General features: G+C 44.3%; 1 protein-coding gene across 3 annotated transcripts; it reads left to right on the top strand.

The window, feature by feature from the left end:
- Positions 1–62665: 62665 nt before the first annotated feature.
- DUSP16 (dual specificity phosphatase 16) lies at positions 62666–261293 on the top strand. Of its 3 annotated transcripts, XM_030214784.1 has the most exons (9): positions 62666–62926; positions 89281–89341; positions 144454–144529; positions 163331–163986; positions 194469–194610; positions 223679–223842; positions 248528–248687; positions 252190–252313; positions 255966–261293. In XM_030214784.1, exons 4-9 carry the CDS (start codon positions 163759–163761, stop codon positions 257128–257130), a joined length of 1983 nt encoding a protein of 660 aa, XP_030070644.1. In that variant the 5' UTR covers positions 62666–62926; positions 89281–89341; positions 144454–144529; positions 163331–163758; the 3' UTR covers positions 257131–261293. The 3 variants fall into 3 exon arrangements, with proteins under 3 accessions (XP_030070644.1, XP_030070643.1, XP_030070645.1); XM_030214783.1 differs by lacking the exon at positions 144454–144529; XM_030214785.1 differs by lacking the exons at positions 62666–62926; positions 89281–89341; positions 144454–144529 and having other exon boundaries at positions 163370–163387; positions 163506–163986.
- The last annotated feature ends 27065 nt before the right edge of the window (positions 261294–288358 follow it).

Genomic DNA, 288358 nt, shown 5'->3' with positions numbered 1-288358 from the left:
GGTGCCGGTACTCAAATGCCAGGCCACCCTTCAGGGGTGGGGTGATCACTGAGGGACTGACCCCACAATAGCCAGGCCCCCTGCAACCAGTCACAGAATCTGTGACAAGGCAGAATTGGTGTGTAGAGCCTGAGCTCTTTCATTAAAACTTGGGGTCCATGGGTCAATTTTAGCAGACACTGGAAAAGGTGACGGTACTCAGTACCCCCTCAAAAAAGCCCTGACTATTAGTGCGTATGGAATACTCATTGAGTTTCTTGAGAAGATATGTCTTCTCTGGTATGACTATTTCTGTAAACTTGTGCTGGATATCAGAGAGACATTGGAGATTTCTCTGGTATGCTTTTTAAAACCCTTATCCCGTTGTCAAGCTTATTTCCTAGCCTGACATTGTGCATTATAGTTAAAGGCTGAAAGGACAAGATAGCTTTAGTGGTAGTCATAGTAATTCATATAACCACAAACAATATCCTCTATTATCCTCAGGACTAGAGTGACTCATGTCATGAGCAATCACTTTGTCTGGTTATTGCAGGCCTCTTTCAGATGAGTGCTATCTTCCAGAAACAGTGTTCCGCTGATTTGCGTGGACTGGTGACCTACTGAGATGTAAAGCTCACAAGCTGAGCTCTCTGTTTCTACACTGGGAAAGTAATGGACTCATTTCCGGTTATACATTAAGAAGAACGTTCTATATTAGAGCTGTTAAACAATGGAAGAAGTTACCTGTCAGAGGCTTTAAGAGTAGGTTAGATAAATATCTTGGATGATTTTGGTGCACTAGGACGGGCATAATCAAAAGGGATGCCCAAGTTTTGCTGAGGACGTCCTCGCAAAACGTCCAGTTGGAGAGGCGGGGAAACCTGTATTATTGAAACAAGATGGACATCCATCTTTTGTTTCGATAATACGGTCAGGGACACCCAAATCTTGACATTTAGGTCATCCTTAGAGATGGTCGTCCCTAGACTTGGTTGTTTCTGATTTTCAGCGATAATGGAAACCAAGGACGCCCATCTCAGAAATGACCAAATGCAAGCCCTTTGGTCATGGGAGGAGCCAGCATTTATAGTGCACTGGTCCCCCTCACATGCCAGGACACCAACCAGGCACCCTAAGGTGCACAGCAGTGGACTTCAGAAATTGTTCCCGGGTACATAGCTCCCTTACCGTGTGTGCTGAGCCCCCCAAAACCCACTACTCACAACTGTACACCACTACCATAGCCCTTACGGGTGAAGGGGGGCACCTAGATGTGGGTACAGTGGGTTTCTGGTGGGTTTTGGAGGGCTCACCACAAGTGTAACAGGTAGGGGGAGGATGGGCCTGGGTCCGCCTGCCTGAAGTGCACTGCACCCACTAAAACTGCTCCAGGGACCTGCATACTGCTGCGATGGACCTGAGTATGACATTTGAGGCTGGCATAGAGGCTGGCACAAAAGATTTTTAAAGATGTTTTTTGAGGGTGGGAGGGGGATAGTGACCACTGGGGGAGTAAGGGGAGGTGATCCCCGATTCTCTCCGGTGGTCATCTGGTCAGTTTGGGCACCTTTTTGTGCCTTGGTTGTAAGAAAAACAGGACCAGGTAAAGTCGTCCAAATGCTCGTCAGGGATGCCCTTTTTTTTCCATTATGGGTCGAGGATGTCCATGTGTTAGGCACGGCCAAGTCCCGCCTTCGCTATGCCTCCAACATGCCCCTGTGAACTTTGGTCATCCCCACGACGGAAGGCAGTTGGGGACACCCAAAATCAGCTTTCGATTATAGCGGTTTGGGCGACCCTGTGAGAAGGACGCCCATCTTCCGATTTGTGTCGAAAGATGGGCATCCTTCTCTTTCGAAAATGAGCCTGTAGGACTTCCTGAAAACAGGGGGAAAGGAGTCAATGACCTCTTAATCTTTCTTCCATCTCTAGCCATGATTTCAGTGTTTTATAAAATCTAACCTGTACCATGACTAAAGCCAGATTAAGCTTGATGGCATGTAAAGTTCAAATCCTAATATATAAACCAATCAATCAATAAATAACTGACTATGAACAAAGTATATTACTGTTAGCAATATTTAATACAGTGGTTGTGACCACATCTGCAAAAACTACCCCTTCCCCAAGACAGCAATGTAGTTGATCTGTTCAGTCCAATGGGACGCCATAACTCAGACTTCATAGGCGCAATGTGAGACAGGGACAGCCGTAAGCATCATCTGCTGATTCTGCAGATTGGTCTGGAGCAGAGACATGGGAGGTGGTGGGTTGCCTGATTTTTGGAGCAGCGAAAATGCAGGGTAGTCTTTCTTGTTTTTGTAAAGCTGTGCTGTATTTGCCCCTAGGCTCGCTTTCTTAATCCTTTCCTGCAACTCATATGTTCATTAAAGCCCGAGTCATACAAATTATTTATGATGTATAAGGCCATTATTTTAGAAACATGTCTACTTGTAAATAATGGATATACACATGTGTGTACGTGTAAAAAGACCAGGGTTGATATTCAAAGCAATTTAACCGACCAGAAATGGCTCCTGACTGGTTAAACCGCTTGTTTGGAGCTAACTAATCATTTCAGCATCACTTAACTGGTTAGTGCCGCTGAAATTACCGGTTAACACTTAATGTGAAACTGGCTATTTTGGGGATGGAGTCAGCATTTGGCCAGTTAAGTGCAGATAGCACTTAAACAGTCAAAGTCACTGCATAAATAGGACCACATAAAAGTCAGCCTTATCTTTATGCTATGCCTCATAGAAAATTAAGGGGCCCTTTTATTTCGCTGCGGTAGAGCTACGGTGGCATTGTGTGCCAATCCAGCACTACTGCCAGCCTTCTGCAGGAGCTAGCAGTAGTGCCACCCCCAGCGGGTGCCATTTCTTGTGCAACAGGAATTTGTTGTTTTTATACCACCGGGTTAGCACAGGAGCCCTTACTGCCTCCTAAATAGGTGTCAGCAAGGGCTCTCCCCCACCCCCGGAAATGGCTGTACGTTTCCTTTTTTTATTTTTTTGCCTTTTACCCACTGTGGTAAAAGGAGCCTCAGCACGTTCAAATCCATGCACCAACGTTACAGCAGGGCCCCTTTTTAAATGCACATGGAGATCTAGACCAGTGTTTCCCAAGTCCAGTCCTGGAATACCCCCTTGCCAGTCAGGTTTTCAGGATATCCACAATGAATATGTATGAACTTGCTTTGCATACACTGCCTCTATTATATGCAAATCTATTTCATGTATATTCATTGCGGATATCCTGAAAACCTGACTGGCAAGAGATACTCCAGGACCGGACTTGGGAAACACTGATCTGGACCACACAGCGATTTCAAGGGGGCGTGGCTGGGGCAGGACTTAAATCTACACATGTATTTCCTGTTTTATAAAGAGAATGCATGTTTCAATTAGATGCATATTTTACATAGAGGGGGCTGTTCTTTGAAATGCTTTTCCAGAAGCACAGCAACAATTTGCTCTATCGTGCAATTTAGAAAACAACTAAAAGCGTATATATTTACTCAGGCATTTGCTGATATTTAGGTTTACATTATTTTCTAGAGTAATTGCTGTGATGAATAATTTTATGTTTGCTGCTTATATATTTTACTGTTGTACATTTTTGTGGTTAATATGTATATGTATGCCTTGTGTAATTTTGCTGTGTATGTTATTTTGGAAACCACATAGAATTGTAAGATAGAGCAGCCTATAAATTTGTAAATTAAATTTGCACAGTATAAATAATTAAGTATAAGATACCAATACAGTACCATAGAGGTTTTTGGACTAATGACGATTCTTGCCAGCGTGAGCTCTAAATTCAGCCCACGCAGAGCAAAGTGGTCAGCTGTTTCATTAAACTAACATCAGCTGTTACCGAGTTTCTGAAGTCTTTTCCTCTATATCCCTAAAGATTATCAGCATAATAGAGAGTTTATCTTGCCTTAGGTAGAAAATTTGGGGTACATACTATAACGGCAAGTACCAAGAGTATTGTTAAATTAAATAAATAAAATGTCCATGTTGAGTTTTTCCCCAGTTCGAAGTCATATATGGGTTTTACAGAACAGTATGTTTCAGCCAGGGCTTTAGATAAAGGATTAAGGAGTCATTCTTAATCCCATGTAATTTATTGCCAGCTCTAAAATGAAAACCAGTTAAAGTTGTGGCTTAGAGGGGGAAGTTATCAACATGGGCTATCATTAAGACGTGTTATTTTACTGTTAACTCCAGTTATTAGTAACTAGGTCTCACTGCATAAATGTGCTAAAACAGCATAAGTTAGTGGTAAAATAGCCCGTCTTAATGGTAGCCCATGTTGATAACTACGGGGTCCTTTTACAAAGGTGCGCTGAAAAATGGCTTGCAGTAGTGTAGGCGCAGGTTTTGGGTGCGCGCTAATCCATTTTTTAGCGCGCCTGTAAAAAAAGGCCTTTTTAAATTTTTTTGCTGAAAATGGACGTGTGGCAAAATGAAAATTGCTGTGCATCCACTTTGGGTCTGAGACCTTACCGCCAGCCATTGACCATAATGGTAAAGACTTGCGTGGTACCCGGGTGGTAATGGCCTACACGCGCCAAATGCCGCTTGGCGTGTATCTGTTATGCATGCCCGAAAATAAAAAAAACTTTTTGATGCAACTATCAGATGCGTTCCGAAAATGAAATTTACCACAAGAGCCACGTGGTAGTCAGGCGGTAACTCCATTTTGGCGCACATTGGGTGAGCATAGACACGCGGCTTAGTAAAAGGGCCCCTACGTCCCTTACTTGGCAGCACTTATGTGTGTAGGTTTATAAAAGGGGCAGTTATATGTGGGAGTGGTACCAGTTACTTATGGAAGTAATGAAATCGCCACTTCCACATGGAAGCTGCTGGGTCTGTGCCATTCATATTTTCAATGTGTAGATTTGTGAAATGGCTGCACATGCCGGCAAATGCATGCGCACTCCTTCAAGTGTTTTAGAAAATGCTCTGCATTGGCAGATCCTTTTCTAAAAATACCACTAGAATCGAGCGTACCCTTACCTGGCCATCTCAATCCTGATCTCTCGTTCTATGTAAAAGATGGCTTATGATGTCAGGCTTTGCAAGATCTTGAGAGGGGAAACCAGGATGTTTGAATATTATAGAAAAGGCAGGGAATTTTCAGAAGAGAGCAAGTTAAAATATGATAAAAAAAGTGAGACTATCATACAAAGGGAGGGTTGGAATGCTATAGAACCCAAAGGAGTCAGATAAAATTAGAAAAATAACACTAGCATGTTAAGAGTTAAGAGGAGGTTATCTCTTTATATAGGATGTTGCTGTACTTGGGAGAAAACACATAATTAGTTCCAAACTGTTTAAGGGAAAGATTTATAAAAATGTGATTTTGATAGGTAAATGCAAGTTTACCTGTGGGGGGTGGGGAAACACTTTGAAAAATTTTGTTTCCAATTCTTCCTCCCTCTTTGCAAGGAAAGAGGATGGTGTCAGACTGGGTAAATCTCTCTTATCTGCACCCTTCTCCTCCACTGCTAACTCCAGACTCCGTTCCTTTTATCTTGCTGCACCATATGCCTGGAATAGCCTTCCTGAGCCGGTATGTCAAGCTCCATCTCTGGCCGTCTTCAAATCTAAGCTAAAAGCCCACCTTTTTGATGCTGCTTTTAACTCTTAACCCTTATTCACTTGTTCAGAACCCTTATTTTATCATCCTCACTTTAATATTCCATTATCTCTTATTTGTCCTGTTTGTCTGTCCTAATTAAATTGTAAGCTCTGCCGAGCAGGGATTGTCTCTTCATGTTCAAGTGTACAGCGCTGCGTAAGTCTAGTAGCGCTATAGAAATGATAAGTAGTAGTAGTAGTAGACCTGATCAAATGTGCTCAAGGATTTCATTTACCTCTCTTTCCTTGTTCTTTTGTACTTTGCACCTGCAGAGCAAAGAATTTCCACACCACTGGCAACTACAGGATTCTCAAAGAGAAATGCCAAGTACAGTTTCCCTATGAAGATTGGCAGGCAGGCTTCTGGGTATTTTGTACCTGCAGGCCTGCAAACTTCCTATGTGCTTTGAAAATTACCCCCTGAAAGTTCTGTATATAAAATGAAATACTTTTGAGCAAGTAAAGAAAGAGAAATTATATGTCAGATCAATGGGAATAGGTGAACTGATATACCAGCATTAAAACATCATACTTTTTCGTTATACAGTCTTCAAAAAAATATCTCCTTTCTACATAAAGGAAAACCTAATGAAAAATTCCTCTTTGAATTCAGGCTTTGTTCTGTTGGCAGAAGCATTGGCAGAACATAAGGGTGGCCTGCAGAGAGTTGTCATCAGCAGCATAGTACATGAGTACAAGATGTACTCAAGAACAGTTTATAAACTTCTATCCCTACATTTCTCCCAGTATCATACACCCCCTTTTACAAAGCCGCGTTAGCAGCTGCCGGTGCGGTAATGCCCACAAAACAGCACAGAGAGGGTTCAAAGCACAGAGCACAATCCAAAACACAAAAGTACCAAGAGCCTTCAAAAACGAGACAAGTCTTTTGATTCCACAGCGTAGATCAGTCTTGTACATTAATCACACAATCTTGAACAACAATGACCCCACACGGGCCGTGTTTCAGTGCACAGTGCCTGCATCAGGGGTTGTTTAACATCAGCGTTACAGTATGAACATGCCTAGCATCTCAGCTAAGGGCATAAATAGGCACCTTGTCCAAACACTGTGTAGAGATCCCAGTGTGCTTGGACAAGGTTCCTATTTTTTGCCCTCAGCTGAGATGCTGGGCATGTTCATATTGTACCATTGATGTTAAATTATCCCTGATGTAGGCGCTGTGCCCCGAAACATGGCCGGCATCGGGTCATTGATGTACAAGATTATGTGATTGATGTACAAAACTGATCTACGCTGTGAAATAAAAGGACTTGTTCCTTTTTTGAAGGCTCTTGATACTTTTTGTGTTTTGGATGGTGCAATAATGCTGACTGGGCTGTGTCGGCATTGCCGCTTAGCTTTGTAAAAGGGGAGGATAGTGTTAGTATATGAAGCAGTCTATGTATTACTGTCCTTTCTAGAACTTTAAAATCTAAAGAGAGTCCACGTACGTGGAGAACTCAGTGGATCCCACGGGATAAATAATGAAAATAAAAGAAGTGGAAATAAAAACCAGGCTTATCCAGCTGGTTCCAGCTTTTTGGATAAGCCTGGTTTTTATTCCTACTTCTTTTATTTTCATCCTTTCTAGAACTTTGCCATGTAACAAATTCTGGGGCCTTTTTACTAAATCTAAGGCGTCTTAATGGACATGAGTATGCACTAAATGCTATGCGGCCTATTTTATACCTAGCACACGATAATGTCCGTTTTTAAAAGAGCCCCTTTGTTTTTGATTAGAAAAGTACACGTGCCTAGGGTTGGCACAGATTTGTGCTTATGCAACCATGTTTCTGTAACCACTTTTCCTTTTGTTGCATAATGAGTTTTAGGAAAAGATGTACTTTATTTTGGCTATCCTAACTTTATCTACTTACTTAACTAGTTAGCGGTCTGAATATTGCTGCTAATGAGTTAAGTACCAATTCTGCTCATTGACCACCCTTGCTCTAACCAGACAGTGGAGGGGTGGTTAGAGCTGATATTTAGTGGCACCGTCCTGTTAAATGCTGCTGAGTATCCGGAGACTCCTAATTCAGGCTTCCATCTCCTTGTGACAGATGTGACTGGGAATATCACAGTGGTAGAGTCAAATGTAGCACTTGGGGTTCCAGTCACAAGAGATTAGTTTATCTAAGCATTCACTTCCCTCTGCCACAGCAGAAAAATATATTTTATTTATTTATTTGGATTTATTTACCACCTTTTTGAAGAAATTCACCCAAGGTGGTGTATATCTGCATCCCTGATAGGGAAGGGATAAAAAACAGAACATATGGATTATTATGAAAGTCTATAGCAAAAAAAAAATTGGTTCAGATCAACTGGTCAATAGGGGGATTCCATCTATTGAACCTTGCTTAAAACATCCTGATAGGCATCTACTACAGAGGCATCAAGATTGGCATGAAGACCCACGGTACCAAAAGAAGGGCAAAGGGCACTAACAACTGGGGCAAAGCATCATCAAGAGCAGCATGGGGTCCTCAAGGCAACACGGAGAGGTAAAGCAGCATCAGCGTTGGCAGGAAGACCCTAAAGTACCAGCAGAGGGCTCAAGAAGCACTAGAAGCCACCAGATACTAAGCTTTCTTCTTTCTTCCACCATGATTGTGGAACAACCTGCCTCCTGTGTCATATGCAGAACATTCTTTTTCTAAATTCAGAGTTTTGCTGAAGGCTTATCTTTTCAAGTTGAATCTTGGGCCCATGTGCTGATGCATCCTGCTCATATGCTGCTGTGCTGGATAGCCCCTTGATTGTTACTTCCCCTTAGTAGCTTTTGTTTGTATGATTGATTGATCCTATCCTTTCTTATTGAAATGGTGTTCCTTTCTTTATTCCTTGATTATGTAAACTGCCTTGACCTGCCAGTCAGATAAGGCGGTATATGAGATATTCATAATAAACATAAACTTTGATATGAAGACTCCAAATCCTCTTTGTATGGGGCAAAGAGGCACTAAGAAGGTTAGGTTAGGTCTGGAGATCTGTGGAAAAACGAGTCCATTTGAAGGATGCAGGAAAGAGTATCTGAGTGTTTCTATATACAGGATTCCCTGGGAGAATTGGGCAGCAAGAGCCTACATTCTGTCACATTTCCAGAAAAATCACATGCAAGGACTTAGGCCCCCTTCTTCGAAAGATGATTGGAATGCAACCTAGATGTTCAGCCATGCTATTCCCCGGGCTGTCACAAAGAAGCTATTACTGACTAAGTCCAACTACAACTTCTGAGAAAATAGGATTGTTAGCCTAGGAAATATTTTCCTCCAACACCTGAATGTGCAGCACAACAGTACCCTACTGCTGGTGTGCCCCCACTGTACCTACTGTTTTATCCAGCTGCCATCAGTGTGCCTTCAGGAAAAGGGAAGCATGTATAGCATTTTGACTAGCCTTGGTCAGTATGCCTGCAGCCGAGATCACTTGCCTAATAAAAGTTGTCTTGGAGGACACTTGATAATCGGTGACTAAGAGATGCAGTAGCTTCTTAAGCCACACCCTCAGCCACTTGCAGGGGCTTTTCATCCAGAGAAGTCATCTCCTCGATGTACCATATCACTACCTTCAATGCTGCCTGCCATTTTTCAAAGTGTAGTTATGTTAAACACCAACCCATCTCCTCTTTGATGTCTTGGTTACAGAGGTGTTGGGGTTGCTCACTTGCTACCTTATTGTGTGAAGAGGCTGGGGGCTCAGATTGGAAAATGGATATCCTGTTTTCGGTAGTTTTTGTGCTGCTGCTGCCATCTACCATGCAGGATGGAGCCCCCAGCCTAGTTTCAGTACACTCTTAGAAAGATGGCTGATTGGTTTCCTCTTCTAATTGTTGTCCAACAGTGCATACATTCTACATAATGCTGATCCTCAAATACTTTATAATGCTCCCACATCTCTGATTTTTATGAGATTTCCTCTCTTCTTTGTGGATTGCTTCTACTAGAATTGGGGCTAGGGGCAGAACAGAAAAAGTGAAAGGCTAGAGGCATTCTTTACATTCCATTACCTGCTGTATCTGTGGGGAGCTCTTGGGCTGGAAGCATTATTTCCTACCTGCTCATCATTTAGTGTGCTATCAATTAAAATTTCCATACCCTTTGCAGCTATAAAACTTTCAATATCCGATGATTATAGAAATCCCTCACATGATGATTCATCAGATCCTATATCTGCCAAAACCTGCTCCATACACTTCTCAGCAGGGAACACGGAGTACCTATTAACGCACCCTGCACTACCTTATCTTCTTTTTTTCCCCACTGTAGAAATGGGATCAAGCAACTGTCTGGTCTTTCACATTTTCACTGGAAACTGCTGCTTGGTTGGTAGACTACATAAGATTGGAGACCATCCTCTCTGTTCCACTAGTGCTGCTGCTCCTGACCCTAGATCTCACAGGAGTATTAACTAACTTCCCTTCTGTGCAACTACCACCATTCCCATTCCTACCCCTTCCAGGCCTTGTGAAAGTAGATTGTAAGTTGTATGGAGTAGGGAGAGTGCTTCTTTTATGTGTGCCTGTACAGTACAGCACTGCATTTGCTTGGTAGCACTCGAGAAATGTTAAGTAATAGTAGTAGTCTTAGATAACTGCCTTCTTTGCTTATCTGCCCTATCTATGCTTTGGATTTCTTTTCTCTCTGATCTGACTATATAGTCTCTCTTGGTCTGGAGTCACAGAGCCTAAGAGGTTTACAGAACTCACTTTTCTCTGACACTGTGACAGAAACATTTCTGTCTGGCTTTCTCTCAAAGCCCTGACTGGATGATTTTGTTTTCCTATTTTTTACCCCTTATTGACTTCAGTAAAGTAACTTTCAGAATGTTCTTGCTCTCAGATTTCTGCTGAGCTACTGACATCAGATGTAGGATATGAGGGAACAGTCAGGATAAGCTTGTTTGGCTGCTTGTCAAAAGGTTTCAACATGATAGATGAAGTGACTCCTGCTTCTTCTTTCCCCCCTTCCACTCTGTTGTGCCCTACAGACTGCAATGATGGTGAAAACAAATGGCACAAATGAGGATTCAGATTATTCTGTCCCTTAGGTAATTTAATTTATTTTCATATTTAAACTTATATTTCAGTATTTTCAACCGTCATCATTTTACAGAGCAGATTACAATCAAAGTCATATAAACAATAATATTTTATACCTCCACCTCTCTAAACTGTATGCCCCAGTTATTCCACATTAAATAATTCTACCTCTGGTAAACGGTAATGTATCGGGTGAAATTCAAATTGGTAGGGGTACTAGGCAAGGGTGCCCACTGTCACCCCTCTTATTTGTGCTTCAATTGGATCCTTTAATTAGAGACATATGTGATTGCAAAGCGATCCCTGGGATACAGGTTAGAAATTGTAAATTATAAAGGCCCTCTTTGCGCCCTAGGAATACCCTTCTCCAGGGACAAAGGGGCTGCGCTTCCACTATGTGTTGGCCCGCCTGCCTAAATCCTTTTGATATTCCATCCCAGTGATATCTTTGGTGTGTAGATACCAGAAGGCATAAGTCTAGGATACTGTCCATGACCATGGCCTTCTGTCTATCAGGATCTAAGTGAATCATTGGTCATCTATGTAGCTACATGTATTCTATTAAAATGCACCAGTAATGTATATAGACATTGGGTGTTAGCTGTGTGCGTGGCTTAGTTTGTAGTATCAATGAAAGATGAAGAATACTTGAAAATAAAGACAGAGATAGATTTCAGAGAGAAGGTTTTATTCTTACCAAGTTGTTTCAAAGTACAGACATCAAACAGATTCTGGGTTCAACAGCACAGGGCCCTGCCGTCCGAGAAGAAGCGTTGGGGAGGACTCCAACTTTCTCTCAAAATCTTATCCCTTTTTTAGCCACAGATCCCAATAGAAGTCTATTGTGAGGTACATTTTTTTTCTAATATTTCTCAATTTCTGAGATCATACTTTCGTATCCGGCCAGATGCGCATCTGTACCATCTGTCTTTCCATTCTAGCTATTTCAAGAGATTGCCCCATATCCGTTAAAGTCAACATGTTTTTGGAACATTTTGTTTTTGTCGTTTACCAAAATATCTTTCTGTTAAGATACCAGTTTCACATCTTTCTTTTGTAATACCTTTCATAACATCTTATGATCTCTGTGCCATCTGATGGAAAGTAAGTCCCACTTTAAAAACCTCATTTTATTCCTTTTGCCCATTATTATTTCATTATAGGTGCTATATTCAATTAGAAAGTTGTACCTGGTTGTGTTAAGACCCATTGTTCAAACCTGCTTTTTGCAGATTCTCAAATATGATATCATTAGCTTGTTATTTGGCCTACTCAGTACTTTTCAGTTGCTTTAGCCTGTGTAGCTTAGCCCACCACTATTCCAGTGGTAGGTCTGAAGCCAGGCCATATATTAACAAAATCAAGAATTTAAACATGCTGCATTCGCTGATGACCTATTAGTGATAATTACAAAACCGAAGGAGACTTTACAGAATCTTTTAGAGATATTTCGGGAATATGGAGATTATTCGGGCTTTAAACTAAACATAGACAAATCTGAAGCTCTTGCAATTAATCTAGATATCCAAACTCTCTGGCCAGATGGCTTTCCATTGAAATGAGCGACAAATTATTTTACATATTTAGGGATTTTACTGCCGATCAAACCGAGAGAGATTTATACTTTAAATGTCACCAGACTACTGGAGCAGACAGCTCGGCAGTTAGATTCATGGGGCACCTTAACGCTGTCCTTAGCGGGGAGGATCGGCCTAATCAAAATGGTGATATTGCCGAGATGGCTCTATACATTACAGATCCTGCCCATAGTGTTACTACAGAAGGATATAAAATGTTTGTATCGCTTGGTGTCCAGATTTTGTTGGGCCAAAAAACGAGCTAGGATGCAGTTGAAATATATGATGGGTGGATGGAGACAAGGGGGATTTGGAATACCCAATATTAAATATTATAATATGGCATGTCTATTGCGGCAGGTGCGAGATTGGCTATTTCACTCCCAGGAACATACACCTTTAGAGATAGAAGAAGCGTTGTATAATCCATATCATGGTATAACACTAGCTCACTTACAGAAAAAAGAGATTCCACATAGACTCAGACATAATGTGCTGCTTAATTCCATCAGAGCAGCGTGGAGGTTCTTAGGGACATTAATGGGTGGAGATCCAAGAGTGACTGACCACATAAATATAAGAGGCAATCCTGCAGTTGTGCCAGGGCTGGAAAACAAAACTTTTGATAGATGGGCACAGCTAGGAGTGACTCGCTTAGCAGATGTATTGGGAGAGAATGGGGACATAATACCGTTACCGCAGCTGTTGGCTCAGGGCGAGCAGGGATGGGGTGACAAGTACGCGCATTGTCAACTTAAACACTATATACAAACTTTAGATAAAGAAGCTTTACATCGTAAATTGGGGAATAACATTGAAAAAATTTTTGATGAGATTTCTGAAAATGCTCCATCCATATCTCATATACATCAGAAATTGTGGGAGCTAGCTCCGGGGAAAGAGCTGACCCAGATTAGAAAGAAATGGGAAAAGGATGTGGGTCACAATCTGGAATCTTGGGACATTATTGCACAGATAAAAGATATACCAAGAATAATAGGGGGAGCAGCTTACAGGGAATGTGCGTACAGGATTCTTCATAGAGCCTACTTTACTCAAGTTCAGCTATATAAATCTGGGGGCATTGAGACAGCTCTTTGCTTGAAATGCAATTTATATGATAATTCTTTATTTCACGCGATGTGGGGTTGCGTAGTAATACAGAGATACTGGAGACAAATAGTTACTTACTTGACATGTGTGCTGGGTACTAGAATAAACATGAATGCACTACAATTGGTATTAGATCTGAAAGAACCACCATTAAGACTAAATGCCGACAAAACATTACTGTATCGTAAATTATGTCTGGTGGCGAAGAAATGTATAATGCAATGTTGGACGGTAGCCACACCGCCTTCTTACTGGCATTGGCGTAACCAGGTGCACCAGCTGTTGGTGTGGGAGGCGAAAGAGGTGAAAGGATATTGCAAAAGGAAAGTGCGATTTCTCAAAGTATGGGGATGCTACTTAGACAAAATGACACAGAAAGGTTGAAGCCTTGTTGTTAATAATTTGTAATGGTACATTGTTTCATCATGACACTGTATGATAATTAACATGAGTGAGATAAACAAGGGGGGAGGATGGGAGGGTGGGGGGGGCAAGGGAAAACTTGGAGACAGTTAGGAAAAGCTATGTAATACAGCAAAGTTATGTTAATGGATGTTCTTTGAATTGAGAAAAAAAAATAATAATAATTCTACCTTCTCAATTATATTCAAATAAAAACTCCCATAACCTTTCTAACATACCCTCAAATCAAGCCATTATTATAACGGCTGTGTTTTTAACTGTTTCCTAAAATGAAAAGAATTCTTCATATTTTCCAGCTGGGAACTTGTTCTATAATTCTAGAACAAACACGTCAACAGCACAGATTCCCAGGAATAGACCTCAAAAAAACATGATTTAAACTGATAATATGCTTTTAAAATTAGGTCTTTGCTAATTTGTGGTATTTGTAAACCTCTCACCTTTCTTCTGAACCCTAAAATATACATATACATACATATTAATATACCTGGAAATTTCTAGATAATTTTCTTTACCACACAACTACATTACCCCACCGATTTATAAAGACACTGCTTTTGTTTCAAAACTAATGTACAGAAAGACAGGTCTTTAGTTTTCAGTTCTACAAATACCACTTTCAAACACAAAATGGCAGCACTTCTGCAGATTTACACTTTCTCAGAATTTATTTCAGGTTGTACATTCTCAAGTTCCCCATTTTGCCAGCAGAAAGGACGGGGGACATGAACTGAAAATGCCCTTATTCATCACCTTTTATAATTAGTTTTGAAGTGAATGCATATCCCTAATACTTGAAAATAAGTAGAAGGCAAGCCTCAATATTTTGTAATACAACAGTTGTGCAGTATACACATACAGGGGATAAAGGAGGTAAATGGCAGACAAAATGGAGGCTTGCAATTAAAAACAAATGTGTGTTGAAAAAGAAAGTTCTTAGAAGGTAGAGTGAAATGTATCAAGATCACTATCCAGCTTATAATTGAAAAAGAAAAATACCTATATTGCGACCCAAATCGGGAGATAGACGTTTATCTCACAAAAACGAATAAAGCGGTATAATCCAAAGCCGAATTTGGACGTTTTCAACTGCACTCCGTCGCGGATGCGGACAAAGTTGATGGGGGCGTGTCAAAGGCGTGGTGAAGGCGGAACTGGGGCGTGGTTATCGGCCGATCAGAGATAGGCGCCTTTCGCCAATAATGGAAAAAAAATATGTGTTTTTAGCGAGAATTTAGGGCACTTTTCCTGGACCCTGTTTTTCCACGAATAGGGCCCCAAAAAGTGCCCTAAATGACCAGATGACCACTGGAGGGAGTCGGGGATGACCTCCCCTGACTCCCCCAGTGGTCACAAACCCCCTCCCACCACAAAAATATGCCGTTTCACAACTTTTTATGTTCACCCTCAAATGTCATACCCACCTCCCTGGCAGCAGTATGCAGGTCACTGGAGCAGTTATTAGGGGGTGCAGTGGACGTCAGGCAGGTAGACCCAGGCCCATCCCCCCCCCACCTGTTACACTTGTGCTGATAAATGGGAGCCCTCCACACCGCCCCCCAAACCCACTGTACCCACATGTAGGAGCCCCCCTTCACCCCTTAGGGCTATAGTAATGGTGTAGACTTGTGGGTGGTGGGTTTTGAGGGGGATTTGGGGGGCTCAACACCCAACGGAAGGGTGCTATGCACCTGGGAGCTCTTTTACCTTTTTGTTTTTTTTTTGTAAAAGTGCCCCCTAGGGTGCCCGGTTGGTGTCCTGGCATGTGAGGGGGACCAGTGCACTACGACTCCTGGCCCCTCCCACGAACAAATGCCTTGGATTTATTCGTTTTTGAGCTGGGCGCTTTCATTTTCCATTATCGCTGAAAACAAAAACGCCCAGCTCACAAATTGTCGAATAAAACATGGACGTCTATTTTTTCCCAAAATACGGTTCGGTCCGCCCCTTCACGGACCCGTTCTCGGAGATAAACGCCCATGGAGATAGACGTTTTCGTTCGATTATGCCCCTCTATGGGGCTCATTTTTGGAAAGAGAAAACGTCCAAGAAGTGTCATAAAGCACCATTTAGACAGAGTTCTACCCTAAACATCAAAATCGATATTTTTGAAACCTGTTTTGCAGATGCAGTGGCGTAGCGAGGGTGGCTGACACCCGGGGCGGGTCGCCGTTGCGCACCCCCCCGGGTGCAGCACGGTGCACCCTCCCTCGGCGCGTGCACCCCCCGGAGCGCATTCTTACCACTGGTGCTCTGCCCCGAGTGCACGTCGTCGCTGGGAGCTGCATTGGCTCCGCTGGTTCCCTGCTCTCTCTGCCCCGGAACAGGAAGTAACCTGTTCCGGGGCAGAGAGAGCAGGGAACCAGCGGAGCTGACACCCCCCCCAGCGGCGTGCACCCGGGGCGGACTGCCCCACCGCCCCCCCTTCCTACGCCACTGTGCAGATGCCTATCTATACATTTCATTTGCAGTGCATCCACATCACAAGGGGGTGTGTTGGGGGTGTTTCAAGGGTGGGCTTAGGGTGTGCCTAAGATTTGTACGTTTTACAGCCATAGTGGAGCAAAATGAAAGCATCTAGGGTGAAAACTTCATCTTGATCGACCTGTTTTCAGAATAAATAAGGCGCAAAAAGGTGCCCTACACAACCAGATGACCACTGGAGGGAATCAAGGATGACCCCCCTTACTCCCTTACTGGTCACTGATCCCCTCCCGCCACCAACAAATGTGAATAAAAATAGTACTCACCAGCCTCTATGACAGCCTCAGATGTTATAACCAGGTCCATTAGAGCAGCATGCAGTCCCTGGAGTAGTGCAGTGGTAGGTGCAGTGCACTGTAGGCAGGTGGACCCAAGCCCATACCTCCCCCTACCTGTTACACTTGTGGTGGAAAATGTGAGCCCTACAAAACTCACCAGAAACCCACTGTACCCACATATAGGTGCCTCCTTCACCCATAAGGTCTATTGTAGTGGTGTACAGTTGGGGGTAGTGGGTTTTGGGTTGGTTTTGGAGGACTCAGCAGACAAGATAAGGGAGCAACGGTGGGTGAGATGTGTACCTGGAAGCATTTATCTAAAGTCCACAGCAGCCTCCTGGGATGTCTGGGGAACCAGTCTGATAAAAATGCTGGCCCCTCTTACATCCCAATGGCTTGATTTTGTGCATTTTTAACTTGTGCATTTTTTTGAATATTTATTTATTAGGAATATGGCTTGAAAAGATAAACACAGAGAGCACAAAACCTTGTTACAAATTGTATTTTTGGGGAAAAAAAGAAGTTTTGCTTCTTTGAAAATGGTTACATTTGCTATCCAGGTTTGGGATGTTTAGTGCAAAACATCCATAGTCCAACTTAGACATTATATCAAAAATGCCCCATCCACTTATCTGTAATAATAGGTTCGCATCTATCTCTTTTGCAATTATTATTCATTTGAATTTAGCTCATGCCTTTTTCAGTTTGTAGCTCAAGGTGAGTTTCATTCAGGTACACATTAAACTAAGGATTACTGGTCTGTATTTCAGACTGTGTCTAGCTACTGCTACCCTTTTGTAATAGACTATTTCTGTTTCCAAGTCACAACTGACTACTATGCTGAATAATAGGAGCCAAACAACAGCTGTGGTAAGGGGAGAGAAAAGAAGCATATTTTCCAAAGTGAATATGTGGGGAATTCAACCTTGTACAGCCACAGTGAGAAAAAGGAACGAAAACAAACCGCTCACAGAGGGCATAGTACAAAGTTCAAGGAGGTGACTGAGAGAAGGCACATTAACCTCATGGCTGAAACAACAAACAAAGCGAAGTGGCACAATCGGCTACATTTACCAATGTCACAACCATAATAATATGTGCTCCTGGCACTTAAACAACAGAGCATTATTGCCGCTGATATGGTAATTAAAGAGGTATAGAAAAAAGTGGGCGGGTCATGTGAAATTCATGACATACTTGAGGTGAACTCAACAGAAGGATTAGTCACGTTCTGTTTTTTTGTACATGGATCTCTTTGTGTTCCTTCTTTTGTGAGAGCTTTGCTCATTCTCAAAAGGTTAGATAACCAGTTTGCTTCTGTGTTGTTTTTGTTCAAAGATATTTTGTGACATACTTTCCCTTCTTTAACCCACTCTCAGAAATATGTTCCTATTTAAGCGCATTGGCGCCTTGTACCTACCATCACTGCCTGGTATCTTTTTGGATCAGAGCATGTGTTCTTCATCAGTAATCTTACAGTAATCTCATATGTCTTTTTCTGTCTACAACCTCTGATATCTAATGATCTCTGATAATGAAACTGTAAATTAGTTTATTATAACAATCATAACTGTTTCCTGAGGTTATATTCTCTTTAGTGTAATGGAATTCTGCAAGATGTAAATATTTTTTTAAAACATAGTTTATTGAAAATGCAATTCAGATAGAAAAAAATTTACAACTCCCAATCAAATAACATACAGCTTCTCATACTTGGGTAATTAATATACAACTAAGAAAAAAAACCCTTTCAATCATGATACCTTATAAGTTCTCAGACAAAACCATTTTCTTCTTTTAGTACAGAGGTGTGGTAGCTGTGTTAGTCCACTTTTAAAGGTAATCAATAGAAATAAAACATGGAAAAGAAAATAAGATGATACCTTTTTTACTGGACATAATACATTTCTTGATTAGATTTCGAAGGTTGCCCTTTTCTGATCTGACGAAGAAGGGCAACCTTCGAAAGCTAATCAAGAAATGTATTAAGTTATGTCCAATAAAAGGGTATCATCTTATTTTCTTTTCCATGTTTTATTTTGTTTTATTTCTATTGATTACCTTCTTTTAGTACCAAACCCTCCCTTACCCCACCCATAGCCCACCCCTCGCAAGATCCATTAATAGTATCGACTCACCTTTGCGCCATATGTGTCAGCAAGGACCAAAATGGTTCCCAGACCAAACAGAGTTTCCTACCCTTTGGGAATGTGATATCTCCCACTCTACATTTTTCAGCTGTTAATAACGATATCACCAAAGACCTACAATGAAGAGGGTCAGAGTATCCTCTAACATCTAAGTATGTAAAATGCATTTCTTTGCCATCAACGTTGCATGATTCAAGAACCCTCGTAGTCCTTTAGGCAGGATGAATTACATCAAAGTGGTCAAATAATAAGTTTGGGATAACACGATATCTAGTGTGCCATATATTTGAAACATGTCTACAAATCTGTGTCCAGAATGCTATAATGTTGAGACACAATCAAAATATGTGGCCTAAAGCTGCATTATCTCGTTTACACTTTAAGCAAGCATCATTCAGGCATAAGGAAGCTCTATATGCCCTATGGGGGAGAAATTTATAATTGCATAATAAATTTATATTGCATTTTCTAAAGCAATATGCTATCAGTTATCAATCATACCTCTGACAGACATAATTTTAGTTGACCTCCTAGCATTTCCAGCCACAATTCTATACTCCAAAGTTGAGCGAACTGCCTCAGGTAATTTACTTTGTAAGTATTTATGATGGTACGACAAGGGCACTGGGAGTTGGGCATCCAGGCATAGAGCAAAGGTTACAGTTTCTTGAACCTCAGCCACTATCGCTGGAGCATCTGACATTTGGGCATAGTGTTTGAGCTGCATGTTGGTAAATATATCTTAAGAACATAAGCAGTGCCATACTGGGTCAGACTGAAGGTCCATCAAGCCCAGTATCCTGTTTCCAACAGTTGCCAATCCAGGTCACAAGTACCTGGCAAGATCCCAGAACAGCAAAACAGATTTTATGCTGCTTATCCTAGAATATGTAGTGGATTTTCCCAAGTCCATGTTAATAATGGTTTCTTTTAGGAAATTAGCCAAATTTTTTTTTAAACCCTGCTAAGCTAACTGCTTTTAGCACATTCTTTGACAACGAATTCCAGAGCTTAATTACTCGTTGAGTGAAGAAATATTTTCTCTGATTCATTTTAAATTTACTTCTTAGTAGCTTCTTTGCGTGCCCCCTAGTAATAGTATTTTTGGAAAGAGTAAACAAGCGATTCACATCTACCTTTCCACTCAGTATTTTGTAAACCTCTGTCATATCTCCCCTCAATATTTTATAAACATATATCATATCTCCCCTTAGCCGTCTCTTCTCCAAGCTGAAGAGCCCTAGCTGCTTTAGCCTTTCCTCATAGGGAAGTTCTCTGTACCTTTTCTAATTCCACTATAACTTTTTTGAGATGCAGTGACCAGAACTGCACACAGTATTCAAAGTATGGTTCACCATGGAGCCATAATCCCCACTAAGTTGAGAAAAGGACTTCATTTTCCTCTCATCATTTAAAACATGGTACAAATAATGAATGCCCTTTTCTGCCCAGTCTGCAAAAGTCTGCGTGTGGGTATCTGGGGAGAAGTCTAGATTTTCACGCAATGGGGAGTAAAGGAGGCTGAATAGCAGTGGCAGTTACAAGCCACTGCCATACCAATTTAAGGGGTCCTTTTACAAAGGCATGCTGAAAGATGGCCTGTGGTAGTGTAGATGCGGGTTTTGGGTACACGCAGAATCAGGCATGCCTTTTTAAAATTTTTGCTGAAAATGGACATGCGGCAAAATGAAAATTGCCATGTGTCCATTTTGGGTCTGAGACCTTACCACCAGCCATTGACCTAGCGGTAAAGTTTCACATGGTAACCTGGCGGTAATGACCTACGTGCACCAAATGCCGCTTGGCGCATGTCCAATATACACAGTCGAAAATAAAAATTATTTTCCAGATGCGCATATCGGACACACACCAAAAATGAAATTAGCACAAGAGCCACACAGTAGCCTGGTGGTAACTCCATTTTGGCGCATGTAGATGCTTTTGCAAAAAACGTTCAAAATCTGAATAGGAAAGAAGCATGGGTGTAGTTTGGGGGGGCAAGGGGGGCATTGCCCCCCCCCCAAACGCAGGGCTGGCACAACACTGCAAGCATCTCTCAGTCCCTCTGTCCCGCCCTCAGCTCCCCGACAGCCCTCCTCTTCGTTCCTTCCTGCCCTCCCCTCCGTGTTTAAACCTTTTATTTTCAGTTGCAGCGAAGACAGTGAAGAAAACAGCACAGCGGGCTCGCCTCCAGCCTTTCCCTTCCCTTCCTTCACAGACAGTGTCCCGCCCTCGCAGAAACAGGAAATGCATCAGCACAGGAAGGCGGGACACTGTCTGTGAGGGAAGGGAAGGGAAAGGCTGGAGGTGCTGTTTTCTTCACTGTCTTCGCTGCAACTGAAAATAAAAGGTTTAAACGCGTGGAGGGGGGGTGCAGGAAGGACAGAGAGGAGGGCTGTCGGGGAGCTGAGGAAGGGCAGGTGGGGCTGGGTTGGAACTGAAAAGGGGGAGCTGGGGAAGTTACTGGACAAGGATGGGAGGGGAGGGGGTCAAAGGAGAATCATTGGATGTGGATAGGGGGAGGGCAGAGGAGAATCGCTGGACATGGATGGGAGGGGAGGGCAGGGGAGAGAGGCAAAATCACTGGACATGGAGGGGAGGGCAGGGGCAGAGAAGAATTGCTGGACATGGAGGGAAGGGGCAGAGGAGAATCGCTGGACATGGAGGGGAGGCCAGGGGAGAGAAGAGAAATTGCTGGACATGGAGGGGAGGGCAGAGGAGTGAGGAGAATTGCTGGATATGGATGGAGGAGAGGGCAGGGGAGAATGGAGAGTTGCTGGACATGGATGGATGGAGGGGAGGGAAGTCAGGAAGGAGATGCACATGGATGGAAGGGAGGGAAGAGAGGAGAAATGCTGGACATGGATGGATTGGAGGGCAGGGAAGAGAGTAGAAATGCGTGGGCATCTTTTTGTGACTTACACGCTGCTCAGCATGGGAGCACGATTGAGTTTCCCAGTTACCTGTTGTCAACCCCTGATGATGCTCGGATGAGCGAAACATGGACCGCGTAGGGTCATACTTGAGAAGAGGGTTCAATCCGATGTCACAAGGATTTTTGTACTTTGAAAAAGCTTTTGCTGACAATGATCATACCCTGAGGGACTTGGTACTGGCAACAACAGGATATTATCAATAGAAGTGTATATTTGACGTCTTTTATGCTTGGAACTCTGTAGTGTCTGGAGTTCACCTTATCTGCAGTGGGACTTTCAAAGGGTTTGGAAAATTTCAATTGAATGGAGAATTGGTGATGTACCGACAGCATTTTAGTCAATCAGTTGATGACTGCAGTTGTTTCAGGCTGGAGAATTGTTGAGATAAGCCATCAAAAATTCCGCTGTCTTGTCACCAGCCATGTCATATATTATATGATAAATTATAATGTATATATGGTGTTGTTAGGAATATGTGTTAGTAGAATTCATGAAAGAATGATGAGTGGTGTTATGAGTGGTGAGATTGCAGTTTGTGAATATAGTAATTTATAGGTTTTAATTTTCATGTATTGTGCAAGACGATGGTTAGATATTTGGAAATAATAAAGGTTTGAAATTGTGTATAGTTGTGATTGATATACTATGCAGTAGCATGTTTTATAGCTATATTGGAATATAGATACCCTGTTTTAGTATTTTATGCATATTTATTAGGGATAACCTGAAAAACTGAACTACCCCTGATGTAAAAGGTCAGGGATTGAATATACTGCCTCTATGTGGTACAACCAAAGCATTTACATATATTATATGCAGGTACTTTCTCTGACCCTTATGGGCTTACAGTCTAAGTTGTTTTACCTTGCCCAGGATCAGAAGTGGGAATTGAACCCAGTTCCCTATATGCTCAGCCCATTGCACTAACTATTAGGCCAGGGCAGAAGCTAGGGAAGGGTCCCAAGGCTGGCCTTCAGCCTATGCCTCCTTCAGCTTGAGGCAGGCTTAGAAGCCCCTTGTAGTATGGTGCAGGGGCATAGCTAGGTGGGGCCACGGGAGCCTGGGCCCCCACAAATTTCATCCGGGCCCCAGGTTTTGCTGGCGGGGGTCCCCAACCCCCACCAGCCAAAGCCTTCTTCAATGTCGATCTCCAGCGTGCCGTGTTCCCTGCCCTGTGCTCTTTCTTCCTCCTGACATCCTGAACGTTCCTTTAAGTGAAACTGAGCATGCTCAGTTTCACGTAAAGGAGTGTGCACAGGACATCAGCAAGAAGAAAGAACAGGGCAGCGAACGCGGAGGCTTCGGCTGGCAGGGGTTGGGGACCCCCACCAGCAAAGGTATTTGCTTTTGCAGGGGGAGCAACGAGGCGGTGAGGGGAAGTGGCGAGGTGAGAGGGAGTGACGAGGAGGTGAGGGGGAGTGGAAAGGTGGGGGAGCGAGGCGGCAGACTAAAATGTGTCCCCCCACCTCGGGCTCTGGCCCCCTCCCACCGCAAGGTCTGGCTACAACCCTGGTACGGGGGCCCAAGGCAGTTGCCCTGCTTGCCTCCCCCTAACGCTGGCCCAGCATTAGACTACACCTCCACTTAAGGGCTCTGCATTGAGAACCCTAAAGATGGATTCTAAAGGGTACAGAAGGCTATTCTGAGAGGATCACAGGATTTGAGATGGAGTGTAAGGGATATGCGAGGTGTCTGTTTCATTTTCTTGTGCAAAAATGGCACCAGAAATCCAGACATCATTTGTGTCTATTTTATTCAAGCTAATCTTGTGGGGACTTATACTAGAGGTGAACTGACAAATCACACCATTTTCTCATATACACAACTGAGTAGACTGACCACTGATCAAGATGTAAAGATTCAGGAAAATCAGGAAAACAAGATTAGAAACATATCTTTCCTTGAACACAATAAATTTCAGAAGGGATTTTTTTAATGCTGAGTCTATGTATGAGTGTGCATGTGTGAGAGAATATGTGTTGATATGTGTGTTCTACTCAATTTCCAATCTTTTCTTCACTTGCCTCCTCTTTCCTCCTCTGTTCAGTTCCATTGATTCCTTTGTCCTCCTATCTCTGTCTTTTCTCCCCTTCCCCACTCAATCCCCAGACCAATCCTTAAGCACCCATCCCAGTGCTTGCCAGCACTGTCTGCTCTCCCTCCTTCTGTCTTAGCAGAATGAGTGAGTAGTTTTAGCCTGACAATTATTGTCCCGTTTATTTAAAACTTCTACATGTAACTTTCCAGTTACATGTGTAATATCAACGACAGGAAAGTTACACTTTTAAGAAGAAAAAGTATATAAACAAATATCTTCAGTCACACAACACATTCCACTGTAAAAAAAAACAAAAAACCTAGAAATTGCTACACCCCTAATTGTTTAAAATGGCAATCCTGGTTGCTTCTTTCTTGGTATTTCTCCAATTTTAATTTTATTAAATAACCTTTGCATTTCAGATCTTGGGATTTGAGGTTTGAAACTTGCATGAGAACCTAGAAGTCATCCTCTGATTTGAGTTTGATATGCTTTGTTCCCTTTTGTGTTAAAGATTATGACCTCTTTGCTCAAGACCTGTTTCTAAGCTTCTAGTTGAAGCAGTTATGGGTTTACACATACCAGCACCCAGATAGGTTTTATATGTATATTGGAGTGGAGGAATGGTCGAGTGGTTAGAGCACTGGTCTTGACATCCAGAGGTGGCCGGTTCAAATCCCACTGCTGCTCCTTGTGATCTTGGACAAGTCACTTAACCCTCCATTGCCTCAGGTACAAACCTAGATTGTGAGCCCTCCAGAGACATGGAAATTCCCACAGTAACTGATGTAACTCACCATGAGTTACTACTGAAAAATGTGTGAGCAGAATCTAAATAAATATATATCTACATCACAGGAAGCAGACTGGAAAGGATTTTAATATGTAGGCCTGTGTATCATAGCTAATGCAAATATTATGATAGAGGCACTTCTATTAACCTCTGTTATGTTATGCCTAGGTCTTAAAATGTAATTTATTTAATTAATATCATTTATACTCTGCCAGTTCAGTATAATCTGTTCTTTGTGTAACACCTGGGGTACTTCACCTAGGCCTGCTGGTATTCAGGGTTGAAAGTCCCCCCCCCCCCCCCTTCAGTGTTACCAGCAAGTTTGAGGGAAGAAAGAGACCACAAAGACATCACTCATTGCAGGGGAGGATTAAGGAAAAGGATTACCTGGGATCCACCCATTCCCTAAGAGGGGTTGTCCTTTAGGCAGGAATTGTGGAGAGTATAAGAAGCGAGGGAGTGTAATAATAAGGGTCTTTGGTTCCTGCCTCCCGCTAAGACCCTAGGAACAAGGGAGGATCATAGGCCTCAGCAAAAAGTGTGGACACAGTAAAGAAATTTGGATCAGACTTCTGCTCAAGCAATCTTGCTTATGCCGTTGCCAGTCTCAAAATGACTGCCAAGATCTCCTGCAGTAGTCTCGCGAGGCTGCTTCTTGGCAGCCATTTTAAATCAGCAGCAGCACTAGGCAGGAAAGAGTAGGGTCCTCTCCTGCTCCTGAAGAGGCCACTAGATCACCAGGGCTTGTTAAGGTAGGATGGGGAGAGCCTACTGATGGGAGGGGGCAGATTGGCGGGGGGTGTTTTCTTTGGGGATTGGGGGTGGGGGAGTAGTCTGTTGGGTAGCTCGAGGTGGAGTGGAGAGTTTTTGTTTTAGTTGAAAATGCACCAGCATTTTCAGCCAAAACCTGAACTTGGATTTCAGTTCGGTTTTGATGCTGAATCTGAAACTGAAATTCAGTCGGCCTCTAGACACCACACTTTTAAATATTAAACTTGGCTTTGTGTGTGTGTGTGTGGGGGGGGGGGATGCTAATTTTATAACAGGGCTTCTATATGAATAGATCAAACAGGTGCCTATTTTTAAAGGAATCATAACCCCTAGTAATAGCATCATGAAACTATTAAATAGGGGCATCATATTGCGTGAAGGCGCCAACAAAGGCAGGAGTGACTGGGGATCTGCCTGTGGAACCAGTAGACCACCAGAGACCTGTTCAGATAAGGCTGAGGGTTGAGTGAGGGTCGGGGGGAGCTGAGGTCTTGTGCAGGGTTCGGGTGTCATCAGGGGATTGAGGACATGTGCAGGACTGTTGGGTGTCATTGGGAGGGTTGGGGTTTGTGCAGAGTGGAAGTCAGGTGAAAGATCGGGGGAATAGAGGTGCTCGTGGGGGTGAGTTTCAGAGCTCTAACTGGCCCTTTAACATACAACCTGAGAGTATTGAGCTACAACTTTGAGGCCCAATGCTGCCACATGCTAAAATAACCCCACAATTGTGGTTTAGCATTTACATAGTAATGAGCAGCTTTACATTCATTTGCATGTTATGCATCTCATTACTATTTACCCTGCAGTGACTTAACTTATATTGCATTAGGGCAAGACAACCTGTGTTAGTGTCCTTTAAGTCACATTAAGGGGCAAATAATATGGGCTTGATAACTTCCCTTCTTAGTTTCATTGTCCCTTCCTCCTTTCTCACCCATTACTTCCCTCACCCGTAACTGTCTTGTCTGTCTGTATTATTTAGATTGTGAGCTCTTTTGAGCAGGGAATGTCTCTTTGTATCAGGTGTTCAGCGCTGCGTGCGTCTGGTAGCGCTATACCAATGCTAATAATAATAATAATAGTGCCACTGTATTAAAAGATTTCATGCTAAAATAAAACCAGCACTGTAGGTCGGTGATTCCCAGCCTTTCCACATTCTGGCATGCCTAGCACTGGGTTCATTTTATCACAGCACACCATCACCCTCCCTCCTTGCTGCTATAATCATCTTTATGCCCATCCCCATCCCCAGCATAATCATCATCACTTCTTTCCCCTCTCCAAACACCTCCTGGCACAATCACCATCACTTCCTTTTCCACTATCCTCCCTGCCACCAGAATTATCACATTCTCTTTCCTCTCTCCCCCATCCTTAACCTGCTGGCAAAATAAACTTTTCTTTTGTGGACTCAATGGCATATCACCTTCCCTTTCTTTCTCTCTTCCTCCCCCCCCCCCCCCCCTCCCGAGCATTTATGTACCTCATCCCACAATCATCTGTCCCTCCTCTGCACCCTCCTGCTGTAAACATCTACTCTTTCTCCTCTCTCCATGATATTCTGCAACTGGCAGAGGTCAGCAAGCATTACTTATCTGCTGCTGTCTTCTCCTCCTCCTCTTCATCTGCTGATTTCCCTTGGCATTCCAAACCATGCCAGACTGGCAGGTCTCCTGCATAGCTCTCACTGCAGAGAGAAGCCAGGAGAGGAGGAAGAAGCAGTAGCAGGGAAGTTCTACTCATCAACTCCCTTTTCTGACTGAAGGAGATCCCATAGACCAGAGGGTGTTGGGAGGAAGGAGGGTAAAAACCAAGACTTTGCCATGGTCAGCAGTGGCTTGGTCCTGTTCCAACTGTTCACTCTATTGGTGACTGGAGCCCATAGAAACCTTTTTAAAACACCTGCCTTTTTGCCATGACACACCAGTTGAGAGATGCAGAACTGTTTTAAAGCATTTGTTTCTAATTAGAAGGCTCAAATCACTTTGGGATGTCGACCAAGAAATTTCCTTCCGTTCTGATCATGAGGTCATTGTATTCAAGACTGAGAAAGAAAAGACAGCCAAATTCTTCATGCCTGATTGAAGATTAAGTCAAAAGCAAAGCTATCAGTCCTTTACACCACCCCTGCCTAGATTATTTAATGCTTAGTGCTTCTGAAAGTACACAGTGTCCTTATTCCTTACTGTAGACCCAGGGTTTTCACGTTCTTGAAACTCTGAAATCTGATCACCTCACCTGTCAGTGCTGATCTCATGGTGCTGCCTAACATTTGACCTGGAGCCTAAAATAAAAATGCTATATCTAGTGCACCGTGGAATGTAGAATACTATGACAGTAATAGTTTTTTCTTTTTTTTGCCTACTGTTTGCATATTCGTTGATGAGATCCATGTATGTATCTTATTTGACACTTATTTGATAGCACTTTGGGGCCAATGCTCAAAGCTGCCTGCAGATTGTACCAAAACACAACAACAAGTGCAAAAAAAGTAGTGCCACGATGCTTGAAGCAAATCATATTTAAATTTTATATACAGTTACATTGCAATATTAAATGAAAAACAGGGGGGAGGGAGGAGGAATCTGCATAACAGAGTGGAGGAGTGGCCTAGTGGTTAGAGCACGGGGTCTTGCAATCTAGAGGTGGCCGGTTCAAATCCTACTGCTGCTCCTTGCGATCTTGGAGACAAACAAAGCAGATCAATCAGTGATATGGTTCAAAACTTTATTTTCAGAGATTCGCCCGACACAGATTGTGTTTCTGCGTCAGGGACTCTGAATTGGGCATTAATTGCTGCAAAAAGCAACAGTCCACTATGGAGATCAAAGTGGACTGTTGCTTTTTGCAGCAATTAACGCCCAATTCAGAGCCCCTGACGCAGCCCTTGTGGGCGAAACACAGTCTGTGTCGGGCGAATCCCTGAAAATAAAGTTTTGAACCATATCACTGATTGATCTGCTTTGTTTGTCTCCACGTTGGATTTTGCGGATCGCTTGCCATCTTGTTTCTTAGGACCATCCTTGCGATCTTGGGCAAGTCACTTATCCCTCCATTGCCTCAGGTACAAACTTAGATTGTGAGCACATCTGGGATAGAGAAATATCCAGTATACCTGAATGTAACTCACCTTGAGCTACTACTGAAAAAAAGGTGTGAGCAAAATCTAAATAAATAAAATAAAGGTTTTGCAATAAGCATGGCTCTTGAGCATGCACATGCTCAGAAAAAAAAAAGAAGCGTTAACACACATCAGCACTTATTTATTCCATTTATCTATTCATACTTGTATCCCACAATTATCCAAAAATGAGTTTCGGTTCAATGTGGCTTACATTTAACAGTTGTTAGAGATTGCATTGGTTCAATTATATTTACAAGGTTGCATGATGCTGTGTTTTACAGTGGTTGGCAAGATAACTATTAGTGTGTATGGAATACTCATTGGGTTTCTTGAGAAGGTATGTCTTAGTTCTTTCTTCAATGAAAAGATTCGTACAGGTTGAGGTTGTGTTATGCATTGTTCCAGAATGATTAGTGCATATTTTACTCATAGAATTTCCTGAAGAGGTAGGTCTTCAGGTCTTTTCTGAACTGGAGGTAGTTTGTGATGCTTCTTATGATTATGGGAATTGTGTTCCACCATTTTGAGGCCAGGTAGCTAAATCCCGCTGTGTAGGTAGACTTGTATAGTATATTTTTGCAGTTGGGTAGGTGAAGTAGTAGTAGTAGATAACCTAGGTGATAGTTTGATCATGTCTAGCATGTAGTCCGGTGACATGCCAAACAGTATTTTGAAGAAATTGTACCAGTTTTGAAAAATAGTCTGGCCTTGAACGGGAGCCAATGTAGCATTATAAGTAGTGGGGTTGCTCTATTATATTTTAACGTTTTGAATATCAATTTCGCTGCTGTGTTTTGGACGGTCTGCAAAAATCATAGTAGGTTTTATTTGCAGCCTAGGAATGCGCCCTCTGGTGGTCAAGAGACCAATTAGAATAAGGAGTGAGCCTAGGAACCACGATTCCCACAATGCACCTGACCCAACACAAGACTCACAGGAATGGGAGGGGGAGGAGCAGGATTGGGAGATGGTCTCTGATCAGGTTGATGAAGAGCAGCTGAGGGAGCCCTGGGAGGCGGTAGAGGAGATGGAATGAGATAAAAAGGAGGAGAATGAAGAGGAGAGAATGGAGGTGGCAGCATGTGCACAGACTGCTGGTGCTAAGATGAAGAGCTTCCTGGCTAAGGTAGTGCCTCAACTGTCTGGAAAGGGGAGGACAGGATTGATACAGCTGGGAAGAAACCTGTGGCAGCAAGTGCCTAGGAAGGCTAAGGGTATGAGAATTTAAATATTGTGTGTGTTGCAAGGAACTGCTGTGGAATTTGATACTTCGCAACTAACTGAGAGTAAAAGAGAGAGGGGTAAAGGTCATTGAACTATACTCAGCGAATTAACAGGAAATCTCTGTCTGGCATTGTGAACATGAACTTGTCAAAGACTGCAAACTGAGATCGTTGTACTGTGTTGCTGAATTCACTACAATTGAAGGGCTGTGAATAAAAGTGAATCCCTTTATCATAAGACTGCTGGAGCAGTGGCGTAGGAAGGGGGGGCGGGGGGGCGGTCCGCCCCGGGTACACGCCGCTGGGGGGTGTCGGCTCCGCGCTGATGCACTGCCCTCTCTGCCCCGGAACAGGTTATTTCCTGTTCCGGGACAGAGAGAGCAGTGAATCAGCGCGGAGTCGACACACGCCAGCAACGTGCAGTCGGGGCGGATTGGCCCTCCTGCCCGTCCCTCGCCGCAGGTATGCACTCCGGGGGGGCGGAGGTATGCGCTTTGGGGGGGGGGTGCGCTCCAGTGGGAGGAGGGTGCGCCGTTCTGCACCCGGGGGGGTGCACAGCGGCGACCCGCCCCGGGTGTCAGCTCCCCTCACTACAGCTCTGTGCTGGAGTGTCTGTCTGTTTGTTGGGGGTCATTATTGAATGGCAAACTAAAAGAAGCAGTCCTTTGAGTAAGCCATGGTGGAAGGGCAAGGAATTGAAATTAACCGGTGCTGCAAGGGAAAAAGATCAGTGGTGAAGCATATCTGCTAAGCAGGGTTGACCTGGGCCAAAGAGTGGAGGGGTGACCTGCTGACAATATATATATATATACAGTGGGGGAAATAAGTATTTGATCCCTTGCTGATTTTGTAAGTTTGCCCACTGACAAAGACATGAGCAGCCCATAATTGAAGGGTAGGTTATTGGTAACAGTGAGAGATAGCACATCACAAATTAAATCCGGAAAATCACATTGTGGAAAGTATATGAATTTATTTGCATTCTGCAGAGGGAAATAAGTATTTAATCCCTCTGGCAAACAAGACCTAATACTTGGTGGCAAAACCCTTGTTGGCAAGCACAGCGGTCAGACGTCTTCTGTAGTTGATGATGAGGTTTGCACACATGTCAGGAGGAATTTTGGTCCACTCCTCTTTGCAGATCATCTCTAAATCATTAAGAGTTCTGGGCTGTCGCTTGGCAACTCGCAGCTTCAGCTCCCTCCATAAGTTTTCAATGGGATTAAGGTCTGGTGACTGGCTAGGCCACTCCATGACCCTAATGTGCTTCTTCCTGAGCCACTCCTTTGTTGCCTTGGCTGTATGTTTTGGGTCATTGTCGTGCTGGAAGACCCAGCCACGACCCATTTTTAAGGCCCTGGCGGAGGGAAGGAGGTTGTCACTCAGAATTGTACGGTACATGGCCCCATCCATTCTCCCATTGATGCGGTGAAGTAGTCCTGTGCCCTTAGCAGAGAAACACCCCCAAAACATAACATTTCCACCTCCATGCTTGACAGTGGGGACGGTGTTCTTTGGGTCATAGGCAGCATTTCTCTTCCTCCAAACACGGCGAGTTGAGTTCATGCCAAAGAGCTCAATTTTTGTCTCATCTGACCACAGCACCTTCTCCCAATCACTCTCGGCATCATCCAGGTGTTCACTGGCAAACTTCAGACGGGCCGTCACATGTGCCTTCCGGAGCAGGGGGACCTTGCGGGCACTGCAGGATTGCAATCCGTTATGTCGTAATGTGTTACCAATGGTTTTCGTGGTGACAGTGGTCCCAGCTGCCTTGAGATCATTGACAAGTTCCCCCCTTGTAGTTGTAGGCTGATTTCTAACCTTCCTCATGATCAAGGATACCCCACGAGGTGAGATTTTGCGTGGAGCCCCAGATCTTTGTCGATTGACAGTCATTTTGTACTTCTTCCATTTTCTTACTATGGCACCAACAGTTGTCTCCTTCTCGCCCAGCGTCTTACTGATGGTTTTGTAGCCCATTCCAGCCTTGTGCAGGTGTATGATCTTGTCCCTGACATCCTTAGACAGCTCCTTGCTCTTGGCCATTTTGTAGAGGTTAGAGTCTGACTGATTCACTGAGTCTGTGGACAGGTGTCTTTCATACAGGTGACCATTGCCGACAGCTGTCTGTCATGCAGGTAACAAGTTGATTTGGAGCATCTACCTGGTCTGTAGGGGCCAGATCTCTTACTGGTTGGTGGGGGATCAAATACTTATTTCCCTCTGCAGAATGCAAATAAATTCATATACTTTCCACAATGTGATTTTCCGGATTTAATTTGTGATGTGCTATCTCTCACTGTTACCAATAACCTACCCTTCAATTATGGGCTGCTCATGTCTTTGTCAGTGGGCAAACTTACAAAATCAGCAAGGGATCAAATACTTATTTCCCCCACTGTATATACTAGTAAAAAAGGCCCGTTTCTGACACAAATGAAACGGGCGCTAGCAAGGTTTTCCTCAGAGTGTGTATGTTTGGGAGAGTGTATGTGAGAGTGACTGTGTGAGAGACAGAGTGAAAGTGTGAGTGTGTGTGTCTGAGAGAGAGAGAGTGAGTCTGAGTGTGTTTGTGAGAGTGTGTGTGTGAGAATGAGAGTGTGTGCAAGTGTGTATGTGAGACACAGTGTGTGTGTGTGTGTGTGTGTGTGTGTGTGTGTGTGCGAGAGAAAGAGTGTGTGTGAGACACAGATTCTCTGTGAGAGTGAGTGTATGAGACCAAGCGAGTGTGTGAGTGACTATGTGGCACATAGAGAGTGAATGTGATACAGTGTGAGACAGAGTGTGTGAGAGTGAGAGTCAGAAAGACATTGTATATGAGAGAGAGAGTGTGAGCCCTGCCCTCCCAATCCATGCCCATCTGTCCCCTGCCCCCTCCATTCATCCTTTTCCAGCAATTCCCCTCTCTCCCTGAGCCCTGCCCTCCCAATCCATGCTCCTCTGTCACCTGCCCCCTCCATTCATCCCTATCCAGCAATTCCCCTCTCTCCCTGAGCCCTGCCCTGCAATCCATATCCATCCATGCCCATCTGTCCCCTCCATTCATCCCTATCCAGCAATTCCCCTCTCTCCCTGAGCCCTGCCCTCCCAATCCATGCCCATCCATGCTCCTCTGTCACCTGCCCCCCTCCATTCATCCCTATCCAGCAATTCCCCTCTCTCCCTGAGTCCTGCCCTGCAATCCATATCCATCCATGCCCATCTGTCCCCTCCATTCATCCCTATCCAGCAATTCCCCTCTCTCCCTGAGCCCTGCCCTCCCAATCCACGCCCATCCATGCTCCTCTGTCACCTGCCCCCTCCATTCATCCTTTTCCAGCAATTCCCCTCTCTCCCTTCCATGACCCCCCCTCGCATCCATGCTCCTCTCTCTCCCATGTCCCAGCCTGGCCAGCCCTCTTCCCCCCCCCTTCGCATCCATGCCCCCCCTTCGCATCCATGCTGTCGTTTCTCCCCTGCCCTCCCGCTCCCATTGTTCAACTTTACTGCCCACCCTCTTTTCTCCCCCCAACATCCCTTTTTTTTTTTCTTTTTAAATTTACCTCCGTGGTGGTGGTTCCGGCAGCGCAGCGTCAGGGAAGGAGGCGGCGCTCCCGACGTCTAGCCTTCCCTTCGCTGTGTTCCGCCTTCTTCTGACGTCATCCTTGTCGTCAGAAGAAGGCGGAACACAGCGAAGGGAAGGCTAGAGACATCGGGAGCGCCACCTCCTTCCCTGACGCTGCGCTGCCGGAACCGCCACCACGGAGGTAAATGTAATATAATAAAACGCACCGTGCGTGGGTGCGATCCGTTTGTTTGGTTTTTTTCCGCCCTCGACGTCATGACGTTTGACGCGAGGGCGGGGCAGAGACGGCTGGCTGGCTTCACACCATGAATCCACGAACCCTACAGGGAGTGTTTGAGTGACTTCAGAACGTTGTCTTCAGAACGTTCACGGTGCGTTTTATTATATTAGATATATATATATATGACTATTTTCTCCTGAGCTGTGAGGAGAACAGGTCACACCCTTCCTTGCACATAAATACATTCATTTTTGTTTCGCCTTTAAACCTCTGACTGGTGCCAGATCCCGCCCTCATTCACACTGCTATACTTGTCTTTGGTGATCTGATATTGTCTCAGTGCCATGTCTACAGAGGTGACTCCCAGATCAACCTTTTTGTACCAGAACTCTCACCAATAGTTCATTTACAGATCGCTGTCTGCTAGTCTGCCTGAATGCTCCATCATCACTAAAAACTGCTTCTCCCATTCACCTTTCCTGATTCCTGTGAATAACACAACTATCCTCTTGGTTCCCTTTGCCCACTATCTTGGGATCTTTTTTTGACTCCTCCTTTTTTATTACACAACCACAACAAGAGTGTCTATCTTTTCTCTCCAAACTCCACCACTTGCTCTCCTAATTAAAAGAACACTTATTTGCTTCCTCATCACTTTCCACCTAGAAACAGAAAATGATGGCAGATAAAGACCATGGGGCTCATTTTCAAAGCACTTAGAAAGTTCCATAGGTTACTATTGGGCTCATTTTCAAAAGAGAAAAATGTCCAAAACGTGTCATAAGTCTGCATTTGGATGTTTTTCTCACAAAAACATCCAAATCAGTATTTTCAAAACCTATTTTTAGATGTATTTCTCTGAAGTCTAGCAGAAATGCATCCAAATCTCAAGGGGGCATACCAGGGGCGTGTTCAAGGTGGAACTTGGGCGTTCCTAAGACTTATACAGCCATAATGAAACAAAACCAAACTGTCCAGGATTAAAACGTAGACATTTTAAGCTAGACCTGTTTTTATAACGAATAAGGCATAACAAGGTGCCCTAAATAAGCAGATGCCCACTGCAGGGAATCAGGAATGACCTCCCCTTATTCCCCCAGTGGTCACTGACCCCCTCCCTCCCCTAAACAAATGTGATGAAAAACATTACTTGCCAGCCTCAGATGTTATACTCGGGTCCATCAGAATAGCATGCAGGTCCCTGGAGTAGTCTAGTGTTGGGTGCAGTGCACTGCAGACAGGTGGACCCAGGCTCCTACCTCCCCCTACCTGTTGCACTTGTGGAGAAAACTGTGAGCCCTCCAAAACTCACCAGAAATCCACTGTACCCACATATAGGTGCCCCTTCACCCGTAAGAGCTATGGTAGTGGTGTACAGTTGGGGGTAGTGGGTTTTGAGGAGCTCAGCAGAGAAGGTAAGGGAGCAATGGTGAGATGTGTACCTGGGAGCATTTTACGAAGTCCACTGCAGTGCCCCCTAAAATGCTCTATTGCTTTCATGGGATGTCAGGGGTCCAGTCTACTAAAAATGCTGGTTCCTCCTGCATCCCAATAACTTGATTTTGTGTGTTTTGCACTTGGACATTTTTTGCTTGAAAATGGACCAAAAAACAAAACGTCCAAATCACAAAATCTTCTATTTTTGAAAAAAGAGATAGACATTTTTCTTTTTTGAAAATGACCTTCGTGGCTATTCAGAGTTTGGACGTTTTGTTTGCAAAATGTCCAAAGTTGAACTTAGACATCATATTGAAAATGCCCCTCTACGTAACTTTGTAAGTCTAAATGCTTTGAAAATATGCTTCCATATGTCTTTAGTTTTCCCATCCATACCAATTAACTAGCTCTACAATCCTTTTCTCTCCCTTAGAGATCTTACATGCTTGTCCCATACTTTCTTGTATTCAGTTACCGTCCTCATCTCTATCATCTCTGCTATGAAAACATTCTACACATTCACCACCCTTTTTATAAAATATTATTTCCTTAAATTGCTCCTGAGTCTGTCCCCTTCCACTTTCATCTTATGCCCCATCATCCCAGAGCTTCCTTTCAACTGAAAGAGGCTCATCTCCACTGTTCCCTCCAAGCTGCGTAGCCATGCACCTTTTGAAAGAGGTTGTGCAGCCCCATCGTGGCAGCCGGCACACCAGGACCTCCTGCACCACTCTGCCACCCTTCACCGCCGCTGCTGATACTGCTGTTGCTGCAGTCACATGACCTTCCTGTATATACCAGCAGCTGTCAGCCCACCCCCTCCGCAGTAACTTCATCTTCCAGGGCAGAGCCGGCAACTGTGGGTATGTACAGGAAGATCCCATGCGATTGCTGTATTTTGGTTTGTTGATGCTGCTGGTTCAGGAAAGCAACTGCAGCAGTGGGAGTGTCAGGTGGCAGATGCTGCTGGAAGTGGAGAGGTGAAATGATGAATGAAAGTGGAGAGGAGGGGGAACCAAATCTGGATGGAAGGGTGGAGAGAGTGGAGGGCAGATGCTGGTTGGAAATGAGGTGGAGAGGGGGGCAGATGCCGGTTGGAAATGGAGAGGAAATTGAGGGGATAGACATTGGGTGGAAGTAGGGTGGAGAGAAAGGAGGCAGATGCTGGTTGGAAGTAAGGTGGAGAGAGAGAGAGGGGCAGATGCTGGTTGGAAGACTGGTGGAGAGAGAGAGGGGGCAGATGCTGGATGGAAGTGGGGGGGGGGGGAGAGAAAGGGGAAGATGCTGGATGGCAGTAGGAAGGAGAGGGGTAGATATTGGATGGCAGTGGGGAGGAGAGAGAGGAGGCAGATGCTGGATGGCAGTGGGGAGTAGAGAGAGAGGGGCAGATGCTGGATGGCAGTAGGGAGTAGAGAGAGAGGGGCAGACGCTGGATGGCAGTGGGGAGTAGAGAGAGAGGGGCAGATGCTGGATGGCAGTAGGGAGTAGAGAGAGAGGGGCAGACGCTGGATGGCAGTGGGGAGTAGAGAGAGAGGGGCAGATGCTGGATGGCAGTAGGGAGTAGAGAGAGAGGGGCAGACGCTGGATGGCAGTGGGGAGTAGAGAGAGAGGGGCAGATGCTGGATGGCAGTAGGGAGTAGAGAGAGAGGGGCAGACGCTGGATGGCAGTGGGGAGTAGAGAGAGAGGGGCAGATGCTGGATGGCAGTAGGGAGTAGAGAGAGAGAGGGGCAGACACTGGATGGCAGTGGGGAGGAGAGAGAAAGAGGGGCAGATGCTGGATGGCAGTAGGGAGTAGAGAGAGAGGGGCAGACGCTGGATGGCAGTGGGGAGTAGAGAGACAGGGGCAGACGCTGGATGGCAGTGGGGAGGAGAGAGAGAGAGGGGCAGATGCTGGATGGCAGTAGGGAGTAGAGAGAGAGGGGCAGATGCTGGATGGCAGTGGGGAGTAGAGAGAGAGGGGCAGACGCTGGATGGCAGTGGGGAATAGAGAGAGAGGGGCAGATGCTGGATGGTAGTAGGGAGTAGAGAGAGAGGGGCAGACGCTGGATGGCAGTGGGGAGGAGAGAGAAAGAGGGGCAGATGCTGGATGGCAGTAGGGAGTAGAGAGAGAGGGGCAGATGCTGGATGGCAGTAGGGAGTAGAGAGAGAGGGGCAGACACTGGATGGCAGTGGGGAGGAGAGAGAAAGAGGGGCAGATGCTGGATGGCAGTAGGGAGTAGAGAGAGAGGGGCAGACACTGGATGGCAATGGGGAGGAGAGAGAAAGAGGGGCAGATGCTGGATGGAAATGGAGAGAAAAATCACATGCAGACAGGAAATCCTGGCAAGAGAGTTAAGAGAAGATGAGGAAAGCAGAAACCAGAGTCTGGGACCAACATAACTGAAAAAAAGCAAAGGCAAAAAAAAAAAAAGAATTTTATTTTCCAGTTTAGATAAAGTAGTGTGGTAACTGTGTTAATAAACATTAATACATAAAAATAGAAAATGGAAATAAGGTGTTATCTTTTTATTGGACTAATTTTAATACCTTTTTGACTGACTTTCAGAGACCAAAACCATCTTCCTCAGGTCAGGACAGGATACCATAACAGTAGTGTACTACCCTGACTTGAGGAAGGAGGATTTAGCCTCAAAGCTAATTGAGAAATGCATTTAGTCCAATAAAATGGTATCATATTTTCCATTTTTTGTTTTATTTGTATTTGTTGATTTGTAATGTAGTAATTGGAATATATCAGTTTTTTTTAAATGTACATCTGATATCTTTATATTTTGCAAAGTTCAGGGGGACATGCATTGTTTTCTCTTTCTCTGGTGTTGCACTGCATGCAGAGACTGGCTTCTTGAGGGATCCATTTAATTTTATGGTTCAATATTTTTATTGATGAAATAACAAAACATTATAACCAACATTCTCAGCATAATTCTGGTAATTCCGCAAGCCAAGGTCCGAGTAACTAGAAAAACAATTGTTTCATCACCATTTATCATCGTTCCACCCTTTCTACCCCCATCCCCCCACCCATCCCTTACAACATTTAGCTATATCTCTGTTATACGTCTATCAAACATTGGAAAAAATGCAGTGTCAGTATATTATATAAACTTTAGAAATTTAGCAGTTAAACTATAACGTAGAGAGCTTTGGGTCTTATAGCCCTCCACCTTTCGTGACTTAACGTATATACCATAAGTCTGTTTCCCCCCCCCCCCTCCCTTCCCAGTCCCTACAAATATAGATGTGGTTGACATAGATACATCGCCACTCAGTCCTTGAGGGGTGCTTCTCCCCTCCCCTGCATGCTTGTCAGCTTATGAAGAATGTGGCGTCTAGCAGCAGGGTGGAGAGTGTTCCAATATTTTCCCCAGACTTTCCTAAAAGCGTCGGGGTCTTTTCCATGGTTAATTGATGAAACTACACCACAGAGCTCTTGGTGCATTAGTTCAGTCATCTTTGTCCTCCACAATTCTCTGGTAGGAGTCTGTTCCTCTCGCCATTTGAGCAGAATCACATTTCTAGTTTATGGTTATTCTTTACTGGGTGAGGGTCTGTGTTCTGCATGTGTGAAAGAGACATGGATCAACCTGTACTAACCAGTTTTCCAATCAGTGTATTGAAGTTCTAGCGCCCAATGTAGTGCTGTCTTTTCCTAGTCAGGACCTTGTTGTGTGACTCACAGAAGTTACTGATATTATATGTTGAAATTGCTCTGTAGGTCCTGAGTGACGTATGCAGTGTTATGTATTTCTTCACTTAATGCCTGGTATTGGACTTTGGATTTGAATTTATACCACACCTTTCTCAGTAATAGCTGAAGGCAAGTTACATTCAGGTACAGTAGGTATTTTCCTGTCCCTGGAGGGCTTACAATTTAAGTTTTGCACCTGAGGCAATGGAGGGTTAAGTGACTTGTCTGAGATCTCAAGGAGCATCAGTGGGGTTTGAACCCTGGCTTCCCTGGTTCTCAGCCTGCTGCTCTAACCATCAGGTACAGCTTTGTGTAAATTGCAGTTCTTTCTGCTATGACTACTGAGATCGGTTCGATCTTTCTTTAACCATGATACCTTTCACTCTTTAATTCTCTCTCTTTTCATGACACGGTTGGATTACTGCAATATTTACTTAGGTATTTCCACATTTTTGCTTACAAGACTTCAGACATTACAGAACACAGCTATTCCTCTTCTCCGTCATTTGCAAAAATGTGACCATGTTACACCTGCCTTACAGGATCATCACTGGCTACCAATTCCATACCATGATAAGTTTAAAGCATTATTATTGGGCTTTAAGGCTTTCCATCAAGGTGCGTCACATTACTTACCTTCACTAACAGTCCCTTATTTATCTGTGCAGGTCCTGCGGGCTATAAACAGTCACCATATGGTCCTGCCAGAACCACGCTTGGCTTTTTTCTTTGTGGTTTCTTATCTTTGGAACTCTCTACCTTTGTTTTTATGTGGCGAGTTTAGCATAAAGAAATGTAAATCTTTGTTGAAATCGTGGTTATTTCAACAGGCTTATACTAGCCATTGAGAGGGTACATTGGGCATCTTGTGCCTGAGAGAGAGACTATAGAGTTAAGAATAAACTGTACTGATGTTACTTGGTCTAATTGTGGTTTTAATGTTTTACTTATGAACATATGTATTATCTTTCCTGTCACTGATTGTAGTTCTTTTCTGCTACTCTTTTAATGTTTTTTTAAGTAGTGTGAACCATTTCGCTCTGCTTCACAGTTAAGGCGGTATATCAAGTTACAAATAAATAAATAATACAGATAATACCTAATGTTTGGTAAATTAAGCAAACTAAAGGTTAACAGAGCTGAAGCCTGATGTTTATTTGGCAACCTACCAAAAACATTGATATGTAATTATTTTGTGGTTGCCAGTAACCTCAGAATTTCTGTTACAATACTGCTGAACACTACTGTTCTCATGGTCAACTGGAAGAGAACTGAGAACTAAGGCTGACTAAGAACAAAGGGCCCTGTTTACTAAGTAGCGTTACAGGTGCGTTAACATTTTTAACATGCGTTAAGCATGTATACGCGTTAACTATGTACGTGCCTACAATATCCCTATAGGCGCCTACATGGTTAGCCCACATACTAAATGTAGGCGCGCTAAAACACTAATGTGCCTTAGTAAACAGGGCCCCAAGTGATAAAGTACCTGCATATATTTCTAGAATAATGTTCTATTCTGTTCAATATGTTGTACAATTTTGCCATGCATTATTTAGATATTTTTTTTTTGGTACATAATTCCCTGGATTGCATACAGTTTGTATAATACCATCTGTTACAGAGGTACGGGGGGAGGCAGCTGGTAGACAGTGAAGGGGTACTTATTCAGGGGGGTGCAGTATTCTCTTTTAAGCAGTGCTAAACATCCAGTATCTTAGTAAAATTCACAGTAGCTATAAAGTACAGTATGATGCCAATTATCCGAATGTCAATTAACTGGATGCCCAATTATCTAAACCAGCACTCAGCGGAGTACTGTACATAGGGGTGGGCCAGAGTGGGAACAGTAGCAGCACATCACCTCCCTGTCTCCATTTCTTCAGTACACAATATACAATGTTCTATTCGGTGCTCTATCTTTGTCCAATCATCCGGATTTATGATTATCCGGACCACCTCCTGCAGAGGATAGTCTGGATAATATGTGTTGTATTGTACAGGTGAACAAGTAGGGAACGCATTCAGAGGATGGCTCACCAACCTCCCTGCGAATGTTTATGTATGTATGTGTGTGTGCGTGTGCAACAAGGTTATGTAATGGAAAATGTTTACTCACGTCAACTCAGTCCTTAGAGGGAGCGTTGCTCGTCTCCTGTGCATTTAAGCCACAAGTTTAAAATGTTTCTCTCATGTATTCCTTTTCCCACCTTTCTTCCAAAGTATATACATATTTAGATCTTTAAGACATAAAAATATAAGTATTGCCATACTGGGACAGGCCGAAGGTCCATCAAGCCCAGCATCCTGTTTCCAACAGTGGCCAGCACAGGTTACAAGTACCTGGCAAAATCCCCAAACTCTACAATACATGTTAAGCTTCTTATTCTAGAAATAAACAGTGGATTTTCCTGGTCCATTTTAATAATGGCTTATGGATTTTTCTTTTAGGATGCTATTCAAACCTTTTTTAAACCCTGTTAAGCTAACTGCTTTTACTACATTCTCATGCAAAGAATTCCAGAGTTTCATTACACGTTGAGTGAAGAAATATTTTCTCCGATTTGTTTTAAATTTACTACTTTGTAGCTTCATTGCGTGCCCCTTTGTCCTAGTATTTTTGGAAAGAGTAAACAAGTGATTCATGTCTACCTGTTCCACTCATTATTTTATAGACCTGTATCATATCTCCCCTATTGACCCTTTAAGTAGCTGCCTTCTGAACTGACTCCACCCTGTTTATATTTTTTTGAAACTGTGCACTCCAAATAAGGTATGACCATAGACTGATAGGCCCCAATGCTCAGGAGCAAACGCGGGTGCTAGAAGCCATTAGCACTGGTCTAGCGCCCACATTAGTGAGCACAGAATGCTCAGAGGCTCTAGTGAAGGAAACAAGTGTGCCAAAGATTAACGCAAATAGCATGCTAATGTAGTCAAATGATTGTTAATGAGGTCATTTCCTATTCCCTCCCAATGCTCAGAACAGAGCACAAAACAAAGCCTCACTTACTGCTGAAAAAATAATACCAGCTCAGAGCAGGCATTAGGGCATTTGAAGAGAGGATTTCTCATGATTCTCGCTTTTAAATCTGCTGGCTTTTCTTTATTTTTGAAGTAGAAGGAAGCCTGTGCAAGCCCCTAAGCACCAGTAGTGAGAAATAAATGTGCGTGAGTCCGAGCAAACCCGAAAGTGAAAGTACACATTGGCACCTGTTTCCTGCATTTCAATATAAGCCTTTCAAGTAAAAAAAAAACAAAAAAAGAAAAGCTTATATTTAAAGGCACAGAAAACAAACACCAATGTGTGTTTCATGTGTGGATTTGCCTGTTGCATGTGCACAGGAGTTGGGCTTACCACTAAACATTTCTGCGTATGCGCCAAGCCCATCTCCCCTCCTTGCTATCGCTTTAACAATGCACATATCATTTGCATACCATTTTTCTTTGAGCATTAGCAAGCCAATTTTCTGTGCTGTTCGAATAGTATAGTTTTAGTGCGCACATAGCTAAGTGGTCAGATAGTATGGCAAAAAAGGCTGTCCTATTTTTAGCCATTTAGCTATGTGGGAGTTGGCACTATGATAATCGGGCACTGTATTAAGAGATGAATAAACAAAAACATATCAGCCAGCACTCACTCGCATAACTATTGGGTTGTAGCTTGTGTCTTTCTCTGGTTTCCCTTTCCTCCTGACCCCCTCCAACATGTCCAATCTCCCCTCCATACCTACCTCCATGAGTCCGATCACACATTTCATGGAAGGCTGAACCCTAGCAATAGTGCCACAAGACTACTGCTAGGGGTCAGGGCCATCATTTTTCCACTGGATCAGGCAGGGGCAGTCTGCCCATCAAGATAATCTCATTACATATGGTATGTGTTACTTCATATGTATACCTAAGTACATAAGTAATGCCACACTGGGAAAAGACCAAGGGTCCATCGAGCCCAGCATCCTGTCCATGACAGCGGCCAATCCAGGCCAAGGGCACCTGGCAAGCTTCCCAAACGTACATTCTATAGATGTTGTTCCTGGAATTGTGGATTTTTCCCAAGTCCATTTAGTAGTGGTTTATGGACTTGTCCTTTAGGAAACCATCTAACCCCTTTTTAAACGCTGCCAAGCTAACCGCCTTCACCACATTATCTGGCAATGAATTCCAGAGTTTAATTATGCGTTGGATGAAGAAACATTTTCTCCTATTTGTTTTAAATTTACTACACTGTAGTTTCATCGCATGCCCCCTAGTCCTAGTATTTTTGGAAAGCGTGAACAGACACTTCACATCCACCTGTTCCACTCTACTCATTATTTTATATACCTCTATCATGTCTCCCCTCAGCCGTCTCTTCTCCAAGCTGAAAAGCCCTAGCCTCCTTAGTCTTTCTTCATAGGGAAGTCGTCCCATCCCCGCTATCATTTTAGTTGCCCTTCGCTGCAGTGGCATAGCAAGGGGGGGGGGGGGTGCTCCCTTCCAGCTCCCGCACCTTACCTTTAAAAAGAATATCGGGAGGCGAGGCGCAGCGCCTCACGCCTGCCCTGCACGTAAAAGAAATGTGGACCATCGGGTCTTCCCTTGCTCTATCTGTCCCGCCCTCAGCTGACGCAACTTCCTATTTCCGCAAGGGCGGGACAGACAGAGCAAGAGAAGGCTCGATGATCCACATTTCTTTTACGTGCAGGGGAGGCGTGAGGCGCTGCGCCTCATCTCCCGATATTCTTTTTAAAGGTAGGGTGCGGAAGCTGGTCGGGGGGTAGGGGGTGTCATCGTGCTGCACCCGGGGGGGGGGGGTGCAACAGTGAACCGCCCTGCCCCAGGTGGCAGCCCCCCTGCTACACCACTGCTTCGCTGCACCTTTTCCAATTCTACTATATCTTAAGATGCTGCGACCAGAATTGAACACCTGATCTTGATTTGGCCTTAGGAAAAAGTCACAGCGAAGGAGACAGAAAAGATGATGGCAAAAAACTTCTACTGGACTCTACAAAGTTCACAGCATAAGTTTCATTCTTAAAATGTGGACTCAACACGAGTCGTGTTTCGGCCGCTCAGGCCTGCCTCAGGAGTTCCCCAAAACAGTACATAACGTAAAAATGACAAAGCATGACACAAACAAAAATATAAAATACTACTTGACTTATGTCTCATATAATAATAGAACTAATTGAAAAAGACCAAAAAGTAATTGCAAATTTACACAATCTTAAGGTATAGGTCTAGTAAAAGGCAAAGGATACAGAAAGCAAATAATATAAAATATAATAAAAATTAAACAATTAAAATAATAATAATTAAAATTAAATAAAAAAATATAATAGAATGCAAATAATAATATGCAGATGATAGATATATTAATAATGAAAACATTAATGTTTATGTATTGTCATATAAGAGAGTACATTTATAATGCAACTAGTTAGACTGGTACATGTATAGTCTTACATAAGAGAGAACATATATGTATTGGCAAATGAAAAGTGCAAACAACCTTCAAACAATACACTAAAGCAAATTATCTCTACTATAATAAAAGGCACCTTCAACGTTCTGAAGCTGACTCCGTGGCTTCACTGGTGAAGGGTTCGTAAGGATCGTAAGGTTCGTCGCTCTGTAACCATCTCTCTCTGTCCCACCCTCGCGTCAAAACGTGATGACGTTGAGTGCAGAACAGTGAGAGGTAAGGCAACCAACCAACGAGATAGTTGTAAGCGCCCCTGCGCACCGCCTACCCCCTCTGTGTCAAGCGTTGCTGCAGTAGATGTTGATTTGTTTTTGGCGGCCGAGAGAGGAGGCACAGAGCGAACAAATTGGCAAACAAGAAAGGCGGTGTGTCGGCAAGGAAATAACAAACACCTGCATACGCGGACAGAAGACCGGAAGGAGAAATTTATCCTGCTCAGTGCCTGTGGCTGCGTCAGTACCATCGTTGCCTCTCAATGTGTGTGAGTTACACAGTTTGAGGGAGCTCCTGCTGGCTGTGGGACGGGATAAGCACTGTGGTAAGGAGGGAGGGAGGGTGGGGACCCTGGAACTGCGTGTGGACCCTGGAACTGCGTGGGTTGGTGGATGGACACTGAAACTCGGAGGGAGGGAGGGACCCTGAAAATCAGAGGGAGGAGGGGTGGACCCTGAAACAGAGAGAGGGGTGGACCCTGAAACTCGGACGGAGGGAGGAAGGGGTGGACCCTTGAACTGTGAGGGAGGGAGGAAGGGGTGGATCCTGAAACTCTGAGGGAGGGAGGGGGTGAGGGGACTAAGACACTTGGAGGGAGAGGACCCAGAAACTTGGAGGGAGGGGGTGAGGGGACCCTGAGACTGAGGGAGGGGGGTGGACCCTGAAACTGTGATGGAGGGGGTGGGGGCCCCTGACGCACACTTTCATTCTCTCTCTCACACACACACACACTCACACCCAGTCTCTCTCTCTCACACGCACATTCACTCTCTCCCTCTCACACACACTCTCTCAAACATACACACTCTGAGGAAAACCTTGCTAGCGCCCGTTTCATTCGAGTCAGAAACGGGCCTTTTTTACTAGTATTTACTAAAAGAATGAACTTGAAAATGCAAAAACAACTACAAGTATAAACCACAAGAATATAACATCTAGTGATACATTCACAATTTAGACAGACTAAACACCTAGCTACTGGTAACCAAAGACTATGGATAAAAAACTGTTGATGGTAAACCTAATAGTATGGACAATACCTGCGTGTAATTCTTAAACTGAAGCCTTTAGATAAAGAACCAGTAATAGAAAAACTTAATTGTGTTGGAGATTTCTGTGTGTTATTGCCAAACTTGAACCTATGAGTAAAGAAACTAATGATAAGAACTTAATAGTTTGGAAAGTACCTGTATGTTGTTGCTTAAATAATTTCTGGAAGACGCAAGAATCTTCTGAAAAAATGAACTGGTAGCAAACTCAGGGAGATAAGTGAAAATTCCCGATGAGACCCAACCCAAGCTAATTAACATAATGGCATATCTAACAGCTAGACTCCACAACTCAGTTTAGACGTTTCAGAGAAGGAGCTTGTCCAGTAGCGACAGCGTACCACAGAGGTAGGAAGTTCATCTTTCCACAGCCAAGTCTGGGTAAGTCATGAGCCTCATTAATTGTAATTGCCAGGGGAGTACTTTTTAGCTTGGGCTGGGTTGAAAGCTATGGGTTACTAACAAGCACAGTTTTTTAGGTGCAAAGCTCCCACATATAAACATCCTGATATCGACACTGTTTCAATTCTTTCACCGTCTTTTTTTTATGGAAGCCTTCAAGATAGGAAGATTCCAGTACTCCTAGGCTGTTGTTGTAGTTTATTTTTTGTACCTCCCCCTCTTTTTTGTTAGAATATATTTTTTAAGAATAGTTTTTTGGGGAAATCCAGTGCCTTTACCCGAAACTTTTGATACTGCCGTTTTCAGTTTTTTTAAATTCAATCTGTTGGCCGGTGTAGCAATCAGCGTTGGAGTTCTAAACATTGCAGTGTTGACACCACTGCTTTGAGTTGATATATCTCAAGCTTTACACACGTGGAGGGGCATTTTCGATCGGGGGCGCCCATCTCCGAGGACAGCACCGTGAAGGGGCGGGGCTGACTGTATTTTCGAAACGAGATGGCCGGGTTTGAGATGACCGGCCTCAGTTTTCACCCATAATGGCTGGCCAAATCCAAGGCATTTGGTCGTGGGAGGGGCCAGGATTCGTAGTGCACTGGTCCCCCTCACATGCCAGGGCACCAACCGGGCACCCTAGGGGGCACTACAGTGGACTTCGCAAATTGGTCCCAGGTGCATAGCTCCCTTACCTTGGGACCAAATAAAGTGGACCAAATTCTCGCCAGGGACGCCCTTCTTTTTTCCATTATCAGGTGAAGCCGGCCATCTCAAAGCACGCCCCCATCCCGCCCCCATCCCAGCTTCGCTACCCTACCGAAACGTCCCCTTGAAGTTTGGCCGGCTCCGTGACAGAAAGCAGTTGGCGCCGGCCAAAATCGACTTTCGATTATACCGATTTGGCCGGCTTTAGGAGATGGCCGGCCATCTCCCAATTTGTGTCGGAAGATGGCCAGCAATCTCCTTTGAAAATAAGCTGGATTGTCTGTTGATTGAGAGCACATTAGCCAGACAGTCCCATCAACTCTATGGATTAGGATGTGAGTTATACTTTTTTATGCAAAGATATTCTCATCCAGAATTTTTAACTTATCTCCCTTAGTTTTTCTACCAGTTCATTTTTTCAGAAGATTGTTACGTCTTCCAGAAATTATCTAAGCAACAACATACAGGTACTTTCCAAACCATTAAGTTCTTATCATTAGTTTCTTTACTCATAGGTTCAAGTTTGGCAATAACACACAGGAATCTCCAACACAATTAAGTTTTTCTATTATAGGTTCTTTATCTAAAGGTTTCAGTTTAAGAATTACACGCAGGTATTGTACATACTATTAGGTTTACCATCATCAATTTTTTATCCATAGTCTCTGGTTACCAGTAGCTAGGTGATTAGTCTGTCTAGATTGTGAATGTATCACTAGATAGTGGAGGAGTGGCCTAGTGGTTAGGGTGGTGGACTTTGGTCCTGAGGAACTGCGTTCAATTCCCGACACAGGCAGCTCCTTGTGACTCTGGGCAAGTCACTTAACCCTCCATTGCCCCATGTAAGCCGCATTGAGCCTAATGAGTGGGAAAGTGCAGGGTACAAATGCAACAAAAATAAATGTTATATTCTTGTGGTTTATATTTGTAGTTGTTTTTGCATTTTCAAGTTCATTCTTTTAGTAAATATAATTTGTTTTAGTGTATTGTTTGAAGGTTGTTTGCACTTTTCATTTGCCAATACATATATGTTCTCTCTTATGTAAGACTATACATGTAGCAGTCTAACTAGTTGCATTATAAATGTACTACTCTCTTATATGACAATACATATACATTAATGTTTTCATTATTAATATTTTTATCATCCGCATATTACTGTTTGCGTTCTATTATTTTATATATATTTTTTATTTAAATTTTTTTATTGTTTAATTTTACTTTATATTTGCTTTCTGTATCCTTTGCTTTTTGTATCATTTGCCTTTTATTAGATCTATATTTTAAGATTGTGTAAATTTGCAATTACTTTTTGGTCTTTTTCAATTTAGTTCTATTATATGAGTCATAAGTCAAGTAGTATTTTATATTTTTGTTTGTGTCATGCTTTGTCATTTTTACGTTATGTACTGTTTTTAGGGACTCCTGAGGCAGGCCTGAGCGGCCGAAACATTACTCATGTCGAGTCCACATTTTAAGAATTAAACTTATGCTGTGAACTTTGTAGAGTTCAGTAGAAGTTTTTTGCCATCTTTTCTGTCTCCTTCGCTGTGACTTTTTCCTTTGGCTTGCCCAGTGCGGAGGATTGTTTTCTTCTGTGTTTGTCGCACACTTGATTTGGCCTTGCCATTTTCAGAGCATAGACCGTAGAGGTCTGCCAGCACTGGCTTTGCTTCCCAGTTATCGGTGTTGCTACCTAATGTCTGCTAAGCTTCTGTGCATCAATTACTTCTAAACAGGATTCCTTTGTGTTTATCCCATGCATTTTTTGAATTCTGTTACCATTTTCATCTCCACCACTTCCCGCGGTAGGTCATTCCAGGTATCTACCACCCTCTCTGTGAAAAAAAAATGATGATCACAATTTGAATATTTTTATGTTGTAAGGGGGACAAAACACTTAACCGGCTAGGATAGCCACATAAATAAAATACAGGCCTAGCTTCATGTGGTTCATCCTAGCCGATTAACTGCTGAATATCTCACTTAACTATCTATGTTTTATCCAGCTGTGTATACCTGGATATTCAATGCTGGTGCCTGGACATGGCCTGGCATTGAATATCTGGGAATAAAGCTGGCAGCGGTCAGCAAAACCCTGACTGTTGCTGGCTAAATATCGGGCCTAATCTGTCTGCTACCGGAGAGCTTTTATTACAGACGGAACAAAGATTTATATGTAAGTTTAATACCGTAACCCCACAGGGTCTGAACCAAGAACTTGATTTTACTGTGTTTCTGTGAAACTTGATGGACTTTTTATGCAGTCTCTGTCTGGCACTGCTGATACAGCATCACAGCTTGTATTGTTCATGGCATTTTGGACTGTCCTTATGTTGGTTTCCACATTTTTAAAATACATACAATGCATTTTAAATGTACTGCTGTTTTTAATATGATTGTAGGAGATGGCTTACCCTGTATTTTAATCGCAATTTTTAAATAATCTCTTATTTTTAATCTTATGGGCTCGTAGGATCCATATTTAGCTGTTTTAACCTATTTTTAGTAACTTTTGGACCTTTTTAGAAGCTTTTAAGATGTTCTACATCTGTTTTAAGGATTTTCTGACACAGAGATTTCTTCTGTCGTTGGAACGCATGGATGACATCATTGAAATGCATTGACATCATTGGAACACATAATTAAACTCTCTATGCGTTCCACCACATTTGTAATCAATTTTTCTGTTTTAAGGACCTTTTAATACGTGTTTTTTGCAGCGAGTTTAGTTGTTATGGATCCTAGAACATCTCAGGATGTCCATTTTATATTTTTATTCCCAATCATTTTAGTGATTTTCCACGTATGTAAACACTGGCAATTTGTTGGTTTAAGGACACCCTTAAGCTGTTTTTTGTGGTTCTAGATTTCAGGTATATGTTTTTACTAGTTTTTAACCAAGTATTGTTTATTTTGAACTGGTTTTTTAATTTATTTTTTGCACTAATTATGTATGCATGTCCTCAGCATACATATAAGCTTGGTTGATATAGTAAGTTTATTTTCACTACAATCACAGCATTTTTATGAGAGACTGATCCCAGAATCTGTAAGTATATTGTGCACTTTCAATGGATTCGTTTTCTTGTTTAGCCCAGTTAGGCTGTTGTTATCTGTGGTGTTTTTGTTTCTTTTTTAGAGCTTTTCTATGTTTTAACAGTTACACCAGCCAGGCTATTTTTGGAATTTTATATCAGCTGGATAAGCCTCTCTGGGTGTTTTATTGTTTTACCTTTGTACATCGTTTTAGCACCTAGACATTAGGTTTTTTTAGTACGGTGCTGTTATTAAGAGTTCTAAGAGTTCCTCTTGTGTTTTGTATAGTTTATTTATTTATTTATTTATTTATTTATACTTATGCTCTTATTGGATTTTGTTATTAGATACTGAATGATTTTATTTTCATTTACAGTGACCCACTGCCCTTGACGCAGCCATTTTATACTGGTGAAACATGGCCATGTCAGACATTTTATGTTAAATTTCTGGGAGCTTTTAATCTATTAATAAAAACTGAGGCAGGCAGTAGAACCATCAAAACATGATCCCGTGTTGGGTCACATACATATATTTGGTGCAAATAAAGTTACTTCAATCAACCCTCAGCTGACGAGACTTCTTGGTCCACCCCTACTTCCTGGCTTTGACTGTTGTAATATACGTGGGGGTTTCTGTACCCTGACCTGTGGATTGTTTGTTTTATCTTCCATATTGGATTTTGCAGACCACCTGCCTTGCTGCTTTCTGCAGTGGTGTTCCTTGGTCGGCTGCCACCCGAGGCAGATCGCCACTGCTCACCCCCCACACCCTTGTGCATCATCGCCCCCCCCCCCCCCCCTCAGCGCATCACCTCGAAACACGCCCCTCGGGTGCATTGCTCTTATCTGCTGGGGTACAGAACTACAGGCAGCACCAGAGGCAACATTTACCCCTCAAGTATTACTTTTTTCCTCTTGGCCCCCACCACTGACAGCACTTACCCCAAGGGGCGGTTCATGGCAATCTGCTGCCTGAGGCAAGGGATGAGGTGGCATCCTCAAAGGCACCCAAAAGAGAGGGCCCTTGTTCTAAACACTAGTCAGGCAGTTGCCACAAGAAAAAAAGAATGCAATTTATATTTCCAAGCTATACAAAAATAAAACATTGCCAACACTGGTTATACTCAACAGAATTATTTGAGTTAAATTATGTTGCCGGGAACTCTAATATATATAAAAAATACTGACCCCTGACTCTGCATTGTCAGTGTTAAATGCAAGCATATATCTGTATCCACAGTAGCCTTCCTTAAGCAACAATAAGTGCAGAGCTGAACTAGAGCATTTCCCCATAGAATTCACCGTACAAAATAAAATTTGATTCTGGTTTCATCTCAGTATCACACAAGAAAACCACAGAAGTGGAGAAACTGGATCCGCTACAAGAAGAGTATGGATGCAAGGGAGTAGCATGATCAAGACACTTCCAAGCAAAACCAAGGAGACAAGAGATGGCAAAGTATTCAATTTTTTTTTTTTTTTTAAATGACTTTTCAATAGTTTACATCATGATAATAATACATCAAAATATATAAGAATTTGAAACATAAATTTTAAAGAATTCTAATACAATGAAACATTCCTTATTATTTTGTCCACAATGGGAGGATCCAAGAATAGGAAACAAATTTTACTAAAAGAATTTAACAATTATATCACATATAGACTGGAAGGATGTCGGGAGCCTGCAGCCTAGACAGTGCAATTAACTGGGAGATGCCATCTCAGGGACATCTTGCATACTCTCCTTAGCTATAATGAAATCACGTAGTTTCATAGGACAGAAAAAAAGGTATTTAACATCATTTAAGGAAATCATACATCTGCATGGATATTGAAGAATAAAAGTACATCCCAGGGAAAGGATTCTTGGTTTATATACCAAAATTTCACTTCTCCTGGTCTGAGTTTCCTTAGCTAAGTCAGGAAAGATTCGAATTTTCCCGCCCATGAAAATAGCATTCATTTTTCTGAAATAAGAACGCAAAATTAAATTTTTGTCCATCTCCAATGCAAACGTGACAAGTAAAGTTGCTCGATCTGAAATTTCAGATCGTTCTAGAAAATCAGTTAGATTATCTTGTGGAGCTGTTGTCGCTGGTGTAGGTTTTTTGAGATATTGCATTCTAGTCACCAAAGGGTGACTTTCTAAAGGAATGTCCAGAACTTCCAGAAAATATTTTTTTAAGAGTTCTGCTGGTAATATGAATGGTGAAATCGGAAAACTCAATATCCTAAGATTAGCCCTCTTATACTGGTTTTCTATATATTCCATCTTTCGTGCTTGGATTTTATTCCCTTTTATGACCGTCGCCACTGTAGTTTGCATTAATTTAAAATTAGAGTCAAAAGTTTGCATTTCAGCCTGATGGGATTCAACTTTAGTGGCTAATTGGTCAGTTTTTTGATTCAATTGTCTTATTTCAGTCTGGGTATAATTAAATATGCGTTGGAGGGATGCATTTACCCCTTGTATGGCTTCCCAGATCGTGTCCATAGTGACACTTGCTGGTTTTTCCACACCACCTCCTAACCCAGAGAATATCTCTTCTTGGGTTAAGGCTAGGGGCAAATATCCCCTTTCCGCTGTAACAATACCTGGAGTTGAAGCAAAGGCTGGACCTCTCATCGTCAACGACAGGTCCCCCACTTCGGACGCCTGTTCAGTCGACCCATTCTCAGCTCTCGCTTTCCTTCCGGGTTGTGGCGGGGTCAGACCAGTCGGAGGGCTCAGAGTTACTCCCTCTGCACTGTGTTCCGTTGATAGTGGTACGGAAGTTCTAGAGGCAAGATCCCTCGATCCCGGTGGTCGGATACCAAAGTTTTCTAACGTGGGTTGCGACATGGCGGGACCCAAAACTGTGCTCGAAGAGGTAGGAGCCACAGTTTTTCCTTTTCTCTTCCCCATTTCTTAGGGGAGCGCTCCGTGGCACAAATCCAAATCAGAAAATCTCCGGAGCTCACGCACACACGTCCAGTCTGGAAGCCATCTTGGATCCTCTCGGCAAAGTATTCTTTAATAGTGGATAAGACTCGACGCGGCATCGTGTTTCGGCAAACACCACCTGCCTCAGGAGTCTGTGAATGGTGATCAACTGTAGATGCAGCCAGATGGAGCAAAAGTACCCAATCCAGTCTTTAAAAATACAAATAACTGGTTAATATACAAATAGCGGCTAAGAGCATCAACTACACTTAGAGTAGAATGAGTACCAGTGAGAACTGAGCAAGAGAAGCGCTGTGTCATCTCAGTATCAGCAACATAATCCCTCTCCAGTAGCAGACAGATTAGGCAGTGGTGTTCCGAGGGGCGCTGACACCCGGGGCAGATCGCTGATGCGCCCCGCCCCCACCCCGGCGAAAGAACCCTCCCCCCCCAGGTGCATGCCGCTGGGAGGGGGGGTGACGCGCGCCAGTCAGCGTTGTTGGTTTCCATGCTCCCTCTGCCCCGGAACAGGTTACTTCCTGTTCCGGGGCAGAGGGAGCATGGAAACCAATGACGCTGACCGGCGCGCGGCACCCCCCCAGCGGCGTGCACCTGGGGCAGACCGCCCCCACTGCCCCCCCCCCTTGGTACGCCACTGAGATTAGGTCCGATATTCAGCCAGCAGCAGTCAGTGTTTTGTTAACCGCTGCCAGCTTTATTCCCAGATATTCAATGCCAGGCCATGTCCAGTTACCAGCATTGAATATCCAGGCATACGCGGCTGGATAAAACATAGCTAGTTAAGTGTGATATTCAGCAGTTAACTGGCTAGGATGAACCACATGAAGCTAGGTCTGTGTTTTATTTATGTGGCTATCCTAGCCGCTTTTCAGTCTTATCCTAGCTGGTTAAGTGTTTTATCCCCCTTACAACTTACAATATAAAAATATGCAAATTGTGATCATTTTTTTTTTCACAGAGAGGGTGGTAGATACCTGGAATGCCCTCCCACGGGAAGTGGTGGAGATGAAAACGGTAATGGAATTCCAAAATGTGTGGGATAAACACAAAGGAATCCTGTTTAGAAGGAACTGATGCACAGAAGCTTAGCAAAGTTTAGGTAGCAACACCGATAACTGGGAAGCAAAGCCAGTGCTGGCAGACCTCTACGGTCTATGCTCTGAAAATGGCAAGGCCAAATCAAGATCAGGTATACATAGGAAGTAACACATACCATATGTAACGAGATTATCTTCCTGGGCAGACTGCCCCTGCCTGATCCAGTGAAACAATGATGGACTTGAGCCCTAGCAGTAGTCTTGTGGTACTGTTGCTAGGGCTCAGCCTTCCATATAATATGTGATCGGACTCATGGAGAAGGGAGATTGAACATGCTGGAAGGAGTCGGGAGGAAAGGGAGACCAGAGAAAAACACAAGCTACAACCCAATAGTTACGCTAGTGAGTGCTGGCTGATATGTTTGTTTGTTCATCTCTTAATACACTGCCCGATTATCATAGTGCCAACACCCACATAGCTAAGTGGCCAAAGATAGGACAGCCTTTTGTGCCATACTATCTGGCCACTTAGCTATGTGTGCACTGGAATTATCACTGGCACTTGCATAACTCCTAGCTCCTCCCTGACTCCACCATCATTGCCCAGTTTTGAGATAGCCAGTTAATATCGATAGTCAGTGGCACTGTCTGCTTGATTGCTGCTGAATATCAGTGGCTTGCCCAGTTAAACCCTTTTGAATATCAATCCCTAGGCTCCTAAATTGACGTTTTTGAAAATTTACTTTGGCTGAGTGCCTAAACTTTTACTAGGCTCCTAAATTTAAGAGCTTAAAAAGTGAGTGGAAACAGGAGCAGATTTAGGGAGGGAAAAATATTAGGAGCTTAGCGCTGATGTTCAGCACTAATTCCTAAATCTAGGAAAATGAATGGCAGGCCTAAATTTAGGATTACTCTCCTAAAGAGGTGAGTTTCCAACCGCTAAATCTGGCAGAAAATAGGAGACAAAATTAGGAATCTAATTTATCTAACCTGGGTCTCACCGATCAGATCAGTTCAGGGTCCTTTCCCCCCATCCAACCCGGGTCACAAACAAAATCCTTTTCCAACCCCCTTTCATGGAGCTCACGCACACCTCACTCTCAGTTTCAGTTCACCTGCAGTTGAGCTTGGGAGTTGGTTAATGGTCCGGAATAGAGATCCTGGGCATTGGGAGTTTAGGAGAGACTTCACAGGGGTACTAAATAAAAAGAAAACCATAGTATGCTTGTTTTCTGCCTCAATTTCACCTTTGGATTTCTTTGGTTCATCTTTTTAACCGGTCAACTCTTTCTGTTACTTAGGGGTTGTCCTCGACGCACATCTATCATTTGTCCCCCAGATCTCCAATGTTTGCAAAACTGTTTTTTTTAATCCTCCGTCAGCTTAGAGCTATCCGCCGTTACTTTAGCCCCAATATTTTTCATTCTTTAATTCGCTCACTGCTCACGACCCGGTTAAACCTATTGCAATATAGTTTACCTCAGCTGCACCCAGGCTAATATTAAACGTTTGCAAACCTTACAGAATATGGCTATCTGGTTATTATGCTACACTCGACATGACCATGTCACTCCATTACTTAAGTAATACCATTGGCTCCCCATCCATCAGCGCATAATCCAAATTGCTAACACTTACATTCAAGGCCCACAGATCTGGGCTCTCACACTACTTATCCACTCTCACCATCCCGTACTTTCCAGCCCATCTTCTTTGATTGTTCAGTGACCACCGGCTAGTCTTGCCAAGTCCTAGGTTTGCCCAACTAGAATTGACAAGACATCGGGCATTCTTTTTCGCTGCCCCTTCTTGTTGGAATTCCTCTTTACCTTCGCACATAACTTTCATTCAAAAACTTTAAAGCAGGGCTTAAGGCCTGGCCTTTTACCCAAGCATTTGGTCCTGCCGGAGAGTAGCCACTAAGCTGTCTGCCACTGTCCTGTATGCTATTATCCATTCTCTCCAGTCCTCCACCTCCTCCTCAGCCTTTGTACTCTTCCCCTCTTTCTACTCTACCCTATCTTTGCTCTTTTTTATGTTTTTTTTTTAATTTCTGTTTATTAGCGTCAGCAACACTTCAACAAATACACACTCTAACATGAGTGAACATCAGGCTACGAAATAGTATACGATGCCTCATTTATAAACAATTTAGTCAGAGTCTTCCCGCTGGAACCCCTAGCACTCAAAATTAGAGCAGCTGACTTAGTTTATAATTTTACCCCCCATTCAACCCCACGCACGCACCGCTCAAACAACTACAAACACCACCCACCTCCATGAACAACTCCACCTCCCCCCCCCCCATTGCAGAACCTTATACAGCATGAGACACACTTTCTGTTAGAAACCTAGTCCAAATATCCGCATATTATTTACAATCCAGCTTATGAGACCTCTTATACAACATACTTTCATATTTAGTTATTTCCTGCATCTTCGACATCCACCCCGATGATGGCACTTCTTCTTCACTCACCCAGTGCTGTAGAATGGCTTTCTTCACTGACAAGGTTGACATATATAGGAATCTCCGCTGTGGCAGTGAAAAACCCTGCATAACTAAATCTACTTGATCCCCTAGCAAAAGCAATGGGTATGTCCATTCTACCTTCACGGTGATTAATCGGGTATTGCAGTCAACGGTATCTTTGCTCTTTAGCATGTGTGTGTGTGTGTGTATGTAAATTCCTTTCCTATCAATACATTGTAGCTCTTTTCCTTTTCTATGCTTTTTTGATTTTGTACACCGCTGTGATCTGCAAGTTAGTCTTAGCGGTATAGCAAATTCTAATAAACTCTAACCTGTAAACTTTTCTCAGTCCAGGAACACTCGCCCTCTCTCTCGCACAAGAGATTCACTCTGCACTTCAGGAATTTTACTTAATACAAAATACTTTACTGGAACTTCTGCAACCAGCAGTCAGACACTTCAGATTTCTTAGGATATTGTACACCTGAGACCATCAGCAATACTCTGTCTCCTCATTTTACTCTTTGAGTACGTTAGTTCTGTACATATTCACATAATCTCCTGTCCTTTACCCATCCTGTTGTGCCAGCAATAAACCCAAGGCTGCTTTGGTTATCCAGCTCTTTCAGCCACAGACCCTTTAGATTGTTCTTCTTCCAGTGATGCACCTCACAGGGCTGCACCCTGGCCTTGGCCAGGTTTCCCCTGCTCTGTTTTCTGCTTCCAGGCTGGATACCTGAAGCTCTGTCTCCTTCTCAGTTGCCACTTATGGGGGCAGCCAGTGCCGTAGCAAGGGCAGCTGACACCCGGGGCGGGTCGCCGCTGCGTGCCCCCCCTCAGCGCGCACCCTCCCACGGAGCGCATTCTTACTTCGTTTAGAAGCGAGGGGTGGGCGGGAGGGCCGATCCGCCCCCTAGTCCATGTCACTGGGAGCTGCGTCGGCTCCATTGGTTCCTTGTTCTCTCTGCCCCGGAACAGGAAGTAACCTGTTCTGGGGCAGAGGGAGCAAGGAACCAACGGAGACGACACCCCCCCCCCCAGAGCGGCGTGCACCCGGGGCACACCGCCCACCGCCTCCCCCTTCCTATGCCACTGGGGGCAGCAACTACTTCTCTACTCAGCCTGCATTTATTTCTTTTACTCCAGGATCCTGCAATGCTCCCAAGGGTCCTGGTGGAGGTACAGGCAACCAAAGTGGAGTGGAGGAGTGGCCTAGTGGTTAGAGCATCAGTCTTGCAATCCATAGGGGGCCCGGTTCAAATCCCACTGCTGCTCCTTCTGATCTTGGGCAAGTCACTTAACCCTCCATTGCCTCAAATACAAACTTAGATTGTGAGTCCTCCTGGGACAGAGAAATAGCCAGAGTACCTGAATATAACTCACCTTGAGCTACTACTGAAAAAGGTGTGAGCAAAATCTAAATAAATAAATATATGTGTGTGTGTGTGTCTGGCCCCACTAATAATTTTGAACCCTAATTTTCAGAGTACGTTGGAGGAGGGAGATAAGAGAAGTCAGACACTGGCACTTCTTTTTCTGGATCCACATACTCTATGATGTGTGAACAATTGTTCTCAATAACTTCTTTCTTTTGCATTAATTCTGCATCCCATTTACAGCAAATATTTATGACATGCTTGGGGGTTCAAGAGGACCATGGTGAGAGATTTGTTTTGAGAGGATCCACAAATACACACATGTAATTATGGCAATCGGGGGAGGAAGAGGCAGAAAGCTGAAAGTTCGTCTAAGGTGCCTTATGCCCTTGCACTGGTCCTGGTGCCCTGGGCTCTGAAACCACTTTCACCTGGTGGGCAGAGCCAGTGCCAACTAAGGGGTCCTTTTACTAAGCTGCGCTAGCATCAGCACATGTCTTTGACGCATGCTGAGGCCCCCTTTTACCATAGTGGGTAAAAGGCTGTTTTTGTTTCCCGAAAAGAAATGGCCATGCAGTAAGTGAACCACCTGCCGTGTGTTCCTTTTGGGGGGGGGGGAGTACTTACCGCCACCCATTGAGGTGGCAGTAAGGGCTCCGGCAGTAACCAGGGAACACCGATTACCACCGGGTAAGCACCAGCACTACAAAAATAGAAAATATCTTACTAGCACCAGAAATGGTGCACGCTGGGGGTGAGAACTACCGCCGGGCTCCTGCGCCCTTTGTCACACGCCAACCCTTTAGTAAAAGAGCCCATAAGTTAATTTGTGCCAGGCTGCTCTGAAAATCTAGATTTCAATGTGAGCTAGCTTGCTTTAAAAAATAAAGTTGCTTGTTTTACTTCAGCAAATATTGTGGAGTGCTATTGTTAATATGCCTTTCAAAATAAAGTAACTATTTCAAATTAGCAACTAAAGCTGGATATTGAATCATAACCTTTTTACAGATATTGGGAAGAAAATGCCTGTGGGGCCCTTTTACTAAGCCGAGTGAGCGTCTACACGTGCCCAACGTGCACCAAAATGGAGTTACCGCACGGCTACCGCGTGACTTTTGCAGTAATTTCATTTTTGGCTGCACGTCTGATGCGCACGTCCGAAAAATAATTTTTAATTTCTGCCGCGCGTATCGGACATACGCCAAGTGGCATTTAGCGTGCGAAGGTCATTACCGCCCAGTTACTGCGTGAGACTTGACTGCTAGGTCAATGGCTGGCGGTAAAATCTCAGACCCAAAATGTGCGCACGGCAATTTTGATTTTGACGCACATCCATTTTCGGCAAAACTTTTTAAAAGGCCTTTTTTACAGGTGCACTGAAAAATGATTGTGCACGTGCCCCAAACCCTCACATACACTACCGCAGGCCATTTTTCAGTACACCTTAGTAAAAGGACCCCTGTGTTTCCCACAGTGGCATGAGCCAAGTATCAGTTCCTTGTTCAATTGCACACATTTATTAAAGACAAGAAGTAAGGGGTTGTGGTGGCCAATTCAGCAATCCAACTTGTTTGCTAAGCCCTATTGCTTAAAAGACAAACAATTCATATCCACCCATTTCAGTTTCCACACATACTTTACTTGCAGTGTTTTTTTGTTTTTGTGATATTGTAAGGCATTTCCTAAGTTATCTCACAGTTGATTAGCTGCTTTCAATTTCATTTATGATTAGGATCATCAGTGGCATTATAAATATATATGCATATGCTGACCTTTTGGAACTAATGTAAGCCAATCAGAATTCAGGGGACCTCACTTTTAAATGTTATCTATCATAGGAAAAGATGGGCTCACAGTAAGAAACAGTATTTCAAATATTTTGTTAAAGTTGCTTTTGGTTTGAGGAAAAGTTGCAATGAAATTGGATTTGATTACTTGCCTTCTAAATCTAAGCTCAAAAAGGTGTCCTTTCACTAAACCATGGTAAGCGCAAGCACACACCACACCTTACTTACCACAGGATGCGCTCAGTCATCTTTTGGTAAGTTCTAAATCAACATGTGCTAAGGGGCCTTTTACTAAGCCATGTAGGCCAGGGGCGTAGCTATGTGGGGCCAAGGGGGCATGGGCCCCCACAGATTACGCCCTGGCCCCCTCTACATTTGACCCCCCCACCGTCGCCCCCCCCCCCCGCCGTATCAGGTACCTTGTTTGCTGGCGGGGGTCCCCAAACCCCGCCAGCCGAAGAGTTTTTTTCAGTGCCGGTCGACTCCGGCGCCTTCATTGTGGGATCATCTGTTTCTGACGCCTTACGTCCTGCACTGTGCATGTAGCCCTGTGCAGGATGTACGGCGTCAGAAACAGATGATCCCACAATGAAGGCGCCGCCGCTGAAGAAGACTCTTCAGCTGGCGGGGATTGGGGACCCCCGCCAGCAAACAAGGTACCTGATGCGGCGGTGGGGCAGGGCGGGGGGGAGGTTTGTGGTTGCGGCAGCGGTCCAAAGGGGGGGTCGCGGTTGTGGCGGTGGTGGTCCAAAGGGGGGTTGTGGTGGGGGGGAAGGTGGATAAACAGTGCTCCCCACCTCGGGCTCTGGCCCCCCTCCCGCCGAGGTCTGGCTACGCCCCTGGTGTAGGCGCCTATGCATGCCCAATGCACGTCAAATGGAGTTGCCGCCCGTTTACAGCGTGCCCCTTGTGGTAATTTCAATTTTGGTGCACGCCCGCTAGGTGCATCTGAAAAATACTTTTTATTTCCTGGCGCACGGCAGCTACGCGCGTAGACCATTACCGCCCGGTTAACGTGTGAGACCTAATGCCCACCCAAAAGCTCATATCTGGTTATGCCACTGGTTTACACACATTATTTATTATTTGTATTTAACTTGCACCCTTTTGAGTAGTTACTCAAGGTGAGTTACATTTAGGTGCAGTAGCTATTTCCCTGTCTCTGGGGGACAATATAAGGGGCTGATGCTTAAAGGTTCACTCTACTGTGACATTAGCACAAAATGATGCTGTGACATGCCTAGACTAATGAGCATACAAATTACTGCTGCATTACTGTTACAAAAAGAAATTGCGGCAGTAATCTATTGCTTAGCACTAAATGTCAACTTTCCTGTCAGGACCTGGGATGACTGGCTCAGGCACTGACAAGAAAGTTGACATTAAAAAAAAAAAAAAACCCCACACATGCTGCATGCATCAGCCTCTTACCCCCAACCTGCCACGTCTTCCCGCCACCCCAAACATATCCCTGTCTAGCGGCACTCACCCCACCTCTACCTGACCAATGCCCCCCTTCTGACTCCCAAAATGCCCTGGTGATCTAGTGGCCCACACCTCCATGTCCTACCCAAACACCCCTTATCCCATCCCTACCTAATCTGGCCTGGCCCCCTCCCTCCTCTCAATATATATAAAAAAGATTTGCAGGTGATCTAATCACCCCTCCCTCCCACCCAGTCCCACAAAAAACTCCCTGGTAGTCTAGTGGGCAGTGGCATAGCCAGGGGTGGGCTCGGGTGGGCAAGGGCCTACCCAGTTTTGCTTTGGGCCCACCCACTGGCAGTGCACATCATTAGTAAAGCTGGCGGGGATCCTCGGGCCCCACCAGCTGAGTCCTCTCTAGAGTTTCCTCCCCTCTCAGTCTCATCCCCAGAGCAGTCAACAGCACATTTTCAGCTGTTGCCACTGGCACTCCCCTCCCCCACTGCGCATGCTCAGTTCAGTTGGCAACCCTGCACATGTGTGCATGAGGCATGCTGGTTGAACTAAGCATGCAAGGGAGCTTGGGATTCTTCAGCTGGTGGAGCCTGGGAATCCCCGCCAGCCAAGGTATTTATTTTTAATGCTGCGGGGTTGGGCAAGGGGCAGTAGCAGACAGGCAGTATGGGTCATGCCCACCCTGTTCACTCCCTGGCCCACCCAATAACCTAAGTCTTACTACGCTACTAATGGGCTCCCCACCACCATCTACCCACCCTGCAACACCAAGCCTGAGCCTCCCGACCCCGTACCTTGAATGAAGCAGGAGCAATACCCACTCACTTCTGGAACTCTGTGCAAACCCCTAAGTGCTGATAGTGAGAGACAAATGTGTGTGAGTCAAAGCAAACCCGAAAGTGAAAGCACACATTGGCCTGTTTCCTGCACTTAAATATAAGCTTTCCAAGGGAAAAAAATGAAAATCTTAACATTTAAAGGTGCAGAAAACAGGTACTAATGTGTGCTTCACTCTTGGGCTTGCCTGGCGCATGCGTACATGAGCTAAGCATACCGCGAAACTCTTCTGGACATACTCCAAGCACATTCCCCCCTTGCTGTCACTTTTACTGCATGCATATAATTTAAATACCATTTCCTACTTTTCTGTGCTGTTGGCTTTACCATGGGAGTACTACGCATCAGCCCACCAGTTAGAATAAAGCATCAGTCCTACAGCGAACATAGCAAGAGGCGTGCATGAGGAGGTTTAATGACTAGCATCCATAATATCTACCCGGGCATCAATAGTCAGCTACAGAATTACCAACTCGTACTATTTTGGTCAAAAAGATTACCTTTTTTTTCATATTATCATTTTTTTTGCATCCTCCAATACATAGACGATTAAGACATCTCTCTTTCTTTCTCCCCCCTCCAGCCTATGCTAAGAGGTTTCAAATATTGGCATGTATGCAAACGGCATAAGAGTTATATCCATTACTTAGTTTCATTTTGCAGTTTTCAACATTTAATTGTAATAGAGAAGTTGCAGCTTATGTGTTACAGTGCTATATAATAAATGAATTTCTTATTATTAGGAAGCCGAGGCCCTATTTTTACTACCGTACGTCTCTGCCATCATCAGAACATCTATTATTGCAGGATAAAGGAAAACATTTGTATGGTAGTTGTATATTTTATGACAGAGTGGCCATACAATGTTTGGGGGGAATGTCAGCGATACACTGTGAGGTGTGAGCATTTGTCTTTTTTAATAAGGGTTAACTACTCTAACACTTCAACGTAGAGATAATTCCTCTCTTAAGAAAAAGCCTTGGGAAATCTCCCAGGGGCGATCTGTGAAGGAGAGAAGGAAGAGAACAAAGAGGAGGGAACGTGAAAAGCGAGCGGAGCCAGTGTCAGCCACTGATTTGAACGCTGCCGATGCTATACCCACCCTCCCAGAGCAACATAAACCCAGCGCACGCCAAGGATAACAGGGAGCGTGGAGGCTACGGAGAATGAACCCCCGGAGCCCGGGGTGACGACTCCTCCGCCAGGGCTGTTGTTTGGGGGGTAGGGCTTGCGGCCAGGAGGCGGGGCTCGCGCTGCCGCTGCTCCCCCGCGCGCGCTGAGTTCATTCCCAGGGATTGGTTTCCAGTGACGTCACCCTGCTATTTTTACCCCGATGACCTCATCCCTCGGTTGAAGTTTCCTCTCACCAGCGCTGTCTTTTCTCGCGCTCCCTGTTCTCTCCCCCCCCCTTCCCCCACCATTTCTTTTAACTTGTACAATTTTTTTCGTCTTTCTTTTTTTTTTTTTGCCTTTTCGAAAACTTCCCGCGTTTGTCCTGTGAAGTAAGTTTTCGCTGAACTTTTTGCCAAGTTGTTTCTCTCTGTCCGCCGGCCGGAAAGAAGCGGCGACACGAGAGCGGAGAGACTAAGGCTGCCCCCCCTCCCCTCCCCCCACGGCCGGACACGGAGCAGCGCCGAGTCTCTCTCTGGTTCAGGTAGGTGAGCGGCCGACACGGTGCGGTGCAGGAGCCGGACCTCGGACTTCGTGTGAGGTGAGGGAGGAGGAGAGTGGCTCTGTCTGTTCAGTGCCTGGTCCGACAGTACCGCTCGCCCTGTCGGAACGTTCTGTTCACCCGGGGCCTGCGGTTTTGTCCTATGGAAGAGGAATGTGCTCACCCCTGATGGCAGGGTGGAACTTAAGCGCCTCTGTTTGCCCCAGACGATACCTGTCTGTTGCAACCTTTCCCTCGTCCTCTCAACAGATTCTGTTCTTCGTGGCAGGTGGGCTTTGTATTTTTCAGGGTCTTGATGATGAGGACTCGTTTGAAGTTGTGTAATAGAGTAGCGTGGTTGCCGTGTTAGTCCGCACTAAAGGTTAATACTAAATATAAACAAAAACATGACACCTTTTTATTGGACTAACACAACGCTTTTTGTCTAGCTTTTGCTGGTCTTTGGATGTTAAAAACGTTAGTCCTCAGGTCGGACAGTGACTTGTACGATGATGTCTTCCCATCGCCTTGCTTTTAAACTCTTGTTTTCAGTTTCTGAAGCTGTTCTTTCTATGCGTCGAAATGACTGGCGAGGATAAAACTGAAACTGGCCTGAGCTTTGTAGCGCACTTTAGTATCTGACGTGTGTGGTGCGATGAGAAGACTCAAGGTTTAGGAATGATTGTGTTTTGTTTCAGGGCTTGAATTAAAAGATTTTAGTGCCCATGGGCAGTAAGAGTAGAAAACCTTTATTGCAGTTTGGAGGGGAGGGGACACCTTTTTGGCCTGGATGTTTGTTTGGTGCTTTCAACTTTTGCCAATTTAGGCAGTTTACTACTTGTTGCCTATTCCCAGACCTGGGCTTGTTTTGTTTATTTGATGTTTATATAACTATTGTACCATGTTTATCTTATCTATCTCTCCCTGTTACCTGTCTGGCTAGACTTTAAGCTCCACAGAGCAGGGGTTGTCCTTTGTGTCTATTAAGTGCTCTGTAGCCTTTGTGGCATCATACACTGTAAACCAATATGTAATCTTAGATTGCTTATAATGTGGTTGGGTTGGACTTTTTTTTTTTTGTATTACATATTACTGTAGACCAGATACAACATGGATTCACTTATAATGCAGTCAAATATCGTGAACCCCATCCTTTGCATATTATCGGGTTTACAGTGTAAATGTTTAATAGTAGTAGCTATAACAAAATATTAGGCTTAAATTTTGATTCCAGTTCATAGGGATTATCTGTGAAAATATCCTGGCTGATATTCAACAGTGGTGGTCAGCAATTTTAAAGCTGTTGACAGCTGTTGACAGCTTCGGCACCTAACCACTACACCTCTATTCAGGAAATCTTGACTGCCCCAACTTGACATTTCGTCCTTTAGATTGTAAGCTCCTTCGAGCAGGGACTGTATTTCTTTGTTAAACTGTACAGCGCTGCGTAACCCTAGTAGCACTCTAGAAATGTTAAGTAGTAGTAGCTGCAAGCAGAATTAGACCCTATATTCAATGCCAGGCAGTGTCTGGGCACTGAAGATCTGGATCCTCTGAGGACCCAGAAGCTATGCAGATAGCAGCTGATATGCAGTGCCAGCACCCACATACCTAACCAGGCGAAAATACGACTGCTTCTTATGTGGTCCTCACTGCCCAGTTAAGTATGTGGCCACCAGATCTGAACATCGCTGAAGCCCACATTTCAGGGTCTGCTCTCATTGCTCCCATGGACTGCCTTAGCACTAACCGAACGGTGCTGCAGCAATCAAAGGGCATATTCAGTGGTACTACCTAGTTAAGTTCTGCTGAATATCCCCCATCAGGGCTTAAGCAGGCAGGAGCCTCGCCTGGCCGCTTAATCCTCTTTGAATTTCTACCCCTTTATGGTTATGTTGCTTATAATATATGGGGTAATCTCATTTGTATGTTCAGGCATTCGGTGTACCACCCTTCATATAAAAACATTCAAAATGATGTACAGAAAAAAATGTTTAAAAAAGGCAAGAAGAAATGAGGTGAAATATTGTTGATTCTGTAATGTCTTAGCATATCCTTCTTGGTTACAGTTCAGACCTTACCGGCTATAGTGTTAACTAAAGCAGATCTTGCAAATTAAGAATTCTCATTTAGAACACAGATATAGCATAGTAGATGATGGCAGATAAATACCTGTACAGTCCATCCAGTCTGTCCAACAAGATGAGCTCCTAACATATGGTATGATGTGATATGCTTATAAAACAAATACAATTTGGAAAACTTAACTTTATAAAGTTCTTTTCAAATTGACATTTTGAATAATTTTGTAAACTTAAAATGTTGTTGTAGGTGTTGGATAAATTTGTGAAGGAAGTTGGCAGGGGAAGTGTCCTTTTTATACTTTATTTTTATTATTATTAATTACATTTGTACCCCGTGCTTTCCCACACATAGCAGGTTCAATGCGGCTTACATAGTAAATAGAATTACAAAGTCTTGAAGGAGAATGTTACCAGTTGTAGTAAACATAGTGTAGTGGGGTTTTGAGGATATGTAAATTGAGCATGGAGAGGTAAACAAAGATAGGATGAGCAAAAGGAGATTGGGAGGGATAAGGAGTAGGAAGGATGGAGAGGAAGAGATTGAGGAATGAGCATAAGGAGATTGTGAGACATTCATTTGTATGTTGTATTGTACTTCCCATTTGTTGTAAATGGCTGTCACTTTGAGGCAGATGCAGCAACCAAACGTAAAAAAATCAAAATCGTTAAAGTCCCTAACGATTTTTAAAAAACGAAGAATGCACCAAAAAAAAAAAATCACACATGCTCAGATCGGTATTGAAACGTACAATGTATCAAACAATCACAATACACATCGGTAATCGGCCCCTAAATCATGCGCAGAGCAGCCAAGCGTTTTGCTGGCTGCTCTGCGCATGCTGCAAACGTAAAAACAAACAAAAAAAAAGCCACAACACATACACGTGGCTACCCGGTCAGCAAAATCCAGGAGGGGGCAAGGGCGCTCGTCCGAGGCGTCCTGTATGGACGGCCTTGCCCCCCCCGCTGCTCCCCACTTTCCGCCGCTTTCCCACCCACCACGAAAAAGCAAAATGCTAGCTGCCCCGGTCCCCCTCCCTTCCTGTTCTTGTGTTCTGCAGTGCTAACTCCGCCTCCCGTCATTCTTCCGTCCCGTGCCCCGCCCCCGCTGCCCCCCCTGAGGTCGACTACACTGCTCCCCCCCTCCACCGAGACCCCCCTCCCTATTAACGCCTCTCACCTCTTTCTGAAGCGCTGCACGGGCAGGAAGATCTGTTGTGTTGCTTGTAGAGTCTCCATGACGTCTCTTCTTCCCTGGCCCAGGCCCCGCCTCCTTATGACGTAAGGGGGCAGCGGGGGCGGGGCACGGGACAGAAGAATGACGGGAGGCGGAGTTAGCTCTGCAGAACACAGGAACAGGAAGGGAGGGGGACCGGGGCTGCTAGAATTTTGCTTTTTCGGGGGGGGGGCAGCGGAAAGTGGGGAGCAGCGGGGGGGGGGGGGCAAGGCCGTCCATACAGGACGCCTCGGACGAGCGCCCTTGCCCCCTCCCGACCCTTTTTTAATTTTTTTATTTGATGTGTTTTCTGACGTCCTTTGGACCAATCACAGCGCTTTTAGCTCTGCTAATGCGCTGGGATTGGCTCAAAGTTTGTTTATTTTTTCACTTAATGATTTTTCCTGGCACAGAGCTGTCCTAACGAGAGGTCCAGACCTCTCGTTAGATTTCCTGCCTTTTTCCTGCGTAAAGGCAATCGGAAAAGGTTAGTGCATGTCGTTTCAATGGGGTTTTCACACTAATTGCTCATCTCCATTCCGTTTTCGTTAGCTGCTGGCTTCCTCGGTAAAAGCCCTTTGATGCATGCAACGGATCAAATTTTCCTCGTTGGAGGGTCATTAAAGGCTCATTTAGCTTTAGTGCATCTGCCTCTTTGTCATGGAACTAGAGTCAATCATCTTAATTGTTGTGAAGGAAGTTGGTAGGGGAAGTGTCCTTTTTTATACTTAAGCACTTTATTTTTCATTTGTATGTTGTATTGTACTTCCTAGTTGTTGTAAATGGCTGTCACTTTGTCATGGAACTAAAATCATCTTAATTGTTGTGGTGGGGCTTTCTGTCTGTATAACCCTTTCAATCAATTTGTCATGTGCTGTTTAGATTGGAAGAAGAGTCTAATTCATGAAATTCAGCAATTCTCAGATTACCTCTGTCGGCTAATTATTTTGTGCTGAAGGATAACAGGAAGCCAAACACAACAGGCAGATCTTAACTAGGTTATTTGTCCCAAGTAAACAATTCCTGATTTTTCAAGCAAATTTCTGGATCAGTGCCATTCAATCAGAATGTCAGTAAGTCTTAGTGATCAATAATACCATTAACTTCCAGGAATGCATCCAACTTGATTTTCCGTTTTTTTTAACTTGTATTTTTAGCCTGCTATTTCCACCTGCGCTTCTGGGACTTCCAGTTCATTTGCAACCAACCTTTTATTTTATTTGTTACATTTGTATCCCACATTGAATTGAAGCGGTGCAAAGAAAAGCTACGAGAATGGTATGGGATTTGCGTTACAAGACGTATGAGGAGAGACTTGCTGACCTGAACATGTATACCCTGGAGGAAAGGAGAAACAGGGGTGATATGATACAGACGTTCAAATATTTGAAAGGTATTAATCCGCAAACGAACTTTTTCCGGAGATGGGAAGGCGGTAGAACGAGAGGGCATGAAATGAGATTGAAGGGGGGCAGACTCAAGAAAAATGTCAGGAAGTATTTTGTCACGGAGAGGGGGGTGGATGCTTGGAATGCCCTCCCGCGGGAGGTGGTGGAGATGAAAACGGTAACGGAATTCAAACATGCGTGGGATAAGCATAAAGGAATCCTGTGCCGAAGGAATGGATCCTCAGGAGCTTAGTCAAGATCGGGAGGCGGGGCTGGTGGTTGGGAGGCGGGGATAGTGCTGGGCAGACTTATACGGTCTGTGCCAGAGCCGGTGGTGGGAAGCGGGGCTGGTGGTTGGGAGGTGAGGATAGTGCTGGGCAGACTTATACGGTCTGTGCCAGAGCCGGTGGTTGGGAGGCGGGGCTGGTGGTTGGGAGGCGGGGATAGTGCTGGGCAGACTTTTACGGTCTGTGCCCTGAAGAGCACAGGTACAAATCAAAGTAGGGTATACACAAAAAGCAGCAAATATGAGTTATCTTGTTGGGCAGACTCGATGGACCGTGCAGGTCTTTTTCTGCCGTCATCTACTATGTTACCCATTGGTAGGTTCAATGTGGCTTACATAATTCCGGAGAGGTAGTAATGGCCCCCGGGGTAAGCAGTTAGAAAGTGTGAAATATAGTAAAATAGATCAATTAAGGACCGTCCCAAGCAGATCACAAGGGGTAGGATCCTGCGGCAGGGAATTTGGTGTTGTTCATTTCCTATTTTCGGTGCTGTATTTCAAGTTTTGGTGACTATGTTGGATCTGTGAGGTATGCCTTTCTGAAAAGGTGAGTCTTTAGTTTTTTTGGAAGTTTAGAAGAATGTTCGTGGTTTTCAAGTCTTTTGGTAGTGCGTTCCAGAGGTGTGTGCATATGTAAGAGAAACCAGACGCGCATGTTTACTGGGCAACAACGCTATGAGCCTTTATTTGACATTACCTGGGCGATTTATTTCCCCCATCTTTGTATGACCTTATCTAGCTCACCCATTTCTGTGAGGATTATTGTCTCCTGGCTCTTAATCTTTTCTGTACCTGCTTCTGGCTCTGTGCTTCTTGCTGACTGTCCTGTGACAAGAAAACTGTCATAACTTTGGTTGGCTTCATTTTGCAAAATGTGCATAAAGACTGTGTTATAATAGGTCACCAATATGTGGCCAAGTAGGTGTGTGTGTGTTTTAAAGCATGTAACATATAGGCACTATGCCATTTTGCCCTTGGTATTTTAAATTACAGATATTGCACCTAGATTCTATATATTTGTTTGCCAGTAAAGTCCACAGTATAGCCCCTGAGGCAGCCCTTTTGGGCGAAACACAGCCAGTGTCGGGCGAAGCAAAGAGATTGCTATTTGCACGAATAAAGGTTTATGTATCTCCGAATGATGGATCACTTACGTAAGAACATAAGAGTAGCCATACTGGGTCAGACCAATGGTCCATCTAGCCCAGTATCCTGTTTTACAAACAGTTGCCAAGCCAGGTCACAAGTACCTGGCAGAAATCCAAATAGTGGCAACACTCCATACTACAAATCCCATACTACATGCCTTCCATGTCTGTCTCAATAGCAGACTATGGACTTTTCCTCCAGGAATTTGTCTAAACCTTTTTAAAACCCAGATACACTAACCGCTGTTACCACCTCCTCTGGCAAAGAGTTCCAGAGCTTAACTATTCATTAAGTGAAAAAATATTTCCTCCTATTTGTTTTAAAAGTATTTTCATGTAACTTCCTCAAGTGTCCCGTAGTCTTTGTACTTTTGGAATGAGTAAAAAATCAATTTTACTTCCACTTGTTCTACACCACTCAGGATTTTGTAGACCTCAATCATATCTCCCCTCATCCATCTCTTTTCCAAGTAGAAGAGCCCTAATCTCTTTAGCCTTTCCTCATATGAGAGGATTTCCATCCCCTTTATCATTTAGGTTGCTCTTCTTTGGACCTTTTCTAATTCCGGTATATATTTTTTGAGATATGGCGACCAGAACTGAATACAATACTTGAGGTACAGATGCACCATGGAGCAATACGAAGGCATTTTAGTATTTTCGATCTTATTCATAATCCATTTCCTAATAATTCCTAGCATCCTGTTTCATTTTTTGGCTGCCGCCGCACACTGAGTAGAAGATTTCAGTGTATTATCTACAATGACGACCAGATCTTTTCCTTGAGCGCTGACCCCCCCCCTCCCCCCAAGGTGGACCCTAGATTCGGATTATTCTTTCCGATGTGCATCACCTTGCATTTGTCCACATTAAATTTCATCTGCCATTTGGATACCCGGTCTTCCAATTTCCTAAGGTATTCCTGCAGTATTTTGCAGTCCGCACGTGTTTTAACAACCTTGAATAGTTTTGTATCATCTGCAAATTTGATCACCTCACTCGTTCCGATTTCCATATCATTTATAAATATGTTAAATGGTACAGATTCCTGAGGCACTCCACTGTTCGCTCTCCTCCATGGAGAGAAATGACCATTTAACCCTACCCTCTGTTTTCTGTCCAATAACTGATTCCTAATCCACACCAGAACCTTGCCTCCTATCCCATGATTCTTTATTTTTCTCAGGAGTCTCTCATGAGGAACTTTATCGAAAGCTTTATGAAAATCTAGATGCACTACATCAACCGGCTCACCTTTATCCACATGTTGATTCACGCCTTCAAAGAAATGAAGCATGTTGGTAAGGCAAGACTTCCCTCGGCTGAACCCATGCTGTCTCTGTCCCATTAAACCATGCTTGTCTACATGTTCTATAATTTTATGCTTTATAATAGTTTCCACTATTTTGCCCTGCACTGATGTCGGGCTTAGAGGTCTATAATTTCCCGGATCACCCCTAAAACCCTTTTTAAAAATCGGCATCATATTGGCCACCCTCCAGTCTTCTGGTACTATGGATGATTTTATCGACAGGTTACATATTACTAATAGCAGATCAGCAATTTCATACTTGAGTTCTTTGAGTACCTTTGAATGTGTGCCATCCGGTCCAGGTGATTTACTACTCTTTAATTTGTCAGTTTGGCTCAGTATATCTTCCAGGTTCACTGATTATTTCTTTCAAATTCCTTCGCATCATCACCCTTGAAAACCATTTCCGATATAGGCAGATCTCTTGCATCTTCTTCCATAAAGACAGAAGCAAAGAATTCATTCAGTTTCTCCACTATGGTCTTGTCCTCCATGAGCGCCCCTTTTGCTCCTTCGTGATCTAACGGTCCCATGGATTCCCTCACAGGCTTTCTCCTTCTGTACCTGAAAAAGTTGTTATTTCGAGTTTTAGCCTCTGTGGCAAGTTTCTCTTCATATTCTCATTTAGCCTTCTTTATTAATGCTTTGCATCTGACTTGCCAGTGCGTATGTTGCTTCTTATTTTTTTCGTATGGGTCCTTTTTCCATTCTTTTGAAGGACAATCTTTTGGCTGTAATGGCCTCTTTTACTTCACCTTTTAACCATGCTGGCTGATGTTTTCTCTTCTTTCCACCTTCGCAAATACGTGGAATGCATCTGAACTGGGCTTCCAAGATGGTATTTTTGAATAATGTCCACGCGTGATTGAGTTTCTTAACCTTTGCAGACGATCTTTGTTTCTTTTTAAGCATTTTCCTCATATTATTATAGTCGCCCTTCTTCATCTCTAACTCCAGTCTCTGGCCCTCATGACCTGGATGTTGAGAGCACAGAATTTCATTCCTTGAATCTGCTTGAGGATGTCTACAGAATCTTGCTTGCTTCCAGGAAAGACTCCACTAAGAGGTGTTATTCTTTTAAGTGGAAGATGTTTGCTATCTGGTGTGAGGGCAAGACCCTAGATCCTCTTACTTGTCTTACACAAAAACTGCTTGAATACCTCCTGCACCTCTCCGAGTCTTGTTTGACAACCAACTCTGTAAGAGCTCATTTCAGTGCAATCAGCGCTTACTATCTCTTGTGTAGGAGTAAGCCCATCTATATACAGTCTCTAGTTGGTCATTTTATGAGAGGTTTGCTGTTGACAACCCCCCCCCCCCCCCCCCCTGCTAACCTTCCACTGTGTCATAGGATCTCAATGTTGTTCTCAACCAACTGATGAAAGCTCCTTTTGAGCCGCTTAACTTCTTGTCATCTGAAGTATCTGACTTGGAAAGTTGTCTTTGTGGTGGTAGTCACTTCAACTCGCAGGGATAGTGAGCTTCAGGCCCCAGCAGCTGATTCACTTTACCCTAAGTTTCATCATAATAGAGTAGTTCTTCACACGCACTCAAATTCCTTTCTAAGGTAGTGTCAGAGTTCCATCTTAACTAGTCAATTGTTCTGCCAACATTTTTCCCAAAACCACATGCCCATCCTGGCGAAAGCGTACTGCATACCTTAGACTGCAGTTGAGTCTTAGCTTTCTATCTGGAGTGGACTAAAGCCCACAGACAGTCAACCCAGCTTTTTGTTTCTTTTGATCCAAACAGGATGGGGGTAGCCATCGGCAAATGCAAAACTTCCAGTTAGCTAGCAAATTGCATCTCCTTTACTTTTGCCCTGGGCTGACTCTTGAGGGTCATGTCAAGGCTCATAATGTCAGAGCCACAGCTTTGTCAGTAGCCCACTTGAGACCATAGAGTAGATTTGCAAAGCTACAATGTGGTTTTCGGTCTACACATTCACATCTCACTTTTACCTTGAACAGGATACCCAGAGTGATGGCCGGTTCGATCAGACAGTCCTGCAGAATCTGTTTGGTGACTAGAATCCAACTCCACCCTCCTAGGCCCAGTTTTTTTATGTTCCAGGCTGTACCTTCACAACTAGTATGTATATAGTTTCAGGTTGGCTTCGAGGTCTCGACATTTCAAGTACCTATTGTCCTAGCATTGTTTTTTGGTGAGTCTGGTAGCTAGGGATTCCCATATGTGAGAATACAAGTGGGCCTGCTTTGTCCTCGGAGAAAGCGAAGTTACCTGTAGCAGGTGTTCTCCGAGGACAGTAGGCCAGGTATACCCTCATGCCTCCCCTAGGAATTGCTTTAGCTATATTATCTGTCTGAGGGACGTCGGGCAGGAAGGCACCCACTCATGCACTGTGGGATGCTTCTAAAATTTTCTTGAAACTACACTAGTCAGCATCTGTACCAAGCTCCATCAGATGACTGCTCACATGTGAGACTACCTAGCTTGCTGTCCTCTGAGAACACCTGCTACAAGTGAATAACTTTGCGTTTTCCCCACAGCAGTATATGAGTTCCTCCTTCCTTCCAACTCCTGTCCCAGCACTTCTTGGAAAGGTTAGCGTTAGCTGTAACAAATATTGAGGCCCTTTTACCAAACTGTGGTAAGTGGCCATGGTGTGTCCTTACATGGCTCATTCCCACATGCTAAGGTCATTTTTACTGCCAATTTTTCTATTTTCTTTAATAATGGGCACGTACTAATTTTCCCATTAGTGCGTGAACCCCTATTGCCACCTGTTTTGTAGGCGGTAAGGGCTCATGTGCTAACACCAAGTAGGGAATTGATTGTGCGAACAACAAAAAGTAGGGGAGAGGGAGAGCTGTTTTCTCAAAATGCATGCAATTTGTGTCTCCATTTGAAATGGATGGACGTATATCTCACACAAAATTTAGTAGAGCTATCCTTTGCTGAGATATCAGACTTTTACATTTTTCAAAGCTGATAAATGATTTTGGAGAAGTGGAGCACAGGACAGAGCAAAGATGCCTCTTCACAAAGGAAATGTATGTGTTGGGAGGGAGGAGAGTGTAGGACCAATGTTACACTTTCTATATGTTTGTATGTACTGTTATTAAAATGCTTATTCTATGGTTTTATTACTGCTCAGAGTGTTAAACCTAGTAACTTTATTTTTCCGAGATAGAAATTGACACAAGTCACATGACCATTCCATAGACAGGAACAGATCTGCCCTCTAATTTTATTTAAAATATTTCTATGCTGCATATCATCAAGTGTTCTAGGCAGTTTGCAACCAAAAAGTAGTAATAAAAATAAAACAAAACAAGTTTAACCTAGACTAAATTCAGATAAGCATTCAGCAAGACTGATTAGATTTTTTTTTAAGTTATTTTAAAAGCCTGTCAAAAAACAGAAGGCTTTAACCTCTTTTTTTCCAGAGCGATAAATTATTTGTTCAAATCACAAAGTCTCTGGAAAAGTATTCGCGTTCCAGCCTTGAAGTAAAAATAACTTGTGATTTGAATTTAATTTTTGTAATACCTTACTGATGGTATTGATAAACTTTAAAAGGCTGATTGCAGAGCAAAACCAGGGCAATGAAAAATACAGAAGGCCACATTGAGTAACAGTTTTTTGAATATAATCTTTAAGCTTAATTCACCATTAAACTGACAGCTAGTGTAAAAAGCCAAGCTGTGGAGTAATATACTCTGACAGTCTACTGCTCATAATCCGACATGCAGCTACATTGTGAATCTTTTTTTGTAACCCTGTTCCTACTCATTACTATTCTTGGCACAGTCACCTGGACCAGAATATACAAAAAGTCTTAGGTGATGAGCTGGGCATAGACCAGACTAAATCCCAGTAGGCTGGGGGATTTCGCTACCACCACTCAAGTCTCTCAGCTAGAGCAACTCCAAGAATTTCACTCACGCACTGGGTTTTTATAAAAAAAACAACAACAAACTGTTCAATTTGCCTAACAGGGAAAAAAAAACATGTGAACAATTTTTGTAAGTAGTAACTGGGAAAAATACATCAAAAGTGATTGACATCTGAATCCTTTCATCACATCCACGGTTTCTTCCTTTGCTTAAAAGTGCTGTTCCATCCTGCGTGGCAGAACAACATGGGGATGATCTTTTTGTCACTCTGTAATGTCTTGCCGGGCTTGTCCCTAACCACTGAACTTGTCCATGGACCAGATCTCCTCTATCCGTCCACTTCTCGAGGTGCAGGTCTCCTCACCCACTTCTGTCTCCAGTAAGTTGATCTCCTGCTCCACTCTGAGTTTCAAATCCTACCACCCTGGAGAGTTCCTACTTTTTTCTTATTTCGCCTCTGCTTCTGAGCTGAAACCTTTCACCATCCTCTTGCAGCCCTTGTTTCTTATGCCATGTCTGGACACCCCCTTGGCTTCTTGGGTTTTAGCGACAGTTTGGGCTACAAAATGAGTCACAAAATCCCTTTCAAAACCCACCCCCATGCATAAAACACTGTCAATCATATTTTCATAACATCCACAACTGTATAAGATAGCTAGGATAGGTGACTTCAATATGCTGGATGTTGATTGGGGTGTCCCTCCTGTGGGTTGTCTAGAGCAAAGAGATCTTGGATTCCCTACAGGAAGAATTGTTTCGGCAGTGGGTAACAGAACCGACACGGGATGGAGCTAGTCTGGACATGGTGCTTTGCGAATGGAGAGAACGTTTCTGACGTTAAGGTGGGAGACCATTTGGCATCTAGTGATCATCGAATGGTTTGGTTCAATATTAAAATGGGAGAGAGAAGGTTCATTTTGAGATTGAAGGTCCAGGATTGCAAAGGAACTAACTGCTGAGATGGGGGAATTTCTCAAGGTACAGTTAGTAGGATGGGAACAGCTGAAGGATATAGAACAGCGATGGACAAGACTGAAAGGAGCAATATTAAAGGCAACTAACCCATTTATTAGAAAATTACATAAAAGGAAAAGAAGGTCGCTCTGATACTTGTAGTAGATGAAAAGATAAGGGGAAAGGAGGTTAGCCTTTGCACGTTATAAGATGAAGACAGGAAAGAATACCTGAATACGTGAAGAGAAGCTGGAAAAGCTATCAGGAAAGTGAAGCGGCAAATGGAAGAAAAGATAACTAATACGGTAAAATTGGGGGTTAAGACCTTTTTCAGATATGTAAGTGACAAGAGGAAGTGCCGTAATAGCATTGTGAGGCTCAAAGCTGACGGAGAGAAATATGTGGAAGAGGATAAGGATAAAGCTGAACTGCTTAACAATTATTTCTGCTCTGTGTTCATGGATGAAAGGCCGTGGGTAGGACTACAGAAAACAAAGGCTAAAGGGGATGGATGTATGGTAGACCAAGACCTGTTTACGGAGGACTGTTTTCATGAGGAGCTAACCAAACTAAAAGTAGACAGAGCGATGGAGCCTGATGGGAAACACCCGAGGTTGCTCAAGGAACTCGGAGAGGTTCTTGCTGCTCCACTGACTGACCTCCTTCAATGCTTCCTTAGAAACTGGAGTGGTCCCGGAGGACTGGAGAAGAGGAATGTGGTTCCTTTGCACAAGAGTGGAACGTAAGGAGGAGGTTGGGAATTAACAGACCTGTCAGTCTGACCTCGGTGGTGAGTAAGCTAATAGAAACTCTACTAAAGCGGGGGATTGTGAGATTTCTTGAACTAAATGGCCATGAGGACCTGAGGCAGCATGGCTTCACTAGTGGCAGGTCATGTCAGACAAATCTGACTGACTTCTCGACTGGGTGACCAAACAGTTGGATGTGGGAAGGCTGCTTGATGTGGTGTACTTGGATTTCAGCAAAGCCTTTGACACAGTTCGCATAGGTGACTGATAAACAAATCGGAGAAGAAGTTTTTTCTTACTCAGCGCGTGGTTAGACTCTGGAACTCATTGCTGGAGAAGGTAGTGACGGCAGCTGGCCTTGCTGAGTTTAAAGGGGGTCTGGACAGATTCCTGAAGAAAAGTCATTGATCGTTATTAAATTTTGGGTTTTTGCCAGGTTCTTGGGGCCGGATTGGCCGCTGTCGGAGATAGAGTGCTGGGCTTGATGGACCTTTGGTCTTTTCCTAGTGTGGCAGTACTTATGTAAATAAATGAGTGCCCTCGGTTAGGGACCTAGAGTCACTGATTGGGTTAAAAATTGGTTGAATGGAAGGAGGCAGAAGGTAGTGGTAAATAGAACTTGCTCTGAAGAAAAGGATGTCAGTGGAGTACTGCAGAGATCGGTCCTTGGGCCAGCTCTTTTTAACGTCTTTTTGAGCGATATTGCGGAAGGGCTGTATGGTAAGGTTTGTCTCTTTGCGAATGATACCAAACTCTGCAACAGGGTGGACACCCTGGAGGGTGTGAATGACATGAGGAAGGACCCAGCGAAGCTGGAGGAATGGGTCAATATTTGGCAACTAAGATTTAATCCCAAAAAATGCAGGGTCATGCATTTGGGTTTGCAAGAATCCGAGGGAACGGTACAGTATGGGGGTGAAGTGCTTCAGTGTACGAATGAAGAGCGGGGACTTGGAGGGTGATGTGTCTGATGACCTTAAAGCTTCCAAACAGGTAGAAAAAGCAACGGTCAAAGCCAGAAGGATGCTTGGGTGCATAAAAAGAGGGATGACTATCAGGAAAAAGGAGGTGATAGTGCCATTGTATAAGTCTCTGGTGAGGCCCCATTTAGAGTACTGTGTGCAGTTCTGGAAACCGCACTTACGAAAAGATATAAACAGGATAGAGTCGGTCCAGAGGGCGGCTACAAATTAGTAAGCGGTCTTGAACACAAAAACTATAGGGACAGGCTTATGAACTTCAACATGTATATGCTGGGAGAGAGGGACAGATAGGAGATGTTTAAATATCTCAAGGGTATTTATGTACAGGAAAATAACCTTTTTCATCTGAAGGAGAGCTCTGGAACAAGGGGCATACGGGACTAGGTTTAGGAGTACTCTAAGAAATTATTATTTCACCGGAAAGGGTGGTGGAAGCATGGAATGGCCTCCAGTGGATGTTGTAGAGTCAAGGACTGTGTCAGAATTTAAAAGGTAGGGATAAGCAAGTGGGATCACTAGGAAAAGGAAAGAGTTAGGGGTTCAGAGGATGGGCAGGCTGGATGGGCAATATGGCCTGTATGTGTCGTCATGTTTCTATGGTTTTAGACCAGATTTAAACCTCTTAAAATTCATCTGGGATCTGAGGTATCAAGCAGCAAGTTCAGCAAGGCAACACATTTTCATTTCTCTCCCCCTCCTGGCACACTTTCCCTCTTATCTGTCTTCCCCCAGCAAATGCCTCTCTCCAGTGGCAGATACCATTCAAAGTAACACAGAAGCCTGCAAATAGACACTTCGAAGTTTACCATACCATTAAATTTATTTAGATTTTGCTCACACCTTTTTCAGTAGTAGCTGAAGGTGAGTTACATTTAGGTACACTGGGTATTTCTCTGTCCCTGGAGGGATCACAATCTAAATTTGTACCTGAGGCAATGGAGGGTTAAGTGACTTGCCCAAGATCACAAGGAGCAGCAGTTGGGATTTGAACTGGCCACCTCTAGATGTCAAGTACCAACTCAAACATACAAATGTCACAACCCCGCCTCCCACATGAAAATTGAACACGTAATATTTTAGGGCAACAGAACATATCCAGTTGAGAAAAGAGAACAAGCTGGATTGCTAAAGATTCCTATACAGAATATACATGTTTAAAAAGTATCCCTCGCCTTGGTTGCAACATAGACAACACAGCTTTTAGGGACCTTTTACTAAGCTGCGGCAAAAGGGGGCCTGTGCTGGCGTCTGTGTGTGTTTTTGATTTGCACTAAGGCCCCCTTTTACCGCAGCTTAGTAAAAGGCTTTAAAAAAAAAAGAGAAATAGCCGTGTGACAAATGATGCAGTCGACACGCAGTCATTTTGTGGGGGAGCACTTACTGACACCAGTTGAGGTTGGTGGTAACCAGGCAGCGTGTGGCATTGTCTGATTACACCGGGTAAACACCGGTGCTAGAAAAATATTTTGTAGCATTGGAAATTGGGTGCTCTGGAGTGGGAACTACCGCTGGACTTCCAAGTGGGTGAGCTTGCGCCACAGAATTAAATGTAAATGTAAGTCTAAGCCTGCAGAGAGGGGCATGAGTTGTCTGGGTCCTGTCCTAAGAGTTGAGGAGTTCAGACATTGGTAACCTGGTTAGCAAGAGACATTTTGACTAATCCACTGCTGACATTTTTAAAATGAGATTAAAGTACTGTTTAACACTTCAGCTCGCACATACAGATTTGACTTGTATACAAACTGAGTGGAGTGTCATAACTGCAGGCACACACTACACTATTCTGACGAGAAAAAAAACCTCAGAACCAACTACTTTTGGCCTAAACCTGTCCATCTGTACTAACTTGTTTCCTCTCTGTATGAGTTGCTTTATTGATTTTTTTTTTAATCTAGTTCATGAGTGATGCCAGTAGTAGAAGTTTGATGTTATTAAATATGCCAATTGCCATTTTTCACATACGAGTCTGCCCAGGGCCAATCCACCCCACCACACTGAGGAAAGCTGGGCCTTGGATTAAGGAATATGGAATTTGGACATTGTTGAACCCCTTATAGATGTTAAGAATAATATTAAAGTGACAAACTTGCAGGATATATGGGGTAAGGAAGAAGCCTGTGGGTTAATTTGGAAAGAGGGAATAGAAAATGTATTTACACTAGTGTGATATACAGGCCTCCTTCACAAGTCAGAAGAAATAGACTGAGATTTAATTGAAAACATTCCCAAGTAACTCTGAGAGGTGAATACTACTAATAGGTGATTTTAATATGCGTGATGTTGATTGGGGTGTTCCTGCTTTTTTGGAGTTGTCTAGAAGCACGGGGATCATAGATTTTCTACCGGAAGAAACTGTTCCAGGAGTTAGTAATGGAACCCATGCAGGATGGAGCTGTTCTGGACCTAGTGCTTACAAAGGGGAACGTGTTATGATGTTATGGTGGGTGATCACTGAATGGTGTGGTTCAACATTAAGACACAGGATTCAAGACTGAAGATTCTAGACATTCAAAGAACTAACTTTGTCAAGATGGGGAATATCTCAAGAACAAATATCTCAAGGACCAATTATAGTTTAATGGGAACAACCTGAAGGAAGTAGAACAGCAGTGGGCAAAACTGATAGTTATTTTTAAAGCTGCCAAACCTTTATGTTAGAAAAGTACATAAAAGTAAGACGCAACAAGAAGGCCTCTTTGATTCTCAAATGTAGTAGCTGAAAAGGTAAGGGAGAAGTTAGCCTCATAAATAACAAGACCATTTTCAGATAGAGGAAGACAGGCAAAAATACCAGCAAAACCAAAGAGAAGCTGGAAAAGCTGTCAGGAAAGCTAAGATGAAAATGGAAGTAAAGATAGCCAATATGGGGCTCATTTTCAAAACACAGACTTACAAAGTTCCATAGAAGCCTATGCAACTGTCATGGCGCTCCCTCTATCGCTGTAGGCAGTGGCATAGCTAGGTAGGGCGCCAGGGGAGTGGCCGCTCCCCCAAATGGAGTTCTGCCGGCACCTATTTTTTTTTTTTTTGTCGTGTTGCACTGAAAATGTGCGCCGGCACCAGCAGAAGTCCACTCTCGCTCCCCCCGCACCATCAATCTGGCTCCGCTTCTGGCTGTAGGGCCAGGGTTCCCTTCAACAGCATCTCTGCCCTGCCTTCTTGCTCCATGGGGATTGGCTCCCCATGACTGGTGTCCTGCTTGTCCATCTCTCAGCCCTTAACCTATGGGCTCTCCCTTGCCTCCTCTGCTCTTTCCCTATTGGATGCCTGGCTGCTTCCCTTACTCTCCTTCTCAGTTGTTTCCAGTTAAAGTCTGATGCCAGCACTATTTCTGTGGAACCCTTCCCTGCCTCCATGCTTCGGCTTCTACTTTGGTAGGTGTTTACTTTGCTCTGTTGGTTGCTTCTTCTCTACTTTGTCCCTTGTTACTGGCTTTGCCTGTACCTGGATTACTCTCTAGCCTGCTGCCTGCCTATTGACTTTGCCTGTACTTGGATTACTTTCCTGCCTGCTGCCTGTCTATTGACACTGCCTGTACCTGGATTACTCTGTTGCCTGCTGCCTGCCTGGCCGATACATTCACCACCTCGTTTCCAGCCCTGTCTTGTAAGTCCTGCAGGCCGCCCGCACCTAGGGGCTCAACCTCTGGGGAATGGCGGTCAGCGCAGATGAAACCCGGGGTTGTCCGGCCACCAAGCAGAATCTGGTCCGAGTACCGGCTCAGCCAGCGCTCTACTTGGATACAAGAACTCACATGTTTGACAGCAACTTTGTAAGTCTAAGTGCTTTGAAAATGAGCCCCATGGTAAAATTGGGGGACAATTGAAAGAGGGTGGGAATGACCAATGTGATAGCCCAGGATAAAAGCACAAGTCCTTTATTAAACATGTACAATAGCACTTGCTTGAAGATAACCCATCAATGAGATGTAAGACAACTTACCTTTAAAAAGAGGAAAACTAGCAGCTCAACATTAAAACTAAAACCAAAAGGAAGAAGCTTTATGAGTACTCATACAAAAGAATGTGTAGATGGACTTGTATTGATTAAGACATCTGGATTTAAGCTTGCTAAAACGTATGTTATTACAGGTACCAGTTATTGTGTGTCTACATGTATACAAATCCTGAAAATCTCATTAAAATCTCACACAATACTGGCAGATCCTACAGAAAACCTAGAACAGAGTGAGTCAAAAACAAACAACCCCCCCCCCCCCCGAAAAAAAACCAGAAGTCGGCACTAAGGGAAATCAGCAATAGACATTTTCCTTACCATCAATTCCTCTTCCAATAACTCTTACAAGCAAATAGTCTTTTACATCTCATGGTTTTAGTTTAAATGTTGAGCTGCTTATTTTTCTCTTTTTAAGGTAAGTTGTCATTCTCTTTATATCTTGTGGCTTCATGGTTATGATATTAAAGTTCTCTTTCCAGGCTACATTTGACTTGGGAAACACTGGGAACATGAGGTCACTACTGAGAAAGCAATAACTGTTAAGGCACCATATATATTTTGGTTTGGGGAATAGTGAGAAGCAGTTTATGTTGTGTGAATGACTGCTCACCTTGCTCTCTAATTTTAAACTAGGGCCCCCTTGAAACTAGATATGTTGGCAAATGGTGTAAGATTATTTTTTTCTGTTGCTGTATGTGCTCAAAAACACCAGAGCAGCACCATAGATAGGTTGTGTTAAGATCTGAGCTGAAGTTTTTTTTGCTTAAAAGTATAACTCAAAAGTGCTGGAACTGCTTCTGTGAATCAAAAACAAATTTAATTCCCTTGCCAGGACTTCTGTTATTTCATGGGAGAAAATGGTCTGAAACAAAAGTCCCTGAGAATTTTAGCATTCTCAACTCTACTTAATACTGAAAAATATTTTCCATTCCAGATGGACCCTGTTTAGGATTATGATGGACTCAGATGGATTCTGTTTCTCTAACCAGACAGACACTGGAATTATTTAAGCAACTGGCACAAATTAACACGATCCCAGTCCTGTAAAGGTTTGCATTAGACTCCTGTTTAACAAGGGTATCGTTAAACTTGCCCAGAAGTCCTGACTGACTTTTAAAGGCAGCCAAATCCAATTTGTGTTTTGTGAAAGTTGTGTGCTAAAAGATAATGTAGGGAGGTCCTGAATCTGGAGATTGTAAGAAAAATGTCAGGAAGTATTTTTTCACAGAGAGAGTAGTGGATGCTTGGAATGCCCTCCCGCGGGATGTGGTGGAAATGAAAACGGTAACAGAATTCAAACATGCATGGGATAAACATAAAGGAATCCTGTTCAGAAGGAATGGATCCTAAGGAGCTTAGCCGAGATTGGGTGGCAGAGCCAGTGGCGGGAGGCGGGGATGGTGCTGGGCAGACTTACACGGTCTGTGCCAGAGCCGGTGGTGGGAGGCGGGACTGGTGGTTGGGAGGTGGGGATGGTGCTGGGCAAACTTATACGGTCTGTGCCAGAACCGGTGGTGGGAGGCGGGGCTGGTGGTTGGGAGGCAGGGATAGTGCTGGGCAGACTTCTACGGTCTGTGCCCTGAAAAGGACAGGTACAAATCAAGGTAAGGTATACACAAAAAGTAGCACATACGAGTTTATCTTGTTGGGCAGACTGGATGGACCGTGCAGGTCTTTTTCTGCCGTCATCTACTATGTTACAATCAAAGTCGGGTATACACGTAAAGTAGCACATACGAGTTTATCTTGTAGGGCAGACTGGATGGACCGTGCAGGTCTTTTTCTGCCGTCATCTACTATGTTACAAATCAAAGTCGGGTATACACGTAAAGTAGCACATACGAGTTTATCTTGTAGGGCAGACTGGATGGACCGTACGGGTCTTTTTCTGCCGTCACCTACTATGTTATGTTACTATGTTTAAAACCATAAAAGAAAAGTATGCTGTTTTATATGCTATAGCAAAAGAAAACTAGTGAGGTGAATGCAAGGAGGATAACAAAAGAGTCTTTATTGAAAATGCTTAAAACGAACCCACATGGCATGTTTCGGCTCGAAGGCCTGCTCAGGGTCTTGATAAATCTACATGAAAAACAGACATAAACATATATAATGTGTTTTCTGAGATAATAGGATGGATAAATTGTAAACAAAATATAGAAAAAACTCGTGTATGCAAATATGTATAAATAGGAACATTTATGTAAAAATTATTAAATACTGAAACTTGAATGCATAATGAAACATATCAAAAGCATATAAAGAGCATATGGAAACATATAAAAACACATGATGCTACATTTAAGTTTATAACTACAGACGTGTGTGTAAAAATGCGTCTAATCATGTTATGTGCAATTAAAAAACAATGAAAAGCATATATAAACACATGACGTAACATTTAAATTAATACAGACATAAGTGTGTGAAGATTCAAGAAGTACATAAAAATGAAATAAAATAAAAGTAAAGATAATAATAGCGCATGTTATGTGCAACTATACAGCATGAAAATTGTGCAAATTTATGATGTGATTGAACAATTGAAGGTAATAATGATAAAATACAATAAAAGAGTGCATGATGAACAAATTAATGGATCAACTGTTAATATTTGAGAAATGGATAAACAGTTCTAAGTATCAAAATATATAAGGAGTCTATTGTTACCTCTGGTGTTTATAATATAACTCTTGACAACAGGAAAAAAATTTTTTTCAAGAATCTGGATGTGAAGTCCTTCTGGATAAAAATAGATAAATAATTGCATGCATGTGTGTATCATTGCTTAAAAACCAAAAAATGATAATCACAGGAAACAGATGATGATACTAAGAAAACAGTAGTTTTTGATATGAGGATAAGATTTGTGTGGATGGTAATTACATGTTAGTGGAAGGTGAAAGTGTACAGCTTATTGAACCTTGAGTTTGTGAAATCTAAACAAAAATGAAAAAAGAGAGACGACGTAGAACGAATTGGAAATGAGGAATGCATAAAGATGGCATATAAAAAGGTTTATTTCATGATTGCCTATACAGTGTTGATGATATTAGGACATTGTATAGTAATTGGTTGGAGGGATGCTTACGTCATATTCTTTAAAAAAAAAAAAAAAAAAAAGGCGCCAAAGAATGTTGTTGCTAAAATTATCAAAGCAGTCCATATAAAAGTAAAGAACGAATGGGCTACTAAAAGAAAGTAAAAACTTTGTAGCGCTAATAAAAATCACTTCAAATATTTAAGAGAACGCAACAGGCACTGACAAATCTATATTTATTTAGAACATTTGTATCCCACATATTTCCAACATAGCAGGCTCTATGCGGCTAACAACGTATGGAAGGAACAACATATTAATACAATGGCGGAATAGAGAGTAAGGAACATCTTGGGGGGGGGGGGAGACAACAGGGAGGACAAATGAGGGACAACAGGGAATTAAGAAGCAGAGGAGTAAGTTTTTTCACATAGATAAGTCTTGGCATTCCAGGAACGAGGACTCATGAAGCAAAAAAAGGAGGCGAAGAGCAATTTGTATCTTAGGTTCTAGCAGTTAGGATAGTGGAGATTAAGATAAGTACGTGACGGTTTTCTGGAATATCTGGGGGGAGGTCAATCAGGCTGAACATATAAACTGGAGCAACTCCGTAGACGATCTTGTGGGTTAGAGCACAAATTTTGAATTCAATACGCTCTTTTATCGGGAGCCAGTGGAGCTTCTCTTTTAATGGTCTAGCTGACTCAAACTGGGATTTGCCAAAGAGCAATCTGGCTGCCGTGTTTTGCGCCGTCTGGAGTTTCCGTAGGGTGTGTTTTTTGCATCCAGTGTAAATCCCATTGCAGTAGTCAAAATGGCTCAATACTAGAGTGAGTTAGAGTCCGGAATAGGTCAAATGGAAGGAACTGCTTGATACGTTTCAGTGACTGCATGGAGAGGAACATTCTTTTTGTGATAGACGAGACTTGAATGTCGAGGGACAGGTGGGAATCCAGAATGACACCAAGTAGCTTCAAATTATCTGCGATGATGGAGTAGTCTGGCACAGTAATCGTGCTTGGGAGGGATTTATTGAACGGGGAGGCTATTTGGCTAAATAGAGTGAGTGAATATGAGGTAATAATTGTATAATGATCCTAAACAACCAAAATCTTGTGAAAAGTGTACTTATGTCTTGTTTACAAACATAAAAATTGGCTAAAGTGGTCACAATACAAAAAAGTTTATCTTTATATATGATGGTAAAAAGATAATGAATAAAACCAATAAGAACTTAAATAGAAAACCCAAGTTAAACACAAAAACATCAGTGATGCTTGAAAAAACAAAATAAGTCCAAAACATATATATAAAATATGTGTAAACAATGCTAATTCGAGATGTTGATATTAGAGTGAGGGAGTACCACATGGGAGACTGTTTGTTTATCCTGTAGGAGTAGAGTAAATGAGGATGGATAAGATGGTGGGCAACAGAGCAATTAGAGAAAAACATTGTAGTCTATCTCTGCATTAAGGCCATTGGGCTGTAGACTATTAAAAAAAAGAAAACAAGTCTTTGTTTTTTTTGTTCTTCTCTGAGTAAAATTGTATCAATGTCCCCTTTGCGTCATCTCTGGATAAAATGTCTAAGAACGAAAAATTGAAGATCATCGATGGAGTGATTATAAGACGTGCAATGTTCAGTTAGTGGTGCAGACAGAATTCTTCATTTAATGCAGCTCCTGTGCTCTATTATTCTTGTTTTGACAGATTGTTTAGTTTTTCCAATGTACATTTTTTTTACATGGACAAATGATGGCATAGATGACATGATTAGTGTTGCAGTCTGATTGATGGCGTAGATTATACTTTTTTCCGGTTTGTGAGTGTTTAAACTCTGTGATGTTCATGGAGTGTTTAAAGACTGAGCATTTTCCACACGGATGATGTTCTGCTGGGCTTGCATCATTTGTTGTAATGTAGGTGGAACAAGAATCTCTTACATTTTTATTTCTGGATTGTGCAAAGACTATATTTTTTTCCTTAAAACATGGGTGGACTGTCAAAATAAGCCAATGTTTCTTAATGGTCTTCTTGATCATGTTGGATAGATGCGAGAACTTCAGTATGTATACAAGATCAGGTGCTGGTTTGTTTCTTAGAGGTTGTAGCAGAGTGTCACATTCGGTGAATAATGCCTTGTGGTATCCCTCTTTTATGATTTTTCTTGGGTACCCTCTATCCGCAGATCTCTTGCACATATTGGCTGCCTTGACTTTAAAATCCCCCAAGATCCATGCATAGTCTACGTAGTCTCAGGAACTGTGAAAATGGGAGATGTTGTTTCAACGTGCGCTGATAGAAACTTTCAAAATGTAAATATGTATTTTTGTCAGTGGGTTTACGATAAATGGTAGTGATAATTGAGTAAGGAGTTTTGTGTATCAGAATGTCCAAAAAAGGTATGGTGGTGTGATGATGCTGCATTTGAAATTTTAAGTTTTGGTTCTGGAATTAAGCCAAGTGTGGAATTCTTCTAATCGTGCAATGGAGCCTTTCCATATGATAAAAATGTCGTCTATATAGCGCTTATAAAATCTGACTTCTTTAACAAATGGGTTATCCTTAAGGAAAAAATTTTCAAAATGTACCACATAAAGATTTGCTAAGTCTTGAGCCATGGAAGCACCCATGGCCGTGCCTTTGATTTGTTGAAAGAATGTACCTTGAAATGCAAAAAAATGTTTGGTGAGAGCAATTGTGGCTAATGCAAGGATAACTCTATTAGAGATGCGACTAATTGTGATTCTTTCTTTAAGTGTGTGATCTATAATGGACAAGGCCTCTAGTTGCGGAATGTTTGTATACATAGACTCTATATCTAGAGTAACTAAAATCGTATCTGTTAGATTGCCATCAAAAGCATCTAGCAAGTTGATCATATAGGTTGAGTCTCGAATGTAGGATGCAATGGCAGGAACGATGGTCTTAAAAAATGATCAACGAATATGGAGAGAGGGTGGAGTATGGAGCCATTAGCTGATATGATTGGTCTGCCTGGAGGATGATGTGGATTCTTATGTATCTTCGGTAAAATGTAAATGGTTGGGATGGTAGGATGTTCAACCAATAGGAAGTCCTTTTCCTTTGGAGTGATGTAGTCGGCAGTGTGTGCAAAATGAAGAATCTCCTTGATATGTTTTTGTAGATCTTCTGTGGGATCAGAATCTAGAGATAGGTAATATTCAGGGTCATGGATTTGTCTCTCAATTTCTGCTACATAATCTTGTCTATCTAATGCAATGATCCCTCCACCCTTATCTGCAGGTTTGATGACTGTGTCATTGTTGGTGGAAAGATCTCTTAATGCTTGTTTCTCTGTCTTCGTCAAATTATAGTGTCTCATGTGTTTCTGTTGTTCTAATGTAGAGATTTCAGCTAGAACACATTTTTGAAAAGCTTGGATATAACCTCACTGCTTTTCATTTGCTTCTCACGGTTTCGTGAGGTCTTTTCCTCCCCTTTGTTGTTTTTTTGTAGCCAAAAATAGGTCATGTGTCCTACCTGTTTTCATGAGTGAAAATGCAAGCTAGAGGCCAACTGAAACCAAATCTGCCACGGTTTCAGCCGAAACCAAAAACTTGTTTGGTGGTGTGAATGTGAACCAGTGAGGGCCACTGGGGATTGTCAGAACTTGCAGGCTGTATCCCTTTGCTAAACTCACAGTATCCAAACCAGAATATAATTTAAATATTGAAAGACCTTATTTTACTTCCAAGCAAAATTACTTCCATAAACATAGACCACAGCTAATGAAAACTGAAACTAAAAACCAGAATGCTTTTACAGTGGGTGAGTTTGTGCCACACTGCAGTGACAGCTGACGTCATAACACCACAAAGAGGCTAATTCCTAAAGAGCTTATCATCCCAAATTTATAGACTTAAATTTCTGCTAAAAGTTTTTGTATCAAAAAGCTTATGGTCTTTATCTGCCGTCATATTTCTATGTTTCTATTTATTTGGAGGACTTTATTTACCATATAAACTATTTTGCAACATCATAACAGCATTACTTGCAATTGCAGTAGAAAAAAAAAAAAAGAAAGTAGCCCCCCCTCCCCCACCAGAAAAACCTACCTTACAAATCCCTGCAGGTCTAGTGGTGAAGTCGGGGCAGGAGCAATTTCCCAGTCATGGCAGCCATTTTGAGAGCAGATCCAGAATGGGCAAGAGTAACTAGGAATCACTCCTGCCTCAACTACACTCCTAGATCACCAGGGATTGTAAGATGGGCCTAAGCGGGCCCACAGGTGGGGGTGGGAGACACTCAGGGGCAGTCTGGGAGGAGGAGTAACTCCTGTTTGCGGGGAGGGAGGGACAAATGGGGCAAAGCACAAAAGTTTTGTCCCATCAAAACACATAGTCATTTTTTGATGAAACAGAAAGCATGACTGTAAATTAAAATAACCTTTTGGCCGAAACTGAAACCGGACAGAAAAAGGATTTTGGACTGTTTTGGCGCTGGAACTGAAACTAAAATTTGGTTGGCCTCTAAAAGAAGCACTGTAGATTTCTGTCCTCATGGTTAGAGAGCTGGTATAGAAAGGAAATGAGTCTATTTGCCGAACCACCTTCTATGCTATAAATGGCCCATGCTACAAGGGCAACTTTTGAAATTGGTGCAGTGCAACTACTATGCGATCCTTCAAGCTGTGGAGCCTGGTGTGCTTGCACTGTTTGTACCTACCCTGCATAAAAGCATAGTGCTGTTGTGAAATGCTATACTTTCGCGCAGGACATGCACTCCATTTTGAAACTTTGAATTGTGAAATTTAAATAAATGAAATAGGAAGCAATTCATAGTAAAAGTTGAATATATTTAATACTCTAATAAATTCCAATATTTTTTACCAGTTCAGTAAGGAATAAGAGTTTTTTTTTTTTTTTTTTAAATCTGGTTTGTGATACCTATTTTTTTCCCTCATAGTTTTTCTGAGCTCTAATTTGTGAATCAATACTCAAGACTTTTGTATTTACAATAGGATTCACACCTCACTTAGTCATAAGGAACAGGTTAACCAAGTCCTGAGTTTATCCTATTGCATGCATGGGCTTGTAGTTCTGATTATGTCATTGAATATCCCAGGAAAAATTAAAACTACAAGTCCATGCATGCAATAGGATAAACTCTGGACTGGATTAGCCTGTTTCTTATGACATGTCAGGTGGCAACCCTAAATAAAATAATTTACAGTGAATTACTTTTGTGCCTTTTAAAAATGAGAAGACAGCGTCACTTGGATCCTCTACTTTAAAACAAATATTGTAAACATTGTAACATCTAAACTTATTGAACTGTCTCATGTTTACTGGTTTGAACATTTTATGGCTTTTCATTGGATATCCTAACTGAATTTTATCTCATCTTCCTTATAGGTAGGATGCTCCTTTTTCAAAAGCAAGGATGACTAAAACAGCTACTTAATCTAAAATCTAGGTAAACCAAAATTCACCTTCAAATATTTTTGTATTTTGTTAATGTATGATTTAGATTTGCAGAAAAAAATAAATGGATATGTTAATTAGTAATATATGAGTTTTGTAAACTGAACTTGTTTTAAAATTGTCTGTTTATGTTGATACTAGCCGTTGAGCCCGTAAAAACGGGCTGGTATTGGGGTTTTCCTCCCCTCCCCCCCCGCGAGGTCGCCACCGCTCCCCCCCCCCTTGGAGTTGCAGCCGCCACCCCTCCACCTGACCCGGGCCCTCTCTTCGCTTCTGAACTTACACATCCATTTGCCGAATGCAGCAAGGCACATCAGCTGAGCTGCCGTGGGCCCTTCCTTCTCTGCCTGTGGCCCCGCCCTCCTGTGATGTAACGTCAGTGAGGGCGGGACACAGGCAGAGAAGGAAGAGGCAGCTCAGCTGATGTGTGTTGCTGCGTTCGGCGAATGGATGTGTAAGTTCAGAAGGGAAGAGAGGGCCCGGGCCGGGTGGAGGGGTGGCGGCGGCGACTCCGAGTGGGGGGGGGGGGCGGTAGCAACCTCGGTGGCGCAGTTTCCCTCTCTGTCCCGCCCCCCGTCATCGCGTATTGACGCGGGGGTGGGACAGAGAGGGAAGTCTCTACTGCGCATTTGCGAGTGAGTCAGTCACTCGCCGTTTATATGTTTGATGAGACACTATTGGGCTCATTTTCGAAAGAGGACTCCCATCTTTCGACATAAATCAGAAGATGGATGTCCTTCTCCCAGGGTCGTCCAAATCGGTATAATTGAAAGCCGATTTTGGACGTCCCCAACTGCTTTCCGTCGCAGGGATGTCCAAAGTTCAAGGGGGCATGTCGCAGGCGTAGTGAAGGCGGGACTTGGGCGTGCCTAACACTTGGACGTCCTTGACCCATAATTGAAAGAAACAAGGACGTCCCTGACAAACACTTGGACGACTTCACTTGGTCATGTTTTTCTTACGACCAAGGCACAAAAAGGTGCCCGAAATGACCAGATGACCACCGGAGAGAATCGGGGATGACCTCTCCTTACTCCCCCAGTGGTCACTAACCCCCTCCCACCCTCAAAAAAAAATATCTTTCAAAATATTTATTGCCAGCCTCAGATGTCATACTCAGGTCCATGACAGCAGTTTGCAGGTCCCTGGAGCAGTTTTAGTGGGTGCAGTGCACTTCAGGCAGGCGGACCCAGACCCATACCCCCCCCTACCTTTTACGTTTGTGGAGGGAAAGGGAAATGGGACTTCTTATACTGCCTTTCTGAGGTTTTGCAACTACATTCAAAGCGGTTTACATATATTCAGGTACTTATTTTGTACCAGGGGCAATGGAGGGTTAAGTGACTTGCCCAGAGTCACAAGGAGCTGCAGTGGGAATCAAACTCAGTTCCCCAGGATCAAAGTCCACTGCACTAACCCACATATAGGTGCCCCCCTTTACACGTAAGGGCTATGGTAGTGGTGTACAGTTGTAGGTAGTGGGTTTTTGGGGGGGGTTGGGGGCTCAGCACACAATGTAAGGGAGCTATGTACCTGGGAGCAATTTCTGAAGTCCACTACAGTGCCCCCTAGGGTGCCCGGTTGGTGTCCTGGCATCTCAGGGGGACCAGTGCACTACAAATGCTGGCTCCTCCCACGACCAAATGGCTTGCATTTGGTCATTTCTGAGATGGACGTCCTTGGTTTTGAAAATCGCTAAAAATCAGAAACGTCCATGTCTAGGGACGACCATCTCTAAGGACGACCAAATTTCAGGATTTGAACGTCCCTGACCGTATTAACGAAACGAAAGATGGACGTACATCTTGTTTCGAAAATACCCTGGATTGGGACGTTTTGTGAGGACGTCCAAATCGAAACGTGGACGTCCCTTTCAAAAATGCCCCTCCACGGGGCTCATTTTCAAAAGAGAAAAACATTGAAAAAGTGGCATAAATCTGCATTTGTACGGTTTTCTCACAAAAACGTCCAAATTGGTATTTTCAAAACCAATTTTTAGACATTTTTCTATGAAGTCCGTCAGAAGTGTGTTCAAATCACAAGGGGGTGTGTCAGGGGTGTGTTAAGGGTGGAATCTGGGCGTTTCTAACACTTGGATGTTTTTCAACCATAATGGAACAAAACAAAACCATTCAGGACTAAAACTAAGACGTTTTGAGCTAGACCTGTTTTTTATAATGAGTAAGGCACAAAAAGGTGCCCTAAATGATCAGTTGACCACTAGAGGGAATCAGAGATGACCCCCCTCCTACCCCCCCCCCCTAAAAAATTTTTTTTTGATTAAAAACTTTACTTACCAGTCTCTATGTCAGCCTCGGATATAATACGCAGGCCCATGGAGTAGTCTAGTGGTGAGTGCAGTGCACGGCAGACAGGTAGACCCAGACCCATACCTCCCCCTACCTGTTACTCTTGTGGTGGAAACTGTGCTCCCTTCAAAACTCACCAGAAACCCATTGTACCCACATATAGGTGCCTTCTTCACCCATAAGGGCTATTGCAGTGGTGTACAGTTGGGGGGTACTGGGTTTTGGGGGTCTTGGCAGACAAGATAAGGGAGCAACAATGAGATGTGTACCTGGGAGCATTGCAGTGCCCCCTTGGGTGCTCTGTTGCTCTCCTGGGATGTTTGTGTGGCCAGTCTACTAAGAATGCTGGCTCCTCCTACATCCCAATTGCGTTTTTCACTTGGACAGATTTTTTTTTCAAAAATGGACCAAAATGATAAACTCTCAGAGCACAAAAACATCTAGCACGTAGTCATTTTCGAAAAATAAAAAGATAAACCTTTTACTGTTTTGAAAATGGTTATATTACCCACGTCATGTCGAAAATGCCCCTCCACGCATACAGTGGTGGAAATAAGTATTTGATCCCTTGCTGATTTTGTAAGTTTGCCCACTGACAAAGACATGAGCAGCCCATAATTGAAGGGTAGGTTATTGGTAACAGTGAGAGATAGCACATCACAAATTAAATCCGGAAAATCACATTGTGGAAAGTATATGAATTTATTTGCATTCTGCAGAGGGAAATAAGTATTTGATCCCCCACCAACCAGTAAGAGATCTGGCCCCTACAGACCAGGTAGATGCTCCAAATCAACTCGTTACCTGCATGACAGACAGCTGTCGGCAATGGTCACCTGTATGAAAGACACCTGTCCACAGACTCAGTGAATCAGTCAGACTCTAACCTCTACAAAATGGCCAAGAGCAAGGAGCTGTCTAAGGATGTCAGGGACAAGATCATACACCTGCACAAGGCTGGAATGGGCTACAAAACCATCAGTAAGACGCTGGGCGAGAAGGAGACAACTGTTGGTGCCATAGTAAGAAAATGGAAGAAGTACAAAATGACTGTCAATCGACAAAGATCTGGGGCTCCACGCAAAATCTCACCTCGTGGGGTATCCTTGATCATGAGGAAGGTTAGAAATCAGCCTACAACTACAAGGGGGGAACTTGTCAATGATCTCAAGGCAGCTGGGACCACTGTCACCACGAAAACCATTGGTAACACATTACGACATAACGGATTGCAATCCTGCAGTGCCCGCAAGGTCCCCCTGCTCCGGAAGGCACATGTGACGGCCCGTCTGAAGTTTGCCAGTGAACACCTGGATGATGCCGAGAGTGATTGGGAGAAGGTGCTGTGGTCAGATGAGACAAAAATTGAGCTCTTTGGCATGAACTCAACTCGCCGTGTTTGGAGGAAGAGAAATGCTGCCTATGACCCAAAGAACACCGTCCCCACTGTCAAGCATGGAGGTGGAAATGTTATGTTTTGGGGGTGTTTCTCTGCTAAGGGCACACGACTACTTCACCGCATCAATGGAAGAATGGATGGGGCCATGTACCGTACAATTCTGAGTGACAACCTCCTTCCCTCCGCCAGGGCCTTAAAAATGGGTCGTGGCTGGGTCTTCCAGCACGACAATGACCCAAAACATACAGCCAAGGCAACAAAGGAGTGGCTCAGGAAGAAGCACATTAGGGTCATGGAGTGGCCTAGCCAGTCACCAGACCTTAATCCCATTGAAAACTTATGGAGGGAGCTGAAGCTGCGAGTTGCCAAGCGACAGCCCAGAACTCTTAATGATTTAGAGATGATCTGCAAAGAGGAGTGGACCAAAATTCCTCCTGACATGTGTGCAAACCTCATCATCAACTACAGAAGACGTCTGACCGCTGTGCTTGCCAACAAGGGTTTTGCCACCAAGTATTAGGTCTTGTTTGCCAGAGGGATTAAATACTTATTTCCCTCTGCAGAATGCAAATAAATTCATATACTTTCCACAATGTGATTTTCCGGATTTAATTTGTGATGTGCTATCTCTCACTGTTACCAATAACCTACCCTTCAATTATGGGCTGCTCATGTCTTTGTCAGTGGGCAAACTTACAAAATCAGCAAGGGATCAAATACTTATTTCCACCACTGTATAGGGGTAAAAAAATCCAGTAAACTTCAAAATATGTCAAAACGCTACAAAATGAAATAGTGGAATGACCCTAAAACATTTTTCTTTTAAATTTTATTAAGTGTACACCCTTAAAGACCAAATTAATATAGGGGAGGAAAAAGACCTCGGTGAGCCAAGCGCACTCAAGCCATAACTTTATGGTGCTGCTTCTGTTGGCCCCCATTGTAATCATTCATCTTTTAAGCAATTAGCATCAAAGTACTTGCATTTCATAAATTAAAACCTCCAGAAAATACAGCAAAGTTTCTCAGACAGCTATACTTCTCTGTTGAGCAAGAATAACTGTAGCAAAAAACAAACACACAGCACTTATTGTATTTTGATATTGACATTAATGTTTGAAAAAATATTGGGGGGAATTTTGAGATAACATTTAGTGTTTGAAACTGTTGGAGGGTTTTTTGGCCAATGATTACAATAGGAGGCAAAAGAAGTAGCAGTATAAATTATAAAGTTATGACTTGAGTGTGCTTGGGTTGCTGAGATCTTTTTCCTCCTCTATATTAATTTGGTCTTTAAGGGTGTATTTAATAAAAAAAAATTTTTTTAATTTGTAGGGTTATTCCACTATTTCTTTTTGTAATGATTTAGGATACAATGACATTTCACACACATGACTTATTTGTGCATGCAATGTGGATAATGTCATATGTCACATTGTCCTCATAGCGAAGTATTATTATTATTACTATTTTCTTTTTCTTTTTTTACAAAATTACCTCTTTTCTCACATGATGGTAGAAAGGCCATGGGGTTCATTTCTTTTATGTGAAATCCACTACAGTACCCCCTAGGCTGCCCCACTATACTCTGCTGGGATGTCTGTGTGGCCAGTCTACTAAGAATAATGGCCCTCAGACATCCCAGTGGCTGGTTTTTAGGCATTTTTCTCTTAGGCATTTTATTTTCCAAAATGGTCCTAAAAGAAAAACACACTGAGCACAAATAGTCCTAGGAAAAAGGTGATTTTTCAAACCAGAAAGAGACTTTCTGGTTGCAAAATGGCTGTGTTCACCACTCAGATTTTGAATGTTTCTAGCAAAATGTGCAAAATTGGACCTAGATGTTTTATTAGAAATGCTCTTCCACATGTCCTATTCAATTTGCTCATCCAAAACAAATACACAAATCTCTTGTGCTAGTTAATACTTTCAAATTCGGATACTGCCATTCTTGCTACCATCTCCACTGGGAAGCTCTTCCAAGCATCTAATACCCTTTCTGTGAAGAAATATTTATCTACATTACTCCTACCTCATTTTATCCCTGAAGCTTCAGTGCCGTGGGCCAGTGCCTTGCTGGCTCATTCCTTGAGCCATCACTGCTCTGCTCTATTTTTAGCAGCAATTTCATTAATTTATTTACAGTTGAGGAAAGAATAATTGGTGTGTAGTTCTCGGCTTCCTCCTGTACTGCTATGGGTTTACAGCCTGTCTCACTGACACAGACTACTCAATAATTACTGTGGATTCTTTTGGATTCGTATTAGGTAAATGAGACCTTTTATTAGAGGTGCCAAAATCTACAATGATTGTTTATATAGCTAATCATTGTATATATCTTAATCATTACATCACTGGTCTCTACATCTAAGTGATGCTAAGAGTTCTTAGACCAGGAAAAGAAGCAATAATACACTATACATATAATCATCACTGGTCCTTACATCATCCAGGCTCTTATCAGCTGGGGGGCCCAAGCACCATCCCCCTCTTCTCATACCAAATTAATTAGAGCTGTATCTTCTGTATTCAAACTTATTTTCACACAATCAAAGTTAAACAATCATTTGATGGCATCCCAGAGGGACCTGTTTCTGTAGGCAAGGGTTGGGGGTTCCTTCTTCTGGGAGATGGTGGACAGTATGATATATTTTCAGTTTTGGTTCCAGCCAAAACTGAGCAGTGAATTTTGGCTGCAGATTCAGTTGCTGTTGACCTCTAGGGTTCAGGACGGGAGCAATTCCCAGTTGCTCCTGCCCCTGCTGGTGATAGGTTCACAATGGCAGTGGTAAGCTTGGTGGTAGTTTCATGGTACTACCATTAGGGGTCGAGGTGCCATATAAGGGCAAAAGACTAATACCTTTATTACAGGGCAAATGGCTCTTTATATGATGGCTTGGCTTTTAGTGGTAAAACAGCAAGACTGCTGCTAGAGGACACTGGTGGCAGTTTGAACCCAGCACTGGCAGAGGCAGAAGCAAATGGGGGTCACTCCTGTCCAAGGCCTCCTAGCCCACGGAGAGGGGCTTTGGGAGGGCATGAAGGGGGAGAGGAGAGCATTGTTAAGTTTTGTCGAGCTCCTTTTAAGATGGCATCCGGAAGCATTGGACCATTTGTTAATGGTGCAGTGCTTTGTATCTCATTATTATGCAGCCTGGGGTGACTTATACTAACATGTATTTTCATGCATTTTTTTCATGTAACATGCTTTAAGGTACAAAAATTATGTGTTTATTCCCTTAACGCATATTCATTACCACCCCTTCCAAAATAAATATATTTTGCCACTCTGGGTGATCTTTTTGTCTTTTTTGTTGGTGATTTTGAAGACTGAAAATTTATTTTTAAAAATTAAGTAATTGAAAAAAATTTAAAACTATTTTTTTTCTTATGAATACAATGAAATATTTCTTTGGAGGTGTAGAGTTCCTGCAATTCTTCTGTGCATAGAAGGTACTGATTTTAAAACTTCACCTTCAGAGAGCATGGACTTCCCAGGCATTGTAGAGAGACTTGGCTGACAGGTGGCAAAATATGTTTAAAAAAAAAATTCTTTGTTAAATATACTTCCACAGACTATCGTTCATTATGACATGAGGGACTCATTGACTATATATGACTGAGCTGCAACTGCTCCTGAACAGGCTGCCTTTTCTCTCTGTTTATAAATACCAAACACTATAATTTTAAAATGGCAGCAACAAGATTAATTGCATTACAAATGCTAAGCCACCAAAATAACCTAACACTCCAGCTTGAGACATGGGATTTTATTTAAAGCACTAAAGGTGATGGTCCATAAATAGTTTGCTGTCTCTGTCCCCAGAAAAACGACTGTTGCAGTAAGACCACAGGAGGTAGCTTTGTGAAGAATAACTACTGTAGATGCCAGAGGTGTTCCATGAGACAATGTGCACAACATGAGATAACAGCATTATACTAATGTGATCCCACCATGGCAAATTGTGAACTGCATACTGTTCAGGCAGAAGCAAAACCTTAAAAATGAATAATATTACAAGTGTGTGTATGTGTATATATTAGGGTTGCACTTCGATTAAAAATTTTAATCACATGATTAATCACATACCTTCAAATTCTCTAAATGGCATCCAAAGATGCGCCCAGAAATATTTGTACACCTACACTTGGTGCACACAAGTTAATTAGATAACAAGCCAATCAGCACTGATAATTAACCCCTAACAAGCAATTATCAGCACTAATTGGACTTTATGCACCTATCCCCTATGTGTATTCTAGAAAGTAATGTGCTAGTTTTCCAAGGCGCAGAACTACGAAAGGCGCAAAGAGGGGCATTTTGAACGGAGACGCCCATCTCTAAGGGCGCCCATCTCTGAGGATGTCCCTGTGAAGGGACGGGGCATCCCGTATTATCGAAACAAGATGGGCGTCCATCTTTCATTTCGATAATACTGTCGGGATGCCCAAATCTGTACATTTAGGTCGACCTAAGAGATGGTCGACCTAAATGTTGAGATGGTTGACCTTAGAGATGGACAACCTTGGTTTTCGCTGATAATGGAAACCGAAGGCAGCCATCTCAGAAACGACCAAATGCAAGCCCTTTGGTCGTGGGAGGAGCCAGCATTCGTAGTGCACTGGTCCCCCTCACATGCCAGGACACCAACCGGGCACCCTAGGGGGCACTGCAGTGGACTTCAGAAATTGCTCCCAGGTACATAGCTCCCTTACCTTTGGTGCTGAGCCCCTAAACCCCCCCCCAACCCACTCCCCACAACTGTACACCACTACCGTAGCCCTTACGGGTGAAGGGGGGCACCTAGATATGTGGGTACAGTGGGTTTCTGGTGGGTTTTGGAGGGCTCACATTTACCATCACAAGTGTAACAGGTAGGGGGGATGGGCCTGGGTCCACCTGCCTGAAGTGCACTGCATCCACTAAAAACTGCTTCAGGGACCTGCGTACTGCTGTGATGGAGCTGGGTATGACATTTGAGGCTGGCATAGAGGCTGGAAAAATGTTTAACTTTTTTGGGGGGGGGGGGAGGGGGTTGGTGACCACTGGGGGAGTAAGGGGAGGTCATACTCCATTCCCTCAGGTGGTCATCTGGTCAGTTCGGGCACCTTTTCGACGTTTGGTCTTGAAAAAAATTGGACCAAGTAAAGTTGGCCAAATGCTCGTCAGGGGCACCCTTCTTTTTTTCATTATCGGCCGAGGACGCCTATCTCTTAACCATGCCCCCGTCCCACCTTCAGTACACTGCCGACACCCCCACGTGAACTTTGGTTGTCCCCGCGACGGAAAGCAGTTGAGGACGCCCAAAAATCGGCTTTCGATTATGCCGATTTGGGTGACCCTGAGAGAAGGACGCCCATCTCCCGATTTGTTTCAGAAGATGGGCATCCTTCTCTTTCGATTATGCCGCTGATAATAAGAGAGTGTATCCAAAACGTATATGAATTGTTACAGAATCATGCCTATGACAGAAACTAGCCGCAGATATGTAGGCCTGCTATGAGCAGGCCTAACTGCTGGCACATACATTGTTCAGTGCTTAAGCACGATTCTGTACAATGCACTTTTCAGTGTGGTTTTCCTCAAACTTTCAATGCTGGTTAGATGAACCTCAAATGTATTGAAGACCTCAGATGTGCTGGAGGGTTTAGGATGCTGCTCAAAATTTTGGTGATTGGGCTATGGTATCAACAGCTGTTTTAATCTGTATTGTACCTCATATCACTTATTAGGGGGCTTTGTGCTTGGCCCTAGATCTGAGATGTCTACGCTATGCATTGTTATATATTCCTCACTGGAACATTAAAGAGCATGTGTAGACCAGTGGCCTTGTAGTAACAGCTTAGGCCTGAGGGTTAGGGGATCAGGGTTTGATTGCCACCTAATCTACAGCTGCGCTTACTCCCCCACCCCTGTGCTACTGTTTTGGGACTGACAACCAGACCTTGCAGACAGATGTGATTGGGGAAGAGCTGGTTAAGGTTGAATATTGGGAATGGGCTACATGACTGACTGGTCTTCAGAAGGGTGCTGTAGGTTCTTTGCCAAAGTGACTTCATGCAAACTCTCTTTTGCCACATTGAAGGACATCTTATAGTCTTGTGTTACAATTGTTGGTTGGTCTCTCAGACTTCCTTGAAATCTCATTGTTGGAATCTGCCCGTCCCCCAGAGATATCTGCACTTTTTCGTTCAGAGATGTACATGTTCTCCTCCTAAGGCATCAGTACAGCCTCAGAACAACTGAGGTGACCAAGTGGTGAAAACAGTTGGCCTGATGTTCATGGGTGGTGGGTTCAATTCCCACCTGATTTACAGCTGCTCGGCTCCCCCACCCCTGTGCTGCTGCTTTGGGACTGACAACCAGACCTTGTGAACAGTTGTGATTGGGGAAGAGGTAGATAGCCCAGGCCTTGCGGTCCCTGCTAGCTTGGGTCCAACCTAGGCTCATAAACAGCATCCAAGGGGGAAACCAAAACTCTCTTTCCAGTACTTAACTTTATTCACCGATACCCCACATTCAGCACCAGTTTTATGTAACTTGGGCTCAGTTCCATCCTCTGACCCAAGTCACAGGGAAAATTTACACACAGTTTCTTTCACTTGATGCTCTAGTCACACGCAACTCAGTTCACCACTCAATCACAGTCAATCATCCACAAGCTTGGGAAGTGGGTCAGTGGTCCAGAATAGAGATCGGGGGGGGGGGGGGAGGGGGATTGGGAGTACAACAGGCTGTCCTTTCTGTAGGTCCGGGGACACCTGCTATCGCCCTTTTTCCAAAGATCACACTGCACTCCAGTTGTTTTGTGACATGCAAAACAACTTTACTGGAACTCCACTCTCCAAATGGTTCCACTTTATACATATTTACATAGACTCTTGTCCTTCCCCATCCTTTCGTGACAGGAATAAATGCAAGGCTGTTTCCACTCCTCCCAGTATCAACAAAAAACTTCTGGAGGCACACACCCGCAGTGTATCTCTTGGGGCTACACTCAGGCCTCCCCTGTCCCGCTTTCAGGCTGGACTCCCCTTGTCCACCTGTAGCTCAGATTCCTTCTGCCATTAGCAGCCACTGAAAACCCCATGCAAATGTATTGCAGTGAGCTCATTAGTCTAATGAGTATTCAAGGGGATGCACAGCTCCAGAGCAGCCATAATTTATGAGCAAATTTTACTTTTGCTCTTGAGCTGTTGGAGGGGAGAAAAGCCTTTTTCTCCCTCAGCTGAGCCCCCACCGACCAATATATATATATTGTTTTTAAATTTCCCTGCTGGTCCAATGGACCCTTCCCCCCCAAATCCTTAAAAAAAACCAGTGAACCGGCCTTCTCTCCCCACCTGTGTGCACCCTCCGGTCCTGACCCCCCACCCCCACCCCTCGGTACCTTAAAAAAATGTTGGGCAGAAGGGCAGGAGCAACAGCTGTGCCTCCTGATGCTTCCCAAACTCTCTCTCCCCTCCCCTGCACCTTAAAAAAATAATTTGGTCAGGAGCAACAGCTCCTGCCTCAGTGCTGGTGCTTTCAAAATGGCAGCGCCGAGGCCTTGCCCAGTATATTCTGGGATGTACTGGGTGGGGCTAAGCACCATATAGGGAAAACAAAACTCCTTATATGGTGTTTGGTCCCTCCAGTGTATTCCACTGTTGCTTCTGCCCATCCTATTTTTAAGGTGCAGGAGAGGAGGGAGGTCACTAGACCACCAGGGTCAGTTGCTGGGTTGGGGGGGGGGGGTGTATGCGGTCTACTGGGCCACCAGGGAAATTTGTCAGGGGGAGTTGGGAGGAGCGGAGGTGTTGGGGAGTCTCAGGTCTACCAGACTACCAGGGAATTTTGTTGGGGGTAGGGGGTTGTGAGGCAGGAGGTTTCTGGCGGGGGGGGGGGGGGGTGCGGTCCACTGGACCATTTGGAAATTTTGTCGGGGGGGGGGGGTCAGGAGGAGGGGGGGGTGTTAGGGAATCTCAGGTCCACAGGAAATTTTATCGGGGGGGGGGGGGGGAGTCAGGAGGTGTTAGGGTTTGTGCGGTCCACTGGACCACCGGGGAATTTTGTCAGGGGGGATCGGGAGGAGCAGAGGGGGATGCTGGGGAGTTTCGGGTCCACCGGACTACCAGAGAATTTTGTCAGCAGAGGGGGTCCGGTGCCCGGTGCATCGGACTTGTAAACAGTGAGCGATGCACAAATGGGATCTGTGCAGCTCATTTGCATTAGATCCCCTTTGTGCATTGCTGTTTGCGATTTGCTAAGTTTTACCAAGGCAGTCATATTTTATGGCTGCCTTTGTGCATTGAGCCCTCAGTGGATTGGATTTATTTTCTTTATAAGGTTTTAACCTGAAGGTCACTGTCTAATATTTAGACTATTAGCATTGGCCACTATTATATGAAAGTTGTTCGTGTGATAGTGATTAACTCATATTAAATAAGTAGTCATTAAGATTTAAAAAAAGTTGTAGGTGATAACCTTTTTATTGGATTATTCTAATCCATATGTGATTACCTTTTTTTAAGAGTTTGTTTCCCTATCAATTACATTGTTTTGGGTGTACCAAGATGGCAGCAGCTGCATTGGGGAGAATGAAAACCTCCTTTGGTGGATCGCCTTCAGTTTTGTGTCGTCATGCCATCTCCTGTTCTTCAAACCTCCTTGGATATAGATAAATAAGCCTGCCTCCCACCCCCCCCCCCCCCCATGATAGAGGTATATAAAATAATGAGTGGAGTGGAACAGGTGGATGTGAGTGAATAGTCTGTTCACGCTTTCCAAAAATACTAGGACTAGGGGGCATGCGATGAAACTACAGTGTAGTAAATTTAAAACAAATCGGAGAAAAGTTTTCTTCACCCAACGTATAATTAAACTCTGGAATTCGTTGCCGGAGAAAGTGGTGAAGGCGGTTAGCTTAGCAGAGTTTAAAAAGGGGTTGGACGGTTTCCTAAAAGACAAGTCCATAGACCGCTACTAAATGGACTTGGGAAAAATCCACAATTCCAGGAATAACATGTATAGAATGTTTGTACGTTGGGAAGCTTGCCAAGTGCCCTTGGCCTGGATTGGCCGCTGTCGTGGACAGGATGCTGGGCTCGATGGACTCTTGGTCTTTTCCCAGTATGGCATTACTTATGTACTTATATGTACTTATGTTTAATTTCAACATACCATTTGAAATTTGAAAAGATGATTTTAAGTCAAAATATATACATAAAAGGAAAATAGTTTGGTATACTTCTTAAACTAAAGATTGATCTATTACTCATCTTTAGTCCAACAATTGGAGGCATCGTACATACATAAGGAAATAATAACTTAGGATAGATTAATAATATCTAACCTTAAGAAAAAAAAGACGGCCGAGAAGAACTACCAGGTCTTACACAATTACGGAATCGAAGTTGTTACTGTCCTTGGACTTATCACAGGTAGTTCAGCTAGTTTAGCTTCCAAAAAAGAGTTCAACTGTCTAACCTTAAAAAATACATATTTAACAGAGTTGAGTTTTAAAACACATTTGCAGGGAAAGTTTAGCCAGAATAAACCCCCCAATTGCAAAGCTTTCGGTCTCAATTTAAGAAACTCTTGTCTTTTCTTCTGTGTTGTACTCAAGATATCTGGGTAAACTCTTATTTTGCAGTCCAGGAAAAGTTGTTCTTTATGAAGAAAATATTGTTTAAGTACCCAGTCTCTATCAGGTTCTAAAATGAAAACCACCTTGAGTGTAGCAGTAGTCAATCCAATTTTATCATCTTACAATATTTGAGTTAAATTCATATCTAAATTCTGTACGTTCTATGTTAGTTGATCAAATCTCTCTCCTTTTTCTTGCTGTTTTTTATAAAAAGGTTGTATATAGTATATTTTTGATATAGGAGGATATGATTCTTCAGGGATTTTTAATATCTCATTTAGATATTTTTTTAAAGGTTATCAAGGGTGAGATTGAGACCTGCTTGGGAAAATTTGTCAATCTAAGGGTATTAGAGCGTTGAAAGTTTTCAAGAATTTGAATTTTGTTTTGCGGGAAAATATTTTCTTTTATAAGATTAACTTGAACTTGAATTAATTTCAACCTCTTTACCCATATTTAATAGTTTTTTGTCCAATGTGGTTATTTTTTCTGAGTCAGAGTTATAGTGCTGGTTGAGGAATTTAAACTTCTGTGCAAAGGAAAGTTCCAATTCAACCAAAGCTTCCCTTATGCTTTCTAAAGTTATTGTTAGAGGTTTTTTTTAGGCAAAAAGGACTTACTTGATAAGTCCGAATTTGGTAAGGAAGCCTCTACTGGCTGTCTCCGACGTGATTCAAGATTTTCCTCAATGATTTTTCCTCCATCTCCTTCACCTGTGGTTTCTTGCCTCAGGTCGGCACCCGTGCCTGGAGACCCTGTTGAGTCTTCCTCCGGGGCTTCCTGGTCCTCGAGGTCGCCGCCAGCATAGGAGGTAGAGCTCTCTGCTCGGGGCTAAAGGATGTCTCATGCTCTAGCTGGAGGGCTGGCCGACCTCTCCCCAAACTCTCCAGCAGCGAGGAAGCTCCCGAAAATCCACCCGGCGTCAAGAAGCGATCCATTGCTCCAGCAGCAGGTAGGACAGGCGTCGCGGGGCTGGCGTGTTGTCTTCCCCTCCTTTTAGGCATTTGTATTCAGGAATTTGTATTTCTCAATAAGGAGCAGCACTTAGAACGAGAGATTCTTTTGATGCGTCTTACTCGGTCACCATCTTGAATCGCCTCCCCTGAGTCTTGTTGTTTAAAGTCCATTTCATTGACCATTAGGCTGCCCCTCTGCTCTGCAGGGACGTCTGCATGGCCATTTTTGTATAAATGACACCAGACAGATATTTTTGTGCCTTGTTTTTGATGTTCATATTTTGGATGTTTCATTTTGGAAAATGGCTGTTCATTTTGGACATTTTCAGCACAAGAACATCCTTCTCATGTATTTTCAAACAGGAAATCCCAATGTTTTTCCTGTTCAAAAATGGCTATGAGATGGATGTTATGAGCAGGATGCCCCAATTCTGACTTGGTTGTCCTTTTGAAAATGCCCTTCCACAAGAATAAAAAGTTGCTTGACCCATCTTGCTGTTTAAACTATTTGACATTTACAATATCTCAGATGTTGGTAGAGGAATTTTAAATGTTTTAGCCAAAAGTTGGGCACTCTGTGGGGCTAGGGCTTTTCTCAACTTCATTCCCTTCTCATTGTTGGGTAGCCAATCTACTTTCTTTATTGTGTTCTCCCGAAATTCTTTGTTTCAACTCTAGTTGGTGTTGCTTAAAGCTGTTTGAGTTGTGTGGGGTGGCTTTTTCTTTCCTTTCACAGTAACAGAACACCTCAAAAAAAAAAGAAAACTTACATTTTAATACATTTACGTGCAAGCTCTTCCACTGATTTTGAGTTATAACCAACTGTGCATGAAATGAGACATCTAGGAAGGGCTAAATCAGAGAAGAACAGGGCAAGTTGCAAATATGAAGACAGGACAAAAACATTAGGGGACATTGTGTCACTCATATAAGCTAGTTCCAATATACTGTTTTATTTATTTTAGCTAAAATTGGGAGCTCTGATATGACTTAAATTCAGACATTTTGTTGATAAATATGCTGGATTATTACCAATTGGGATTTAGATGGGGGCATTGGACAGAAACATTGTTAGTGACTTTGTGTGATGATCTTATGCTGAAGGCCTCTTGCCTTTTGCCATGGCCTACTTTATTATTCTGCATCTTTCAACACAATTAATCACGACCTGTTGCTGCAGTGTCTGGAAGAAGCTGGGTTTCGAGGTTTTGCTTTTTTTATGGTTTGGTTATTTTTTTGAATAGAGTAGGGGTGAAGGTATTTTGGAGTTAGCTGATACAGTGGTGGAAATAAGTATTTGATCCCTTGCTGATTTTGTAAGTTTGCCCACTGACAAAGACATGAGCAGCCCATAATTGAAGGGTAGGTTATTGGTAACAGTGAGAGATAGCACACCACAAATTAAATCCGGAAAATCACATTGTGGAAAGTATATGAATTTATTTGCATTCTGCAGAGGGAAATAAGTATTTGATCCCCCACAACCAGTAAGAGATCTGGCCCCTACAGACCAGGTAGATGCTCCAAATCAACTCGTTACCTGCATGACAGACAGCTGTCGGCAATGGTCACCTGTATGAAAGACACCTGTCCACAGACTCAGTGAATCAGTCAGACTCTAACCTCTACAAAATGGCCAAGAGCAAGGAGCTGTCTAAGGATGTCAGGGACAAGATCATACACCTGCACAAGGCTGGAATGGGCTACAAAACCATCAGTAAGACGCTGGGCGAGAAGGAGACAACTGTTGGTGCCATAGTAAGAAAATGGAAGAAGTACAAAATGACTGTCAATCGACAAAGATCTGGGGCTCCACGCAAAATCTCACCTCGTGGGGTATCCTTGATCATGAGGAAGGTTAGAAATCAGCCTACAACTACAAGGGGGGAACTTGTCAATGATCTCAAGGCAGCTGGGACCACTGTCACCACGAAAACCATTGGTAACACATTACGACATAACGGATTGCAATCCTGCAGTGCCCGCAAGGTCCCCCTGCTCCGGAAGGCACATGTGACGGCCCGTCTGAAGTTTGCCAGTGAACACCTGGATGATGCCGAGAGTGATTGGGAGAAGGTGCTGTGGTCAGATGAGACAAAAATTGAGCTCTTTGGCATGAACTCAACTCGCCGTGTTTGGAGGAAGAGAAATGCTGCCTATGACCCAAAGAACACCGTCCCCACTGTCAAGCATGGAGGTGGAAATGTTATGTTTTGGGGGTGTTTCTCTGCTAAGGGCACAGGACTACTTCACCGCATCAATGGGAGAATGGATGGGGCCATGTACCGTACAATTCTGAGTGACAACCTCCTTCCCTCCGCCAGGGCCTTAAAAATGGGTCGTGGCTGGGTCTTCCAGCACGACAATGACCCAAAACATACAGCCAAGGCAACAAAGGAGTGGCTCAGGAAGAAGCACATTAGGGTCATGGAGTGGCCTAGCCAGTCACCAGACCTTAATCCCATTGAAAACTTATGGAGGGAGCTGAAGCTGCGAGTTGCCAAGCGACAGCCCAGAACTCTTAATGATTTAGAGATGATCTGCAAAGAGGAGTGGACCAAAATTCCTCCTGACATGTGTGCAAACCTCATCATCAACTACAGAAGACGTCTGACCGCTGTGCTTGCCAACAAGGGTTTTGCCACCAAGTATTAGGTCTTGTTTGCCAGAGGGATTAAATACTTATTTCCCTCTGCAGAATGCAAATAAATTCATATACTTTCCACAATGTGATTTTCCGGATTTAATTTGTGATGTGCTATCTCTCACTGTTACCAATAACCTACCCTTCAATTATGGGTTGCTCATGTCTTTGTCAGTGGGCAAACTTACAAAATCAGCAAGGGATCAAATACTTATTTCCACCACTGTATATATTTTTTTCAATTGTAGTTCAAGATAAATTGCAGTTAGTGTCCCCAGAGGGCTTACAGTTCGTTCAAGGGTAAAACTCAAAAAGTGAAACTGGAGTCTTCTAGAACACAGCCTAAGTTTATTATTGGGAGTGGGTGCTATTTTATCACTTTTTTACTATTATTTCAGTTGTTGTATAAATCCTTTGAGGTGCTTATTAGCTGTGCATCTCTGGTAGCTTCTTCTGATTCCACTTCTTTATCAGCTATTTCTTTTAAAAAGTCTAAATGAGATTAGACCTCAATTCTGATAAAACGGAAGCTTTGTATTTCCCATCTGACTTTTAACCACATTTAGGGCCAGATTCTGTAAGTGGCATCTAAAATCTACATGCGTCTTATTTAAATGCCTAGTGCTATTCTATATAATGTGCCTAAAGTTAGGCACAGTGTATAGAATAGGATCAGGAACATACCTACATTTAGGCGTGGCCATTTATGCCACTGACAACCTGGTGCAAATACCCGTGCCTAAATGTAGACACAATTCCCTGAATTCTATAACATGCATAAATTTGAGTAATGCCCATGACACACCCAAACTCCTCCCATGACTGCGCCCCATTTTCAGCTACGCATATTAGAATGTACGCGTGCCTCTTTTTAGAATATGACTAAAAAGAAGCGCGCATAAATTCCAGTTATCAATGAGTGATAATTGGTTATTGGCCAATTTAATGCATACTACTTGCCACGCCTTATATAGAATCCGGGGGTTAGTGCTAAATCCTCTGATTTTAAACATTTGTATTGAAGGTGTTCTTTCAGTGATGAAATCTGAGTGAAATTTACTGGTTTTAATTTTTTTCCATCACACTTGATATTTGTTGCCTAATGAATCTATTTATGAATTATTATGCAAGTGAAGCTTGCATTTATGCTGCATTATTTATTTATTTTATATCATTTATACCCTACATTTTCCCACCACTGGCAGGCTCAATGTGGCTTACAACATTTAGGAAACATACAGTAAAGTACAAAAAAGTGAAAGGGATATGGATGGCGTAAAGTTACAGGGGCAAGATAAAGTAATTGAGTTCACAAAATCTTGATAGGATTTGTAGTCCAGGAATCACGGATGCAGGACTGGATCTTTAGGGTAAGCTTGCCCAAATAAGTAGGTCTTGAGAGACTTCCTGAAAGTCAGATGATCCTGAACTATCTTTACTGATTTAGGCAATGCATTCCACAAATGAGTGCTGATGTAGGAAAAGGTGGAAGCGTATGTGGTTTTATACTTGAGACCAGAGCATGCAGGGTAATGGAGGTTTAAGTATGAACGAGAAGATCTCAGTGAATTCCTTGGTGGTAAGTTGACAAGGGCATCCATATAAGCTGGAGCTTCTCTGTAGAGGATCTTATGGACTAGGGTGCAAATTTTAAAAGTTATTCACTCCTGTACAGGAAGCCAGTGTAATTTCTCACGAAGTAGTCTGGAACTTTTGAACTTCGACGCACCGAAGATGAGTCAAGCCGCTGTGTTCTGGGCAGTTTGTAGTTTTTTGAGAAGTAGGTCTCTGCACCCTGCGTATATGCCATTACAGTAATCGATTCGGTTTAAGACTAGTGATTGGACTAAATTACAAAATACTTCTCTGGGGAAATAAGGCTTTAATCATTTTAAGTTTCCCGAGAGAGAAGAAAATTTTCTTGGTGGTTGAGTTGGTATGATCCATTGGTGTGGACTACTTCAACACACTTAATATGTGGGGTTACCAGCTGAACTTTAGTTCAGAATGCTATGGCTTTTTTATTGACCAGATATTCTCTTACCAGACCATATTATCTTGTTAGGAAAGCCCTTTATCGGTTGCCAGTAGAGTGTTATGCCGAGTTTAACTTATCTGTTTATATTTTATGCCAATGAAGTGATATGGGCCCAAAGTATTTGTGGAATTGTCTATTGTTACATTCCTACCTGATTCTTGTGATGCACGCAAGATGTGTGTTAGCTGAAGGTAACGCCTACATAAGTACATAAGTAGTGCCATACTGGGAAAGACCAAAGGTCCATCTAGCCCAGCATCCTGTCACCGACAGTGGCCAATCCAGGTCAAGGGCACCTGGCACGCTCCCCAAACGTAAAAACATTCCAGACAAGTTATACCTAAAAATGAGGAATTTTTCCAGTCCATTTAATAGCGGTCTATGGACTTGTCCTTTAGGAATCTATCTAACCCCTTTTTAAACTCCGTCAAGCTAACCGCCCGTACCACGTTCTCCGGCAATGAATTCCAGAGTCTAATTACACGTTGGGTGAAGAAAAATTTTCTCCGATTCGTTTTAAATTTACCACACTGTAGCTTCAACTCATGCCCTCTAGTCCTAGTATTTTTGGATAGCGTGAACAGTCGCTTCACATCCACCCGATCCATTCCACTCATTATTTTATACACTTCTATCATATCTCCCCTCAGCCGTCTCTTCTCCAAGCTGAAAAGCCCTAGCCTTCTCAGCCTCTCTTCATAGGAAAGTCGTCCCATCCCCACTATCATTTTCGTCGCCCTTCGCTCTACCTTTTCCAATTCTACTATATCTTTTTTGAGATACGGAGACCAGTACTGAACACAATACTCCAGGTGCGGTCGCACCATGGAGCGATACAACGGCATTATAACATCCGCACACCTGGACTCCATACCCTTCTTAATAACACCCAACATTCTATTCGCTTTCCTAGCCGCAGCAGCACACTGAGCAGAAGGTTTCAGCGTATCATCGACGACGGCACCCAGATCCCTTTCTTGATCCGTAACTCCTAACGCGGAACCTTGCAAGACGTAGCTATAATTCGGGTTCCTCTTACCCACATGCATCACTTTGCACTTGTCAACATTGAACTTCATCTGCCACTTGCACGCCCATTCTCCCAGTCTCGCAAGGTCCTCCTGTAATCGTTCACATTCCTCCTGCGACTTGACGACCCTGAATAATTTTGTGTCATCTGCGAATTTAATTACCTCACTAGTTATTCCCATCTCTAGGTCATTTATAAATACATTAAAAAGCAACGGACCCAGCACAGACCCCTGCGGGACCCCACTAACTACCCTCCTCCACTGAGAATACTGGCCACGCAATCCTACTCTCTGCTTCCTATCTTTCAACCAGTTCTTAATCCATAATAATACCCTACCTCCGATTCCATGACTCTGCAATTTCTTCAGGAGTCTTTCGTGCGGCACTTTGCCTGTGAAAGAGTTTTCCCTCTCCTATGCATGAAGAGGATTTTTCTCCTATTTCTCCCTTGCTGTGGAATCAATTGCCTTGAGAGATACAGGAAATTCATGAGTTGTTGAATCTTTCAACAAGTTTGAAAATTTGACTTCTTGAAACAGGCTTATGCATTGTAATCTGTGATATGAGTTGAATGGATTATTTTATGGGCTTTCTAAGTGTTATTGTAATTGTAGAAGTTGAGACATTAGGTATTTTATGAGACTATGACATGTATTTTATGTGACTGCTAGCATTGATTTTGTTGTACCATATGTACAACATTTTTTGGAATATTGTCAGTTGTTAATGTACAGTTGATGCAGCAGGCTTTACTGTGTGACGACATGTACACCTTCTCAAGTATCAGAGGTGCGCAGTTTGCTTTTTGGAGAGACTTCTTGAATGAAAACATGAGTTTCTGCTTCCAAATAGATGCCTTGGGAGAACATTTTAATTGAAAAAACAGAATTTCATATTGGCTTTGAATCAGAATTTGGGCAATTTGGATGACTTTATCACTTGTCTCAGATTCCTGACAGGACAAGTTAAAATGAATGTGTTTTTATTATTGAGGTTTGAACTCTGGACAAGGAGCACAAGAATGTGGCTCTTGCATGCTGCCTTTTCAGTAAGTATCTGGTTTAAATAAAAGTATAGCAAAGAGTTAGTGATTTTGGATTTATTCTAGTTTAGCTTGTGCTTCCAGCACCAAGTACAAAATATTGTAACCTATTTGTATAAAATTAATTCATAATCTTGGTTTTTAAACCTTTGTTTAAAAAATAATTTTTCTACTTGTCGATTTGACTTGGTGAAATTTCACTTAAATTATAAATATCAATCCTTGTGTATTATTGGGTAGTTAAATGGTGAGATATCTCAAAAAGGTGCCTTTTTACAACTGGCAAGATCTAATTTCCAAATCATTGCTAATGTCTTCAAAGATTATATGTATGTAAAACTATTTTTTTTAAACAGAAATCAGCTATTGGTTAATCTGTGTCTTTCTTGGGATATAAGGGAGTGATCTGGAGTTTCTCAAGAGAATGAAGCACAGTAATACAGATATAAGTAAGTGCATCATTGCTCACAGGAGGGGGGCCCTTTTAGGAAAGAGCTGCTGCGTAGCAACCCGGAACTACTGCTGGCCCAACGCAGCCACAGGTGGGAGTTCCACCTCAAGTGTGCGCCATTTCCGGCATGCTGGAAATTTTTTTTGTTGTTTTTACTGCGTCGCTAACCCGGTTGTAATCAGGCAGCACTTCACACTGCCTGGTTACCATTTTATGTTTAGGGGCTTTTTACCTGCTGCGGTAAAAAGGGCCCTGGCGCATGGAAAAAAACTGCCGCTACTGCAGAGCCCTTTTTACTGCAGCTTGGTAAAAGGACCCTAGAATTCTTTCCAGCCCCCTTGCTTTTGTGTCTGTGTTTTGTATTGCTGTTGTCTCTGACCTGGGGAAAAAAAACTCAAAAATCAGGAAGAAACCCCCACATACATGTGCAGAAGAGCAGAGGTGGCTGAGAGAAAGGTGAACAACCTGGAGATATCGCCAAGGTTCTTTATTATGAATTGACCCAACGTGGTTGGGTTTCAACTTAAAATACCTGCATCAGGGTTCACACAAATTTAATGAATAAAATACAGATATTTCAGCACCCTGTTTGTTATCCCCTTTCAGTTCAGGAAAAAAGGCTTCCTTGGATCTGGTCACAAAAATGTGGCCTATGTCTGTATCTGTGTGGTCTCTGACCTGGAACAGAGTCAGGAAAGGTGATTTTTATTAGGATTTATTAACTGCCTTTTATGAAGAGATTTTCCCAAGGGAGTGTACAGCAAGTATAAAACTTACAATTGTTTAACAGCATAACAATTGTATTTATGCTTATATTTGGTCATTTTGCTATCAATGAGGCAAGATTGGAGATGGCAAATTGAATCCTAGTGGTAGAAGTAACATGTTTTGGTATCAGAAATATAAAACATTTAACAGCATATAACAGAATTATGATAAATGTTAGCATAATACAAATGATATCATAATGGCATGGAAGAACCTATTAATAAAATAAATATATGATGCTCAAAATATCAGTACAGTACAAATGGATTAGGCATATATTTGAACATTTGAATAACATAGCATCATAGCTACCACTGTTTGTAAAATACAGCAAAGCATCGTATTAGCTAGCAAAGGGGGCAAGTGCAGTTGAGATATATAGATAGGACAAGCCAGGAAATACAAAGTAATTGGGATAAATAGATGGGTGGCTAACTTGAAGGCAGATTATATGTACAGTTGAATAAGACATGAGGAACTGGCCTAAGTTGTAGGGTATGCTGCAAGTAAGTCCAGGTGCAGAGTGAGAGGATAGTCATTTGCTAAATATATATTAAAGGTTTGGGGTAGGAACTAGGCTTTGATTCCTGAAGTAGAGATAGTCTTGAGTTCACCATAGCCCTTTTAGGAGTGAGTTCCACAGTGTGGAGTCTACTCCTAAGAAAGCTTTCTGGCGGATATTACATGTGCAGTTTCTCTTGATGACAGGGGTGTAGCCAGAACTCGATTTTTGAGAGAGCCAAGGGATGGGCTGAAATGTGATGCAATATGCATTAATATTAGAAACGCCTCTGTTATACCCCATGACCCTCCCATTTCCATGCCTCCTTTTTCAGATCGTGTAAATGCCAATTAAATCTAATTGGTGACAGTAATTGCTTCTTAAGCCAATTATTGGTGCTGATTAGCTCATTCAGTTAAATTGCACATGCAAATTGGGCACACGCTCAAATTTGCATGCACAATTTTTGGTGACTTTTTTATAGAATTAGAGGGAAAGCGTGCACTACTACCAGCAGATGACATTAATTTCAACTAGCAGCTCATCCCTAGTACATATTAATGTTTTAAATACTGGAAACACACTCCTTTGGAGTAAGAGATTCCTTTGGGGTAAGAAATTCTTTTGAGATCTAAGTATTCCTCTTCCATACTTTAAAACAGCTAAGCAGTCCCTTAAAGTCTTCTCACAGCGATTTCAAAACTGGGCCTCCTAGAACAGAGCTTGCTAATCTTTTTCAGGCTGCAACCCCATGGTCGTGGCTGTAGCATCCTCTCTGACTTCACCAAAGAGTGTGCTACCACAAATTCAGTATGCATGACCCCATTTGGGCGGCCATGTCCTAGATCCCCACATACATGTGCAGGATTTACACAATAGACATAGACCAGGGTTGGAAAAATCCCAGCCATCAGTTTGTATGGGTGCCCTGATACCATCCTGAATTCAATAGGCGCTATTGCTAGCCCAGACAGGGTACACAAGAGACTGACTCTACTACTACTACTATTTGACATTTCTAAAGCGCTACTAGGGTTACGCAGCGCTGTACAATATAACATAGAAGGACAGTCCCTGCTCGAAGAGCTTACAATCTAATGGACAAATGTATAGACAATCAAGTAGTGGCAGTCAAATTGGGGCAGTCTAAGGTTAGGTGCCGAAGGCAACATTGGTGAGATTTGAGCAAGGATTTGAAGATGGGTAGGGAGGGGGGCTTGGTGTAGGGCCACAGGAAGTTGATTCCACGCATAGGGTGAGGCGAGGCAGAATGGGCGGAGCCTGGAGTTGGCGGTGGTGGAGAAGGGTACTGAGAGGAGGGATTTGTACTGTGAGCGGAGGTTTCGGGCGGGAACGTAAGGGGAGATGAGGGTGGAGAGGTAATGAGGGGCTGCAGACTGAGTGCATTTGTAGGTGAGAAGGAGAAGCTTGAACTGAATGCGGTATCTGATCGGAAGCCAGTGAAGCGACCTGAGGAGGGGTAATATGAGTGTATCGGTTCAGGCGGAATATAAGACGAGCAGCAGAGTTCTGAATGGATTGAAGTGGGGATAGATGGCTAAGTGGGAGGCCAGTGAGGAGAAGGTTGCAGTAGTCAAGGCGAGAGGTAATGAGGGCGTGGATGAGAGTTCGGGTGATGTGTTCAGAGAGGAAAGGGCGAATTTTGCTGATGTTAAAGAGGAAGACACGACAGGTCTTGGCTGTCTGCTGGATATGCGCAGAGAATGAGAGGGAGGAGTCGAAGATGACTCCAAGGTTGCGGGCAGATGAGATGGGGAGGATGAAGGTGTTATCAACTGAGATCAAGAGAGGAGGAAGAGGAGAGGTGGGCTTTGGTGGAAAGACTATAAGCTCGGTCTTGGACATGTTCAGTTTCAGGTGGCGGTTGGACATCCATGCAGCAATGTCAGACAAGCAGGCCGATACCTTGGTCTGGGTCTCCACGGTGATGTCTGGTGTGGAGAGATACAACTGGGTGTCATCAGCATAAAGACGATAGTGGAAACCATGAGATGAGATCAGTGAGCCCAGGGAAGAGGTGTAGATTGAAAAAAGAAGGGGTCCAAGGACCGATCCCTGGGGAACTCCTACAGAGAGCGGGATGGGGGTGGAGGAAGAACCGTGAGAGTGTACTCTGAAGGTACGATGGGAGAGAGAGGAGGAGAACCAGGAGAGGACAGAGCCCTGGAACCCAAATGAGGACAGTGTGGCAAGAAGTAAATCGTGATTGACAGTGTCAAACGCAGCGGATAGATCAAGGAGGATAAGGATGGAGTAGTGGCCTCTGGACTTGGCAAGGAACAGGTCATTACAGACTTTAGAGAGTGCTGTTTCTGTCGAGTGTAGAGGGCGAAAACCAGATTGAAGTGGATCGAGGATGGCCTGAAAGGAGAGGAAATCGAGGCAGCAGCTGTGAACGGCGTGCTCAAGTAGTTTGGAGAGGAAGGGTAGGAGGGAGATGGGGCGGTAGTTGGAGGGACAGGTAGGGTCAAGTGATGGTTTTTTGAGGAGAGGTGTGACTACGGCGTGCTTGAAGGTGTCAGGGACAGTTGCAGTGGATAGAGATAGGTTGAGGATATGACAGATGGAGGGGGTGACAGTATGAGAGATGGTGTCAAGTAAGTTGGTGGGGATGGGATCAGAGGACCAAGTTGTGCATTTCGAGGAGGAAAGAAGGCGGGCAGTTTCCTCCTCGGAGATATCAGGGAAGGAGGAGAAGGAGTTGGTTGGTTGATAGAGAGGGTTGAAGAGAGAAGAGGAGGAGGTGGCTTGGTAGTGAATTCAAGGTTGATCTTTTGCACTTTGTCGTGGAAGTAGTCAGCCAGTGATTGAGGAGAGAGTGAGGGGGGAGTGGGAGCGGAGGGTACTTTGAGGAGGGAGTTAAGGGTGGCGAAGAGATGACGAGGGTTGGAGCTGAGAGAATTGGTCAATTGGGTGTAGTAGTCCTGTTTGGCAAGGAATAGGGAGGACTGGAAGGAGGATAGCATGAATTTGTAATGAAGGAAGTCTGAATAGGTGCGAGATTTCCTCCAGAGGCGTTCAGCAGATCTGGCGCAGGAGCGAAGGTAACGGATGCAAGGGGTCAACCAGGGCTGGGGATTAGTACGTCCTGTGGGACGGGAGATGGATGGTGCGAGGGTGTCCAGAGCAGAGGAGAGAGTGGCATTGTAAGCGGAGACCGCTTCGTCGACAGACTCAGAGGACATGATGGAGGGGAGGAGATTAGGAATACTAGAGGATAAGGTGGGAGGGTCAATGGCCTGGAGATTCCTGGAAGTAGTGGTTAATGTTGGGCGGGGCTGAGGGGGTGGTGAAGGAGTGTGAAGGTGATCATGTGATGATCAGAGAGAGGAAGAACTGAGGTGTGGAAATTGGAAGTTGAACTGGAAAAGGAGAGGACAAGGTCAAGACAATGGCCATCCCGGTGAGTAGGGGTGGTGGAGCACAGCTGGAGGCTGAAGGAGGATGTTAGAGTGAGGAACTGAGAAGTATGAGAGTTGGATGGGTCATCAGCATGTATATTAAAGTCTCCGAGAATGAGGGACGGAGATGAGGGATCAAGAAAAACAGAAAGCCAGGCATCGAAGTCAGTAAGGAAGGAAGAGAGAGATTTCTCAGGGGGGCGGTAAATGACTGCAACTCTGAGTGGTAGCGGGTAGAATAGACGGATGGAGTGAACTTCAAAGGATGAGAAGCAGTGAGATTGTGGTAGGAGGAGTGGTTGAAAACTACAGGTGAGTGAGAGTAATAACCCGACACCTCCTCCGCGGCCAATTGGGCTGGGAGTGTGGGAGAAAAGATAACCTCCGTGGCATAGGGCCGTGACTGAGGCCGAGTCATTGGGGGTGAGCCAGGTTTCGGTTAGGGCGAGCAGGTGAAGGGAGCGGGAGATGAAGAGATCGTGGGTGAAGGGAAGTTTGTTGCACACGGAGTGGGCATTCCACAGGGCGCATGAGAAGGGGAGGGAAGAGGGGGGAAGGAGGGGAATAGAAATGAGATTGGAGATATCTCGGAAGCGTTTGCATGGATAATACGAGGGCATGTGAGAGGGGCCTGGATTGGGATTGATGTCACCGGCGGATAGTAGGAGAAGGAGCAAGAGAGAGCGGAGGAGGGTGGGGGAGGTAGGGCGACGAAGGCGACGAAGACGGGATGTGCTTAGTAGGAATGGGGATGGGCTAATGGCAGGAAGGAAGTGTTGAAGGTTGAGAGCTAGGAGGGGGGGGGATAGGAGAGATGGTGAGCTGGTCATGGGGTGGGGGTGGGTAGGGTAGAGCAGTAGTGAGTAGGACGGGAGAGGACATGGATGGGCAATGAGTACCTGCGGTGGACAGTGGAGGGGGGAGGGAGAAGAGATTAGGAAGGGACAGGGCGATGAAGAGAATGTGTAAAGGGGCCATGGTCAGGGAGGCGGGTGATAGGAGAGCTGGTAGGCAGGTGGGTCGGCAGTTAGGTAGTTGTGCAGGCTTGAGGGCAGGCGGCGGGGAGGGGGGGGGCAGTTAGGTAGTTGAGCAGGCTAGATGGTAGGCCGGTAGTTGATGGGTTGATAAATAGTCAAGTTGATGGTCTGGCAAACAGGCAAGTTGGTTGTTGATCAGCAAGCAAATTGATGGACTGACAGCATGCAGGTTGGTTGCTGGTAGGCATGCAGGCAGGCAGGCATGCAGGTAGGCTGGGGTGGATGCGGTGGGAGCTGGAGCAGATTGCTGGATCAGGCGGATTGGAACAAGCTGGAGCAGATTGTTGGAAGAAGTAGGGAAGAGCTGGAACAGGCGGACTGGACCAGGCTGGAGCAGACTGGATCAGGCGGACTGGAACAAGGTGGAACAGGCAGACGGGAACAAGCTGGAACAGATGGAGCAAGCTGGAACAGACAGACGGGAACAAGCTGGAACAGGCTGGAACAGATGGACGGATGAACAGCAAGCTGGAGTAGATGGTCTGGAACAGTCTGGAACAGAATAGTGGAGCGGGCGGCATAGGCTGGAACAAGCTGGAACAGATGGACTGGAACGAGCTGGTACAGATGGCCTGGAACTAGTTGGAGCAGAAGACAGTGGAGCAGCAGGGCTAGGACACTCTGGAACACACGGACTGGAACACGCTGGAACTAGTTGGAGCAGAAGACAGTGGAGCAGCAGGGCTAGGACACTCTGGAACACACGGACTGGAACACGCTGGAACTAGTTGGAGCAGAAGATAGTGGAGCTGCAGGGCTGGGACACTCTGGAACACATGGACTGGAACACGCTGGAACAGACTGGGACTGGAACAGGCTGCAGCGGACGGACTGGAACAAGCTGGTACAGACGGAACTAGTTGGAGCAGAAGACAGTGGAGCAGCAGGGCTGGGACACTAGTTAGGAGCAGGCTGGAACAGATAAGCTGGGAATGGGTTGGAGCAGAGGACAGCGGAGCAGCAGGACCGGAGCAGGCCGGAAGAGACGGATTAAGCGAAGCAGAGGAGAGCAGAGCAGCAGAACTGGACAGGCCGGAGCCGAAGCCGAAGCCGAAGGACCGGAGCAAGCTGGCAGCAGGGCAGGGATAGAGCCAGCAGGGATCACAAAGATCTGGGAATGGGTCTGAGGGAGAGGATCAACACCAGGGCCTAGGGATTAGCTGCCCCAGGTCACCTGGCTCCCCATGCTCCTCACAGAAGGATCCACACCAGGGCCAAGGGGGTCAGCTGCCCCAGGTCTCCTGGCTCCCACAGCTACAACTGAGGAGCAGCACTCCCAGGAGCTGATCACCCGCTGCCTCACCCCGCCTCAATCACCCGGCCCACGCTACTCCGGTTTCCAGGCAGCGGAAGCAAGGGACGACTGGCCGCCACGTGGACGCGCGGTCCCGCCATCGATCGTCCCGCTTCACTGCTCACCACCTCTCGTCCCGCAGGCCCGCACAGCCAGCCTCTCGCTTCCCTGCCTGTTTCTCCTTGTCCGCCGCACTGCAGGCTATTTCCTCTTTCGGCGCCGATTGTCTCGGGTGAGCTCGTCCGGCTAGGGATGTGGCCACGTGGTTTGGGATACAAAGGCAGGTAATCCCGATCGGCCTCAGCTTCAGGTTCTCCCGGTCTAGACCTTGGGGAAAGAAGAATTAAGGTTGGAAAGAGGTACAGTAGGAGAATGGGCAGTGAAGCCAAGGGTTTGGAAGAGAGAAGATAGAGAATAAAGGCAAACAAATGAAAATATAAAAACAAATGTGCAAAATAAGTAAAACAAAAGTTCTACTTGATGTTCTGTTTTACCAGTTTTTCCTATGTGCTAAGTTTCATTCCATTCTGTTAAATTTTCAGAGTTATTTTTCCCCCGGACAGATAGACAGATGTTCTCAACCCTTTTAGTGTAATTATTTCCAATTTCTGGTGGGTTGGAAAAACTAAAAAAAAATCTCTATACTCGAAGTTAACTGCTTGCATGTGGAGAAGACTGGCCATTGATTTGTAAATGAGTATAAATTTATTGTGAAAAACTTCCAAATCTGGACAAATCCCATGGAAATGGGCCTAAGATGTTAAGGGGACCTTTTACCAAACAGCGGTTAAAAAGTGTCCTTAATTCACCCTTGTGCTGGTCCTTCCAGCATGCTAAGGTCATTTTTACTGCCGGGATAAAATGGCCAATTTTCCAATTTTAGTATTAATAGCCACGTGCTAATTTTCCCATTAGCGTGTGTGCCCCTACTGCCACTCGTTTTGTAGGTGGTATGGACTCAAGTGCTAAACCTGTGTTAATTTGGTTAACATGCAAGCATGCCCACTCTGCTCCCCAGACCCGCCCCCAGCGCTAAAAAATAAATTATATTCTTTATTACGGGAGTAGCGCATGACCATCCCAAAATTACTGCGAGACGCCTCAGCGTGCCCCATGGTAACCCATTTTTGCCTACAGTAAGCATGCAGTAGTTCTTACTACAGCTTTGTCAAAGGACCCCTTTAATGAATCTAGTCTCTAATTTGGGTGGGCTTAAATGCTACATTGTGCTGAAGGATTAGCCAGGGTTTATAAAGTAAAGTGATAATAGATTTGCTTTATGATTAGGCAGTGGAGCAAAAGTTAAAAGCTCTGGATTCCTTGTGTACCTTAATACAGTATGCTTTCAGTGTAAGAAATTACACTATTGGTGGAATAGTTAACTCTTTCCTTTATTCTAGGTATTCCAGGCTGAGCAACTAGGGGGCCCTTTTACAAAGGTGTGGGAGAGCCTATGCGCATACAGCGCATGCCAAATTGGCACTGCTGCCCAGCTAGTGCATGAGCTGGGCAGTAATTCCAAATTTGGCGCACGCTGAATCCCACAGTTAAAAATAATTTTCTATTGTGGGTCGATTACCTGGCGGTAAACAGCAGTTGGCGCATACTGCATGCTTACTGTGCAGGTAGCATGTAAGACCAGTGGGTGGCGGTAAGATCTCAGGTTGAAAATGGACACCTGCTGGTTTCAATTTTAGCACACCTCCATTTTCCAGCACCTTAAAAAAAAAAAAGACCCTTTTTCCTTGATGTGGTAAAAAAAAACGGCCCAGCGTACGTGTACTACCTCAGGCCACTTTTTACCATGGCATAGTTAAAGGACTTCTAGGTTCTTTTCATTTATCACTGTATTGACATTGAAAAGTATATGTTGCATATGTGATATCATACTTTGTCCTTGTCTTTATTCTGCACCCCAACACGTATTTTTCTTGATGTGGCTTTTTTGTTTGTTTAGGTAAATAACTTTCTTAAAGTGGAATATTTTTTTAAGCAAATAAACTAGTCTTGATATGTTGTTTGATATAAGTGGGTGTGACATGGAAAAGTTCAGGATTCTTAGAGGTCCTTTTACTAAGCTGTGTTAGGCTTACCACAGGACATGCTCAGGCACCTGTGGTAATTTCCAAATGTGCATGCACTAACTGCCTGCTAAAATTTACAACTATTTTTTTACGGGGGAATATCTGTGGGCATTCCTGCGCTACTCGCACAGCTACATTACTGCATGCCAACTGTTTAGCACAGAAATAGCACATGAGCCCTTACAGTCTACAAAATAGTGGTGGAAAGAGCTTTTCTTAAAATGGCTTTGTGCTAAGGCAATATAGCGCAGGATCATTAATTAAAAAAAACAAAAGGCCATTTTTACAGCTGTAGTAAAAATTGCCTTAGTGTGTGGGGAAAAACATGTGCAAGGGCACGCTTAATAAAAGGACCCCTTAGTTATTTGCGTTGCAGGGGAATCCACAAGAGCTCTGAAAGTTTTCAGGGAATGCCCATTTTCTGTTGTAGAGTTGCTGGAATATTTTTGCACACACTTCAGCCTTGAAACATAAACAATTGTTATTCCTATGGCTGTCATTCATAGAGTGTTCCTGGTCTTTGAAACATGTCTTGAAATGTTAGTGTATACTTATCTCCTACCTGTTGGTATTCTAGCATTCTCTTGTTTTTAAAGCTCTCAGAGGTACTTCAAGTACAGACACATTCTTGAAGGACATCCAAGGAGAGACCAGAATCAGTATTTAATGGAAACCACACTAAACCTGACATGTGCCAGAGAGACTATTACAAATATGTCTGTTAACAATTATTAACATATAAGACACTGCTTTCACTTTCTCTGCTTGAGTTGGACTGAAGCAGTGGATCAGAGAGATCTCGTGGTTGATTTTTTGTCCATGAGTATTTGTCATACACTAAAGGTTTTTTGACCCCTTTTTGCAATGTTTTGAAAGGGATGCAATTATAAAATTGTATTATAGCTGCCACAATTTATTTGCTTACAGTGCCCCTTTTTATAAGTACTTTGAAAACTAAAGACTTTTTTTCTTAACGGGCTGTACATGTATCTGTATAGCTCTCTGTCTAATCTATCTATCCATCCTCTATCCATCCATCCAGAGCATGGTTGGTAGGATTACTTCTTAAGACTACTGCTTTTTAAGAGGCATGGGTTCTATCTAGATGTAGGCAAGCCCAATTTTAAGTTTTTTTTTCCCAAAGGTTACTTTTATTGAACCAACAAGTATAAAGGGAAAAGAAGACATTAAACATAATGCATTGTAAACAACCTTAATGTTCAAATACTGTTTTATAAAACACCTCTGACTTTTAAAACATTTTACAAAAATGATCCTTGCCCCAAAATAACCCTCCACCCTCCCAGAGCCAGCCATTGATTTTCAGCAGATAATGCTGCTGAAAATCATTGCAGGTTGCCCCAGTGCTAACTGAATAGTATAGGAGCAGTCAATAGATGAGCAATGGCAGTCCCCAGAGTTATCCAGTTAGCAGCAATATTCAGTCCACTAACCTTATAGCTATCTGGATAGCAGACTGAATATTGCTGCTGTCTAACTTACCCAGATATTAGCACCAGCTGCTATCCAGATCCTGGTGCTGAATACCCAGATTTTTTTTTTGTTTGTTTCATCTGCAGTCTTTGAGGACTGAACTTGGACATCCACAGGTGAATTATTCAGCTGGAACAAACAGGTCAGGTCTTTAGAATATCCCTAATAAATATCCCCCCTGTTTACTAAGCCGCATGCTAATGCCAACACAGCCCATTCATTGTGAATGGGCTGTGTTGGTATTGTCACGCGGCTTAATAAACAGGGGGTTATATATGATATGTGTTTGCATATAGTGGAGGTAGTATGCATACACATATCATGCATGTTCAGAGTGGTTTTAAAATTTCTCAGCCTTTCTGGTTATATTGGTAAAGTCTGAGTGTTATTCAAGATCCTACAATTGTTCCTTGTTTTGCTTTTTAGATGAGGGTAGGACTAGAACACAGGGGGGTTAACATTCTTCCTTTCAACCTTTCAACCCTGGCAAATGGAGAATACATTTCCCGCTAAAAATAAACAAAACACCTTTTGCACTGTATGTCATGCTATAAGGATGCTCATTATTTGTTTTTGATTCACACTACTGTTTTCTTATGTTCTTTTATTGGCTCAAAATAAACATGCTGTACTGGGTCAGACCAATGGTTCATCTAGCCCAGCTTTCTGTCTCCAACAGTGGGCTTGGAAGGATCCCAAGAGAAGATCCAGTGCTCCTTGGTCATACCCAAGGTTAAGCAGTGGCTCTCCAAAGTCTACATGGTAATGATGGTGTGGTTTATGGACTTTTCCTCAGGAACTTGCATAAACCCTTTTTATTCTATCCAAGGCTAAGATGTTGAGATCCTGGACTCTCCTCCTAGAAAAGCTGGGATGGACCTGTTTCATGAGATCTTACAGGATGTTCAATTGAAGAACTGGGAGTCCCCTCTGTTGGTCACTCTCCTCCCCAAGATTTGACACCATGTACCGGATTCAGCCCTCTCCTGGGATTGATAGGCCCCAGTTGCCTCATCCATTCCCTTGTGGTGGAATCCGTGCTCAAAAGGGCCAGGAGTTCTATGGACTATGCTTCAGCGCCCCCTGGCAGAGAAGCTAGAGCCCTAGATTCTTTTAGGTGGAAGATGTATCAGGCCTCTGCTTATCTCCTGTATCAAGTGGTATCAGCTCTACAGGAGCCTGTGCTTGCGGTCCTTGGTGCGCAGTATGTCTGTCTGATTTAGCAGACTCTCTCCCACAGGACCAGGCTGAATCTGTTTCCAGCTGGCCAAGCAGCAGAAGGCATGTCATAAGTTTTTGACCAGGCGCGCCTACAATACTTTTGATGTGGCCTCTAGGATCTGTGCCCAGATTATAGCAATGCACAGACTCTCATGGCTGTGTCTCTCTGACCTGGTCCCAGCGGTCCAGCAGAGATTGGCAGATTCCACTTGCTGGGGGGAAAATCTTTTTGGAGAGAAGGTGGAGGAGGTCACTGACCTCATCAAGAAGCACACTTATCATCGATTTTCTCACTGGGCGCTTTCTGCACCTGCCTCCTCTAGGACGTTTTTTTTTTTTTTTGCAAGTTCAGGAGGAGTGCTTATTACTTGCAGAGGCGTAGGTACACCTCTTCTTCATGCCAGCCTCAGCAGGCTCTGCCCACGAGCTTGTTCATGACAACAGCATGCATCTAGAGCCCAGACGACTCCCAGTCAAAGCAGGGGAGCGAGCTTTTGACTGGTTCCAGCAGAGCATAGCCATTGTAAAAGTGACCATCTCATATGACTTGATGGTTGGGGGGAGGCTGAAATTTTTCCAGGAAAGGTGGCCCCTTGTAACCTCTAACTAGTGGGTTCTTCAAATAATCCATCTCAGTTATGCCCTGCATTGGCTTCATAGACCACTAGATTGCACACCGAGAGCACATCACTTCAGCTCTCAGCACAAGCAGGTACTTGCAGAGGAACTCTGTGCCCTTCTCAAAGCCCATGTGGTTGATCCACCAGGGGAAGAAGGGAAGGGATTCTGTTCCAGGTACTTCCTTGTGCAAAAGAAAAGAGGGGTAATGCATCCCATCCTAGACCTGAGGAGCCTGAACAAATTCTTGGTTAAAGAGAAGTTCAGGATGGTTTCCCTGCTTCCCAGGCTTCAGGAAAACATTTGGCTATGCTTTCTGGACTTAATGGATGCTTATACACATATCCCGATACTTTTAGCTCACAGGAAGTATCTTCGATTTTTGGCTGGGGACATGTCCCTGCCAGTATTGGCCTTGCGTCAGCTCCCAGGGTTTTCACCAAGTATCTTGCAGTAGTCGCAGCATCGCTATACAGACTGGGAGTCCATGTGCATCCCTATCTCGATGACTGGCTGGTGAAGAGCACGTCATGGGATGAGCTCGGGAGTCTATGTGGAGAATTATTCAGGTGTTAGAGCTGTTTTAAACTACCCCAAGTCCCGTCTGCTCCCTGTTCAGCAATTGTTCACTGGAGCTGGACACTTGGCTGGCTCGAGGTTTTCTCCCTGTGGTGAGGGCAGATGCTCTTGTCGCCCTTGTCACTTGCATCAGAGCAACTCAACAGGTCACAGCTCAGCAGATGTTGGCGTTGTTGGGCCACATGGTCTATACTGTTCATGTGACACCCATGGCACATCTTCACATGAAAAAACTGTCCAATGGACTCTAGCTCCCCAGTGGTATCAGGTCGCAGGGAACCTAGAGGATGTCATCCGGGTTCCCACAGAGCCGGTTCAGTCCCTACTCTGGTGGACAATTCGATCCAGTTTGACTGTGGGACTCCCATTCCAAATTCCACCGCCCACAAAAGTGCTGACAATGGATGCATCCCGCCTAAGATGTGCAGCTCATTTAGATGGGCTTCATACTTAAGGTGCTTGGTCAGCCCAAGAAATAGATCTCCAAATCAATCTTCTGGAGGTCCGGGTGATTTTGAACACACTAAAGGCTTTCAGGGATGAGCTAAACAACCAAATTGTACTCATTCAAACAGACAGATTGCCATGTACTACACAAACAAGCATGAGGGCACCAGATCATGCCCTCTGTGTCAGGAGGGGGTCCAGATGTGGAGTTAGGCGAACCAGCATGGGATGCTCTTCAACGCCACTTATCTGTCGGGAAAATTTAACAGCCTGGCCAACAGACTGAGCAGGGTCATGGCAACTGTAGGAGTGATCCCTCAGCATAGGCGTTGCCTGCGAGATCTTCTAAGTGTGGGGCACCCCTTTGGTGGATCTCTTTGCCACTCAGTCCAATCACAAAGTCCCTCAGTTCTGCTCCAGGCCCACAACAGACTAGCATCGGATGCCTTCCTTCTTCATTGGGGAACAGGACTTCTGTATGCATATCCTCCCATTCCTCTTGTGGGGAAGACTTTGCTGAAACTCAAGCAAAATCACAGGACCATGATCTTGAGCACTCCCTACTGGCCCCGGCAGATCCGGTTCCCTCTTCTTCTGGAGTTATCCACTGAAGAACCAGGGAGATTGGAGTGTTTTTTCCAGCCCTCATCATGCAGATCTAGGGATCTTTTCTGCCTCCCAACCTCCAGTCTTTGGCCCTCACAGCTTGGATGTGGAGAGCTTAGAATTTGCTTCCTTTCATCTCCCTGAGGGTGTCTCTAGGATCTTGATGGTTCTAGAAAAGATTCAATTAAATGGAGGAAGTTTGCCATCTGGTGTGAGGGCAAGGCCCCAGATATTTCCTGCCCTGCTTCAATACCTTCTGCACCTCTCTGAGTCTGGTCTTAAGACCAACTCTATAAGGGTTCACCTCAGTGTAATTAGTGCTTATCAACGTGTAGGGGGTAAGCCCATATGTGGACAGCCTCTAGGTGTTTGCTTCATGAAAGGTTTGTTGATGACAAAGCTCCCTGTCAAACCTTCAACTGTGTCATGAGACCTCCTACTTCATTCTCATTCAGCTGATGAAAGCTCCTTTTGTGCCACTTGATTCCTGTCATCTGAATTACTTGACCTGGAAGGTCATAATTTTGGTGACTGTTACTTCAGCTTGCAGGGTCAGTGAGCTTCTGGCCTTTGTTGGAGATGCACCTTATACAAAGTTTCATTATAACAGAGTAGTCCTCCACACGCAACCTAAATTCTTACCTAAGGTTGTGTCGGAGTTCCATCTGAACCAACATTCTTCCTTGACCTCTTGCCCATCCTGGCAAAAGCGCACAGCACACCTTGGACTGCAAGCAAGTATTGGCCTTTTACTTGAAGTGGACTAGGCCCTACAGACAGTCCACCCAACTTTTTGTTTCTTTTGATCCCAATAGGATGGGGGTTGCCATCAGGGAAGAGCACCATTTCTAATTAGCTGGCAGGTTGCATTTCTTTTACTTATACCCGGCTGTGAGAATTATAGACATGCTTGTCCTCAGAGAAAGTGAACTTACTCGTAGCAGGTATTCTCCAAGGATGGCAGGCCTTATATTCTCACATACCCTCTCACCTTCACATGGATTTGTCTCCTTTCTATTATGCTTTATATTGTACTGCTGGTTCCGCACTCTTGTGGCAGGTGGGAAGGCACTCATGCATGCGCGGTGGGGGTGCATCTCATGTTCAGAGATCTATTTTTTTAAGCTTATTACAAGCTCCTTGCTCGCAATGCAGACCCATGTTACCCAACTGTGAGAATATAAGGCCTGCTGTCCTCAGAGAATACCTTCTAAAGGTAAGTACCTTCGCTTTATACAGGCATCTCAAAAGCCAATCTCAAACATTTACAAACTGGTCACTGGTTGCCTATCGAGTATAGGGTTAAGTTCAAAATACTGACACTTGCTCATAAATCTCTCCATATTTATAAACTGGATTATTTGGCATCCCTGACCATCCCATATGTTCTAACCAGACGCTTGGTATTCTGTGAATGACTATAGGCTTGTTCTCCCAGGCCCAGCTCAAGCTAGTTGGGAATCCACATGGAATTGTGTTTTTTGGGGGTTTTGTTGTTTTTTTTTTTTTCTTTTTGGCCCTGGTCCAGTGGAGTAGTCTCCCACTTTCATTGCATTCAGAAACATCCTATGGACGGTTTCAATCATCCCTGAAGACTCATCTCTTTTTAAGATGGAATTTGGAATAAACCTAGAAGATGAACTTTTCTGTCATTCCTCCCATTTGATGATTGGAGAAAGATGGAGTTGGAGGAACATTACAATAAGATTATGAGATCTCAAGGTATACACGTGTATCTTGAATGATTGTTTCCAATTATTCAATAGAGTTCCTTTTCTTAAATTTCATGTTTTATAATTGTGAATCACCTAGACTTGCACTGCAAATAAGGCAGTATAAAATTTTTTGATAAACTTGACAGCATATTTATAATTAGCAGTATCTATTTGAAGGCATACATAGTGCATTGTAATTAAGTTTCAGATCTGATGCACCATTTTTCAGTATTGTGTGCAGTTTTTAGCCATTGCTGAGGAAAATGGGATTGCCTCAGCCCAGTTACACCTTCTGCCAGAATCCTGTCAGCTTTTTGATAAATGATGCTAAACAGGCGCATCTGAGGTCATTTTAGCAGGCCCCAAATGTGTATCTGGGATGCAGTTGTATGAGCCTCTACCAAGGATTAGATTTCCAGCAGGGAAACAAGTTGGCCCAGGGTGCATAAACCAGTATCCTTCCAATTTCTTTTACATTCTAATGTTTGAAGGTGAGTATTATTACATTTACTATATTATATGGTCACTGGTGATATATTTTGAGAAGTGAAGTGGGTTTAACTGTTTTCTTAAAACAATAAGATAATTGTGGTACCCTTATGGGTCAGTAGATACTTACTTTGTTTTTTTTGGGGGGGGGCATATGTGGGGAGGAATCTTTTTTTCAGTATTATCTTCCTCTTATCCTAGTCATACCTTCTTCTTTTTTATGATCTTTCTCTGTTTATCTGTCACATGGGAAACTTTCCAGTCAGGTGGCAGTGGAGAAGGTATAATTGTGGAAACAGTATAATCAATCAAGTGATTTCAGTTCTTTTACCTTCATGACATCAAAGCTTGACTGTTCTCCCTTTTCCCTGTTTACCTTCTATAAATTTATTGAATGTTAGGGGTTGGGCAATCACAGCTCCACCATGGTGTCTTTGAATAATACTAGAGAATTGCTTTAGCTTTCTGCAGTCCAAAACACCTTTTTCACCTTGATTGCTCTTATCCAGGTATGAGCCAGGCCTGATCCTGCTTCTCCTGAGATATAGCAGGTTTATACAAGTATTTTGTACCTTTTACTGTATAGTCAGTTAATCAGGAGCTCCGGCTAATATTAAAGAAACAGATATTCTCCGAGGACAAGCAGGCTGTGTTATACTCAGAATTGGGTAGGCGATCCGCGCTGGCCCCGGTACTGGCATTTCACATAGCAAAAAGTTTCCTAGAGCCTTCTGTGTGTGCTGTGCGCCGAACTGTGCATGTGCCGAGTCTCTTCCCGCCCACCACTCTCCTCGGTTCTTTTTCTTTTGCGCGATGAGCAACAGTGAGTTTCTGTGGCTCCTGTGTGCCCGGGAAAGAGCCTTGAGTGTGTGTTACAATTTTTTTGATTTTTTTTCCCCTCATTTGTTTCATTCTGTTTAAAAAAAAAAAAAAAAAAAGTGATTTCCCCATTTTTTTTACTTAGTTATTTTATTCCCCGGTAAAGTTTCCTTTCTTTTTTTTTGCGGCCGTTTTTAGGCTGCTCGGCTGGGTCCTTCTCTCCTTTTGTGCCCTTTTTTCTTGGCACAATTGAGACTTTTGATTTAGCCGGTGCTGTCTTCCCTTCCATGTCATCAAAGATTCCCAGCGGCTTCAAACGCTGTACTTGGTGCAACCGGACCATCTCAGGCACCAATACCCATTCGTGATGTATCCAGTGCCTTGGGTCCAACCATAGCCCACCTCGTTGTGCCCTTTGTTTTTGTATGAAGAAAAGGACTCAACTGGCTTGAGAAGCCCATAGAGAAAAACATTTTTGGGCTCGGTCCAGTCCTTCGACATTGGCATCGGAACCGAGGTCGGCGGCATCGAAATCGACATCGAAGGACACATCAGTGTTGGGAGTGGAGGTACACATGGCTGCTTAGAGGCCACGGCATGCTGGGAGCAGTGAGGCATCGAGTGGGTCTCCTCCTATCTCGTGGCCTTATGCTGTGCAGGTCCCCTGGGACCGTCCATCATCGGAACCGACTTCGAGGTGATGTGGGGATTTGTCATCATCCTCATCGGCACCAAGGAGCCTCGGTGAGGTACATCTAGCGAAGGCTAAGAAGCACCAACACCGTTCCCCCTTGACGCATGGTGCTGGGAGCTCCGGGGAGCCTGGAGATTCAGCACCTGAGAATTGTCGACACCAGGAGGATCGCTCCCCCTCCATACAAGAGATGCCGATGCATCAGTCTCTCATCATCCCGGTTCATACTCACAAACCCCAAGGCCTCTACTTCTCCCCAACAAAAGCAAGGGATGGACTTTTGTCTGGCTCCAGGTTAGCATACCGGACAACTTGCTGGTCTGGGGGAGGTTAATGTTTTATCACCAAAGGTGACCTCTCATAACCCTCAATTGGTGGGTTCTTCAAATAGTCTGGTTAAGGGTACGCCCTCAATCTGAAATCCAAACCGCAAAATTGCCCGCGGGGAGCTCATTCGTACAGCTCTAAGCAGAGACAGGTACTTGCAGAGGAACTCTCCGCCCATCTGAAGGTCCATGCGGTTGAACCCATTCCACCAGGAGAAGAAGGGCTGGGATTCTATTCCAGGTACCTCCTTGTGCAGAAGAAAGGGGGGGGGATGTGTCCCATCATAGACGTAAGGGCCCTGAACACATTCCTAGTTCGCGAAAAGTTCAGGATGGTTTCTCTAGGCACCCTTCTTCCCATGATTCAGGAAAATGATTGGCTATGCTCTCTGGATTTAAAGGATGCATATATACACATACCGATACATCCAGCTCACAGAAAGTATCTTCGATTTTGGCTTGCGAATGCAGCACTTTCAGTACTGCGTACTGCCATTTGGCCTAGCGTCAGCTCCCAGAGTATATACAAAATGCCTAGCAGTAGTTGCAGCGTTGCTACGCATACTAGGAGTGCATGTGTTCCCTTATCTCGACGATTGGCTGGTGAAGAGCACCTCGGATGACGGTGCTCGGGAATCCATGCAAATGACTATTCAGGTGTTGGAACTACAAGGGTTTGTCATAAATCACACCAAGTCCCATCTCACTCTTGTTCAAAAATTGGAGTTCATTGGAGCACTGCTGGACACGAGAACAGTTCGAGCCTATCTCCCTGAGGCACGGGTGGACAACCTTCTGTCCCTGGTGTCCATGGTTTGGGCATCTCAGCCAGTCACAGCTCGACAGATGTTGAGGCTCTTGGGGCACATGGCCTCCACTGTTTGTTACGACCTTGGCACATTTACACATGAGATCTGTTCAATGGACCCTAGCTTCTCAGTGGTACCAAGCTGTGGGGAATCTAGAAGATGTCATCCAACTGTCCACCGACTTTCGGAATTCTCTTCAGTGGTGGACAATTTGATCCAATTTGACTCTGAGACGACCATTCCAAATTCCTCAGCCGTTGAAAGTGCTGATGACGGATGCATCCCTCCTGGGATGGGGGGGCTCATGTAGATGGGCTTCACATTCAGGGAGCCTGGTCCCCCCAGGAAACAGGTCTTCAGATCATCCTCCTGGAGCTCCAAGTGATCTGAAACGCTCTAAAAGCCTTCAGGGATCGGCTGTCCAACCAAATTATCTTAATTCAAACAGACAATCAGGTTGCAATGTATTATACCAACAAACAGGGGGGCACTGGATCTCGCCCTCTGTGTCAGGAGGCCATTCAGATGTGACATTGGGCACGCCATCAAAGCATGTTTCTCCAAGCCACTTATCTGGCAGGTGTAAACAACAGGCCGACAGGCTGAGCACGGTAATGCAACCTAGAGTGGTCGCTGAATATGGGCGTTGCCTGCAAGATCTTCCGAGTGTGGGGCATCCCTTCGATGGATCTTTTTCCCACTCAAATGAATCACAAAGTCCCTCAGTTCTGTTCCAGGCTTCAGGCCCACGACAGACTAGTTTTTGGATGCCTTTCTTCTACATTGGGGAACAGGCCTTCTGTATGCGTATCCTCCCATACCTCTGCTGAAACTCGAGCAAGACCGCGGAACCATGATTATTATTATTATTTGTTACATTTGTATCCCACATTTTCCCACCTTTTTGCAGGCTGAATGTGGCTTACATATAACCGTTACGGTCTGAACAAATGCATGGTATGAATGAATACAAAGTGATATTGTGGTAGAATGAGGTACATGTATGGTAGGTACAATTGGGGGGAACTTAGGGAGGGAAAAGGGGAAGAAGAGTCAGGTAATGTCCGTTACGGTCTTTGGTTACATTGTGTCGCAAATGTCCAGGTATTTTTATGTTGGGTCGGTGGGGTATGCTGTTCTGAACAGGTCTGTCTTTAGTGCTTTCTGAAAATTTAGGTGGTCTAGCTTAGTTTTTACTGCTTTTGGTAATGCGTTCCATAGTTGTGCGCTTAGGTAGGAAAGGCTGGATGCATAGGTGGATTTGTATTTGAGTCCTTTGCTGCTTGGGTAGTGGAGATTTAGGTATGATCGTGCAGATTTTGTGGTGTTTCTGGTGGCAGGTCGATATGGTCTGTCATGTATCCCGGTTCCTCACCGTAGATAATTTTATGGACATTTGTGCAGATTGTGAAAGTGATACATTCTTTGATTGGTAGCCAATGCAGTTTTTCTCAGAGTGGTTTGGCGCTGTCAGAACGTGTTTTTCCAAATAGAAGCCTGGCTGCTGTGTTTTGGGCGGTCTGAAGTTTCTTTATGATTTGATCCTTGCATCCCGCATAGATTCCATTACAGTAATCTGCGTGGTTAGAGGGGCATAATCGAACGGCGCTGGCCAAATCGATGGGCAGCCATCTTCGGGGCCGGCTTCGCGATGGGGCGGAGCCAAGCGTATTTTCGAAATATGCTTGGCGCCAGCCAAATCGCGTGCCGGGGAGATGGCCGACTCCAATTTTCAGCCATAATGGAAACCGGAGCCGTCCATCTCAAATCCGGCGAAATGTAAGGCATTTGGGCGTGGGAGGAGCCAGCATTTCTAGTGCACTGGCCCCCCTGACGTGACAGGACACCAATCGGGCACCCTAGGGGGCACTTTAAAAAAAAAAAAAAAAAAAAAAATTAGCTTCCAGGTGCATAGCACCCTTCCCTTGTGTGCTGAGCCCCCCAAATCCCCCCCAAAACCCACTGCACATAACTCTGCACTATTACCATAGCCCAAAGGGGTGAAGGGGGGCACCTACATGTGGGTACAGTGGGTTTTGGGGGGGCTCCCATTTACCAGCACAAGTGTAACAGGTAGGGGGGCTGGGTCTGGATCCACCTGCCTCAAGTGCACTGCACCCGCTACAAACTGCTCCAGGGACCTGCATATTGCTGTCAGGGAGCTGGGTATGACATTTGAGGCTGGCAAAAAGTCTGATTTTTTTTTTTTGTGTGTAGGAGGGGGTGGTGATCACTGGGGGGAGTAAGGGGAGGTGATCCCTGCTTCCCTCCAGTGGTCATCTGGTCAGTTGGGGCACTTTTTTGGGACTTGGAGCTAAAAAAAAAAAAGGGTCCAAATAAAATGGACCAAATTCTCCTGATGGCCAGCTTTCTTTTTTCCATTATCGGGCGAAGCTAGCCATCTCAACGCATGCCCCTGTCCCGCCTTCGCTACCATGCCGACACGCCCCCTTTCAACTTTCGCCGGCCCCGCGACGGAACACAGTTGAAGCCGCCCAAAATCGGCTTTTCGATTTATGCCGATTTGGGCGGATTCAGGAGATAGCCGCCCATCTTCCGATTTGTGTCGGAAGATGGGCGGCGATCATTTTCGAAAATCAGCTGACTAGTACCATTGACTGTACCATGTTATTGTTACATCTGTGGTCCCCTTGCCCTCTGGTGGCCAGAACCGATGGCTGCTATGAACTGCCATAGACTGTCTTGCTGTTCCTACCCGGTCCAGACTTCAGCTGAGTCCGGTCCGGATCTTCCAGACTGCCAGACTGCCAGACTTGCTTGCTTTGTTTGAACCTACACAGCACCCGTAGTTGCCTGGTGATTGCTGCACCTGAGCTTCAGCTGCTGCTGGGCTTATTAGCCATTTTGAAACTCTCTGGCTTTGCCTTTGCATTGCGTCTAAGGCCCTGGTATGTTGGTTCTTTTGCACTTCAGCCTGAGTTTGTTTCCTTGCTCTAGTTCTTGCCTGAAGTCTTGCCTGTTCTAGTTAGTCTATGTTTAGTTTAGGGTATTGCTTGTTTACTGTATTGCTTGTTTCCCTGTCTGGTGTCTTGTTTGTATGTCTTTGTCTAGTTCTGGGTTTATCTGTGTTTGTTCCCTGCTTCAGTGGCTGCTTGCAGCTTTCAGTGCAGTCTCCTGTCTAGCTGTGTTTGTTCCCTGTTTCAGTGGCTGCTCGCAGCTTTCAGTCTTGTCCTTTAGCCTATCCTCGTGCTGCCTAGCTGTTTTCCAGTCCTGCCCTGTCCAGTAAGTCCTGCTGGCCACCTGAAGCCTGGAGCTCAACTCTTGGTGAAAAGTGGCCATGTGCAGGTGAAGCCTAACTGTTTGTCAGAGATCTGCCCTGTATCTAGTGTGGGGTGGTTTTGCCTGCCACTGCCGCTCCTCAGCAGTGGCCCAAGGGCTCACAACCCAGTTTCCAGTTTTGAAAACGTGACAGTTATGAAATATTTCCCTCAGGAAGAATGGTTTCACGCGTTTGAGTTTCCACATTGAGAAAAACATTTTCTTTATGGTGAAATTTGCTTGGGTCTCTAGTGTTAGGTTACGGTTGATTGTTACTCTGAGAATTTTCAGACGGTCTGAGATAGGGAGGGTGTATCCTGGGGTGTTAATGTTTGTGGGTTTGTATGTATTGTATTGAGATGAGAGGAGAGGAGACAGTGTGTTTTTTCAGTATTGAGTTTTAGTTGGAATGCATTTACCCATGAGTTCATGACGTTTAAATTTAGCTTGATTTCATTGGTGATTTCTGCCAGATCATGTTTGAAGGGGTTGTATAATGTGATGTCATCAGCGTAGATAAATGGGTTAAGGCCTGGGTGGATAAGGTCTTGGCTAGTGGAGTCGTCATGAGGTTGAAAAGGATTGGTGTTAGTGGTGATCCTTGCGGTACTCCGCAGCCTGGTTTTCCACGGTGACGATATGTTTGTTTTTGATTTCACTTGATATGTTCTTGTGGTTAGGAAACCCTTAATCCAATTGAGCGTGCCACCACTGATTCCGAAGTATTCTAGGAGTCTTAGTAATATGTTATGGTTAACCATGTCGAACGCACTTGACATGTCAAATTGTAGGAGGAGAATGCTCTTACCTGTTGCTATTTCCTGCTTGAATTTGTTTAGGAGAGTGAGTAGTACTGTTTCGGTGCTGTGTAGGGGTTGAAATCCTGATTGTGACTCATGTAGTATAGTGAATTTATGTATGTAGTCATTGAGTTGTTTGGTCACCAGTCCTTCCATTAGTTTGACTACTAATGGGATAGATGCTACTGGGTGGTAGTTGGTAATGTCATTTGTTTTTTTTCTTGGTGTCTTTTGGTATTGGGGTGAGCAGGATGTTGCCTTTTTCTTTAGGGTAGATACCCTGTTGAAGCATGAAATTTAAGTGAGATGTAAAATCTATTATGAAGCGGTGGGGGGCAGATCATATTAGGTAGCTGGGGCAGGTGTCCAGTTGACAATGGCTGTTGGAGTATTGGTTTATCGCCTGAGTAACTGTCGGTCCTGAGGAGAGCAAAATTGGACCATATTCGGTCAGCAGGGTATTCACCAGGGGTTGGGTCTAGACCATTAATGAAGTTTTCTATGTCCATGTTGTTCTGAGGTAGGGTTTTGCATAGCAAGGTTGTCTGCAGATGGAATGTCAGTGTTGGTTGTGGTGACCGGCGTTGTGTCTAGCAGTTTGTTCACAAAATGGTATAGTTTCTTTGTGTTTTTGTAGTCCGGCCCAATTTTAGTTTTGTAGTACGACCTTTTGGTCTGTCTTATTGCGTATTTGTATTTCCTTTGTAGTTGTTTCCATGCGTTGAGTGTGTGTTCGTCTTTTGTTTTTTTTCCATGCGCATTCCAGTTTCCTAGATTGTGTTTTTAGTTTTTTCAGTTCTTCGTTGAACCACGGTGTTGTTATGTCTACGTGAAGTTCTTATGTGTAAGGGTGCTATTTTGTCTAGTATGTGTCTGCATCTTGCGCCCTATTGTCTGATTGCACCCTATTGACCGCATCAGATTTGGTTCCCTCTTCTTCTGGAATTGTCCTCCGAAGAACCGTGCAGATTGAAGTGTTTTCCAACCCTCATCACTCAGAACGAGGGATCGCTTCTACATCCCAGACTCCAGTCTCTGACTCTATCAGATTTGGTTCCCTCTTCTTCTGGAATTGTCCTTCGAAGAACCGTGCAGATTGAAGTGTTTTCCAACCCTCATCACTCAGAACGAGGGATCGCTTCTATATCCCAGACTCCAGTCTCTGACTCTCATGGCCTGGATGGTGAGAGCCTAGAATTCGCTTCCTTGGGTCTTTCAGAGGGTGTCTTCTGGGTCTTGCTTGCTTCCAGGACAGATTCCACTAAGAAGTGTTACTATTTCAAATGGAGGAGGTTTGCCGTCTGGTGTGACAGCAAGGCCATAGATCCTGTTTCTTGTCCTACACAGATCCTGCTTGAATATCTTCTACACTTATCAGAGTCTGGTCTCAAGACCAACCCTGTAAGGGTTCACCTTAGTGCAATTAGTGCTTATTATCAACGTGTAGAAGATAAGCCTATCTCTGGACAGCCTTTAGTTCACTTCATGAGAGGTTTGCTTTTGTCAAAGCCCCCTGTCAAACCACCAGTGTCATGGGATCTCAACGTTGCTCTCACCCAGCTGATGAAAGCTCTTTTTAAGCCACTGAATTCCTGCCATCTGAAGTACTTGACCTGGAAGGTCATTTTCTTGGTGGCTGTTACTTCAGCTCATAGGGTCAGTGAGCTTCAGGCCCTAGTAGTGGATGCACCTTATACTAAGTTTCATCACATCAGAGTAGTCCTCCGCATGCACCCTAAGTTCCTGCCGAAGGTGGTGTCGGAGTTCCATCTGAACCAGTCAGTTGTCTTGCCAACATTTTTCCCTGTCCTCATGCCCACCCTGGCGAAAGCAGCTTGCACACCTTGGACTGCAAGAAAGCATTGGCCTTTTACATGGAGCGGACGTAGCCCTTCAGGTAGTTGTTTGTTGCTTTTGATCCCAACAGATGGGGAGTCGCTATTGGAAAACGCACAATCTCCAATTGGCTAGCAAATTGCATTTCCTTCACTTATGCCCAAGCCGGGCTGACTGGAGGGCCATGCCACGGTTCATAATGTCAGAGCCATCGCTGCATCGGTGGCTCACTTAAAGTCAGCCTCCATTGAAGAGATTTGCAAAGCTGCAACATGGTCTTCAATCCACACATTCACATCGCACTGCTGCCTTGAGCAGGACACCTGATGCAACAGTCGGTTTGGGCAGTCGGGGCTACAGAATCTGTTTGGGGTTTATAATCCAACTCTGCCCCCCCTAGGCCCTTTTTGTTTTGTTCAAGGCTGCGCACTCAGCTAGTTGTATGTAATTTCAGGTTAATCTATGTTATGTTCTCGCTCTTGCAAGGTCCAATTAACCAACCTTTGTTGTTTTGGCTGAGCCTGGATGCTAGGGATACCCCAATTGTGAGTATAATACAGCCTGCTTGTCCTCGGAGAAAGCAAAGATACTTACCTATAGCAGGTATTCTCCGAGGACAGCAGACTGATTATTCTCCGAGGACAAGCAGGCTGCTTGTTCTCACGACTGGGTGACGTCCGCGGCAGCCCCCACCAACCGGAAAGAAGCTTCGCGGGACGGTCGGCACGCAGGGCACGCCCACCGCGCATGCGCAGCCGTCTTCCCGCCCGTGCGCGACCGCTCCCGCCAGTTCCTTTTTTTCCGCGTCTGGAGAGAGTTGTGCTTTGCCGCTCTCTCTGTTTCAGCCGCCGGAATTTCGATCGCGTTTACGCGGATCGTCGCTTTTCTTTTTCTCTCTTGTTTTTGGGTTATCGCCGGTTTCCTTTTCAAAAAAAAAAACAAAAAAAAAACCTGAGCGTGTGGAGCACGCGCTCCCCTTTTCCCTCGCTTCCAGCGGGGACGCCACGTTGCGGCCTAGTGGCCGCTCGGTCGTTTCTTTTTTCGAGGTGTGATTCCAGCCACCATTGACGACTTTGACTTCGCCGACGCGATTTTTCCGTCGATGTCCTCGAAGGTCCCGAGTGGATTTAAAAAGTGTGGTCGCTGCGGCCGGCCGATCTCGCAGACCGACACCCACGCTTGGTGCCTCCAGTGCCTCGGGCCGGAGCACAATATCAAGTCGTGTTCCCTGTGTCTCGGTCTCCGGAAACGGACTCAGGTTGCGAGGCAAGTTCTGCGGGACCGTCTTTTTGGAACTTGCGCCGGCCCCTCGACGTCGACCTCGACGGCATCGGTATCGACGCCCGGTCCTTCGGTACCGGTATCGATGCCCGAGACATCGGCACCGATGGCATCGACCCCAGGAGAACAGGTCCCGTCGGCCCGCCGGTCCTCTGGTGAGAGTGGAGGTGAGAGGCCGCGTGGGCAGTCGGCCCCGGTCACTCCCTCAGCTCGTGGGCCATGGGACCGAACCCTGTCTGACCCGGTACCTCGAGACCGAGGGGGATCGACCTCCTCCTCCTCCATGCCTTCCGGCGCCAGTGACGGGCATCGCAAGAAGGATAAGAAGCGTCGTCACCGGTCGCCCTCGGTGCATCCGGATATCGGAGAGGAGGCGACGCCGAAGCGTACTCGTTGAGAGGAGAGGTCCCCGTCGGTTGTGGAGGTACCGACGCGTCGGGGTTCCGGCACCTCGGTGCCGTCTCCTGGCCCCCATCAGCTTCTGACGCCGACACCCCTACCGGCCCCACCGCCTTTCCCGGCAGCGGGCCTGGACGAGTGCCTCAGAGCCATCCTTCCGGGGATCCTGGAAGGGCTGATGCGCCAGGCTGTGCCCCTCGGCGCCGATGTCTGTGGCGCCGGCGAGCTCTAGCCCGGCGCCGGGGCCGTCGACACCGCCGCCGCTTGCGGCGCCGGTCTCGACCGCCACGCAGGTGGAGTCCCCGTCGACGTCGATGGAGGGAGCTCCGTCCCCGCCGGCGCGGGAGTCCACCGCTCGACGACACCGAGACCCTGGTGCCTCGACGTCGAGCCGGGCCCGGTTCAGGACTCAGCTACATGAGCTTATGTCCGATACCGAGGATGAGGACTCGTGGGGGGAAGAGGAGGACCCTAGATATTTCTCCTCAGAGGAGTCTACGGGCCTTCCCTCGGACCCCACGCCTTCACCGGAGAGGAAGCTCTCACTTCCCGAGAGTCTCTCCTTTGCCTCCTTTGTGCGGGATATGTCTATTAGCATTCCCTTCCCCGTGGTCTCTGTGGAAGAGCCGAGGGCCGAGATGCTCGAGGTCCTCGACTATCCATCACCACCTAGAGAGTCCTCCACGGTGCCGCTGCACAATGTCCTCAAAGAGACACTGCTTCGGAACTGGGTGCGACAGTTAACTAACCCCACCATTCCCAAGAAAGCAGAGTCCCAATACAGGATCCACTCCGACCCAGAGTTAATGCGGCCCCAATTGCCCCATGACTCGGCGGTCGTGGATTCTGCTCTCAAGAGGGCACGGAGTTCGAGGGATACCGCCTCGGCGCCCCCGGGGCGGGAGTCTCGCACTCTGGACTCGTTTGGGAGGAAGGCCTACCAATCCTCCATGCTCGTGACCCGCATCCAGTCATACCTGTTCTATATGAGCATTCACATGCGGACCTATGTGCAACAACTGGCGGACCTGGTCGAGAAGCTCCCGCCGGAGCAGTCCAGGCCTTATCAGGAGGTGGTCAGGCAGCTGAAGGCGTGCAGAAAGTTCCTGTCCAGGGGTATCTATGACACCTGTGACGTGGCATCTCGTGCTGCGGCCCAAGGTATAGTGATGCGCAGGCTCTCATGGCTGCGTGCCTCTGACCTGGACAACCGCACCAAGCAGAGACTGGCCGACGTCCCTTGCCGGGGGGATAACATTTTCGGTGAGAAGGTCGAGCAGATGGTGGACCAACTGCATCAGCGGGAAACCGCCCTCGACAAACTCTCCCACCGGGCGCCTTCAGCATCCACCTCCACAGGTGGACGTTTTTCCCGGGCCCGGCAGGCTGCACCCTATTCTTTTGCAAAGCGTAGGTACAACCAGCCGGCCCGAAGGCCTCGTCAGGCACAGGGACAGCCCCAGCGCGCTCGTTCCCGTCAACAGCGTGCGCCTAAGCAGCCCCCTGCGCCTCCACAGCAAAAGCCAGGGACGGGCTTTTGACTGGATCCACGGGAACATAGCCGCCCTCAAAGTGTCCGTACCGGACGATCTGCCGGTCGGGGGGAGGTTAAAATTTTTTCACCAAAGGTGGCCTCTCATAACCTCCGACCAGTGGGTTCTCCAAATAGTGCGGTGCGGATACGCCCTGAATTTGGCCTCCCTGCCTCCAAATTGTCCTCCGGGAGCTCAATCCTTCAGCTCCCATCACAAGCAGGTACTTGCAGAGGAACTCTCCGCCCTTCTCAGCGCCAATGCGGTCGAGCCCGTACCACCTGGGCAGGAAGGGCAGGGATTCTATTCCAGGTACTTCCTTGTGGAAAAGAAAACAGGGGGGATGCGTCCCATCCTAGACCTGAGAGGCCTGAACAAATTCCTGGTCAAAGAAAAGTTCAGGATGCTTTCCTTGGGCACCCTTCTGCCAATGATTCAGAAAAACGATTGGCTATGTTCCCTGGATTTAAAGGATGCATATACTCACATCCCGATACTGCCAGCTCACAGACAGTATCTCAGATTCCGCCTGGGCGTACGGCACTTTCAGTATTGTGTGCTGCCCTTTGGGCTCGCCTCCGCCCCACGAGTGTTTACAAAGTGCCTCGTGGTGGTGGCGGCGTACCTACACAGGCTGGGAGTGCACGTGTTCCCATATCTCGACGATTGGCTGGTCAAGAACACCTCGGAGGCGGGAGCCCTCCGGTCCATGCAGTGCACTATTCAACTCCTGGAGCTGCTGGGGTTTGTGATAAATTACCCAAAGTCCCATCTCCAGCCAACCCAGTCTCTGGAATTCATAGGAGCTCTGCTGAATACCCAGACGGCTCAGGCCTTCCTTCCCGAAGTGAGGGCCAACAACCTCCTGTCTCTCGCTTCGCAGGCCAGAGCGTCTCAGCAGGTCACAGCTCGGCAGATGTTGAGACTTCTGGGTCATATGGCCTCCACAGTTCATGTGACTCCCATGGCTCGTCTTCACATGAGATCTGCTCAATGGACCCTAGCTTCCCAGTGGTTCCAAGCCACCGGGAATCTAGAAGATGTCATCCGCCTCTCCACCAGTTGCCGCACTTCACTGCTCTGGTGGACCATCCGGACCAATTTGACTCTGGGACGTCCATTCCAAATTCCGCAGCCCACGAAGGTGCTGACGACGGATGCATCTCGCCTGGGTTGGGGAGCTCATGTCGATGGGCTTCACACCCAGGGTCTGTGGTCCCTTCAGGAAAAGGATCTGCAGATCAACCTCCTGGAGCTCCGAGCGATCTGGAACGCGCTGAAGGCTTTCAGAGATCGGCTGTCCTGCCAAATTATCCAAATTCGGACAGACAATCAGGTTGCAATGTATTACGTCAACAAGCAGGGGGGCACCGGATCTCGCCCCCTGTGTCAGGAAGCCGTCGGGCTGTGGCGCTGGGCGTGCCAGTTTGGCATGCTCCTCCAAGCCACATACCTGGCAGGCGTAAACAACAGTCTGGCCGACAGACTGAGCAGAGTCAAGCAACCGCACGAGTGGTCGCTCCATTCCAGAGTGGTACGCAAGATCTTCCGAGAGTGGGGCACCCCCTCGGTGGACCTTTTCGCCTCTCAGACCAACCACAAGCTGCCTCTGTTCTGTTCCAGACTTCAGACACACGGCAGGCTAGCGTCGGACGCCTTTCTCCTCCATTGGGGGACCGGCCTCCTGTATGCTTATCCTCCCATACCTTTGGTGGGGAAGACCTTACTGAAGCTCAAGCACGACCGCGGCACCATGATTCTGATAGCGCCCTTTTGGCCCCGTCAGATCTGGTTCCCTCTTCTTCTGGAGTTGTCCTCAGAAGAACCGTGGAGATTGGAGTGTTTTCCGACTCTCATTTCGCAGAACGACGGAGCGTTACTGCACCCCAACCTTCAGTCTCTGGCTCTCACGGCCTGGATGTTGAGGGCGTAGACTTCGCTGCGTTGGGTCTGTCGGAGTGTGTCTCCCGGGTCCTGCTTGCCTCTAGGAAGGATTCCACTAAAAAGAGTTACTTTTTCAAGTGGAGGAGGTTTGTCGTTTGGTGTGAGAGCAAGGCCCTAGAACCTCGTTCTACCTGCTTGAATACCTTCTACACTTATCAGAGTCTGGCCTCAAGACCAACTCAGTAAGGAATCACCTTAGTGCGATTAGTGCTTACCATTATCGTGTGGAAGGTAAAGCCATCTCTGGAGAGCCTTTAGTCGTTCGATTCATGAGAGGCTTGCTTTTGTCAAAGCCCCCTATCAAGCCTCCTACAGTGTCATGGGATCTCAACGTCGTCCTCACCCAGCTGATGAAACCTCCTTTTGAGCCACTGAATACCTGCCATCTGAAGTACTTGACCTGGAAGGTCATTTTCTTGGTGGCAGTTACTTCAGCTCGTAGGGTCAGTGAGCTTCAAGCCCTAGTAGCTCATGCTCCATATACCAAATTTCATCACAACAGAGTAGTGCTCCGCACCCACCCAAAGTTCCTGCTGAAGGTGGTGTCGGAGTTCCATCTTAACCAGTCAATTGTCTTGCCAACATTCTTCCCCAGGCCGCATACCCGCCCTGCTGAACGTCAGTTGCACACATTGGACTGCAAGAGAGCATTGGCCTTCTACTTGGAGCGGACACAGCCCCACAGACAGTCCGCCCAATTGTTTGTTTCTTTCGACCCTAACAGGCTAGGGGTCGCTGTCGGGAAACGCACCATCTCCAATTGGCTAGCAGATTGCATTTCCTTCACTTACGCCCAGGCTGGGCTGGCTCTTGAGGGTCATGTCACGGCTCATAGTGTTAGAGCCATGGCAGCGTCAGTGGCCCACCTGAAGTCAGCCACTATTGAAGAAATTTGCAAAGCTGCGACGTGGTCATCTGTCCACACATTCACATCTCATTACTGCCTCCAGCAGGATACCCGACGCGACAGTCGGTTCGGGCAGTCGGTGCTGCAGAATCTGTTTGGGGTGTAAATCCAACTCCACCCTCCAGGACCCGAATTTATTCTGGTCAGGCTGCACTCTCAGTTAGTTGTTCTTCGTAGGTCAATTTCTGTTATACCCTCGCCGTTGCGAGGTTCAATTGACCTGGGTTCTTGTTTTGAGTGAGCCTGAGAGCTAGGGATACCCTAGTCGTGAGAACAAGCAGCCTGCTTGTCCTCGGAGAAAGTGAATGATACATACCTGTAGCAGGTGTTCTCCGAGGACAGCAGGCTGATTGTTCTCACCTACCCTCCCTCCTCCCCTTTGGAGTTGTGTGTTTCATCTTTTGCTAGTCATTCAACTGGCGGGAGCGGTCGCGCACGGGCGGGAAGACGGCCGCGCATGCGCGGTGGGCGTGCCCTGCGTGCCGACCGTCCCGCGAAGCTTCTTTCCGGTTGGTGGGGGCTGCCGCGGACGTCACCCAGTCGTGAGAACAATCAGCCTGCTGTCCTCGGAGAACACCTGCTACAGGTATGTATCATTCACTTTCTCACAAACCCGCCCCCCTCCCCTTGGAGTTGTCTCTTCTTTCTTTCTCTTTTTACTCTTCACTGAACTGAGGAGCATAGCTACGCTGCTGGCGGAAAGACACTCGGCGCATTGCGGTTCGGAACGCGGCACGCTCAGAAGGCTCTAGCAAACTTTTTGCTATGTGAAATGCCGGTTCCCGGGCTGGCATGGATCGCCAACCGAATTGTGAGAATAATCAGCCTGCTGTCCTCAGAGAATACCTGCTTACAGGTAAGTATCTTCGCTTTATGTGCAGATACAAGACCATTGGAGGAGAAGGCTTCAGAAGTAGAAGTAGCTTCTTATCTTTCCCCCTAAACCAACTTCTCCTCTTCCCCCCATTCTCTATTTCTGTGGATAACACTCTCATCCTTCCTGTCTCATTAGCTCGTAACCTTGGGGTCATCTTCGACTCCTCCCTCTCCTTCTCTGCACATGTTCAGCAGACTGCTAAAACCTGTTGTTTCTTTCTCTATAATATCACCAAAATTCGCACTTTCCTTTCTGAGCACACTACCAGAACCGTCATCCACACTCTTATCACCTCTCGCTTAGACTATTGCAACTTGCTTCTCACAGATCTCCCCATCCCTCTCCTCTTCAATCTGTCCAAAAATTCTGCTGCACGACTCATATTAGCTCTCTCCTCAAGTCACTTCACTGGCTCCCTATCCGTTTCCGCATACAGTTCAAACTTCTCTTATTGATCTATAAGTGCATTCACTCTGCAGCTCCTCAGTACCTCTCCACTCTCATCTCTCCCTACACTCCTCCCCGGGAACTCCGTTAACTGGGTAAATCTCTCTTATCTGCACCCTTCTCCTCCACCGCTAACTCCAGACTCCGTTCCTTTTATCTTGCTGCACCATATGCCTGGAATAGACTTCCTGAGCCGGTACGTCAAGCTCCATCTCTGGCCGTCTTCAAATCTAAGCTAAAAGCCCACCTTTTTGATGCTGCTTTTAACTCCTAACCCTTATTCACTTGTTCAGAGCCCTTATTTTATCATCCTCACTTTTAATATTCCCTTATCTCTTATTTGTCCTGTTTGTCTGTCCAAATTAGATTGTAAGCTCTGTTGAGCAGGGACTGTCTTTTCATGTTCAAGTGTACAGCGCTACGTACGTCTAGTAGCACTATAGAAATGATAAGTCGTAGTAAGTAGAATCACCTAAATACATTTGCAATGCTTGAAGGATTGAGCAGTATAATTTTGGTAGAATTATAAAATTATGTTTTAAGACCAACAAAAATGTATCGCTTTCAGCTTGTTTTCCTGACTTTTTGTGAATGTTACCATATTCTTACCATATCAGTTCAATTATAAAGGACCACAATTTGCTCTGTTTCTTGCTGTGAGTGAAAGTTAAAAGAGTTGTTCACACTCTATACTGTGCAGTATTTTAAAATATGTGACATTTACCCCCTAATTCTCTAAAAGTCGCCAAAAATTGCATGCGCAAACTTGGGCACGTGCCCAATTTGCATGTGCAATTTAATTGAATAATGAGATAATTAGCACAATAATTGTTTTAACAAGCAATTGGCACTAATTAGATTTAATTGGAATTGTATGCGCAAATAGAAAAAAGTAATGTGTTAATGAGAGGGTCATGAGTGGAATGGGGCATTCTTAGCATTTACACATGTTGTTATAGAATAAGGGGGGATATGTGCCCAATTTAGGTGCATACATTTGCACCATGTTTCAGTTGGTGCAAATGGCCGCACCTAAATTTAGTTGAGATTTCTGGGCATAAGCGCTATTCTATAAACTGCCTAACTTTAAGTGCGGCTTATAAATAGCGCTTTTTTGGCACCATATGTAGATCTCTCCCCTTAATTACATACACCCATAATATTTTAAAAATCTTAATATTTAAAAAATCTTAATTTTTAAGTAGCTTTCCCACTTTTTACCCTGCCTGAACCATGTTTCCAAAGAAGCCAGAGTACGTATTTTGTTTCATAGGTACGCTGATGTCAGATTATATTCCACACACACACTGTATGAAACAATTGGATTCCTTTCCATGTGAGGAAGTTTGTAATTTGTTCTGGCCTTGACTGATTACAGGCAATAAAGGGAAATGCATGAAAATGATGTAAAGAATTTCAAAACAAGGACTTGGCAGTCAAATCTGTGATTAATGGTGGGTATATTAGTGTTCAATATACTTTAGAGATGAAATGTTATATATTGTGCAACATGTTTTTTAATGTGATTATCACCTAAAGTTTTACTGATGAAACATAGCTTCCTGTTATGTAAATATTTTCTTAAACAATTTGCTACATTTATTACACTTCTGGAGTGTAACCTTGGAAATAAAAATAAACAATATAACTTACATAGAAACATTGAAAAACACTGAGCCTACAAATATGTGGGAAAATGTGGGATACAAATGTAACAAATAAATAAAAATGTAGGTAGATAAAGAAAAATATGGCCTATCTAGTCTGCTTCTCCATGCAATCTACTCTCCCTGTCATTCCCTTAGAGATCCTATGAAACAATTGTACTTTTCTGCAGCTCCCAATCCAGTCTGCTTCTCCATGTCATCTACTCTCCCTATCACTCCCTTAGAGATCCTATGAAACGATTCTGCTTTTCTGCAGCTCCCAGTAAAGTTGTATCACATAACCTGGTGGGCAGTTTTCACTTCAAAAGAAAAGTACCATAACTTTTAATAAGCATACCCTCTGCCCTGTCTGTAGAGGGTATCCCAGTATCTCTTACAGCTATGAATCTCTCACAAAAGTAACTACAGTCATTGTTATCTTATTCAACTTTATTAGACAAAAAATCATTGAAAAATGTTTTCAAATTTTTAACCTAATCAGCTTCCCCTTGTTGCCTACATCAAAACACATTCATACTCATTCAACCCAATCATTCACACTCATCCACTGTTAAAATAACCTCACACTCAAATCTTCTGAAGGGGTAAAGAAATACCTATACCAGCTGCATACTACTTAAACAATATTTTTCTTGCTGCTTCATTACTTTTGTATTTTTCATATGTTAACAATTGTGACACTACATCAATATATATCAAAGATGACTATCTTAACCAAATATCATCATTATGACATGTATGTCCATCAGTAGAATAAGATTTCAACATGGATCATGATAGGCCTCCTCAGTACTCTTGACTATCTAAACACGTGTAATTTGGTGTTACTCAGCTGCTGATTAATTTTCCATGGCCAAGGTATTTTAATCTTCCTTTGGGCAAGCATACAGTCTGGACAAAGTGGAAGGCAAGTTGTTCAGATAATTATAATAGTTTAGGTCTAAACAGTGTTCTTGAATTATTGTAAATGTGGAGTCTAGAGGCAGCTTACTGGTCTCCTTTTGCCTTGAAGATGGCTAGAGACTGCTTCTAAATAGATAAAAATGTGTGTTGCTTTGGAATAAAATACATGTCTTTTAAGGTATACAAAAACACTCAGATAAGAAGGAAACAATTCTGGATTTGTAAGACTAAATGGTGGCAGTTGGAACTTTTAGGCTCCAGTTTCCCTGTAAATGTTTTTTTGTTTTTCAAGATACTCTGTTTATTTTATTTTGTTTTATTTTTTCATCTTATGCAATTGGAAACTTTTTGAGATAAAGCCACAATTAGTGGTTTTGGGATAAGGCAATTGTGTTTAAGTGATTTTGTTTTTAATGCCAAACAGTTTTATTATGAATGTGAAATTAAGATTAATTGAAACTAGATATTTAATATCTACCTTTAAATTTTCTTATCACTATTTGGTTTGTTTCTTGTGGGCCTAATTTTGTTATGAGCTAGTATGTTTAGTTGGGATGAATATTGGCTAAAGTAGGGTTCATCCCCACACACACACTTTTTCCTCAGACTTGTTGCTGGCATTATCTCCAAAACAGTTATTCTTTTGTACTATGCAGCTCTTGCCAAACAAGACTACTACATCCACTTGACAAACTCTCTTGGCTCAACCCCCCAACATCGCTTTGCCACTCTGAACTCTCTCCTTAATGTGCTTTCATCTTCAACCCATCTTTCACTTTCTGCCCAGACTATGGCTGAGTAATTTCATGATTTCATGATAAGGTTCACAAGATTAATGTTGTGTTCTCAATCAAGTCACCTTCATCTCTCCTTCCTCTAGTACATTCTGTCAACCCTCCTTCATCCCCTGTCTCCTTTTTTCCTTTTCTGAAATCACTGAAGAGGAAACGGCACATTTTCTTTCCTCTTCCAAACTGACTACCTGTTCCGCTGATCCTATTCCCACCCATCGACTCAACACTATCTCTCTTACTGTCATCCCTTCTAACTGTCATATCCTCAATCTTTCACTTTCACTTTCCACTCCAACTGTTCCTGATGTCTTCAAACATGCTGTAGTTATACCACTCCTCAAAAAACCTTTATTGGACTCTACCTGCCCTTCCAACTATCGCCTCATCTCCCTTCTCCCTTTCCTATCCAAGATACTTGAACATGCTGTTCACTGCCATTGCCTTGACTTTCTTTCATCTCAATCTATTCTTGACCCACTTCAATCTGGCTTTTGTCCTCTACGTTCAGCTGAAACAGCCCTTGCTAAAGTCTCCAATGACCTATTCCTGGCCAGATCCAAAGGTCTCTATTCTATCCTCATCCTTCTTGATCTATCTGCTGCTTTTGACTCCTCTCTCTTACTCTGCACAGACTTCTAAAACCTGTCATTTCTTTCTCTATAACATCACCAAAATGTGTCCCTTCTTTTCTGAGCACATTGCTAAAACCCTTATCCACACTCTTATCACCTCTTGCTTAGACTACTGCAACTTGCTTCTCACAGGTCTCACACTAAGCCATCTCTCTCCCCTTCATCCTGTTCAAAACTCTGCTGCACAACTTCTATTCCACCAGTGTCACTATGCTTATATTAGCCCTCTCCTCAAGTCACTTCATTGGCTCCCTATCCATTTCCACATACAATTCAAACTCCTCTTATTGACTACAAGTGCATTCACTCTACAGCTCCTCAGTATCTCTCCATTCTTATCTCTCCCTACACTCCTCTCCATCAGATAAATCTCTCTTATCTGTACCTTTCTCCTCTACTGCAAACTCCAGATTCTGTTCCTTTTATCTTTCTGCACTATATGCCTGGAATAGACTACCTGAATCAGTACATCAAGCTCCATCTCTGGCCATCTTCAAATCTAGACTAAAAGTCCACCTTTTTGAGGCTGCTTTTAACTCCTAACTCCTGTTCACTTGTTCAGTACCCATGTCTGTTTTATCATTCCCACCTTAAGTAATTCCCTTATTCCTTATTTGTCCTGTCAAGCAGGGACTGTCTCTTACCATGTTCAGTGTACAGCGTTGCTTACGTCTAGTAATGCTATAGAAATGGTAACATAAGAATAGCCATACTGGGTCAGACCAATGGTCCATCTAGTCCAGTATCCTGCTTCTAGCAGTGGCCAATCCAGATCACAAGTAGTAGTAGTACTGCCCAAAATCCCATCCTGTTCTCAGCAGTCTGAGAAAGCATTATGCAGTTCAAACTTATTACAAACTACATGGTACTGGAACAAAAGAATAGCTGTTCAAAAGATGGCACTACAGACAAGCCTTCAGAGAAAGTAGAGGGGGGAGATAAAACTAGTGGTGCAGGGAGGGGAATCAGCTTGAAAGGGTTCTGGGTAGTGGATGCTGACAGGGTGTCTGCCGCTTTGTCCAGTGATGTTCTTTGCTTTCACATACAACTTTTTTTGACAAACTGCCCCCCCCCCCCTTGAAAAATAGTGAATATCTTTGGGCTAAAGGTTTGAGGTCCTTTTTTTTCCCTTTCTTTCTTCCATATTTAGCAATTTAAACCATTTCAAGCAATTATGCAAAAATGAATATAGGCACTTAGGGAGTCTTTTATTAAGGTACGCTAGCGTTTTTAGCTTGTACTAGAAATCAGCTAGTGCTAAACGTTGAGATGCCCATTAATTCCTATGGGTGTCTGTGTTTAGCACCAGCTGATTTCTAGTGTGAGCTAAAAACACTAGAAGGATTACTTTTGCAACAATTCTGAACTAGTGAAAAGATCACAACCAAAGAGCTTGGGCAAACCTAGTCTAGGGGTCCTGTTTACTTAGGTGTGTTAGAGTTTTTATCTCGCCTACAATTAGCATGTGCACTAACCGTGTAAGCGCCTATAGGAATATTGTAGGTGTGTACACGGTTAATGCGCGTACATGATTAACACGCGTTAAAGATGCTAATGCACCTATAACGTGGCTTAGTAAACAGGACCCTAGGAGAGGAAGACATTTTTTGGAGCTTTGCAACTATCCTTGAAGGCAAGAGAAGTCAAAAAGGTCCCCAGAATTTGTCTTTTGGTTATTTGTGGATGTAGGTAATTATTTTGCTACAGTAACTATTTTGTTGTCATGTTTGCTTTAGTAAGCATTTTAAATGTATTGAAACAGAATATTTTTTATGTGGGATCTTTTCATTTATTAACTCTATCCTGCGATTTTAAGCAGGCAGGAGAGGCTTGGAGGTCGCTTAAGACCTTTTTATTTAGAAAATATGTAGTGCCTGGTTAAAATGAAAGGTCAGTTCATTTATTTTATTTTCTGTGGACGTTAGTGTGTTCAATTACTATTAGTATTATTGTTTATTACTTAGACAATTGAACCTTTTTTTTAATTATTGTAACCGGCGGGCTATAAGTCCTGTGTAATGTAATGTAATTAGGGCTATTGTGGTGGTGTATAGTTGGGTACAGTAGGTTTTTGGTGGATTTTAGAAGGCTCACCATACAATATAAGGTGATAACGGTGAGATGTGTACCTGGGACCTTTTATGTGAAGTCCACTGTAGTGCCCCTAGGGTGCCCCACTTCTCTGCTGGGATGTCTTTGTGGCCAGTCTACTAAAAATGATGGCCCCCAGACATCCCAATGGCTTGTTTTTGTGCGTTTTCCCCTTTGGATGGTTTTTCTACATTGGTCCTAAAAGACAGACTGTCTGAGCACAAAAATGTCTAGCAAATGGCCATTTTCAAAACAAAAAATTGGACGTTTTTCTGGTTTGAAAATGGCTATGTTTGTTACTGTATTTTTGGATGTTTTGCAAAAAAGTCTAAAATTGGATTTAGACGTCTTATTGAAAATGCCCCTCCACATAACTCATCCCTGTCTGTAATAATCTGCACCTTGCCCCATTTTGCTGGAAGTTGAAGGAACTGAATTTGCATTACTGAATCTATGCTGATGACATTCAGTTCTTTATCCTATTTGATTCCTCCTTGGACACTGCATTGATTGGATTGTGTGAAGTTTTCACACACTGCTGTATGGTTGAATTACTATAGGCCTGTGCTGTTATTTGGACATACTTTTCACTCCAGCATTGTCCTTCCATGTTAAGCTTTGTGATCAGGATACTGCCATTTCTCAGCAAGCTTAATGCTTAGGGGTTTTGCTACTTCTGTGCTCTTTAAAGCCCCACATGAAATCAGTTGTGAAAGATTTATTTTGTTTAGATTGAATTTATTGAACAAACTGAAACCGATGTTGAATAAGGCAGACAAGTTACAGATAGTGCGAGGGCTCCTAATGTTGTGTCCATACAGCAAGTGTCTACCTGTGCGGTAAATCCAAGACAGATGCTGGGCACGCCCTGTGCATTTACCACACAGCCTTTGTACTTACAGCATGCTAGTTTTTGCACCTCATTCATGGTAAGTGCTAAAATTTACAATAGTTTATACTCATTAAGGGTTCTTTTGCTATACATTCATTTTGAATAAATGATTAGCAAAAGAAATTTTTAATCCATTAATTTCAACAAATTATCGGGAACTTTCAGTGTAATGGCTATTGTACAAATTTAAATAGGTAGTTTATCTACTTATGTGAATTTCTAGTGGTGCTATTTATTTAACAATAGACAGACAAGGTGTTTTCTATAAACCGCGCCTAACCTTAGTTGTATTTCTTTTCTGTGCTGATTTTTTTTTAGGCGTGATATATAGAATCTAACCCTATATGCATACAATACTTCTTTTAAATTCACCCCACATGTAAATGTACACACAGTGACAAGAACACACATTTTCTTGTCACTTGCAGCAGATGAATCCAGGAACTAGTGGGTTAAGTCCGCCTACCAGCAGGTGGAGATAGAGATAAACAAACTAAAGGCAGTGATGCCGGACGGCCAGCTCCTTCCTCAGTTAGTATGTCTCTATCTCAGCAGGTGGTGGATGGCTTTTTCTCCAGCTCCAGGGCCCAAGGCCTCTGAGGGTGCTCCTGGGCCGGTGGCCAGTTTGAGCCGGGGGTGGCGGACTCGTGGTGTCCCCTTTGGCAGCATACGCAGTTGCTGGGTCCCTGCTGCACCTCAAATTCCCTCTGAACAGGCTTTTGCTGTTCCTTGCCTTCCCTGTTTGTTTCTGCCTCCTCACTAAAAAAAAAAAAGAACCATAGAATTTATTTAAAAGAGAAACAGAGAAGCACAGGGAAGTGTTTTTTTTTTTTTTTTTTTTTGCTGAGAGCAGGTTTGTGTTACTGCTGTCCGAGTCCTGTTTTCTGTTGCCTGCTTGTCTGAGCCTGCCTCGAAATGGAGTCAGAGAGTTTTTTTTTTCCTTCGGCTCAGCTGTCAGTTCCCGCGCTTTCCCGGTCCGGGGTAAGTCCTGCTGGGTTCCTGTTCGGCGACGGGCGATGGCAGCAGAGGCGGTAAAACGCTGTTCCCGATGCGGGAAATGGCGTTCAGCAGCGGGCCTTTGCAGTGCAGGGTGCGCTGATTTGGCGGGACTTGACAGAGCGGTGGCTTCCCCCTCGACAGCATGCTTTCTCGCCCAGAGCCTTGCGATTCTCGTGCCATTTTGCGATCGGTTGCAGAGCCGGCTCCGGTAGTGGTTTTGGGCAAAGCTTTTTCTCTGCTGGTAGGGGAGTTGGAGGGGCCATCAGGCACTATGGGCGGTGGTGCGACCTCCTCCGTTGCGGAGGAGGGTTTTCGCCAGAGTTTATTGTGCTACCCCATCAGGCGTTTTTGTTGAAAAGGGCCTTGTCCCCCCCCCCCCCCTCACGCGGCTGCGACAGCTTCGGCCTTTGATTCTCTCAGGGGGTCTGGGGGTAACCAGGAGATTTTGGGTTTTCTCCCAGAAGATTTCTCCTCCCTTAAAAAGCCTAGGCTTTCTTTGGGGTCTGAGGAGGGGTCCTGCATACGGTCGCCTGCAGCTTTCTATGTAGTGGCTCTCTCGGAGCAGATGGGGGTAGAGGACGTGGAGGATGGTGTCCTCACTGACCAAACAGAGGACTTTTCCACCGTGAGGATTTTCCATAAGGAGGAGTTGTCCTCCACAGCTTCTCAGGCGGTCAACCCCAAGATGGCTAGTACCAGACGACCTTCTAAGGCCTTTCCAGTACATGAAGCTATTGAAGAGTTGATTTCGACCCAGTGGGCAGATCCGGATGGGGGGCTGAAAGTAGCCAGGGCTATGGCCAATCTGTATCCGGTTTCAGCGGACCGTTTAGAGCAGTTTGCTCTACCTGGGGTGGATGCCCTGGTGACGGCAGTCACTAAGAAGACTACTCTTCCAGTGGAAGGTGGTGTGGCACTTAAGGATATGCAAGACAGACGGCTAGAGGCCTCTTTAAAATGTGCCTTTGAGGTGGCCGCTTTGACACTTCAAGCTTCTGTTTGTAGTTCTTATGCGGCTAGAGCTTGTCTCAGTTGGCTACATTCTGTCATGGATTCGATTTCGGAGTCTGATATGCCGGGAACTCCTCAGATGTCGCTGATGGATATTGGGATGGCGTACTTGGCAGATGCTTTGTATGATTTGGTCCGTGCTTCAGCCAGACTCATGGCCTTGACCGTTTCCTCTTAGCGTCTTCTGTGGCTCCATCATTGGGCTGCAGATATGGCCTCTAAGCAACGGCTCATTAAATTGCCTTTCCAAGGGAAATTGCTTTTTGGGGAAGACCTAGAAAAGATTGTTAAAGATTTTGGGGATTCCAAATCTCAGCGTCTTCCTGAGGATAGACCGAAGTCTACTTCCAAGCAGGGAGCCTCAAGGTCACGTTTCAGAGAGATGCGACGGTATCGCCTGGGACAGTCCAACGCAGCCTTTTAGCGTCCTCGTGTTGGGCAGCATTCTTCCTTTCGCAACGAGAAGCGTCCAGCTGGACCCCCCTCTCATCAGGGGCCAGGTGTCAATCCGTGCTGTCATTTCTACCTAAAGTGGTTTCGGCTTTCCATGTCAATCAGGTGGTTTATTTTCCGTCTTTTCGAAGAGAGAATTATCTGGGGGAGTTTGCCTTGCTACATTTCCTGGACATGCGGAGAGCCTTGTTTTGGTACTTGCAGATCTCTAACAAGTTTCGACGCTTGGATCATCTCTTTGTGCTCTTGTCGGGATGGAAAAGAGGTGAGGCGGCTTCTAAGGCTTCCATTGTTCGCTGGATTAGGGAAGCCATTGGAGCGGCATATCTGCTACAAGGGCGGGCATCTCCAGTGGCCCTGAAGGCGCATTCTACTCGGGCACAGGCGGCTTCTTGGGCGGAGGCGTCGGTGTTATCTCTGGAAGAGATTTGTCGGGCGGTTACTTGGGCGTCCCGTCATACTTTTACGAAGCATTACAGGCTAGACGTGTCTGCTCGGGAGGATGCGAGTTTTGGGGCGGGAGTGTTGGTGCGGTGAGCGTAGGCTTCCCACTCTACTTAATGAATGCTCTGGTACATCCCACTAGTTCCTGGATTCATCTACTGCAAGTGACAAGGAAGGTAAAATTATGTCTTACCTGATAATTTTCTTTCCTTTAACGCAGCAAATGAATCCAGGATCCCTCCCTAGTTCAGCCGACGGTTTTTTCATTTTCCGCGCAGTGTGGCTATTTTTTCCTTCCTGGTTCTCTTTTGCAGAGTTCAGACAGATATGGGAACATGGAAAGGATTCCGATTTCTGGATCAAGTTGCAGTTATTTCGAAGTTCTTATTTGGTTCTCTGTTTTCCATAGTGAGAATGATTTCTGGTTGTTATTGGTTTCATATTTTTGGCCTTGGCAAATGCTTACGAATGACATAGTAACTGAGGAAGGAGCTGGCCGTCTGGCATCACTGCCTTTAGTTTGTTTATCTCTATCTCCACCTGCTGGTAGGCAGATTTAACCCACTAGTTCCTTGATTCATCTACTGCGTTAAAGGAAAGAAAATAATCAGGTAAGACATAATTTTACCTTTTATGTGATGTGGGTATAGGCCTGTTTGTGATTCTACCCATCTTCAACCTCAGTTTAGGAGGTGGTAAATGCATCTGTGCTATCTGCAAAAGTGACAACATGTGGTGACTGATACATGCCTAACACTTAAAAGGGCTTACTGTGGGTTGTACTCAGATGTCCTGCAGTAAACCTGACATTTACATGCACAAACTGCATGCAAAAGACTTAAAAAAAAATTTCATGGGAGGGGGCATGTTTGGGGCATTTCTTTGATAATCAGTTAGCACATCGACATTACTGAGTGGTAACTGATCAGCACAGGATTAGTGTGTGAGCTTTTACCACCTACAAAATGAGCCGCATACTAATGGAAACATGAATGCATGGCCATAATTCAGAAAATAGAAAATCAGCCATTTTCCAACCGCAGGAAAAATGGCCTTAGCATTTGGGAAAAACCTGTGTAAGGGCACGCTAAGTCCAACGTTTTCTGCAGCTTGGTAAAAGGACCCCTTGTGCATACAACTTTCTGTAAAAATGCATAATAGTATTTTTCTTTTCTTGAATTTTTTAATTTTATATGTAATTTTATGATTGTGTATGTTTTACTGTGCAATCTGCTTAAATGTAAGCAGAATATACATTAATAAACTACAAACTATTTATTACTTTGATAGTGAACATTACCAGCATATGAGGAGCAAGTGAAGACAGTTCTTGCAGATTCCAATTTTGTGACTGCTCTCAAGTCATGCTTGTACCCAAACTACATAATGAGTTTTGATGTGGATATTTGAGCTTCTTGTTTGCCAAGTTTGTTTTTAAAGCTGAAATGCATGCAAGAAATGGACAAAAAGGATATGACTTTGTAAGAGGTCACTTACCTGGTGATAATAGTATGTTTGTATTGAGATGTTGTGTGTGTATAAATGAAAAGCTATTAACTTCCCTGAAAAATGTCTCTAAAGGATGCAAGTTAAAGTAGATGCATACAGTGATTACCTAATTGTTAGAAGGGCAGTTTTATAAAGCCATTTCAGCATTTAGACACTGTTTTACCCATGGGAATGCCTTTTTGTAAATTACCCTGCTTATGTTTTATTAAATTGTATTGGGCAGGGAAGATATAAAATGGTCTTTGACTAGCCACATCTATCCAGACTCCCTCCATGACATGCCCAGGCCCAGCTGCACTGACCAAAATGCATTTTGTTTTATTTTGTTTTTAGAGCAGTGGTTCTCAATCCAGTCCTTGCTACTACTACCATTTATCATTTCTATAGCACTACAAGGCATACGCAGCGCTGTACACCATACACAAAAAAGACAGTCCCTGCTCAAAGAGCTTACAATCTAGATAAGACAGGTAAACAGAACAATTAAGGGGAAGAGAATAAATAGGTGAGGTTAAAGGACAGGGCAAGTGAGTAGTGGTTAGGAGTCAAAAGCAGTGGTAAAGAGGTGGGCTTTATATACTATCTGGGTGGCTACAGTCTAAAAGCTGGGGAACACAAGGCAATCAAAACTCGAAACGCACAATAGTGTGGAACAAAGCTCCGCAACTGGCTCTGCTCAGTCACCAGTGAGTGAAGTATAAAGGAGTAGAGTTTAAACACAAGAATTTTGAAACAAGAATGTTTTTAAGAGCAGTAGAGTTTAGGAATAAGGATCTTGCAATGAGAAAGTTTTGAGGGCAGCCTTAAATTGGGCTAGAGATGAATGATGTCACAAGTGTTGAGGTAGGGAACTCCAAAGTTCAGGACCTTGTACCAAGAATATGGAATGTCTACTGTGCTCATGAATGATTTCCCTGTAGGTTGGTACATCAAGATGGTTTGGATGTGTTGATCTGAGAGTCCGTAAGGGGAAATAAGAAACAATACAACATGAAAGATAAGCAGGTTCCTCTAGGGATGGTCTTTCTCTAAACTTTGCTTCATTACTTGCTAGCAACTGATTAGCCAGTAAACAATGCACAATTCCTGTCTAGAAGACTAACTTCAATTACCTATCCTGTCCAAGTGACTATATATCAACAGTCAATCAGTCACGAAGCCGCTACTAAGATTTAGCTGCAGGGTGGGTATTGTGTTTTTCTTGCGATCAGCTGTTTCATCTGTCTGGGCATAGGAGCTGCTGCATACTCAGCCAGTTGGGTTTTCAGGAAATCCACAGTGAATATGCATGAGAGAGATTTGCATGCAGTGCCTCCTTTGAATGTTCATCTATCTCATGCATATTTATTGTGGACATCCTGAACCTGACTTCTGGGTATGCTCTGTGTTCAGGTTTCATATCAATGTTTAAATTTTATACTTTTTGTCCTACTACTACTACTTAACATTTCTAAAGTGCTACTAGGGTTACGCAGCACTGTACAATTTATTCTCCGAGGACAAGCAGGCTGCTTGTTCTCACTGATGGGTGACGTCCACGGCAGCCCCTCCAATCGGAATCTTCACTAGCAAAGTCCTTTGCTAGCCCTCGCGCGCACCGCGCATGCGCGGCCGTCTTCCCGCCCGAAACCGGCTCGAGCCGGCCAGTCTTCTTTCGTCCGCACTCGGTACGGCTGTGTTTTTGCAGTGTCGAGCCCCGGAGAGTCGACCTCGCGCGTCCGTTCTTTCAATCGACGTGTTTTTTCTTCGGAAAAGTTCTAATTTCGTGCGGAAAGTGCTCCGAAAAACCCCTCGGGTTTCGTTTGCCCCTTCCTGTACTTCCAGTTTTTGCCCCGGTAAGTTTTCTTTCATTGTCGGGGTAGGCCTCTTTTCGGCCTCGGTTGAGATTTTCTCCCTCAAAGTTTTTGGTGCTCGAATTCGTCATTTCGGATTTTGATTTCGCCGGCGTGATTTTTCCGCCCATGACATCGAAGCCTTCCAGCGGCTTCAAGAAGTGCACCCAGTGCGCCCGGGTAATCTCGCTCACTGATAGGCACTCTTCGTGTCTTCAGTGTCTGGGGGCCGAGCACCATCCTCAGAACTGTAGTCTGTGTTCCCTGTTACAAAGGCGGACTCAGGTAGCGAGATTGGCCCAGTGGAACGTTTTGTTCTCGGGCTCTTCGTCGGCATCGGCACCGGGGTCATCGAGTGCATCGACGTCATCAGCGTCCAGACCTCCATCCTCGGCCGCCAGTGCATCGAGTGCATCGAGGCATCGGCCCTCTGCATCGGCGCCGAGACATCGGATAGCTGCATCGACGTCGGTGGTACCGGGACCTCGTCTCCTGATGTCGTCGGACGGTGGTGCATCGTCAGGAGTGCAGGTGAGGGCTGTCCATTCCCCTGCTGGTGGCGGTGAGCCTTCGGGTGGGTCTCCCCCTACCCTGAGGGCTCCTGCGGTACAGCCCCCCCGGGATCGACCTGCTTCGACCTCGGCCCCGAGGAAGCGACGGATGGATTCTACGTCCTTCTCATCGGTGCCGGGGAGCTCCGGTGACATGCTTTGGAAGAAGTCGAAGAAGCATCGACACCGGTCTCCTCCCCGCGTCGGCACCAAGAGCTCTGGGTCGCCGAGGGAGTCGGCACCCAGCAGGCATCGGCACCGAGAGGACCGCTCACCCTCTGTTCAGGAGGTGTCGATGCGCTCCACTCTGGACAGCCCGGAACAGCCTCCACGCCCGGAACAGGTTCTGACGTCGACGCCTGCATCGGCCTCCATGCCTTTCTCTGCAGCCGCTCTGAACGAGAGCCTCCGGGCCGTTCTCCCAGAGATTCTGGGAGAGCTGTTGCGCCCTACCCCTCCGGTACCGGCGGTGCTTGCGCCTCCGGTACCGTCGAGCGTGGCGCTGGCTGGCCCATCGACCGGGGTGAGGTCCCCGACGTCGGTACCGCGTGCGGTGCCGACTGCGGCCACCTCCCAGGAGGGCTCCCCGACTACGTCGGCGGAGGGAGCTTCGCCGATGCGGGCGAGGGAGTCTACCTCTCGACGCCCCCATCGTGGACGTGGCTCCACAGAGTCGAGCCGGGCGAGGTTGCAGACACAGGTCCGTGAACTTGTGTCTGACACCGAGGGTGAGGCCTCGTGGGAAGAGGAAGAAGACCCCAGATATTTCTCTGACGAGGAGTCTGAGGGTCTTCCTTCCGATCCCACTCCCTCTCCTGAAAGACAGCTTTCCCCTCCTGAGAGTCTGTCTTTTGCTTCCTTTGTCCAGGAGATGTCTACGGCCATCCCCTTCCCGGTGGTTGTGGAGGACGAGCCCAGGGCTGAAATGTTTGAGCTCCTGGACTATCCTTCTCCACCTAAGGAAGCATCCACTGTTCCCTTGCACCATGTCCTGAAAAAGACATTGCTTGCGAACTGGACCAAGCCACTAAGTAATCCCCACATCCCCAAGAAGATCGAGTCCCAGTACCGGATCCATGGGGACCCAGAGCTGATGCGCACTCAGTTGCCTCATGACTCTGGACTTGTGGATCTGGCCCTAAAGAAGGCTAAGAGTTCTAGGGAGCATGCTTCGGCGCCCCCGGGCAAAGACTCTAGAACCTTAGACTCCTTTGGGAGGAAGGCCTACCATTCCTCTATGCTCGTGGCCAAAATCCAGTCTTACCAGCTCTACACGAGCATACACATGCGGAACAATGTGCGGCAGTTGGCGGGCTTGGTTGATGCTCTCCCCCCTGAGCAAGCCAAGCCTTTTCAGGAGGTGGTCAGGCAGCTGAAGGCGTGCAGAAAATTCCTGGCCAGAGGGGTGTATGACACCTTTGATGTTGCGTCCAGGGCCGCTGCTCAAGGTGTGGTGATGCGCAGGCTCTCATGGCTGCGTGCCTCCGACCTAGAGAATAGACTCCAGCAGCGGATTGCGGACTCGCCTTGCCGTGCGGACAATATTTTTGGAGAAAAGGTCGAGCAGGTGGTAGAGCATCTCCACCAGCGGGATACCGCATTCGACAAATTCTCCCGCCGGCAGCCTTCAGCATCTACCTCTACAGGTAGAAGATTTTTTGGGGGAAGGAGGACTGTTCCCTACTCTTCTGGCAAGCGTAGGTACAATCCTCCTCCTCGACAGCCTGCGGCCCAGGCTAAGCCCCAGCGCGCTCGCTTTCGTCAGCAGCGTGCGACTCAGCAAGGCCCCGCGGCTCCCCAGCAAAAGCAAGGGGCGAGCTTTTGACTGGCTCCAGCAGAGCATAGCCGACATACAAGTGTCAGTGCCGGGCGATCTGCCGGTCGGGGGGAGGTTGAAAGCTTTTCACCAAAGGTGGCCTCTCATAACCTCCGATCAGTGGGTTCTGCAAATAGTCCGGCAAGGATACACCCTAAATTTGGCCTCAAAACCTCCAAATTGTCCACCGGGAGCTCAGTCCTACAGCTTCCAGCACAAGCAGGTACTTGCAGAGGAACTCTCCGCCCTTCTCAGCGCCAATGCGGTCGAGCCCGTGCCATCCGGGCAGGAAGGGCTGGGATTCTATTCCAGGTACTTCCTTGTGGAAAAGAAAACAGGGGGGATGCGTCCCATCCTAGACCTAAGGGCCCTGAACAAATATCTCGTAAAAGAAAAGTTCAGGATGCTTTCCCTGGGCACCCTTCTCCCCATGATTCAGCAAAACGATTGGCTATGCTCTCTGGACTTGAAGGATGCCTACACACACATCCCGATACTGCCAGCTCACAGACAGTATCTGCGATTTCAGTTGAGCACATGCCACTTCCAGTACTGTGTGCTAGCCTTTGGGCTCGCCTCTGCGCCCAGGGTGTTCACAAAGTGCCTAGCTGTGGTAGCAGCGGCACTTCGCAGGCTGGGGGTGCACGTGTTCCCATATCTAGACGATTGGCTGGTGAAGAACACATCCGAGGCAGGAGCCCTGCAGTCCATGCAGATGACTATTCGCCTCCTGGAGCTACTGGGGTTTGTGATAAATTACCCAAAGTCCCATCTCCTTCCAGCGCAGAGACTCGAATTCATAGGAGCTCTGCTGGATTCTCGGACGGCTCGCGCCTATCTCCCAGAGACGAGAGCCAACAACTTGTTGTCCCTCGTCTCGCGGGTGCGAGCGTCCCAGCAGATCACAGCTCGGCAGATGTTGAGATTGCTGGGCCACATGGCCTCCACAGTTCATGTGACTCCCATGGCCCGCCTTCACATGAGATCTGCTCAATGGACCCTAGCTTCCCAGTGGTTTCAGGCTGCTGGGGATCTAGAAGACGTGATCCACCTGTCCACGAGTTTTCTCGAATCCCTGTATTGGTGGACGATTTGGTCCAATTTGACTCTGGGACGTCCTTTCCAAATTCCTCAGCCACAAAAAGTGCTGACCACGGATGCGTCTCTCCTGGGATGGGGAGCTCATGTCGATGGGCTCCACACCCAAGGAAGCTGGTCCCTCCAGGAACGCGATCTACAGATCAATCTTCTGGAGTTGCGAGCGATCTGGAACGCTCTGAAGGCTTTCAGAGATCGGCTGTCCCACCAAATTATCCAAATTCAGACAGACAACCAGGTTGCCATGTTATTATGTCAACAAGCAGGGGGGCACCGGATCTCGCCCCCTGTGTCAGGAAGCCGTCAGCATGTGGCTCTGGGCTCGCCGTCAAGGCATGGTGCTCCAAGCCACATATCTGGCAGGCGTAAATAACAGTCTGGCCGACAGACTGAGCAGGATTATGCAACCTCACGAGTGGTCGCTCAACTCCCGAGTAGTGCGCCAGATCTTCCAAGCGTGGGGCACCCCCTTGGTGGATCTCTTCGCATCTCGAGCAAACCACAAAGTCCCTCAGTTCTGTTCCAGGCTTCAGGCCCACGGCAGACTGGCATCGGATGCCTTCCTCCTGGATTGGGGGGAGGGCCTGCTGTATGCTTATCCTCCCATACCTCTGGTGGGGAAGACTTTGTTGAAACTCAAGCAAGACCGAGGCACCATGATTCTGATTGCTCCTTTTTGGCCGCGTCAGATCTGGTTCCCCCTTCTTCTGGAGTTATCCTCCGAAGAACTGTGGAGATTGGAGTATTTTCCGACCCTCATCACGCAGGACGAAGGGGCTCTTCTGCATCCCAGCCTCCGGTCCCTGGCTCTCACGGCCTGGATGTTGAGAGCGTAGACTTTGCCTCTTTGGGTCTGCCAGAGGGTGTCTCCCGCATCTTGCTTGCTTCCAGGAAGGATTCCACTAAAAGGAGTTACTTCTTTCTATGGAGGAGGTTTGCCGTCTGGTGTGACAGCAAGGCCCTAGATCCTCGCTCTTGTCCTACACAGACCCTGCTTGAATACCTTCTGCACTTGTCTGAGTCTGGTCTCAAGACCAACTCTGTAAGGGTTCACCTTAGTGCAATCAGTGCATACCATTACCATGTGGAAGGTAAGCCGATCTCGGGACAGCCTTTAGTTGTTCGCTTCATGAGAGGTTTGCTTTTGTCAAAGCCCCCTGTCAAGCCTCCTACAGTGTCATGGGATCTCAATGTCGTTCTCACCCAGCTGATGAAACCTCCTTTTGAGCCACTGAATTCCTGCCATCTGAAGTACTTGACCTGGAAGGTCATTTTCTTGGTGGCAGTTACTTCAGCTCGTAGAGTCAGTGAGCTTCAGGCCCTGGTAGCCCAGGCCCCTTACAGCAAATTTCATCATAACAGAGTAGTCCTCCGCACTCACCCTAAGTTCTTGCCAAAGGTCGTGTCGGAGTTCCATCTGAACCAGTCAATTGTCTTGCCAACATTCTTTCCCCGTCCTCATTCCTGCCCTGCTGAACGTCAGCTGCACACATTGGACTGCAAGAGAGCATTGGCCTTCTATCTGGAGCGGACACAGCCCCACAGACAGTCCGCCCAATTGTTTGTTTCTTTTGATCCCAATAGGAGGGGAGTGGCTGTAGGGAAACGCACCATATCCAATTGGTTAGCAGATTGCATTTTCTTCACTTACGCCCAGGCGGGGCTGGCTCTTGAGGGTCATGTCACGGCTCATAATGTTAGAGCCATGGCTGCGTCGGTAGCCCACTTGAAGTCAGCCTCCATTGAAGAAATTTGCAAAGCTGCGACGTGGTCATCTGTCCACACATTCACATCTCACTACTGCCTGCAGCAGGATACCCGACACGACAGTCGGTTCGGGCAGTCAGTTCTTCAGAACCTGTTTGGGCTTTAGGATCCAACTCCACCCACCGAGGGCCCTGTTTGTTCTGTTCCAGGCTGCACTCTCAGTTAGTTGGTAAATTTTTTAGGTCCATCTCAGTTATGTCCTCGCCGTTGCGAGGCCCAATTGACCATGGTTGTTGTTTTGAGTGAGCCTGGGGGCTAGGGATACCCCATCAGTGAGAACAAGCAGCCTGCTTGTCCTCGGAGAAAGCGAATGCTACATACCTGTAGAAGGTATTCTCCGAGGACAGCAGGCTGATTGTTCTCACAAACCCGCCCGCCTCCCCTTTGGAGTTGAGTCTTCCCTTGTTTCTCTTTTGCTACATACGAGACTGGCCGGCTCGAGCCGGTTTCGGGCGGGAAGACGGCCGCGCATGCGCGGTGCGCGCGGGCGCGCGAGGGCTAGCAAAGGACTTTGCTAGTGAAGATTCCGATTGGAGGGGCTGCCGTGGACGTCACCCATCAGTGAGAACAATCAGCCTGCTGTCCTCGGAGAATACCTTCTACAGGTATGTAGCATTCGCTACATGGAAGGACAGTCCATGCTCAAGGAGCTTACAATCTAAAGACAGGGTACAAGTGTAGAGTCAATCTGATAGGGCATACTATATTTCTCGAAAGTTTAGGTGCCGAAAGCAGCATTGAAGAGGTGAGTTTTAAGCAGAGATTTGAAGATGGGTAGGGAGGGGGCTTGGCGTAGGGGTTGAGGAAGATTGTTCCAGGCATAGGGTGAGGCAAGGCAGAATGAGCGGAGCCTGGAGTTGGCAGTGGTGGAGAAGGGTACTGAAAGGAGGGATTTGTCCTGTGAGCGGAGGTTACGGGCGGGAACATAGGGGGAGATGAGGGTAGTGAGGAGCCGCAGACCGGGTGTATTTGTAGGTAAGGATGAGAAGCTTGAATTGTATGCGGTATCTGATCGGAAGCCAGTGAAGTGACTTGAGTAGAGGGGTGATATGAGTATATCGGTTCTGGCGGAATATAAGACGTGCGGCAGCATTCTGAACGGATTGAAGGGGGGATAGATGGCTAAGTGGGAGGCCGGTGAGGAGTAAGTTGCAGTAGTCAAGGCGAGAGGTAATGAGAGCGTGGACGAGAGTTCGTGTGATGGAGCACAGTTGTTTCAGATAATACCTTAACCATCATCTTAAGTACTTGCTATACAAATTACTGTGACTTGTTTATATTTGTTCTATGATGTTTTTAAGTTATGGGTGCCTGGTTTAGATGTCTTCATGCAGAGTAACTGTTTCATAGTATTTGACACATAGGAATGTTTGATAAATATGCTTCTTCTTTGTACTAGTCTATTTTTGTATACATCAGTGGGTGTGTGTAGATTAGTTTTGCTTTTCAGTACCTTTGTATCCTGCCTTACATTTCATAATATCAAAGTAGTAACAATAATAAAATATAGCATACATTTGATATGTTTAAAACCTCACCCAATATACCCCTATTTTATCTTAATCACAAATCATCCAAACCACAAACATCACTGTTCCAAGTAATTCAGGAATTCAATATATACTATGCTCTTACATCTTTTGCAAGCATGTGTATGATTAAAGATATATAATTTATATACACCTATACCTGTAATGAAAATAAAGCATCAGCATATACAATTTAAAAAAACAATAGTAAAAACAAAAATATATATTTTCTTTAACTGTTTCCTTTCCTCCTGTTTTATCATGTAGGCTCTTGATTGTGGTTGGATCTCTTGGAGAGGGAGAGGAGCAAAGGTAAAGGATGAGGTAATGCTATGGAAGCTTCTTTTGTTTGAGGTTGGGAAATGGGTCCTCCAGTCACCTCCCAGATGAATCAGAAGTAAAGCTGTTTCTTTGTGGACTGAGTTTTTTTTTTTTTTGGTAGCAAAACATCAGCAGCAGGGGGAAGGAGGAAGAAAGACATTCACTCTGAGGGCTCTTTTTGGAGGAAGAAGGAAAAAAAAATGGATTTCACTTTTTTTCTTTTGCCAGTCACCACCAGCATGACCTCATACATTTACAATACAATGGAGGAGCTAAGCCTTTGAGCAGAAAACGATTACATCATTGTCATATATTTAGGAGGGGAGGAGGAAGTGGTGTGGTGCTGGTGGTGGCAGTGAAGATCTACTGCTCTAATGGCTGAGATGCCAAGGACTCAGCTTATGGCTGCTGAGAAGTTGGTGGCCTTGCTGGAGGGTGCCACAGAGAAAGTGCTGCTGATTGATAGTCGACCCTTTGTGGAATATAATACAGCTCATGTGCTGGATGCCATCAACATCAACTGCTCTAAACTGATGAAGAGAAGGCTGCAGCAGGATAAAGTACTGATTACAGAACTCATCCAGCATTCAGCAAAACAGAAGGTAAGCTGAGTTTTGTGTGTGTGTGTGTGTACTGCAACACTTTAGGCTGATTTGGCTTTTTTTTTTTTGTCTTAACATCCATTTGAGCATATTCATTGTTTTCTGTTAAAATGTGTTTTTAGGTTAAAAATAAATATTGACTCTACATACTTGCTCCATATAACAAGTCATCTGATGAGCATAAAAGAAGATATTTTTTATTAATAGTAAGTCGGATTTTTAGGAGAATTCTTACGTCTGCACCAGCTCATCCTGCCAATGTTTTGCTAGAGCAGGAATGTTGCATACCTGGTCACCATGAAACATGGCACAACTCTTATGCTCTCCACTGTCTGGAATTAAAGGAAAGGAAAAGAGGATAGAGGATGGGATTTGATATACTGCCTTTCTGTGGTTCCAATCAAAGCAGTTTACATATTATATGCAAGTATTTAATTTGTACCTGGAGCAATGAAGGGTTAAGTGACTAGCCCAGAATTGCAAGGAGCTGCAGTCGGAATAGAGCCTGGTTTCCCTGGTTCTCAGACCGCTGCACTAAATATTAGGCCACTCTTCTACGCAGCCTGGTAAAGTAGGTCCTGTCTCCTGAATATCTGAATACTTCCGCTGGTGGCTGTGGTTGGAGCCTGCCATGTGTTTCCCACAGTTGCCAAGAGATCAACAGTCTATGGATTTACAGCAGTCTGAATTGTAGTTTGCATGACATGTCACAACTCTCATTTCCACCAGTAAATGAAGTTTCCTTAGTGTTCCTCTGGACCGGCCCAGAAAATGACTGATGGGTTGTGCACGCCTACCAGCAGGTGGAGACTGAGAATTCTGACTCTCATGAGAGCCAATAAGACCCCTGCTCAGTCTCAGCCAAACTCAGTATTCTCAGTATCCAGCAGGTGGTAGGTGTTGAATACTTCAGTCACAGTTCTTTCTCTTTGAGAGAAAAAAAAAGGAATTTCCTTAGCGTCCCTCCGGACCGGACCAGGATTGGACTGTTGGGTTGTGCCCGCCTACCAGCAGGTGGAGACTGAGAAAAACTCTGACTCTAGAGAGCCAATAGGAGCCCTGGCCATGTGACCTTAGCCTCAGTATTTTCTCAGTCTCTCAGCAGGTAGGAAGTGAGCCCATTAGTCTCTCTCTCTCTCTCTCTCTCTCTCTCTTTTTCTCTATAAGATATTACAGATATATTTATAATACTTCTTCTGTGCCTGGAATCGTAATTAGAGGCTTTACAGGGTTTCTTTTCTTTCTTTGACAGCCTCTGGGGTGTTAAACTCGGGTGTCTCGAGTCCACCCCCTTCCTCCCCATCTCCCTGGCTTAGCAGGGAAGGGCCGTCCCTTTCTCAGGAAAGATGTACCGTCTTTGGGAGAGGCAGCCACTTTTAATAGGCAGCTGTTTTTAAAGAATTAAATCAAGTAAAAGAAAATTAAAAGAATTAATTCAAATGAAAGGAATTTAAAGGAAGTAGTTTTTGCTTTCCCCAGGCTTATAACAAGCAGGTAGCTCTTCTGTCTTATTCTGTTTGAAGAGTCTTTATTTTCTTTTCTGGCAGAGCTATTTAAAAAAAAAAAAGTGATAAGTCAGCGTCTGTGACTTTAATCGGCGGTTTTTTGTTATCTTAATTATTTTTCCTCTGCTATCCGGCGTTGTTAGCGGCGGTAGTTGTAATAAAAAAAAAAAAAAAAGAGGCGCGAACTGTTAAGCGCGTGCTCGCTCTTGGACGGGTCTGTATAGCTTGGGAGCTGTATTGACGGTTCCTGTTCGGGCCAGAGGCTAAACCATGTTTTGTGCGGCATCGGAGGCTATCTGTTTTTCGGCGGCACAGATTTCCTGCTTCTTCGTCGGTCCGGTCAGTGGTTTTCTGTCCCGAACTTTATTCTTCTCATTTTGGCGCGCTTGGCCGCCATTGTTTTGCTTGCAGCTGCAATTTCCCTTGACGCGGCAGCGTTTTTTCTGCTTTTACTGTGTTTGGCTGTTTGTGCAATGGAAAGGAGATATTGTTTCTCCAGTAGTTGGGGCAATTGGTAGTATATTTGCCCCGAAATTAATTTTTACATGTATTTTCAAGCTATTAAAAAAAAAAAAAAAAAAGAAAGAAATGCTACGATGCGAATGGCGCTCATTTTGTTTTTCCCTCTGTTTTTTCTCCGTCGGGGACTTTTTGGTTGCTAGCAATGTTGTGAATTAAAGTGCAGCTCAGTTGGCGATTTCTTTGTTCTTGGCAAGACTCCGATTCAAAGTGCAGCTCAGTCGGGAATACTCTGTTTTTGACAATGGGGCGAATTAAATTGTATCTCAGCTCCAAAATAACCATTTTCCTATTCCTTTCCCTTGTGTGTGATGTTTGGAGGAAAGGTCTTCGCTATTGTCTAGCGCAGTTTTTATGGGGGTCCAGTGTACGTCACTCTGTGTCTTTCTCATTTCCTGGTGAATAGGACTACATTTTCTAATAGTCAATTGATTAGTACTTTACAAATCTGGCCATAATATCTTAGTTCCTTTCAAGCATTTCCCTTCATGGCTATGATGTTATACAGGGTTTTTAAGAACTTAACAAACATTTTCTATGGCATAGGCTATCTGGTTCAGGTGCCATGTGGATAGAACTACATTGCCGAATAGTCTATTGTTTGGTACTTTACAATGCTGGATATAAGATCTTAATTCCTTTCAGGAAATTTTCCTCCGTGGCTATGTTCTTATACAGTGTTTTAAGATCTTAACAAACGTTCTCTAGAGCGTAGGCTGTATGGTTCAGATGCCATGTGCAATGAAATACATTGTCTGATACTCAATTGTTGCGTACTTTGCAATTCTGGACATAAGGTCTTACTTCATAAGTACATAAGTACATAAGTAATGCCATACTGGGAAAAGACCAAGGGTCCATCGAGCCCAGCATCCTGTCCACGACAGCGGCCAATCCAGGCCAAGGGCACCTGGCAAGCTTCCCAAACGTACAAACATTCTATACATGTTATTCCTGGAATTTTGGATTTTTCCAAGTCCGTTTAGTAGCGGTTTATGGACTTGTCCTTTAGGAAACCGTCCAACCCCTTTTTAAACTCTGCTAAGCTAACCGCCTTCACCACTTTCTCCGGCAACGAATTCCAGAGTTTAATTACACGTTGGGTGAAGAAAAATTTTCTCCGATTTGTTTTAAATTTACTACACTGTAGTTTCATCGCATGCCCCCTAGTCCTAGTATTTTTGGAAAGCGTGAACAGAAGCTTCACATCCACCTGTTCCACTCCACTCATTATTTTATATACCTCTATCATGTCTCCCCTCAGCCGTCTCTTCTCCAAGCTGTATAGCCCTAGCCTCCTTAGTCTTTCTTCATAGGGAAGTCGTCCCATCCCCGCTATCATTTTAGTCGCCCTTCGCTGCACCTTTTCCAATTCTACTATATCTTTCTTGAGATGCGGCGACCAGAATTGAACACAATACTCAAGGTGCGGTCGCACCATGGAGCGATACAACGGCATTATAACATCCTCACACCTGTTTTCCATACCTTTCCTAATAATACCCAGCATTCTATTCGCTTTCTTAGCCGCAGCAGCACACTGAGCAGAAGGTTTCAGTGTGTTATCGACGACGACACCCAGATCCCTTTCTTGGTCCGTAACTCCTAACGTGGAACCTTGCATGACGTAGCTATAATTCGGGTTCTTTTTTCCCACATGCATCACCTTGCACTTGCTCACATTAAACATCATCTGCCATTTAGCCGCCCAGTCTCCCAGTCTCGTAAGGTCCTCTTGTAATTTTTCACAATCCTGTCGTGATTTAACGACTTTGAATAACTTTGTGTCATCAGCAAATTTAATTACCTCGCTAGTTACTCCCATCTCTAAATCATTTATAAATATATTAAAAAGCAGCGGTCCTAGCACGGACCCCTGAGGAACCCCACTAACTACCCTTCTCCATTGTGAATACTGCCCATTTAACCCCACTCTCTGTTTCCTATCCTTCAACCAGTTTTTAATCCACAATAGGACATTTCCTCCTATCCCATGACCCTCCAATTTCCTCTGTAGCCTTTCATGAGGTACCTTGTCAAACGCCTTTTGAAAATCCAGATACACAATATCAACCGACTCCCCTTTGTCCACATGTTTGTTCACTCCTTCAAAGAATTGAAGTAAATTGGTCAGGCAAGATTTCCCCACACTTCCTTTCAGCAATTTTCTTTCATGGCTGTGCTTTCTCTTTGGCATAGCAGATGACAGCTGCATAGGCTACATGGTTCAGATGGTTCTCATATTCTAGGAGTCCTGTCTACCGAGCACCCAGTTTTCTCAGCTGCTTAGAAGGCATGTTTATTCACGTCTTCTCTACTTTCCAACTGTCTTGGAGTTTCTCATGTGTTATCTTAGTTTTCTTCTAGGACTTACAAGATATATGTCCACTTAGGGAGTAAAGTTATCTGGTCAATTTGCATTTTCTCCCACTTAAGGATATTGGGAGGTCCTCACGCCATCTACTTGTATTTTGTTTCCTCTATCTATTCAGCCTGGGCACATGGTAAACATTCTGGTTTTGTCCAGTATGACCATCCATAATATCTGCTATCCCTTTCTCTTCCTTACAGATTTTAGGGTCTTGTTTCAAGCTTTCTTGACGTCAGGTACAGTCTTGTCTCCTGTGGCACAAATTCACCACCTTTCCGTAATAGGTATTTTCCAAGTCTATTCCTTTTCATTTTCATTTTATTCTTCCTCTCTCCAGAGTTTTTTTTTTTTCTCTTGGAAGGAGATTCACTCATTTTCTGTGCATTTTTTGCCATAAGGGCATAAGTGTTGCCATAATGGGAAAGGCCAAGAGTCCCCATCCTGTTTTCAGATGGGGTCAATCCAGATTGCAAATACCACATTCATATCTCGTGAGTGTGCGTCTGTTCATCTCTGTGCATATCAGTGAGGAAGGAGGCATGACATGATACGAGGTTTGGGAGATCCGGTAAAATTAAAGGCCAGTGTGTCTCAGTCCACGCTCAACATATGGTGATCCTTTCATTTTCATTCTATACGTCCTCACTCCAGACCTTCCTTTCAATTGGAAGGGGATTCTTTCACTTCCTGTGCATTTTTGCTATTAGTATATGAGTATTGTCATATGGGGAAAGTCTAAGAGTCCATTAAGCCCAGCATCCTGTCCTCAGTTGTGGTCAATCCAGGTTGCAAGTACCACATTCATTTCTTATGGGTGTGGGTCGGTACATCTTAGTACATCTCAGTATAGGAGGAGTAATGTCCACGATACGAGGATGATGAGAAGGTCCTCATTACCAGTTTTCTTGCCCTGCTCTTCGGTCTCACGTCGGCTCCGCGCACTTTTTTTCTTAAGTTATGGTCGTAGTAGCAGCGGTGCTCATGAAACAACGTCTCTTCGTTTCATCCTTTCCTAGATGTCTGGTTCATTACAGACAGTCTTATTGGCAGAGTTGTCAGGTCAAGCAACGGGTGGTGCATTTCGGGCACACTCTAGGTTACGGGGTGCATGTAGCCAGGTCTCTCATTTGAGCTCTTGTGTGATCTCATTAGATTTTGTAGCTTGTCTCTATTTTTTCTCTCTTTGTTTAGTCAAGTTGGCGCAGACTGTTTTTGTCTTCTCTACAAGCGTCCCACTTTCTGTTTTCTCTGGATGTTCTTGGGCCTTCGGCCATTACCTTGCTCTATTTTGCAGAGTAAAATTTTACTTTCTAGCTCCCAAGAAGGAATTTTTTCTTCATTCTCTTTGGAGTCTCGGTAGTCTTTTTTGGCAGCTTTTCACTCCGTCAATTTCGTGACCATTGAAAAAAAAAAAAAAAAAAAACAACTTCTGGGAGTTCTCAATGGATAGTACCTTAAGGGGAGGTCCCAGTTCTAGAACTACTTCTTTTCGCTCTGACCTTCCATGTGCCTCGCTTACTCTCTTGCTAAAAAGACTTGTCAGCGGCAGAGATAGATGCCCTCTCGTATCCAGATATTTATCTCGGATGGAATTCCCTCCGCTCAGTTGGCCTCTGTATTCTCACTAGTGCAGCACTTGGGTCTGGTGGTTGAGATTGAGCATTCTTCCTGCAAGTATGCCGGGAGCATATACACAGTGAGCAGTTTTTTGATGGCTGCATCTGTGAAAATATATATGTATATTTATAGTTCTACTACATAAGTACATATTTAATTCCACACTGGGAAAAGCTCAAAGGTCCTATCGAGCCCACCTTTCGGTCCACAGCCAATCCAGACCATGAGCACCTGGCTAGATTCCTAAACGTACAAACATTCTATACATGTTATTCCTGGAACTGTGTAGTGTTTTATGGACTTCTATATGTATCTAACAGATGAAAGGTACTAACAAGTGTCTACTGTTGATTTATTCCCGTTTTCACTAATTGGGGTCTACGACAAGAGTCTCAGGTGATCTGCTTACAGAGGCAACAGCTACAGATGATTCTTTCTCTCTCATTTGAATTGCGCTCTGAGATATGTTTTCTTCATGTTGGGTAACTGCAGCGGCTGTCAGTTTATTTGGACCTTCAGTCTAGTTTGCAGCAGGGATTTAGGTACCTTCTTCTTCTGCATAGTATTTAACTGCATTCTTGTTTTTACCTATTTAGCTTCTAGTGATCAGGTACTTTCTCACTGACAGGCTTTACATACTTCCAATCTGTTGCTAGGTCAGCAATAGTCTACGATATCTGGAGTATTGTACTTCAGGATCTCGTTTCCACTTTCTCAGCTGAGGTAGATTCATTGCAGTTTTTTGTTTCCAGGCGGCTCTGCTTCTACCTTTGCCATCTTTCTTTCAGTCGTTTTTTTTTCTCGAGTCTCTCTGTCCTTTGCGCTGCACTGATAGTGCGGTAGGGGACATTATATAGCGGCCACTTGGTAGGGGACAATGTTCAGCGTCGCTTGAACTTTTCAGCTTTTTTGCTTTGTAGTCATTCTATTTAGTTTATTGGCGGTTCTTGGATCGTCAAGCTTTTGGCTTCGTATTCATCCTAGTTTGGGTGTTTTCAGGGACTCTACCGCATTCTCAATGTCTGTCCCTCCCGTAAGATTACTGCTTTGGTACTTCCCAACAGTCCAATCCTGGTCCGGTCCGGAGGGACGCTAAGGAAGGAGAAATTAGATCTTGCCTGCTAATTTGCTTTCCTTTAGTCCCTCCGGACCGGACCAGGCCCCTCCCATGTTCTATCAACTCTTTAGATTCTTTTATTAAGTTTGGAAGTGGAATGTTTAAAAAAAAAAACAAAGAACAGATGATACTGTATATATATATATATATATATATATATATATATATATATATATATATATATATATATATATATAAAAATGACTTTGCGTGGTCCATACCACTTCTCTGGTGGTTGCTGGTGAGCTCGGTTGCTGGAATATATACAAAACCTTAATGGGTCATACCACTTCTCTGGTGACAGTTGCTGGTGAGATCAGTTGCTGGAATATATATAAAACCTTAATGGGTCATACCACTTCTCTGGTGAGAGTTGCTGGTGAGCTCAGTTGCTGGAATATATATAAAGCCTTGAATATGTTATACCACTTCTCTGTTGAGAGTTGCTGGTGAGCTCAGTTGATGGAATATATATAAAACCTTGAGTCATACTATTTCTCTGGTGAGAGTTGCTGGTGAGCTCTAATATGAATGGGCCATGCCACTTCTCTGGTGAGAGTTGCTGGCGAGCTCTAATACAAATGGGCCATACCACTTCTCTGGTGAGAGTTGCTGGCGAGCTCTAGTACTCGGTTTTGCCGAGGAATTTGTGGTTGCTAGGATTCCATACGGCACAGAAGTTCTTTCTTTCTTTCCTGCTTTGTTATTCAAATACTGAGGCTAAGGTCACATGGCCAGGGCTCCTATTGGCTCTCTAGAGTCAGAGTTTTTCTCAGTCTCCACCTGCTGGTAGGCGGGCACAACCCAACAGTCCAATCCTGGTCCGGTCCGGAGGGACTAAAGGAAAGCAAATTAGCAGGTAAGATCTAATTTCTCCTTTCTGTTCCTTTATTCTTTTTATTTAATCTTTTTTGGTCCGTGGCATCTGTGCACTGGACATCCCCGATTGTTCGACAGAGCCTGAGGCTCGGGAGGTGCCACATTTGGGGGTCCGAGGCCCTCCCACCCCCCCAATTGCCTGTTTTTTTCCTTTTCATGTCCCTTGGGGCCTCTTGCTGGAATGGAATTTGTGGAACCTCGACTCCTTCGAGGGAAGGATGTGAGAGTGCCATGGGGAAACAGCAACATTAGGCTCTGCACCTTATCTATTTTCCCTCATAGCTTTGAAAACAAAAAGTTAATTGAAGAGAGAACGAGCAAAGCAGGGCTTCTCTTGTTTTTTGGGCAGTGCTGGAATTTTATTTCTTTGGCACATTGCATGTAGCTGTCTTCCTGCTGGGTAGTGCAGGTGGGGCATGTTCCCGCTACCATGGCTGAGAAGCTGTGATGCTATTCTGTCTGTCAGCACTGGGGTCTGACACCGGCAGGGGTATGTAAAATTTGTACTGCTGCAGAGTTGTTGAGCGTTTTGCTGCTGGCGGATTCAGCAGAGCCTCGGCAGTGGTTTCAGCACCAGCAGCTTCATTGTCAGATCCCTCTCCCTCCAGGCCTGCAGTTTCCATTTCAGTGAGAACTGCTGCCATTTTGGATCGGCACACTGCACCAGCAGGAGAGCAGCCCTCGCTGCAAATTTCTGGTGCTGCTTCCAATCTGGGGAATGTGCAAGGTGGGCTTCCTGGAGGGGGGTTCAGGCTTTTCTCTTGAAACAGGCTAAACCCCTTACTGCAGACTGTCCGGGGCCTTCTGGGGGAGGGGGGGTTTCTTCCACTTTAAAGCATCCTAGGATCTCCTGGGACGTTGAGGAGGATGGCTCCATGGATTTTTTGGACCCAGAACTTGGTTTGGAGGATGTTGTAGAAGATCTTGAGGGAGAGGCTGCTCTCTAAGGTGCTCAGGGGGAGTTCCTTCCTCTGGATGAGCTGCTTTGTGGTGAGGGTATTACACAAAAGGAGGATTTGCAGGAGCTGATTTCTTTTGTGTCTTCTACCTTGAATTTTGAAGAGGAACAATGGTGGCTGAAGTGCCTAAGGTGGATCCCCTGGTAAGGGGCTTTCGCATATCTGGTAGATCTTTCCCTATGCACCAAGACATTAGGGATATTGTTCAAGCCCAGTGGGAGGTGCCGGATGCCCCTTTTCGGTTGACTAGGTCTGTGGTTCATCTGTATCCGGTCCCGGATCAAGACAGAGCATTGTTGAATCCTCCAGTTGTGGATGCTGTAGTTTCTGATGTTACTAAAAGGAATTCAGTGCCAGTAAATGGCGGCATGGCTCTTCGAGATCCTCAGCCTGCCATATGGAGACTCTTGAAGAATAGCTTTGACCTCTCTGCCTTGGCAGTTGTGGCAGTTTGGTGGCCAGGGCATGTTTTAGGTGGTCGGAGAGAGTCTTGGATAGGACTAGTAATGACTTGGCCCTGGTGGACGGAGAGGTCACCAAGATTGAGATGGGGTCCACCTTCCTTGTGAATACACTGTATGATTTGCTTTGGGCTTCTGCAAAGTCTATGGCTTTGGGGATGGCTGCCCCACAATCTCTTTGGCTTCGAGACTGGTCAGCGGATGCTGTCTCTAAGTCCATTTAGGGGCACCTTGTTGTTTGGCGAGGAGTTGGACAAATTGAGAAGAGTCAAGCAGGCTCATTTTCAAAAGAGAAAAACGTCCAAAAAGTGACACAAGTCTGCATTTGGACGTTTTTCTCACAAAAACGTCCAAATCAGTATTTTTGAAACCTATTTTTAGACTTTTTTTCTCTGAAGTTCACCAGAAGTGTGTCCATATTTCAAGGGGGAGTGCCAGGGGCGTGTTCAGGATGGACTTTGGGTGTTCCTAAGACTTAGAGATGTTTTTCAGCCATAATAGAACAAAACAAAACCGTCCAGAGCTAAAACTTAGACGTTTTGAGCTAGACCTGTTTTTATTACAAATAAGGCACAAAAAGATGCCCTAAATAACCAGATGATCACTGGAGGGAATCAGGAATGACCTCCCCTTATTCCCCCCATTGGTCACTAACCCCCTCCCACCCCCCAAAAATGTGATGAAAAGCATTACTTACCAACCTCTATGCCAGCTTCAGATGTTATACTCAGGTCCATTAGAACAGCATGCAGGTCCCTGGAGTAGTGTAGTGATGGGTGCAGTGCACTGCAGTGCACCCAACCTCCTCCCCCTACCTGTTACACTTGTGGAGGAAACTGTGAGCCAGTGGCGTAGCCACAGGTGGGCCTGGGTGGGCCAGGGCCCACCCACCTTGGACTCAGGCCCATCCAAAATTGTGACACTCTTGCTGTGGCTGGTTGGGATCCCCAAACCTTGGCAGCTGAAGATTTTCTCTTCTTGGGCAGCCAGCAGCACTTTCCTTGAGCTGACGCTGAGACCAGCCCTTCTGCACATCCTCAGTTTTCACACATGTAAAAGCGCTGAGCATGCACGGCCTGTCGGCAGCAGCGTCAGTTTGAGGCAAGTGGTGTGAGCTGCTCGAGGAGGAGGAGGAAATCTTCAGCTGGCAGAGTTTGGGTATCCCCGCCAGCTCAAGTATTTAATATTTGAGGTTTGTGGGCAAGGAGGGGTGGGGAGAGGAGCAAACCAGAGGGGGGCCATTGGGGGGTCGAATTCCATGCCCATCCACCTTAGGCTTAGGCCCACCCAAAAGTGCCCATCTGGCTACGCCCCTGCTGTGAGCCATCCAAAACTCACCAGAAACCTACTGTACCCACATATAGGTGCCCCCTTCACCTGTAAGGGCTATGGTAGTGGTGTACAGTTGGGTATAGTGGGTTTTGGGAGAGTTTTGGGGGGCTCAGCACACAAGGTAAGGGAGCAATGGTGAGATGTGTACATGGGAGTAGTTTATGAAGTCCACTTCAGTGCCCCCTAGGGTGTGCCCTATTGCTGTCCAGGGATGTCAGGGAGACCAGTCTACTAAAAATGCTGTCTCCTCCTACATCCCAATACTTGATTTTGTGCGTTTTCCACTTGAACTTTTTTTTTTCTGAAAATGGACCAAAAAAAAGTCCAAATCACAAAACGTCCACAGTACTTTCGAAAAAAAGATAAGACTTTTTTTTTTTTTTTTTCCGAAAATGGCCAAAGTTGGACTTAGACATCATATCGAAAATGCCCCTCTTGGTGAATCTAAGGTGCTGCAGCTTCTGGAAGATAGTCTTCTGTCAGCAGGTTCCATTTTTTTATCCAGTAGGGGCAGTGGGCGTGATGTTCGATGCTTCAGATCAGGGAGATTGGCTTCCCAGCCCTTTCATGGTTATTAGCAAGGAGGCAGGGAGGGTGGATTCTCCTCCCAGTTTCAGTCGCCCTTCCTTAAGGTGTTTGGGCTCATCCTCTAATCCCTGTGGGGGCTCGGTTGAGGGTTTTAATGAAGGTAGGCCCAGATTATCACCGATTGGTGGGTGCTGAAAGTCATTTGCGATGGGTAAGCCTTGTAGCTTGCATGGGAACTGCTTACACCTTTGTGGAATTTCCCTGTCATTCTCAAATCAAGGCAAGACTGATCAGGGACACTCTAGGCAGGCTTCTCTGTCTTCAAGCGGTTTGTCCGGTACCTTCGTCGGAAATTGGAATAGTTCGCTATTCCATTTATTTTGTCATGCCAAAAAAGGAGAGCACCTTCTGACCCATCTTGGATTTTAAAGGTGTAAATCGGGCTCTTAAGGTGTCTGGTGTTCTTATGGAAACTCTTTGTTCCGTCATGGTGGCAGTTCGCTCTGGCGAATTCTTGACCACTCTACTTGATGGAGGCCTATCTTCACATTCTTATCTGTCAGATGCACCAGAAGTTTCTTCACTTTGCTGTTTTAGGCAAGGATTATCAGTTCCGTGCACTGTCTTTTGGACTGACGATGGCTCCTTGGACTTCCACCAAGGTTATGGTGGTTGATCAGAGTGAAGTTTATATCTGGAGAGTTTCCAGGTCACAAGTCAGATGATTGATTTTCTGGAATCCCTGGGGTAGGTGATAAACCTCTTCAAGAGCTGCTTGGAGCCGTCGCAGACTCTTGACTATCTGGGGGGAGTCGTTTGACACTCTTCAGGGTTGGATGTTTTTTTCCAGAAGGCTGGATTCTCAAGCTGCAGGAGGAGGTACGAGGACTTCTTTGGAGATCAGTTCCAAGTGCAAGAGATTACCGCCAGGTCTTAGAATCCATGGCAGCATCCATAGAAGTTGTGCATATGCATCCTCTTCAGCACTCTCTTCTGTCCTGTTGATCTCCTTAGCCAGATTATTTGGGAGTCAAATTGCCGCTCAGGGCACTGGAGTGCAGGAGTCTCCATTGGTGACTTCAGATGGCCAACCTTTCCAAGGGAGTTCACTTGGAATCCTCCTCAGGATTCCAGTGGACTGTGGTGACAACTGATACCAGCCTCAGAGGCTGGGGAGTGCTCTGTTGGGGTCAGCTGGTGCAGGGCCTTTGGTCTCAGAAGGAAGCATGCTTGTTGGCGCTTGCTGCATTTCTGCATCTCATCAGGGACCAAGTGCGATTCTGTCCGACAATGCGAGGAGTAACCAGTTGGAGGAGGAGATGGCTCTTCTCATGAGCTGGGCGGAGAGTCATCTCTCGGAACTTTCAGTGTCTCATGTGTAGCAGGGACGTTGAATGTCCAGGTAGATTTCCTTAGTCGTCAGATGATAGACCCAGGAAAATGGTCTCTTAGTCCCGAAGCTTACTACAGCATTGTCAGTCACTGGGGTGTTCTGGTGATGGATCTTATGGCAACATGTCTCAATGCCAAGATGCCATGGTTCTTAAGTCGCAGAAAGTATCACGACTCAGAGGGTATTGATGCTCTCATTCAGCCTTGGCCATCGGGTCTCCTTTACGTCTTTCCTCCCTGGCTGCTGCTGGGTCGCGTCATCCAGAGAATCGAGGCCCACGTGGGCCTGGTGATCTTATTGGCTCCAGATTGGCTCCATTGACCGTGGTACGCCGATCTGACGAGTATGGTAGTAGGCTCGGCTCTGAGGCTTCTAACTCAGGGCCCTGTAGCTGTTCCAGATCTGGCTCAATTTTGTCTTAAGGTTTGGCTCTTGAGAGGGCTCGGCTGAGAAAGAGAGGCTACTCAGCAAAAGTAATATGTCTCGATTCCCCGCTCTCGTCGTTGGTCTACCTTGCTGGCTTAAATTTGGAGGATTTTTGACGCCTTGTGTGCGGATCGTAGTATAGCGCCCTTGTTAAAGTTCCTCATGAGAGACTCCTGAGAAAATTAAAGAGTCATGGGATAGGAGGCAAGGTTCTGGTGTGGATTATGAATTGGTTATTGGACAGAAAACACAGGGTAGTGTTAAATGGTCATTTCTGTCAATGGAGGAAGGTGAAAAATGGAGTGCCACAGAGATCTGTATTGGGACCAGCACCGGTACTATTTAATGTATTTATACATGATATGGAAATCGGAATGATGAGCAAGGTGATTAAATTTGCAGATGATACAAAACTATTCAAGGTTGTTAAAACATGTGCGGATTGTAAAGTATTGCAAGAAGACCTTAGGAAATTGGAAAGCTGGGCATACAAATGGCAGATGAAATTTAATGTAGACAAATTCAAGGTGATGCACAGTGGATACAATAATCCGAGTCATAGTTACCAGATGTTAGGGTCCACCTTGGGGGGTCAGCACTCAAGAAAAAGATCTGGGTGTCATTGTAGATAATATGCTGAAATCTTCTGGTCAGTGTGCGGCAGCGGCCAAAAAATCAAACAGGATTCTAGGAATTATTAGGAAAGGGATGGTGAATAAGACCGAAAATACTATAATGCCTTTGTCTTGCTCTATGGTGCAACCGCACCTTGACTATTGCTTTCAGTTCTGGTTGCCGTATCTCAAAAAAGAAGTAGCAGAATTATAAAAGGTTCAAAGAAGGGCGACCAAAATGATAAAGGGGATGGAACTCCTCTCGTATGAGGAAAGGCTAAAGAGGTTAGGGCTCTTCAGCTTGAAAAGAGACGGATGACTGGAGATATGGTTGAGGTGTACTAAATCCTGAGTGGTGTAGAACGAGTAGAAATATATTGATTTTTTTTTTTACTCATTCCAAAAGTACAAAGAATAGGGGACACTCGAGGAAGTTACATGGAAATACTTTTAAAACAAATAGGAGGAAATATTTTTTCACTCAATGAATAAAGCTTTGGAACTCTTTGCCGGAAGATGTAGTAACAGCAGTTAGCATATCTGGGTTTTAAAAAGGTTTGAATATATTCCTAGAGGAAAAGTCCATAGTCTGCTATTGAGACAGACATGGGAAGCACTCCTTGACCCGGGATTGGTAGCATAAGGTGTTGCTGCTGATTGGGTTTCTGCTGGGTACTTGTGACCTGGTTTAGCCACTATTGAAAATAGGATACTGGGCTTGATGGACCATTGATCTGACCCAGTATGGCTACTCTTGCGTTCTTATGCTTCGGTGGCACATGTCTTTGAGCTTTTACGGTATAAATTTGACAAAAAACTTGGCCCTCATGTCCCTTAAGGTTGCAGCTTTGGTGGCTTGCTTTCAAGGTTGGGTTAAAGGTAAGTTGTTGGCATCCAGATGTAGTGCATTTTCTCCATGGGGGTCAATTGTCTTCAGCCTCTGACATGATGTGTTTCGTGCTTGGGATCTCAATTTGGTTCTCTTGGTGCTCATTTGTCCTCTGTTTGAGCGTCTGATGACTTGTTCCTTTAACGATCTGACTCAGAAGGCTGTGTTTTTGGTGGCTTTAGCATCGACGATACATGTGTCAGAGTTGCAAGTTCTTTCTTTTAGACTGCCTTTTTTGGAATTTTCAAGAGAGTGAGTGGTGCTTCGCCCTGTGGCTTCCTTCCTGCCTAAAGTCCTGTCGGCTTTTCACTTGAATCAATCCATGGTTTTACATGTTTTGGGGTCATCTTCTGGCTTGGAGGAGCAGCATTGTCTGTGAAAGCTGGACATTAGGAGGGTTCTCAACAGTGTTTTGATAAGGACAGAGGAATTCCGGCGCTTGGACCATCTTTTGTCCTCGGCTGCTATCGCAAAGAACTGGCATCTTTGAAAGTTACCATTGTGCGATGGATTAAAGAAGCGATTGGTTCTGCTTACCTTCTTTCAGAAAAATCCGTTCCAGAGGGCATGCGAGCACATTTTACGAGGGGTCAAATCTCTTCATGGACTGAGCGTTCTCTGGTCCCCTCCATTGGAGATCTGTAAGGCAGCAATTTGGTCATCTTTGTATTCCTTTTCCTGTCATTACAGGGTGGATGTGCAGGTACAGCAGGATGCTGTTTTTGGTGAAAGGGTTCTTATGGCAAGGCTGGTTGGGTCCCTCCCTCGAGTGCACTGTTCTGTTACTTCCCATCAGTCACTTTCTGAGCCGGTCCAGAGGAATACTAAGGAAGAAGAAATTAGATCTTACCTTTTAGTTTGCTTTCCTTTAGTCCCTCTGGACCAGCCCAGACCCCTCCCTCTGCTGTGTTTAGTGTATTTCTCTGATATTGTTTTGATCTGGTTTTGCGTGGTTTTCTTGGACAACTGTTTGGTTCGTTCGTAGTTTGGTCTGTTCTTCATTAAGAAAAAAAAAATAGAGCATGACTCATTGTGTGGCATTTTCATTAGTGTCTGTTGAGGGTTTGCCGGCTGCACAGATGCTTGTGATTCTAATTTCTCCCACTTTGGCTTTGTTATGATAATTCTGAGTTTGGCTGAGGCTGAGCAGGGATCTTATTGGCTCTCGTGAGAGTCAGAATTCTCAGGCTGCACCTGCTGTTAGGTATGTACAACCCATCAGTCATTTTCTGGGTCAGTCCGTAGGGACTAAAGGAACGCAAATTAGCAGGTAAGACCTAATTTCCCCACATAGTTACTGTATTTCAGAAGTCTATATAGTAGATAGGACACATCCCATATCAAATAGAAATATTACTTGTGAGTCATTTGTACTTTTCTTATCTTAAAGATGTGGGAGTAGCTATGTTTGCAAGGGAATAGCAAATCACAAGGAGTGGAATTTGGCTCATACAAGTATGTGTGATATTATTACTAACATGATAGCTAATATAGGAATTCTAGGCAGTCCACCAGGTTCCTCAGAAAAGATCTATTTTCCCCTTCACTTCAGATGTTCATGTAATCTGCTTCTAAAAATTTCCAGTTAGAGATCCTGGTGCCTCTCTAGGTAGTACATGGACTTGTGACATTATTTAGGTTGCTATCCCAAATGCTGTATTACAAAGGTTTCCAATCTATGTGCCATGAAAATGAGTCACGAGAAAGCAGGAGCATTGTGATTACTTTGACACAAAAATCAAAATTCACAGTGGGATAACAAGAAAGGAGCCAACTTACAGCTTTACGTTTACAACATTCTATCTATGCAGCTTGCCAGGTTTTGATTTTAGAATTTTATTTTTGGCTCCTTTTAGAAAGTCACAGTAGCGATTCCAGCATGGCAAATGCAATGAAGCCCATTCAATTCCTGTGGGCTTTGTCGTATTGCCACACCTGAATCACTAGTGTGGCTTTGTAAAAGGAGCCCTTTATGTGATGTCCTGTGATAATACTAGGTCCTTAGGTCCCAGCTAAAAAAAGCTGGGGAACCACTACCCTGCAATATATTCAGTTTATTTATTTGTCTACAAGGCAAGATGAATGATGTACCTCAGTGATTTGTGAAAAACATCTTGTATGATACCTACGGGATCTACTACAAAGCATCTGAAATTAATCTTTTCACATTATTTTGGTAGTGGCTACATTGTGTTGCAGTAATAATAGAAATCCATAGTGTGTTTTACTGAAATTTCCAAACTTGTAGATAAGTATATTTTTTTCGTTTTGTTTCCAGTAAAACAATGGATTGATGACAGCTGTCTGCATGTTTGTTTGTACCTCTACATGTATGGGAGTATTGTTGGGGGTATGTTTTTTATATATATACCCAAACACAGGGTCTACAATCACAAAAACAACTGGTTGGGGTAAATTATTTTCAACAATATAAAATACAGTGGGGGAAATAAGTATTTGATCCCTTGCTGATTTTGTAAGTTTGCCCACTGACAAAGACATGAGCAGCCCATAATTGAAGGGTAGGTTATTGGTAACAGTGAGAGATAGCACATCACAAATTAAATCCGGAAAATCACATTGTGGAAAGTATATGAATTTATTTGCATTCTGCAGAGGGAAATAAGTATTTGATCCCCCACCAACCAGTAAGAGATCTGGCCCCTACAGACCAGGTAGATGCTCCAAATCAACTCGTTACCTGCATGACAGACAGCTGTCGGCAATGGTCACCTGTATGAAAGACACCTGTCCACAGACTCAGTGAATCAGTCAGACTCTAACCTCTACAAAATGGCCAAGAGCAAGGAGCTGTCTAAGGATGTCAGGGACAAGATCATACACCTGCACAAGGCTGGAATGGGCTACAAAACCATCAGTAAGACGCTGGGCGAGAAGGAGACAACTGTTGGTGCCATAGTAAGAAAATGGAAGAAGTACAAAATGACTGTCAATCGAGAAAGATCTGGGGCTCCACGCAAAATCTCACCTCGTGGGGTATCCTTGATCATGAGGAAGGTTAGAAATCAGCCTACAACTACAAGGGGGGAACTTGTCAATGATCTCAAGGCAGCTGGGACCACTGTCACCACGAAAACCATTGGTAACACATTACGACATAACGGATTGCAATCCTGCAGTGCCCGCAAGGTCCCCTGCTCCGGAAGGCACATGTGACGGCCCGTCTGAAGTTTGCCAGTGAACACCTGGATGATGCCGAGAGTGATTGGGAGAAGGTGCTGTGGTCAGATGAGACAAAAATTGAGCTCTTTGGCATGAACTCAACTCGCCGTGTTTGGAGGAAGAGAAATGCTGCCTATGACCCAAAGAACACCGTCCCCACTGTCAAGCATGGAGGTGGAAATGTTATGTTTTGGGGGGTGTTTCTCTGCTAAGGGCACAGGACTACTTCACCGCATCAATGGGAGAATGGATGGGGCCATGTACCGTACAATTCTGAGTGACAACCTCCTTCCCTCCGCCAGGGCCTTAAAAATGGGTCGTGGCTGGGTCTTCCAGCACGACAATGACCCAAAACATACAGCCAAGGCAACAAAGGAGTGGCTCAGGAAGAAGCACATTAGGGTCATGGAGTGGCCTAGCCAGTCACCAGACCTTAATCCCATTGAAAACTTATGGAGGGAGCTGAAGCTGCGAGTTGCCAAGCGACAGCCCAGAACTCTTAATGATTTAGAGATGATCTGCAAAGAGAAGTGGACCAAAATTCCTCCTGACATGTGTGCAAACCTCATCATCAACTACAGAAGACGTCTGACCGCTGTGCTTGCCAACAAGGGTTTTGCCACCAAGTATTAGGTCTTGTTTGCCAGAGGGATTAAATACTTATTTCCCTCTGCAGAATGCAAATAAATTCATATACTTTCCACAATGTGATTTTCCGGATTTAATTTGTGATGTGCTATCTCTCACTGTTACCAATAACCTACCCTTCAATTATGGGCTGCTCATGTCTTTGTCAGTGGGCAAACTTACAAAATCAGCAAGGGATCAAATACTTATTTCCCCCACTGTATATATTTTGTGTGTTCAGAAAATCCCAAAATGTCTAGTATTATTGCAATGAGTGGGCGACTCCTTTTTCAATCATTGCACACACATGCTCTATCCTAGTCCAAAGATTGCAGATAGAATTCAGTACTAATCTTAGAACCCTTGGCAGTGCAGTTTTTGTATCATGTGATGGTAGGAGCCTCAATTGTTGCTCTTATAATCCCAATATGTGAAATATCAAGCAAATTCACTCCATCATAACCCCCACATGGATCCACGCTTCAAATCTTGCTTCTTCAGGTTGTTGTTTTTTTTAAATTAACAGTATTCATTCAGATCAACAAACAATTTCATCAAATTATTGCATATTCCTAAATACTTTCAAAAACAAAGAACAGGAACATACTGGTGGAGATCATATCAGGAGCTTGTTGCCATATAACTGTCAAAAGATACTGAGCTTCTTCTTAACAGGGTATGACATCGGTGAACCAATCATGAAAGAGTTGTCATGAACTAAGTAAATGAATGAATAGAAGACTCCACTTTCAGAACCATTATAGGCTTAAATTTCAGTCCATTCTACTTCTTTATTTAGCCCATATGAGGCCACTGTATTCCAAAATTATATAAAACGTTCTCTTTGTAACAGAATATGAGACAGAGACATTACCACCACAGTCCAACCGAATCACTGCCAGAACGGTAAATTTTAATTGAAAAGAATATGGTTTTTGCCAGGTTCCAGTGATCACTAAAGGAGCATCATAGCAATCTCCATACTCAGATAGATAGAAGAGACTTCTTTAGTACATCACTGGAACTTGGCAAACCATACTTTTTCGAACATAGGTATTGAGTGATTGAAAAGGAGTTGCCCACTCATTTCAATAACCCCGGAGCACTTTAGGATTTTCTGAGCACATAAAATATATATTTTATATTGTTGAAGATAATTTACTCCAACCAATTATTTTTGTCTATGTGTACATAAAGCCACTTCATGGTATTCGGTTGTATAAGATCATTGCTATAAGTTACAAGAGATGCTGAACAATGAAATCAGAGTAGATTATTGTTTGCTTGAGTGCTTTTGATAGAAAAATACCAAAGCAGTTTACAACCAATGTAAAATAAAATAGTATTATAAAATATATTGCACTATAAAATATATTGTACATCAATAATATAAAAATAAGAATAAAATATAAATGGTTTAATAGAAGTAGAAATAAGACATCAATTGTTTATTTTTTAATATGTTTAACAAATATAGGGGCCCTTTTACTAAGCTACAGTAGGGCTACCGCATGGCAAAACAGCGCTATCGCAGGGCGCGTCCAGGTACCCTATGGTAGTTTTGTGTTTGCTGCATGGTGGCGGTTCCCAGGTCAGAAAATATGTTTCTATTTTTTAGTGCAGGGGCATGTTGTCTGATTACTGCTGGGTTAGTGTGTGAGCCCTTACTGCCTTCTAAATAGATGGTGTTAAGGGCTTGGGCAGTAAATTGCCACATGCCAATATTTTTATTGGTGCACAACCATTTATGACTTCCATTTAAAATAATGGAAATTCTGGCTGTGGTAACAAGTGGCCATAGTAGTGGCATTGTCATGCACCCACACTACCGCAGGCCACTTTGTATTGCAGCTTTGTAAAAGGACTCCTTAATAAAAGAATAAATAGGACACAAATTATGACTATCTACTATCTGCCACCCTCACCCAAATAGCCTGTGCACCTGTTCAAAAAAAAATCTGTTGAAATTTATTGCTGGAACTGGGGGAGGAAGTGATGTCACCAAGTAGTATGGCTGCTTAAGAGCTGAGCTCCCGCGTACTCACGTGACACTGAGCGATTCCCTGGCACTTGGAATCATCTTTGCTTGTGGGGAACAGGAGATTGTAGATCAGTGACTGCAGATTCACTCGATGATGAGCTGTCGACCAGAGAAGGTGGAGCTCTTCTGTTGTGCCTTCACAGGTGGGACGGCGACATAGTGCGTGTGTCAGGTTCTCAGGTTCAGAGCCCGCGGGGCTGGGCTCTGGAGCAAACGTGAGCCCTTGGGCTGCTGACGAGGAGCGACAGCAGCAGGCAAAACCCACCAACCAACACTGGGTAAGCACACCGGCAGGGACTGCAGGCACTGCCCAGCGAACCGGAACACATGGACTGGAATCCCCCGGACTGGAGGACACAGGACTGGAACACTGGACTGCAGTCCCCCGGACTGGAACACACACTGGACCGGAACACACTGGACTGGAGCGCACCGGACCGGAACACACGGGACTGGAGCACACTGGACTGGTCCCCCGGACTGGAGGACACAGGACTGGAACACTGGACTGGAGCACACTGGACTGGTCCACACAGCTTCACCTGCACTTAGCTACTAAGCCCCCCGGGGAGTTGAGCTCATGGGTTCGAGTAGCCGGCAGGACTTACTGGACGACACAGGGACCAGGACTAGAACAAGCTGTAACTGAAGTGCACCTAACTCCTAAAGTGACCAAAAGTGTTCCTAAGCCCAGCACCAACAGAAAAGCTCCTAAGCCCTCCACTAACAGCAGTGCTCCTAACAGAAACTAACAGGGGTGCCCCTACGCCCTACACTAACAGAAGTGCAGGGAAACCACAAGGGAAAAGGAAGGGAAGACAAATGCCAGACCTAACACTGGTACTTCCTAAGCACCAAGCTGCAGCAGCTAAACATGGGTTCTCACCCTGGTGCTTCCTAAGCACCCAGCTACAGCAGCTAAACACAGGTCACGAGGAAAAGCGGGGAAAGCACAAGAAAACAAGCAGGAAAGCCAAATACCCAAACAACAAAAGGTGCTTCCTAAACACTTACTAACAAGGGTGCTCCCAGCACCAAGTTCCAGCACTGCACTAACAGCAGTGCTACTCACTGTAACAAAAGGGAAAAACAGGGAAGTCAAACACACAAGTCACAAGTGCACACTGCACTAAACTAACCTGGACCTAAAGCAAGTAGCCAGAAGCAAACGTTGCGAAGGCCCTGAAGGAAAGAACCCACTTCCTTATCAAGGCCCTCCCTGATGATGTCACACTCCCTAGACCTAGGCAAAAGCACACTGACCCAGAGAGGCCCAACCCACACCAGTGCAACACCGTGAAACACTTGAAGCCAGTACACCCAAAGAGAGTTAGAGCAACTCAGACTACACCCACAGCTGCAGTGAAGAGACAATTAGCCCCATGCTGCTGGAAGCTGCCAGCACAGAGAGACAGAGCCAGCTCAGAAAGGAAAGAGAAAAGAAACAGAAGCCAGCTAAGAAGCTGACCCCCAGGAAAGAGGTAAGTTTGAGAGGGGTTCTGACCCCAATCATAACAGCGTGCTAACCCAGGAACCAGAGGCCCCGCATGAGCAGGAACATTCTGGAGATTCTTCGCCTAGGGATCTCTTTACTTCAGGAGATGAGCTTATGGAGCTCGCGGCATTACTTTTTGCCGAACTGAAAGACTGGCTTCAAGAAATTTGGTCAGACTTAAAGGTGGTTCGATCTGATCTGGTGACACTTAACGCTGATCTTCGCGGCAAGATATGTGAGTTGGGCAACCAGCTGGAGGAAGCAGAGAGTCACATTGATGAACATTCAAAAACACTAGGCTCCCTTGATGGCAAGTTGCGGATTTTCGCGTTGGACAACAACAATTGCTAGACAAACTAGAAGATTTGGAAAACCGCAGCCATAGGAACAACCTACGCTTTAGGGGTCTCCCTGAAACTCCCACATATCAAGATTGCGAGTCTGTGGTTCAATGACTAGTAAACTCCCTGCTCACTGCGAATGGGTCCCCACTTGAACTTAGTGCTATCCTAGTGGAGAGATCTCACAGAGTGCTGGGCCCTGCGCAAAAAAATCTTTCTAAAGATATCATTGCCTGTTTCCAGGACTATAAGCTTAAAGAGCGAGTTTTAAAAGCAGCGTGTCAAACCCAGAATTTTCAATGGGACTCTTATATTGTGGAAATTTACCAAGATCTAGCAGCGGCCACACTCAAATGTTAGGTTGACTTGAAGCCTGTCACTAGGAAGCTTCGAGAACTGGGCATTCGCTACAGATGGAGACACCCTTTTGCTCTTGTTTTTTATGAAGATGGACATATGCATCAAGTTAAATCGATATCAGAGGCTCGTGAGGTCCTCCCAGAGGAGGACCCACTTCAGGCCCCACTAGGCCTGCTTACACCCTGGCTTCTCATCCTAAGTGGCAGCGAGTGGCAAAGGGTCATAAACATCTGCAGCATCAGCAATCGGCTAACCAGCTCACCTAATTTATTCTTCAGAGCTTTTTGTTCTTCTTTTTTTCTCCTTTTGGACATGGTATATTGCCTAAAGGCTTGACTATGACTATGACGTGAGCTTTGAACTCTATAGACAATTTGAGGTGCATTATTTGGAGATTTTGATTTCACCTTTGCTCGCCTTGCTTTTTGCTGGGGTTTCATAGTTTGATCACTTAATATGCTTTTAGCCTATTATTCATTATCTGTTGTCCCTGTGAGTTATGCAGTAGGTGGGGGCTCGAACCATACTTTCTCTGCTGACACTCCTCCTTATATGGATGGGGGGGGTCTTAGATTGAGGGGAATAAGGGGAGCATGGGGAGGGGGGATTTGGAAGAATTTGGTTTGTGAGTGGGAAGAGGAGGATTGTGCGATCTGGTGGGGAGGGGAGCTGGATGAGGGGTTTTTCTGTGTGGGGTTTTCTCTTTTCAGTAGTGTCCTCGATGTCTGATATTTCTCTGGTGCTCCTGAATGCCAGGGGTTGAATATTCCTATGAAGCGGCTGCTCCTTTTTCGAGAGCTGCTTCGCCTTCGTGCGGATGTCGTCCTGGTACAGGAGACGCACCTAAAACCTACTCATGGGCATTTGTATCATCACTGTAGATACCCTAATCTGTACTTTGTTCTAATTTTTTATTTATTTATTTTTGTTACATTTGTACCCCGCGCTTTCCCACTCATGGCAGGCTTAATGCGGCTTACATATTGTATACAGGTACTTATTTTAGTATTATAATTGTGATAATACTAAAACTCGAGGAGTTCTAATTGCATTTAATGATTCTAAACCATGGCAAATTTTGAAGGTCATTAGAAATAAAGGGGGTTGCTATTTATTAGTGATCTTTTCACTCGGGGGGGGGGGGGTCAAACTTACACCTTTGTGGATGTCTATGGCGCTAATGCAGGGAGCATTTTTCTCATTTGGACCAACTCCTGCCGCATGGCGAGGGCTTTTTGCTAGTGGGAGGAGATTTTAATCTCACTTAGAATCCACAGCTAGATAATTCTGCACATGGGGTTCACTATGCACAGCGTGATAGGGAACGGCTCAACGCGTTTCTTGCGCATTGGGCATTTGATAGATCTTTGGCGTCAGGCCAATCCTAGCTTGCATGACTACACATATTTTTCCTCTGGCCACAATTCCTTCTCTCGGATCGACTTTTGACTGGGAGATGCCTCAATTCCCCACAGAGTTCAGAGCCATTGAATATTATCGCACACCTGGTAAGATCACACCCTGATATTGTTCCATTTATATTTTCTCTGGGTGGGGTGAACTTCATGACAGTGACGGTTGGATGACATGTTGCTTTCTAACATGACCAATATTTCCCAACTCGCACGTCAGATGAAAGACTATATACAGTTAAATGATAATGGGGAGGTCTTACCGGGTATCCTTGAGATGGCCTGAAAGCTGTCATCTTATTTCACTGAAGGCTCATGTGCAGAAGGAGCGATCGCTTGCGGAAGATGCCCTTAGGCAATGACTGATGTGGGTAAACCGGCTTCATCAGCAAGGTTCCCAGCCATCACCTCACCTCTTAGATCAGACACACAAAATTTGCACAGAGCTACATGATCTCCAAGTAGCTGAACTTTCTAAACAACTTCAGTGAGCTCGTCAATCTCATTTCGAGTTTGGTAATAAATCTAGTAGTCTCCTGGCCCATAAGCTTAAGCAACAAGCCCATCTAGCGCATATTGTTAATCGCAGAGATGAAACAGGTGAGATACATTCTGATCCCGTGCAGTTGCAGTCCATGTTCCAGCAGTATTATGAAAAGCTCTATACTCCAGATATCTACCCATCTGCAGACTCCATTGCTACATATCTTGACAATGTTGTTTTACATAGGTTGACAGAGGGGGCTAAGTTGGCATTATCTTGGCCTATAGATCTTGATGGGATTCATCAAGTAATTTTGTGGCTTGGCTCCTAATAAAGCTCCAGGTCATGATGGATTTACTAATAAATTTTATAAGATTTTTGGCAAATTGCTAGCTCTGTTGCTTTTACGGGTATTTAACTGTTTTGATGAAAGTCAACCATTACTGGGGACCTGGAACTTAGCTACCATAACAGTTATACCCAAACCAGGCAAAGACCATCAACTACTCCCCCCACTCTCTTACCGATCATTAGTCCCACTTACTTACCCCTGCATCTGTTATGCCCTCTTCCCCTTCCTTGCCTATTCTTGTCTCTCACCATTTTCTCTTATTGTATTGTCATTTTTAATTCTCCTATGTAAGCCACATTGTGCCTGCATGTGTGGGAAAATGTGGGGTAGAATTGTACTATAAATAAATAAATAATAAACTATGTAGTTCCTATAGGCTTATCTCTCTCTTGGGAGCTGATTTATAAGATTTTTACTAAGATCTTGGCCTCCCGCCTACAGTACTATCTTCCATCTTTGATTCATGAGGACCAAGCTGGTTTTGTTCACGGATGACAAAACATTTGACAGCATTCGTGAGCCCTTCACCTAATACACAGAGCCCAAGCTATGAATACTATTCTGTGTCTATTATCGCTTGATGCTGAGAAAGCGTTCGATAGGGTGAGTTTGTTGTTCCTCTTTGCTGTCCTAGAGAGAATTGGTATTTCTGGTCCTTTTTTTCAGTGGCTCCAGCTTATCTATTCTTTACCGTGTGCCTCTGTCCGGGTCAATGGCCAGTGCTCTCGTTCTTTCCCCTTATTTCATTGTATGCATCAGGACAATGCCTTCTCTACTTTTTGCTCTGGCTATTGAACCCCTATCCATCAACATCCGTGCACATCCAGATATCAGAGGCCTTTGGTATGGAGACATTGAATCTCAGATTCTTCTTTTTACGGATGACATACTTCTCACTCTGGTAGATCCGACCATTTCTTTTCCAGTGGTTTTGGATATGTTACAAGAACATGGCACAATTTGGGGCTTTAAGATGAATCTTGATAAGTCAGAGGCTCTAGATATAATCGTTTCTAGCCAACAGATGACCTTGTTAAGGTCCTGTTTCCCCTTTCGTTGGGCGTCACGACATATGTGCTACCTGGGGATTTGTCTCTTTTGTAGTCTTGATGATCTATATGGGGTTAATTTTCCTGCCAGGGTGCGTGAGCTTTTCTTAGAAGTGGATCGATGGAAGGGCTTGATGATCTCCTGCTTGGGCGTATCAATGTAGTCAAAATGATTCTCCTCCCTAAAATGCTATATTTATTCATTGCTCTGCCCATTTCTTTGCCTGACAAATTTCTGCAAAACTTACAACGTAGGGTTTTCTCCTTCATCTGGAAGAAAAGACCACCACGGGTATGTAGAGAAGGTGATGCATCAGTTGCGTACAGAGGGAGGGATGGGGTGATGCATCACCTCTCTACATACCCGCGGTGGTGTTTTCTTCCAGATGAAGGAGAAAACCCTACGTTGTAAATTTTGCAGAAATTTGTCAGGGGAGATTGTTCGAGGATCGCCACCTCTGCTCCAATGGCCTCTTGCTATGTGGAGCAAGATACGGGGTAAATGTTTTCCAGGCCATTCATACTTTGAGCCTGCCATGAGTGGGAAAGCTTGGGGTACAAATGTAAGAAAAATAAATATATATGTTTATCTGCTTTGCACCACAATTTTTCCACAGGCACCCTGAACCTTTGCTGTCACTTGTGGGAGGGTTTAGGCCTCTGTGAACTGGGCCAGGTGTGGGAGGAAGGGGGGATTCTCCCATATGATGTTATGCAAGGAATATGGACTCCCCCCCCCCCCCCCCCCAATTCCTTTCAATACCACCAAGTTCGAGACTTTATTGTATAAAGGGCAAAGGGTGATCTGAGTTTGATCGAGACTCTTTTGGAGCGAGCGCTAGCTAGTGGGGGAGGAAAAGGTAGCTAAGCTATTTCACTTGGGGTCAGCTTTGTGGGCTGGAGGGAGATATGTTTCACATTTGGTGGTCTTGTCCCCAAGCTCAGATGTTTTGGGCTACTGTTTTGAAATTCATTTTCAGTGTAACTACAGTTAACTTTCCTATGAAGATGGACTGTTATCTTCTGCACTTTAAACCCCATGGAGTAAAAAAGCCTATTCATCGCTTCGCCATACAGGTGTTTGTAGCCAGCAAACTGGTTTTAGTGGGGGCCTGGAAGAGCCCTACTCTTCCTGGCCTTTAGTTGATTTTATGCAAGTTGGACTACATTCATTTTATGTCTAAGTTAACTGCAATGCGTACAGGACATCTATTAACATACCATGAGATCTGGGACTTGTATGTCCAGTGAACCTCGCGTCCAGACGCTTCCTTGCTCACTCCTTAACCGGGAAAGGGAGTTTCTTTATGGGGGTGGGGGGGAAATAGGGTAGGAGATAAGTGAGCTGTATCTCAGCATTCTTTAGCGTACCTCCGGACTGCTCCAGGAACTGATGGGTTATGTACTCCTTCCAGCTGGTGGAGACTGAGAACTCTGACTCGAGAGAGCCAATAAGAGCCCTGACCAACTAGCCTTAGATTCCGTATTCTCAGTCTCCAGCAGGTGGAAGGAGGTGAGCCCTTCAGTCTCCTTTTTTTTTCCCTATCCTTTTCTAGCTTTGCTTCTTCTAAAATATATGATTTTCAAGTTCTTACTAGGAAAAGGTTATCTTTACTCCCTCTGTGCCCCCCTGGGTTTGGCTTCTAGTGACTGGGTGCAGTGTACACTTCAGTCAGCCTCGGGGTGTTACACCCGGGGTAAAATCGGGTCTCTCCCCCATTATCCCTCCTATGATCCTCTAGCTATCTTGCTTTAGTTCTAGCCTGGGGAGAGCTCATCTCTCTAGTGGGAGAGCTCTGTAGCTTTAGGAGAAGCAGCCGGGGGGGGGGGGGGGGGGGGGATGGTTTTCTTCGGTTTGCATGCGAACGGCAGAATAGCTTTAGTTTTAAGGTTTGAAGGGAAAACTCCTCTCTTTCGCTTTCTCCGATCGTTAAAAAAAAAAGCGGAGCGTAGATGCGGGACCGCGCTATGTCTGAGAAGCTGCGCCATTGCTCCGTATGTCAGCATCGTGGGGTGGGAACCGCCTTGTCCAGTGGTTTCTGCAGCTCCAACGGGCCCGGCTGAGGCTCCTCCTAAGGCAGAGCTGGCTCTGTCAGCAAGGCAGTCAAGCTTGGAGCCCTCTCCCGTTTTGGCAGGAACAGCGGCCATTTTGCCGGCGCTGACCCCTTTGGAAGTCCGGCCATCTTCTTCTCTGCCTCAGGTGGCTGATTGCTCTTCTGTTACTTGCTGCCTGCTTCCGGGGGACTTCTGGAAGCACATCTGGTCTCTCTTGGTCTCTCACATAGCAGGCATAGAAAATGTTCAGGCAGATTTTCTCAGTCGTCACTCTAGACCCAGGAGAGTGGGCTCTCAAGCCGAAGTCCTTTCAAGCGATAGTGGATCGGTGGGGGTTGCCAGTCATGGACCTCTTTGCCACTCATCTCAACGCCAAAGTAGTTTGCTTCTTCAGTCATGGGAAAGATCCACAAGTGGTCGGAGTGGATGCCCTTCTGCAGTCATGGCCAGTGGGTCTTCTCTATGCGTTTCCTCTGTGGCTTTTTCTGGGACAGCTTATCCAGCGAATCAAGGCGCACGGGGGGATTGGTGATCCAGGCCATGGTACACTGATCTCATGCGCCTTCGAGCCACTCTTTCCCTCCATCTTCCGGAGGATCTCTGCCTTCTTGTTCAGGGGCCGATTCTTCATCCAGACCTGGCTCGGTTTTGTCTTACTCTTGAACAGGCGCAGTTGACAAAATGAGGCTATTGTAACGAAGGTCATTTCTACCATGCTTTGTTCTTGTCGAAGGTTTACGTCTCTGAATTATATTAGGACTTGACGAATTTTTGAGGCGTGGTGCGCTGTTTGCCACATTTCTCTTTTGCGGGTCTCTCTGCCGGAGTTGTTAGAATTTTTGCAGCATGGTTTTCATAAAGGTTTGACTCTGGCTTCCCTAAAGGTTCAGGTCGTGGCTTTGTCATGTTTTCGGGGGCGCATTCACGGCAAGTCCTTAGTTAGCCTTCCAGATGTTTCTCGTTTTTTTGAGAGGGGTTAGCCTCCTCAGACCTCCATCTAGGTCTATTTTTCCTTCTTGGGATCTTAATATGGTACTTACCAGGTCTCCTTTTGAGCCTTTGTCATCTTGTTCTTTGAAGGATTTGACGCTAAAGACAGTGTTTTTGGTGGCCATTGCTTCAGCTAGACGTGTGTCGGAGTTACAGGCTCTTTCCTGTAAGTCACCATTTTTGGAGTTTTCTAATGAACTTGTGGTGTTGCGTCCTGTTCCTTCCTTCCTTCCTTCCTTCCTTCCTTCCTAAGGTGGTCTCCCATTTTCATGTTTCTCAGTCAGTGGTGTTGCCAGTCTTAGGTTCTTCTTTAGGTTTGGACGTCCAGCGTCTGCTTTGGACTCTTGATGTCAAGAGGGTCCTCAAACACTATCTAAAGGTTATGGAGGAATTCAGGCGTTCAGACCAGCTTTTTCTCCTGGTTGGTGGTTCTCATAAGAGGCTGGCGGCTTCTAAACCAACCTTATCGAGGTGGCTCAAGGAAACAATAGGGTCCGCTTACCTTCTCTCTGGCAAGCAGGTTCCGGAAGGAATTAAGGCCCATTCTACGAGGGGGCAAGCAGCCTCTTCGGCGAAGCACTTTTTAGTACCACCTTTGGACATTTGTAAGGCAGCAACATGGTCTTCCCTGCATTCCTTTTCAAAGCATTACAGACTGGACGTTCACTGTCATCAGGATGCAGTTTTTGAGGCCAGGGTTCTCACGGCAGGATTGCTGGGGTCCCTCCCTTGAAAGCACTGCTCTGGTACTTCCCATCAGTTCTTGGACCGGTCTGGAGGGACGCTAAGGAAGGAGAAATTAGATCTTACCTGCTAATTTGCTTTTCTTTTGTCCCTCCGGACTGGTCCAGGCCCCACTCGCTTCATTGTAAATAGTAAGGAAGAACGTGTTCTTGTCAGGTTGTGCTGTTTTTTCTTTGGCGGTTTTACAAAAAAAAAAAAAAAAAGCAAGTTTAACAGATATACTTTATTAAATTTCGTTTGGCTGGTCGGCACAGTGGTGTCAATGTCTCGCCTTTATAATCATACATATTATAGTTCGGCTACTTAGATACCTAGGGGCACAGACGGGTGTATTTCTTCTTTTTTCTTCTCCTGCTTTGTTACTTGTATGCTGAATCTAGGGCTAGTTGGCCAGGGCTCTTATTGGCTCTCTAGAGTCAGAGTTCTCAGTCTCCACCTGCTGGAAGGAGTGCATAACCCATCAGTTCCTGGACCAGTCTGGAGGGACTAAAGGAAAGCAAATTAGCAGGTAAGATCTAATTTCTCCTTTGTTCTCATGATTCTTTTGAAAGGGTTGGATTATTGTTGTATTGACACATGACAGTTTTGTCTTTGCTGTTATCTTTCTTTTTTCATTAAAGGAAAATAAATGGAAAGTGAAATTACTGTTGGAACCCTCTTCTCTTAAATAAAATGGAAGCGAGTTCCATAGTGCTGGCCAGCTGTTCTGAGTTCACTGTTGCTGGTTGGTGTTTTTCAGGTGGAGATTGACTGTGAGCAGCAGCAGGTGGTGGTATATGATCAAAGCTCTCAGGATGTTTCCTCATTGTCCTCAGAGTGTTTCCTTGCTGTGCTGCTGAGAAAGCTGGAGAAGAGATTCAGCTCTGTGCACCTATTATCAGGTAAATCAGTCCAAACACTGAATCAGAAGGGAGGGATACATTTAATGAAATAAAAATTCAGATGACTTCTCTTGTAATGATTACTGAACTACATTGTGTGCTTACGTTTGTGGCTTGGGTGTTCTCAGCAGTCTGAGTACCTTGAAGGAAATTTCCTTCCAGCCCTTCTTGGGTAAGCAATGAAATATGAGGATAGGTGAAGACTGCAGAGATGCATTTTCCCTAGTCTCTTTAGCAAAACTGCTCAACTCTGGCACTCGGCACTTGTTCTAACCAAATTTTCACCCTTGAAACACCACACTAGAGCCCTCTTATAGAAAGTTGGATTTATTTGGCCGCAGCCAGGAACTTTATATTACAAATCAAATCACATTATAACATATTACAAGATATTTCTTCTTACAGCACAATATTACATTTTTAATCATGCGGGTACACAGCTCCCATCTCGCACGTGTCTAGTAGCACCCACAGGTTGCCGTCTGAGCAGCCTGTGTGTTCCACATGCCCTTATTCGAGCACCCGTTGATTCCTGGTGCATCCCATTTAAGGATACCCATCCAGAATTACAAAAGCAGCATTCTGGTCCCCTGGCCGCATAAGCCAGGAGACATGCTACGTCCACATTTTCTTTTACCCGGCCGCCAACATGCAGCCACAACTGTTGCTTACACTTATAACATTCAAAGAGGTCTGTCTGCCCCTGTTATGAACACATCAGTTAGTACTGTCACTGTTATGTTGCTGTGTACCCCTGTCGTCATTGTGTGAACCTTGCCATTTAACGCCTGTCTGTGACGACTGAGTACCTGTTGATTGGGTGGGTGGGTCAGCGATGTTTTCATCCTGTTTCCCCTTCTCGTCCTGCTTTCCACTTTTCAAAATACCCTCTTCGCTCTCTTCACCTCTTTTCTTTACCTTTCTCTCCGCCCTTCTCCCCTCCCCCTTTTCCTGTTAACCCTCTGCCTCCCTACCTTACTATTCCGTTTTCCCTAAGCTCACCCTTCCCCCTCCCATCTCTACTCCCCCTTGTTTTCACATGGCCATTGGCCCGGTTGTGCCCAGCCCCCCTTTATGAGTGTGGCTGGGTTCTTTCTCATCTCTAATTGGTAGTGTTTCTTATATGGATTAACATCTCATCCCTTCATTTTGGAGAACCATTACTACTGGTTGGTGTAAAGCTCATGGTTCATTGTTCCAAGAACAGAAAAGCATATGCTCAAATATATTTGTCTTTCAAATCTTTCCTTTAAATTATCCTATAGTAGTTTATAAATAAACCAATCAGGTCTATGAACTTAATAAAAATATTTCTTGAAAAGCCATGTTTTTAAGGCTTTCTGAAACAGAAGATAGTTATCAAGGTGCCTAACAATGGTAATGGATTCCATATTTTGACTCCTGCAAAGGAGAAAGTAGACTGAAAAGACTTTATAAACCACTTAGCTTTAGCAGAGAGTAACTTTAATATCAGACAATCTCTCAGAGGTCCTTTTACTAAGCTGTGGTAAAACATGGAGTGCGTTAGTTTGGGTGCGTGTTTTTGGTGCCCACCGGGCCAGTTTTGCCACATCTGGTGAAAATGTTTTTTTTTCAATGGGCCGGGAAAAGGGCCTGTGGTAAAATTGAAACCAGTACGTGTCTATTTACGGCCTGAGCCCTTAACGTCACCCGTTGATCTAGCGATAAGGGCTCACGTGTAGTTACTGGTTGGTGCATGGCAAATGCTGATTAACGCTGGAAACGCCTCGCATGGTAGGAAATAAAAATAATTTGTCCCAGTGGTATGGGTTCGCGCCAAATCCAAAATTATCACCAGGCAGTATGCTAGCCCGGCGGTAGTCTTGTTTTGGCACGTGCTGCACTAACATAGAGCCTACCACACCTTTTAAAAGGGCCCCTTAGTTTCTTGATACTACATAAGATGAAATGATTATGAGAGAGAGCATATAGGTCCTCTTACAAGGCTGCGCTAGTGATTCCTGCATGGCAAATGAGAGGACGCCTATTCAATTCCTTTGGGCTTCCTTTTATTTCCTGCACTGGAATCTATAGCACGATTTAGTAAAAGAGGCCCATATTGAGGAGCTAGGCCATGTAATATATCTTAAAAACAGTAATACAAACTTTAAAATTTATTCTAGCCTGGATGGGTAGCCAGTGGGCCTTAAGAATGGTATTGCTCAGTCAAACTTTCCTACAAAATAAACCAGCCTAATTGATGTATTTTGCAAAGTCTGCAGGTTTTTCAAAAGTGTATAGCTACATTCAACATAAAACATATTACAAAAATCCAGCGGACTCCATATTAAATGCTTGCACCACCAACTCGAAGTGTGAACCCTCGAGACACTGCCTAATTCTTCATAATCTCCTTAAACAGAGAAAAACTTTTTCATTAAGAGAGTGACTCTGTTTCTCAAATGATAATTTAGAATCTAGGACCACTCCCAGGATTTTTTTGTATCTATGTCCACTTAGAAAACGAGAACCATTCATAACTGAGCTTTGGCAAAAAGCTGACTGACTAGGATTAAATGACAGAAAAACTCAGTTTTTTTCAAACTCAGTTTTAATTTATGAGAAACTACCCATTTTTCCACAATGTTGACATAGTGTCCTGCCTTAAAATTAATATCAGTTGGCAGATCTTCAATTGACATCAACAATGTAATGTCATCTGCATATATAAAATTTTTGACTGACTCTTTCCGCCACTCACAGGAGCTTCAATGCTGCCTTCACAGCATCCGCATCCAGTCTCAGGTACAGGGACTGAGAAATAAACCAAGGACTAACTGCATGGTAGGGCAGTGAAGTGTATTAGCACCGGGTTTATATTTGTTTCTTTGTGTCACTCATTATGCATGTTTGCAAAAAATACCTGATTTGTTTATAACTCGTACCCCCTATATGACAGAAGCCACAAGGATTTAAGCTACAAAGATTTTAGTAGCACCTAATGAAAGCCGGTTGCAGAAAAGGTAAATAAAACCTTGAAAAAAAGGGCAAAGAGAGAAAAAGTGTTGTCAGCAATTAAACAAACACTGTTTGAAAACTGGAGTTCAGAGGTCAATATGTGAATGAAAAAAAGTTCAGATTTTTCAGTCATGTGTGGCTCATTGCATCTATGTAGACAGATCAATTACCTCAGAAATAATAAAGATTAATACCATTCTGTTAGTGATAGTTGCTAATATGTATGTTTCTAAATTGAGCCAAATAGCATGGAGCATCATCATAGAACATTAATCAAACAGCTTTAAACTGATAGATGAACTTGACATTTCAAGTGATGGTGTGATTTAAGTATTACTACTTATCATTTCTATAGCGCTACTAGACGTACGCAGCGCTGTACACTTGAACACGAAGAGACAGTCCCTGCTCCATTAGAGCTTACAATTTAATCAGGATAGACAAACAGGACAAATAAGGGATAAAGGAATTACTTAAGGTGGGAATGATAAAACAGACATGGGTACTGAACAAGTGAATAGGGGTTAGGAGTTAAAAGCAGCCTCTAAAAAGTGGGCTTTTAGCCAAGATTTGAAGACAGCCAAAATTGGAGCTTGACGTACTGGCTCAGGAATTCTGTTACAGGTGTATGGTGCACAAGGTTACCATATTTGCTCCCCCCAAAAAGAGGACACATGCCCTGCCCGTGACACACCCCCTGCCCATGCCATACCTCCATCCCGCCCCCTTTCACACCCCACCCTGCTCCCTGTCACATACCGCCCTGTCCCTTTCACACACATCCCCACCCCCATCACACATTGCTAAGGGTGTCTTATCCTCCGCTCCCCTTACCTTACTATACTGCCCTGGTGGTCTAGTGACCTCTTCGGGAGAGGAAAGAGCCCCCTCTTTAATGCCCGAAGCGCCTGCAATACTGTTCCTTGCTGACTCTGGTCCCAGCGCCGATTCAAAATGGCCACCGAGAGTTGATGCGGTGTTAGCAATCTGTTGGATATGTGCAGAGAAAGAGAGAGAGAGAGGAATCAAAGATGACCTTAAGGTTACAAGCTGATGAGACAGGGAGGATGAGAGTGTTATCCACAGAGATAGAGAATGGGGGAAGAGGAGAGGTTGGTTTGGGGAAAAGATAAGAAGCTCGGTCTTGGTCATGTTTAGTTTCAGATGGTGGGGAGACATCCAGGCAGCAATGTCAGACAGGAAGGCAGGCTGATACTTGGGCCTGAATTCCCGCTGAAATGTCTGGTGTGGAGAGGTTGATCTGGAAGTCATCAGTATAAAGGTGATACTGAAAAGCATGGGATGAGATCAGAGCACCAAAGGAAGAAGTATAGATGGAGAAATGAAGAGATCCCAAGACAGAGCCCTGATAATTTTTGTTTTCTCTTTCTAAAAGCTTGTACTAGAGTTTTCTTGAGAGACCTATAGAGTGAGCAGAGGTTTTTTGTTTTTTTTTTTTATATTTTTTTTTATTAGGAGGCATGGGGTCCATTTTCAAACTGGCCACACAGATGCAGAACTTTACACAGATGTGTACTTTTCCTTTATAAATGGCTCTGGCTACAAATTACTTATAGACATTCACACTTTTTTTCAGCATAAAATTTGTATGGAAAATAACATAGAGATTTGAAAATAGTCTATTCATGCTATCCACCTGTCCACCCAAAACATACTCTTTGAACACCTCCTCTCAAGCAGGCTACAAAAATGCCTACGTCAGTCTGAATTGAAGGGGCTCTTTTACTAGTTTGTGTTAAGAAATAGGCTTAACAGGTGCTTATGCAGGACTTTCCCCCTCACCAAGTCTATTTTTAGCACAGCTGTCAAAAAGGGCTTTTTTCCGTTTGAATATATGGCCATTTATTAATGTTCCCAAACTAAGAAAAGGGCTATTATTGACATAAGCCATAGTGTGTGAACAATAGTATCAGAAAGTAATGGTTATGTGTGGTGTATTTGATTCAAATCAGTTATTTGTTCTTTGAAGACTTCAGTCAAGCGGAGTTTTGGAGCATATATGTGATTCTTCAAAGAATTGATTTGAATCAAATGCACCACATAAGCATTACTTATGATACTATTGTTCATGTACTAATGTTAGCATTAGCATGTGGCCATTTAAAAAAAATTGCTGCAGGAGCACTATTTAGGAGGCACTAAGGGCTCCTGCATTATGGATGCACTAACTAGTTAACACGGTGGTAGTGTCAGCACGCTAGGTGATTAGCTCATCTATGCCCATTCTCCACCCCTGACACACCCCCCTCCAAAAAAGAATTTTAAAAAATAGTTTTGTCATCTGTGTGTGCTAAATTAATATGGAACGCTTTAGTGCTTCCAGTATTAGGCCATTTTTGCTGCATTAGGCATACACTGGCGCCTAACACAGCTTAGTAAAAGGGCCCCTGAATGAGATCAATTTTCAGATGAACAGTTTTACACAGATTAATGCATCTACAGGACCATTTTCAAAGCCACTTAACTTTAAAACTCCCTTCCTTGTCATCTATTGACCCCTTTATTCTATTTCACCCCCTTTTTATTCTATCCTATTAACAGGAAAAAAAAAACCTTGTCCTTTCACTTGCAGAGAATCTGACCTCTATAAGTTCCTTATCTGTCTCCATCCTATTGCCTATATTGCACTGTGATTTTATATTTTTATGCTGGTATTGTCTTTTATAGAAGAACTGTGTTGATAGTGATTTCGTCTTTTTATGCTGGCATTGTCTTAGTTGTTTTAATTGGAACTGTATTTTAACCTGTTCCAAGTGTTTTGAACCTGTGATTTAATCTAATCAATCTGGTTACATAGAATCTGGTGTCTGTTTTAAAGGTGTATTCATTACAATTGTGTGTTAAACCTACACTGCCAGAGACTTAATTCAATCAATTTGGTTACATAGCATCTGGTGACTCATAGCTCTGGAGGAGGGGCAATTTGTATAGAGCTGTGTGGTAGAACTTAAGTTTACCTTGTGAGCTGTGATCTACGCTGGGCATTTTCAGACTTGGTTTGATTGGTAACTGAGGTTACCTGTGTCCTAGTCCCACCCACCCTGGTAAACTCTCTTTATATAGGGCAATCAAGGGACAACTTACGCATCTAGTTTTTCCTACATAAGCACACAACTGTGGAACGCATTACCAAAAGTCTTGAAAATGACGTACGACCACCTAAACTTCCAGAAATCACTAAAAAACAACCTCTTAAAAAGGCATACCCTACAGATCCAACTTAAATGCCTAATCTCTGCAACACAACCAAACTAAAGCACGTAATGGACATAACACAACTCTTCCGTTCTCCGATTCCCTAATGTGGCTTTGCCAAATGAACTTGATCTTACCACAACATCACCCTGTATTTGTTCACACTGGAGCCTGCAAAGGCCTCTCCGGTACTATGTAAGCCACATTGAGCCTACAAATAGGTGGGAAAATGTGGGATACAAATGTAACAAATAAATTACACTTAATTGGTCAATCCTAATTCTTGTTATTCCCTATATCATAGTTCACCTTTTCACACTTGTGAATCACATCAGTATGGCCTTCATTCAGTGCAATGCATGTTCTGCTTTAATCCTAAGGCAAACTATCTAGAACCTTAAAGCTTGTCCTATCTGTCTGCAAATATCAGCTTTGAAAGATGAGATCAACAAACTCGAGGAGAAATAAGCTACAGTTAAAGGAGCATCCTGGATTACTCATTTCCCAGCTAATTTACCACCACCACTGCCTCAGAAAATGAAATAGAGGAATAGATGGGTCACGGTAGGCTCTAGTAGACTAAGATCTGTGACACAGAAACACTTGCCCTCCCAAGCTTTGCCCCCGTCAAATTCTTTTGTATCGTTGCATCATTATGATGCTGAAAAAAGAAGTACTGTGGTGGATCTAGAGGCACTGAAAGCAGCACAACCCAAGAAATATCCCACAAATAATGACAGAATGGTGAAAAGCAGAAAATTCTTACTGCTTGGAGACTCCAATTTCAGAGGCATTAACTTAGGAACACAGTTCAGGGGTTCCAACCTAGTGAAATGTCTTCCAGGATCTTCAGCTACAAGATGTACAGACCAAATACTGAAAGTGATCCGAGAAGAGAGCAAAGCTTCAAACAGTGATGTTGTGATTCACCTAGGAACAAATGACCTGGCCAACAATAGCAAGTTTACAGCACAGAGAGCATTCCAGAAGCTTGGGGAGGGATTGAAATCTTTGGTTTGGACTGTGGCTTTTTCTGAAGTAATTCCTACATGGGAGAGGAAAGACTACACAAAACAGTGGAATTCAATAAGTGGCTTGAGTCTTGGTGTAAAGAAGAAGGTTTTAGATACATAGGAGCATGGGGTAATACGTGGAAAAATAACAGGTTGCACTGTAATGATGGGCTACATCTTTCTGTGATGTGAAAAAGGATCCTTGGGAAGAAATTCAGACAATATGTTTCTAGACATTTAAACTAGAGGGGAGGGTGGGGGTGACAAAAGGAAACAAGGGATTTCAGAAAGTCACCCCCCCAGAATAAACATGATGGCAGAGGAAAAGGTCATGTAAATATAGAAAATTACCTAAACTCACTAAGTACATGGAAAGCTATGAACACAAATGCTTATAGTCTAAGTAAAAAGATTCAAGACTTGCAAGCCCTGATGTTTGAAGAAAACTTGGATATTGTTGCTATTAGAGATGTGGTTCAATGATTCGCATGAATGGGATGTGACCATGCAGGGCTTTAATCTTTTTAGGAAGGATAGAGAGGGTTGATGTCGCGTCTGACACGCCTACCTGCTCTCCTCTCACGGCAGGGGGGCGGGAGTCAGTGGCCACGGCGCGGGAGGACGGCCGACTGGCCCCTGCAGGGGGACCAGCGGCGCCGCGGGACAGGCGTTCCAGGTCGGGATCGGCGGCCGGCGCCGGCGACCGCCGGTCTCTCGGGAAGGAGAGCCGGGATGAGGCCCGCGCCGCCCAAAATGGCGGCGCTGGAGCGCGGAGCCAATGTCCTCTTCGCCCCAGAGTCGGAGGGCTCTGGAGCTCCGCCTCCCTGCACCAGATTGGAGGACCAGGGGAAGTCTCCGCCTGGGAGTTCAGGCAGAGCCTATCCAAAGGGGCCCTGCCGACTCCCAGGGCCGGATTGGAGAGACTCGCCGTCGGAGGCGGGAAGGCGCGATATTTAACTCTGGGGCTGGCGGACATCGGCGCTTCCGGTTCTGTTCTCGAAGCAGGCACAGTGGTTTCGTGTTACGCCGGGTTAGTCGCCATCCAGAGACTATGCTAATATTCCCACGGATTGCTAGCCGCCATCCAGGGACTGTGTTGATATTAACCACGGATTGCTAGCCGCCCTTGCTAGCCGCCATCCAGAGACTGTGTTGATATTAACCACGGATTGCTAGCCGCTATCCAGAGACTGTGTTGATATTAACCACGGATTGCTAGCCGCCTGGCTAGCCGCCATCCAGAGACTGTGCTGATATTAAACACGGATTGCTAGCCGCCTTGCTAGCCGCTATCCAGAGACAGTATTGATACTACCCACGGATCGCTAGCTGCCCTTGCTAGCCGTCAATCCATAGACAGTGTTTGCTGACTGCCAGCCAGGCCAGCCGTCAACCCCGCGGTTCCAGCAGTCCTGCTGGCCGCCTGCAGCTGGGGGCTCAACCCTTGGTGAACGGCGGCCGCCGCAGGTGAAGATTCGGGGTTGCATGGCTGTCCTCTGAGGTCTTTCGGGGCCTTAGGGAACCTAAGGGCTCACCAACCAAAGAGACAAGACAGCCGAAGAGGTGGAGGAGTGGCTCTTTATGTGAGAGACAATATCAGAGCGGCTGAAATGCGGGGAACCTGAGGTAAAGAAGCTTTATGGATCGTCCTGGAAAGAGAAGATGGAACCTGTATCCGCACGGGGGTTATCTACAGACCACTGGCACAAACGGAGAAGTTAGACAAGGATCTGATAGAAGATATTCAAAAGATTGGTATGAAAGGTGAGGTGCTATTGGGAGATTTCAATTTGATGTGGATTGGAACACCCCGTCTTCGGAATCGGAAAGAAGTAGGTAGATTGTGGATGCCTGTCAGTGCCTTGCTCAGACAAATGGTGACGGAACCCACGAGGAAAGGGTCGATGCTGGATCTAGTGCTCACGAATGGAAGAAGTGTTTCCAATATCCGGGTGGGTGCCCACCTATGTAATAGTGATCATCACACTGTATGGTTTGATATAAAGGCGGAGTGAGGATGCACAAAACTCAAAGTACTGGATTTCACACGTACTGATTTTGATAAAATGGGGGAATACCTGAAGAAGGAGCTGTTGGCATGGGAAGGCGTAGGAGATGTGGAAAAACAGTGGTCCAATCTAAAGGCTGCTATAAATATGGCGACTGATCTTTATGCAAGGAAAGTAAACAAAAACAAGAGAAGCAGGAAGCCTATGGTTCTCCAAACAAGTAGCTGAAAAAATAAGAGCAAAAGAGGCTTTGTTCAAGAAATACAAAAGAAAGCAATGAGAGGGTCACGGAAAAGATTATCAGATTAAACTCAAAGAAGCAAAGAGGGAAACATGGCTAGTGAAAGCGCAAGAGGAAGAAAAAATGGCTAAAGGTGTAAAGAGAGGTGACAAGACCTTTTTCAGATATATTGGAGAAAGGAGAAGAGATAGGAATGGAATTGTGAGACTGAATGATAATGAGAATGGCTATATGGAGAGTGATGAAGATAAAGCGAACGTGCTAAACAATGATTTCTCTTCGGTGTTCACGGAGGAAAATCCCGGAGGACTGAGGTCGGCTGCCAAGGAAACATCTGGGAATGGAGTGGATATTGCGTCGTTTACGGAAGAAAGAGTTTATAAACAGCTGGAGAATCTGAAGGTGGACAAAGCTATGGGGCCGGATGGGATACATCCCAGGATAATGAGGGAGCTCAGAAAGGTCCTGGCGGGACCTTTTAAAGATTTATTTAATAGATCTTTAGAGAGGGGAGAGGTTCCATGGGATTGGAGACGAGTGGATATGGTCCCTCTTCACAAAAGTGGAGACAAGGAAGAAGTGGGGAAACTACAGACTAGTAAGTCTCACGTCGGTGGTAGGAAAAATAATAGTCGCTGCTGAAAGAAAGGATAGTTAAGTTTCTAGAAGCCAACGGGTTACAGGAACCGAGTCAACATGGCTTTACCAAAGGAAAATCCTGCCAAACTAATCTTATTAACTTCTTTGACTGGGTGACCAAAGAACTGGATGAAGGACGTTAGGACTCACGGACCAAGAAAGGGATCTGGGTGTCGTCGTTGATGATATGTTGAAACCTTCTGCTCAGTGTGCTGCTTCAGCTAAGAAAGCAAATAGAATGTTAGGTATTATTAGGAAAGGAATGGAAAACAAAAATGAGGATGTTATAATGCCTTTGTATCGCTCCATGGTGCGACCGCACCTCGAATATTGAGTTCAATTCTGGTCGCCGCATCTCAAAAAAGATATAGTGGAATTAGAAAAGGTGCAGAGAAGGGCAACGAAAATGATAAAGGGGATGGGACAACTTCCCTATGAGGAAAGGCTAAAGTGGCTAGGGCTCTTCAGCTTGGAGAAAAGGCAGCTGAGGGGAGATATGATAGAGGTCTATAAAATAATGAGTGGAGTTGAACGGGTAGATGTGAAGCATCTGTTTACGCTTTCCAAAAATGCTAGGACTATGGGGCATGCGATGAAGTTACAATGTAGTAAATTTAAAACGAATAGGAGAAAATGTTTCTTCACTCAACATGTAATTAAACTCTGGAATTCGTTGCCAGAGAACGTGGTGAAGGCGGTTAGCTTGGCAGAGTTTAGAAAGGGGTTAGACGGTTTCCTAAAGGACAAGTCCATAAACCACTACTAAATGGACTTGGGGAAAAATCCACAATTCCAGGAATAACATGTATAGAATGTTTGTACATTTGGGAAGCTTGCCAGGTGCCCTTGGCCTGGATTGGCCTCTGTCGTGGACAGGATGCTGGGCTCGATGGACCCTTGGTCTTTTCCCAGTGTGGCATTACATATGTACTTATGAATGCAGGGGTATTGATGACTTATCCTCTAAAGAGGAACTGTTCTGTCAGATCTGGGTCCTCGTTTTGGGATTCTCTGACTTCAGTGGCTCGAAGCAAGATAATAAATTCTTAGGCTATTCAGGTTCAGCACTCTGGTTTCGTGTTCATAGGTGGAGAAGGGTGTAGGGTGGCAGGGTTATTGTTGGAAAAAGGTACATTCAATATATAATTGCATAATGTTGTTTTGTTACTATATTGTTGGATGAATGACCTTAATAAACTTCTTTAAATATACAGTTTCAAAGTGGAAGACGTTATTAAAGGTACATCATTTTTCAAAATCTTAAATACTAAAGTTAAAATCTTAAAAGAAATCCTTTTCTCAATAGGCAACCAATGTAGTGAAACCAGAACTAGAGAAATATGCTCATGTCATGGAATTTGTGCAATCATATGGGCTGCAGAAGTCTGTGCCATCTGTAATGACTTATTTATTGCATTTGTATCCCACATTTTCCCACCTATTTGCAGACTCAATGTGGCTTACAAAGACCTGTTATGGCATCACCATTCCAGGATAACAGATACAATTGGTGTTACAACAAGATCAAGGATAAGACTTCAAAATATAAGATGGAAGTCCCACAAGTAACAAATTACAATAATCAAAATGTGGTAGCACATAACTCTGTAGAACAGTACAGAAATTAAAAGCAAGTCCCCTCATTCACCTTAATACTTGTAGTTTTTAAAGGAACAGATTTAATAAGTTGTTTAATGTGACTCTTCATGGATAACGAGGATTCCAAAAGAAACTCCCAAGTACTTATTTTCTGACAAGATAGGTTATCTTACATCATCGCAAGTGAAACTCGAAGGGCAATCACTGTTTCTAAATCTTGACAAGTATAAAACTTGAGTTTTTGCCGCATTCAGTTGAAACCATGCCAGCTGTCGTTTGCTCTTCTTCCCACCTTTATTAATATGTGGAATACATCTGGTTTGGGCTTCCAAATGGTATTTTTAAACAACGTCCATGTCTAATTTAAAGTCCTAACCTTTGCAGCTGAGTCAGCTTTTTATAACCATTTTCCTCATTTTATCATAGTTACCCTTTCAAAAATTAAATGCTGCTACTGTAGATTTCCTTAGTGACTGCACTCCAGTTATTAAATCAAATTTGAGCATGTTATGATCACTGTTTCCCAGCTGACCAAACACTGTTACCTCTTGTACTAAGTCCTGCATTTCACTAAAGATTAGATCTAAAATAGCTTCCTCTCTTGTCAGTTCCTAGACCAGTTGCTCCAAGAAGCAGTAATTTATTTATTTTTTTACCTCCCTAGCACTCCTTGATGTGGCATTTAACCAGTCAGTATTAGGATAATTGAAATCACCCATTATTGTACTGTTGCCAAATTTGCTAGTTTTTTCTAATTTCTGTTAACATATTTTCATCTAGCTGATCATTCTGGACTGGGGATCAATAGTATAACCCTACACGTATATTCTTTCCCTTCACACATGGAATTTTTATCCATAAGGTTTCCACATTTCTGTTTGTCATGGAGAATTTTTATTTTGTTTGACTCTATTCCCTCTTTAACATACAGTGCAACCCCACCTCTCCAATTTGATCCATCCTATCATTGCGATATAATTTATACCCTATTTATGCTCAGTAATTTTGTTCTTTTTAATAGTCTGTACTATTTTGCCTGGCACCGACGCCAGGCTCAGTGGTCTATAATTTCCCAGATCTCCTCTGGAACACTTTTTAAAAATTGGTATTACATTGGCCACCCTCCAATCATCTGCTACCATTCTTGATTTTAAAGATAAATTACATATTACTAACAATAGCTCTGCAAGTTCATTTTTCAATTCTGTCAGTAACCTGGGATGTATACCATCTGGTCCAGGTGATTTGTATTTGTCAAATTGCTCTATTACATCTTCTAGGTTTACAGAGATTTGTTTCAGTTTCTCTGACTCATCAGTATTGAATACCATTTCTGGCACCAGTATCTCTCCCACATCTTCTAGTGAAAACCGAAGCAAAGCATTCATTTAATCTCTCTGCTATGGCCTTGTCTTCCCTGAGTGGCCCTTGTACCCCTCAGTCATCTAGCTGTCCAACAGATTTTTTTACCGGCTTCTTGCTTCTAATATATCTAAAAATAAGGTTTTTTTAGTGTGCGTTTTTGCCTCCATTGCAGTCTTCTTTTCAAAGTCTGTCTTTGGCTTCCTTATGAGTGCTTTTGACTTGCCATTCCTTATGCTCTTATTATTTTTAATCTGAGCTTCCTTCCATTTTCTGAATGTTTTTCTTTTAGCTCTAATAGCTTCCTTCACCTCACTTTTTAACCATGCCAACTGTCATTTGGCCTTCCTGCCTCCTTTTTTAATACATCTGGTCTAGACTTCCAGGATTGTATTTTTGAATAGCATCCATGCCTGATGTAAATTTTTGACCTTTGCAGCTGCTCTTCTAAAGTGTTTTGTTTGTTTGTTTGTTTGTTTGTTTTTATTTTTTACCATTCATTTTATCATATAGTCTCCTTTTTGGAAATTAAATGTTAACATATTGGATTTCCTCTGCGTTCTTACTCCAGAGATTATATCAAATCTGATCATGTTATTATCGCTGTTATCAAGTGACCCCAGTACCATTACCTCCTGCACCAGATCATGTCTGTCCTCCTCCCTCACTCCTTCGCTACTCAGCGGTTAATGGGGAAAAGGGAAATGGGACTTGATATACCACCTTTCTGTGGTTTTTGCAACTATATTCAATGCAGTTTACATGGAGGGGCATAATCGAAAGGGACGCCCAAGTTTTCCTGAGGATGTCCTCGCAGGACATCCGGCGAAGGGGCGGGGAAACCCATATTATCGAAACAAGATGGTCTTCCACCTTTCATTTCAATAATACGGTCAGGGATGCCCAAATCGCGAAATTTAGGTCGACCTTAGAGATGCTCGTCCCCAATTTTCGGCCATAATGGAAACCAAGGATGCCCATCTCAGAAACGACCAAATCCAAGCCATTTGGTCATGGGAGGAGCCAGCATTTGTAGTGCACTGGTCCCCCTGACATGCCAGGACACCAACCGGGCACCCTAGGGGGCACTGCTGTGGACTTCACAAATTTCTCCCAGGTACATAGCTCCCTTACCTTGTGTGCTGAGCCCCCCAACCGCCCCCAAACCCCACTACCCACAACTGTACACCACTACCATAGCCCTAAGGGGTGAAGGGGGGCACCTACTACTACTACTACTATTTAGCATTTCTATAGCGCTACAAGGCATACGCAGCGCTGCACAAACATAGAAGAAAGACAATCCCTGCTCAAAGAGCTTACAATCTAATAGACAAAAAATAAAGTAATCAAATCAAAGTGGGTTTTGAAGGGCTCACATTTACCAGCATAAGTGTAACAGGTAGGGGGAGATGGGCCTGGGTCCGCCTGCCTGAAGTGCACTGCACCCACTAAAACTGCTCCAGGGACTTGCATACTGCTGTCATGGAGCTGGGTATAACATTTGAGGCTGGCATAGAGGCTGGCAAAAAATATATATATTTTTTTTTAGAGTGGGAGTGGTCACCAACCCCCTCCCACCCTAAAAAAAAAAGGGAGTAAGGGGAGGTCATCCCCGATTCCCTCCGGTGGTCATCTGGTCAGTTCGGGCACCTTTTTGAGGCTTGGTCGTAAAAAGAAAATGAACCAAGTCGCCCAAGTGCTTGTCAGGGACGCCCTTCTTTTTTCCATTATCGGTCGAGGACGCCCATATTCAATGGGAGAGATTGTGGGCAATCAGGGCTTATAGTGTAATTGCTATTCCAGCAAGCCTCTCATGATTAGAAGGAAAGAAACCTTCATTTCTCTCTGTCCAACATATGAGACATTAATTTCTGTACATTAAATAATTGGAGGCCTTCCACCTCCTACAACAAACCACTAGGCTTTCAGGAGGCTTTTGGCTAATAACATGCCCTTTTTGTGTGAGTCACCCTGCTTGCAAGCAGCAATTTGATCTTTCAGTGAATTCTTACTCTTAGAAAATGGCAGCAATGCTTATCCTGTATCTCAGTTCGATTCCACCGGTGCCAAGGGTGTGTGGGACTGGTTACCCTCCCAGTCTGCCTCAACTCTTCAGATGATGGCATCTGTCTGACAGGCTTGCTGAGTGGTCCTGTGTTTTTTTTCTCTGCCTTTGTAGGTATTTTATGGCAGTGTTTGCACTTTTACCTGCTTGAAGTTTCAGACCTCTCTTTTCTTTGTCACTCATGGCTCTTGTCGCACTTTCCACCAGATCCCTCAGTGTAGGGCACTATTTTTAATATTCAGAATGCAAGTAAACTTGATTTTCTGGCTCTTCAGTTGAACCCGCATTGACTGTTTTCCTGTTGCTAGACTGCCTTTCTGACCTAATTCTTGGTGCTGTCTATTTAGCTGGTTAACCAGCTTGCTTCTCAGGGCCAGATGCACAAAGTTTACCTTGCTATTAACATTTGCTTTAGACTGGTTCTGGCCAGTCTGAAGCAAATGTTTAGGTAGCTAGTAATGCACAAAGAGGTTTTCCATGGCTCTAACGTGTGCCATTAGCAGCCACCGAGAAACCCATGCAAATGTATTACAGTGAGCTCATTCGTATTCTAATGAGCTCATTCGTAATCTAATGTGTATTCCAGGGGATGCACAGCTCCAGAGCAGCCCTAATTTAACAAGCAAATTTTACGGCTGCTCTGGAGCTGTTGGAGAGGAGAGAAGCACAAGCAGGAAGCTATAAAGGCTACCTGCTTGTGCTTCCTACCTCTTATCTCCCGGCACCCCCCCCCCCCCCCCCCCCCCCTTGAATTTTTTTTAAATTTCCCTGGTGGTTCACTGGACCACTACACCCCCCTGCATCTTTTCTTTATTTCCCTGGTGGTCAAGCGGACCCTGACCCCCCCCCCCCCCCCCCCATCTCTTTTTAAACTTTCTCTGGTGGTCTAGTGGACCATGATTCCCCTCCCCATGACCCCGGAACCTTTTTAAAAAAAATTTCCCTGGTGGTCCAGTGGACCAAACCTCTTCTAACTTTGTGTCATCAGCAAAATTTAATTACCTCTCTAGTTACTCCCATTTCTAGATCATTTATAAATATGTTAAAAAGGAGTGGTCCCAGCACAGACCCCTGGGGAACCCCACTATCTACCCTTCTTTATTGAGAATAGTGACCATTTAACCCTACTCTCTGTTTTCTATCCTTTAACCAGTTTTTAATCCACAATAGGACACTATCTCCTATCCCATGACTCTCCAGTTTCTTCTGGAGTCTTTCATGAGGTACTTTGTCAAACACCTTTTGAAAATCCAGATACACAATGAGGCTCATTTTCAAAGCACTTAGCCTCCCAAAGTTCCATAGAAACCTATGGAACTTAGCCTCCCAAAGTGCTTTGAAAATATGCCTCAATATCAACCAGCTCACCTTTATCCACATGTTTGTTCACCCCTTTAAAGAAATGTAATAGATTGGAGCGGCTAGATTTCCCTTCACTAAATCCATGTTGGTTTTGTCTCATTAAACCATGCTTTTGAATATGCTCTGTAATTTTGTTCTTTATAATAGTCTCTACCATTTTGCCCGGCACCAACGTCAGACTCACCGGTCTGTAATTTCCCGGATCCCCTCTGGAACCTTTTTTTTAAATATTAGCGTTGCATTGGCTACCCTCCAATCTTCCAGAACCACGCTCGATTTTAAAGGTAAATTACATATTACTAACAATAGTTCTGCCAGTTAATTTTTTAATTCTATCAGTACTCTGGGATGAATACCATCTGGTCCAGGAGACTTGTTACTCTTCAATTTGTCAAATTGCCCCATTACATCCTCTAGCTTTATAGATATTTCATTCAGTTTCTCCGACTCGTCGGCTTCGAATACCATTTCTGGCACTGGTATCTCTCCCAAATCTTCCTCGGTGATCTTCCACTGGGATCTTTTCAGCTCGTTAGATCGCTTGCAATCTTTGAGAGCTTTGAGGCTTTTCCTTCCATTTTTATAATGGTTATTTTCTGTTTTCAGTGGATTTTTTTCTGTGGTTTCATTTGTACATTCAAATTTTGTACAGTAAAGACAAAAGAGATTAATGGGCAATTTCCTGTGTGATCCATGCCCATTTGACATTTTAATAGGAAAGTTGTATTTTAACAGCTTAAAGAAACATTTTTTGGGCTGGACTTTTATAGTGCATTTTGCAGTACAGATCTCAGGAGTTTTGCAGAAACAGGGCCCTGTAAAGTAGATATTTGTTGGCTTGTGAACTGGGGGGGGGGGGGGGGGGGAGGAGGTGTATGTCTGCAGATGTAGAGAGAAGCAGCATTAACTAGGTTTGTTTTTGCTGTCATTTCTCCTTGTGATATTTGCTGTAGAGTGGCTTATGACTCTAGCTTGAATCTAGTTGAAATAGTTGATGTGATTCTCTTGCTAAGGTAAATTTTATCATAGAATAAATATTGGCAATAGATAATGAGGGGTATTGAGACTTCATTCAAATTTCTTCTTCAGCCAGAGATTTTTTTTTCTCCTATTTAATTTGAGGTCCTTGCAGTGTTTTGTGTTTTACCATTCCCATTATGGACTCACTTGTAGCATAAAATTGTAAAATATTAACTTGATTCTCTTAAATTATAGATTTTTGCCCAACACTTGCTAGAGTTTAGCGGTGCTTGCCCCTTGATCAAGTTTTATTTTTTAAGCAGCTATGCTTTCTGCTGAAGGGATCGCATGTGCCTGGAGTTTTTACTGAAGAACATTTTTTGTAGTGATTTTATATCTGGACTTGATTGCAAAATTATTAAGGGTCATTTGGCCTATTTTCTGCCTGGCTCACCATTTCTAGGAATAACAAGCGGAGAGAAATATTGCTGCAGATCTACCATGGCTGCGCAAGCACATGGATGACTGAGGGCCCTGTTTACAAAGACGTGCTAACCATGTAGATGCACATAATATTCCTATGGGTGTCTACATGGTTAGCGTGCACTAAAAATGTTAGCGTGCCTTTGTAACCAGGGCCCTTAGTTTGAGCACTTTTTATAATGCCCACTACTTCATTTGCAGAACATTTAGTTCTTTTGGCACCTTTTCTGCTGAGCTTACTACCACTGCCAGAAATGCTGGGAGCAGGAGAAGAGCAATGCTGCTGATCTGCCATTCTTGCTTCTACACACAAATAGCTCTGAGCAAGGCAGGATGGGGCAAAAGTGCTGGCTCATATTTCTGTGGTACAAAAATTCCAGATTATATATGTTGTTTTTCCACAAATAATGGAATATGGCCTAGGGATGAGTCTTTATTCCCTGGATAATGGGCTTTGAGAAAGAAAGGACTATAATGTATATGTGTTCACATGGTGAGATTGTTATTCTGACCTCTGCTAGTTAGATTTTTGATAAACCACCTTTCTGTGTTGCAACCAAACTAGTTTACATATTATATAGAGGTACTCTAATTTCTCTGTTCCTAGTGGGCTCACGATCTTAAGTTTGGTACCAGGGGCAATAAAGGGTTAAATGATTTGCCCAGAGTTACAAACAACCACAATGGGAATCAAACCCCTGGGTCTCAGCTCACTGTGCTAACCATTGGGCTACTCCTACACTCCACTGCTGGGGTGGACATGCACACATACAGGCAGGCAAACACATTCTCTGCCTGTAATATCTGTATAAATCTGAGCTTTATAGAGTCGAATTCCAGTGTAATCAACAAAGTCCTTTCTTCATCCAGAATAGATGTACAATTCTTATTATTGGTCTATAAAGCATTTTGGAGCAAAAGTACTGTACTATGTGCTGTGCTCTTTATTTGATGGGATATCCTGTTTCCAGATGTCTTTTATTTTATTTCTCTGATAATGTATATTTGGATTATGATCACTTAGTTATAGGCAGAATATAAATGAGTAAATACAAATAATTAAAAAAAATTAATATGAGACAGCTGGATATGTACCTCATCATCTGTTGAAATAGTTGCAGTATTCATTGTGGTCCTATTTCTGCCTTTCTTTGCAATTTTTATAATTACAGTGATGCAACCCCGTTCCTATGCTGTGGACAAGGACAGATCTTTCTTCTAACAGCTATTGCAACTAGGCCAGATCTAACTTATTACGGTTATTGTAACATGTCTATCTGAAGTAACTTGTAAACCACACTGAACCGACCATCCAATTGGAAAATGTGGGGTACAAATGCATAAATAGATATATGTATTCAAATATTGTACTTTATAGTGGCAGTGGTTCCCAAACCTGATTTGGATGAGGTGGAGGCAGTACATTCAAATCTATCTCATGAATATTCATTGTGGATATCCTGAAAACCTGACTGGCTGGGATGCCTCCAGGATCAGGTTTGGGAACCACTGCCCTAATTTTAAGTTTTCATTACTAAGAGCTAATTTTCTAGTACATCTAAGCACATTTTTTTTATGAGCATTCTTGTTTGGACTTTTATTGTTATCTCCTTTTTTTTATAATATGTATTGTAATAAATAGTATATATTTCTTTATCCTTTTTTCTCTGGAGTCCTTATTTGTGTTTGCATTGGAAGACCATTGGTCCACCCTTGCTTCTTTTTGTATATTGTTTACTTACCACATATTGATTTTCTGTATCCTTTATTATTTTTGTGTTTAGCTGATTTTGAAAAGTCATTTTTGCCTATATATGCCAATACACATGTATATAATGCCTTTTATAAAATACCCTGCATGTACAAGTATGTGCATTTGGTGTAGACATGCTCTGGGGTGGAGTTTGGGTAGAATATGGGCAACGGTAGGATTTATTTGCATACTTAATAAAATACACACGATTGCACATAATATATGTGAGTGCATTTTTACTGTGATTTCTAAGGGGTTTGTGCTAGTATTTTATAAAGATGCACAGGCACCTATACACATTCATAAAATAGGCCACAAATAGGTGCCTTTTTGCTACTGTCTAGGTTACTTGTAGAAAATTACCCTTCACATCATTGGGAGGAGGGGGAGGTATGTAAGCAGGGCATTTGCCCTGGTCTCCATGCTGTAGGGGACCCTTCTCCAATTTATGCCTGGGGCTTTAGATGATCTAACTCATTTTGTATCTTATTGTACAGAAATAAAGGCCTTATACATATATTATTTTCTGTTTTATTTATTATCTCCATCTCTAAGCTGCTACCTTTTTATTTTTTTGTACTGACAATACATTTTTTGACTAGCTTTTGAGGTATCTCTGGAAGCTGATCTATTATTTGAGAGTGAATAGAGACCTGGTTTTCTGAAATGTTCTTTCAGGTAGCTCACTGTACTCCTTATGGGGTAATTTTATTACAGTGGCACCTATGTGAAATGCCATAAAAAGCATCTATATTATGCCTAATTTATAACTGCAGCACCCCTTTATGTTTGCTGCCAAAGCCCTGCCGCCAAATAAATACAGTGCCACTGCTCCCCTCCTCCTCGTGCTGCTTCCTGCATGCAGAAGTCGGTGGCCACCAACACCGGGACTTCCTTAGCGTTCCTCCGGACCGGCCCAGGATTGGACTGATGGGTTGTGCACGCCTTCCAGCAGGTGGAGACTGAGAAAAGTCTGACTAGAGAGCCAATAAGAGCCCTGGTCATGTGACCCTAGCCTCAGTATTTTCTCAGTCTCTAGCAGGTAGGAGGTGAGTCCATTAGATTGTCTCTCTCTCTCTCTCTCATTTAAATATAATAATAGTAATTTTCCTTCTGTGCCTGGGGAATCTAATTTAGAGGCTTGGCAGATAGGAATTTATTTTCCTCTCCAGCCTCTGGGGTGTTAAACTCGGGTGTTCCTGGGTCTCTCCCCCCTTTCCTCCCCATCTCCCTTTACTTATTTGGAAAGGACTACCGTTTTGGTGGAAAGGTATATTGCCTTTGGGAGAGGCAGCCACACTTCTTAAAAAAAAAAAAAAAAACCCCAAAAAACAGAAGCCTTTCTCTCCCCAGAGCGCTAACGAGCAGGCAACTCTGTAGTGCTCTGTTTGTTTTTTTTGTGGTTTTACTTCTCAGCTGTTTCTTGGAAAAAACCAAACAAACAGTGCCCCGAGGTCTGAATGAGCAAGTTACTTCAGGTTAAACTTTCTTCCTTTCCCTTGTGTTTTTCGCAGCAGCGGCTTAAAAAAAAGGGGCGCGAAGTGTTTCTTTTGAGGACAGGGAGAGTTCTGCTATGGCGGAGAAACTAAAGCGCTGCATTGTTAGTCAGCACCAGGGAGTAGGCGCTCTCAGTTTGTGCAAGTTTTGTATGGCAATAGACGTCTCTTCGGTGCCTCTTCCTCCATCGGCGTCAGCGATCTTGCTTCTTCATCTTCCTGGTCCGTCGCATCTGCCTCAGCGCCCTCTGTTTCTGCTACGGATCTCCCTGGTTCGTCAAATTTGACACGGAAGGCCGCCATCTTGCCTGCAGCTGCAGGTTCTTCAGCGTGTGAGCTCTCCTTTGATACTCAGCCTTCTGGAGGGCAGAAAGAAATGGAGGCAGTGTCCCTTGTGCAGTCTGGAGGGACTCAGGAGGGGGGGGGGGGTTTCCCCCCTGAGTTTGTCCTCCAGATGTACCAGGCATTTTTGATGAAGAAGTCTGGTCTTGGGGCAGAAATTGCAGGGGAGTCCTCTAGGTCTTTTCCTCCTTCAAAAAGATGCTGGGATCCACAAGTGGATTCATTGACCAGAATCAGGATGTGCCCTTCCTGGAAGAGGAGGAAGGCGTAGCAGAGGAGTTTTGGGAGGACCAGGTTCCTGCGGATCTAGCTGCAGATCCTTTTCCCCAGGGAGAAGATCCTTCTGTGGCTAGGATTTTTCATAAGGAGGACTTACAGGAGCTCATCTCCTTGGTTTCCTCCACTCTGCATTTTGAGGAACATCCAAACCCGACTCCCGAGGTTCGCAAGGTTGACCTATTAGTAAAAGGCACCAGATCTTCAGGGAGAACTTTTCCCATGCATCAAGACATTTGGGACATTATTAAGGCACAGTGGGATTTTCCTGACTCCGCTTTTCGTCCAGCCAGGTCGATGTCTCGCTTTTACCCAGTGCCAGATGTGGACAAGGCTCTTCTGAAGGTGTTGGTGGTTGATGTGGTAGTCTCAGCGGTTACCAAGCGTAATACTGTCCCCGTGGACGGGGGAACAGCACTTCGGGATGTCCAGGATAGGAGGTTGGGTTCTCTACTTAAGAATAGTTTAGATGTTTCCTCTTTGGCTGTGCAGGTGGCTATTTGTGGTTCCCTGGTGGCCAGAGCCTGTTTCCGTTGGCGGAAAGAGTCCTGGATAGATCCTCGGATGATCTCTCTGCTATAGATGTAGAGGTGGTCAAGATTGAGATGGGATCTGCCTTCTTGGCAGATGCCTTGTATGATCTGTTGAGAGCATCCTCCAAGTCCTTGGCGTTGGGAGTCGCGGCTCACCACTCCCTTTGGTTGCGAGGTTGGTTGGCAGATGCTGCCTCCAAATCTAAGCTGAGTAAGTTTCCCTTTACAGGTTCTTCGTTGTTTGGAGAAGAGTTGGATAAATTGGTGCGTTCTTTGGGGGATACGAAGGTTCCTTGTCTCCCAGAGGACAGACCTCATCCGTCTAGTCAGTGTATTTTGTTTGGTCGGGCGAGGGATTTCTGTAGGTTTCACACAGGTCGGGGGGCTCAGGCTCAGAGGTCTTGGTTTTTCAACAGAACTCAGTCCTTTCGAGGTTTCCGTAGAGGAGGTAGAGACTTAGACGCTTTTTTCCGGTCCTCCTCCCGTTCTACCTAAGGAAGGTGTGCGGGCCTTTTCTCTGGTTCCTGTAGAAGCTTGGCTGTCACAGTTCTTTCAGAGGTGGGCCCATATTACCTCCGACCAGTGGGCCTTAGAGGTTATTCGAGACGGTTATGCCTTAGAATTCGCCAAGCCTCTTTCAGACGTCTTTCTAGAGTCTCCCTGTCGCTCTCACCACAAAGCAGGCGCGGTACGGGACACTCTACAGAGGCTCTTGGACCTTCAAGCCATTTGCCCAGTCCCCTCTTCAGAGTACAGACAGGGTCGTTATTCCATTTACTTTGTGGTTCCAAAGAAGGAAGGTTCCTTTCGTCCTATTTTGAATCTCAAGGCTGTCAATCGGGCTCTCAAAATCACAAGTTTTCGATCCGTGATAGTGGCAGTTCGTACAGGAGAAGCTTATCTGCATATTCCTATCAGGACCAGTCACCAAAAGTTCTTGAGGTTTGCGATTCTGGGACACCATTTTCAGTTTCGGGCTCTACCGTTTTGCCTCATGACAGCCCCTCGCACATTCACAAAAGTCATGGTAGTGGTGGCAGCGGCTTTCAGAAAAGAAGGGATACTCATCCACCCGTACCTAGACGACTGGCTAATCAGGGAAAAATCTTATCAGGAGAGTCGGCAGGTCACAGACCGAGTGGTACATTTTTTGCTCTCCCTAGGTTGGGTGGTGAACGCAGCCAAGAGCCATCTGATTCCTTTGCAGTCTCTAGAGTATTTAGGGGTTACCTTCGACACGGCGCGGGGTCGCGTTTTTCATCCCCACGGCGGAGTTCTCAAGCTGCGATCTCAGATTCAAGGTTTACTTCACAGTTGCGGTCTTTGTGCTCGAGATTATCTTCAGGTCCTGGGCTCCATGGCAGTGACTATAGAGGTAGTTCCCTGGGCCAGAGCTCACATGAAGTCTCTCCAATTTTCTCTCCTGTCCAGATGGTCCTCTTAGGTGGACTCCCTTCAGGTGAGGTTGCCTCTGTATTCCCAGGAGCGCAGCAGTCTTTTCTGATGGCTGCGGATGGAGAATCTTACTACAGGAATGCCTCTAGAGTCTCCACAGTGGACAGCTTTAATGTCCAATGCCAGTCTCCGGGGCTGGGGAGCCCATTGCTTAGGCAGGTTAGTACAGGGTCTTTTGTCTCCTCTGGAAGCGTCCCAGTCCATCAATTTCTTGGAGACCAGAGCAATTCGTCTAGCTCTGGAGGAGTTTCGTTTCCTAGTGACAGGCAAGGCAGTGCGAGTTCTGTCGGACAATGCCACAGCAGTGGCCTATGTCAACCGCCAAGGGGTAACGAAGAGTCTACTCTTGAAACGGGAGATGACGAGTCTCATGGCGTGGGCGGAGAATCACCTCACCGCCATTTCAGCCTCCCATGTGGCGGGAGTCGAAAACTTTCAAGCAGATTTTCTCAGTTTGCACACCCTCGATCCAGGGCAATGGTCTCTCAGCTCTCGAGCGTTTCAGCTGATAGGAGCTCAGTGGGGCCATCCAGTCTCAACTCAAAGTTCTTCGCTTCTTCAGTCACCGAAGAGACTCAAGAGCGGCAGGAATAGATGCCCTCTTGCAGCAGTGGCCTTCTGGTCTTCTGTACGCGTTTCCTCCGTTGCCTTTCTTGGGATCGAGGCTCACGGAGGTCCGGTAGTCCTGGTGGCTCCAGATTGGCCCAGACGTCCGTGGTACACGGACCTCCAGTGTCTTTTGTCAGCATCTCCTCTTCGTCTTCCTGTTCACACGGACCTTCTGTTGCAAGGACCGATTCCTCATCCAGACCCGGCTCGGTTTTTGTCTTACGGCTTGGCTCTTGAACGGGCTCGCTTAGCTAAGAGAGGATATTCCGCTCCAGTGATTGCTACTATGCTTCAGTCGCGTCGTCGGTCTACGTCTCTAAATTATATTCACACCTGGAGGATTTTTGAGGCTTGGTGTTCAGATGCTGGTATTGCTCCTTTCCGGGCTTCAGTGGCACAGATGTTAGACTTTCTACAGCGGGGCTTTGATAAAGGTTTGTCTCTCCTCTTAAGGTGCAGGTTGCAGTCCTTTCCTGTTTCCGAGGTCGGATACGAGGTAAGTCTTTGGCTAGTCTTGCAGATGTCTCACGTTTTTTGAAGGGAGTTAGTCTTCTCCACCCACCAGCCAGAGCGATCTTTCCATCTTGGGATCTCAATCTTGTGCTTTCAGCTCTGTCAGGTCCTCCTTTTGAACCGTTGTGTTCTTGTTCCCTTAAGGATTTTGCTCTCAAGACAGTGTTTTTAGTGGCCATTGCTTCAGCTAGGAGGGTCTCAGAGCTGCAAGCCTTTTCCTGCAGACCTCCATTTTTGGAGTTTTCCAAGGAGCGTCTGGTGTCTTTTTTCCTGCCTAAGGTAGTTTCTCGCTTTTCATTTTCCCCAGTCGGTTTTCCTTCCTGTTCTGGAGTCTTCCTCGGGCTCGGAGGATCAGAGGAAGTTGCATACTTTGGATATTAAGAGAGTTATTAAACGCTATCTGGCAGTTACTGAAGACTTTTGGTGCACGGATCATCTTTTTGTCCTTGCCAGGCGGCGTAAGGGTTTGACCGCTTCTAAACCCACTATATCTTGGTGGATTAAGGAAATGATAGCTTCTTGTTATTTTCTCGCCGGGAGAGCAGTCCCGGAGAGTGTTAAAGTGCACTCCACGAGGGGACAAGCGGCTTCATGGGCAGAGCGATTCTTAGTGCCACCTGCAGACATTTGTAAAGTGGCGACGTGGGCCTCTCTCCATTCCTTTTCTAGACACTACAGACTAGATGTTCAGTGTCGGCAGGAGGCCGTCTTTGCAACTCGAGTACTCACAGCGGGTTTGCTAGGGTCCCTCCCTTAGGACTACTGCATTGTTACTTCCCATCAGTCCAATCCTGGGCCGGTCCGGAGGGATGCTAAGGAAGGAGAAATTAGACCTTACCTGTTAATTTGCTTTCCTTCCGGACCGGCCCAGGTCCCTCCCGTATTCTTTCAAGGCTACAGACTTGTATATGGTTCGGGGTTTGGCTCTTTCAGTTGTTGGCGACGGAGCTGCTCTGCAAGTTTACAGTTTCTGCATTAAAAAAAAAAAAAATATATACAGTGGGGGAAATAAGTATTTGATCCCTTGCTGATTTTGTAAGTTTGCCCACTGACAAAGACATGAGCAGCCCATAATTGAAGGGTAGGTTATTGGTAACAGTGAGAGATAGCACATCACAAATTAAATCCGGAAAATCACATTGTGGAAAGTATATGAATTTATTTGCATTCTGCAGAGGGAAATAAGTATTTGATCCCCCACCAACCAGTAAGAGATCTGGCCCCTACAGACCAGGTAGATGCTCCAAATCAACTCGTTACCTGCATGACAGACAGCTGTCGGCAATGGTCACCTGTATGAAAGACACCTGTCCACAGACTCAGTGAATCAGTCAGACTCTAACCTCTACAAAATGGCCAAGAGCAAGGAGCTGTCTAAGGATGTCAGGGACAAGATCATACACCTGCACAAGGCTGGAATGGGCTACAAAACCATCAGTAAGACGCTGGGCGAGAAGGAGACAACTGTTGGTGCCATAGTAAGAAAATGGAAGAAGTACAAAATGACTGTCAATCGACAAAGATCTGGGGCTCCACGCAAAATCTCACCTCGTGGGGTATCCTTGATCATGAGGAAGGTTAGAAATCAGCCTACAACTACAAGGGGGGAACTTGTCAATGATCTCAAGGCAGCTGGGACCACTGTCACCACGAAAACCATTGGTAACACATTACGACATAACGGATTGCAATCCTGCAGTGCCCGCAAGGTCCCCCTGCTCCGGAAGGCACATGTGACGGCCCATCTGAAGTTTGCCAGTGTTCACCTGGATGATGCCGAGAGTGATTGGGAGAAGGTGCTGTGGTCAGATGAGACAAAAATTGAGCTCTTTGGCATGAACTCAACTCGCCGTGTTTGGAGGAAGAGAAATGCTGCCTATGACCCAAATAACACCGTCCCCACTGTCAAGCATGGAGGTGGAAATGTTATGTTTTGGGGGTGTTTCTCTGCTAAGGGCACAGGACTACTTCACCGCATCAATGGGAGAATGGATGGGGCCATGTACCGTACAATTCTGAGTGACAACCTCCTTCCCTCCGCCAGGGCCTTAAAAATGGGTCATGGCTGGGTCTTCCAGCACGACAATGACCCAAAACATACAGCCAAGGCAACAAAGGAGTGGCTCAGGAAGAAGCACATTAGGGTCATGGAGTGGCCTAGCCAGTCACCAGACCTTAATCCCATTGAAAACTTATGGAGGGAGCTGAAGCTGCGAGTTGCCAAGCGACAGCCCAGAACTCTTAATGATTTAGAGATGATCTGCAAAGAGGAGTGGACCAAAATTCCTCCTGACATGTGTGCAAACCTCATCATCAACTACAGAAGACGTCTGACCGCTGTGCTTGCCAACAAGGGTTTTGCCACCAAGTATTAGGTCTTGTTTACCAGAGGGATTAAATACTTATTTCCCTCTGCAGAATGCAAATAAATTCATATACTTTCCACAATGTGATTTTCCGGATTTAATTTGTGATGTGCTATCTCTCACTGTTACCAATAACCTACCCTTCAATTATGGGCTGCTCATGTCTTTGTCAGTGGGCAAACTTACAAAATCAGCAAGGGATCAAATACTTATTTCCCCCACTGTATATATATATATAATAAAAGTTATGTTTGAGCCATACCTCTTCTCCGTTGGAAGTTGGTGGTGAGCATTATTACACGGCCTGGCCATTGTTGAAACACGTTTTATGAGTGTTTTTTGTGGCTGCTTTGATTCCACGGGGCACAGAACGTTGATCTTTCCTTTCTTTCCTGCTTTGTTATTCAAATACTGAGGCTAAGGTCACATGGCCAGGGCTCGTATTGGCTCTCTAGAATCAGAATTTTCTCAGTCTCTACCTGCTGGAAGGCGTGCACAACCCATCAGTCCAATCCTGGGCCAGTCCGGAGGGACTAAAGGAAAGCAAATTAGCAGGTAAGGTCAAATTTCTCCTCACGCAAGCTTATGCATGAGAAGTCCTGGTGTCAGCAGCTGCAGGCACACTGCCAATACCAGGACTACTTGTACATGAACACATGAGCAGATGTCTACAGGCAGGAAGCAGCACTAAAAGAAGGGGAGTGGCTGGGGCACTATATTTACATGGCTGGCGGGGCCTCGGCATCCAAATGCCGCTTTGAGACTTTTTGGATGTTTTTCTCTTTTGAAAATGAGCCCCAAAGTCTACTTATACATGCACCATGCATGAAATTCCTAGGTTGTGTAGTTAGCAAGAGTTTGTGTGTGCATGTATTTTATAAAATATGCATGTACGTGCATAAAGTATACACACGTTTACACCTTTAGAGCAAGTATAAATTTTTGCGCTACTAGGGGTCATTGTAGGAGACTAATTTATGAGTGTACATAGGCGCTCTGTTATAAAATTATCCCCTGTGTTTGGAAGGTGACTCCTTCTTAAGGAAGCCAAACTCAGATGGTGTTTGTCTTACAAATGGATTCTGTTCATGCAGTTGTAATTTTTCATATCTTACTGTTGTACATGTTCCAAAGTGTTTAATAAAAACTGAATAATTGAAATATATGTATGTTTGCCATATTCATTTTAATTGAATCAAGATCTTCCAATAACTTCAGAAAAGGTGAAGTCGTTAAATCAGCATATAGTGTAATGATCTTGGGATAACCACATCCCTTAATGTGCCAGGGCTAGCACTAATTAGCAAAATTTGGCTGAATGAGAAGTGGTGCATAAAGAATTATGCGATTAGGCTATTTTTAAGCATGGGGGACAGTCAAGAATTATGTGGTTAGGGCAATTTTGTCCTGAAAGCATTTGCAAAGAGTTAGAGGGAGCTTTAAAACAATGAATTCTGTAGAAGGAGGAGGCTCTGAAAGAAAAATGAAGACATTCCAAGTTCGTTCCAAGCTCCAATATCCTTGTTGTGGGCGTATGAAACAAATTAAGTTCTGGATTGCAGACCAGACTTGGCAGATGGCAACAGCAACTGTGGAAATGAGACAACTGCAGCTGTAATTATTTTTCTCCGTTTGGTGGGAGAGGGCGGAAGGGCAGTGGTAAATGGTAGAAATGAGTTGCCGTATTTGTGTGTGTGTAGTGAAAAAGACAATTAAGAGAGACTTTTATTCAATTGCTGTAACTGTTAGGCTTAATTGATGATCTTCTATGGAAAATCTCTCCTTCCTTCTTAGGTGGCTTTGCAGAATTCGCGGACTGTTTCCCTGGCCTTTGTGAAGGAAAAGCTGCTGTTGTTCCCACATGTATTTCTCAGCCTTGCCTTCCTGTCTCTAACATTGGGCCAACCCGAATTCTGCCTCATCTGTATTTGGGCTGCCAGAGAGATGTCCTCAACAAGGTGAGCAGTTTATATATGTGCTTTTAAGAAATTATATGCTTTGGCTTGAAATATGAAGAACTATTTTATCAAGAGTGATGTTAAAAGCTGTAGCTAAAAATAAAGAGCATCATGTTTACAAGAAAAACATATTACTTTTCCAGTTTTTACAGAGTACTGTTTAGGTAGCTTATCAGGGTTATTGAATTTTGTAATTTAATTTGGAATGTCATTGGCTAATATGAAAACTAGTCTACCATCAGTTAATCAAACACGTCTTTAAGGTGTGTTGCACTAATTTGTGGTTTCTAATCTATCTAGACTCTGTGTGAAAGTTTTTTGTTTGGCATTTCTTTTTACTACATATTTCATAAGTCTGAAAACATCTCAAGCAGTCAAGGTACCTCTTATTTCCCTATGTGTTGAAGAAAAATACATACATGTATTCAGTGATATGCATTATATGTGCTGTGGATATGACGTACACATAATAGCATTATTCAAAAAATAGTAAGTAGAAATTCAACTGTGTATACAACTAACTTTGTTAGATATTCAGAAATTCCACATGTTAGGTGAGGAAGCAAAGCAGTATTTACACAGCGTGGCACTGTAAAACAGTGGTCCCTTATAGTCCACACCAGACCAGTCCAGAACCAATGGGTTGTGCCTGTCAACCAGCAGATAGAGCTGTCACTTTTTTTTTTTTAACATTTGGTTGGGGATTTTTTTTAGCTTGTAAATAAACAACTATTATGGGGGTCAGGTTGTCTTCAAATTTCCTTCAGTAAGTTCGGTTAAGTCTGTTAGACAATTGTCTTCATCCTTGACCTGTAAAGCTACTTCAGTTTGGAATTCCCTTCTTATTTCAGTCCGCTCTCTAAGGGATTATTCTAAATTTAGAAAACAACTTAAAACTTTCTTATTCAAGAAATATGTAGGTTGATCTATATTTTAGACTGTGATGTAGTATTGTAATTCCCAGATAATTTGTTTTTGTGATCCGCATGGAATTGTATAGGCTTTTGCAGAATATAAAGCAGATATATAATGTAATGTTAACTCTGGTTCAAAGCTGCTCGCTGCCTTCTTTCTGGTTCAAAGCTGCCACTGTTTCTAGGCACAGGGCTATATCGGTGTGGTCCTCCTCTTTGTCCTGTTGAGAAAATTTGCCTTACTTCCACATACACTGAAGCTCTTTTTCTTTTTTTTTAACAAATTAATTTTCCTAACCTGTTCTATATTCTCGCCCTCATTGCCCCCTCCCCCTTCTCTATCACCTTGGGACTCTGTCATCCAACACATTATAGAGCTATCTTGTCAATAACCTAATTGTTACATCCTTGGGGACTTTGTTCACTATGACAGCCATTTGTTTAGAAAAGGTTTTAAAAACTGTTTTCTTTATGGAAGGACTGTAGTTAAAGGCAACATGTTTCTGCTCTACAAAGGAGTGGGATCAGGCCTCCTCTCAGGAGGGATCACTGCCCCCCCCCCCCCAAGTGGAAAACAAGGGCCCATCTAGCCAAGACCTAGGCTGTAACCCCCCAGCAAGCTGTTCCATACGTTTTGGGAGATATTGACATTAGTTACTACTGTCTCCCTAGAAGAATGTTTTTTCTCAGTCCTCTACTGTCACCTTCAGATTAGATTCACTTCTCTCAAAGCTCTTGAACTTTCTGCAAGCCCTCCATCCCAACCTTCCATTTGTGATTAACTGTAGTCTCACCTCTGGAGAAGTTTCTCATTGCTGAAGTAGTAAGGCCTATTTTAAAAATGGGAAACCTGCTCAAATGGCGAGAGGAACAGACTCCTACCAGAGAATTGTGGAGGACAAAGATGACTGAACTAATGCACCAGGAGCTCTGTGGTGTAGTTTCATCAATTAACCATGGAAAAGACCCCGACGCTTTTAGGAAAGTCTGGGGAAAATATTGGAACACTCTCCACCCTGCTACTAGACGCCACATTCTTCATAAGCTGACAAGCACGCAAGGGAGGGGAGAAGCACCCCACACGGACTGAGTGGAGATGTATCTATGTCAACCACATCTATATTTGTAGGGATTGGGAAGGGGGGGGGGGGAAACGGACTTATAGTATATACGTTAAGCCACGAAAGGTGGAGGGCTATAAGACCCAAAGCTCTCTACGTTATAGTTCACCTGCTAAATTTCTAAAGTTTATATAATATACTGACATTGCATTTTTTTCCAATGTTTGATAGACGTATAACAGCGATACAGCTGAAGGTTGTAAGGGATGGGTGGGGGGAGGGGGGGCAGGAAGGGTGGAATGATGATAAATGGTGATGAAACAATCGTTTTTCTAGTTACTTGTACCTTGGCTTGCGGAATTACCAGAACTATGCTGAGAATGTTGGTTATATGTTTTGTTATTTCATCAATAAAAATTATTGAACCATAAAAATGGGAAACCTGGACCACACCTCCCTTTAGTTATTTCTGACCTTCTTTTTTTTTTTTTTTTTAATTCTTTATTTATATTTTCGATATATCATTTACAAGAATAATCTTGCGAACATAAAACAGGTAAGTAATAAGTACTATTAATGTTCTCTTCCTGCATTATTTAATATCCACAAAAGGAAAGAAATTTAAAAAGAAAAAATATCTTATGCAGAAAGAAGTATATTAAACTTCAATTAAGAAACACAATTAACCTTTCTTAGACCTCAAAACGAGGGGGGAGTGATAGAGTTAGAGAAGTAATCAAAACTAATGACTTTAAACAAAGGTAAAAGCTGCCATTTCTCCAAGTTATTTCTACATATTCCTACATATTACTTCAGTTGTTTCATTTCTAGAAACGATTTCAGTTGTTCCGGTGAAAAGAAGTTATATTTAGTTTGACCTAGTTTGACTACACATTTAGCCGGATATGCCAAAAAGAAAGATCCCCCAATATCCATTGTCTTTTGTTTTAAAGCAAGAAATGCCTTTCTTTTCTGTTGTGTTTGTTTTGTCACATCTGGATACATCCAGACTTTAGACCCACAAAATTGTGCCTTGGAATTCCGAAAGTAAAGTCTTAAAATATTGTTGTAGTCTTGCTCAAAGACCAAAGAAATTATTAATGTAGCTCTATCCAATACTATTTCCATAGATTGTTCCAAAATTTCAGAGATATTTTGTAGATCAGGCATATTCTGTTCAATACCTTGTAATTCCCCCTTTGGTTTAGGAATAAAATAAATCTTATTTATTGGAGGAATAGAGTCTGGGGGGATTTTTAATATCTCAGTCAAATATCTACGCAATGTATCAATCGGGGTTACCCCTGTTAACTTGGGAAAATTCAAAAGACGGAGGTTAAGCCTTCTGTTATAGTTCTCTAGTTGTTCAATTTTCCTCCTCATATCCATATTATCTTTAAGAGCTACATCTTTAAAGTCCTTAAGCATATCCACTTCTTTCCTCAAAGTTGTCACTTGCTTTGTTAAATCTTCTTTTACGGAATCAACAGTTACTTTTAAACCCTCGAACTTGGCATTTAAATTTATAACATCACCTGAGGTTTGCTGCAGTGTAGTGTTCATCCGGTCCAACATCACCCAAAGTGTTTCTAGTGTCACCTCCGGATTTTTTGCTGAGGGAAACCAAGTTCCATCAGCTTTCAGAGCCGTTTGTTGCGGTCTTGGGTCCTCGCTGGTTGCCGCCTCCGATACACTTCCGGGATCGGTGGGGTTTCCCTCCAGGGCCGCAATCGACGCTGGGCACGGAGGGATCGTCGATGTGGATGGTGGCGAAAGGGAGGCTTCCTCTCCCTGCGGGGAGCTCGCTTCTCCGAGAACCCCCGCTATGGGATCTACTTCCCTCTGAGACTTGGAGAAACCGGGAAAGTATCGTTCCAGAGACGCTTGGGCTGGGGAAGACGTTAAGGTAGGCTGAGGAACATTCCTTAACGTTCCCTTCCTTTTGGAATGAGGCATTATCGCACTGAGGTAAAATATCCCCAAAAACGCTCGGAGCTCTCTACCAACCTTTCGGTCTGGCAGCCATCTTGACACGCCCCCCTTTATCTTCTGACCTTCTTTAAATAGCCCTATTAGTAGAATGAGCAGTTTGTACACAACTGAGAGCTTTTGTAGACAAAATGAATATCCTCTATCTTAGACAATTGGGCTTTAGAGAACAGCATAATACAGAAACCAGTCTCATAGTGATGCTGAGTAAGTTACATAACTTCCTTGAAAGGAGAAAGCTTGTCCTGCTGGTCTCCTTAGACCTCACAGGCACTTTTTGATCTAGTAGATCATTCCCTTTTAATGACATGTTTCCAGGAGTGTGGTCTCAAATGTTTCTGCTTCTTTTTGTCAGACTGCTTTTTCTACATATCCTTCATGGGCTTGTGCTGACATGTGGGGTGCCTCAGGACTCAATCCTCTCACCTCTTATTTAACTTCTTGAGCCCTTTAGCAGTCTTTGTTCAGTCCCTGGGAATCAGTGCTCACTTCTTTGCAGACAGCATTCAGCTGATTACCTTACACTAAGGCTTGAGCTGGTAAGCATCAGCTGGTGTTTGGGGGGGGGGGGGGGAGAGTGCATCAACCTGCAGGAGCTTGGGTGGGCAGCTGGCATGCTCTCTTGGGAGCCTTGCCATGCTAGGAGCAGCACTCAGGCTCAAGGAAATAAGTACAGTTTCATGGCAGTTCAAGCTGTCTCTAGACCAGTAGCAGTGTAGCACATTATCTCATGGAAAAAAATGGAGGCTCATGTCTGATCAGGCCAAATGCTGTTCCTGCTGGGGCAACTTGTAGCAGTGAGGCTTTTGCCATGGCAAGACAGCGGGGCATACCGATATCAAGGAGAGCCTGGCAGGAAATTGCCTTGTAGGAACAGAGCCTTTGGATACTGAAGGAATAGACAGCTCAAGAATGTCAGCTACATTGGCTCCTACCTCTTCAGTTCCTTTAGAGACAGTTTCTCCAGCACCCATGCTAGAAAGAATTGGTGCCCTAAGGAGAATCTTCTGGGGACCAGGAGAAAGCCCAGAACTCCTGGGAGCAGGGACCTATTTGTCCTTGGAATTTGTTGCTTAATTAGTAATATAGTAGCATAGTAGGTTTTATATAGGAGAAGGGGAGGTTGTGCCACAGAGAATGAGTTTAGGACTAGGGATTTGGAGGAACCAAGGCTGGAGGCACTGGAGGACTAGTATTCCCAGTCTGTGGTTGATGGTGTTATTGAAGTGTGGTGGGGCTTCCACTGTGGTAGCTAGAGGGGCCTCGTTCGACCCCCTGGAGAGAAGAGTTCTCATGTGGGGGATAAGGGAAGGTGATGACCCTACAGTGGTGCACCTCTTCCACAAGGAGGAACTGTCATCCATCATGGGTCAAATCTTGGAGGCACTGAGCATTTCAGAAACCCCCAGTCCAAGAGTTGGTCTCAGTAAGGGATCCTATCCAGGAGGGAATTAGAAAGTCTCCTAAAACCTTTCTGCCATATCAAATGATTTGAGCCCTCATATTACAAAGTGGAAAGCTCCAGAAGCTGGGTTCAGAGTTTACAGGGCCATGGGTAAATCCTAATTTCTGGTGCCAGAAAAGAAGGAGAAGTTGAAACAGCCCACTGTGACAGCGGTTACTAAAACTACCATCCTGGCTGAGAGTGTCACAGCCTTGGAGGTTGTTCAGGATTGCAAACTAGAGACCTTATTGAACTGCCATTTGAGATGATTGCATTAGGTCTCCAAGGTAGTGGTCTGTAGTGTCTGTGTCTCCAGAGCCTATGTGCTTTGGACACAGAAGTCCCATGAAGAGTCAACAGAGAGAGACCCAGGATGTTCCTCAAGAGTCTGCATGTATTGAAGCAAGCTTGGCTTTTGTGGTGAATGCCTTATATGATCTCATCAGAACTTCAGCAAAGAGCAAAATGGTCTTGGCTGGGCTCCAGAACTGTGCTGTGGCCATAACCTGAAAGATATAACTTAGCAGGCTCGCCTTTCAATGGAAGCCGCTGTTTAGGGAAGACTTGGAGAATTTGGTAAAGGATCTGGGTAAAACCCCAGAGGTTGCTGGAAGATAAGCCCAAGGCCTCACTGTGTATAGCTTTCAGCAGGCCAACGTCCATGGTGTGTGCTTGGGTCAAGTTTCAGTTGTGCCAATTCTTTCCTTCTTGCAAGAGGGACACAAGGAAGGTTTGGTAGTTGACTCATTGAAAGTGTAGTTAGTGTGCTACAGGAGTTGCACCCCACTTCTTCAGAAGGGTTGCACATATTAGGTCTCCAGTGAGGAGGCAAGTTCACCTGGTTGGAACTTGAATTTGGTGCTTTGAGCCATTGAAAAAGGTGACTATTAAGGACTTTATGATATTAAGACTATATTAAGACCATGTTCAATGGCTATCTCTTCAGCATGGAAGCTCTCAGAATTGCAAATGTTATCCTGTCAGGAGTCCTTTTTTTGCATTTCAGATGCTGGTGTTTCCATCTTTAGGAGAGAGGATTGTGGGAAATAGTTTGTTTCTCCATCTCTTGGATATTCACTGAATTCTTATGTGGTACTTGGAGGTTTTGCTTGAGTTTCAGAGGTCATATTATGCCTTTTGGTGGCACTAATAAAGGCATAGCAGCTTCAAAAGCCACCATTGCTCATTGGCATAAAAAGAGACTAGTTCTTTGGCCTATAAACTCAAGGATTGATTGCCACCTAAAGGTTTAAGAGCAGACTCTCTCAGCATGTTGCAGCTTCTTGAGCAGAGTTGCATGCAGTTTCACCTGAGGAAATTTGTAAAGCAGTGACTTGATTTACTTCATATTTTTGCTGAACACTATCAGCTGGATGCTGTTTTTTTGTTTTTTTAGGGGGGGATGTTTGGATTTTGCTCACAGCTTTTCAGTAGTAGCTCAAGGTGAGTTACATTCAGGTATACTAGGTGTTTCCCTGTCCCTGGAGGGCTCACAATCTAAGCTTGTACCTGAGGCAATGGAGAGTTAAGTGGCTTGCCAAGATCACAAGGAGCAGCAGTAGGATTTGAACCAGCCACCTCTGGATGTCAAGAATGGTGCTATAACCACTAGGCCACTCCTCCACTCCAGGAAAGAATTGCCATAAAGCATGGAATTCGGAAAAGGTATTTTGTTCAATCCCATTTGTTCTGCACAGGTTTGGTGAGGACAAATAAGGAAGGGAAAATTTGGTTCTTACCTACTAATTCTTTACTTGAGTCCCATCAGACCAGTCCAGAGTTCCTTCCCTAAACCATGTATTCTTCTTCTTTCCTGTATTTGGTGAGAAGAGTTTGGAGTGCTTCTGCTGATCCCGTGTGTGGTGATTGTTAACCTGGAACTTTGGATTCCCCTTTTCATGGAGAAATAGGGAGATATTTCACAATGCTTGCTTAAACATACTTGTGAGCTTGGGGCTGCATGGTACCCCTATAAACTAGAGATCACAAGTGATTAATTGGCCTCTGTCTCTGTGTGCTGCTTGGTAGACACAACCCATTGGCTCTGGATTTGTCTGTTGGGTCTCAAGGAAAGAAAATTAGAAGGAAAGACCAAACTTCCTTTACCATTTTCACTAGTGTGTGTTAAAAAAAAAAAAAAAAGGAAAAGAAATAAAAACCCTCTAAAACTAAAACCAGGTAGGGGGGAATTTTAATAAGCACCATGAGCATGTAAAATAGTGTTTTACTCACTCAAGTAGATGCTTACAAAAGTGCCGCAGGTTATACACACACAGAAGCAAGCACTAGGAAAACACAATGCATACTTCTATGTGATTTTATGTAGGCATATCTAGGGGCAGGATCTTCACTTTCAAGAGTGTTAGAAAAATGCAATAATATAAAGGTTTTGTTGGCAGCTGTTTATAGATATAAAATCTTGTCATGTGGTTCCTTTTTCCTGATTTAGCAGGAGTAGAAGAGGCAGGGAGCATGGGATCAGAGAGCTCAAATAAAAATGTTGCTTTTTGCTTGTTTTTGCTATTGAGAAAACGTATGGGCCCTTTTACTAAGCTGCAATAAAAGGGGCCCTGCACTAGTGGCGGTGGCCATTTTTGCCATGTGCTGAGGTCTTTTTTACCGCAGCTATGGTAAGATTGCACTTACCGTGTGGCCGTACGGGGGGAAAACTTACTGCCACCCATTGAGGTTGCGATAAAGACTCGCACACTAACCAGGCTGTGAACAGCACTGTCTGATTACTGCCGGGTAACTGCTGTGGTAAAAAAAATAGGAACCTATTTTTCCCTAGTGTTGGAAATGCTGCACACTGGGGGTGGAATTGGGCCGGTGGTAGTTCCAAATTAGTACATAAGTATTACCATACTGGGACAGACTGAAGGTCCATCAAGCCCAGCATCCTGTTTCCAACAGTGGCCAATCCAGGTCACAAGTACCTGGCAAGATCCCAAAAAAGTTCAATACATTTTATGCTGCTTATCCTAGAAATAAGCAGTGGATTTTCCCCAAATCCTTTTTAATAACGGTCTATGGACTTTTCCTTCAGAAAACCATCCAAACCTTTTTTAAACCCCATTAAGCTAACTGCTTTTACTATATTCTCTGGCAACAAATTCCAGAGTTTAATTACACACTAAGTGAAGAAAACATTTTCTCCGATTCATCTTAAATGTACTACTTTGTAGCTTCATTGTATGCCTCTTAGTCCTAGTATTTTTGGAAACAGTAAACAAGCAATTAACGTCTATCCGTTCCACTCCACTCATTATTTTATAGACCTCTTTCATATATCCTCTCAGCTGTCTTTTCTCCAAGCTGCAGAGCCGTAGCTGCTTCAGCCTTTCCTCATAAGGAAGTCTTCCCATCCTGTTTATCATTTTCGTTGCCCTTCTCTGTACCTTTTCTAATTCCACTATATCTTTTTTGAGATATGGCAACCAGAATTGAACACAATATTCGAGGTGCAGTCGCACCATGGAGTGATACAAAGGCATTAAAACGTCCTCATTTTTGTTTTCCATTCCTTTCCTAAAAATACCTAACATTCCATTTGCTTTCGTAGCTGTCGTCACACATTGAGCAGAGGGTTTCAACGTATCATCAACAACGACACCTAGATCCCTTTCCTGGTCCGTGACTCCTAACATGGAACCTTGCATGACGTAGCTATAATTCAGGTTCTTCTTTCCCACATGCATCACTTTGCACTTGCTCACATTAAACGTCATCTGCCATTTAGATGCCCAGTCTTATACAGTGGGGGAAATAAGTATTTGATCCCTTGCTGATTTTGTAAGTTTGCCCACTGACAAAGACATGAGCAGCCCATAATTGAAGGGTAGGTTATTGGTAACAGTGAGAGATAGCACATCACAAATTAAATCCGGAAAATCACATTGTGGAAAGTATATGAATTTATTTGCATTCTGCAGAGGGAAATAAGTATTTAATCCCTCTGGCAAACAAGACCTAATACTTGGTGGCAAAACCCTTGTTGGCAAGCACAGCGGTCAGACGTCTTCTGTAGTTGATGATGAGGTTTGCACACATGTCAGGAGGAATTTTGGTCCACTCCTCTTTGCAGATCATCTCTAAATCATTAAGAGTTCTGGGCTGTCGCTTGGCAACTCGCAGCTTCAGCTCCCTCCATAAGTTTTCAATGGGATTAAGGTCTGGTGACTGGCTAGGCCACTCCATGACCCTAATGTGCTTCTTCCTGAGCCACTCCTTTGTTGCCTTGGCTGTATGTTTTGGGTCATTGTCGTGCTGGAAGACCCAGCCACGACCCATTTTTAAGGCCCTGGCGGAGGGAAGGAGGTTGTCACTCAGAATTGTACGGTACATGGCCCCATCCATTCTCCCATTGATGCGGTGAAGTAGTCCTGTGCCCTTAGCAGAGAAACACCCCCAAAACATAACATTTCCACCTCCATGCTTGACAGTGGGGACGGTGTTCTTTGGGTCATAGGCAGCATTTCTCTTCCTCCAAACACGGCGAGTTGAGTTCATGCCAAAGAGCTCAATTTTTGTCTCATCTGACCACAGCACCTTCTCCCAATCACTCTCGGCATCATCCAGGTGTTCACTGGCAAACTTCAGACGGGCCGTCACATGTGCCTTCCGGAGCAGGGGGACCTTGCGGGCACTGCAGGATTGCAATCCGTTATGTCGTAATGTGTTACCAATGGTTTTCGTGGTGACAGTGGTCCCAGCTGCCTTGAGATCATTGACAAGTTCCCCCCTTGTAGTTGTAGGCTGATTTCTAACCTTCCTCATGATCAAGGATACCCCACGAGGTGAGATTTTGCGTGGAGCCCCAGATCTTTGTCGATTGACAGTCATTTTGTACTTCTTCCATTTTCTTACTATGGCACCAACAGTTGTCTCCTTCTCGCCCAGCGTCTTACTGATGGTTTTGTAGCCCATTCCAGCCTTGTGCAGGTGTATGATATTGTCCCTGACATCCTTAGACAGCTCCTTGCTCTTGGCCATTTTGTAGAGGTTAGAGTCTGACTGATTCACTGAGTCTGTGGACAGGTGTCTTTCATACAGGTGACCATTGCCGACAGCTGTCTGTCATGCAGGTAACGAGTTGATTTGGAGCATCTACCTGGTCTGTAGGGGCCAGATCTCTTACTGGTTGGTGGGGGATCAAATACTTATTTCCCTCTGCAGAATGCAAATAAATTCATATACTTTCCACAATGTGATTTTCCGGATTTAATTTGTGATGTGCTATCTCTCACTGTTACCAATAACCTACCCTTCAATTATGGGCTGCTCATGTCTTTGTCAGTGGGCAAACTTACAAAATCAGCAAGGGATCAAATACTTATTTCCCCCACTGTAGGTCCTCTTGTAACTTTTCACAATCCTCTCGCGACTTAACAAATTCGAATAACTTTGTGTCGTCAGCATATTTAATTACCTCACTAGTTACTCCCATCTCTAGATCATTTATAAATATGTTAAAAAGCAGCAGTCCCAGCACAGACTCCTGGTGAACCCACTTTCTAGCCTTCTCCATTGAGAATTCTGACCATTTAACCCTACTCTCTGTTTTCTATCTTTTAACCAATTTTTAATCCACAATAGGACACTACCTCCTATCCCATGACTCTCCAGTTTCCTCTGGAGTCTTTCATCAGCTACCTTGTCAAATACCTTTTGAAAATCCAGATATACAGTGTCGACTGGCTCACCTTTATCCACATGTTTTTTTCTCCCCTTCAAAGGAATGTAGTAGATTGGTGAGGCAAGATTTCCCTTCACTAAATCCATGTTGACTTTGAGGGGCGTAATCGAAGGCGAACGCCTATCTCCATGGGCGTCTATGTCCGAAAACGGGTAAGTGAAGCGGAGGGACAGACCGTATTTTTGAAAAAAAAAAAAAAAGTCATTTTTTTTTTCCGAAAATACGGTTTGTACGGACCAAATGCCATGGATTTGTTCGTTTCTGAGCTGGACGGTTTTTTTTTTTTTTTTAGCGATAATGGAAACTAAAACCGGCCAGCACTAAAACGTCCTAATCCGAGCCATTTGGTTATGGGAGGGGCCAGGATTCGTAGTACACTGGCCCCCCTGACATGCCAGGACACCAACTGGGCACCCTAGAGGTCAGTGCGGTGAACTTCAGAAACAGCTCCTACATGCATAGCTCCCTTACCACAGGTGCTGAGCCCCCAACCCCCTCCCCCAAAACCCACTACCCACAAATGTACAACAATACCATAGCTCTTAGGGGTGAAGGGGGCACCTACAGGTGGGTACAGTGGGTTTTGGAGGCCTCCCATTTACCAGCACAAGTGTTACAGGTAGGGGGGATGGGCCTGGGTCCGCCTGCCTGAAGTGCACTGCACTAAAGTGCTCTAGGGACCTGCATACACGCAGGCCTCTAGGACTTGTTGCTGCTGTAGAACCTTGGCACACCAGTTGACACCTGAACACTAATGTCTCTGAAAACGTTCTTTATTTGAATAAGCACGTTTACTCACAGTTAACTGCAGATCAGAGGTTGTGCCCCACTGGCAAAGAGTCTCCCTGGTACTGAGATTAGCAGTAGGTCAGAGCTGGCAGAATGCTGTACAATGCCCACTTTCACTAACGTGGGTAACACATGAAGGGGAGTTAAAACTGGCTTACAAAAATGGCCACTACCTCATGGACTACCGGAAACAAAACAGGGCACACTTTGACCCAGTAAGCAGAGGGAAAAGCACCATGGGAGTAGAGCCTACCAACTACCAACATCGTGAGCATGTAACACAAGCTAGTGGAATCACGGTGCCCAATACCCTACACCCACCACAATGCATTGCTGATGTGACTCTGCAGTGCGCATAACAGAAAAGGTGTCACACTCACCCGAGAGCCACATAGGAACCAGGGAAAGGCTGTCAGAGGATAGAACACATACTGCTGTCATGGAGGTGGGTACGGAATTTGAGGCTGGCATACAATCTGGCAAAAAAGTTTGTAAAGTGGGTTTCTTTTGGTGGGAGGGGGTTAGTGACCACTGGGGGAGTCAGGGCAGGTGATCCCCGATTCCCTCCAGTGGTCATCTGGTCAGTTGGGGCACTTTTTTGGGACTTGTTCGTGAAAAAAAAGGGTCCAAATAAAGTGACCCAAAATCGGGTCAAAACACCTTTTTTTTCGATTATCAGCTAAAGACGCCCATCTCTCCTCGGCCGATAACCACGCCCCAGTCCCGCCTTCACCACATCTCTGACACGCCCTCATCAACTTTATTTGTTCCCGCGATGGAGTGCAGTTGAAGGCGCCCAAAATCGGCTTTCGATTATACCGATTTGGGCACCCGCGAGAGAAAGACATCCATCTCCCGATTTAGGTCGGAATATAGGAGTTTTTCTCTTCCGATTATAAGGTGGTTTGTCTCATTAATCCATGCTTTTGAATATGCTCTGTAATTTTGTTCTTTATAATAGTCTCTACCATTTTGCCCGGCACCGATGTCAGGCTCACTGGTCTATAATTTCCCTGATCTCCTCTAGAACCTTTTTTAAAAATCGGCGTTATATTGACCACCCTCCAATCTTCTGGTACCATGCTCGATTTTAAAGATAAAGTTACGTATTACTAACAATAATTCTGCAAGTTCATTTTTCAATTCTATCGGTACTCCAGGATGAGTACCATTCTGGTCCAGGAGATTTGCTACTCTTCAATTTGTTAATTGCCCCATTACATCCTCCAGGTTTTTAGAGATTTCATTCAGTTTCTCTCAGTCGTCAGCTTTGAATTTCTGACACCAGTATATCTCCCAAATCTTCCTCGGTGAAGACCAAAGCAAAGAATTCATTTAATCTCTCCACTATGGCTTTGTCTTCCCTGATTGCCTCTTTTGCCCCTCAGTCATCTAGCTATGCAACAGATTCTTTTGCCGGCTTCTTGCTTTTAATATACTTTAAAAAAAATTTATTCTCCGAGGACAAGCAGGCTGCTTGTTCTCACTGATGGGTGACATCCACGGCAGCCCCTCCAATCGGAAACTTCACTAGCAAAGGCCTTTGCTAGTCCTCGCGCGCTCATGCGCGGCCGTCTTCCCGCCCGAACCGGCTCGTGTTCGTCAGTCTTCTTTTGTCCGCGCTCGGTACGGTCGTGTTTTCGCCGTGTCGTGCCCCGCAAAGTCGACCTCGCGCGTTCTCTTCGTGTTAAAAAAAAAAAAAAAAAAAACATTCTGTGTGAGGAAAGGGACTCTTCGGTCTCTTTTCCCCCGATATTTCCAGCTTTTTCACCCCGGTAAGTTTTCTTTCGTCGTCGGGGTAGGCCGCTTTTAGGCCTCGGGTCGAAGTTTTCTTCCCCTAGTTTTTGTGGTGCCTTTTCCGCCATTTTGACTTTTGATCTCGCCGGCGTGATTTTTCCGCCCATGACATCGAAGTCTCCCAGCAGCTTCAAGAAGTGCACCCAGTGCGCCCGGGTCATCTCGCTCACTGATAGGCACGCGTCGTGTCTTCAGTGCTTGGGGGCTGGGCACCGCCCGCAGGCCTGTAGTCTGTGTTCCCTTTTGCAAAAGCGGACTCAGGTAGTGAGATTGGCCCAGTGGAACGTTTTGTTCTCGGGCTCTTCGTCGACATCGGCACCGGGGGTATCGAGTGCATCGACGTCTTCAGCGTCCAGACCTTCATCCTCGGCGCCAGTGCATCGAGGCATCGGCCCTCTGCATCGGCGCTGAGACATCAGACAGCTGCGTCGACGTCGGTGGTACCGGGACCTCGTCTCCTGATGTCGTCGGACGGTGGTGCTTCGTCTGGAGTGCAGGTGAGGGCTGTCCATTCCCCTGCTGGTGGCGGTGAGCCTTCGGGTGGGTCTCCCCTTACCCTGAGGGCTCCTGCGGTACAGCCCCCCGAGACCGACCTCCTTCGGCCTTGGCCCCGAGGAAGCGACGGCTGGATTCTACGTCCTCCTTGTCGGTGCCAGGAAGCTCCGGTGACATGCTTCGTTCCAAGAAGTCGAAGAAGCATCGTCATCGGTCTCCTTCCCGTGTCGGCACCGAGAGCTCTGGGTCGCCGAGGGAGTCGGCACCCAGTAGGCATCGGCACCGAGAGGACCGCTCACCCTCTGTTCAGGAGGTGTCGATGCGCTCCACTCTGGACAGCCCGGAACAGCCTCCACGCCCGGAACAGGTTCTGACGTTGACGCCTGCATCGACCTCCATGCCTTTCTCTGCAGCCGCTCTGAACGAGAGCCTCCGGGCCGTCCTCCCAGAGATTCTGGGAGAGCTGTTGCGCCCTACCCCTCCGGTACCGGCGGTGCTTGCGCCACCGGTACCGTCGAGCGTGGCGCCGGCTGGTCCATCGCCCGAGGTGAGGTCTCCCAGGAGGGCTCCCCGACTACGTCGGCGGAGGGAGCTTCGCCGATGCGGGTGAGGGAGTCTACCTCTCGACGCCCCCATCGTGGACGTGGCTCCACAGAGTCGAGTCGGGCACGGTTGCAGACACAGGTCCGTGAACTTGTGTCTGACACCGATGGTGAGGCCTCGTGGGAAGACGAAGGAGACATCAGATATTTCTCTGACGAGGAGTCTGAGGGTCTTCCTTCCGATCCCACTCCCTCTCCTGAGAGACAGCTTTCTCCCCCCGAGAGTCTGTCTTTCGCTTCCTTTGTCCGGGAGATGTCTACAGCCATCCCCTTCCCGGTGGTTGTGGAGGACGAGCCCAGGGCTGAAATGTTTGAGCTCCTGGACTATCCTTCTCCACCTAAGGAAGCGTCCACTGTACCCATGCAACATGTCCTAAAAAAGACATTGCTGGCGAACTGGACCAAGCCTCTAACTAATCCCCACATTCCCAAGAAGATCGAGTCCCAGTACCGGATCCATGGGGACCCAGAGCTGATGCGCACACAGTTGCCTCATGACTCTGGAGTTGTGGATTTGGCCCTAAAGAAGGCTAAGAGTTCTAGGGAGCATGCTTCGGCGCCCCCGGGCAAGGACTCTAGAACCTTAGACTCCTTTGGGAGGAAGGCCTACCATTCTTCTATGCTCGTGGCCAAAATTCAGTCTTACCAGCTCTACACGAGCATCCACATGCGGAACAATGTGCGGCAGTTGGCGGGCTTGGTGGATGCGCTCCCCCCTGAGCAAGCCAAGCCTTTTCAGGAGGTGGTCAGGCAGCTGAAGGCGTGCAGAAAATTCCTGGCCAGAGGGGTGTATGACACCTTTGATGTTGCGTCCAGGGCCGCTGCTCAAGGTGTGGTGATGCGCAGACTCTCATGGCTGCGTGCCTCCGACCTGGAGAATAGAATCCAGCAGCGGATTGCGGACTCGCCTTGCCGTGCGGATAATATTTTTGGAGAGAAAGTCGAACAGGTGGTAGAGCAGCTCCACCAGCGGGACACCGCATTCGACAAGTTCTCCCGCCGGCAGCCTTCAGCATCTACCTCTACAGGTAGAAGATTTTTCGGGGGAAGGAAGACTGTTCCCTACTCTTCTGGCAAGCGTAGGTACAATCCTCCTTCTCGACAGCCTGCGGCCCAGGCTAAGCCCCAGCGCGCTCGCTCTCGTCAGCAGCGTGCGCCTCAGCAAGGCCCCTCGGCTCCCCAGCAAAAGCAAGGGACGAGCTTTTGACTGGCTCCAGCAGAGCATAGCCGACATCCAAGTGTCAGTGCCGGGCGACCTGCCAGTCGGAGGGAGGTTGAAAGCTTTTCACCAAAGGTGGCCTCTCATAACCTCCGATCAGTGGGTTCTCCAAATAGTCCGGCAAGGATACACCCTCAATTTGGCCTCAAAACCTCCAAATTGTCCACCGGGAGCTCAGTCTTACAGCTTCCAGCACAAGCAGGTACTTGCAGAGGAACTCTCCGCCCTTCTCAGCGCCAATGCGGTCGAGCCCGTGCCATCCGGGCAAGAAGGGCTGGGATTCTATTCCAGGTACTTCCTTGTGGAAAAGAAAACAGGGGGGATGCGTCCCATCCTAGACCTAAGGGCCCTGAACAAGTATCTGGTCCAAAGAAAAGTTCAGGATGCTTTCCCTGGGCACCCTTCTTCCCATGATTCAGGAAAACGATTGGCTATGCTCTCTGGACTTGAAGGACGCCACACGCACATCCCGATACTGCCAGCTCACAGGCAGTATCTGCGATTTCAGCTGGGCACACGTCACTTCCAGTACTGTGTGCTACCCTTTGGGCTCGCCTCTGCGCCCAGAGTATTCACAAAGTGCTTGGCTGTAGTAGCAGCGGCACTTCGCAGGCTGGGGGTGCACGTGTTCCCATATCTCGACGATTGGCTGGTGAAGAACACATCCGAAGCAGGAGCCCTGCAGTCCATGCAGATGACTATTCGCCTTCTGGAGCTACTGGGGTTTGTGATAAATTATCCAAAGTCCCATCTTCTCCCAGTGCAGAAACTCGAATTCATAGGAGCTCTGCTGGATTCTCGGAGGGCTCGCGCCTATCTCCCAGAGGCGAGAGCCAACAACTTGTTGTCCCTCGTCTCGCGGGTGCGAGCGTCACATCAGATCACAGCTCGGCAGATGTTGAGATTGCTGGGCCACATTGCCTCCACAGACCATGTGACTCCCATGGCCCGCCTTCACATGAGATCTGCTCAATGGACCCTAGCTTCCCAGTGGTTTCAGGCTGCTGGGGATCTAGAAGACGTGATCCACCTGTCCACGAGTTTTCTCAAATCCCTGTATTGGTGGACGATTTGGTCCAATTTGACTCTGGGACGTCCTTTCCAAATTCCTCAGCCACAAAAAGTGCTGACCACGGATGCGTCTCTCCTGGGATGGGGAGCTCATGTCGATGGGCTTCACACCCAAGGAAGCTGGTCCCTCCAGGAACGCGATCTCCAGATCAATCTCCTGGAGTTGCGAGCGATCTGGAACGCTCTGAAGGCTTTCAGAGATCGGCTGTCCCACCAAATTGTCCAAATTCAGACAGACAACCAGGTTGCCATGTACTACGTCAACAAGCAGGGGGACACCGGATCTCGCCCCATGTGTCAGGAAGCCGTCAGCATGTGGCTCTGGGTTCGCCGTCACGGCATGGTGCTCCAAGCCACATATCTGGCAGGCGTAAACAACAGTCTGGCCGACAGGTTGAGCAGGATTATGCAACCTCACGAGTGGTCGCTCAATTCCCGTGTAGTGCGACAGATCTTCCAGGTGTGGGGCACCCCCTTGGTAGATCTCTTCGCATCTCGAGCCAACCACAAAGTCCCTCAGTTCTGTTCCAGGCTTCAGGCCCATGGCAGACTGGCATCGGATGCCTTCCTCCTGGACTGGGGGGAGGGCCTGCTGTATGCTTATCCTCCCATACCTCTGGTGGGGAAGACTTTGTTGAAACTCAAGCAAGACCGAGGCACCATGATTCTGATTGCTCCTTTTTGGCCGCGTCAGATCTGGTTCCCTCTTCTTCTGGAGTTGTCCTCCGAAGAACCGTGGAGATTGGAGTGTTTTCCGACCCTCATCACGCAGGACGAAGGGGCGCTTCTGCATCCCAACATCCGGTCCCTGGCTCTCACGGCCTGGATGTTGAGAGCGTAGACTTTGCCTCTTTGGGTCTGTCAGAGGGTGTCTCCCGCATCTTGCTTGCTTCCAGGAAAGATTCCACTAAAAGGAGTTACTTCTTTCTGTGGAGGAGGTTTGCCGTCTGGTGTGACAGCAAGGCCCTAGATCCTCGCTCTTGTCCTACACAGACCTACACAGGTTCACCTTAGTGCGATTAGTGCATACCATTACCGTGTGTAAGGTAAGCCGATCTCAGGACAGCCTTTAGTTGTTCGCTTCATGAGAGGTTTGCTTTTGTCAAAGCCCCCTGTTAAGCCTCTGACAGTGTCATGGGATCTCAATGTCGTTCTCACCCAGCTGATGAAACCTCCTTTTGAGCCACTGAATTCCTGCCATCTGAAGTACTTGACCTGGAAGGTCATTTTCTTGGTGGCAGTTACTTCAGCTCGTAGAGTCAGTGAGCTTCAGGCCCTGGTAGCCCAGGCCCCTTACACCAAATTTCATCATAACAGAGTAGTCCTCCGCACTCACCCTAAGTTCTTGCCAAAGGTTGTGTCGGAGTTCCATCTGAACCAGTCAATTGTCTTGCCAACATTCTTTCCCCGTCCTCATTCCTGCCCTGCTGAACGTCAGCTGCACACATTGGACTGCAAGAGAGCATTGGCCTTCTACCTGGAACGGACACAGCCCAACAGACAGTCCGCCCAATTGTTTGTTTCTTTTGATCCCAATAGGAGGAGAGTGGCTGTGGGGAAACGCACCATATCCAATTGGCTAGCAGATTGCATTTCCTTCACTTACGCCCAGGCTGGGCTGGCTCTTGAGGGTCATGTCACGGCTCATAATGTTAGAGCCATGGCAGCGTCGGTAGCCCACTTGAAGTCAGCCTCTATTGAAGAAATTTGCAAAGCTGCGACGTGGTCATCTGTCCACACATTCACATCTCATTACTGCCTGCAGCACGATACCCGACGCGACAGTCGGTTCGGGCAGTCAGTTCTTCAGAACCTGTTCGGGCTTTAGGATCCAACTCCACCCCCCGAGGGCCCTGTTTGTTCTGTTCCAGGCTGCACTCTCAGTTAGTTGATAAATTTTTTAGGTCAATCTCAGTTATGTCCTCGCCGTTGCGAGGCCCAATTGACCATGGTTGTTGTTTTGAGTGAGCCTGGGGGCTAGGGATACCCCATCAGTGAGAACAAGCAGCCTGCTTGTCCTCGGAGAAAGCGAATGCTACATACCTGTAGAAGGTATTCTCCGAGGACAGCAGGCTGATTGTTCTCACAAACCCGCCCGCCTCCCCTTTGGAGTTGTGTCTTCCCTTGCTTTGTTTGCTACTTATGGGACTGACGAACACGAGCCGGTTCGGGCGGGAAGACGGCCGCGCATGCGCGGTGCGCATGAGCGCGCGAGGACTAGCAAAGGCCTTTGCTAGTGAAGTTTCCGATTGGAGGGGCTGCCGTGGACGTCACCCATCAGTGAGAACAATCAGCCTGCTGTCCTCGGAGAATACTTTCTACAGGTATGTAGCATTCGCTTTATGTGTGTTTGCCTCCAACACAATCTTTTTTTCAAAGTCCCTCTTTGCCTTCCTTATCAGCGCTTTGCATTTGACTTGCCATTCCTTATGCTGTTTCTTTTTATTTTCAGTCGGTTCCTTCTTCCATTTTCTGAAGGATTTTCTTTTAGCACTAATAGCTTCCTTCACCTCGTTTTTTAACCATGCCAGCTGTCATTTGGTCTTCCTTCCACCTTTTTTAATGCATGGAATATATTTGGCCTGGGCTTCCAGGATGGTATTTTTGAACAGCATCTACGCCTGATGTAAATTTTTGACCTTCGCAGCTGCTCCTCTAAGTTTTTTTTTTTGTATGTGTGTTTGGGGTTTTTTTTTTTTTTTACTCTTCTCATTTTATCATAGTCTCCTTTTTGAAAGTTAAATGTTAACATCTTGGATTTCCTGTGTGTACGTACTCCAGAGCCAATATCAAATCTGATCATATTGTGATCATTGCTATCAAGTGGCCCCAGCACCATTACCTCCTGCACCAGATCATGCGCTCCACTAAGGACTACTAGGTCTAGAATTTTTCCTTCTCTTGTTGGCTCCTTTACTAAGCTGCTCCATAAAGCAGTCCTTGATTTTGTCCAAGAATTGTGCCTCCCTAGCATGCCCTGATGTTACTTTTACCCAGTCAATATCGGGGTAATTGAAATCACCCATTATTATTGTGTTGCCCAGTTTATTAGCCTCCCTAATTTCTGATAACATTTCTACATTTGGTTCATCCTGGCCAGGTGGACTCCAATCACTATCCTTTTCCTCTTTACACATGGAATTTCAATCCATAGGGATTCCAAGGTGTGTTTTATTTCCTGCAGAATTTCTGTTTGAGTCAAGGCCCTCCTTAACTTACAATGCTACCCCTCCACCAACTCGATCCACCCTATCATTACGATATAATTTGTACTCAGGTATGACAGTGTCCCACTGGATATCCTCCTTCCACCAGATGAGAGAGATGCCTATTATATCTAATTTTTCATTTAGTGCAATATATTCTAACTCCCCCATCTTATTTCTTAGGCTTCTGGCATTCGCATATAGACATTTCAAACTGTTTGTTGTTCCTGTTTATATCTTGCTCAGTTGTTGACAGTGTTAATTTGCAATCTTTCGTCTGATTTTTATTTAAGGACACCTGATCTACTATTGTCTCTTTTTCAACCTCACTATCGGGATATCCTCTCTTCTCTCTTGTGGTGATATCTTTGAAAGATACCTTGTTCCAAACCATGCGTTTTTGAATGACTGTCGGCCTTTCCCCAGGTTCTAGTTTAAAAGCTGCTCTATCTCCTTTTTAAATGCCAATGCCAGCAGCCTGGTTCCACTCTGGTTAAGGTGGAGCCCAACCTTCCAGAATAGGCTCCCCCTTCCCCTGAATGTTGCCCAGTTTCTTACAAATCTAAAACCTTTCTCCCTGCACCATCGCCTCATCCACACATTGAGACTCCAGAGATTGCCATGCAGTAAGCCCTAGGTGGGCTTACCACTGCTTAGTAAAAAGGCCCCTTAAATTGTTCAAAAACAGTCATAATGTGCCCTTCTGTGTAAACTTGTTTATTGTTGTACTATTTATATTTTTATTATTGTATTTGCTTAGAATTTGGAATTTGAATTGGCAGAATAGAAATGTTTAAAATATACATGCACTATCTTTGCTTCTAGCACCTTGCTAGTTGCTAACCATGTAATGGTATTCCTGTAGTGTTAGGATACCCCAATTTGATTCTGAATTGCATTCCTGTGTCTTTAAAATTATACTGTATAGAAGAGAACTGTTTCAGTGGACAAACTTACCAGTAGAGGAGGTAAGCAGGACTTTTGTGTGGTTGTCTGGTACCCTGGGCAGCAAGGTTCCCCTCTGCTCTTGTGATGGTCATGTAAACAAGTGCCTATGAGTAACCTGTTTTTATATCATCAGCTGCACTATCCAGCTATTGTGCTTCCTTTTTACTTTCTAAATATATTGGAAAGTTGGTTGTCCCCTCCCTTCCCCTACTCCAACTATCCATGTGTCTCATATAAACCTGCCGCTGCAATAAACTGCATAAAAACTTGCATAGAGTATGATAGTTAGACAATAAATGGCAACTTAGATTCATTGGGAAAAGATATTAGTACTGTATTGCTGATTACGTCTATTTGTCTTTCAGTAACATACATATACTGCCATGTAAGGATGTGAAAATTATTTGCATCCTCATTTTTCCTCTTTATTTTTTAGTGGGAGGGGGTGAGAGTGGGAGAAAGTATGGGTGGTGGTAGAAAATTAGAGGTGCCCTTTTACAAACTGAACTACTGTTGGGCAACACAGCCACCAGCAGTAGTTTCAAGTTGAGCGCGTGCCATTTCCAGCTCTCCCCAGAAAATTTTTTTTTTTTGTCAAGCGTGGTGCTAACCCGCCAATAATTGTGGTTCATTCTGCAACCCGGTATTTGTGCTTCCATGCTGTAGTCACTGGTGGTCGTTTGAATAGAATAACTGGGATTGTGTTTCTCCACCTTCCCCCCCCCCCCCCCCCCAACAAATTCTATCCACTTCCTTCTCTCCAAAGGGCTGTGGAAAGGACCCTGTTTAGAACTAGAGGACCCTGATCAAATCTTTCATGGTGTGCACTGTGCAGCAAGTTGTATGTCTGATTCATATTATGCTAGTCAGTCCTTGAAAATAAGCTCCCAGTGTGGTTGTGTTTGCGTAAGGGAATACTGTATACCCAGCAGCCCTAGAGGCACCTCACCATTTCAGCACTTGCTGTTTTTTTGAGTGTTATCTACAACAGAGATCAAACATCAAGCATGTTATCTTTTAGGGATATACACAAGCAGTAGTGTGCTGGGAAATTAACAGGCTCTCTCTCCAGGCATAGCCAGCTCTGCAATTTGGGGGGGGCACCTCATTACTCACGCTTCTCCCTTCCCACCCCCCATGTGGACACGCTAGGCATACCTTTGTTGGCAGGGATGCTGAGCACCACCAGCCAAATAAATGGACTACTGCTGCTGTCCACTGCTTGTTTGTGGCTCTGAGCAGCATTCCTGGAATTCTCAAGCATACTTGCTCTAGAAGTCCTGGCATGCTGCTCAGAACCAGAAACAAGCAGCAAGGAGCAGCAGCAGTCCATTTATTTGGCTGGCGGGGCTTGGTATCCCTACCAGCAAAGGTAAAGGAATTCAGAGATGCCAAGGGTGGCCCATCTCAAAGCTGGAGATTTACCACCGCTATTCTGGAGATTGAAGGCCAATGAGTGAGGTTTTTCTTGTGGACATCCATATACATATTTGCAAAAGTAAACAACAACTTTCTACAAAGTACATCCAAAACTTAATTATTTTCTCATTTCCATCTACCAAAATTACAGAGAGCAGATGTACAGATCAGCAGGACCCAAAGCAGTCCAAAACAAGTCAGAAGCACAGTTTATACCTAATTATTCAACCACTCTTAGGAATCAGCTTTGGGTTTAAAAAACAAACCATGTGCATGTAAGGACTGGATAAAGGAAGGCCCTCGGGATTGGCTGAAGCAGCCTATTCTGCCGGCGTGTGCCAGCACTGCTTAAAAAAAGAAATAATCATGGCACTGACAGAACAAGAAGAGGCAAGGAGGTGGGGGGGGGGGGGGGTGGAGGACAAAGATAGCCAATGCATGCCCGATGCCAGGAGAGTACACCAGCCCAAATTTTGTGAGCCAGTTGTTAATGTAGCTACTTTAACAACCGACTCCCAAAATTCTTAAAAATCTAACAAACAGCTCTGGTGAGCCGGTTAGAGCTGGCTCCAGCACACTGCTAGGCACAAGCAAAAGATTTAGGGCCCTTTTATTAAGGCGCATAGGCGCCTACGTGTATTCAGTGTGCGTCAAATTAGAACTACTGCCCGGCTACTGCGTGCCTTAGGTGGTAATTCTAATTTTGACGTGCGTCCAAAACACACAGTAGAAAATATTTTCTATTTTCTACAGTGTGGTGCTTACCCTGCTGTAATCGACAGTTTACCCACACTGACGCTTACCGCCTGGTGAAACCTTACTGCTAAGTCAATGGGTGATGGTAAGGCCTCAGGCCGAAAATGGATGCGCACTGATTTTAATTTTGCTGCACGTCTATTTTAGGCCACAAGAAAAGACCTTTTCTCCAGGCACACTGAAAAAATGGATCTTTGCGCATCCAAAACATGCGCCTACACCAGCGCAGGCCACTTTTCGGTGCGCCTTAGTAAAAGGGCCTCCTAGTTATTTGAGGGGGTTTTCCCTGAATTTTCCCCAATTTTCAAGTGTTGTTTCATTTCACACATTTTTAATATGTATTTAAAAAAAACTCCATTAAAAAGCCTCGACACACAAATAGACAGGATATTCTCGAGAAAATCCCAGGAGTCAGCTTTGAGTTGATAGAAATTAATCAACATGCACTAATTGACTTGACGCATGCTTAAGGGCCCTTTTACTAATTTGCAGTAAGCACTAATGCATGCTTACTGCAGATTAAGAAGCAGTACTGTGGAGTGCATTCAGGCATCCTACATTAGTTCTGGGATAGGCATGCACTTCCCATGTGTTAAAAATAGAATTAATTTTTTTTAGCTCTGGGGGCATGTCTGGGGTTGGAGAGTGGGCATGTTCTGCGCTAATCGGTTGTCACAGGTACATCACCATGTGCTAACCAATTAGCGCATGAGCCCTTACCGCCTAGACAAAAGGTGTCGGTAAGTGCTCACGTGCTAATGGCCACATACTAATGGGGAAATTAGAGCGTTGCCCTTAATGGGAATAATGGAAATTGGGGCCATTTTTAACGCTACACTAAAAGTGGCATCAGTGTGCGGGAAAGACCCGTGCTGGGGATATTGCTGGCCACTTTTTAGCGCAGCTTAGTAAAAGGGCTGCTTAATTTGTCGGTTTTAGCATGTTAAATCAATTTAATGCGCTCTAAATTTTTTAGAGCATACAGCTGAATGTGCACTAATGATTGCACATCTCTAGTGTCTTTCGGAAGCAATGTCTCCAAATGGTCTATTGCATATATTGTAGTGTCTTTCAGTAGGAGAATTAACACTGTACTGTTTGTTATTGCAGAACTGTAATGTATCAGGTCTATCATCTTATTTATACCTTCTTTTCATTGCTCTCCCAAAATAGCTGAACTTGTGCACAAGATATGTCTATATTTCATATCCTATTATTAGCGTGTTGTATACAATACATTATCTTTCTTTATCCTTGCTTTTCTCACTTTCCTCCTACAGGAGCTGATACAACAGAATGATATTGCCTATGTATTGAATGCCAGCAACACTTGTCCAAAGCCTGACTTCATTCCAGAGTCCCATTTCTTGCGAGTGCCTGTAAATGACAGTTTCTGTGAAAAAATTCTACCTTGGTTGGATAAATCTGTAGATTTTATAGGTAAATAGTTTTTTTTTTTTTTTTTGGAGGGAAGGGGGGTTGTTAGTTGCCAGCCCAGGCTTATTTATCTTTGGGGCCCTTTTACAAAGATGCAGTAGAAAATGGCCATATAGCACACCTTTACACAGGTCTTTCCTGTGTTCTAAGGCCATTTTTACTATGGCTGTAACGTGGCCAATTTTCTATATTTTTTTTATTGGTGGCCATGTGCTAATGTTGCTTTTAGAATGCGGCCATTTTTGGACATTACCATGTGAGTACAGCCTTCCAGTTTGGAGCATCCCAGGGGCAGATAAAAGGGAAAACTATTTAGAAATGAAAAATTAATTTCTTTATGAGAACTCTATTTTAATAAAGAGAATTCAATTAAAAAAAAAAAAAAAAGCAGTAACAAACTGATGAAAGGCCAAGAGAATGTATACTGGTAATTCAGTTATAAAACAGGCATTCACAACATCCAATGCATGCCACTCCAAAGAGCTCTGGGATGTAAAAAGCTTCATGAGCTAGTCAGAGAGGTCAATTTTCAAATATCCCTTTTATCTGAGTAAATGCCTTTTGAAAATTGCCCCATGTGTGTGAACAACAAACGCACTTTTATCTGCATTCAGTAAAGGCAGTCCTGGGGGCGGAGGGACCAAGATGCATAGAGTTTTTTTTGTTTGTTTGTTTGTTTGGTTTTTTTTTGTTGTGGGGGAAAAATTTAAATACATGTTTGTGGCTTTTTTTTCCTCCTCTTCAGCAGTTTTCAGAAGTGTATAAACTTTTTCATTTTGAAGATTGGCGCAAAGGCCGTGGGTAAAAGGTATCTATGAACTTTGCAGCAGTGAGGCAGCTTGAAAATAATCTTCCATAGAGATCTAAGTGGCAAGTGCTATGCACCAACTGTGCATAAGTCAAGTTCCAAGACTGGCTTTCACTCCTCATGCAGCCTGGGGATAATGTGGAGGCACTATGTACAGCACTTGCAAGGAGGGAGTCCCAACCATTGCTCATTGATGACACCTACTACATGGAACTAGGGTACATTCATACCAGATTTCAGAGGGAGTTGTGATTTTGTTTATCCTGGACAAGGAGAGGAGGAGTGGCCTAGTGGCTAGGGTGGTGGACTTTGGTCCTGGGGAACTGAGGAACTGAGTTCAATTCCCACTTCAGGCACAGGCAGCTCCTTGTGACTCTGGGCAAGTCACTTAACCCTCCATTGCCTCATGTAAGCCGCATTGAGCCTGCCATGAGTGGGAAAGCGCGGGGTACAAATGTAACAACAAGGACCTTTATTGCAATTGCTGGGCTAGAGCTGTTAGAATTCCCTAAGCATAGCAGCCAGCTCTGTCGGTGCTTGACCACTCCCTATAGTGGGCAAACTCCTTGGCTGTTTCCAGAAAGGGATAATTTCTATTGGGCTTAGCACCTCCAATCATTTTTAACAAATTGGCTCCTATGACCCTGGATTTTTGTGTGTGAATGAAGGTGTATGGCACCAATAGGGCTGGTTTTGATAGGAAACCTGAAGAAAGAGGAATAAACTGCTGGGGCAAAAAAAAAAAAAAAAAGAAGGCAAGTTGATATCAGCTAACTTTTTTGAGTTAATCCAAACAATAAGGAATACTATAGTCAAAGCTATGTATTTACGGAATCTTATATTGTTTTAAAGTACATCACCATTAATGTACACAGCACTGTAGATTAATTTTCATAGAGCCAAGCCTCTGTCCACAAGGACTTAAAACAAGCTTCATTACAGGGAGAGTGCTCAGGGTCACAGAGTTAATACCGGACAGGAGAAGTGAACCAAAGTTAATCTATGTATTAGGTTAACCTAGATTTTGGAAGGCACATTCTGTTGCTTTTACTTTATTTTTTTCTAAACAGTATGTACCAACAGTTACTACCAGTTCAGTTGCTATTGATGAAGTGATTTAGTCTGTTTATTGCAGATAGCAAAGGGATAACATGTTAAGGCTGTGTTGTAAAGGCAGAGGGCTTTTTTGTTGTTGTTGGGTTGTTTGTTTTTTAAGGAAATCTTGGTTTGACGCCAGTTGACTAAGGGGGTCTTTTACTAAAGATTAGCTTGCGTTATCTACAGCAGAGCCCAAAGGAATAAAATGGACCCTGCTGCAGATAACTTGAGCTAATCTTTAGTAAAAGACCCCCTAACTATATAGGAATAGTGAACCTATTTGTCTCTTTTGTATATAGAACTTTTCCAGATATTAAATGTAGAATGAATATAGAAGACAATCACAAAGGACAGCTTAATATTAAAGAGGGAATTCATCAAGCTGTGTTAGGGTCTTAAGTCATGTTATTTGGCCCTTAATATGACTTTTAAACAGCCCTAAGACTGCTTGACTAAAAATACCATGGTGATATTTGAGTAGCTGTAGGTTACACAGTAATGAAATGCAAAGCATGCAAATGCATGTTTTCAGCTCTTTACTATACAAATACCCTAACACGACTTTCGGTGTAAGGCCCTAAAATCACAGTAAAATAACTCCAGCTTTTTGCTGGGGTTATTTCAGCACCGAACAGCATCGGGCCAGAAAGCCATGGCCCAGTTCTACCAGGCCGCAGGCCGGCAGAGCAAGGTCCATCCACCCCCTCTCCCCCTGAAGATTTCAGGCCCCCTACTCCTTTGAAGGCCTCCTCCCAACCCCTACATGGGCTACCATTGAATGCATTGGTGGTCCAAGAGAGGTCTTTGAGTAGGAGTGAGGCCCAGTTGCTCCTGCCCAGTCTAGCACCTGCCTGAGTCATTTAAAGGTAGCTCAGGTGTGTGGGGGGGGGGTCCTTCAAAAAATTGGGGGGCCTGGAATTTGGGAGTGAGTGGGCAGGGCCTCAGGAGGGGGGGGGTCTTGTGCCAGGTTGGGGAGGAAATCTGCTCTTCCACCCCGGCAGCATTGGGCCATGGCTATGCGTCCCAGTGCTTCCAAACTGTGGGAATAAGGTTTCTTGCGTTAAAATGGGATTTAGCAACCTGCAGTAGTGAGATCCAGCAGGTTACTGAATCTGGCAGTAAATCAAGGTGTGATAAAATGCAGTTTTGTACCGCACCTTGATGAATTCTTCACTGAGTAGCAATGGCCTAATTTTTTTTAACTTTTATTTTCATTTCCAAACAATATAGTCACATAATAAATGTAACTAAGGAAAAGAGGAAACAAAATTGCATCTGAGGAGATAAAAGGAAAATAATCTTACTACAGTAGTCTCCACCATTCAAGGAAAATGACCTCAATTTTAAACTTTTTTTTAAAGTCCTTTTAGATTCCTCCTGCTCCTTTTATGGTTTTTTAGCTCTGTCAGAATCTGGGTTACAGCACCACTGAATAGTCAAGCTGGTCACAGATGTGTGGTGTTTTTTCTTTGTTTGTTTTTTTGTTTGCCCGGCAGCATTTCATTATGTATAGGTTTCTCTGTGTCTCTGGGTGCTATAATGTTCTTTTGAACTGGTGAGCTTTTGATAGTGATTGCCTCATTCATTCTTGTTGTGCAGAGAAAGCAAAAGCCTCCAATGGACGTGTGTTAGTTCACTGTCTTGCTGGAATTTCTCGATCTGCCACTATCGCCATCGCCTACATCATGAAGAGGATGGATATGTCCTTAGATGAAGCCTACAGGCAAGGCAGTAGCTTGTGTTTACTGGTGCCCCATTAAATTTTGAAGACATATGGGACTGAGGGAACTAATTACTTTTATGGACCATTATGTAAAACAGTGTTTTTCAAGCTAATCCTAGAGTATCCCCTAGCCATTTTGGATTTCAAAGATATCCACAATGAAGACACATGAGAGAGATTTGTATGTACCACCTGCATTGCTTGCAGATCTCTCGCACATTGTCAGTATGGATTTCCTGAAAATCAGATTGGCTACGAGGTATGTTAGGGCTGGCTTGAGAGTGACTGATCTAGAGTTAGTCACATGGGGAGCATGAACCCCATAATAATTAGTTGATAAATATTGAGTGTAAAAGCAGTATTCTTTATGATTTTATCTTGGGGAGAAATAAATGTATATTAGGGATGTGCATACATTAGTATGCATTTGGGCCCCTATTTACAAAGCCACAGCTCTTCACTTTGAATGGGCTGTGTCGGCAGTGCTGTGCAGCTTTGTAAATGGGGGTTGTTTTTTTAGTGTGCACTAAATCATTAATGTGCTTTAGCCTATAAATTAACATATATTAAGTTGATGTATGTTTACATTTTTTGTTAAAATGTGTGTGAAATTAACCAAAAATCAATAAAGTTGGGGAGAGGGGATGTCAAATAAATATACAAAAAAAAAAAAAATTCCTGGGCACATGCCTAATATGAAGTGTTAGTAGTAGTGATGGTATATACATACCATATCCCTAATGTGCAGTGCTGTAGTTATTGTGATGGTATATACATACCATTAAGGGGAAAAGAGAGGAGTAGAAAGGGAAAGAATAGGTGGGAAAAAGCTTCCAATAGTAGCTAGGGGAAACAAAGGAAAAAAGGTTTTCAAATGGAGGAAAACTAACTTGCATTACTCCACTGATAAAATAATATTGAAGAAGATAATTATATGTTAGATTTTTGGTGGCCCTTGAACTTTGCCTAAGTGAGTGAAATTTTGCAGACAGAAGTAGAGGAGTGTGGTAGCCGTGTTAGTCCACTCTTAAGGTTATCAATAGAAATCAAACAAAATAAAACATGGAAAAGAAAATAAGATGATACCTTTTTTATTGGACATAACTTAATACATTTCTAACATTCTGTTAGAATATCAATGATATGCTTTGATGTCCCCATGCATACCTCCTACCCACCCCCATCCTCCCACCCTGTCAGACTGTCATAGTAATGCTTCAATATTTTCACTTATATACACTGTCAGCTAGCACATTTGCTTATTTCCAATCTGAGGAAGAAGGGCACCTTCGAAAGCTAATCAAGAAATGTATTAAGTTATGTCCAATAAAAAAGGTATCATCTTATTTTCTTTTCCATGTTTTATTTTGTTTGATTTCTATTGATAGCAGACAGAAGTGTAAGAGATGTAAATAGTTTTTCAGGCCCAGTGGTTTAGTGGTAGTGCTGCATGCTGCTATGATGTTTGAGCTTTGTTTCCAAGCCATATTTCTGCTCTTTAGACTGGCTGAAGATGGGAATGCTGCAAAATAAGCTCTTGGAAGGGAAGGAAGTCCCAGCTATCACTAAGCAACCCTTGTTGGTCAGTCTCTGAGTGCATATCTGCTGGATTCTGAAGGAAACCATGATCTGTGACCCTTGTCATAGATTTTCCCTGAGAACTGTGACAGGGTTGGAGTTTAAAAATGTGAACATAAGTATTAGTTGTGGATAAAGGCTCATAGTATGTATCTCAGTGAAGGCAAACTGTTATTTAAACTAGTCCCCAAATGAGTAATTGGAAATTGCAAAGCCAAAACTATCATTTTTAATTAACTCTCCTCACACCCCACCCCACCCCCCCCCCCCCCCAAAAAAAAAGAAAACCCAGCCTCTTACATTTTGTCACAGAGTACCTTATCTTCTCTTTTAAAAGTAACTTGAGAGCCATACAGGCTTATTTTCGAAAGGAGAAAAATGCCCATGTTCGGGAGATGGGAGTCCGTTTCCCGTGGGCGGCCAAATCGGTATAATCGAAAGCTGATTTTGGGCGTCTTCAACTGCACTCCGTCGCGGGAATGAATAAAGTTGACGGGCGTGTCGGAGGCGTGGTGAAGGTGGGACTGGGGCGTGGTTATCAGCCGAGCAGAGATGGACGCGCTCGGCCTATAATGGAAAAAAGAAAGGCGTTTTTAGCGAGAATTTAGGACACTTTTTGGACACTTTTTTTCTCACGAACAGGTCCCAAAAAAGTGCCCTAAATGACCAGATGACCACCGGAGGGAATCGGGCATCACCTCCCCTGACTCCCCCAGTGGTCACTAACCCCCTCCCACCAAAAAAAAAACCCACTTGCAAAAACCTTATTTCCCAGTCTCTATGCCACCCTCAAATTCCATGACAGCAGAATGTGTTTGATCCTCTCACAGTCTTTCCCTGGGTCAGATGTGGCTCTCGGGTGCACTGCAGGGTCACATCAGCATTGCATTGTGGTGGGTGTAGGGTATTGGGCTCCGTGATTTCACTAGCTTGTGTTACAGTCTCATGATGTTGGTAGGCTTTTCCCCCATGGTGCTTTTCCCTCTGCTTACTGGGTCAGAGTGTGCCCGGTTTTGTTTCCGGTAGTCCACGAGGTAGTGGCCATTTTTGTAAGTCCGTTTTAGATCCCTTTTGTGTGTTAGCCACGTTACAGAACTTAGTTCTTACCTTGAATGTTGCTGAAAGAGGGCATTGTACACCATTCTGCCAGCTCTGACCTACTGCTAATCTTAGTACCAGGGAGACTCGTTGCCAGTGGGGCACAACCTCTGATCTGCAGTTAACTGTGAGTAAACGCGGTTATTGAAATAAAGGACGTTTTCAGCGAGATTAGTCTTACGGTGTGAACTGCTATGCCAAGGTTATACAGCAGCAACAAGTCCTGTCCCTGGAGCAGTTTTAGTGGGTAATGCAGGGCACTTCAGGCAGGCGGACCCAGGCCCATCCCCCCTACCTGTACCACTTGTGGTGGTAAATGGGAGCCCTATAACCCCCCTCAAAACCCACGGTACCCACATGTAGGTGCCTCCCTTCACCATTAAGTGCTATGGTAATGGTGTTGAGTTGTGGGGGGGGGGATTTGGGGGTCTCAGCACCCAAGGTAAAGGAGCTATGCACTTGGGAAGTAATTTAATGTTCTTTCCTATTTTTTAAAAGTGCCCCCTAGGGTGCCCGGTTGGTGTCCTGGCATGTGAGGGAGACCAGTGCACTACGAATCCTGCCCCCTCCCAAGACCCAAAGCCTTGGATTTGGTCGTTTTTGAGCTGGGACGCTTCGGTTTCGATTAGCGCTGAAAAACGAAAACGCCCAGCTCAAACAAATGCCCACATCTCAAAAACGCCCAATCCAATGCATTTCCCTGGCACAAGCCGTATTTTCGAAACTAAAGATAAACGTCCATCTTTTTCGAAAATACGATTCGGCCCACCCCTTCACGGACCCGTTCTCGGAGATGGACGTTCTTACACATGGGCGTTTGCGTTCGATTATGCCCCTCATAGTGATATGAGGTGTATATTAAGGAAACTGCTTGCCATTCATAACACATGAGATTAAAAACGTTACATAATTAGTATGAAGACATTTTATGTTTTTATTTCTATATCTATTGAGGTTTCTTTTACTTTTTTAACAGATTTGTGAAAGAAAAAAGACCAACCATCTCTCCCAACTTCAATTTTCTGGGCCAGCTTCTGGACTTTGAAAAGAGAATTAAGACTCAGGCAGGGCAGACTGTACCAATCAGCAAGCTGAAACTTCTCCACGTAGAAAAAGTTAGTGAGCATGGAACTGTCCCAGAGTGCAGGCAAAGCAGTAGCATTTCCATAAATTTGCTTTGTGCCAACTCTACCTCTGAGGCTATAGAGCAGAAGCCAGTGTTCCCTGGAGGCCTCCCATTCACAGCACCTCCAACATCTCTTGAAGACTCTCAATTACTCCAAGATTTCAATGGACTCCATGTGTCCTCAGGTGAAAGGATAGAGGATAGCAGTAGGCTTAAACGCTCTTTTTCTTTGGATATCAAATCTATACCTTATTCTTCAAGCAACCATTATGTGGCAGGTTTGGCTTCCTTAGAGGACAATTTTGAGTTTTACAAGTCTGCCACTGCTGTAGAGAACAGCAGTAAGTTATGTCAGTTCTCCCCTGTTCAGGAAGTTTCAGAACAGTCACCAGAACCCAGTCCTGACAAAGAGGAAGCAAGTGCCCTGAAGAAGCCTTCAAGTTCTTGTCCGACAGATAAGAAAAGCAGTCGGCAGCACATGGGAAGAAGTAGCAACCTGACCCAGAGGCCACTGTTATACCCACTTCATCGGAGTGGAAGTATGGAGGATAACTATAAAACCAACTTTGTATTTGGTCTCTCCACCAGCCAGCAGCATTTGGCTAAGTCTACAGCAGGCATGGGCTCGAAGGGCTGGCACTCGGACATTTTAGCTCCTCAAACATCAACTGCCTCCTTGACAAATGGCTGGTATTTCACCACCGATTCCTCACATTTCTACTCTGCATCAGCCATTTATGGAAGTAATGCCACTTACTCTGCTTATAGCTGTAGCCAGCTGCCTACTGGTTGTGACTTGACCTGTGCTGTGCGCAGGAGACAGAAGACTAGTGACCGAGGTGATTCCAGGCGCAGCTGGCACGAAGAAAGTTCTTTTGAAAAGCAGTTTAAGCGAAGAAGCTGCCAAATGGAATTTGAAGGGAGCATGTCAGAAGGCAGGTCCCGAGAGGAACTGGGCAAAGTGGGTAGTCAGTCCAGCTTTTCTGGAAGTATGGAAATCATTGAAGTGTCCTGAGAAGCATTAAACGAATGGGGCTTAAGAAATAAAGAGCTGTTTTTAAGAACACTTCCCAGTAAATCTGAAATAATGATTCTGATACTTTTTAGCTAATGTGATTTCATTGGAAAATAATGGAGATTGAACTATGGTATATGTTGTACTATAGTAGCTGCACTGGGGAGACAAAAACAAGTTGCTTTTCACCCTCCAGGTGGAAGGACGTATGTCACAAATATTCTCCCTACCAGAAGAAGCAAATCTATGCGATATCATTGCACATCACTTTACATTATTCTCGGTCAGTGTGAAGGAAAGTCTCTAGATGCCAGAGTGCACAGCTTCTTGATGCGGTTCAGATGTATTACTTCACCTGACCAGTCATCGCATGATTCTTCTTCACTGCACCTTCGCCTTCAGACTGAGCCAGTGCCCAAGGGAGGGGTGGGAAGAACACTTAGTTCATGACAAGTGAATTTATAAAACAATTACTCCCACAATGACACATACTGGTGGGATCCTGAAGACAAAAATCTCTTGGAATTGTAAATAATAAACTGTTGATTGAAAGGACAGGTTTAGGTGAGTTGGCAGAACTAGTTAGAGGAAAAAAACAGTACCTCAAAACATAAAGGTAATGCTTTTGTGGCTACACGTTTGTTTGTTCAACAGCCAATGTGAATAGGTAGTCAGCTAGTCCACTCTTATCCAGTTTGAATGAAGCTGCCTACGCACAGGACTTCAGCTTTCATGCAAGAAAAAGCATTGGGAAGAGGTGTGTTTTTTATGTTTGCTTTTTTGAGAAATGCAGGCCTGGTCCACAATTGTTTGTTGATCTCATTATGTGCTAGGAGGGGTTCCCTTGTGCAGATCTACTAGTTCTTCCTCCCTACTTGACTCCTGGAACATAACATCTTACCTGCTGTTTTCCTCCCACTTACCACTTTGGCTGAGAGAAAGAATGGAAGACCAGTCTCCGGGCCTTTGCCTCATGACAGAGGCTTTATAAAGCTGTGCAGCCCACACCTACCCCTCCCTGCCCCTTCCCTTCCCTTCCCTTCCCATAGCTGAGTTATGTGCGGGAGAGAAGACTAGAAATCATGATGACTACAAGTGAAATCGGCATGATACATCAGACCTCATCTGGTTGAGTGGTAGACAACATTGTGAAACTCTTTCAATGCATAGCTGTTCGAATCATTCTTTGTTTCTTACTTATTATAAGGACAATTGTGGATCTGTTTAGATGTGCCTGGTTTGCCTTCTAGTAAAGACTGATGAATTGCTATGCACTAGAGTCTTAAAATGTTGCCTACTCAAAGAGTGAGAGCTTCAGATTGTTCCCTAAGCTAGGCCAGGCTTAATTGACTGAAAAGCTACTGGAAGCTTTTAACATGTTCTGCGCCTTACACATAGTGATATTCTGGTTTCAATCATTTAACTCTTTATTATTGCTCATTTTTTTACCTTTTTGGTAATTCTGGCATTTTCTTCCTCATACTAGCTAGAAATTCTGTAACATCATGTTCTTTGAATTTTGTGTTATCATTTTCTATAAATCTCTGGAACATTAGCGTGTCAGAGAATGTCCAGGCAGCAGCAAGACTATAAAATCTGCTGAGACAACTTGCTGTTAAAGCAGAATTGTAGCAGAACATTTTTCACCATGAGAAGTCTGTATTCATCCATTTTGCAGAATGAATGGTGTTATAGTAAATCCTCTGCAGTCCTACACCTGAATGTCATCCAATATCCTACATACATAGTTTCTAGTTTTCAGGGAAGAGAGGAGTTAAGGAGCCTTCATTTTCTCCTTCTTTGTAGGTAAGGTCCTCCACAGTGATATGCTAGAAGGAGATATTGGAAGCTTTTGGGAGACCCCTGTTAAATTATTTTATGAAAGCAGATTAACTGAGTACAAAAGTGCAGGCGAATATTGTAACAGTCTTTCTAAGAAGTTGGCAGTACTTTTATTAGTCTTGCAGAAGTACTCTTGTCGCCAGGACAATAGACTGCAAGTTCATTCAGAGCTATATCTGTTACTACCATTTGACCAACTCTGAGATGATGACTTGAGAAAAATCCTTTGCACTCCCCACTGTCCTTTTCAGTCAGAGGCCAATTGGTAAATCTGAAGCTGCCAAATGTAATTTGGAGAGCATGTCAGAAAGCAGGAGGAACTGGGCAAAGTAGCTAGTCAGTCCAGCTTTTCCAGAATTAAATAAATAATTGAATTTCCCTAAGAAACATGGGGTGGTCATACACAGAACATTTTGTCCCTTATGTTAGAAGCCCTTACGCATGAAAATATCAGCATTTAAACATATACCTCAAATATTAGAAATCCAGGTTAGAAAGCTAAGATTTACACATATAAATCTTTACTATGTGTATACTACAAGGAGGTGGGTGAGGTTTGGGCAGGACTAGGGCGAATCCAAATGAGACAAGTGTATTCCCCATTTCCAGATGAGGAATGCATTTATATGATTTCAGAAATCAACATTGAGATTTACAGCTGCTTCTGGGTACGTATGAGTTTTGTAAAGTACTTGTTTGGGCAGCACCATACAGGAGAAATTAGGGGAGGTTGGCTCCGTAATCCTCCAGTGGTTCACCCTATCCCCACCCCTAAAAAAAATTGTTTTACTGCCAAATAATTGTGGCCTGTGTTCTAAATTGGGTGCTTTTAGATCTTTTGGGTTCCAAAATGGCACACACACAAATCTGTATTCACACCTGTTCTGAAATACCAGCTTATGCATGTAAATGCCAATACTTAGACATGTATGTTGATGAATTGCTTCTGATGTTTCAGGCTTTGATATATGTTAAATGGTTGCTCCTGCCCAATGTAACCAGTGCATACATGTGCATTCCCACTTGTATTTTAGAAGAGGCTCTATATTGGCATATTTGTTTCTAAAATATTACTAGAATGAGGTATGTCCTGACCTGGACATTGCAATTCCAATTTCTACATTCTATCGAAAATATTTGCATTTTGCCCACTCATTTTAATACTATGCAAATTGCTTTACAGCTCAAAATTTTGAAGTTCAAGTGAAATTGTAGACTTTGAAACTACACCTCTATGTTTATTTATTTCACAATTTCACTCATTCAGAATTGTTAATAAGCTGATTTGCATGATTTTTTCACTTAGATCATTGGAAGAAGTCATCAATCTGCGTTAGGGCTCTAAGTTGCATTCTCCGAGGACAAGCAGGCCTATCTACTCTCACAAGTGGGTAACGCAGGCCGCATTGCCCAGTTTGGATCTTATGACAAGCATAAGAAGAGCTTTGTGGAGCACAAAACACCTCCACCACCCATGCTCGAGTGCCTTCCTGCCCGCCGCACAAACGCAGTCATCTCAGTTGCATTTTTACTGCAGTGAGGAGAGGGTATACTTTTTTTTACCGTCTCCACACTTGCTCGGTCTAAGAGCTTCTTTTGTGCCTCCGGCGTGTTTTTCTTCGCCTTTTTTGTGGTCCTTCCGTTTACAGAACTTTGTTTTACCCTTTCCTTTTTCTTAGTTTTTTTTTTGCCAAAATTTTAAGTTCCTTAATTTTTCATCATTACAAGGCCACTTTTGGGCCTTGGCCTCGGCCGGGTTCACTCCCTATTTTTTTTTCAGGTGGCTCATCCCTTTTTCTAGCACCATCACTACTTTTAATTCAGCCGACAAAGTTTTCCTGTCCATGTCCAGTAAAGTTCCCAGTGGCTTCAAGCGCTGTATCCGGTACAATCGGATGATCTCTGGAACAGAAACCCATTCTTGGTGGCTCCAGTGTTGTGTATGTGCTTGGCTGAGGAGCCAATGGGGCAAAGCTACCATCTGTGAGATTATGACTGAACGCCTCTAAGTCAGAATCCCCCCCCCTAAATGGAACAATAGTTGTTGCGATAGTAATCCTGCTCAGTACAAGAGGAACCGCAGGTTCAGACATGTGGTGTGTGTGCTTGGCTGAGGAGCCAATGGGGCGAAGCTACCATCTGTGGGATTATGACTGAATGCCTCTAAGTCAGAATCTCCCCTAAATGGAACGATAGTTGTTGCGATAGTAAGCCTGCTGAGTACAAGAGGAACCGCAGGTTCAGACATTTAGTCAGAGGAAGATCCCAGGTACTTAGACAAGTCCTATGGGATACCCTCTGAACCCTCCCCACCACCTGAAAAGAGAAAGTCTCCCCTGGAGAGCCTTTCATTTCCATCTTTTGTAAAGGGAAAGATTGCCATTCCATTTCCTTTAGAAGTGGAGGACAAGCCCAGTGCTACGATGTTCGAGGTCCTGGACTACATGTCTTCTCTTAGGGAGGCTGTGACTGTCCCTCTCCATGAGGTACTCCAGAAAGTCCTCATTAGGAATTGGGAGTCCCCTCTGTAGGTCTCAGTACTGCCCAAGAAGATTGATTCCATGTACCAGACCCCCAGCACACCTGAATTTGATAAGTCTTAGTTGCCTCACAATTCCATGGTGGTGTAATCCACTCTTAAAAGAGCCAGGCGTTCCAGGGACTATACCTCGGCACCCCCAGGTAGAGAGACTAGAACCCTGGATTCTTTTGGGAGAAAGATGTTCTAGGCCAGTGATGGCGAACCTATGGCACTCGTGCCAGAGAGGGCACGCAGAGCCTTCTCCCTTGGCACGTGCGCCGTCGCCATCGCTGGTCCGCCCACTCTCCCTCCCAGTTCGGCCTTCAGCCCGCCCACCCGCCCGTCCTCCTTCCCTCCCTCCCAGCACCAGGAACCCCCTTCCTCCTAAAATTTAAAAAGCGTACCTCCTCAGTCGGGGTTAAGGCGGCGTGCGTCGGCAGTGGCAGCGAAGCGCCTGTGCTTCGCTTGATGCGCCTTTGGCCTTCCCTGTCTCAAGCTTGAGAGACAGGGAAGGCCGAAGGCGCGTCGAGCGAAGCACAAGTGCTTCGCTGTCGACGCACGCTGCCTTAACCCCGACTGAGGAGGTACGCTTTTTAAATTTTAGGAGGCGGGGGTTCCTGGTGCTGGGAGGGAGGGAGGATGGACGGGCGGGCGGCCTGATGCTCGTTGGGTTGGAGGGAGGGCGGGTGGCCGGCCTGGTGCTGTCTGTGTGCTGCTGGGTGGGAGGGAGACCTGATGTGGGTGCTGGGTGGGAGGGAAGCCTGATGGTGGGTGCTGGGTGGGAGGGAAGCCTGGTGCTGGGTGCTGCTGGGTGCTGGGAGGTAGGGCAGGGGGGAGAGGAGGGCAGCTGGACATTTGTGGCTGGAGGGGAGAGGATGGTTGCTGGACATGGATGGAGGGCAAGAAATGAAGAAGAAAGGAGGAAAGTAAAGAAATCAATGGAAAGGAAGCCCTGCAAACGGAGTTAAGAGAACAGATAGAGAGCAGCAGAATCAGCGACTAAAACCAATATGGATAGAAAAACAAAATCACCAGACAACAAAGGTAGGAAAAATCATTTTATTTTCATTTTAGTGTTTGAAATATGTCGAATTGGAGAATTTACATCTGCTGTCTTATTTTGCACTACTACTACTACTACTTAACATTTCTAGAGCGCTACTAGGGTTACGCAACGCTGTACAAATTAACGAATAAGGACGGTCCCTGCTCAGAAGAGCTTACAATCTAAAGGACAGATGAGATTTCCTGAGAAGAGATGTAGTGATTAGGCACTGGGCATACTGGAGCTGTAACAGCTTACAGAAATGATTTATAATGGAAGAAAATCATATTATTTTTTTCTCCTACACTAGTATAATATTTTCAATGATGTCTGTTTATATGCGCCATGGCTGGTGTAAGGGGTGTGGCTATCATAGGGGTGGAGTCATATGTGGTGACCCCGCCCATAATGAGTACCGGCACTTTGCGATAAATAATTCGGTTTTGGGTTGCTGTTTGGGCACTCGGTCTCTAAAAGGTTCGCCATCACTGTTCTAGGCCTTAATGCTCCCCTTCCGAATACAATCCTACCAGCTCTTCATGAGCATCTACTTGCGAAACTTGGTGCGCAAGTTGATGGACCTTGCTGAGATGCGCCTTCCAGAGCAGGCCAAGTCACTTCGCAAGTTGGCCAAGCAGCAGAAGGTGTGTCGAAAGTACTTGGCCAGGGGCACTTATGACACTTTTGACGTGGCATCCAGGATCTCTGCCCAGAGTATAGCAATGCGCAGATTCTCATGGCTGCATATTTCTAATTTGCAACATTCTGTTCAGCAGCGGTTGGCAGATGCACCATGCCGGGGGGATAACCTTTTTGGAGAGAAGGTTGAGGAGGTCGCAGACCAAATCAAGAAACATCCAGATACCATTTCTTTTCTCTCCTGCCAGATGCCTTCTGCATCTACCTCCTCATCTAGGAGGATTTTAGACAAGCCAAGGAGGATTTCCTATTACTATCAAAGGTGTGGGTACAACCCCTTGGCTCACCAGCCTGCTCAGGCTCAGCCCCAGAATGTTCGTTCACATCAAAAGCATGCGCCTAAGGCCCCTGCTGCTCCTCATGAAAAACAATGGATGAGCTTTTGACTGGCTCCAGCAGAGCATAGCCACAGTAAGTGTCCGTCCCAGATGACTTGCCGGTCAGGGGGAGGCTGAAAGTTTTTCAAGAAAGGTGGCCCCTTATCACCTCCTACCACCTTCAAATAGTCCAGCTCAGATACACCCCCAGTTGGTATCAGAATCTTCCAGATTTCCCACAGAGAGCTTATTCAGCTCTCAGCATAGGCAGGTACTTGCAGAGGAACTCTCAGCCCTTCTGAAGGCCCAAGCCCATTCCACCAGGGGAGGAAGGGTGGAGATTCTATTCCAGGTACTTCCTTGTGCAAAAGACCTAAGGTCCCTGAACAAATTCCTAGTCCGAGAGAAATTCAGGATGGTTTTCCTAGGCAACCTTCTCCCAGTGATTCAGGAAAACAATTGGCTATGCTCTGGACTTAAAGGATGTATATACTCACATCCTGATGCTTCCAACCCACTGGAAGTACCTTCAGTTTCAGCTGGGAACACATCACTTTCAGTACTGCATATTGCCTTTTGGCCTTGTGTCAGCTCCCAGGGTCTTCACCAAATATCTAGCGGTAGTTGCAGTGTTGTTACGCAGACTGGGAGTCCATGTGTTCCCTTATCTCAACGATTGGCTGGTAAAGAGCACCTCCGAGGATGGTGCTCAGGAGTCCATGCAGAGGACTGTTTGGGTGCTCGAGCTACTAGGGTTCGTTTTAAACTACCCCAAGTCTCATCTTCGCCCTGCCCAGCGATTAGAGTTCATAGGAGCCCTGTTCGACACTCGCTTCCAGGGTTCAATCCTCTAAGCAGGGGTCTCTGCTACATCCCAACCTCCAGTCTCTGGCTCTTACAGCTTGGATGTTGAGAGCCTAGAATTTGCTTCCTTGGGTCTTTCGTAGGGTGTCTTCCAGGTCTTGCTTCCAGGAAAGATACCACTAAGAGGTGCTATTCTTTCAAATGGAGGAGATTTGCCATCTTTTGTGAGAGCAAGGCCCTAGATTCCCTTGCTTATCCTACACAGGCTGCTTGAATACCTTCTTCACCTCTCAGAGTCTGGTCTCAAGACAGCTCTGTAAGGGTTTACTTTAGTGCAATCTGTGCTTACCATCAACGTGTAGAGGGTAAGCTCATCTCTGTACAGCCTCTAGTTGTTTGCTTCATGAGAGGTTTGCTTTTGTCAAAGCTCACTGTCAAACCTCCACCTGTGTCATGGGATCTCAACGTCGTTCTCACCCAGCTGACAAAAGCTCCTTTTGAACCACTGAATTCCTGCCACCATCTGAAGTACTTGACCTGGAAGGTCATTTTCTTGGCTGTAACTTCAGCTCATAGAGTCAGTGAGCTTCAGGTCTTAGTGCTGGATTTACCTTATACTAAGTTTCATCGCAACAGAGTAGTCCTCCGCATGCACCCTAAGTTCTTGCCGAAAGTGGTATCAGAGTTCTATCTGAACCAGTCAATTGTCTTGCCAACATTCTTTCCCCAACCTCATGCCCATCCTGGTGAAAGCACCTTGCACACCTTGGATTGCAAGAAAGTAGTGGCCTATTATATGGCTATTACATGGACATGGAGCAGGCCAGTCCCCACAGACAGTCCACCCAACTTTTTATTTCTTTTGATCCCAACAGGATGGGGGGGGGTCGCTATCGGGAAATGCACCATTTTAATTTGGCTGGCAGATTGCATTTCCTTTTACATATGCCCAGGCTGGGCTGGCCCTAGAGGGTCATGTCACTGCTCACAATGTCAGAGCCATGGCTGTGTCAGTAACCCACTTGAGGTCAGCCTCCATTGAAGAAATTTGCAAGGCTGCGACATGATCTTCAGGCCACACATTCTCACATCACACTACTGCCTTGAGCAGGATACCTGACGCGATAGTTGGTTTGGGTAGACAGTGTTGCAGAATCTGTTTTGAGGTCTGGAATCCAACTTCATCCTCCTATGACTGTTTTATTCTGTTCCAGGCTGCACTCTCATTCAGATTGTATATAGTTTCATGTTAATCTGCATTATGTCCTCACTATTGCAAGGCCCAGTTGATGCATGTTTGTTGTTTTTGGTGAGCCTGGATACTAGGGATTCCCCACTTGTGACAATAGAAAGGTCTGCTTGTCCTCGGAAAAAGCGAAGATACTTATTTGTAGCTATTATTCTCAAAGGACAGCAGACCTTATATCCTCACAATCCCTCCCACCTCCCCTTGGAGTTGTCGCCTTTATTTGTTTTGCTGTTACACTCAACTGAGGTGACCGTGTTCACATGGGGGAGCGGGAAAGTACTAGCTCAATGCGCGGTGGAGCATGTCTAGCATTCCACAAAACTCTTCTTATGCTTATCATAAGATCTGGACTGAGCAACACGGCCTGTGTTACCCACTTGTGAGAATATAAGGCCTGCTTTCCTCGGAGAATACCTGGTTACAGGTAAGTATCTTCGCTTTTTTTTTACTCCTTAACACAAGTTAAAAGGGGCACTAACATGAGGGCTGGAGATCGGGGGAGGGTATAGGTTCAGGGTAGAAGCACCAAGGTCAGCACCATGGCCCCTTCAAGATATGGCCCAGGAGAAATGGACCATAGCTTGGTGGCCTGATGCTCCTGGGCTAATGGTCAAATGTATGCAAGGTGGCTTACTGGCAGCATTAGTCCTTTACCATATGAGTCAGGAACCTGCAGTACAGCGATACTGTATGTAGGTGACATCCTTGGTAAATTGAGGTGCATTAATCACTCGTTTTTTACCGTACCTAGATAACTTCTTCCTAAGTGACTTTTCACAAGTTTTTATGAACAACTCTGCAAATGCAAAATTTAATGTGTTTAAAATGACAAATGTGGGGCAATTATATAACGTGTCACCGAGATGTGCCACAATGGGACATGTGTATTGCCAATTCTGTAATAGCTTCAGAGTACGCCTAAGCTGTTATATTACTAGCGCAAAAGTGTGTTGGCCTGCCAAAATATAAGTACACCCACTTAAGATAGGTCAATGACTGGCGTAAGTTGGCACACCTAAGTGCACCATGCAACACATGCAACTGATAATATTCCATAAGTTGCATGTTACTTGGAAACACATATGCCCCCCCAAAGTGCATGTTAAGGGACTTTGGTGCTTAGTTTATAGAATATCACCTTGCACATAACCCACATTACTGCCAGTTTTTGCATCTCTGATGCATATAAATGCTGTTATTCTATATCATATGCACACATTTGCACCTGGATTCTGTATATGTCATGGATCCCAGATCGTCGCATAAACTAGTCAATTAGGTGCTAATAGTCAGTTATTGGAGTTAGCAAGCAGTTCGTTTGCAGTAATTAGGAGTCATTCACAGATCTTCCCTACACTCTATTCTATAACATATGTGCTTAAATTTAATAGCACACAAATCCAAAAGGGATGTGACCATAGGAGGACATAGGTAGGTCAGGGACATTCCCAGAAATTAGGCATAATGTTATTAGAATACCTGTGTTTTGCAATGAGTTGGGTGCCAGCATTTACCCCAGCCTTTGACAGATGTAGATGCTCGTGTCCAAAGTTAGACACAAAGGGGGAGATTCTATATATGGAGCCTAAAAAAATCGGCGATGAAATCAGTGCTGACCAAGTGTATTCTACAATCGGCGCCTAGATTTAGACACTGATTAAAGAATAAGCTTAGTTGATATTTCATCACCTAAAACTACGCACATGCGTTTAGACCAATGAAAATGTGGCTTAAATACCAATGCGTAGATTTACGTGGACTGTAACTAAACATGAAATTTCAGAACACCCACAAAATGCCCATTTCCCCGCCTATAACCACGCCCCTTTTTGCCTGCATGTGTTAGAAATTCAGTGCACTATTATAGAATACACTTAGCAAATTGTGCGTGTAAATTCTAATCAGTGCCAATTAGTGCTCATTATTGCTTAAGTGCTGTTGTCAGTGCTCATTAGCTTGTTAAATTACACGCATTGTTATAGAATCCATGATCTTTAGGCATGCTATATGGAATCTAGGGGAAAATCCATGCTAACGTAGCATTCTATAAAGGATGCTCCGCACAGAGTCTAACTTTGGGCACCATTTATTGAATCTAGCCCCTGGCACATAATATTAGGTGTCCAATTATAGAATTGCCCTTACAGTGCATAGAAATATCACAAATTCTGTTAAGCATGCGATTTTCCATTTTTTAACATTGCATTTGCAAAGCTGTTCACAGTTTGGTATTGGTCTTTTAAAATGCTGTTTCAGCCGTGCTCCAAGAAACCACATCCTAAATCCAGTTTATCTTAACACCATAGAGCATTAGCCACCACCCTATAGGGCTCAATCATTCTTTATGTGAATGTGTGTGTTAAGTATGCCAGGTATGAAAGAATTTGGGAAAGGTTAGATTTCACTTTTTATAAAATCAGGTAATTTATCACTGTATACTATGTTTAATACTGCCATGTGTAAGGGTAGACAAAGTTGAAAGGGCAAGCTGTAACTGTTCCTCCTGACCTTTCCCCATATTTACCTCTATTTTCTCCTACATCACATCCCTGGAGGTCGTTACCAACTTGTGGGGTCCAGACATACAAGCAGGACAAAAGATGAAGCCCCCAGTGGGAAAATTCTCTGCAGAAAAAGGTGCAAATATGTTTCTGCAGCTGTACTAAAAATCAACATAAAAATGTGTGTGTAAGAACAAGCAGCACTTGTATCAATTTAGCACAAAAAGGGTAAATGAGAGGGGAAGGATATTTTATTAATTTGAAGAGTGTGGTCCTCAGTGTTTTGGAGTGTGTGATTTTTAGCAGTCTGTCTCTTAATTATTTACCCTCTGAGCAGGGCAGTTAGTATATGTTAAGCTTATGGATCAGATTTTGTTTTATTGAATTGTATTAATGGAGGGAGAATCAACTTTTTTTTTCTGTAACTCGGCCTCCCATCATATCCTTGGCATTGGCCAATCTGATTATCGGTGTTCACACTTTGAAAAGTAAAAATGATTCAACTTAATATAATTAAAAAAAAAAAGAAAAAAATACATTGTCTCTCAGGCTGTCACAAGCAAACAGCAGCCATCAGTTTTCTTGTGATCCTGTCTTCTGCTGAGCACAGCCAGGCTGCTGTGTCAGCTGTGAGGCTGTTACTGTACTGCTGAAATGATCTATTTAGAAGCACAGGCTGCTTTAAAAAAATCAATTAAAACAGATGCATATAAATAGCTGAAAAATGTTGACAAACTTTGAATTAGAAAATATTTGGTAGTCCTTTTTAGTTCTATTTCAACTGCAAAGCTTTTTGTTTGTTTTTTTACTGTAAGAGTAGCTAGTTGATGACTCAAATCTCAGGTTTTATGATGTGGAGAAATGGACAGGTTTTTTTTTTTTTTTAAATTCTTGTTTTGGCTAGGATGCAAGTTAAAATCTTTCTGGTAGATTGTTTAAACTAGAACTGAGAGAAAGTGGTAAAGTTTGATTAACTTGATTTGGCAGTGTATGGGAAAACACCCTGACACAGAGCAGTGTCTGAGTTGGAGTTTGTACCATGTGATTGCATGTGTGTATGTAAGGCAGGCAGAGGAAGGGCAGGTTGCTCATAGGACACAAAGATGCCACATTACAAGTAACCTCTTAGCTCCCTATTGACTTAGGGGCCATTTTATAAGTTATGATAGGCGCTAATATGAGCCTAATGCAACAAAAATGGAGTACCGTGGAATGCACTCAAGCATCCTGTGGTAACTTTGAAATCTGTGTGTGCTAATCGAGTGCTAAAAGTTATCAAATTTTTTTTGAGGGGGTGTGTTCTGCACTTACCAGTTAGTGCATCTACATTACCATGTGCTAACTGGTTAGCACATGGATACTGTGTGAGCCCTTACCACTTACAAAATGGGTGGCAGTAAGTGCTCACACAGTAATTTTTTTTAAATGGTCACGCGCTAATGACAACATAAATGTATGGCTAAAAAAAACCTACTAAAGGGTACAGAAAGGAAAAATCAGTACTATACAAAAAAAAAATCTGTAAATCATGAATAAAAGTCCTCCTGTAAGGAAATGGACTTTAATTTATTCATGATCTACAGATTGGGGGGGGGGGGGGGGGGTTGTGTGTAATACTAACATTAGTGCATGGCCATTAATACAAAAAATAGAAATTCCTTCCCAAGAATGGCAATTAATGTGAAACTGTATCTTTTGTACATTACTGACAAAAGTTTTAAAAGGAAAGTTTAGCTGCCCCTGTAGCATTACATGCAAGAGATGGCAAACATTTCACCCGAGGTATTTAAGGGGTCCTTTTACTAAGCTACAGTAAAAATTGGCCTTAGTGTACACATATGTAGATCTTTCCAGTGCACTAAGGCCATTTTTACTACAGCTGTAATAAAAACTTCTGTTATCTTTGCTTTTGCAAGGGAGGTCTACCATCTTGCCACATTAAATTGCACTGTTGCCATTTGAGATAAGTGGACTGCAGAAACTGAATTAAGCAAACTGCTAGAATACAGAGCCATTCATTCTGGGGTCCATGAAGGGAAACAAGGAATAGCATGCTCAGAGCTAATGTGGCATCTCTGTTCCATATTCACTATCATCCTGCATGTAGATGAATGCTGGAAAGTAATTTAGAGAGGGGTACTGTAAGGTTTGTGCATGTCTGATCATTTGAAAAGAGTGTAATCTGACAGATGGCAGGCTGTGTAAATGATTCAGAAATGTGTTTTCTTGCCATGTGTAATGACCATTGTATGTTAATAAGATGAAATAAAATCAGAAGTGGTACTTGTTTATTTAGAACGTGTGATGCCCAAACTTTTTCTCTCTCTCCCTCTAGTATGTGTCTTTTTGAATTCTAACACTGTATTTAATGTATCAAATGAGCCAAAAGTTTAGTTAATGGTACCAACATGCTTTTCCATTACTTTTTTACTATTGCATGAATTATTAGTCCTTTGTGCAGTTTAGGCAGTCAAACGTCATTGCATAATATTTTATCAAAGGAAATTAGGGAGAAATAAGAAGGGTGAGCCACATTGCATACAAACTTTGAATTAGAAACTACTGGGTGGAAATTGGGCTCTGGAAAGAAAGGAAGATCTACAGTCTTCTTTTATTCATGGATGGAAGCAACATCTCCTACTTACTTGCTCTGAAGCAAGTCAAGTGAAAACCTCATACACAAGCATCACTCCCACATTTTACACTCATGTCTTGCTTCTGCTTCACACCAGATGCTTCAAAATGTTTCTCAAGTGTTCAGTCTGTATATTATGCTGGATTTAATTGGGATGAAAGGAACTCTGGCATTTGAATATTGGCAGATTATGCATGATCAATGATAGTAAATTAAAAATGAACATCTATATATTTTTTTGTCTGTAGACCCAAGCGTACAAAACCACACAACATATCCAAATGTGAATCCATTCTTTCCCCTGTTTCCAGTGAAGTTTTTCTTCCTGTGCTGTCTTTAAATGATCAACCCCTTTCCTTTCAAAGACACCATTAAAATACTCATTGTAATCATTGATACAGCCCTAACTTTCAAACATCAAATAAATGCTGTCCGCTCTTTTTTCTTTACTATGTTCGCTCTGCTCGCCCATTGCTTCCTGCTGCTTCTCTGCACCCCCTTATCCTTGCTCTTGTCGTTTCACATCTTCTTTTTTTTTTTTTTTTTCATTTGTACGCCGCGCTTTCCCACTCATGGCAGGCTCAATGCGGCTTACATGGGGCAATGGAGGGTTAAGTGACTTGCCCAGAGTCACAAGGAGCTGCCTGTGCCTGAAGTGGGAATTGAACTCAGTTCCTCAGTTCCCCAGGACCAAAGTCCACCACCCTAACCACTAGGCCACTCCTCCACTCCTGACTACTGTAATGCTTCTATGCAGGTCTTTCCCTTCCTTCACTTAAGTGACTGCAACTTATGCAAATAGACCACTGTTAAACTTCTCCATAGTGCTCACAGATTTGATCATGTCACACCCTTACTCTGTTCAAAACACTGGCTTTCAGTCGCCACCCGCAAAAAGTTGAAAATCCTCATGCTTGTTTTCAAATTCAGGTTTCCATCCGCCCCCTCCTACCTCCATAACCTCATCCACTACACCCCTCTGCATTTCCTCTGTTCTGCTGTCAATACCTTCTCACTCTTCCATTCCTCTAGCAGATTCAACTATCCATTACTCATGGCTCATTTCTCAGCTATTTGGGCCCCAAATTGTGAAACAACCTCCCCTCCAATGTCAGGAACCAGCCATCCCTCCCTGCCTTCAAGTAATCCTTGAAAACCCACCTTTTCTTTATCTCCTTCCCCAACTTGATGCTGTCTGTCATGATTTTATACACTGTCGACCACTTTATACCTATAAGCAGGCTGTAGTGGTATATCAAATAGGTTTGTTTATTTATTTATTTGTTGCGTTTGTATCCCACATTTTCCCCACCTATTTGCAGGCTCAATGTGGCTTACAGTTTTCCGTCAAGGCATTTGCCAATCCAGAGTGAAAGATACAATTGGTATTATATAAAGAATCATGGATGACATAATAAAATTAAGCGATCAAGTATAAAGAGAGAACATTCAAAATATCATATAAGTGATGGTGTGTTACAGTTCTTATTATGGATCATTGTGGTATGCCTTGTTAAAGAGATGAGTCTTCAGTGATTTACGAAAGTTGATTAGGTCGTAAACTGTTTTTAGGTCAAATACTCATGTAGGAAAAGCTGGACGCATGTATTAATCTGTATTTTAGTCCTTTACAGCTGGAGAGGTGAAGATTCAAGAATGTGCGTGCTGATCTTTTAGCATTCCTAGGTGGCAAGTCAATAAGGTCTAACATGTAGGCCAGGGCATCTCCGTGAATGATTTTATGAACCAGAGTGCAGACCTATGTTCAATACATAAGTCTTTTTCCAAGCACATCTTTTGACATTAATAAACCAAGCTGTTATTTTGTTACTCTTCCTTTGGTAAATTAATCCCCAGGTCTTTACTTCCAGTCTTCAAGGACCATTAATGGATCAGATTTTCAGGTTACCCCCTAATATGCATAGTAGATCTGCATGCATACTACTTCCATTGCATGCAAATTTCTCTCAAGCATATTTATGGCAGATGAAATTTAGACAAATGCAAAATTTGGGGAAGAATAATCCAATTCATAGTTATTTGATGCTAGGGTCCACTTTAGGAGTCAGCACTCAAGAAAAAGACCTAGGTGTTGACATTATGCTGAAAACTGCCAGTGTGCGGTGGTGGCCAAGAAAGCAAACAGGATGCTAGGAATTAGTAGGAAAGAGATGCAAAATAAGACCCAGAATATTACAATACCTCATCGCTTCATGGTGCAACCTCACCTTAAATATTATGTTTAATTCTGGTCGCCGTATCTCAAAAAAGATACAACAGAATTAGAAAAGGTTCAAAGAAGAGCGACCAAAATGATAAAAGGGATAGAACTCCTCCCATATGAGGAAAGACTAAAGAGGCTAAGGCTCTTCAGCTTGGAAAAGAGTCAGCTGAGAGGAGATACAATTGAGGTCTATAAAATCCTGAGTGGTGTAGAACAAATAGAAGTGACTCCATTTTTCACTCTTTCAAAAAGTACTAAGACCTGGAACATTCAATGAAATTACATGGAAATACTTTTAAAACAAATAGGAGGAAATATTTTTTCACTCAATGAATAGTTAAGCTCTGCAACTCGCTGCTGGAGGATGTGGTTAACAACAATTAGTGTAGGATTAAAAAAGGTTTGGACAAATTCTTGGAGAAAAAGTCCATAGTCTGTTATTGAGACAGACATAGGGTAAGCCACTGTTGGAAGCTGGATACTGGGCTAGATGGACCATTGGTCTGACCTAGTATGGCTATTCTAATGTTCGTTAGTTATATCCTAAAAGCCTGAGCAAGAGGACTGGGAGTGAACACCAGTGAGTTAAAAGGATGGAAGTTGTGTAGGGAGGGGGCATAACATTTGGGTGCACTCTGCATCCATACTGCGGTACACAAATGTCATGCCATTGTGCAAGGTGCTCAGGTTGTACAGAGAGATCCTCAGAGAGTCAGATCCTCAGAGCATAAGTGGGATCTGCACTGCCCCAGGCAGTGTTTGTGAGGGAGGATGACCAGACCACCGTACAGGGTGATGCAGCTGAGGACATAGGGCCCCACTTCCTCCATAGACACCCACGGGGGGGGGGGGGGGGGGCTGTGTCCCCAGCTGCACTGGACCCTCCCAGGCACTACAGATGTCCTGCTTTCTCCCTTCTGCTGTCTGAAAGTTTTCTGAATGCAAACCAACTCATAATATATATATATATATATATATATATATATATATATATATATATATATATATATATATATATAAAGATAATATTGGCTAGTCAAGAGAAAATAACATTAGGAAGCAATATTTCATCTGTGGCCACTGTTCCTTCCTTTATGTTCTAACATGACTCATGTGTTCCAAATCTGGAATATATAAACTTAGTTTTTAGATGTGACTTGAAACACTAAATCAGTGGTACCCAAATAAGGTCTTCAGGGAGCCTCAGCTGAGAGATTTTCCTACACTGTTTTTGTTCATTGTATGAAAATCTCTCATGCATATTCATTGTGTCTATCCTGAGGACAAGTTTTCAGAACCACTGCCCTAGCTCATATAGGGTTGTATTTTCAAAGCACTTAGACTTACAAAGTTATGTGGAGGAGCATTTTTGATATGACATCTAATTCGGACTTTGGACATTATGCACTAAACATCCCAAATCCAAATAGGAAATGTGGCCATTTTCAAAACAGGGGGCACTGCAGTGGACTTTATATAAGCTCCCAGGTACACATCTCACTGTTACCCCCTTATACCGTATGCTAAGCCCTCAAAACCCACCAAAAACATACTGTACCCAACTGTTCACCACTACAGTAGCCCTTATGGGTGAAGGGGTCACCTATATGTGGGTACAGTAGGTTTGGAGGAGGGTGAGAGGGCTCACATTTTCCACCACAAGTGTAACAAGTAGAGTGGGATATGGGCCTGGGTCCTTCTCTAGTTCACTTCACTGACCACTACACTACTCCAGGGACATGCTTGCTGTTCTAGTAGACCTGGCTATAACCTGATGCTGTCATAGATGCTGGTAAGTAATATTTTAAATCACATCTTTGGGGGGTGGGAAGGGTTCATCCTTGATTCCCTCCAGTGGTCATCTGGTCATTTAGGGCACCATTTGTGCCATATTCATTCTAAAAACAGGTCTAGACCAAAACATTGAAGTTTAACTCCTAGACATTTTCGTTTTATTCCACTATGGCTGTAAAACATCCAAATGTTAGGAACGCCCTAATCCCACCCTGACACACTCCCTTGTGATTTGGATGCACTGTAGACGAATTGCATAGATGTCTGCAAAATAGGTTTTGAAAATACCCATTTGGATGTTTTGAGAAAAATTTGTCCAAATGCTGCTTTATGACACTTTTTGGACGTTTTTCTCTTTTAGAAATGAGCCTCCTAGTAACCTATGGAGCTTTGTAAGTCTAAGTACTTTGAAAAATGAGCCCCGTGGTAAGCTACTCAGTATAGTTGCATATACACATGAGCTTCCACAAAGCATTATACAAACAGAATACATAATAGATGGTATTATATAACAGTTGTATTTGTACTGATCCAGGGTGAGGGAGGTTTTCCGTAGCTCACAAATAGTTATGCCACAAGTTGTTTACTTAACTTTATTAAATATTTTATATACTGCTGTTCATATAAAAATCAGAGTGGTTTAGACATTACTTCAATGAAACAGGAAAGGAGCTACAAAATCCTAGAAAAAATGGATAGCACAGAGTCAAAGAGGAAGATCAACAGAGGGTCAAGAGACAAGGCCAGGATTGCTGATAATACAGGATCACCCCAGAGGCAAAACTGGAAAAGCCTGAAAGAATAAGTGGGTCTTAAGAAGGGAGCAGAATGAAGGGTAAGATAGAATTATCTACATCAGTGCTTATCAAATGTTCTGTGGCCACAGCAAGCACATGACCTTTCCATCCACACTGCTGCGCCTGGCTCTTCTATGGTGTCACAGCCTACATGTCTGTCATGTTCTGCTTTCCATGGAGCCACACTGACTCAATAGGAGTTGCAAGCAGTAGCGTAGCCAGCGATTAATTTTTGGGTGGGCCTGGAGGTGGACTGGGTGGGCACAGACCTCTTTCCTCTCCACCGTCCACCCCCCACCGCCACCACATTTTGTGTTCACCCACGACCGCCCCGCCCGAGACAGCCCCCTGCACTGACCTGAAGCGCGTTCTCCCCCCAATCCAGCACCGGCGATCATAGCCAGCCTTCTACCACGTCCAGCACGTGTCGTCGGAGCTTCTTCTTAGGCGCGTCCCGCCTACTCTGCAACTTCCTGCTGGACGTGGTAGAAGGCTGGCTATGAAGATCGCCGGTGCTGGATTGGAGGGAGAACGTGCTTCAGGTCAGTGCAGGGGGCTGTCGCGGGCAGGGTGGGCCTGGGCCCATCCAGGCCCACCCGTGGCTACGACCCTGGTTGCAAGATCATACATTTTAAATCTGACCTTTTGCAGAACTGAGGGCTGCATTGAAGGCAAAGATCAAGGATATTGGGAGATGCAAATGAATCCTCATGCTGATGTAGACAGTGGTTCTCTGACCAGTATGGTTTACAGGATATCTGCAATCAATGTATAGGAAATAGATATGAATGAGATGTATTTGCATACAGTAGAGTTGGTACACATAAATCTGTGACATGCATCTCATATATGTTTATTGTGTCTGTGAATGTCAGTCTTCAACTTTTATACCCCAATAATTTTATAGGAAAATGCATATTTTCATCATATAGAACATAACCCCTCATCCATACATTCCCTACATTTGTAACATAATAAAAACCTTATCCAGAGTTCAGGAGTCAGTCCGTGGTGAAAGTTTTTCTTTTCAATACGTAACTAGGCCTTCCAGGTGAATCAGATCAGTCCAATTTCACCCATCATGTGGTCCCAGTATATGCACACATGGAAGTCTTCCCAAGCTCTTCAGATATTTACTAATATAGAGTTAACCACTCTTTTTTTCGAATACTTGTCCTGCTCAACACAACATTTGTGTTTCGCTCAGATGACGTCTTTAGGAGCTGACAGTCTGTGCATAAAATTGTCTACAGTTGGAGACCGATCCAAGATGGCGCCGAGAGCAGACGTGCGAAGCAGCTCCTGACTCTCAATAGAAATCTATAACTGGGAGTAACCACGGACCTGTAATGGGAAAGAGGAAAGGGAAGCCCAATATGCCTACCTCCACAGGCAGGGTGAGCCCTCCTCCCATGCAGCAGATGACTTTGGAGGAGTCGTAGTTGTACAATTTTCTCATTAAATTCTCTCGCGAGATTGTCTGCTCCTGCTGTATCTTTACTGTTGGTTGTGACTGGTGTGATATCTAATAGTTTGTTCACAAGTTGGAAGAGTTTATGTGTGTCCTTGTACTTAGGTCCAATTACAGTTTTGTAATGTAATCTTTTTGTTTGTCTTATGGTATATTTGTATTTTCTTTGAAGTTGTTTCCAGGCGTTACGTGTGGGGTCGGCTTTCTTTTTATTCCACGCTCGTTCTAACCTTCTAACTTGTGTTTTAATTTTTTTTCAGTTCTTCATTGAACCATAGTTTGGAGTTCTTTCTGTGTGAGGTTCTGGTTTGAGTTGGGACTATATTGTCTAATATTGATCTACATCTATCATCCCATTCTAGGAGGAATTGGTTTGTATCTGCCTTTATTGTCCATCTTATGACACGTCCATGAGAGGGGCCGCGGTGGGCATTTCAACACGATGGTTGGCTTGGTTGAAAGCTTCTGGCCTCCGTGAAGATGTCCACAACAGGGTGGCAGATGCCCCTTGCTTAGGCGATAACCTCTTTGGAGACAAGGTCAAAGACATCATTGAAAACATCAAGCAGGATTTCACAACTCTGGAAACCCTAGAGGACGACAAACTCAATCAGTCAAGATACTCATCTCAGCGATCCTCATTTACCTCTTCCTTTAATTCATCGAGGAAAAGATATAGTTATTGTAAACCATACCCTGCAACTAAGTATGGATCAAACTACAAATATAATAACAAACCTAATAGGTCTCACTAATATAAAAAAAAGCCTCGAGATCGGAGACCCCCTAAGCAAGTCAACACTGTGGCTCCAAAGAGCCTTCCATCCTTTTGACCATGCGCCACGGGATTGGCCAGTGGGGGGACGGCTGCAGTATTTTGCCCCTACAGATAAAGTTCAATGTTGACAAGTGCAAAGTGATGCATGTGGGTAAGAGGAACCCGAATTACAGCTATGTCATGCAAGGTTTCGCGTTAGGAGTTACGGACCTAGAAAGGGATCTGGGAGTCATCGTTGATAAGACATTAAAACGTCTGCCCAGTGTGCTGCCGCAGCTAAGAAAGCACACAGAATGTTGAGTATTATTAGGAAAGGGATGGAAAACAAACACGAGGATGTTATAATGCTGTTTTATCGCTCCATGGTGCGACCGCACCTCGAGTATTGTGTCCAATTCTGGTCGCCGCATCTCAAAAAAGATATAAAGGAATTAGAAAAGGTGCAGAGAAGGGCGACAAAAATGATAAAGGGAATGGAACGACTTCCCTATGAGGAAAGGCTGAGAAGGTTAGGGCTCTTCAGCTTGGAGAAAAGGCAGCTGAGGGGTGATATGATAGAAGTCTACAAGATAATGAGCGGAGTAGAGCGGACAGATGTGAAGTGTTTGTTTACACTTTCAAACAACAACAAAACCAGGGGACACAAGATGAAGCTAGAATATGGTAGATTTAAAACAAATAGGAGAAAGTTTTTCTTTACTCAGTGTGTAGTTAGACTCTGGAACTCGTTGCTGGAGAATGTATTTACAGCAGCTGGCCTTACGGAATTTAAAGGGGGTTTGGACAGATTCCTGAGGGAAAAGTCCATTGAACATTATTAAATTTTTTTTTTTTTGGGGGGGGGGGGGGGGGGTTTGCCAGGTTCTTGAAGCCTGGATTGGCCACTGTCGGAGACAGGATGCCGGGTTTGATGGACCCTTGGTCTTTTCCCAGTATGGCGGTGCTTATGTACTTATGTACTTATGTACTTATATGAATGAAAATATGGGAAGTGATGAAAATCTAGTACAACAAGAAACACCATAGAGCCACCTGGATTCCAATAGACTTTTATAAAAAGTTCTGGCATATCTTATCATCCATTCTTTTGCAAGTCTTAAACAATATACATAAATGCAGTGTTGCAGGCTCTATTATGATGGATAGCGTAAAAATGACAAGAATCCTAAATTATGCTGCTCTTATGGCTCGGTTGCATTATAAAATGAAGATACAAACTTTTGACAAAGAGATTAGCTACATGATTAAATTTGATTATAACTCAATACACACATAACAAACTGCTTTAATATGAGAAAGGAACACATCAGAAATTGTATACAAAGTCTCATAACTGAACATGTTAAATGATTAAAAAAAGAAAGGTAGACCCTGTGATATTTTTGGTGCTAGATAGAGCAAAAGTGTTTGACCAGGCGGAGTACAGGTTTGTATTCTCCCTATTGGAATAGCTAAATCTTGGCCTGACATTATTTTTTCATTTTATTCATTAACTTTATAATTAATCAGAAATTGTATGCAATGTCTCATAACAACATGTTAAATGATTAAAAACAAAAGGTAGACCCTGTGATATTTTTGGTGCTAGATAGAGCAAAAGTGTTTGACCAGGTGGAGTACAAATTTGTATTCTCCCTATTGGAATAGCTAAATCTTGGCCTGACATTATTTTTTCATATTATTCATTCACTTTATAATTCATAAAGCTCAAGAAAAACTTGAATGAATGAAAATAAGGAAACATAAATCAAAAATAAGAAAAAGGAAGGAAAATACACATAATCATATAAGTACATAAGTATTGCCATACTGGGAAGACCAAAGGTCCATCGAGCCCAGCATCCTGTTTCCAACAGTGGCCAATCCAGGTCACAAATACCCAGCAAGATCCCAAAAATGTACAAAACATTTTATACTGCTTATCCCAGAAATAGTGGATTTTCCCGAAGTCCATTTAATAACAATCTATGGACTTTTCATGTAGGAAGCCGTCCAAACCTTTTTTAAACTCCACTAAGCTAACTGCCTTAACCACATTCTCTGGCAACGAATTCCAGAGTTTAATTACACATTTAGTGAAGAAAAGTTTTCTATGATTTTTTTTAAATTTACTACATTGTAGCTTCATCGCATGCCCCCAGTCCTAGTATTTTTGGAAAGCGTGAACAGACGCTTCACATCTACCCATTCAACTCCACTCATTGTTTTATAGACCTCTATCATATCTCACCTCAGCCACCATTTCTCCAAGCTGAAGAGCCCTAGCCGCTTTAGCCTTTCCTCATAGGGAAGTCGTCCCATCCCCTTTATCATTTTCGTCGCCCTTCTCTGCACCTTTTCTAATTCCACTATATCTTTTTTGAGATGCGGCAACCAGAATTGAACACAATATTCGAGGTGCGGTCGCACCATGGAGAATCCCCGGATTCTATATAGTTGTATTCTGGATTTGCATGTGTAACTTAATTACTTAAGCCAATTAGTGCTAATTGCCTCTTAAGCAATTATTGCCACTAATTGAAATTTATACACAGAACTGTCTAAGCGTATTCTATAACGTGATGCATGTAAATTCTAAGTTGAATAGTTGAAAAGGGAGCATGGCATGGAGGGGAGGACAGGGGAAAGACGAAAGCCTTCCTAGGGCCCATTTCACTTTTGGAGAAACGGGCTTTTTTTGCTTGTATATATCTATATATATACTGACTATAAGAATGCCACTCTCAAATATACTCTTTGTTGGAGTACACTTCTTATATTTATGAGACAGCTGGGGCATTCACGGTACTATGCCTATATGTCCTCAACCAGCCACTTAGTCTGGTTTTCACATCTACAGTGAATATTTTTGAAAGCGATGTGCATACACTACTTCTGAGCAACAGAGCTGCATTTGCTTTCTTTTCATTTTCCATGAAGACATGGCTAGTAATTATACATACAAAAGCTATTTTTTTTAATGGTGGAATGCTGTCCCTATGGAGTTGAGTATGAATGGAAATTATCAACTGTTTAGAAAAAAAGCTGAAGGCTTTATTATTCCATATGGGTTGTGATGGGTAATTGAGATGATATGATTTTTTAGCTGGGAAGACAGTTCTGTTTCTAATTTTGTGTTTGCTTTGTCACTAGTGGTTTTGTGCATTATATGTATATGATTTATAAATTGCATGCAATGAGAAGGCATGCCTGGCTTAGCAGAACATTTTTTTTTTCAAATTGCATGCAAATGCATCAGCCTTTTGGATATCCTGAAAACCAGACTGGCTGCCAGTAGTGTTCAAAGGTGGGTTGAGAATGACTGATCTACTGCCTCTATGATATAGGTAGAGCCTTAGGTTTGAAACCTTGATGAGCTTACTCCATCTACAAATTTCCTCCTGAAATTACTATTGAAGGCTATTTGTTGAAAATCTAAAAATTATCAAGGAAATAGCAGATGCAATATTTATCCCCTTCAGGCAGAACTTGCAGAAGCTGATCCTGGATCAAGTAATCAGCCCAGAAGGTGATAGGGGAAATTATTCACAGGCAAAGGGCCCCTTTTACTAAGCCACGTAAGCATCTATTTATTTATTTAGATTTAGATTTTGCTTACACCTTTTTCAGTAGTAGCTCTATGCACGCCAAAATGGAGTTACTGCCTGACTACAGCATGGCTCTTGTAGTCGTTTCATTTTTGGTGCGCTTCCAATTCGCGCGTCTGAAAAATATTTATTATTTTCGGGTACACATAACGGACGCGTGCCAGGTGGCATTTGGTGCACGTAGGTCATTACCACCCGGTTACCATGTGAGTCTTTACCGCTAAGTCAGTGGCTGGCGGTAAGATCTCAGACCCAAAATGGACGCGCAGCAATTTCCATTTTGCTGCACATCCATTTTCGGCAAAAAAGGCCTTTTTTTACAGGCACGCTAAAAAATGGATTGGTGTGCACCCAAAACCCGTGCCTACACTACTGCAAGTCATTTTTCAGTGTGTCTTTGTAAAAGGACCCCAAAGTGTTTACAAAGAACAGACGCCTGTAAGACAGGGAATGCTTGGGTAATAGGAAACAATGTTAAACATGGGGCGTGGTTTCAGTACTAAGACTCAAGATCTGATTTTCAACACAGTGATGTGTCCAGTTCTAAATTCAGGGTCAACACATGACATTTAAATGCATACTTTGTCTCGCTGGCGGTTTTGTTTGATGGTTTATGGAATATGTTCAAAGAGATTTGGAAGACTAAGTTCAGTGTAGCAGCTGTACATATTGGAAATGGCTCCTGCTGCTACATTCAGTGTTGGACTAATGTTCCTTAAACATTGACATGGTAGATTTCAAATGCTGAAAATTCAACAGGAGTAGAACTTTCTCCAACAATGAGTACACCTGGGTCTGCCACATTTTGCTTTTCTAATGCTGAAAATTCTTCCATTCATTAAGCTACAGCTATTACAATCCAGAAGCATTGTCAATAGCCTCTGACTGAAAGTTGAAGTTATTTGACCAGGTCAACACTATTGTAGATCACCTGTTTAACAGGCTCACTAACACACATGAAATAAGATGAAAATTCAGGACACAATTTTCTCCAAACATTTAAATGTGATTGATTTAATTCCATATCTCACCAATGTTCTTCACCTTTAGGGTAAAAGTTGAAACCTTTGCAGAATTTCTTCAAAAGTCACTCCATCATCTTACTGTTGCCCTGATAGCCTGTAGAACTGTGCCCCAATGCTTGTAAGCTTTGAAAAACACTAATCATCTACTCATGGGGTGCAATAAGAAGATGGTTTGGGGGGGGGGGGGGGGGACAAAAATGTTGTTTGAGGTGCGGATGCATAAGATCACCTGGTGCATTATTGGCAATATTTTTAAATGCAAGATTGTGTTTAATCCAATAATTCCTGACACTTATCACAAAACAACCTTTAAACCAATCCTCAAAATATTTGTGGTGACCCAAGCTTTTCATATCACTAGGAAAAAATGCCTTTGCCTATCCCTTTAAAGCAACCGTTCTCAACCCCCTCCGTGCCACACCCAGCCACTCAGGTTCTCAGGATGGCCATGATAAGGATGCATAAAAGATCTGTGTTAGCTGCCTTTATTTTATGCAAGTGTATCATGCATATTCATTGTGGATATCCTGAAAAATCAGACTGTCTAGGTGTGTCCTAAGGACTGCATTGATAATCCCTGCTTTAAGACCCAGAGGTTTTCAGAATGGAAGATAAGCAAATGTTTAATCAGCTGTGGCACTGGCAGTAGGGAAAAGAGTCAGTTTATCTTTGACAACTGTGTACCATGGAATGACATTTTCCTCTTTGTAAATGTGTTTTAGACCACATTCAATTCCAAAATGGCTGTTTTATCAACATTGAAAACTTGATGTGCGCAGTAGCAATTCTATTCAATGATTTCAACCAAGATGCTAGAAAAAATACATGCTCAGTGCTAGCTATGTCCCTGGGTAGATGAGGCATCTGTCTAGAGTGGCAGGGGGCACAGCAGTGGTGTGGCAGAAGAGCTGTGCTGTGTGTGGTCATCTGACGCAGCCTCAACTCTCAAGTGCTATCATATCCTGCCACCCCGTACTCCACTGGGGGGAGGGGGAGACTTGAAGCCCTCCAATGCACAGATGCTTCTTTAAGCCCCAGTGAGGGTACAGAGGCAGTGGCAGTAGGAGAAAGAGAAGATGGGAACAGGGTCAGGACTGAGGAGGACAGGAGAACAGTGCTTGAATGCTTGTAGCAAGAAGCAAGCAAAACAATCCAAACACCGGAGTTTATAGTGTATTGACTTTTTACCACTGTGATTCTGAAACCTATACCAGAAGATTTTCATTCTCCTAACAATATCCTGAACCTTGACACAGGCATTTGCCAAAGCATGGGCCATATTGGGTCCTTGAATAAAGCTGCTTCCTCTGTATCCTGGATCCACATCATTGTTTCATATGTGGCCTTCTACATTCTTCTTACGCTATGTTTTTCTGTGTTGCTGTTTCCCTCTGAGCTGCTTGGTTTAAACTATGTCAGCCAATCACTGCTTGTACTAAATGTCTTGGCAGTAAAACTCTCCCCTTGTTCTTTTTTTAGACAGCATAAAGACTTACAATGTTTTCCGGAACTGCTTCTAAACCCACTAGAGCACACCATTACTTTTGATTCTCCAATCAATAAACAATTTCTTAGCCTGTATGATAAGACCAAGAATCTGTAGTGTTATCACTGTTAATTTGTGTGGGAACAGAGCCCTTTCCATGTTGTTGAATTCTTAGCTTTCTGTTGGGAGGGTCACAACCATTGAGGGATTTCCAAAGCTCTAGTGAGTTCTGTTGCTGTCACTCTTGACTTGGATCACTTAATTATTTCCAGTTTTGTTTCCATGATTTTTTTTTAGAAGATGAAGCTTCTCTTTCTCTCCACAAATTACTGCTTTTCATCCATGGCTGAGCTCATGATATACTTACAAGCAATTGCTATACTGGTAGCTTCAGACATGAGACCAACTTGTAAATATCAGCATGAGATCCTACACTTACACAGATTTCTATGATAAATCAGATGCAGACAATTTCCTCATTTACTTATCTCTTTCTTAGACCATCTGTTGTTTAAAAATTAGTACTCAGTATTTCTCTACCAAGCCAACACCTCTGGAAATCAGAGCAGTGACTGAGTGCTAGTTCTTCAATTGGCCAGTTGTCTTCTGCATACTAAGCTATGGAGGCCAATCTTACTGTCAGCCACTAGCCACAAGCAGTGATAGAAAGTGAATCTGACACTGTGATTTCAGATAAAAGGGGTTAGTTTGGGATGACATAAGTGTAGGAAGTTACATAGAAAATGATGGCAAATAAGGATCATAGGGCCTATCCAATCTTCTCAGCCATACCAACTAGTAAACACTACAATCCCTTCCTCGAGCTCAGAGATCCTCTGTGAGTGTCCCATGCTTCCTTGAATGTTCTGTGGGTGAGGGCTGCCTCTATTCTAACATCAAAGTCTCCAGAAGAAGTAGAGAGATACAACCACTATTCCAAGAGGATGAATTACTGAAAGAGATATTCCCATCCCCACCAGTGCTGGCCTTCCGACAGCCACCCAACTTAAAACACAAGCTAGTGAGAAGCAAGCTCCCAACAGAGATTCAAAAAGAAGAGAGTGACACACATCCTTGCAATATATGTAGCTGCAAACTATGCTAGAACATTTCACAGCATTCACAAAAGAAAAATATTCAACATAAAGGAATCCTTCGCTTGCTCATTTTCCAATGTGGTATGTATCATTCAATGTAAAAAGTGTGACGAAGGGTGCTATATTGGAGAAACAAGCCAGGTGCTAAAGAAGAGATTTAATTTACATAGACATCATATGAAAAATGCCAGTGCCAACCAGGATGTCACCTCTGTGGGACAGCACTTTACAAAACCAAAACACTGTATCAGTGATTTTATGGCTCGAATACTAAAAGGAAACTTTAAGACAATACAGGAACGTAAGACCTTTGAAGTCAGAATGATTAAATATTTTGATACCTACCAGACAGGACTTAACAAAGATCTTGTTGTTTTAGCCCATTATCCTATATAATAATTTGCACCTCCAACGTTCCATCGCTGTCTGGCTGCCTGGGTTCGTAACATCGCATGACATCAGCCAGCCTCCAGCGTTCCATTCCCCCTCACTGCCCCGCCCTCGTGTCAAAACGTAATGACGTCAGAAGGCGGAACAGTGAGAGGGAAGGGAAGTCTGGAGGCGAGCTGACGTCAGGATGTTACCAACGGAAGGGAAGCCAGCCAGGCCAGCTAGAAAACGATGAGGTACAAAGGAAGAGAGAATCGCGGCACATCAAGGGGAGGGCAGAACAGAATCTATGGACATGGATGGGATGGGAGGACAGGACAGGAAACAGAATCGTGGGACACAGATGGGAGGGAAGGGAAGAATCGTTGGACATGGAGGGGAGGGGAGGGCAGGGGAGAGACAAAAAATCGCTTACAAAAGAGCCTTTCTAGGGCCCTTTTCATTGTTGAGGAAATGGGCTGGTTTAAACCATAAAATTCTACTGCTTTGTCACCCTCTTATCACCATGCATATCTCCCTGTCATTCATCCACCCAGCACTCCCTGTCTCTCACCTAACCCACCCCACATTCTTCCTGTGAGACTGTCATTGGAATGCTTTGATGTTTCACTTACAGTGGTGGAAATAAGTATTTGATCCCTTGCTGATTTTGTAAGTTTGCCCACTGACAAAGACATGAGCAGCCCATAATTGAAGGGTAGGTTATTGGTAACAGTGAGAGATAGCACATCACAAATTAAATCCGGAAAATCACATTGTGGAAAGTATATGAATTTATTTGCATTCTGCAGAGGGAAATAAGTATTTGATCCCCCACCAACCAGTAAGAGATCTGGCCCCTACAGACCAGGTAGATGCTCCAAATCAACTCGTTACCTGCATGACAGACAGCTGTCGGCAATGGTCACCTGTATGAAAGACACCTGTCCACAGACTCAGTGAATCAGTCAGACTCTAACCTCTACAAAATGGCCAAGAGCAAGGAGCTGTCTAAGGATGTCAGGGACAAGATCATACACCTGCACAAGGCTGGAATGGGCTACAAAACCATCAGTAAGACGCTGGGCGAGAAGGAGACAACTGTTGGTGCCATAGTAAGAAAATGGAAGAAGTACAAAATGACTGTCAATCGACAAAGATCTGGGGCTCCACGCAAAATCTCACCTCGTGGGGTATCCTTGATCATGAGGAAGGTTAGAAATCAGCCTACAACTACAAGGGGGGAACTTGTCAATGATCTCAAGGCAGCTGGGACCACTGTCACCACGAAAACCATTGGTAACACATTACGACATAACGGATTGCAATCCTGCAGTGCCCGCAAGGTCCCCCTGCTCCGGAAGGCACATGTGACGGCCCGTCTGAAGTTTGCCAGTGAACACCTGGATGATGCCGAGAGTGATTGGGAGAAGGTGCTGTGGTCAGATGAGACAAAAATTGAGCTCTTTGGCATGAACTCAACTCGCCGTGTTTGGAGGAAGAGAAATGCTGCCTATGACCCAAAGAACACCGTCCCCACTGTCAAGCATGGAGGTGGAAATGTTATGTTTTGGGGGTGTTTCTCTGCTAAGGGCACAGGACTACTTCACCGCATCAATGGGAGAATGGATGGGGCCATGTACCGTACAATTCTGAGTGACAACCTCCTTCCCTCCGCCAGGGCCTTAAAAATGGGTCGTGGCTGGGTCTTCCAGCACGACAATGACCCAAAACATACAGCCAAGGCAACAAAGGAGTGGCTCAGGAAGAAGCACATTAGGGTCATGGAGTGGCCTAGCCAGTCACCAGACCTTAATCCCATTGAAAACTTATGGAGGGAGCTGAAGCTGCGAGTTGCCAAGCGACAGCCCAGAACTCTTAATGATTTAGAGATGATCTGCAAAGAGGAGTGGACCAAAATTCCTCCTGACATGTGTGCAAACCTCATCATCAACTACAGAAGACGTCTGACCGCTGTGCTTGCCAACAAGGGTTTTGCCACCAAGTATTAGGTCTTGTTTGCCAGAGGGATTAAATACTTATTTCCCTCTGCAGAATGCAAATAAATTCATATACTTTCCACAATGTGATTTTCCGGCTTTAATTTGTGATGTGCTATCTCTCACTGTTACCAATAACCTACCCTTCAATTATGGGCTGCTCATGTCTTTGTCAGTGGGCAAACTTACAAAATCAGCAAGGGATCAAATACTTATTTCCACCACTGTATATATACTGTTATTTATCAACATTTGCTTATTTCTGATCTGATGAAGAAGGGCTACCTTCAAAAGCTAATCATAAAATGTATGAAGTTAGTCCAATAAAAAAAAAGATATCATCTTATTTTCTTTTCTATGTTTTATTTTATTTTATTACTATTGCTCACCTCCAGAATAAGTGAAAGGATTTTTTAAATATAGTTTTCTTCTGTATTATCATCCAAGCACTAGATAAAAGGAACTTTATAGCCCTGGGATGTGCTAATAGAAAGCCCTGGGATTATGCTAATAAGATTGGCAAAGCACATAATTTTCAAAGAGTTTGAAAAACATCTGCTAAAGGGTAGATTTATTTTTATAGGGATAAAACAAAATAAAACATGGAAAAGAAAATAAGATGAAACCTTTTTTCTCCGAGGACAAGCAGGCTGCTTGTTCTCACTGATGGGTGACGTCCACGGCAGCCCCTCCAATCGGAAACTTCTCTAGCAAAGTCCTTTGCTAGTCCTCGCGCGCCCGCGCACCGCGCATGCGCGGCCGTCTTCCCACCCGAAACCGGCTCGAGCCGGCCAGTCTTCTTTTGTCCGCACTCGGTACGGTCGTGTTTCGCCGTGTCGAGCCCCGGAAAGTCGACCTCGCGCGTCCAAATTTATTTTTGACGTGTTTTTTTCTTCGGAAAAGTCTTAAAAGTGTCGGGAAGTGCTCCGGAACCCCCCCCCCCCGGGCTTCGTGTCAACCCCTTCCCGTACTTCCAGCTTTTTGCCC

This window comes from Microcaecilia unicolor, chromosome 9 (genome assembly GCF_901765095.1).
Source record: "Microcaecilia unicolor chromosome 9, aMicUni1.1, whole genome shotgun sequence".
NCBI classification, from domain to species: domain Eukaryota; kingdom Metazoa; phylum Chordata; class Amphibia; order Gymnophiona; family Siphonopidae; genus Microcaecilia; species Microcaecilia unicolor.
Note: the sequence above shows the minus strand (reverse complement) of the source record. Positions and strands in the feature narration are given on the sequence as shown.

Excerpts from the sequence above, each read along its gene's own strand:
- DUSP16 (XM_030214783.1), top strand. The coding sequence starts at position 163,759 with ATGGCTGAGATGCCAAGGACTCAGCTTATGGCTGCTGAGAAGTTGGTG. Across the intron at positions 194,611-223,678 it reads CTCTGTGCACCTATTATCAG|GTGGCTTTGCAGAATTCGCG; the intron begins GTAAATCAGTCC and ends CTTCCTTCTTAG. Across the intron at positions 223,843-248,527 it reads AGAGAGATGTCCTCAACAAG|GAGCTGATACAACAGAATGA; the intron begins GTGAGCAGTTTA and ends TTCCTCCTACAG.